Source organism: Maylandia zebra, linkage group LG3, assembly GCF_041146795.1.
Source record: "Maylandia zebra isolate NMK-2024a linkage group LG3, Mzebra_GT3a, whole genome shotgun sequence".
In the NCBI taxonomy this organism is placed as follows: Eukaryota; Metazoa; Chordata; class Actinopteri; order Cichliformes; family Cichlidae; genus Maylandia; species Maylandia zebra.
In genome coordinates, this window is record NC_135169.1 from 26,713,423 (window position 1) to 26,946,893 (window position 233,471).

General features: G+C 40.8%; 4 protein-coding genes across 8 annotated transcripts; 3 read left to right on the forward strand and 1 right to left on the reverse strand.

Annotated features, from left to right (window-relative positions):
* Nucleotides 1-6,701: 6,701 nt before the first annotated feature.
* Nucleotides 6,702-19,458, reverse strand: LOC143416698 (uncharacterized). The gene is made up of 3 exons (XM_076882176.1): nt 19,289-19,458; nt 14,089-18,985; nt 6,702-6,756 (listed from the first exon to the last, which is right to left on the reverse strand). Exons 2-3 carry the CDS (start codon nt 18,807-18,809, stop codon nt 6,702-6,704), a joined length of 4,776 nt encoding a protein of 1,591 aa, XP_076738291.1. The 5' UTR covers nt 18,810-18,985; nt 19,289-19,458.
* A 13,563-nt stretch (nt 19,459-33,021) lies between these two features.
* On the forward strand, nt 33,022-40,506 carry LOC101464879 (chymotrypsinogen A-like). The gene is made up of 7 exons (XM_076882177.1): nt 33,022-33,079; nt 35,860-35,880; nt 36,302-36,473; nt 36,996-37,276; nt 37,349-37,506; nt 38,218-38,685; nt 40,393-40,506. The coding sequence occupies exons 1-7, from the start codon at nt 33,022-33,024 to the stop codon at nt 40,504-40,506; spliced, it is 1,272 nt and encodes a 423-aa protein (XP_076738292.1).
* Nucleotides 40,507-65,089: 24,583 nt separating this feature from the next.
* Nucleotides 65,090-166,740, forward strand: shroom4 (shroom family member 4). 2 transcript variants are annotated; one of them, XM_004573759.5, is made up of 12 exons: nt 65,090-65,362; nt 102,634-102,785; nt 136,948-137,172; nt 144,737-147,626; nt 154,000-154,061; nt 156,296-157,087; nt 158,632-159,288; nt 160,795-160,924; nt 161,025-161,126; nt 162,780-162,950; nt 163,077-163,219; nt 163,745-166,740. In XM_004573759.5, exons 1-12 carry the CDS (start codon nt 65,240-65,242, stop codon nt 163,905-163,907), a joined length of 5,610 nt encoding a protein of 1,869 aa, XP_004573816.3. In that variant the 5' UTR covers nt 65,090-65,239; the 3' UTR covers nt 163,908-166,740. The 2 variants fall into 2 exon arrangements, with proteins under 2 accessions (XP_004573816.3, XP_076737744.1); XM_076881629.1 differs by lacking the exons at nt 65,090-65,362; nt 102,634-102,785 and adding an exon at nt 132,036-132,454.
* Nucleotides 166,741-182,275: 15,535 nt separating this feature from the next.
* Nucleotides 182,276-228,074, forward strand: clcn5b (chloride channel, voltage-sensitive 5b). 4 transcript variants are annotated; one of them, XM_004573756.5, is made up of 17 exons: nt 182,276-182,712; nt 183,294-183,443; nt 201,883-202,055; nt 202,954-203,053; nt 204,903-205,090; nt 205,513-205,635; nt 210,020-210,226; nt 210,839-210,919; nt 211,494-211,728; nt 211,814-211,989; nt 212,163-212,303; nt 212,855-213,041; nt 218,339-218,481; nt 218,664-218,813; nt 218,911-219,016; nt 219,132-219,348; nt 226,886-228,074. In XM_004573756.5, exons 2-17 carry the CDS (start codon nt 183,305-183,307, stop codon nt 226,974-226,976), a joined length of 2,457 nt encoding a protein of 818 aa, XP_004573813.2. In that variant the 5' UTR covers nt 182,276-182,712; nt 183,294-183,304; the 3' UTR covers nt 226,977-228,074. The 4 variants fall into 4 exon arrangements, with proteins under 4 accessions (XP_004573813.2, XP_004573812.2, XP_004573814.1 ...); XM_004573755.5 differs by lacking the exon at nt 182,276-182,712 and adding an exon at nt 182,957-183,198; XM_004573757.5 differs by lacking the exons at nt 182,276-182,712; nt 183,294-183,443 and adding an exon at nt 195,319-196,072.
* Nucleotides 228,075-233,471: the final 5,397 nt, after the last annotated feature.

Below are 233,471 nucleotides of genomic sequence, written 5' to 3' on the forward strand. Positions count from 1 at the left end.
AGAGGTGGTTGTTACTCATGTCCAACTCTCTCAGTCTGGAGGACTGGGAACTTAGAATTGAGGAAAGAGCTTCACAGCTTCTCTCTGTGAGGTTACAGCCACTCAGCCTAGAAACATACATTTTAGTAAACTCTCCAAAGTCTTCAAAGAAACGCTTTAAAGCAATCTCTTGCCAGGATCAAACTGGATGCTTACTGGGCTTTCTTACAGGCTTTGACCACTGGCAGCAGCTGCAGAAGAGCCTCTTCTGAAGCTAAGTATTTCCTCAAGTCAAAGTCATCCAGTTCTGTTTCTGATGACAGTATGATGAAGACCAGAGCTGACCACTGAGCAGGAGAAAGATCAACTTTAGACAGTTGTCCTGAACTCAGGTGATGCTGGACCTCCTTCACTATAGTGTCATTGTTCAGTTCAATCAAACAGTGGAGCAGATTGATGCTCTTCTCTGGAGAGAGTGCCATTCATCCTTTCTTTAATGTACTGTAATGGACTGTCTTCTTATTTATCTGTGAGCTGATTCCTGTTTGTGTCAGCAGGCCTTGTAGGAGATCGTGATTGGTCTGCAGTGAAAGACCAAGGAGGAAGCGAAGAAACAAGTCCAGATGTCCATTTGGACTTTTTAAGGCCTTGTCCACAGCCCTCTGGTAGAAATTGTATTAAAGATATGTCTGTGAAGGTTCTCCGTCATCCAGGTCATCGTAGTCTAAGGAGCTTCGAGAGAAAAGCGTCTGGATTTCTTTAAGTTGCTTGAAGACGTTTCACCTCTCATCCGAGAAGCTTCTTCAGTTCTAGGGTCCAATGGTGGAGAGTCCCAGATTTAAAGATTGTCTAAACAGTTGACTGCAAAGGACATTTCATGACCTCAATGTTAGCACAAGACAGCGGGGGATGAATGAAGCCAGTAGCTTATATCCAGCATTGGATAAAATAAGAAACTGAAAAAAACTCCAGTTCAGTTAACACTAGTGCCAGTTCTGATAATTGGATAATTGGATGAGAGGGTGGAATGCTAAGTGATTGGCTTAAACTTTCAGCACTGGAAGCAGCTTGTTAGTAAAATGACTCTTTAATACATTTGTCAGTAGCTTGCTTGCAGTTACACAATAGACCCAGTAATAGAATAATAGCTCAGATGTCAAATGAAACTTTTAGAAATTTTCTCACGCCTGCTATTCAGAAAATAAAAATAACAAGTTAGTTTAAAGTTGATAAGACTAGTGCTTCGGCAAGATAGATATTACTTAGACACATCCTCTTCTAAAAGTTACTGACCTGTCTACACAGTTTTTATGAATATCTTTTCACAGGTAGATCAAGGAGAACCACTCATGATAAAGGCAGAATCAGTCTGGGTCCAGTTTGAAATTACGAGTTATAGTACTTGTTGGGGACCTTCAATCTACACTTGTTTGTCCCAATACCAGAAATGGATCAGTGACACCATCACAGAGACACCACTAGGCTTTGTTACATTCTCCTCCTCAGGAACTGACAGTGACTCAAACTTTATCTGCCCAACATCACCACCTACAACCAGAGGTGGAGGCAGACATTTGATACACCCGGGGCTTAGCCCTAAAGGGTAGTATGCATGTGGGATTGGGAGGGGTAGAAATGACTGAAAGATTATTAGGCTCTGTTTTGAGTTTTGTTTAAAAAAGAATGACTTCATATAGGAAAAAAATATATATCACATCTGCAGGACACCTTAAAGTAGTTTTTTTAATTAAGCAGCAAGGCAGAACAAAGTCGGGGCTGTATCAAGACACGCGGACTAAACCCCAATTCAACCAGACCCAGAATTGATCCGGAATTAAAACAGGACTACAACAGTTCAAAATCAGGACTACTTAGGATTTAACCAAGACAGAACCAGAATCAGAACTAGATGATAGTAGCACTAAAAAAATCATCATAGACCTGCACTACACTTATTTTTTTAATTCTACCAAAGTCCACTATTTAGATTCATCCATCCATTCGCTTCCGCTTATCCTTTTCAGGGTCGCGGGGGGCGCTGGAGCCTATCCCAGCTGTCATAGGGCGAGAGGCAGGGTACACCCTGGACAGGTCGCCAGTCTGTCGCAGGGCTAACACACAGACAGACAACCATTCACACTCACATTCACATTCACTCGCACATTCACACCTAGTGGCAATTTGGATTATCCAATTAACCTATCCCCACAAGTTGCATGTCTTTGGACGGTGGGAGGAAGCCGGAGTACCCGGAGAGAACCCACGCAAACACGGGGAGAATGCAAACACATAGCAATGGTGAAAATCTGATCTACTTCACCTCTCTCTCTGTTCTTGTTGTGTTGCTCCATGTGTTTATGGGAAGTGGAATGTAACACTTCCCCTGCCAGTGGCGGACTCCCTCAAGTGTCGGTGCGTTGGTGGTTCTTTGTGTCTGGGGGTGGGCGTCCGGGTACACACCGGCTCACTCCTTGGCGGCCGCTTATCGGGGCCTGGAGCCTGGGGCTCGCTCGGGCCACTTCGGAGGTGGGGTGCCCCCGGCCTCTCGGCCTGGGGCTCGGTCACTCAGGCACAGCTGGCTGCCGGCGGAGCTCACGGGCGCGTCACTGCAACTCCCCCTGGCTTCTGCTCCGCGGCTGCTGAGTGAGCCCTCATCTGGGACTCTCCTCAGCTCTTACTGGGACAGTGGCGCGGCTGCCCCTCTGTTGGTCTTCCTTGGTCTCTTGTGTTCTGGGGGCCTCTGGATGTCTGGAGTTTTGATCTCCTCCATACCTGCTTCATACCCTGGAGGACGGGGCTGTGGCTCCCCACACTCCCTAGCAGATCGTTACATGGAGAAACCTTTGGAATACAAGCATGCTGATCCACACAGGTGTGCACACAGGTGTACACACGGGTATTCACAGACGCGGACTACAGCTTTCTTGGCTGCTGCCTCAAAGCACATTGTGCGCTGTCTATCTTGCGTGCTGCACAATATCATTTATTATTTAGTATCTACTGATATCTACTGCTAGCTAGTTTATTGTGATGGTGCCGTGTTTTTTTATTATGTTGCTCTTTGTTGTTTGCTTTCTCTTCTGTTTTTTTTTCTCCATACAGGTGACCCAGGTGTTTTTTTTTTTTTTCTTTGTTTGTTTTTTTTCTTTCTTCCCCCCCCCCCCCTTCTCACCGTCTCTTCTCCCCTTTGGTTTTCTTTCTCTCCCTCTCTTTCTTTCATTCTTTCTCCCTGTCCTATCCCCCAGTTATGTCTGTCCCGTTTGTAGCAACTGAAAATAAAATAAATTCATAATTATAATAAAGGTCAATCAAATGGACCAATATGGCAAGGCCATGATGATCCACTTGGTAAAATAAATCCGCTTGGCATCTTTCTTGGCCTTAAGACAACAATTCTGATGGCTAAAGATCCAAACGGGACACAAAAAAAAAAAAAAAAAAAAAAAAAAGAGTGAATTCAGTTTTTCTTTACAGAACTACTTTCAAGTAGAGAAGGACATTCTACATTTCAAATCATTAACAATTACTTACCAGAGACAAAAACAACAGTGCCCCTGTAGTGTGGCCACCCTCCTCGCTGTTTCTTCCCATGGCGCCATTCAATAACTGCCGAGTAAGTGGAAATGGGATTCCCATGCTGGTCCATCTTGGAGTCATCATACCCCCATATGTTAACAGTTTTTACTTCACTAAGCTTTCCATAGTCCTCCCCTTCACTCCACAGCACCACTGCAAACTTCCTCTCCTCGTGTTCTGTTGTAAATGAAGGGGGAGGAAAAAAAGTTGCTATTTCCTAGCTAGAATGCTACGGGCTATATGCTAATAAAGGCTTTTTCTTATCAAAAAATATTCTATTTGACATGGTTTCTATAGGCATACTTTTACCGTTTGAACCATTTTAATGCCGCCAAGTGCTATGTCGCATGCATAATTCTCTGAAAAGAGCATTTCCACGTTGGTCACTTGTTTCTATGTGACCCGTAAAACATCAAACCACTTTTAGCAAGCTATTAGCTTAAGCTAAGTCATTCAAATTCGAAAACATTTAGGCGACTTACCTCTGATATTAGTTTTATTCGTCTCCGTAGTCTCCATCTTTGCAAGACACACTTTATTAGACCGATTTCCCGCTTGTTGTTAAATTACGTAAGGAAGCCGTTACCTGATGAGGACCGTGTGAGGTCTCGCGGTGAAAGCTGGCCACCTGTACGCTGCAGCATGGCCCGCCCTACTTTGCCTTTGATTGGTGTATCCTCATATTTGACCGTACACTTAACCAATCATGGCACTCACAGCTGAAAACAAATTTTTGAGTTCATGCTCTACGTCAGTATTTTCTCTATTTGGCGGTAGAATATGTTTTTCACAGATTATAGACTATACTGACATTCCAACTGAGTTTTGTAACTTAAGAGACAGTGATGCCGAAAAGAAAACATTATAGATCTGACACAAGTGAAATAGACTGGATGCGGAAAAACATTCCTTCACGTACTTTGACCAGATGGAAAAAACGGTATGTGCACCTTTGCCAATAAGTTAATACAGTTGTCAGTTTCTGTCATTGTTATGAAAGCTACAAGAATTTATTTACTTTTTTAGAAAAATCGACAGAGCTTTGACTGACATCGGACAGCACAACACACAACAACAAGTAAGTGAATGTATATCGTTAATGTCTTATCAGCTACCATAGTAGCACTTGATACAAAGTGTTTGGGTTTTAATACTTTGGTTAAGTGGAACATTTCAGTTCTAATTTGACACCCATAACTTGGCTTATATTTTTGTCTTGTGTGTACTAAGTAGGTTAACAAACGAATAATTCCATACACTTACATAGATATTTATTTTCAATGATAAGTTATGCAACATAATTTATTGTGTTTGCCAAATGACTGATAAATTCTGTTTAGGTTAGTTATGATAAGAAAATGCAAAGTATTTGAGAATCTAGACTATATTCATAATGTTTCTGCATTGAAAGTAATCTGAAGTGCTACTTAAGTAATTGTGAGATGATAAATATAATAAAAAAAATGTAGTTTTTTACTTAGAAGACAACCTCTTTCATTGTGTTTATTTAAAGGTCAATAAAAACATTAAGAATAATAACAATCACAATAATAACAACATGGAAATTTCATCCCGACTGTTTTCAGCGGAGCTGTGAAAAATGTATCTTAAACAAGTTGTTCATTTGTATCATTTCAAGGACAATGGTGAAGATGACAGCCAGAGAGAAGGAACTTTCACAGTTCCAATGGTAAATAAAAATACATTATTATAGTCTCTCTCTCCCTCTCTTTCTCTCTCTCTTTCTCTCTCCTTTTAAAAGCAACATACAGAAAAAAGGCCACAATAAAGCATTACTTTCATTCTTATGTCTCTTCTACGCTACTCCATCACATTGTAAAAGTAAAAAGTACAGCTCACCATTAAGCTGTTTAAATATGTCAGTGACAGACTCACTACTTGTTCTGGAATATATCATTCGGATATTTAATTCATATATATATTCAATACTTGGGTTGTATTCCTCACAGGAAAGTGAAGATGCTGCCCAAAGAGATGAGCAGATACCAGAACCACAAACGGTGTCACTGGTAAGAAACAAATGCAAGATGTGTTCCCTTTCTATGGCTCTCTTTTCTTTAAAGAGTAGTTAATTTGAATACTTCTCAGGGAAACAATGAAGATGCCACCCAAAGACAGGAGGAAAGAATAGAAATGGTCACAATGGTGCAGGTAAGACTTGCGGTTAATTGCATTTTTAACTATGACAAACGTCGCTATGACTGCTGTTTATGTTGTAAATGCAGTTTTGCAAAAAAAAAAAACAAGGCTATATATGAAAACAAGTGAAACCTGCTCAAATATAACACAATTCTTTTTCAACCATTCAGGAGAACGTCCCTGAAGCAGGAGTTGATGTGAACTGCTCCAGTGGACTAACAGAAAATCAAAGCATCATGTCAATCCTCTCCTTTGCTTTGAGACACAACACTACAGGTGTATTAATGGAGGACTTGCTGAAACTGCTCAAGTTACATTCTGCTGGGACTACTGTAGTTCCATCAAGCAGGTATTTTCTGGAGAAACCCTTCGCTGATATTACAAACCAGTTTAAACGACATCATTACTGTAGAGTTTGTACTAAGTACATTGGGTCTTCACAATCTTTGGAGGAAACACTTAATTGTGTGTCATGTTCTTCATTCACAACAGTGAAAGCCAGTTTAGAGGAAGGTAACTTTTTTATTAGTATACTATTAAAAGATCAGCTAAAAGACATTCTTGAGAACCACAATGTGCATGATCTATGTTTCAGAGGTGATCCCAGTGGTAGCCATGTAATAAAGGACATCTGTGATGGCAGCTTGTATCAGACCTTAAAGTCTACCAGTAAAGATGATTTTCTGTCCCTCACTTTTAATTGTGATGGTGTACCAGTTTTTCAGTCTTCCAAATTTAGTATTTGGCCAATATTGTGTTGCATTAATGAGATACCACCGGAGAGTAGAGACAAACATGTACTTCTATGTGCTTTATGGTTTGGATCCAAAAAGCCAGACATGTCCTGCTTCTTTAAACCATTTGTCGAGGAGTGTGCAAATCTTTCTCAAGTTGGTTTTGAGTGGCAAGATCCTAACAATCAGGCACGGAGACACATGAAAGTACAGACATTGTGCTGTGTGTGTGATGCTGTAGCAAGACCATTGTTACAGAATTTCAAGCAATTTAATGGTGAATATGGCTGTGGAGTTTGCCTTCATCCTGGGATGCAAACAAGGGAATGGAAAAACAAGGGTTTACGCATGTCCTGATGAAAAGCCAAGTGACAGAAATCATAAAACCACAGTAGAAATAGGACAAATAGCTGAAAGACAAGGGAAGACTATTTTGGGGATAAAGGGCTCATCTCCTCTTGCAGATTTGCCATTGTTTGATCTTATCAATGGAATGGTCCCTGACTACATGCACTGTGTACTGCTTGGTGTGTGCAGATACATGGCATCTTTATGGATGGATTCTAAAAACACTTCTGAGCCATGGTACATTGGTGTACAAACAGCAAGCATAGACAAACACCTCTTGGCTATTAAACCTCCAGGTATCGTCGCTCGAGTTCCAAGATCTTTAATTGAACGCAAATTCTGGAAAGCTCATGAGTGGCAGCATTGGCTTTTGTACTGTAGCTTGCCAGTTCTGAAAGGCATACTTCCACAGAAGTATCACTGTCATTGGGCATTACTGGTAGAAGGGATAAGCATTCTCTTGGGGTCCGAATTAAATACTGAACTGATAAGCCACGCACACGACGCATTAGTGTACTTTGTTGGAGGTGTACAATCTCTGTATGGAAAACAGCACATGACATTCAATGTTCATTCATTGTTGCATTTGAGTAAAAGTGTTGTGCAATGGGGTCCTTTATGGGCTCACTCAGCCTTTATGTTTGAAAGTTTCAATGGGTACCTCTTGAAACAAATAAAAAGTAGTCAAGCTGTACCACAACAAATATGCAAACGAGTGGCAGTCTCCCGTGCCTTTCCTCGTTTAGCTAAGCAGTTCTTAACAAATGCAGCTGCAGAAGTTAAACAGTTCTGCAATGAAATGGGACAAGGAACCCAGCATGTCAAGAAGCATGAAAAGTTTACTCAGGTGACTGCCCTTGGTTCACCAAATGTAAAACAAATATCTCTGAGAGATCAAGCTGCTCTCCACCCAGTTAGAGAGGTTCCCACAAACTCTGTGGTGAGTTACTACAAGAGAATTTCTATGAATGGAGACATTGTTCACGGTTACACGTACAGCAAAACAAAACAAAGAAACAATTATGTGGTGCTTTTAAAAAATGGAAGTATTTTTGCTGTCTCACACTTTGTTGAAATGGATAGTCATTGTTTATATGCTATAGGAAAATATGGTAATTGCACAGTGCAAAAGTTAGCCAGAGGTTCTCTTATAAGAACTCAGCTGAGCTATATGTCAACTGTTCACTTTCCCACAGGCTTTTACAAAGCCATAAATGCTACTCAGATAGTTAGGCCACGTATGTACATACAGTGTCCAGACTCTACCTCAATTGTATGTCAGCTACTGAATACGTACTATTGTAAATAATTTAATCTTAAATCTTATTGTAAATGATTCAATCCAAATGTGAAGGTGGAGCTACTGATTATGGGGTTGATTATGGGAGAGATTCAAAGGCTTTCAATTGTGTCAAATGTCATTCTAATTAAGAGTGAAATGTGCAGCTAACAAGGTCTAAAGCCATAGCAGTTCATAAAGGTGGCGCATTCACGCTGTCATTTCTGAACATATTTCTTATTGAAATATAGGTTTCTGACTTGGGGGAAAAAAATAATTCTGTCAAAACATTTTGCAATGCATGTTCACAACATTTATGTATTTCAATGTAATTCCATTAAGCTAGTGGTGTGGTGTTTAAATGGTCCTTAAAGCACTGTCATAATGAATCTGGGTCATGTAAAAAGACAGAAATATATTATATATAAAATGTATTTTATCTACATCTTTGTGTAATCTGCTGATTCTGTGCAAAATTAAAAATATTTCTACAATATGAATATTGTCTAATATCTTTTCCATCTATATAGAATACATTTGAGATGTATTTTGAATATTTACTGTGTTGATTTAATCATTTGTCAAACTTATTGTAAAAGTTTGTTCTTTAAATGTCAATGCAATAACGGGAAAAAACATTATTTGAAAGTCAGGAATAGGATGCCTAGTTTTGCAAAAATGCTAAACAAAGAAATAAATAAACTTTACACAAATGAATGAAAAGCATTTTTATCAATCCCAGAGGGAAATTCTAATGTAGGGTTTTATTTAATCACATGTTCAAAGTAGAGATGGACCGATCCGATATTACGTATCGGTATCGGTCCGATACTGACCTAAATTACTGGATCGGATATCGGAGAAAAATAAAAAATGTAATCTGATCCATTAAATATCACGAAAGCACCTCACAAAACTTGCAACACACCGTAACTCACCTCAGGTTAGCACGTCGGAGCAGTATGCATCACGTGATAGAGCGGCTGTGGCATGCAGGACCTGTCGGTGGTCTGGATAGCATGTGGAGCTTCGCTAGCAACCCGGCATTTCATCTCCGACAAAGTTATCCCGAGAGAAGTAAAGCAAGTGTGTAAGTCCATCTCTGAATGTTTGTAAAGCATTCCTGTGTTAAGCTTAACAAACGACTGCCTCTTCTTGCTGCTACTTCAATCATGAAACTGCTTAACGATCAGCTGATCGGCTTTTCTGTCGCGAGTCCGTGTCTCTTGTTTGCTTTTGGCCCACTTTGCACCAGAAAGAGGAAACCAGCGGCTGAACAACAGCAGCACGTTTAAGCTTGATCAGCTATTGTTAGAATGTATTTAATATTACTTTCTACTCAAGGATCTTTTTCTACGTAGCTGACGGCTGGTAACTGTGCAGGGGCGGATCTAGCAAAGTTTAGCCAGGGGGGCTGATAGGGCATTAACAGGGAAAAGGGGGCACAAAGACATACTTTTCTTTCTTATTCTCATTTAAAATGTCTAGCTTTTAATAAATAATTATCTGACACCCAAAGTTTTAATTTGATGTAAAATGAATAGAAGTCAATTACTGTATATAGTAACTATTAAGTCTAATATACCCTAGTAAGCTATACTACTTTTTCCTTTGGGAAGGTACCATCTGTGCAGTCTGCAATTTTGTTGAAGAAAGATGTTGAATCTATTTAATATTTCTTGAAAAATAATTGATTTCTGTGCATTTTTTTTCACACTGCATCAAATTAAGGTTAATTACGTCGATTAAGCATCATGAGGTGGCGCGTGAGGGGTGGTTCCCTATTTTTTATTTATTTATTTTTGTTGTTGCTGGGAGTTGGAACCCTATTAGTTAGGTTGCTTAATATTTATGCTAAGTACTCTTTAAAATACCAGAATAGGGAGGATGGTGTAGGTCTAAGTTTATTAGATTGATCAGTATTGCTGTACTATGAAATATTTTTTTTTGCATACAGGTATAACAGAATAGCTTTAGTGTAGTTGTTGTTTTAAACTTGAGTATGAACTTATACAAAATGCAGCAAGATATTTAAAAAACAGTTTTGTTGATTAAAAAACACTATATCGGATTCATATCGGTATCGGCAGATATCCAAATTTATGATATCGGTATCGGTATCGGACATAAAAAAGTGGTATCGTGCCATCTCTAGTTCAAAGCAAACTTCTCGTAAATTTGTGGCTTTCCCCCACATCTTTTTGTCATTCAATGTTAATTGTTAGTTGTTTCCTGTTTGTGATAACACAAGTAAATCTTTTGTTCTCTATGAAAAACTTACAATAGTTTAGTTTCACTCATGATTGTCTAACTCATATAAGTATGATATTACATTTTCTTCTTAGGATAATATATGTCGGGTTAATGTCATATATTTTTTTAAGAAGTATCCAAAACATGCAAGTTTCATTTATATAATTTTTTAAGGGATCTTATATGTATTTTCACTCTTGTATATTTTTCATACAAGTTTCACACAAGACAGATAAAAACCTTACAAGATTTATATATATCTTTTCCATATGGGGAAGCTAGCAGAAGTTAGCTCACTAGTTTCGCTAGTTACCTAAGCATGATATAGCATGTTCTGACTGAGAGATTTCTGAAAAAATTCAAACGTACAGCTCTGTTATCACTTCCAACATAAATGAAGACAGGAAACTAAACAGCAGTGACGTTTGTAGGGTTACTGAAGTTGGGCTAGCTGGTATATAATGATGTGCTACCTGATCGCTAGCGACACAGCTATGTTAGCATAATATAAACAGTGAAGCTGGAGGACGAACACTAACACTTTTCCACTAATAAAAGTTAACGTGAAGGTTCCTCGTGGTTAGAGACAAATGCAATCACACAGCAGGATGCTGTAAACGGACCAAACTTCAGTCAGGAGAACAACTGAGATAATCCATCCACAATACGAGGTTAGTCATTAATATACTGCAACAACATGGGAATAGAGCAGAATTCATTCATTAATGAATCAATGGTACAGAAGTGGAGGAAGCAAGAAGAATGAGTTTAATAAAGTTTGATTTATCTGACTGCTTTGTTTCGCTTAATGTGCCTTATAATCCCGTGCACCTTATGGTCCGAAAAATACGTACTGCACACTGCAGTTTAATGTTGCAAAGCACCTCTTTTTAACTTCAGTGGATATTATACATGGTTATGCTCAGGATATGTCAGCCCATTTCTACTGGAAATGCCTTTTGGTTAAACTAAAGGAATTTGCATTTTTATAAAGCTTTAATGTACATAAAAACCAGCTTCTTCTTTAAGTGAAAATAAATGGAAGGTTGTCTTTTTGCGCTAGTAATGTTGTGGAGTTGTATTTTGTCTCGCATCAATTATATCGTCAGTTATATCGTTATCGCAAATTTTCAAATATATATCGTGATAAATATTTTTGGCCATATCTCCCTGCTCTACTTACTAGGGTATATTAGACTTAACACTTAATATATACAGTAATGGACTTCTATATATTTTACATAAGATTAAAACTTTGGGTGTAAGATTCAGATAATTATTTATTAAAAGCTAGACATTTTAAATGAGAATAAGAAAGAAAAGTATGTCTTTGTGTCCCCTTTTCCCTGTTAATGCCCTATCGGCCCCCCTGGCTAAACTTTGCTAGATCCGCCCCTGCACAGTTACCAGCCGTCAGCTACGTAGAAAAAGATCCTGGTGTAGAAATTAATATTAAATAAATTCTAACAACAGCTCATCAAGATTAAACGTGCTGCTGTTGTTCAGCCGCTGGTTTCCTCTTTTTGGTGCAAAGTGGGCGAAAAACAAACAAGAGAGACGGACTCACGACAGAAAAGCTGATCAGCTGATCATTAATCAGTTTCATGATTGAAGTAGCAGCAGGAGAGGGAGGGAGAGAGGCAGTCGATCCATATATTGGTTGTTAAGCTTAACGCAGGAATGCTTTACAAACATTCAGAGATGAACTTACACACTTGCTTTACTTCTCTCTGGGATAACTTCCTCAGAGATGAAATGCTGGTTTGGTAGCGAGGCTACAAATACACACAGCCGCTCTATCACGTGACCACACTGCTCCGACGTGCTACGGTTATGAGTCGAGTTACACCATGTCGCAAGTTTTGTGAGGTGCTTTTTTGATATTTAATGGATCGGATTAAATTTTTTTATTTCTCTCCGATATCCGATCCAGTAATTTACATCAGTATCGGACCGATACTGATACGTAATATCAGATCGGTCCATCTCTAATCATGACCCGCAGCTTTTATGGCTGTGGTTTCAGGAAACATCAGCTGATACTAGATATTCTGCCCTCCCTGTACGTTGATGCCCAGTTTGGCAGATAGATAAACAGTTCTTCAAAAGGAGAGGCAAAGGCTTCCAGTTCTCATTGCAGGGTTTATTTGTCTCCCTAATGAAGGCACTGTAAAACTACAAACATAAGAAAAGCATATTAAAACATACATCTGGAACATAATATATTTCTCACATTACAAAGTACAGACTGAAGACTTAGCAACTTGAACTATAGCTGGTATAACCAAGAAAAATAAATGAAAACATGTTAACTCCAAATCCCGCTAGCTTGATGCTAACACACAATGGAATTTCCTATTGACATGCTAACACAATTAGCATCGGCAATGCAGCTAACATGCCGGCTTCAAATATGAGAGTCAACAACCCATTTTACATCACATGCTTAACATGAACACAGAATATAATCGTACTTACAAGCATATATTTCTCATGCTCCAGTACAGCCAACTTCAGAGCTAATATTTTGTGTGCTGGTATCAACTTGGCCAGACTCCATGAACTTTTCCTATATTTACTAGAGAAACTTGAGTACACAAACCCGCTTCCTCCCCCTAGTGGGGTGGTGGAGCTACTGCACCCAGCAGTGGCAGCACACTCCCCGCCTGGTATAATGAATTATACCACTACCCATTCCCTGGATGTAGTAGTAAAACAACCTCCGACACTGGCCGCAAATACACTTTAGGAGTGCCATTCTTGACTACCTTCACTTCCACCTTACGTACTCTATGATCTTGGCTAGGAAAGGCTTTAATCACAAGTCCAACAGGCCACTCAGTCCTTTTTACTTGCGAATCCTTCATCAGTACAACATCTCCCACTTGAAGGTTTGGCTTCTCTGTTGTCCACTTTCTCTGTGTTTGAAGTGTGGTCAGATACTCCGTTTTCCACCTCTTCCAAAATGCATCAGCAAGTGCTTGGACCCTTTTCCAGTGTTTGTTGGACAGATCATTAACATCAAAATCCCCAGAGGGAGCAGTCAACGTATCTCGTTTCTGTGTCAACAACATTGATGGGGTGAGAACTGCCGGTGCTTCTGGGTCAGAAGACACTGAGACCAATGGTCTTGAATTTATAATGGCGGTAACCTCTGCCATCAGGGTGACAAGTGTCTCATGTGTGAGGTACGATGGATTCAGCCTCAGAAGAAGAGCATCTAAGATTCGCCGAGCGATACCAATCATCCTCTCCCACACCCCACCCATGTGGGAAGAGTGGGGAGGATTGAATATCCAAGTACACTTGTTGCTTTTAAGGTAATTCCTCACCTCAGAATCTGATGTGTCAAGTCTGAGTTCTTTACAGGCTCCAGTGAAATTTGTTCCCCGGTCTGATCTGATTGTTTTGATCGGCCCTCTTATGGCAATGAAACGTCTGAGCCCATTGATGAAGCTTGTAGTGGTCATAGTCTCTATAACCTCAATGTGCACAGCTCTGGTAGTCAAACAAGTGAACATTACTGCCCATCGTTTACTTTCCGCATGCCCTCCTCTTGTTCTTCGGGCAGTCACCATCCAAGGTCCAAAAACATCCAACCCTACATGAGTAAATGATGGATCTGGTGAAAGTCTTTCAGATGGTAAGTCTGACATCTTCTGGTCCTCCATTTTACCTCTCAGCCTTTTACAAGTTACACATTTGTGTATCACACTAGATACAAGCCTTTTCCCCCCAATCAGCCAAAGTCCTGCCAACCTAATAGCTCCCTCCGTGAAGTGGCGGCCTTGGTGCGCAGCCTGTTCGTGATATCTTCTGACCAATAATGTAGCAATGTGCGTCTTGGGAATGACCAGAGGATGTTTATCATCAAAAGACATAACGGCTGAGGACATACGGCCGCCAACTCTTAATAGCCCATCTTTGTCCAGAAATGGTGTCAGCTTTCGCAGTGGACTTTGTTTTGGGATTCGGTCCCCTTTGGCTAGACACTGCAACACCCTTGCAAAGGCATCTTGTTGTGCAGTTTTAATGATCACTTTTACTGCTTGTTCTTCTTCATCCCCAGTGTTGCCACCATGTGTATCTGCAACACTCCTTGCCTTTTTGATTAGTGTGGAGACTGCACGAGTCAAAGCTCTCCAAGTGGAAAATGTAAGAAACCTTTGAGCTCCAAGCGAGCTTTCTTTAACCATTGAGCTGAAGGTCGTTACTTCAGAGCGAACTTCTGGATCCACCTCCGGATGTATCAGCTCAAAGTCATCACTCTGGGGAAGGAGTCGTTTTGAAGGGCCCAATAGAAATGATGGTCCAGTGAACCAATTGGTGCCTTTGAGAGCTGCAGCAGTTGTTGGCCGAGTTCCATGGTCTGCTGGGTTTTCTTCAGTGGTGATGTAATGCCACTGATCTGGACGAGACGACTTTCTGATCTGTGCTATCCTGTTTGACACATAGACATAAAACCTGCGTGAGGTGTTATATATGTAGCCCAGTACTATCTTGCTGTCAGTATAGTACTTCACAGAATGAATGTCAATATCCATTTCATCTTGGATGAAGACTGCCATTTCAGTTGCCAAAACCGCAGCACAACGCTCAAGACGGGGCACGGTGTGCGCTGGGTGTGGGGCCAGCTTTGCCTTTGCCATAACAAATCCCACGTGGATATCTCCTGTTGCAGAAATTGTTTTCAAGTAAGCCACAGCAGCTATAGCCATGACTGATGCATCTGAAAACACGCACAACTCTCTGTGCTGAGTCTGTGTAGACAAAGACACTGGAACATATAGTCTTGGGATCTGGAGCTGATCTAAGTCTTTCATAGAGTCTTTCCAGAGTTTCCAGTGTTCTTGTTTTGAAGCTGGCAATGGTGTGTCCCAGTCATACTGTTCAATGGAGAGGTTTCTCACTAAATGTCTTCCTCCCACTGTGACTGGCACTACAAATCCCAAAGGGTCAAATAAACTGTTCACTGCAGACAAAATCCCTCTTTTTGTCAAGGGTTTCTCCTCCTTCGACACACAGAAGGTGAAGTTGTCTGTTTCCAGATTCCAAATTAGACCTAGACTCCTCTGAAGAGGTAGTGACTCCACTCCTAAGTCTAGATCTTTCAAATCCTTGGCCAAGTCTTCTGGTGGGAATGCTTGCATAACACTGCTGCTGTTCGATGCAATCTTGTGTAGCTTAATGTTTGATTTAGCTAGCATCGCTTGGGCAGTGCGCAGGACACCAGTGGCTTCTGCTTCATTAGGAAAAGATGCAAGTCCATCATCCACATAAAAATTGCGTGTGATGAACTCCCTTGCACTGGTAGTGGAGTCATCTGCTTGCTTAGCAGCTCGTCTGAGGCAGTAAATGGCAACTGCTGGTGATGGACTGTTGCCAAATACATGTACTGTCATTCGAAACTCTTTCACTGCTTTCTGGAGATCATTGTTTTCATACCATAAGAACCTCAGAAAGTTGCGATGTTCCTCGCACACCTTGAAGCAGTAGAACATCTGCTGCACATCCGCTGTAACTGCTATAGGTTCTCTGCGGAAGCGGATCAGAACCCCAAGGAGAGTGTTGTTCAAGTCGGGTCCACTCAGGAGCACATCATTGAGGGAAACCCCTTCATGTTTGGCACTTGAATCGAACACTACCCTTATCTGGTCAGGTTTTTGTGGGTGGTAAACCCCAAATATTGGTAGATACCACCTTTCCTCACCTTCTTTTAATGGAGGGGCCGGCTCTGCTTGCTTTTCAACAAACATTCTTTGCATGAAATCGATGAAGTGTTTCCTCATTTGTGGTTTTTTCTCCAGAGTTCTCCGAAGAGATGCAAGACGCTTTAAAGCTTGAGGTCTGTTATTGGGAAGGTGGTTTCGTGGTGACCGAAAGGGTAATGGGGAAACCCAAGTATTGTAACTGTCTTTATAGACTTGTTCATCTAATGTCTTCAAGAAACTCTCGTCATCGATTGACATTGCCGGGACGTCATCATGTTGTGTCCTTTGAAACACCTGACTGGCAAACTCACTTTCCTTACTTTTCAAGTGTTGTGCAGAGCTTTGAAGACTTAGGTTCGAGGTGTGACAACCAAGCTTTTCTTTGACTAGCATATTGTTTGGACATGCACTCAAGAGTGAAGCTCGTCCATTTGGTAGAATGTTGGTCTTGTATACACAGATGTTGGATGTCTTATGCACTTCTCCCAGACACACTTCCCCTACGATCACCCAACCAAGGTCGAGTCGTTGAGCATATGGTTCATTATGGAGACCATTATGTTGTTCTCTGACTTTGTGCACACGCAGAATGTCTCTGCCAAGGAGAAGGAGGATGTCAGCTTCTGGATCAATTTCTGGGATTTTTCCCTTGATTGCCTTCAGATGTGGGTAGAAATGAGTGACTTCTGGGGATGGGATTTCCGTCCTATCATCAGGTATCATATCACACTCAATAAGAGTAGGCAGGGGAAGCTGTGTGGTGCCATCAAGGGACTCCAAAATGAAGTCACGGGCTCGTCTCCCTGCTATCTCCACAACACCTGAGCATGTTTTCAGTGTATACGGCTCAAGCTGTCCTTCAATGTTGAAGATGTCAAAAAAGTATGTTTTAGCCAAGGAGCGATTGCTTTGTTCGTCTAGAACAGCATACATCTTGACAGCTTTCTCTGGTTGTCCAGCAGGATACACTCTGACCAAACATATCTTAGAGCATGACCTTGAACCAACTGAGTCTCCGCATACTTCTGTGCTTTTTGATGTCACGTCAGCCACACTTGCTTCTCCTTCTCTTTCTTCCCCGCCATACCCTTCACTAGCCACCAGGCTCTCTGCATTTTGAGGACGAGGATTGGGGTGTAGTGCGGTGATATGTCTTTCACTACCACAATCTGTGCACTGCACTGATTTAGGACAATCTTTGGCCATGTGCTGCACAGAAGAACAACACTTGAAACAAATGTTCTTGTCCTTTAAGTATGCCTTTCTTTCTTCCAGGGTCTTACTTTTGAAAAGACGGCATTTTCTGAGAGGGTGAGGCTTGCAGTGTAATGGACACTGTTTATCGGGGTCCAAGTTGTTCTTGCCTGTAGGAACGTTTGGGCTGGCTGCCAGATTACTTGCTATCTCCGTCCTCTTAGCAGAGACATGTGAACGATACTTCTGTTGTGTCATTGTCTCGATTCTAGGATTGTTGGCGTTGGCACCGGTTACACACGAAAAACTCGGGTCATTACGAATTTTAGCTTCTTCGTTCACAAGTTTCACAAAAAAGGAAAATGGAGGATAAGACACTGCATTCTCTCTCTTGAACCTCGAGGCAGCTGCAACCCACTTCTCCTGAAGGTTGTATGGGAGTTTTTCCAGAATCGGATTCACCCCGTGGGCTGTATCGAGGTGTGAAAGGCCTGGGAGATGACCGCTTGTCTTTGCAGCATGAAGTTCTAGCAGAAGATCCCCCAACTCTCTCAAACGCTGGTTGTCTCTGTTCGTCAGCTTCGGTAAATCCTGGATTTTCTTTAAAAGTGCATGTTCAATGACTTCTGGTGCGCCAAAACACTCTTCGAGTCTCTGCCACACCATCTGAAGACCTGCAGTGGGATTGTTTATGTACGCAGCCCTGACTCGCTTGGCTTGTGCTGCTGATTGTGGCCCGAGCCATTTGGATAGCAGGTCTAGCTCTTCTTGAGGTGTTACACCCAGATCTTGAATTGAACTTAGAAAGGAAGCCTTCCAAGCCCAGTAATTTTCTGGTCGATCATCAAACCTCAGCAGGCCTGAGCTGATCATCTCTTTCCGTATCAGGTATCTCGTTAGATCAGACGTGTCAGCATGACTACTCCTTACAGGTGTGGGTGTCCATACCTTAGACTGAGGATGGTGATATCGATCATAGTTTGCTGGCTCGCCTCCATAGCTCCAGTTGCAAGATTCTCTCTTTGGGCTCAAAGCACGGAAGACTGGCAAAGGTGTGAATTCTTGGTTGTTGCTCCTACTGGGCTGATGGATACTTGGTTCCTTGTGAGCTTTTGGTGTTGCATCGATGACCGTGGCTGGCTGTGGCACCAGAGAAGATAGGAGTTCTGGATGATTAACTTGTGGAGTCTGCAGATCGTCGCCGAGTTCTGACTGTTGCTGCACATACTCTTGGACTCGTTCTAATGGGCTGATTTGCTGCATGCCGTCCAGCTGGGGCTGTTGTGGGTGCTCACTCTCTTGCGCAGATGCTTCCCAAGCTTGAGCTTCAGCTAGGGCTGCTGCAGCTGCCTTCTGCGATTTGAGTACGTGTAGCTCTGCATCCAGATCTGCTTTCTTTTTAAGCTGCTCGGCCTGTTGTTTTAGGATGCTGGCTTCCTGCTTAGCAAAGGAGAGCTGAGCACGGGCAGCTTCTGCTTTTGCTCGTGCTCTGGCGGCAGCAGTAGATGATGATGTAAGCTGGCTGGAACGTAAAGAACTGGACACTTTTGACCTTGTTTCCAGCGTCTCATCCATCCTTTCTTTTAGAGAACTATCTGGCTGATGAGAATGATGCTTTTTTACTATTCTGCCCTCCCTGTACGTTGATGCCCAGTTTGGCAGATAGATAAACAGTTCTTCAAAAGGAGAGGCAAAGGCTTCCAGTTCTCATTGCAGGGTTTATTTGTCTCCCTAATGAAGGCACTGTAAAACTACAAACATAAGAAAAGCATATTAAAACATACATCTGGAACATAATATATTTCTCACATTACAAAGTACAGACTGAAGACTTAGCAACTTGAACTATAGCTGGTATAACCAAGAAAAATAAATGAAAACATGTTAACTCCAAATCCCGCTAGCTTGATGCTAACACACAATGGAATTTCCTATTGACATGCTAACACAATTAGCATCGGCAATGCAGCTAACATGCCGGCTTCAAATATGAGAGTCAACAACCCATTTTACATCACATGCTTAACATGAACACAGAATATAATCGTACTTACAAGCATATATTTCTCATGCTCCAGTACAGCCAACTTCAGAGCTAATATTTTGTGTGCTGGTATCAACTTGGCCAGACTCCATGAACTTTTCCTATATTTACTAGAGAAACTTGAGTACACAAACCCGCTTCCTCCCCCTAGTGGGGTGGTGGAGCTACTGCACCCAGCAGTGGCAGCACACTAGAAATTAATATTAAATAAATTCTAACACCAGCTGACCAAGCTTAATCATGCTGCTGTTGTTTAACGCGACCTCTGCTGGTTTCTTCTTTCTGGTGCAATGTGGGCGATAAACAAACAAGAGAGACCGGACTTGCGACAGATAAGCCGATCAGCTGATCATTGATCAGTTTCATGATTGAAGTAGCAACAGGAGAGGGAGGGAGAGAATGAGAGAAGAAGAGGCAGCTGTTTAGCAAAGACGCAGAATAACTCCAGCTTTGTGTCTTTTTCATTGTAGCTGAATTACGGGACAAACTGTTCCTTTTCACCTCAATACGAAACGCGTAATATTTTCTCTGAATACGAGGCGATTCCGTTTTTTACAGGATGGTTGGCAACTCTACTAACTAACCTTATGAACAAAATAAAGTTCAACATCAGTAACATAGCACCCACCCAGGTGTATAGAAACCCCGTCATGCTAGCTAGCACGCAGTACGAAAAAGTCAGCATAACAAAAATAAACTCCACCTAAACTTGGTTCATATCTGACCCAGATAGACTGCAGGTCATAACTTCTTACCTGAAGTTCAGTTCACCTGACACTCGGTCCGGCGGCCGCCTCAGGTCTCTCCTCCTGCCTCCACTTTCCATCATCCACCTGCTGGCCTCCACCACTTGCTAATCTTACTGAATCTGTGGAAGCTCCACGATAGCCAGAAGTAACGAATAATGACCCTATCTAAATCCCAGTAACGATTAACGCGTTCCTGATTTTGGCATAACAACTACACTGGTGTTTAGACTGTGGGAGGAAGCTGGAGAACCTGGAGCACCCACACAAACTCCACAGAAAGACCACTGCCAGTGAGTGGTTTTTAACTCGAGACCTTCTTGCTGTGAGGCAGTAGTGCCAACTCAAAATATGAAGTTAGTGTTTTATAGTGGAAACGTTGTTCTTCCTGTTAAACTTAATCATGTGTGTGTGTGTGTGTGTGTGTGTGTGACCTCTGCAAAAAATGTAAGACTGAATCCAAAAATCTTGATTGAATTGACAGTAAAAAGTAAAACATTAAAAATAAAATCTTCAAACTGTGAAGAAGATAACTCTCTTGGGTGTGACAAATGCTATTTTAAAACTGATATACGATGTTATTCTTGTTAACTTGCTCATTATATTATTGTGAAAGCTATAGGCCTACAGTGAATCTTAAAAACAACAGTCATTTAGACATTAGGTAATTTTATGTAATCTATTATGGCACAATGTTTCATTGCAATGCTTTGTTGTAGTGCAGCAGCAGGTCCAGAAGCTCTTTTTTCATTGTTGATACCAGTCAGAGGTAGCTAGAAGGACTTCTTGACATTTCTTGTTAACCTTCATTTTTCCTAGTAGAAAAATGTATCTGTGTTTTTTGTGTGAATGTTCCAAACAAACTGTGGTGAAACTGAAAACAAACAGTAGGAGGAATGTTGCAATTGTTGTTAGACCTGTTTTTTTAACCTGATACTGACCTGATATCTCCAGGAAAAGTAATGTTTCAGAGAAGCTCAATAGAAAGTGAAAATTATTTTTTTACAGAATAAATGTTTTACATTTCAAACTCTGGACACTTTTAAACAGTTCATTTTTCCTCTGGATTTTCTCATCTCTTCATTCAAAACACACTGTTTATACGATAGCATGTTCATCAAGTTCAAATTCAAATTGACATTTTATTCGTCACATACACAGTCATATAAGTACAGCATACAGTGAAATGCTTGTGTCCAGGGAGGGGGGGCTGCAGACTGAGAACAATTTTTTTTCAATGTAATGAGTTTCATAAATACAGCCTTTTTGCACACGCGCTTTTCTACTCAATAATGTTGCTGTCAATATACTTGATATTTATTTATTATCACCTCTGTCAATCCTTGATATTTATTATTGAGTGATTTGTACACATTGTGCTATTTCTTAAATCTGTAACATATTGTATTGTTAAATAGTCTAGTTTGTTTATGTTATTTTACTGTAACAGCAACAGACTGTAACCCACATAATTTCCTCAGGGATTAATAAAGTATGCTGATTCTGAATGATTCTGAAAGCCTTTCAAGCACAAAATGTATCAGGACTTTGAATGCTAAAGAGGGGCTGAGAAGGTGACTAGCCACTATATTTCCATCTAAAAACTTAAGTCCAAGGGATCAACCAGGGTGGGAACTACACATAACAGGCAACTTAGCAAGGAATCCATTTAACTGTATACAAAGCAAGGCAAGGCAAGTTTATTTGTATAGCACAATTCAACCACAAGGTTATTCAAAGTGCTTTACAGAGACATTAGAAACAAAAACAAATAAAATGCATGATTTAAAATTGATTAAAACAAGCAAACAAACAAACTAACTAATTAACAAACAAACAAAACAGTATATAAAATCAAAACAGATAAAATCAGAACAGTAGATAAAATCAGTAGTTAAAATGTAAGTTTTGAAATTTAAGCTTAAAAGTGTAGATTTGGTGTTTTATTCAAACGCAGCTGAGAACAGGTGAGTCTTCAACCTGGATTTAAATAAACTGAGTGTTTCAGCTGATCTGAGGCTTTCTGGGAGTTTGTTCCAGATATAAGGAGCATAAAAGCTGAATGCTGCTTCTCCGTGTCTGGTTCTGACTCTGGGAACTGATAAAAAACAGGATCCAGATGACCTGAGGGATCTGGAAGGTTCATACTGGGTCAGGAGGTCACTGATGTATTTTGGTCCTAAACCATTCAGAGCTTTATAGACCAGCATCAGAACTTTAAAGTCTATCCTCTGACGGACAGGCAGCCAGTGTAAAGACCTCAGAGCTGGACTGATGTGGTCCACTTTTTTGGTCTTAGTGAGGACTCGAGCAGCAGAGTTCTGAATGAGCTGTAGTTGTCTGACTGATTTTTTAGGTAGACCTGTAAAGATGCTGTTCAGAATCGTGTTTATTGGCCAAGTATATGTGCAGACACATACAGGGAATTTGGTTCCGGTAGATGGTGGCTCTCAAGCACAGCAATATAAATCACACACACACACACACACACACACACACACACACACAAGTGTCTATATATACACATTACACATACATACACAAAGCTATGTAAACCAACTATAAATAACGAATCTAAACTTATATACATAAAATACAGAAATGAATGAGGTGGAATGAATACTACAAAATGTACATAAGGTGCAGTTGCAGTCTGGCAGTGGGAGCAGTGTGACAGGTCAACTGTTAAGAAGGGAGATGGCGAGGGGAAAGAAACTGTTCCTGTGTCGGGTGGTCCTGGTCTGCAGGCTTCTGTACCGTCTGCCAGAGGGCAGCAGATCAAAAAGTCTGTGTGCAGGGTGTGAGGGGTCTGCAATGATTTTCCCTGTCCGTTTCCTGGTTCTTGAGAGGTACAGATCCTGGATGGAGGGCAGGGGGGTGCCGATGATCCTTTCTGCTGCCCGTACAGTCCGCTGCAGTCTGCTCCTGTCCTGTTTAGTGGCTGCACCATACCAGACTGTGATGGAGGAGCACAGGACAGACTCAATGACCGCAGTGTAGAACTGGATCAGCAGCTCCTGTGGAAGACTGTACTTCCCCAGTTGTCTCAGGAAGTACATCCTCTGCTGGGTCTTTTTGAGGATGGAGTTGATGTTGGTCTCCCACTTCAGGTCCTGGGAGATGGTTGTACCCAGGAACTTGAAGGTCTTCACAGTTGACACAAGGCTGTCTGATATGGTGAGGGGGAGCAGAGTTGAGGGATGTCTCCTGAAGTCCACTGTCATCTCTACAGTCTTAAGAGTGTTCAGCTCCAGATTGTGCTGACTGCACCAGAGTACCAGCCGCTCAACTTCCTGCCGGTATGCAGACTCATCACCATCTTGAATGAGGCCAATGACAGTGGTGTCATCTGCAAACTTTAGGAGTTTGACAGCCGAGTTATTGGAGGTGCAGTCGTTAGTGTAGAGGGAGAACAGTAGTGGTGAGAGGACACATCCTTACGAAGATGTTGGAGTTTAGGAGTGAACCATGGTTTATTGTTGTTGTATGTGCAAAAGGTCTTTGTTGGCACACACACGTCTTCACAGAAACTGATGTATGATGTCACAGTGTCCGTGAGCTCATCTAGGTTCTCAGATGCAGCTTCAAAAACAGTCCAATCAGTGGAGTCAAAACAGTCCTGCTTTGCTGCGTTAGTTCAAAACTTCACAGTTTTGACTACAGGCTTGGCACGTTTGAGTTTTTGCCTATAAACTGGAATAAGATGGACCATGCAGTGATCAGAATGTCCCAAAGCTGCCCGGGGCACAGAGCGATAGGAATCTTTTAGAGTGGTGTAGCAGTGATCCAGTATGATGTTGTCCCTGGTGGGGCAGTCTATATGCTGTCTGTATTTAGGGAGTTCGTAGTTTAGGTTTGCTCTGTTAAAATCCCCAAGAATAATTGTAAAGGAATCCGGGAATTTCCTCTCCAGGGTAGTAATCTGGTCAGCCAGCTCGCACAGTGCGTTGTTCGCGTTGGCCTGTGGAGGGATGTAAACTCCGACCAGCATGAAGGAAGAAAACTCCCGCGGTGAATAAAAAGGTTTACAGTTGATGAAAAAACTTTCCAAGTGTGGGCTGCAGTGTTTCTGTAACACTGTGACATCAGTACACCAACCTTCATTAATGTAGAAGCAGACTCCACCACCCTTTGTTTTCCCTGAGAGCTCTGTTTCACGGTCCGCCCGGTGAAGTTGGAAGCCCGGCAGATTTAAGACAGCGTCTGGGACTCGCTCACTGAGCCAGGTTTCAGTGAAGCAGAGGGCAGCAGAGCGTGCAAAGTCCTTGTTAGTCCGGTTTAAGAGCAGTAATTCATCGACTTTGTTTGGAAGAGAGCGGAGATTCGCGAGGTGAATGGAGGGGAGTGCCATGCGGAATCCTCGCCGACGTAGTTTCACCAGCGCACCGGCGCGACTCCCCCGTCTACGTCTTCTCCAGGAGCCACAGAGAGCTGCTGCGCCTCCAACTAAAATCTCCAAAAAACTTTCCGGGTTTGTGAAAAATGGATAAGAACTATAGTGAGATGACTGCCTGATGTTAAGCAGTTGATCTCTGGAGAAAGTGATGTGGTCTGAGTGACCAAAAGCGCAGAAAATAAACAAAAACAAGAAAAGTGCGAGAGAGCGCAGTACCGAGGCTGCCATCCGCGGCGCCATCTTGGAAATGTTACAATAATCAAGCCTACTAAAGATGAATGCATGGACTAGTTTTTCCAGGTCCTATTGAGACATCAGATCTTTTATCCTTGAAATATTCTTGAGGTGATAGTAAGCTGATTTTGTTATTGTCTTAATGTGTTTTTCTAAGTTTAGGTCTGCATCCATCACTACACCCAAATTTCTCGCCTGGTTTGTGGTTTTTAGGTGTATAGATTGAAGTTCTCTGGTGACCTGTAATCGTTTTTCTTTGGCGCCAAAGACTATTACTTCAGTTTTGTTTTTGTTTAGCTGGAGAAAATTGTGGCACAACCAGTCATTGATTTCCTCAATGCATTTACCAAGAGCCTGTACAGGGCCTCGGTCTCCTGGTGACATTGTGATATATATTTGTGTGTCATCTGCAGTGTTGCCACAGTTACTTTGAAAAAGTAATATATTACGGACTACTGATTACTCCTTCCAAAAGTAACTTAGTTACTTTACTGATTACTTTATTTTTTAAAGTAACTAAGTTAGATTACTAGTTACTTTATTAGTTACTTTCAGAAGCTGCCAATAACACTCCCCACTGCCTCAACATAAAAACATCAACCGATTTTGCCAATACTCACTTTATTGGAAGTGTATTTTAACAGTAATGTCAACAATATATCTCCTGACATTTGAAGTTGAACTTAAAACTTTTTTCCTGACAGAAATACTTGTTTGTATGAAAATAAAGACAGTCTTGTTACTTCACTTAACATAAATACTTTTTATAAAAAAACAAACAAACAAACAAAGAGTCTTTCTTGACTTCCCTTAAGATACTTTTTATACCATCCACATGTAAGCACTATTGTCCGCTTTTGTAACTTTGGACTAATCTTATGAAAAAAAAAAAAAAAAGAGACTGCAGGTCCAACTTAAATTGCCTTACTTCCTTGCAGGTAATTGTTTTAAGTTAATCAACTTGAAAACTTTAATAAGTTTATTAAGTGACTTTGATAAACTTAATTCAATTACTTGTAAATAGTTATTTAAATTGGATTCCCCATTCTCTGTTTTTTCAGTATATGTTGTCATCGCATGTTATGGGGGAAACAGTAGAGTGGAGCGAGTAAACCAGTGGTTGTACCTCATTAACAGAAGCTTCTCAAACCTTTTGTCAGAAAGTCGATTTCTTTTAGGCGTGAGCACCAAACCTCCCAGACTAAAAAGTCGCTCCACAGGAGCACTTGATGGGGTTGGAGTGTTATACTTTAAAAAAATTGTCTTTATGCTTGAAAATTTATGCAGAATCTGAAGGTCGTAGCCTGACATCAGGTAGTCCATGACTTCTTTTTCTGCAGAATAGGTCTCCTCCTCTGGCTCTGCCTCAAAAGTGAAAAAGTCCATCTCACCTTGGCTGCTAGATGTAGTAGCACTGGGCACACTGGCAGGGTTTTTTGCCAGAGGAGCAGTGGTGCAACACTCTGCTGTCAGAAGCTGTTTTTCTCGCTCCCTCCTTCCTGCATCTCTCAGCCATCGGAGTTTGAATTTTGGACAACTGGCAGCTGCAAGAAGGGCATCTTTGTCATCCAGCACACCGGCGAAACGAGTCTGAATAGCCTAAAAAACATAATTGATATTTTTATGCCTACAATTTATTATGTTATTGAATTATTTGCAAACCATGCCTAATATGAGATCAGTATTATGGATTTATTTTGTTTTAGGTTACTTGTAAACATTTTAATTGTTTTAATCTTATTTTTCAATGATAATTAATATTCTGTTCCATGTTTGTGAATTGTATGAAGCAAAAAATCTGACTAATTTCAAGATAGAGCGTACCTGTACAATGGCATCTGGAAGGCCTGCAGTCATCCTGGAGAGGTCATCTTTCACAGCCAGGGTCTTCTGCATCAGAACTTCAAGTGTTGGTAGTAAAGTTCCATATGGACAGTCGCCTTGTAAAATGTCCAGTGCTGCAGTCAGAGGTTTCATGGCCATGCAGTACTCATGCAGGAACTGGTATTCTTGATCTTTGAAGCACTTCAGTCCTAGCTTTGTGCACAGAGTATTCAGCTCACCCATGGGGATTTCTGCAATTCTCTTTACAGCATCAAAAAAGGAATTCCACCTTGTGGATGTTGGTATTAGGAGCTTTCTTTTGCTGATTTCTTCCACTGTTTCTGATGCAAGTGTAGATCTACTCGATTTGGTCCAAAGAGCTGTGCATTTTGCTGTGCTGCTCCTATACACAGCCCTGCTCTCTGCATTGGTTGTTAAATGTTTCTCCACATCACGTGTGCAAATTATGTTGATGGTGTGCGAAGCACACCTGCGGTGCGGGGGAAGAGACAGCTGACCATCACTTTCATTCTCAGCCGAGAGGATTTCTGACAGATCAGAAAAAGTGACATCATCGTCTTTGGGGCTGGACTCTTCCTCCTCCGTCTCATCATCGGACTCCGTGACAGGATGATAAACTTGAAACGCCTTAACAAAGTTGGATCCATTATCAGTAACTGTTGCAACTACTTTGTTGAGTAATCCATAAGAGGAGTGGATGTTTTCGATTTCTGTACCAATGACATCATACGTGTGTCTACCACGAATTCGCCTACATGCTAATGCAACCTTGTGACGCTCTAATGTGGTTCTACTGATCCAGTGGAGCGTTACTCCCATATAGCTTCTGTTGTTAGCAGTCCAAATATCCGCGGTAGTTGAAACAAAGTCAATCTCATTCAGTGTGGCCTTCAAATTTCTCTCCATTTCTGTAAACTCCTTCTCCAAGTAAGAAGTAAAAGTCGTTCGGTGAGGCAGCTCGGCATTAACAGAAGTAGGGATCTTTTTTATTATGCCACGAAACAAGGGCGAGTCAACAGTGTTTATAGGTAGCATTTCTTCTACAATATACTGCGCGACCAACTTCTTCAATTCTTCATCACTTCCTGGTTTTGCACCAAAGTCCAACTTTTGTTGTTTGGGGGGTGTAGGACCTTCTGCGGAAGTCACGGCTCTCTGCTTCGGACCACTTGGTGGGACTCTCTCTGTGAGTTTGACTGTGCTGTGCTGCGACTCCAAATGTTTCTTTAAGTTTGACGTAGTGTTTTTGAAGGTAGATAACACTTTTTCGCCAACACAGAGTGTACAACAAACCTTAATATTTAAATCTTTAGTTGACAGAAACTCAAAATAGTGACCATATTTCCAGCTAAAGAACGAACATCTCTCTCCCTCCATTGTTGTTTACACTTTTTTACGTTGCTGGCTGCTTGTGAGCGGGAAACGTGACCTGTCGCTTATGTGACGTTTCACGAAACGTATGCGTTTGTCATCCGCTGAGACAAAAAGAAGAAACCAAATCTTTTTGCTTAAAAAAATAGTAACGCACAGTGGTTTGGACAAGTAACTTTAATCTGACTACTGTTATGGAAATAGTAACGCGTTAGATTAGTCGTTACTGAAAAAGTGGTCATATTCGGAGTAACGCGTTACTAAGCAACGTGTTACCGGCATCACTGGTCATCTGCATAGCTGTGGTAGTTTATTTTGTTGTTCTTTATAATCTGTGCCAGTGGGAGCATGTAGATGTTAAACAGAAGGGGTCCCAAGATGGAACCTTGGGGAACTCCACATGTGATACTTGTCTGCTCAGATGTGAAGTTACCTATTGATACAAAGTATTTCCTGTTTTCTAAGTATGTTTTGAACCAGTTTAGTACAATTCCTGAAAGACCTGCCCAGTTCTCCAGTCGTTTGAGTAATATATTGTGGTCAACTGTATCAAATGCTGCACTGAGATCCAGTAAAACTAAGACTGACATTGTTCCACTGTCTGTATTCAGACATATGTCGTTAAACACTTTGGTTAGAGCAGTTTCAGTGCTGTGGTTCTGTCTAAAACCTGACTGAAAGGCATCGTAGCAATTATTCTGTTTTAAGAAGTAATTGAGCTGTTGAGAAACTGCTTTTTCAATTATCTTACTTAAAAATGGGAGATTTGAGAGATTTGTGTCCTCTATTGTGTGTGGCCTCTGTTACATGCTGAGTCAGCCCAAAGTTGCCCAGAGTGTTACTCAGGTCTTTAGTCCCTTTGTCCTGAGGGTTGTCCACATGGATGTTAAAATCCCCAACAATAATTACACAGTCGAAATCAACACAGATCACAGACAGCAGTTCACTGAGGTCATTGAAAAAGTCTGTGCAGTATTTGGGAGGCCTGTAAACATTAAGAAACACAACTTTGGATGGGGCCTTCAGCTGTAAAGCCACATATTCAAAAGACTGAAAACTTCCAGGAGATAGCTGCTTACATTGAAATGATTCATTAAATAAGACAGCAACCCCTCCTCCTCTCCTGCTCACCCTGGCCTCACTGATAAAACTGTAGTTAGGAGGGGTCGTCTCGATGAGAACAGCTCCACTGTTACTTTGGTTCAACCAAGTTTCAGTTAAAAACATAAAATCAAGGCTGTGCTCAGTGATTAAATCATTAATTAAAAATGTTTTCCCAGCTAAAGATCTAACGTTTAATAAAGCCAACTTAAGTGTTTTAGAGGCATTACTTGTCCCCTCGTGTTTGGGAGCAGTCTGTGGCACACAAGGTATGTTTACTACATTTAAAGATCTTTTAGAATGCAGCTCTCTGTGTTTTGACCAGGCCACATGTCTCCTTCTGTCACCTAAAAGTACAGAAATTTTAAAACCTTCTAGTAAACAGGGTCCCAGCTTCTCCTGGGAAAAGTCACCACTGCCATAATCCTCGCAGCCCGGACCCTTCACACATCACACATCAGACTGCGGAGACAGGGCATGAAGATGGTAAGGAGGAACTAAGGGGGGCGAGGCTGGGCAATGTGACTTCGATTGCTCTGTTGAGGCAAGGTTGTTTCATTTCCACACAGTCCATTTACCTCCACGTTTACTTCTAAGCGATGAATTTTTGTCTCCAATACTGCAATCTTCTGCAGGAGGCTGTGGTAGTCATCTGTGGAGAGGGAAGGCATCTTGTTGCTAGTTAGCCTAGCGGTTTGCACCTTTCCAGGCTATAGAGATTGACAGACCACGTGACTTTCGCGCATTGCATGCCGTGAACTCGTGGCAAAACAATCCAAGTACCGCATCAAATGCAAGCATTTGCAGCACCGCAAAACGTTCATTCTTCGGTTCCAATAAATTCTTGCTTTTTCTTTGCCCCCCAAAAAGGTATGTACAAAATGAAGGAGAACAATGCTGGTCCGTACAAAGACAGACTTGATGAAAAGTCAAAGAAAAGATACGAGAAAAAAAATCAAACCAGTGAAAGGGTCAGACCCTTACGAGCACACAGAGGGACAAAATACGTTAGCGTGCTGCCCAACTTTCACCACGCTCATATTTATAATTATACGCTTCTTGGAGTGAGTGCATACACTCATGAAGTTTGGTAACTTCAGGTCACTGCAACAAGCCCAGGTACAGTTTACCGACGGATGGGTACAGGACCTTGAAATGCACCGTGTAGAAAGTAATGACCATTGTACATATCATAAGTTTACCAGTCTCACAAATCGTCTTCATAAATACACATTCGTTAACCGTTTATTAATAGGACCTTTGAGCTCAATGGTAATTAATTAGTAGTGGAAATAATTTCTGGTACGCATTACAGAAATGTAGCAGTGACAATAATATTGTATGCTGTAATCGTACTGGGCAATTAGTGATACAAACCAACTGTTTTATCCTGTGAATAAAAGTATATGTTTTTGTCAATGTACCATAATAACAGAAGCGAAACGCAATATTGTGTCAGGACAATTCACTATTTATGCACAATAAACAAAGGAGCATAGCGCGACAATTTCTGTTCAGCGCCAGACTTGCTTGTAACCTATATCACCAATTATGTTAAGAAAAATGACGTATTAACTACAACAGCAGACTGACCTTTATGGAAATGCTTGGAGCAGACTAACCTGTGAGCTGGAGTGTTCTGGGACGTTATATTTGATCTTTGAATGGCTGCAATCCAGGCCACCCGTTGCCTCTTTGTTACTTCGGAAACATGGCTCGAACAATTTTTCTTCAACGACGTAATCCGATAACAACCGATCTCTTTACCCGTCGGCTTCCTGTGGCTGTCATGCGACCGTCTATTGCAGTTAATAATACAACAGCTTCTTGCCATTTTTTGTGTTTCTTTTTATCGCTGTATAACTGATTTCAATTGAAACCCTGCGTGCGCTAGTACCTCTTGCCACGAGTTCCCAGAATTCTTTGCGGTTTTACCCCTGAGTGACGTCACATTTTCAATCTCTATTGAGGCTGTTCGGTGCCCAGACGCTGTAATCAGGCTTCAGCTGTGTCTAGGCCACAGACACACGGAGCACTGTGGATAAGGTAACTATAAAAATGTTGCTGTTTCTGTTAAGAACACTTTAGTCCTAATCAGTGTTGGTCAAGTTACTTGAAAAAAGTAATCAGTAACTAATTACTGATTACTCCCCCAAAAAAGTAATCCCGTTACTTTACTGATTACTTATTTTCAAAAGTAATTAATTACTTAGTTACTTAGTTACTTTTTAAAAACACGATTTACAACCTGAATAGGTGATAAAGCGATAGATCTTTCAGCCCAATTCTACTTTTTCTGCATAATCCATCATACAAAATGTAATCAAATGGAAAAGTCTTTTTTTTACTTGTTTTATTAGTTTTAATCTTTTAACTTTATGCATCAAGCAAAAATTTAATTATATGCAACATTCTCTGACTTGAATAAATTAGTTTAACATTTAAACCTATTTTCTACACATTCCAGCACATAAAATAAAATATTTTTTGTGTTTACACTCACTCTTTCAAATAGATGCAAGTAAAACACAGCAGAAAATAAATAAAGTCAAAGACTCAGCGGTCCTGTTGCTCTATTTTCACCTGTAAAGCAGGACTGGGGGTAGGCGGAGGTTTACCCTGGTGCAGGTGTGCCGCGGTCAGTTGAAGAATCCGCGAGTTTCTCTGTGAATTTCCCATTACGTTGTTGCGCACTCGGTGCTTGCTTGGAAGTTTAGGGGTTTTTTTCGCTGTAAAAAGAAGTTTTCTTCCCACGCACGATGGACGCTAATGTTTTTGTCACTTTTTATGGAATCAAACTTAAAGTAAGGTCAGTACTTCCACGCTTTAAACGCTGCACGCTCATACTCTCTCCCACAATCGATATGTGATCCATTGTTGATCTGCACACAGCTGTTGTCACTAACGGCGCACTCGCTTACGTCACTGTCGTGAGACATTCTCGCAAAAAATCACGGCTTTAGTAATGCAGTAACGCAGCGTCCCTACGGGAAAGTAACGGTAATCTAATTACCATTTTTACAATAGTAATCCCTTACTTTACTCGTTACTTGAAAAAAGTAATCAGATTACAGTAATTTGTTACAAGTAACGCGTTACTGCCCATCTCTGGTCCTAATGATCCATAAGTGTCCAGAAGCTATCGCAGGTAAGCTCATACGGAAAAAAGGGAAAAATCAGCATAAAAATCAATAAAAAATCAATAAAAGAAGCAAAGCATTTAAAGAGCAAAGAGATGAAGCGTCCACACTCACAAAAGGGGGAGGAGTTATTCGTGTAGATTTTGTAGACTTTGTTACAAGCAGAAAGCACCCTCAGAAAGGTCGCGGAAAATGCTCAACTGCCATTACTTTAGCCTGTACCAGAGCGACACACCCTTGCCCAACCACTCGACCCAGGTAAGTCACAGTTGCCCTGTCAAACGATAAACGGTGCCCTAACTCTCTGCATATGAGAAACCCAAGAATCACTGTAGACCACCAAGTTTTTATATTCCTCAAGCCGAATGGTTTCCAAAGTGAAAGTAATGACACAAATGTTACTAGACCTGTTTGGTGTTTTTCTTTTTTGCTTCTTGGCAATGTTTCCCCCAAAACAAAATTGTTTCAGGGAAGTACAACAGAAAGTAAAGAATATTGTTTTAAAATGCAAACCCTTGCAAACACAGAGAAGTTGAGATGCGTGAATTTAAAGTGATTAACAGAAAGTGGCTGTGATAAGAATCAGGAGAGGTTGATTGCAGCACAATATTGTATGTATTACTCATATCTTTAGCAGTGATTCTGATTGATTGTTGCAATCATGTGAAAACCTAGGGTGTGCTATTATTCCCTGGAATTACAAAAAAGCACCCAAACATTTGCAGAGGATAAGGATAATTTAAAAAAAAATAGTTTATTCACCCCTTGCTCAAGCAAAACTTCATCACCAGCTCTCTGACTTTTTCTTGGAAAGCTAATGCGACAGTGAAAGGGTGGAGCACTGGGTGGAGCTGAGAATAATCTTCAGGTACTTAAATGTAATTATACTACAACAGAGGTGCAGTTAACAATGGCTCTCCATCAGTTTTTGTGCTGTATTGCTGTGATGACTATTCTCTCATGGAGAGGTGAGAAACAAAGTTTTATTTTTTAGTTTTCCAAGGTTGAAGAAGTATTTGATGAAGTGGAGGTATAATAAAATACTGGTAAAACTACTGGAAATTAATGGATTAATGGCTGGTATCGTGTATTGTTATATATATTATAATGTTGTTATATATTTTTGATATTTTATACATTCCTGATAGTAATGATACAGTTTTTGGACTGGACACTGTGAAAGGGTAGACTTAGCAATGATTTCATAAATGCATCATTTTATAATGTATTTTAGGTAAATTATTTGGTTCCTTCAAATCTCTAGAAATCCAAGTTTCTTCATTTTTACTCAGTTCAGTAAATCTCTTATTTGCTTTTTTTTTAAGTGGATAATTCTCAGAGTACAGACATTTCACATTAGGTAATTTTTCATTTACCCTTTTCCCTTTTAAACTATATTTACTATTTAATTAATAATTGTTTAATTAACCGTTAGCCGTCAGAACTGTCAGAAAATAAATACGACTGAATTAATATTTAATATATATATTTAATATTAAATTGTAGGAGTTTTAACAAAAATCAACTAAACTGATCAACTAATCAACGCCACCTGAAACAATCCTTAAGACCGGGTTGAAATGTAAATGTTAATTCTCATCACGTGGAGTCTTTCCACCTAAAACTAAATAAATAAATACTGCAGGTACATGTATCAGTTGTTGGATTTGGAGTGTCCCTCTCACAGCACAAAATTTTTGAACCAGAGTGTTAAAACAAATTGCAAAGGTACTGCTATGACTCTTAAATTATTTGGAAAGTGTAAATGCAGAGAATTATCATTAGTTTTAAGCACAGTGCCAGAACTTCCTGGTTAACCCCTACAGCAGCTTTTTACTGCTTGCTTTGCCTGTTTATCTACAGTAGATACAAGGGTATTACCAAAGCTTTCCCTCTCCTCCACTACAGTCGCATTTCAGTGAGGCCTAAAGATTTATATAGCAGAGGCTAATGTATTTCTTGTATATTTCAATATAGCAATATGCTGAAGCACGCACATTGTTGTTGCTGTCATGGTGCTCTCTGTCTGATTTGCATTTTTTGTATCACATCTAAAATAATCTCTTCTCTGACATGACCAACCAACAATCAATTTGCTTTTAAATTCTATTTTTATTTTTGAATTAGAAAAACCTTGCAGTGCAAATCAGTCAGTGCAGAGCCAGCAATAGGTGATGAATCCACCAAGTATCTGTCATGGTCCTGCCAGGAATGAGCATTGTTGGTCAAGTTACTTGAAAAACAAAATCAGTAACTAATAACTGATAATAACTAATTACTGATTTTAATCTTTATGCACATTGCATCAAGCAAAAATTAGATTACATGCAACGGTCTTGGACTTGAAGAAATTTGTCTATCATTTAAACCTACTTCCTGCGTATTCCAGCATATGAAATAAAATCTTTTTTTTTTGTTTACACTCACTCTTTCAAACAGATGCAAGTAAAACACAGCAGAAAATAAATAAAATCAAAGGCTCGGCAGCACTATGTCCTGTTGCTCTAAATCTATTTTCACGTGTTTAGCAGGAGTGGAGGTTTGCCCTGGTGCAGGTGTGCCGCAGCGGTCATGTCAGTGAGGAGATCTGGGGGTTTCTCTGTGAATTTCACATTCCTGTGGCAGTGTGCTAGGTACTTGCTCAGAGTTGAAGTTTAGGGGGGTTTGTCGCTGTTACGGCTGTCTCAGTGGATTTTTAATAAACTCAGCCGTCTGCTCGTTGCTATCTAAAGTAAAACAGGACACTGCCGTAGATTCTCATCTCTGTTTAATCAGTTTTCTGTTTGACGTTTATTCATTTATGTGAAAACCCCAGGAACCCACCTGAGGGATTAATAACGCTTGATTTAATCTAATCTAATCAAATAACTATAATCTCAGCCCAACCAATTTACTCAGGAACAAATAGAACACTGAAGAAAGCCAAACAGTAACATTTTTAAGTTATCTAAGTGACTTATATATCATGTTTAACCTGAGTAGCGGGGGTCTGAAAACGATGAGCCGGAGTCTGCTGCTCTCCCCGGCTCTTGTGACCCTTGAACCCCCGACTAGTTATCGATTTGGTGGGTAACAGACATCTCCGAAAACATCAGAGGACTTTTGCAAATATGCAATGTTTTGATAAACCGAGCAGATATTTGAAGTTTACACAGCTACATTCTTGCCTGAAAATATGTTAAAAGTTCATTTTGTGACACAGAAAGAATAATAAGAGTAATATTAAAACTAAGTAGCTTCCGCTATTGTTGGAAACTGGAATTGGCTGGGATATAGTGGGCCACGAAGGATACACCCGACCCATCCTTCAAATCTGGGGAAAAGGAGGACGCATTTGTCGGCCGCATTCAGAGTAGTCTACGAATTGGGACACCCTTCGTCACATTGCTGTGATGTAATCAGTCTACAAATGCAGCCTCAGGAGGATGCGGCCTAGGTTTTGGGACACAGCCATATTATCCATTGCACACGTCTGTTGCCACGAACATCTCACTCGCTTACGTCATTGTCATGAGACACTCTCGTAAACAAAATCACGGTTAGTAACGCAGTAATGCAGCGTGCTTATGGAAATGAGGCGGCCATCTGGCTGTATCTGTAACTTTTTTTCAGTTGCAAGAAATTAGTGAAACTAGTTTGACGTATTTCCCTTTTCACAGACGAAAATAATCACCAATCACCAGTTAAACAAAACAATCTGTTTTGTTTAATATATTTAAATATATATATTTATCTTCTTGTTTTTTAGGTTGTCATTCACAGCAGCCTGGTAAGTAGATGAAACAATTTTACAAGATTTTCAAGAAACTGGAGAAAATGCAAACTTTTATCACTACTTGTTTCAGGGATGAGGAAAATATGTTGACTCACATTTATTTTTAAAAATATCTCTCTAAAGCAATGAGTGAGTTCTGTACAGTAAACTTTTCATTTAAAGCAGTGGAGTGGCAAAACCCATAACCCATCTATATATACCACAGTTTAATTTCACATTAACAACTGTAAGATGTAGGGAGTAAGGACCTTTCAAAGCTCAAATGTAGTCAGCATATAGCTAGATAAGTTAGTATCTTTAGATCAGACCTATTCTGTCAGAGATGATTAACATTATCTGTCACCTCTGAGTGGTTTTAATGTTGTGGCTAATCAGTGCAGTCACTGTTTAAATGTCATCTCTCTTCTTCTGTCAGCCTGTGGCAGAGCTGTTAAAAACAGCAGAATCATAGAAGGTCAAGATGCAACACCAGGAAGTTGGCCTTGGCATGCCATTGTAGTAACTTATGGACCTTATGGATATGATCAGTGTGGAGGTTCACTAATCACCAACCAGTGGGTCCTGACATCTGCTCAGTGCTTACCATCGTGAGTCACGGTTGAACCTTTTGAAAGTTTACATTTTTGTTGTTGTACAATTTTGATGATAGCTATTAGTAAGTGTGAAGTGTAGTGCAAAACGCTTACTGTTTACAATTAGCTTGGCATTTCTTTACAGCCAGATTTTCTTTTCCTTTTAAACTTCTTTACTGAAAACAGTCTAAAGGTTTTTAAAGTGTTTTGCTACATAATACTAAGGCTGTGTACGCTGAGGGTGTAGCTATAGCAAGTAAGAGACCCTGGTGAGAGTTATTATAGCATGAGCATGTAGAGTGTGCTGTGATCAGATCAGTCAAACAATATGCAGAAGCAGTTTGTCTCTGTGAGATCAGATCTGAGGCAGGTGTAACAGCAAGATCCCAGTCTAACATGGTGAATGAAAACTGACATTTCTGATTATTTATATATTAAACATCTTTAGAAAACTGTTGTTGTGATTTAAAGAAAATTGCATTTAACTGAAGATTCCATTTATCATCTATAACAAATTTTTTTCCTGTCTGTGTCAAGTTCAAGTTACAACACTGTGGTTCATCTGGGACGCTTCAACCAGTCAGGTTCAAATCCAAATGAGCAGACTCAGAAAGTGGAAAACATAGTCTGCTATTCTCAACGTCCCAATTACGACTACTACTACTACTACTGGCCATACAATAATGACATTTGTCTTCTGAAGCTGTCGGCTCCTGTGATTTTCACAGACTACGTCCAGCCGATATGCTTATCATCAACAAACAGCACTTTCTACAATGGGACCAGCAGCTGGGTCACCGGTTTTGGTTATGATAATTGTGAGTTACAAAATACTTATTTATCTGACGATGGATTTGTTAAAAAACTTGTACCTTTTTCTCTCTGATTAGATTATCCATTTCCCAACATCCTGCAAGAAGTTAATGTACCCATATTGGGAAACAATGAGTGCAGCTGTTACTTGGGAGACTACAACTACTGGATTCCCACGATTACAGAGAACGTTACCTGCACTGGGCCCAAACTTGGATGGAAGGGTCCATGTAAAGTAATGGATTACTTCTAGTTACACTTTGGGGGAGGATGGGGGTTTGGTTCTGTGTCAGGGATCAACATTGTATAAACTAATAATGTCTAGTTCCATTATTTATAATAAGAAATATATATTTTTTAATATCGCAGATCAAAATTGCCAATGTAGTTAAGTGAAAGTTAACTTCAGTGCCAATTTAACTCCTGGCGTGAACTTTTTTTCAGTTTTCCACTTGAGCCACTGTCAGTTGGGAGTTCGCCTTGTAATCAGAAGGTTGCCGGTTCGAGCCCCGGCTCGGACAGTCTCGGTCGTTGTGTCCTTGGGCAAGACACTTCACCTACCGCCTACTGGTGTTGGCCAGAAGGGCCGATGGCGCGATATGGCAGCCTCGCTTCTGTCAGTCTGCCCCAGGGCAGCTGTGGCTACAACTGTAGCTGCCTCCACCAGTGTGTGAATGGGTGGATGACTGGGTGTGTAAAGCGCTTTGGGGTCCCTAGGGGGGACTAGTAAAAGTGCTATACAAATACAGGCCATTTACCATCAAATGGTGTGCTAAACTGAATGTGTGCCATGTTATTGGCTAATGCTAACAAACATGCTTTTGAACGGTCCATCCATACACCACATAACTGGGTCACAGACTAATGCTTCAGCAGGATAGATATTACTGAGACAGATCCTCTTCTGAAAGTTATTGACCTGTCTTCACAATTTTTCTTTTCACAGGGAGATGAAGGGGAACCACTCATGATGAAGGCAGGATCAGTTTGGGTCCAGATTGGAATTACTAGTTATAGTAACTGTGGGGGACCTTCAATTTACACCCGTGTGTCCCAATACCAGAAATGGATCAGTGACACCGTCACAGGGACACCACCAGGTTTTGTTACCTTCTCCTTCCCAGGAGCTGACAGCGACTCAAACTTCACCTGCCCGACATCACCACCTACAACCATCCCTGCACCTTTTAACACCACTGTCTCTACCCCTTTAAACACCACTGTCTCTACCCCTTTAAACACCACTGTCTCTACCCCTTTAAACACCACTGTCTCTACCCCTTTAAACACCACTGTCTCTACCCCTTTTAACACCGCTGTCTCTACCCCTTTTAACACCACTGTCTCTACCCCTTTAAACACCACTGTCTCTACCCCTTTTAACACCACTGTCTCTACCCCTTTAAACACCACTGTCTCTACCCCTTTAAACACCACTGTCTCTACCCCTTTAAACACCACTGTCTCTACCCCTTTAAACACCACTGTCTCTACCCCTTTTAACACCGCTGTCTCTACCCCTTTAAACACCACTGTCTCTACCCCTTTAAACACCACTGTCTCTACCCCTTTAAACACCGCTGTCTCTACCCCTTTAAACACCGCTGTCTCTACCCCTTTAAACACCACTGTCTCTACCCCTTTAAACACCACTGTCTCTACCCCTTTAAACACCACTGTCTCTACCCCTTTAAACACCACTGTCTCTACCCCTTTAAACACCGCTGTCTCTACCCCTTTAAACACCACTGTCTCTACCCCTTTAAACACCACTGTCTCTACCCCTTTTAACACCGCTGTCTCTACCCCTTTAAACACCACTGTCTCTACCCCTTTAAACACCACTGTCTCTACCCCTTTTAACACCGCTGTCTCTACCCCTTTAAACACCACTGTCTCTACCCCTTTTAACACCACTGTCTCTACCCCTTTAAACACCACTGTCTCTACCCCTTTAAACACCACTGTCTCTACCCCTTTAAACACCACTGTCTCTACCCCTTTAAACACCGCTGTCTCTACCCCTTTAAACACCACTGTCTCTACCCCTTTAAACACCACTGTCTCTACCCCTTTAAACACCACTGTCTCTACCCCTTTAAACACCGCTGTCTCTACCCCTTTAAACACCGCTGTCATTCCAACTACACGTAACAAGGTTGAAAATCTGACCCACTTCACTCACTTTACCTCTCTCTGTGTTCTTGTTGTGTTGCTCCATCTGTTTGGTGGAAGTGGAATGTAATTCAGCACATTTACTCATATCGTGTACATAAATACAAGCTTGAAATACTATTACTTTACCCGAGTACTCAAGTTTCATAAAATTTTACAACTCTGACTAACTTTAAAAGTGCATTTTTTCTAAAAGACATGAACAGTTAAAAAACAAAAGTATGATGCTTTCTTCTACATTAAATGATTAATAGATAGAAACTAAATGAAACAGAAAAAAGTTGTTTTTGTCTTTCCAGTTTCCTAAATATAGTGATTTGCTATCATTTCTTTCAACCAATTTGTTTACTTAATTTCTAATCATTTTTAAATTTTGACTACATTTTGGACAAACTGAGGACTAAGAAAGTGGTTGCTAAGTTTTTTGTTAACAAATCAAATGCTTTTAAATAATTCTGGAAAGTGAACTGATTTTTTTTTTTTAAGTTGTCAGACACATACAATCTGATGAAAATCTTCTCAAATCTTGTTGTGTTGAGGGATTTGTGGTATCCAAATATTTTTCGTTATTAAAACGTATCATTTTAAAGAAGCTTTGATTGTCATGTATTATTTTGTTTAAAATTTATACACTTGAAGACAACAGGAACAAACTCTCACAAACCATAAACTTATAAAGTTGCAGACAAATCAGTGCACACATTGTATGTTTGTGTATCATATCATAAGCATTTGTAATGACCCTTATTCGCAATCTGTAGTCATACATCAGTCTGCTTCCCTGGTGTTTGTGGCTAATCTAAGTTTTACATCACTTCCACTTTCCCACCCTGTCAAGCTGATTGTGACATCACTGGTCTAGTCCAATCATGTTTCTGCTGGCCTTCACAGGTCAATCAGCCTTCACTCTATGTACACACTGCGCATCTATCATTCTTCCTTGCAGACAACTTTGTACAACCCACCTCCTCCCCATCACCGCCTCTCCTTCATTACTCAGGTTTCATTCAAGCCTCCATCTCCACCACCAGCATCTAGACTCCAGGGGGCCCTACCCTAATCCCTATCACCACTGGGATTCTGTTCTGCTTTGAATGGCCCTCAGAGTCTAAGCACCAAATACCTCAAATTGAATTCTGAACATGAATGAATCATCATCCTTACTGAAATTTTTCTCCATACTCTGCTCTCCTGCTTAGGCCTGAAATCTGTTTTGCTGCTGTGCTCTGGATTTCACTTAGTCATGGTCCTCAAATCTTTCTGTGCGTTTCCACCATTTCTCACTCTCACCTCTTTGATTTACTTCTCTCCCTCAAAGGCTACATCTACACTAATCTGGATAAATTTGAAAACTATATATATAGTGTGGACGTTTAAAAACACTCCACGTCCACACTATTGTTTTCAATCGTTTTCAAAGAGTTGTTCATCCACACTGAAAGGACCTAAAACGCTTAGGTTCCAGTACTGCGCATGCATGTAAAAGACATTCGACCTGCGTCATTTCTGTCTGCTGTTTATTTACTTTCCAGCTCTTTGAAACGTCTGTAGATGATGTTCATCGACTTGTCGATATTTTTTCTCCCGCACCTCAGAGAAAAAGAGAGAAAAGATTCAAATTTTATATTTCTCAGTATCTGTATACAGTGGTCCCTCGTTTATCGCAGGTGTTATGTTCTAAAAATAACCCGCGATAGGTGAAATCCGCGAAGCAGCGAACTTTATTTTTTACAATTATAATAGATATTTTAAGGCTGTAAAACCCCCCATTACACATTTTAGACACTTTTCTCAGACAGGCATGAACATTTTCACACTCTTGTTTAAACACTCTCAAAGCTCAAACCTAGAAAAATAAGTCCAGTATTATAGAATTAAACCAAAGATCAAACCCTGTTTTCAGGTCCGGAACATGGGAATAGAGCAGCTGCGAGAGAATTCAACCTCACTGAATCATTAATAAATCAATGAATCAGAAGTCCAATGTTTTGTGTGATGATTATCTTCCTCTGCCTCTTTGGGTGCTACTGCAGGTGCCTTTGACGGTGCAAAACCTTTTGTTGACATTGTTTTTGTTGGGGAGAAAAGTACAGCACTTCAGAGTCACACTGCTAGCGATCAATGTAGCGATTCTGTACTGTACAGGAGAGACGGCACAGAGGAGATCGGCAAGCCGATCAGGACGCAGGACACAATGTGCTCTAAAAAATAAAAGTCATGCATAATTGCACTCAAAAAAATCCGCGAAACAGCGAGGCCGCGAAAGGTGAACCGCGTTATAGCGTGTGACCACTGTCATTTTGAAGGTAAGTCACAACATACCCTTTGTAAATACTAATATATTGTCATGGTTCTGGGCCATGTTGGCCCAGCATTCTTAGTTTTTGTGTGTTTTGTATTTTGTTCTTTATTTAGGCCTTGGTTCCTAGGTTGTTCTGTTAAGATCTTCCTTATTTGATTACCCCCTGTGTCCCCCTCTGTGTATCTGTGAGCCCTCGTCTCTCCTTGTTTTTTATTCCATGTTTTCCCCAGCCTGTTATATCTGTGCTCTCCCCGTGCTCTCTCTCCTCTTGTCTGAACCTCTGTGTACTTCCTGTTTTACTTTGACAGTCTCTAGTCAGTATGCGTCATGTTGTGTTTACTCCTGCCCTGTCTCGTTATGATTATCTGTGTCAGCTGTGATCCCCGTGTGCTCCCACTTCCCTCGTTAACCCTCTGTGTATTTATGTCCGCATCTCCCTCAGTTCTGTGTCGCATTCTCCCTCATGACTGTGTGCCCCTCCCTGTGTCTCTTTGCGAGTCAGTTCCTTTAGCATCTCTCAGTTTAGTTTCTTATTATTTTGTATCGCCCTTCTGTCAGCAATAAAGCTGTGTTTTGAGTTCAGTTCTGTTTCCCGTGAGTTTGCGTTTGGGTCCAATTCCTGCCTGCACACAGCCTAAACATGACATATATAGAGACCCTTACCAGCAATCATTCATTTATTTTTTTGTGGCTTTTTTTTCACGGTTTGTTGACATGCTGTGTAGGTGTATACTTTAGCTGATATTGACCTTTGACTATTGTTCACCTGGGCCCTATTTCAGGAAGCCGGTTTAGTGCAAAATCTGAGTAAGTATACCCTGAGTTAACGAAAACTCTGGGTTTTCGGTTTCACAAAGCGAGTTTAGATTAATTCTGAGTGAGTTACTATGACGACACACTCCGTGAAGCTAACCTGCCCCTAGCAGGTTTACTTCAACTAACCCTGACCTTCTCCGCCCCTTTGTCGGAAACCTGACTGTAGGAAGTGTCAGACATGGCGTGCCTCTTCCTTGAAGAGCCAGTAGATGTTGAAGCCCAAATTCTCCGCAGAGCTCTCCGCCGGGAGAGAGTGATTAGAGCGCGTTTGGACATTTTATCATTTCCTGATGATCTCCTGTGTGAACGTTACCGTTTTTCAGCACAATCTATAATTTATTTGAATAACATCCTCAGGCCTAATATTGCTCATAAGACACATCGCGGACATCCTCTCAGTTCTGTACATATTATTTGTATTGCACTTCGGTTTTTTGCAAACGGGAGCTTTCTGCATAATATTGGTGACGCTGAGCACGTTTCCAAGGCTACCGTCTGTCGGTCAGTCAGGAATGTTACAGTTGCACTGAAACGTCTCCTGTACTCGTTTGTGGTGTTCCCCGGTCATAGACCCACAAGATTCATCAAAGAGGGATTCCACAAAATTGCAGGTAACAGGATGAACGAAACTTAATTCATGATGTGGTGATACTTGAACTACTACTTAAATTTTACATTCATTCTCAGGGTTCCCAGGCGTGATTGGCTGTATAGATGGCACTCACATTCCAATCATTGCTCCTCCAGTAAATGAAGGAGACTATGTGAACAGGAAGTCTTTCCACAGCATTAATGTACAGGTACATAGTTCCCTGTAGCATTTCAAACTAACAAATCATTTCATTATAGTAATGGATGCTAATTTGTGTTCTCTGCACTGTGAAGATCATATGTGATGCTGCCAACATTATCACAAATGTGGAAGCCAAGTGGCCAGGCTCTGTGAGTGGTGGTGGTGGAGGACCCCCACCTGTTTTTCGGGCCTCCGCTTTTTTTCTAGTGGCCATAACGGGTCACATTTGAGCATACAGAGTAAGCAAATATGTACTTGTAATGTGCTCAGATAATTTCAATAAGTGCTTACAGAGGGGAAATTAATGTAGCCTCTAACTGCAATTGATTTACATAGGACAAACAGACCAAGCACTATGGCTCATAATACAATTACACCTTACCTGTTTGGACTATATTTTTATATTTCATTTTTACTTGCTGCCAGGATCGTTTGGGGCCTGTTGGGTTGCACCTGCGCTCACATCACATCACAAAATAAAATGTATAAAAAATAAAATAAAATATAATAAAATAACGTGTTAAATGGGTGGAAATCCCTAGATCAATGTTTAAATTAACACTCAAGCATTGACTCTGTCGGCTATGTTTTGCCATGCATGCTCCCTTTCTTTTTCAGCTGAGGCTGTGTTACTTTTTTTCTGCAAAATTTGCATGTTATCGGCATATAGGGCTTTGGAGTTGACGTCACGCCGCAATGCATTATGGGAGCGCTGCGCCATTTTCGGGGTCTACGAATCAAACCAAACACACTGTGTTGGAACGACGACTACAAGAAAGATGCTTAAAAGCAGCTCAAAAGAGAATGAACTGTATAGAGACCGATTTCATTCAGAGGCGAAGCAGCGGTACTTGCAGAAAATAGCGTGCATTGGAAATGTGGACCCGTATGAAATACGGCCGTGGAGTAGAAACCCTGAAGACCAACCGCTATTGATGTAGCCTGACATATTTTCGTACCTTGTCTGTGGAATCAGCGCGTACAAGTCGTCATTCAAACAAAGGTAAGTCAGCTCGAGTACTGCGAGTAAAATGCGTTTGATTTCCCTGCAAACATTCACATTAGTGCAGCATAAATTCATTCATGAGGGGAAATTACAGTGAGAACATGTGGAGGCTGTTAGGTGGATAACATAGTGAGTTCAGTGCATTGATGTGACATTGTCCTGAAGGATTGTTATTCTTTATGGTTAAAGAAATTGCAGTAATTTATTAATGTTTATTATAAATAATCCTAATTATACATCTTGCTTCCATGTTTGTATCCTGTGTCACTAAAAATACATTTTATTTTAGTTTTATACGTTGATTAATGACCTGCAGAATCTCCTTATCATATTAAGTGATTCATAATTGTCACTTCATGCTTTCTCCATCTCTAAAGTGATGACATCCTTGCATTACATGCTTTAGGTTCATTTTCTGCTGGCAGGTTTCTGACAGAGAACAGGCAGATTTAGAATATAACATGCAGCGTTCTATAGATGGACACATAAAGAAATGAAAAATTACATGTATGTGCTAACTTTCTAAACACTTTGTTACATTTATGATAAAGTAGATAAAACACATTTACGTCGGCCTTGGCTCATAGTTCTTGTCTTTAAATGAACGTTGTCTGTGTGTGTTTCAGGTCCTGCACTCTCAAAGACTGAATGAACCAGCATTGCAGCCATGGGTCACTGTGAGCATCACAGGGAAGGTTGAAGCCGCCCACTGCACCTGTATGGCCGGAGTCGCAGAGACCTGCAGTCGTGTCGCTGCTCTTCTGTTTAATGTAGAAGCAACAGTGTTGATCCGTGGCACAAGGACTGTTACAGATGAACCTGCATACTGGGTTTTGCTGGGTAATATGACCAAGATACAGCCAGAGGTTGGCCATAAGATAGACTTCTCCTCTTCAGCTGCCTAAAAAAAGGCTCTTGATCAAAACATAAACAGACCATCTGTAGTGACAGGTAAAAGGAGGGGTCCTCAAAACCGAAAAATCCCACCTGCTACTGTGGAGGAGTTGTCACTGCTATTGGAATCTTTGCTGGAACACAGTAAAGCTGTGGGTTGTGGGAATGACCCATAATGTTTTATCTAGGGGTCTACATTTATGCCTGTAGTACACTGCCGTGTAAATAATTTGCATTTACTGAATATATACTGAGTCCCACTGTTCAAAAGTTGAATAAAGAAACAAACTAATTTTTGCCTCTTTTTTTATTAAAACCACCTTATAGAACATCACACGAGTTCCAATGTAGAATCCATGTCATTTATAGTTTACAAATGACAAAATGTTTACACAAAATCATGAGCGTTTACATGACATCACCCACTACTAACATTATTTACTGTATCTTTTGAAAAAATACAGCAATTTTAACAGCACAAGACTTAAGAACATTTAACAGGAGAAGGTTTCATTTTTCCCTGGTTTTATTATCACACTGTTCACCAAAACGCAGCAAACCTTCACCATCTTATCCAGAAGGGTCACCTCTTCACCCTCACATGGAAGAAGTAATCTGATTGGCATGGTGGTGTGTTTGAAGCAGGTCCCTTGTGTAGCGCTGGAACTCAGTCACGATGTGTTTCATCTATTTCATAGGCTGGTTTGCTGCAATAATGCCAAATAATTAGCAACTCTATAGATAGAAGGTAGTTCTGCAAAATCACTCAGTAGGATGTTTGTTCTAATTTGCTATGACCTCAGAGCGCATAGAAAATAAAACTAATAGGCTATAAAGCGTGATATGAACATATTTACAACTTACCGGAATGAAAATGTCTGGAGCACCAACAGATATTTGGAGATGGAAGAGAACTGCACGTCAGCTCTTCTCACAGCTGCTATCCAGGCTGGACGCCTTCGTTTGGTAACATCAATACACGAGCTGCCTCATGTTGCTTCCAGGTTGGGAAAGAATGAAAAGATAAACCATTTTCAACCTTATTCTCTTGCCGGTCGTGTGATCGAACATTGCAGCCGACCACACAGCAAATACGAACCATGGCTGTTGTGTGTGCCTTCGCTCCCTTTTCACTTGCGCTAGACCCCCAAAATGGCGGATCGGGCCAAAATCCTTTCCACGCCCACCCCCCGTGACATCATGCTCCAAAGCCCTATACTGCCATCAGAATTTCGGCCTCAAGCGCTGTAAAATACATTGACCACGCCTTCTTTCCCTCCGTCTCCATGGTGACTCGCTTAATCTGTGCTCCACTAATCAGGGCTTTATGTATCCTTGTGCGCGCGCTTAATTTGGGGTTAAAGCAACTCCGCGTTGACTGAACTACTTGTTATCAGCCTTTCTGAAACCGAATATTCCGAGTTGGACAGTTCGGGGTTACTCAACCCTGAGTATCGTTTTTCACTCTGAGTTTTCTAAACCGGCTTCCTGAAATAGGGCCCAGGTGTGAAATGTATGGTTTTCAGGGGTTTTATTGGTTTTCAGCGTTATTTTGTTATCGTTTTTATCATTAACTCAGTTTTCCTGGGTCTTTTCACGTGTGTTATGAATAAATCTTTTTTCGGTACCGGTACAAGTTTTATTTTGGTGTATTTATCCGCAAAAAAGCGCAAAAAAGGTTGGGGACCGCTGCTCTTTGTAGAGCATTGTTAGTCCATTTAAAAAACTCAGTGCTTTTCTTCAACATTTTGCTGTGACGTTTCAAAGAGCCGGAAAGTAAATAAGTGGCAGACAGAAATGAGGCAGGTCGAATCTTCTTGTGTTTCACGCATGCGCAGTACTGGAACCTAAGCGTTTCAATGTGGACGCATAACTCTGTGAAAACGACTGAAAACGCTAGTGTGGATGTGGAGCGTTTTCAGACGAAAACAGCATTTTCAAATCTATCCGGGCGAGTGTGGACGTAGCCTGAGCCTCAGAAGCTCAACACGATGTCCAAATGTCTGTTTAGGGCTCCCCAGCCCTAGTTTTCATCTGGGTCTAGTCTAACTGTGGTGGTTATCTCTCTGGTGTCTTTTTGAGAAGATTTCTAATGTCATCGAGATTTTTAATTTTCCTTACCTCTATTCAGGATATTTGTTTGTGAAAACACTGGAGCTCTGGAAAGCCTGGATGCATGGAATCAACCCCCTTGTTGGATTTTATAAATAAAAGACTCTTGAACTGTGAAAAACCGAAAGACTTTGTATATAGCACAATTCAACATCATTGTAAATAAAATCACTTGCACAACAAAGTTCTGCGTTTGAATTCGACCACACGTATTACAACACAATGAAACTTTGGTGAAAACTTACGTATGACTGTACAGTGCAATTTTGAAACTGCAAGAACCACAGGACAGATGAAGTTTTAGAGATGAAACTTCACAAACCAATGTTTGATGTTAAGTTTGTTACATCCCTATTAAATTGACAAATAAATGAAAGCATGCAGTCTTGTTCGTCTTTTGCTGCTGTTTATCAGCTGAATTGTTTGTTTAAAAAAAAAAGCATTTATTTGTTTAAAACAGATATACCAGAAAAAGATTATTATAAAATGAGACTGAACAAAACATTTTGAGTGACAATGTCATAAAACTGTGATGTCCTGGGTCTTTAAGCATGTTTTTTTTAGGGTTGTTTTTGTTGTTGTTGTTGTTGTTTTATCATTATGAGATGTTTATTTTCAGGGTTATGCAGAGATGTTTGAAGGAGCTGGTGCTCAAAGTTAAAAAGGGGCACATAGAACCAGGTTGAATAGATTATATGGAATCACATCATACTATATCACTGTCATCAGGTGGGGACAATGCAAAGCAAATATAGCCTATGTTTTACCCTAATGGGGTACAATGATGCTGTTGAGGGGTTACTGCTGATAGTGCTGGAGGGCAGGGGTGTGTTGATCTGAGACTGTAGACAAAAAATACATTTGCATTTTAAAACAGAGCCATCCAATCCAGTTTATCGCAGTCATCTGGCCTTTAGAGCCTATCCTATCTACCACAGAAGGCAGAGAACACCTTCGTCAGGTCACCAGTCAGGGCTTGTACAGACAGTCAAACCATTTCCACCTATGTGCTACATTCACCAGCTATGGGCAGCTAACCTAACCCCCACTAACTGTATGTGTTTAGACTGTGGGAGGAAGCTGGAGAACCTGGAGCACCCACACAAACTCCACAGAAAGACCACAGCCAGTAAGTGTTTTTTAACTCGAGACCTTCTTGCTGTGAGGCAGCAGTGTGTGTGTGACCTCTGCAAAAAATGTAAGACTGAATCCAAAAATCTTGATTGAATTGACAGTAAAAAGTAAAACATTAAAAATAAAATCTTCAAACTGTGAAGAAGATAACTCTCTTGGGTGTGACAAATGCTATTTTAAAACTGATATACGATGTTATTCTTGTTAACTTGCTCATTATATTATTGTGAAAGCTATAGGCCTACAGTGAATCTTAACAACAACAGTCATTTAGACATTAGGTAATTTTATGTGATCTATTATGGCACAATGTTTCATTGCAATGCTTTGTTGTAGTGCAGCAGCAGGTCCAGAAGCTCTTTTTTCATTGTTGATACCAGTCAGAGGTAGCTAGAAGGACTTCTTGACATTTCTTGTTAACCTTCATTTTTCCTAGTAGAAAAATGTATCTGTGTTTTTTGTGTGAATGTTCCAAACAAACTGTGGTGAAACTGAAAACAAACAGTAGGAGGAATGTTGCAATTGTTGTTAGACCTGTTTTTTTAACCTGATACTGACCTGATATCTCCAGGAAAAGTAATGTTTCAGAGAAGCTCAATAGAAAGTGAAAATTATTTTTTTACAGAATAAATGTTTTACATTTCAAACTCTGGACACTTTTAAACAGTTCATTTTTCCTCTGGATTTTCTCATCTCTTCATTCAAAACACACTGTTTATACGATAGCATGTTCATCAAGTTCAAATTCAAATTGACATTTTATTCGTCACATACACAGTCATATAAGTACAGCATACAGTGAAATGCTTGTGTCCAGGGAGGGGGGGCTGCAGACTGAGAACAATTTTTTTTCAATGTAATGAGTTTCATAAATACACCCTTTTTGCACACGCGCTTTTCTACTCAATAATGTTGCTGTCAATATACTTGATATTTATTTATTATCACCTCTGTCAATCCTTGATATTTATTATTGAGTGATTTGTACACATTGTGCTATTTCTTAAATCTGTAACATATTGTATTGTTAAATAGTCTAGTTTGTTTATGTTATTTTACTGTAACAGCAACAGACTGTAACCCACATAATTTCCTCAGGGATTAATAAAGTATGCTGATTCTGAATGATTCTGAAAGCCTTTCAAGCACAAAATGTATCAGGACTTTGAATGCTAAAGAGGGGCTGAGAAGGTGACTAGCCACTATATTTCCATCTAAAAACTTAAGTCCAAGGGATCAACCAGGGTGGGAACTACACATAACAGGCAACTTAGCAAGGAATCCATTTAACTGTATACAGCGTGTACTTTGTTACCAGCAGAAAGCACCCTCAGAAAGGTCGTGGAAAATGCTCAACTGCCATCACTTTAGGCTGTAACAGAGCGACACACCCTTGCCCAACCACTCGACCCAGGTAAGTCACAGTTGCCCTGTCAAACGATAAACAGTGCCCTAACTCTCTGCAAATAGCCTGTGTCTCCCCTACATCGATATCATGCCCCACCCAGTCTGTACGAGAAGGCACATAACCAAACAAACCTGAATACTCGAGATAAGGTCTTCAAGTTCAGCCACCTGAGCATTAGTCAAATGGCCCAGACGACACCCCAAGTTCTTAAGAGTCTCTTTGTTAAGTTCTAGCAACATAATGACCTTAAAGAAATACATTTCGAGTACCTTCTAAACATTTTGAGAAAATCATGAACTCTGTGCCATTTTTGTTCAAATTAGTAGTTATATAATATTTAAAAGAAAACATTTTCAAATTATTCTTGTAACATATGTACTAGTCACCAAATCTATTGCATTTTAAACAAATCATTGGATCTTAAGATTTTTTGACGTATTTCTTAATTTTTTGTAGAATACTTGAGTTTAACACTCGTGCATACATTATATACATCACATCAGTAAGATGTGTTCTGTGTTTGTTCTACATGAAGTTCATGTCAGAAAAGCATGATTCACAAAGATAAGCTGAACCAAAAAGCCAGGCAACTTTCATTGCTGCTGGGCATACACCTTTGTACAGACTGGAAGTCTGAAGTCCTAACTTAAAGACCATCAGCATGCAACAATCTCTTCCTGTCCATCATGCAAGTTAAACATTGCACTTAGCTGCTCAGCAATTCATGTTATGTCCACTTGGATGAAAGGATCTCAAATGAATTACACAAGTGGTTTGAGTTGATCAAAGTCACAAAACCTGTTCTAAAACCCTTGCTTCACTGTTTATGACTTGAGACTCATAAACAGATGTTATTTATAATCTTCATGCAGGAGTCATCACATGAGTAGAACTAGTCACCTTTTGCATTTATTGCCTGCTGGTGAATTATGCAATGGTAATGTAGAAATTTTGGGAAGTCTGTGTCACTTTTGTCCTTCATAATGAAGCCTGTAGGTCAGCCTATATATGTAAATTTTAAAATTAAGATTCATTGTTATCAATTTCAAATCTACATTAATGCAAATATTATGGGTTAAAAAAAGAAAGAACAGCCATTTTTGAACTTCACAGCGCAGTTTGACTAACAATGTAAGAGGAAGGTTACTCGAAAATGCATAGTCTAATGGTTTAAGTAAGTCAGTAGTGATGCTGTTAAAGTGGGCAAATGGCAACATGGAACAAGTTTCCCAACACTGTTCATATTCAGAACCATCCGTACTAAGTAGTGTCAGAATTGTACTTAGTAGCAGACATGAAAGTGAAAGTAATGACACAAATGTTACTAGACCTGTTTGGTGTTTTTCTTTTTTGCTTCTTGGCAATGTTTCCCCCAAAACAAAATTGTTTCAGGCAAGTACAACAGAAAGTAAAGAATATTGTTTTAAAATGCAAACCCTTGCAAACACAGAGAAGTTGAGATGCGTGAATTTAAAGTGATTAACAGAATGTGGCTGTGATAAGAATCAGGTGAGGCTGATTGCAGCACAATATTGTATGTATTACTCATATCTTTAGCAGTGATTCTGATTGATTGTTGCAATCATGAGAAGGATGTGCTTTTATCCCCTGCAAATACAAAAAAGCACCCAAACATTTTCAGAGGATAAGGGTAATTTAAAAAATAATCTATTCACCCCTTGCTCAAGCAAAACTTCATCACCAGTTGCCTGACTTTTTTTTTGGAAAGCTAATGCGACAGTGAAAGGGTGGAGCACTGGGTGGAGCTGAGAATAATCTTCAGGTACTTAAATGTAATTATACCATGACAGAGGTGCAGTTAACAATGGCTCTCCATCAGTTTTTGTACTGTATTGCTGTGATGACTATTCTCTTATGGAGTGGTGAGAAACAAAGTTTTATTTTTCTTTAAACACTTTTGTTATTTTTCCAAGGTTGAAGAAGTATTTGATGAAGTGGAGGTATAATAAAATACTGGGAAAACTACTGGAAATTAATGGATTAATGGCTGGTATCGTGTATTGTTATATATATTATAATGTTGTTATATATTTTTGATATTTTACACATTCCTGATAGTAATAATACTGTTTTTTGGAATGTTCACTGTCATTATGCAAATACTGTTTATAAGATTGGGGAAACCTGCAGTCAGCTGAGACCGAAGAAGTCACTTGGATGAGTGACGAAACATTTCTCCCACTGAAAACACTACGTCCAGATGAACAAAATCAACTTTTGGAGATTACTTAGCTCACAGGTGTGAAACTCCAGGCCTGGAGTTAGATGTGTCCTTGATCCAACACAGCTGATTTAAATGTCTTGTTAGTTTATGGTTACACAAATAAAAGTTATTTGGTTAGAGTTGGACATTAAACTCTACTTGATTAAATTTACAAAAATATAATGTTTGTCATAGTGACACCTCCCTGATTTTTCTACAACAAAAAATACAACAAAATAAAGACAAATAAAACAAAATACATGTCCTACTGAAATGCATTACTTTGTGCTTAATAACAAATACAAAAAAACATGACAATTTCACTAACTTGCATGAGAACATACTGGGAAAACATACAAATGTTTGATCACATGTAATTTCTGTTTTGGCATCACTTCAGTGGCTTCCAGTGCAGTTAAAAATAGAAACTTGAATGCTGACAAATATGTGAAGGGTATCAAATAATTGAGTGCTCACAGTTGTTCTCACAACTAATGAATAAATAACCTAAAGGAGATTGCATTGAAATGTTGATTATACCTTTATGTGAAGCGATACTCAACTATTTAATTAGACATTAAAGCACAAGTAGAGGATAAAACACTTTCATTTCCATTTCGCTATATAAAACCTAGAAAGACATGGTCAGTAATTTTCTGCTAACAAACACATACACACCCCTGTAGGGACTCCGTTTGTAGCTTCACTTTGGCTCCACCTAAAGGCACATTAAAACATAGTTTAAAAGGGAAACCCCACCAGTGAATTAATGAAATTGTTGTTTCTTCTGTTCATGTAAAAGAGAAAGTAAACTTAAAATTCTCACAACAAATTATTACTGCAGGTTCAGACTTGAAGTCAACCATCATGCCAACATTACAAAACGCAGCAACTGCAGCAGTAAAATGCAGATAAAGTATCCTAAAGGAAAGTTTCTTCATCTTCCACTGAACAGCCTCTGCGCCAAGATGTGCTCACATTTAACAGGTACTAGTTGTTGTGTTATAGCCTATTGTGATTGGTCAGAATTGTGATAGTGATAATTTAATAAATGAGTAAATAATTTTTACTTATTTAGAAAGAAAAAACACTAGTCATGTGTTTATTTAAATATTATTTTGAATACATTGAAAATAAAACCTATGAAAATACTTCTTGTGGGAAGTAAAGGTGGGCTCTGGCCATAGTAGGAGTGGTGTTGCTTCATGTAATGAGTAGCTCTGAAACAGGTTTACATGCGCCTGGATTAATGCATAGCTTACCACAAATATATTGATGAGTCAGAGTCAGACATTAGATCAAGAGACAAATTCAAGGGCTGAAAATGAAACAAACACTGAAGTGCAAAAGTCTGCAGCTGTTCAGTTGGAGACTTGAGGCAGTGTGGAAATGAACAACTTAAGACCAGATGTAAACATGTTTACAGCCTGGTATCAAATGTGCCATTAGGTGGAGCCAAAGTGAAGCTACAAATGCAGTTCCTACAGGGGTGTGTGTGTTTGTGAACAGAAAATTACTGAGCATGTTACGTTTTTGTAGGTGTTATATTACAAAATGAAAATGAAAGTGTTTTATCTTCCAGTTGTGCTTCAGTGTCAAATTAAAAGTTGAATATGTTTCAAACATTTTAATGTGATCCCCTTTAGGTATATACAGTGGGGCAAAAAAGTATTTAGTCAGCCACCGATTGTGCAAGTTCCCCCACTTAAAATGATGACAGAGGTCAGTAATTTGCACCAGAGGTACACTTCAACTGTGAGAGACAGAATGTGAAAAAAAAAATCCATGAATCCACATGGTAGGATTTGTAAAGAATTTATTCGTAAATCAGGGTGGAAAATAAGTATTTGGTCAATAACAAAAATACAACTCAATACTTTGTAACATAACCTTTGTTGGCAATAACAGAGGTCAAACGTTTACTATAGGTCTTTACCAGGTTTGCACACACAGTAGCTGGTATTTTGGCCCATTCCTCCATGCAGATCTTCTCGAGAGCAGTGATGTTTTGGGGCTGTCGCCGAGCAACACGGACTTTCAACTCCCGCCACAGATTTTCTATGGGGTTGAGGTCTGGAGACTGGCTAGGCCACTCCAGGACTTTCAAATGCTTCTTACGGAGCCACTCCTTTGTTGCCCGGGTGGTGTGTTTTGGATCATTGTCATGTTGGAAGACCCAGCCTCGTTTCATCTTCAAAGTTCTCACTGATGGAAGGAGGTTTTGGCCCAAAATCTCACGATACATGGCCCCATTCATTCTGTCCTTAACACGGATCAGTCGTCCTGTCCCCTTGGCAGAAAAACAGCCCCATAGCATGATGTTTCCACCCCCATGCTTCACAGTAGGTATGGTGTTCTTGGGATGCAACTCAGTATTCTTCTTCCTCCAAACACGACGAGTTGAGTTTATACCAAAAAGTTCTACTTTGGTTTCATCTGACCACATGACATTCTCCCAATCCTCTGCTGTATCATCCATGTGCTCTCTGGCAAACTTCAGACGGGCCTGGACATGCACTGGCTTCAGCAGCGGAACACGTCTGGCACTGTGGGATTTGATTCCCTGCCGTTGTAGTGTGTTACTGATGGTGACCTTTGTTACTTTGGTCCCAGCTCTCTGCAGGTCATTCACCAGGTCCCCCCGTGTGGTTCTGGGATCTTTGCTCACCGTTCTCATGATCATTTTGACCCCACGGGATGAGATCTTGCGTGGAGCCCCAGATCGTGGGAGATTATCAGTGGTCTTGTATGTCTTCCATTTTCTGATGATTGCTCCCACAGTTGATTTTTTCACACCAAGCTGCTTGCCTATTGTGGATTCACTCTTCCCAGTCTGGTGCAGGTCTACAATACTTTTCCTGGTGTCCTTCGAAAGCTCTTTGGTCTTGGCCATGGCGGAGTTTGGAGTCTGACTGTTTGAGGCTGTGGACAGGTGTCTTTTATACAGATGATGAGTTCAAACAGGTGCCATTCATACAGGTAACGAGTGGGGGACAGAAAAGCGTCTTACAGAAGACGTTACAGGTCTGTGAGAGCCAGAGATTTTCCATGTTTGAGGTGACCAAATACTTATTTTCCACCCTGATTTACGAATAAATTCTTTACAAATCCTACCATGTGAATTCATGGATTTTTTTTTCACATTCTGTCTCTCACAGTTGAAGTGTACCTCTGGTGCAAATTACTGACCTCTGTCATCATTTTAAGTGGGGGAACTTGCACAATCGGTGGCTGACTGACTGTTTAACATTTACATACTCCCACTGGCACAGATTATAAACAACAACAAAATAAACTATCACAGCTATGCAGATGACACACAAATATATATCACAATGTCACCAGGAGACCGAGGCCCTGTACAGGCTCTTGGTAAATGCATTGAGGAAATCAATGACTGGTTGTGCCACAATTTTCTCCAGCTAAACAAAAACAAAACTGAGGTAATAGTCTTTGGCGCCAAAGAAAAACGATTACAGGTCACCAGAGAACTTCAATCTATACATCTAAAAACCACAAACCAGGCGAGAAATTTGGGTGTAGTGATGGACGCAGACCTAAACTTAGAAAAACACATTAAGACAATAACAAAGTCAGCTTACTATCACCTCAAGAATATTTCAAGGATAAAAGATCTGATGTCTCAACAGGACCTGGAAAAACTAGTCCATGCATTCATCTTTAGTAGGCTTGATTACTGTAACAGCATCTTTACAGGTCTACCTAAAAAATCAGTCAGACAACTACAGCTCATTCAGAACTCTGCTGCTCGAGTCCTCACTAAGACCAAAAAAGTGGACCACATCAGTCCAGCTCTGAGGTCTTTACACTGGCTGCCTGTCCGTCAGAGGATAGACTTTAAAGTTCTGATGCTGGTCTATAAAGCTCTGAATGGTTTAGGACCAAAATACATCAATGACCTCCTGACCCAGTATGAACCTTCCAGATCCCTCAGGTCATCTGGATCCGGTCTTTTATCAGTTCCCAGAGTCAGAACCAGACACGGAGAAGCTGCATTCAGCTTTTATGCTCCTTATATCTGGAACAAACTCCCAGAAAGCCTCAGATCAGCTGAAACACTCAGTTTATTTAAATCCAGGTTGAAGACGCACCTGTTCTCAGCTGCATTTGAATAAAGCACCAAATCCACACTTTAAGCTTAAATTTCAAAACTTACATTTAACTACTGATTTTATCTACTGTTCTGATTTTATCTGTTTTGATTTTATATACTGTTTTGTTTGTTTGTTTGTTTGTTTGTTAATTAGTTAGTTAGTTTATTTGCTTGTTTTAATCAATTTTAAATCATGCTTTTTATTTGTTTTTGTTTCTAATGTCTCTGTAAAGCACTTTGAATCACCTTGTTGTTGAATTGTGCTATACAAATAAACTTGCCTTGCCTTGCCTTGACTAAATTATTTTTTGCCCCACTGTAATTAGATGCATGTATCAAATTGTTTTGTGTCTGTTGTTTTAATTATTATTGAATCCAATTACACTTAACAAAAATATAAACGCAACACTTTCGTTTTTGCTCCCATTTTCCATTAACTCAAAGATCTGAAACATTTTCTACATACACAAAAGGCCCATTACTCTCAAATATTGTTCACAAATCTCTCTAAATCAGTGAGACAGCATGAATATTGGACAGGTGTGCCTTAGACTGCCCACAATAAAAGGCCACTCTGAAACATGCAGTTTGGTCACAATGCCACAGATGTTGCAACTTTTGAAGGAGCGTACAATTGGCATGCTGACTGCAGCTCTGACTGCAGAGCTGTTGCCCATTGCTGTTACCATAAGCCATCTCCAAAGGTATTTCATAGAATTTGTCAGTACATCCAACTGGCCTCACAACCACACACCAACGCAGGACCTCCACAACCAGCATGCTCACCTCCAGGATCATCTGAGACCAGACACCCGGACAGCTGCAGTAACAATCGATTTGCATAACCAAAGAATGTGTGCACAAACTGTCAGGAAACCGTCTCAGAGAAGCTCATCTGCATGCTTGTTGTCCTCATTGAGGTCTGGACCTGACTGCGGTTTGTCGTACCTGACTTGAGTGGGCAAATGCTCACATTCAATGGCATCTGGCACGTTGGAGAGGTGTTCTGTTCACGGATGAGTCCTGGTTTTCACTGTTCAGAGCAGATGGCTGACAGCGTGTGTGGTGTCATGTGGGTAAGTGGGTTGCTGATGTCAGTGTTGAGTATTGAGTGGCCCATTGGGGGGTTCTGGTATGGGCAGGCGTATGTTATGGAAAACAAACACAGGTGCATTTTAGTGCTGGCAATTTGAATGCACAGAGATACTGTGACGAGATCCTGAGGCCTGTTGTTGTGCCATTCACCCACAATCAGCTTTGAATGTAAGAATTTTCTAAATGAAATAATAAGGCTCGTTATTGTTAGACAAAAGCAGTCTGTGCACAAGTTTAAACATAACATTCTTTCTGGGTTCAGCTTGCGGAGGCAGCAGTCTGACCAGAGAAACCCAGACTTCCCTCACCCCACCACCTCCTCAAGCTCATTTGCAGGGAAACGGAGACATTCCCAAGCCACCCGAGAGATGTTAATCTTATCAGCAAGCCCTGGGGCTTCCTCCTGGCAGGGGATGCTAGGAATACCTCACATTGGAGCTTCCAGGAGTTCTAGTAGTCAGATGCCTGAACTACCTCAACTGGCTCCTTCAGTTGTGGAGGATCAGCAGCTGTACTCTGGGCCCCTCTCCTCACTGTATCTCAAAGGGAGAGACTCATAGCCTCGGCCAAAGACTCCTACCCTGGGCTAGCCTAGCCTACCTACCTTGAAGAGGTACACCAGAGAGATAGAAGGCAGGAGAATAAACCAGTTGTTCTCCACAGCACCAGCCAAGGTGTACTCTCAGTTGCAGGGGAACAATATGAGAACAGCACCACCAAGGCTGGAGACGGAGCAATACTGGAAGCGTTTATTGTTTATTTATAAGGAACCCCATTACCTTCCACAACAGTGGTTGCTAGTCTTCCTGGGGCCCAAACCATCAAATAAAATATCACACAATAAAGTGGATGCAAAATATCCACATAATTTGGCTCTTACATCCACAGTGAGGTTTTACAATTGTGAAAATATGAGCATATAAATATCAATAACACGGAGACAAAATACACAAATTTCCATTGCAAATGACATTGCGCTCTTACAATATTTACAATAATTAAAAGCTGTGTAAGTAGGCTTTTAAGGGTTTTTTGAAATTATGAATAGAAGCCAATTCTCTAATTGCACAAGGCAACTTATTCCACTTAAAAGATGCTCTAAATATAACAGAGTTTTTCAAAAGTTGCTTTTAACTCAAGGAATTACTAAATTGCGATTTGCTGAAGATCGTGTAGTATGATTATATATTTCATCGGGATACTGCAACTGAGCAGAAAAAGAAATGTGGTGTGTTTAACTGTATTGCTTTCTTTATAAATACAAGTAAGCCATAGTATAATTTAGCTTGTACAGGAAGCCAAGAAAGTTTATCATGCATTTTATCGATATTTGTATGGCATGAACACCTTAACACTAATCTGGCTGCCTTATTCTGGACTAACTGAAGTCTGTTCAGATCTGTCTTCTTAGCTGCTGACCAAATGATTGAACAGTACTCTAGATGAGATAATACTAGTGCATTAATGACATCTTTCATAATTGAAAAAGTAATATAAAAGGAGCATTTCCTAGCTATAGCTATGCCCTGTCCCATTTTCTTAATAACAGAGTCTATGTGCTGAGACCACGAAAGATGCTGATTTATGGTAACACCAAATAATTTAATCTGGGTGACCTGTTCTAATACCGATCCAGCTATGGAAAGATTTAGTTGTGGGTTGTTGACTAAGCGTCCTCTGCTTCCTATTAACATGGATTTGGATTTAGACACGTTTAAAATCATGTTGTTTTTACTTATCCAGTCAGACACGTTCAGCAAATCTTGTTGTAATACGGCTGAATAAAACATGGTGGAATCATCAGCATACATTACAAGATGAGATTTATCCAGGACGTACTGTCATGGTCCTGAGTCTGAGGACTCGGTGTTTTGTGTTTCTTTATATTATTCTTTGTTCTCGGTTATTCTGTTTTGTCTTTTGTTTAGGTTTGCTATGTGTTAGTGGTTTTGTTACTCCCTGTGTATTTAAGCCCTGTGTTTTCCTGTGCTCTCTGTCGTGTCCTCTGTTTAATTCCATGTCAGTCTGCATTATTCTATGTTACCCGGTACTCATTCTGCGTGTCTTTGCCATCTCTCTTTGTGCATTTTGCTCCTCCTCCCGTGAGTGTCTGGTTTAAGTTTTGTTCGTTAGTTTTCCCAGTTTAGGTTTGTTTACTCCCCGCTCTGCTCTTCCTGTTTTGTCACCTTCTCACCGCTGTAAATAAACACTCACTCGCACCCCAGCCAGTACCTGCATTTTGGATCCTTTTTTCAATACACCACACGACTGCCCCCAGCCGTGACACGTACGGCAAATCATTGAATCCGATTAATCTCAACAGCTACAAATGACAACATTGCTGAAGTCTAAATATTAATTCCGGGGTTCTGGGACCTTGGTTTAACAATTGATTTGTCAGATTTCAGGAAGGCAATATCACCTCTGGCCGCTCTCAGCCGTGGTAACAGTTCTTTTCTCTTTTTCCTGATGGACTGAAAATCCTCGTTGATGTAAAGACTGGTATCTTTCAGCTTTCTGGCAGATGAGAGAATTAATTGTCTATCTTTAAATCGTTGTAATCTGACCATAATCTGCCTGGATCGTTCATTTTCCTTGTATGGACCAACTCTGTGAGCGCGTTCAATTTGAATGCTATCACTGTCCAGGCCCAGTTTGTTCTTCAGCATGTGTCGGACTTTCTCCTCTGATCCTTCCCAAGTTTCTGCTTTTTTATCTATTAATCCATCCACCACAATGTTGTTCCTCCACGATTGATTTTCTAAATAATCCATCTTGGTTTTTGATTCTTTGCGTTCCTCATGTATGCTACAGACTGCCGATTCAAACTCTTTTAGCTTGCTTTTAATGCACTTCTCTTCAGTTTGCAGCTCAGTGAAAACCCCATCCATGAATTGCAGGCTGGATTTAATTCATGTACATGAATGCTAAATGCTGTCCAACCTTTTGTTAGTTTCATCCATGATTAATTGGACAAATATCTTAAAGTTATCTTGCTGTTGGCGAATCAGATCTTTATAAAACTCCTGTTGCTGTTCCAGTATAGCGTTCAGCGTGCTAACACTGACATAGCTGTCATCCTCTGCCGGTAGCGCCATAACGGCCTTCGGGAGCATATTTACCAGGTCGTTTCACCTCCCCACCAGTGAATATCGCTGTTTTCAATTCCAAAACTCAAAAAGGTCCAGTGACAGGTAAGAGTGGCTTGCTTGTTGTTCTTCTGAATACAGATTGAACAAGAGCAAAAGGCACGTGTCAGAGTATGAAAGATGCTGAGGGAGTGTGCAACAAGTGTCACTTAGTGTATATGGGAGAAAGACACAATCCATAACAGCAATGCTCAGTGGTTAGTGGATCTGAGAGCAGACCACTGCAACTTCCCTGAACAGGGTCCAGTAACCAATGAACCAATGTATGAAGAGTTGGACAGCACCAGGCCCCGATATGGTTCAAGCCTACAGGCTGAAGAAGCTGACTGCACTCCATGAGCATCTGGCAGCACAAATGAACCAGCTGCTAGTTGATGAGAGACACCCAAATTCATGGGCTGCATCCTCCTGAGGACCCGGCCTTCGCGGTCTACGTGGGCCGGGTCCTCAGAAGGTCGGGTAGGCCAGAAGTAAACGGCTGGGGAAATTGGACGGTCTAGCCTTCTGATTAGCGTCACCGCTGTCTCGGTGGAGTTTAATAAACTCAGCCGTCTGCTCCTTGCTATCTAAAATATAACAGGACACTGGCGTAAATTCTCGACTGTCTCATACTTCTGTTTAATCAGTTTTCTGTTTGACGTTTAGTCAGCTGTGTAAAAACCAAGGAGGAACCCACCCGGGGGATTAATAAAGTTTTATTTTATCTAATCTAATAACTTTAATCTCAGCCAAACAGATTTACTCACGAACAAACAACACACTGTAAAAAGCCCAACAATAACATTTTTAGGTTGTCTAAGTGACTTATATATTACGTTTAACCCGAGCAGCGAAAGTCCGCGGTGATCTGAAAATGATGTGCCGGGAGTTGTGCCGCTCTCGGCCGCATCAGTAACCCTCGAGCTCCCGGCTAGCTGTCGAGCTGGTGGGTAGCAGACGCCTCTGAAAACGTCGAAGCACTTTTGCAAATATGCGATATCTTGATAAACCGAGCAGATATTTGAAGTTTACACAGCTTTCTCGCCTGAAAATATGTTAAAAGTTTATTTTGTGACCCAGAAAGATTAGTATGAGTAATTTTAAAACTTAGTAGCGGCCGCCATTGTTGGAAACTGGAGTTTGGCTGGGCCGCGCTATGAATTCTGGGATATGGTGGGCCACGAAGGACACACCCGACCCATTCTTCACATTCGGGGAAAAGGACGCATTTATCGGCTGCATTCAGAGGAGTCTACGAATTTGGACAGCCTTCGGCGCGTCGCTGTGACATAATCGGTCTACAAATGCGGCCTCAGGAGGATGCAGCCCATGAATTTGGACATGACCCCAGAATGGTTAACTGAAGGCCGGACAGTCCTGATTGTCAAGGACCCCCAGAAGGGACCGGTCCCATCCAACTAACGGCCAATAACCTGCCTCAGCACCACGTGGAAGCTCAGATAGATGGATATATGTAGAGAGAGAGAGAGAGATATTACACACTTCTGAGCGAGGAAAATCTGAATAATAACATCCTGTTTCTGTTTGAGCCTCAAACGCTAAACCCACTAGAATCAAAATAAATGAAAGAAACACGCACTATAAACCATCTCCACTTGCGCCTTCTGTTTTTTAAAAACTTGACCTCACATGAAAGCAGCACTTACCACCAAACCAAATATTCCAGCTCAGAGTTTCTTAGAATAAAACAAGGCCGAGAGGAATCTGACCAAAACAAACTCCTCGTGGTCTGGATGAAAGGTGGGATGTCTGAGCATGTCCACATCTGTTGCCTCTGTTTTCTTTGATTCTCTATCACTTCTCCTTCGTTTGTTCTTTCTATTGAAACACAAAGATAGAGACTCATACACACACATGTAGTTAAATGCGTTGCAATTTGGTGGCATTCCACAGCTGTGATTATCTATAGTCCAATTATTTCTGTCTGCAGGGAGAGAGTGGGAAAACTTCAAGCTACGGGGAGCAGACTGGAGACAGGAGCATGGCTGCGAGATCAGACAAGAGCGCATTTGTCCAAAATAATTGTTTCTTTTTAAGTTAAAATACAGAAACTCTGCAGAATAATATAACTGTATAATACATTTTATGTGTTGGAGCTACCAGTTTTGATAGCATGTACACTGAAAACCCTGAAAAAATACTGTACAGTGTACTATTTCTAAAGAAAATACATTTTTTTCTTTTTTAAAAATATTTTTGACCACAGATTCAATTTTTGCAATTTACCATACACAGAAAATCTCATAAACTTCTGCAGGAAAAAAGATAATGTACCCTTTTTTGCTGTGTAGTTATTTTCACCATGTGTGATACCTTATGTAAGAAACTTTGGGGATTATTTGAGAGCACAATTATTGTTTGGGTATGGTGCCAATGAGGAATAAAAGTATCTAAATGCAGTTCATTCGTATAGTTTTACCCTTCACTTAACTTAACATTTCAGACATTTTTCATGCCTTTTAGTGGCTTCTTTGGCTGTTTTCATCGCTTTGTATGATATCTGTTAGACATTTTCAATACATCTGACTCAAACTAACACCCAAAGACGCATGGGAACATGTTTAATATATTTACAACAACTGTTTATGTATAATATGCTAATTTTAACCTTTAGATGTGTAGTTAGGTGTATTTTCCCCTAGGCTATATACCAATGTCCTTGTGTGACATTTTTTCATGACACACTTTAACAAGATGTTAAACAACATGCTGTGTGTTGTTCTTACACCACAGCTTTGACTGGTGGTGTTTTCTTGACTGATTGTGTCTTAATACAGCTGTTATATAAGAAGACTGGTAAGAATTTAGAAAAATGTGGGATGTGATTAAATGTTATTGTTGGCCTGCAAACCAGCATAATTAGGTGGTCGTGTAGGTCTGCAGAGCTTCAGGGTGGAGGGTGGAAAGTCTTTGTTGTGATAGGAATAGAAGTCCGTGAACAGAGTTAAGATCTTTTCATAACAAGCCTAACTTGGAAGTTACCTCTTCAACTATTGAGATTGAGCAGGAGTGTCTGTGTGTCTGTCAGCATAATGCAGAAACACAATGGATAACCTGTAAGTGTTTTTAAACTGCACTCAGAGATTCCTTTCATAACTTCAAAGGACTGATGACTGAAAATAGTTTCCTCCAGCTGCAGATAAGAGGGCTTTTCAATATCTGGACTGAGTGCTAATTCACACTTTTCCCATTCCTTTAGTAAGCTCAGCCTCAACGGGAACAAGATTTTAAATTATAATGTGCAACTTTTTCTACACTAAAACAGAGAAAAGGTTATTTTTTAAAAGTTATTAATTAAAACACATTATTAAAAAAACATATTTACTATAAAAAACTCATTAAATACAATGTATATTAATAAAATAAACAATACATATGATTAAATATTTACTTTATTAAATTAAATATATATTTATTTAAATAAATAGAACTTTATTAAAATATCTCAAATGTTTCCAGCATGTCCAGACCACATAAATTAATATATATATATATTTTAAATTATATTCACTTCATCATGGTATAAAATATGCTTTATTATGTCACCCACCTGCCCATGACTTTCCTCTCACATTGAGGAACTTTGCATGTCACTTGAATGAGTGACTAAACGTTTCTCCTGCTAAAAACGCTGCATTCAGACGAACAAAATCAACTTTATGGGATTCCTTGGCTAGTAAATCAAGACAAATTGAACTTAAAGACGTCTGTACTTTTTCTGTCTTTCTCAATATTTGCTAAACAAAAGTGTTTTACACAGTTAAAAAAACAAACAAAAAAACAGCTTGGTTGAAAGCCACATCCTCTATGACTGCCACAAACATTTATAGGCAGAAAACATATAAATGTGTAGTAATCTTATTAACATAGTCCATAATAAGCAAGTCTTAGGAGTGATTTCCTTTGATATGGCTACAATCTGCTCTTCAGAGGCCTGCAGTATTACGTTATACAACAAAATTATAGTGAAGCAGCTCTCTTGCATTAAATCATGCAATTATATGTGGAGATGGCGGCTTAAAGTGAGCTGATAGTTTTCGCAGCGGATCTCCTGTTTCAAATAAAAGCCCAGGACTGTCCTCTCGTTCTGCTGCTTACCGCCTGATGCTGTTAACAATACAGCGGGAGGCGCCCTCACAACTTCTGCCTCTTTGGCCCATCGTATTGGAAGATGCGTCCGAAAGCCGCTTTCTCATTGGCCGAGCTTTCCATCGGTCAAATCGAGGCGTTTGGCTAGTGGGAGAAGTCCCCGCCTACCTCGCGTTGTAAAAGTTTTCCCAAAGTTTGTTGCCGTGGGAATTTTGTGAATATTAGACCGGAAATAGGTTGTGTGGATATAAAAATAAAAGCTACGGTAATGTGAAATTTTCGCGTTAAAAGCTAAGTATATGAGGTGGTATTACCAAAAGATGATTATGATACGTTATAACACAAATCTACCTTTATAAAATTCGACTAGAAGTCACTTTGTGGTCAAGTTAAACATTTTAACCGGAAGAAGAAAGCGACATTTCACTGTAATTGTTGCTAACTTTGAGCCCCGCGTGAAAACTTTCTGCCCTCCCCCTTTTGCACTCCCTCCCTCCGTCCTTCTTCCTCAGCCAATCCATCCGTTCCTCGTTGATGTTACAGCGGTGATGGAGAAGCAGAGTTACCGCCACCGGCGCCGCTAACCTCAGTAACAACACAGACAGCAGGACGAAGAAAACGAGAGGGATAACGGATACACGGAGCGGAAGGAGAAGGATGGAAACCGTGGAGCAGCTCGTCTCCTTCCACCACATTCAGGTCCAGTTGAGCGGGGGCGCGCCTTGGGGGTTCACGTTGAAAGGAGGGCTAGAGCACGGGGAGCCGCTCATCATCACCAAAGTGAGTGACCATAACAACTGACAGCGTATATACGTGTGTTTGTGTGTGAAAACTCCCTGTTTGGACGGGCTGAAAGTATGTGTAAAGTCGCTTATGCTGCACTGTGTTAAATGCACGTTGCGTTCTGTAAAGTTTTCTGCACAGATTTAGACCCTTGGCTTGTTACTCGTATGCCACTGCACTCTCAATGGATGTAGGAATTGGATTTCATAAGGATGTGGCTGTTGCAACAGGCCTGACCCAACAGAGCAGCGGTTGTGGTGGTTATTGTCGCAGGTCTGTGTAGCTGCTCCCTGGGTTGCTGGTTTGAACTTTCCACTGAAGTGATTGTGCACAGCTTAGTTTAAAGTCCTGCTCTTTTTGTGAAGGAAAAAAACATGTGATTCTCCAAGGCTAAAGCAGATATCCGGTGCAGGTTGATGTTTCTCAGCTGTCACTGTCTTTGATTCCCCCCCCCCACCCCAACACACACACACACACACACACACACACACACACACACACACACACACACACACAATGTAATGCCACTGTGCTTTCAAACCTGGAGGTTAAAGGTTCCTGCCTGGGGGGATCCTGGATGAAAGGAGACTGTTCATCTTCTTGTTACATCATTTAATGTGAGGTAAAGACGCCCAAGTGTTGACAGACGTCATACTTTAGATGACTTGGTCTGGGCCATAAATAATCCAGCGTGAGGCTGTTTGTGGGATGTGGGAATCCTTGTAAATGAAATCCTGTGATTCTCTGTGCTCATTGCATGTTCCTCACATGGTTTCTAAGATGCTTTTACTTGAGTTTGCACTGGTGCGGTGTGATGTTGTGTCTGCACAGATTCAAGAAGGCATCTAAAAGTATTTGGTTGCGTTCCTGCATCCACAACTTGTGATATAGCCTCAGCCTAAATCACAATACTTTAAGGAAGTTTGTTACAATGATATTTATGAGGATATTTGTATGTTTTTGCAAACAAACAAAATAAAGGGCATTTTATCTTTTTTAATTTATTGCCTCGCCTGCAGCAGCAGTATGATATACAGTGACCCATCTAACCATCCATCCATCCAAAGTCAGATCGCAGTAGCAGCAGGGTATTCCAGACATCCTTCTACCCAACTAAACTTTCCAGTTGCTCCTGGCAGATCCTAAAACGTTCCCAGGCCTGACAAGCGATATATAATATCTCCAGTGGGTCTACCTCAGGATCTCCTCCCAGTTGGGTGTCGCCAGAAAAAAGAAAACCTCTAAAAAGGAGGCATCCTAACCAGCTGGCTCCTTTTTGACACGCCCTCTGGACATCTCTAAGGCTTAGCCCAGCCACCCTATGTGGAGGAAACTTTTCTGCGTTACTCTCTTGGTCAATACTCAGACTTCATGATCCTTGGTTGGGGTTGGAACGAAGACGGCCTTTTGGCTCAGCTCTCTTACTGCTGCGGCAGTCCGCTATGATGTCTGGTTTACTGCTGACACTGCGACAATCCACCGGTCCACCTTCCCATCCCAAGATGTAGAAAGCTACTCTGTAAGGTTTGTGCACTGAAAGCTAATCAGCTAAGGTTTAATCCATTTGCTTATTCTTAGGCACAGAACAACAGTTGCCTTTCCCCCCCCCAAAGCACGTGTCCCCTCTGAAGACTCTTAATGCACTACAGAATCTATTACTTTGTGCTGTCAAGTAAGATGAACGAAAATGTGTAATAAATGGTGGCGGGCTGCATCATCGCCGAGAAACGCCACCTATCTGAAAGAGATGTTCAGCAAGCTAAAGACAGCAGTTTTACCTTCAGGCTTTCAGAAGCTGATGTGACCTCATGCTGCGAGATCAAGTCGCTCGGTGGGGGCAAGGTTTCCTCCCAGCCTCTCGTCTCACAGTTTGATGCCACGGGTGGTGAGCCGGTAGAACCGAGGAGGGAGTCTTTGAATTACTACAAGCAATTATTGCTGTGTGTTCTGCTGGGGGTGGTCCGTGCATAAGTAGGACATGCAACCTCTGCTCCCAGTGCCTCTCGTGCTCTCTCTCTCGGTCTCTTTCCCACTCTGTTGAGAAGTCACAGCAGCAGCAGTGGCAGTGGTGTAAATGTTGGCTGGTGTGCGTCTAGATTGACCACAGTGGGGGAATGGAAAACCTGGCTCAGTCATCTGGAAACACAGTAACATAGCCCCTGGGAAAATGTGACTGAGACCGCTAAAGGAGATAAAAATCAAAGCTGGGCTCTGTGGCTGTTTTGTGTCCGGTGGCGAGCTGACACTCGCACACAGATGGATACACAATAAAATCAGCTCGGAAGGTGAGTGACGGACAGGGAAGTGTGGTGCTGAAATGTGTTTGGAGTGTTTAATGATTAAGTGTTAAGTCCTTGAAGGAAAGGGGAGAAGGACAGGCAGAGCGAAGGTAAAGCTGAGGTGTGTGAAAGGCGTGAGTGTGGAATGTGTTTTAGGGTCAGGGAGGGCCTGCACACAGAGCGTTACGGTGTCTGTGTGGACCACAGATTTAGAGGGATGAGCACTGTGTGAGCCTGTGACTTTCTTTATCTTATCTATTCGCTGTCTACAGATTTCTGTTTTACAAAATAATCTTAAGTCAAGGTCCCATTCCAGCTTTCTAAGACTGATAACAGCCTGTGTTGTGATTGTGCCTCAGTACGAAGCAGCAGGTTACAGGCTGATAAATGAAGCCAATGCCTAAAGACAAACTGCAATTCTTCCAGTGGCCACTTGAGGCTGTTTTGAACAGTGTATAAATCGCCATAGACTCCCATGTTAAAATGGAGCAGAGATAAGTAGATTTACAGCGTCACGTGGAAACTGGTTTGATCTTTATTGCTAGTTTCTTCCTTTGGAAGAACTCTGAAGGGGTGATTTGTTCCTTTTGTTAACGCCACTTAGATTTTGTTGAGGCTTAAACGTTATTGATCACCTTCGCTGAACTCAATGTCGCTGTGGCATTTTAATGAAATTACATTGTTGATACATTGATGACATGGTGCAACTCTGGCAATCTGTTGCACACTTTAGAGTCACACCAACCAGATCCTGAAGCAGGTGGAGAGCTGGGACTCGTGCTGCACAGAGCTAAATGCTGGCTCAGTGACGTGTGAAGCGGGCGTCTTATCTGTACAATCAGAGGCTCACTGGAGGAGAACAAGAGTTCAGTTGTAGTAGTCAGCTACAGTCCAGCATGGTGGAGTTGGAGTTCGTCTTTGGGTTGAGGAACTTGGTGGAGAGGCGGCTGATCACTGTTTTGATATATGTTGTCAAAAAGCGAAGCATGGGTGCACCTTCTTTCAGTTTGCTTGCTTTTATGCTGAATGCTGTTGCCCCTCACTATCCTCAGCTCCTGCTTGGGGAGGGTTCCCAAGGCGCTCCCAGATCAGATGAGATAGGTAATCCCTCGGGTGTGTGTCGGTTACAACAGTATACCTCTATTTAACAAGCAGTTAATGAAAAACGAGTGAGGCAACAATAGGTCATTAAAGCGTTGTTTGTTTCAGTCAGATCTTCTTACAGGCTTCTCACATTTAAAAAGTTTCCTTTTCTCAGGATTTATGCCTGAAAAGTTTTAATGTGGATACAAGTGTCATTCAGCAGCGTGTCTTTATGGAACAGCCTGGTGCCCTTTTCACAGTGTCTGTGTTTTGAAGAATGTGTGTGTGCTGCAGGAGGGGGAGGGTTGGCTTCTCCAGTCTGAGACAGCAGAGGGATGTAAGCCATTTGGTCAACATTTCACCAGGAGCATAACTAATTACTACTCTCTGTGGGTGTGTGTTTGTGTGTGTGTGAGTGTGTGTGTGTGTGTCGATTTCCCAGACTGGAATACTATGGTGTCCTTTCAGCCAGTGATCAGCTGTGTGATGACACGGTGAGTTTGAGGTTTTGTTTAAAGTTGGTCGGTCACTCGTTGGCTTTGCTGCTTGCTCAGCCGTTCAGCGACTTGGTCTTTGAGCCTCTTACCAGTGCTTTTCAGCCAGTCGGTCAATCGAGACGTAAACATGCTTTGGTGAAAATAGAGGTGAGGAAAAATGAGTCACGGTGCATCTGGGAAAGCCTAAAGGCGAGTCAAAAGCACTTTATTAGTTTGTTTCTACATCTTCATGTGTTTAATTGGGGCCAGGGCACTGATGGTGATGGTTTCTGGTTATGTTGGTAAGTAAATCAGATTTTTGAGAGCCTATAGCTCAATAAAGGCTTGCATGTTTTGATTTGGATGACATCCAAAGAAGACCTGTTTGTCTCTCTATCTGGAATCAAACTTGCAACCTTTTGCTTGTCAAGTGAATGTGTAAACACCTAGGCTATTGCTATAGCTCAATGAAGTAGAGGGAAATGGTGAAATTAAATAAAATCTCAATAAGTGATAAAATGCCATGTAAAAAGCTCAACATACTCCAGTAAGGAGTGAAAATAGGAACAAAGTAAATAGAGGTATTTTAGTTTGAAGCTGGAAAACGTCCTCCATGTGGTAGGTGAGCTGAATCGGTGTGCCAGAGAGGAAGGGAAAACAAAAACTTGAACGGTTAAAAGCCTTTTCACCACCTCATTATTTTAATCTTTCCACTCGACTTTTAAAATAAATACAAAGCCCATGAAGAAGTCTTAAATTAGCACCTGTTGGCTGCGGACATGATTTAACTTGGCGCGCTTCAATGGTGCACAGAAGAGAGAGTACAAGAAGGCCCGCCAAGTCTTCGACAAACACACTGGTTATCCATTAAAACGACGTATTTCTGACAATAAAAATCCAACATCAGACACTTTTTCAAACTTTCTAACATGTTGACAGAGCGTCGGTTTAATGCCAAGCTTCGTTTTTCAGGTATTTTTAAATATTGTTTTTCAAACAAACCACACGTCATAGTTTCCTGAGAAATGTAATAATAAAATTCAGTTAGCGGAGATTAAACTGAATAAAAATGCACAGAACGCAGTCAAAGAAGCATGAATTTTATTGTACGAGTGATAGAAACTCCTACTTACAGTCACACAGGTGTGTTTTAGGGTGACGTCTCATTAAAAGCCCTACTGGTTGTCAGACCCGTATGTTGTGTGACATTTGTTATGTCCTTTGTAGTTTTGGAAGACTAAGTGATGAGTTCCTTTCATTTTTGTGTTTGACAGAGCAGCTGCCGCGGCGCTGTCAGCTCGCTTTCATGTGTGGTTTTATGATCTACTGCGAGCTCTCTGCTGTTTCTGTCTCTGTGCCTCCTCAACAGGTTTTTTTAGGCTGCTCTGCGGTGGCTGACCGTGAGACGACGCTCCAATGGGATCGTTGCACATCTAAAAGAAATCCATCTTTGGCTTTAAAGATCTTGCTTTGGTCACAGTTTGAGGGGCGGTTTTAAGTTATAGTGGCTAATTGAGTCTTTTTGCATACAGCACGGTAATTGGTCATGCTCAGAATTAAATTTAATGGCTCATGTTTTCAACTCTGCTGAGGTTTTTAGATGGATACCAGTTGCCCACTTTACTGCTGTGCTTTAGATTGTTTTTCCCACCGAAGCTCTTGCACACCCGACATGTTTGCTATCTAAAAGATCTCAGACTGCATTGTGCAATTTAGCATTTTTACAGAATGCCTCCAAATGTTGACCTTATATCAGGTGCTCCATTGCAGACTGTGTAAGTCAGGAGGGGCCAAATACAGCCAGACCAGTGAAACTCTCCTTTCTGTCAGTGCAAAGAAGATTAACTACACATTTAATGCCTGAGAAATCTGAATGTTACAAAAGGAAGGGCAACAGTTCATCTGTTTTTCTGTGTGATAAAGAAATCTTGCTGGAGAAATAAATCTCTCAGCACGACTCTTTGAGCTTAAATTTTAAGAAACTTGTTTTCTTTGTACAGAAAAATGTTTGTACTGTCTTTCTGAAATTTGACTCTTTTCTTTGAAAAAAAACTTCTATAAAAACAGAAATTTCTATAGTAGATAGTGAAGAAACATGAACTTTACCATTATTTAATACTACTATTACTACTAACTACTAGCTGCTATTTAATTACTTTGGTGTTTACTTCATGAGGAGGATGTTTCAGTTAATTTATAAAGCAAAAAAAGAGCAAAAATTTCAAAAATTCATTGTTTACTGCCTATCATATACAAATATTTGCTATTTTTTTGAATTCATAGCGTAATCTGCTTAATGTTTTGACCGTTTTTCAGACAAATTTGTCTTAATGAGTCAAACCAGACTGGTTGCAGTTTAAAAAACAAACTCTGCTCATTCAGGTTGAATTTCTTGATAATAAATGGAAGCTTTCTTTTAGCCAACTCAGGGGGGGAAAGGCCTTCAGTTCCTCCAAAAAAACTGAGGGTGTCTTTTACTCAGATGTACAATAGTTGTACCTTTTAATAATAGAATTTGGTCATTATAAAGAACACCTGAAGACCGGATTCAGATCATAGACTAAAAGCTGCTTTCAGCTGCTCCCTTATTCACAAGGGGTCACCACAGTGGGTAGCTCTGCATATTTGATTTGGCAGTGAGTTTTATCCCGGATGCCCTTCCTCACGCAACCCCAAAGGGATTTGTGTCTCCTCCCGAGATCGAACCAAGCTGTGGTCAAAAGAGCAGACATGATGCTTTTCTGTCTCCTGCTGTCGATACGCTTGGTGTAACGCTAGTTTGGAAACTTTTACTGGAACATAATGTGTTGTCACCAAGGCCATTAACATTATTTCACTTCATCTGTCTCTGGTTAGTTCCACACGTGACGTATGCGTGAGGACAAGTAACAGGAGGTGCACTGAGACTGAGAGAAGGAGAATCTAGCCTGAATATAAACACAGTAACAGCGGAGATGCAGGGACAAATAAATACACCGTGTGCCAAATTATTATGCAAATTGTGTTGAAGTGTCATAAAGATTAAATAAGTTGTTTTTCAATTAAACCCATGGATGGAATTGTGTCTCGGGACTCTTTGTATCACTGAAAACAATCTCGGACACCTGTGATCATTAGTTGCCAGGTCAGCCCAATTAAAGGAAAAACTACTAAAGAAGGATGTTCCACATTATTAAGCAGACCAGCATTTTCAAGCAACATAGGAAGGGAAAAAGGATCTCTCTGCTGCTGAAAAGAGTGAAATAGTTGAATGCCTTGGACACGTAATGGAAACCTTCGATATTTCACGAAAATTTAAGCATGATCACCATAATGTTAAGAGATCTGTGGCTGAGCCAGAGCACACATGGGTTCGTGCGGATAAAGACACAATGAGGAAGGTTTCTGCCAGACAAATACATCAGATTAAGAGAGCAGCTGCTAAAAGGCCATTACAAAGCAGCAAACACATATTTGAAGCTGCTGGTGCCTCTGGAGTAGGGCTGCTCAATTAATCGAATTTTAATCACGATTACGATCTGGGCTTTCAACGATCATTAAAAATGACAGAGCCGATTATTAGCCCCTCCCTCATTTATCCGCGACACCTTAAAGGCCGGTCCGTGAAAATATTGTCGGGCATAAACCGGTCCGTGGCGCAAAAAAGGTTGGAGACCGCTGATTAAGAGGACCCGAGGGAAGCTCGGAAAGCTAAGCAGAAGTTATTTGGAGAGTGACTGCCGTTGGTTGAAAAGAGAGGTAAAAAAAAAAAAACTTCAGTGGTGTTGCGCACTATTTTATATTATTTTCTAAAGTCATTGTTAACCCTTTAAATCCGGTCAGAGCAGCACGCTCCGTTTTGTGTAACTATTTTTAAATCCCTGTAGAACCCGAACCGCGTAAGCTAGCGCAATAATTTGTTTTGCATATGAAACCGGAGGAGTTGTACTTACATCTGATGCCATCAGCTTGTCCTCGGTCACGGTTTCGTTCCACATAAAGCTTTGCAAAAATTGCATAAAAAGCGCTTGCAGGAACAAAAACATAATATTCCAGAAACACGCTTTGCCGATCCGATCAGCTGTTCGTAACACTTCCCACAGTGAAACAGACGTCAGCGCGAACTGTCGCATGTCCGCCATTTCCTGGCCGAAACCGGAAGTGACGTCATTTTCGCGGAAATTTAGTTTTTTACTTGTAGGCCTTAAAAGCCTATACTGGTCATGTTTGACTTTTCTGAATAGTTTCTGGGATGCTTAGAACTCAAATTGCACTGCTGGAAATAGTTTATTTTGATGCACCTGCTGTTTTCTTTGCAAATTTGCATCATAGGATTGTTTTTTTTGTTTTTCCTGCAGTATATAAAAATTGGTGTATCTCCAAAATAAAACTATGAAGACACTCAAACTAAATTTCCTGTGGTGGGAAACTATTTTTTGCAACTTTTTTGTATTTAAAGTTTTGAGGGATAAGCCTCTTAAATTTCTCCAAGTAGAAATATATGTAAAAAAACAAAACAAAAACGATATAAATTTTTTTGTAGTTTATTGCACTTTTTTGCAATTAATGTAGTTACTATGGACTTAATGCATACATATTATTAAAATATGGGCTATAACAGTTATTTAGCAACTTGAAATGCTCCCACAAATGGCACTACAACATGTAAAAAAAAAAATATAAGCTCTGGCGGACTTGGTTCTATAGTAGGTCTTAAAGGGTTAAATAAATATCGTCAAATAATCGCGATCTCAATTTCAGTGAAAATAATCGTGATTATCATTTTTGCCATAATCGAGCAGCCCTACTCTGGAGCCCTGCGAACATCAAGGTCGGTTGTTTGTGACACCGCCCTCTGGTAGCACTTAACAGCTACAACATGTAGATAATGGTCTACAAAACTGTGTGTAGACCAGGTGTCCCCAATCCCAGTCCACGAGGGCCGGTGTCCCTGCAGGTTTTAGGTGTCCTTGATCCAACACAGCTGATTTAAATGGATAAATTACCTTCGCAACATGTCTTGAACTTCTCCAGAGGCCTGGTAATGAACTAATCATGTGATTCAGGTGTGTTGACCCAGGGTGAGATCTAAAACCTGCAGGGACACCGGGCCTCGTGGACTGGGATTGGGGACACCTGGTGTAGACTCGGCAAAGCATAAACGCACAGCCAGGTTTGAGCCATTACAAGTGCTGATTGGAGTGACCCTCCAGCTCCCAGTGGACAAAGATAAAAAAGGACTTGAAGTTGTTGCTTACGCTACGAGAGACTTGTGACTGACATCACTGAAATTGAGGACCTTCAAAGCAACAACCTAACCAGGTTAATTTTGGGAAAACACTAAATAGGAAGGACCTGAGTGAACAGATTAGCAGTTACAAGTCAATAGCCTTGTCCAAATATATTTTACAAGATACAGTTGGTCCCAAATACCTTCGTTGACAAGCCCTCAAAGCACTTAAGCACCATCAGGGTCCATCTCACCCTGTCTTCCTCTGTCACACCAACCCTCTGCATGTCCTTCTTCACTACATCCATAAGTTTCTCCGTGGTCTTCCTCTTTTTCACCTGCCTGGCAGCTTCATCTTCAACACCCTTTGTCAAAAATATCCACTGACACTTCCTAATTTTGTCTCCAAACTGCTCGACCTGAGCTCTCTCTCTTACATGCTCATTACTGCAAAAAAAACGAAAAATTGTAGAAATAGTTTGAAGGAAACACTCTCGATTAAAATTTTAAGAACAAATCATGTGAATAAGCAGCTGGCGTAATACATGACCACAGTCTATCACTTGAGGGTGAAGCACGCCAAAACAAAGAGTAATAATTCAAATTGCATGTTCAGATTGGTCTGGTGTTCCTTCAGTTGTCAGCCTAGGAAAAGAGTTAAGAGCCTGTACTGTTCTGGGAGCTGTACTCTTGCTTGTTTACGGTCCATTTTCATTGTGGTCCAGGTGTTGCATAAAGCTGGGTCTCCATTCCCATCACCATCTCCAGTCTCCTCTCACTCAGCCGGCAAACTCTCGGCCAATCTCCCAGGCCGCGCAACCACCGAAACCAGCAGCGCTGCACTGACCGGCAGCAGGAGGTAGCTTTGGTGCTGTGTTTTCCAACGGCTGAACTCTGACCGAGCTGTTTTTAAGTTGGGCTCCCTCAGAGTAAAATTATGCAGAGCTTTGTGGAGTCTTCACAAACCCAGCGAAGACCATGATATGACTCCTGCAGTGGAGAAAATTTCATTGGGTGTTTCTTTATTTTTATCTGATTATCACCCTACTGTCTGGTCATGAACTCGTGCCTGTTTTTGCACTAATGCCTCACATTTTTGTGGATCTGGATGACTTTTGAAGTTAATCAGGAGTAATTAACAAAGTTTGGCATTAGCACGGTAGTGTACTTAATCTACTATTTTCACAACAGTTGAGATCATAAGGAAATCTGGGAAGCACTTAACTGATCCAGGATCTAGATTTAATGGCTTTATCACAGGATAAATAAGGATATAAACTGGTAAAACTCCTTTAAATGATCAGTTTTGTCTGCTTAAAATTGTTAATCTAGTGCAGTTGAAGCAGAGCAGGTAATGGCACATTGTTGCAGGGTTTTTGGCACTTTAAGACCGTCTCATCTTAATCCAAACTGTAAATCAGTACATGTTGGCACAAAGGGGTGAGCCTCCAAAAGAGTTTGATGTTTTTGATTTGTGGCTAAGAGGGATTTTTCTCCTTCTTCTACTGCTGGAAATCAAGCTGCTTTTCTTGTGGGGAGCATTCCAGCACAATGAGTTTCAAAACAGCAAGAATCTGAGATTCCCAGCTGATATTTTTCTTGTTTTGCTTTTTGTTTTGCTGACGACAGAAACAGAAAACTCAGGGATTTTTACAAAGGAATGTTTTGACATTTGGTCAAAGGTATGCAGCCAGCTGTCTTGAGGTTGTAAACAGCTGGTGTGTGTGTGTGTGTGTGTGTTTTCCCCCTGCATTCCAGTAAAGGTAGCCTCCAGTAGCAGTCTTCTCAGAGGGGGGTAGATAAAGATGCCATCAGATAGAGATGCTATTGTACCTACTCTGTGTGTGTGTGTGTTGTGTGTGTGTGTGTGTGTTTTTCCTGTCCACTGCCCTGCTTTGCTAACTGTCCTACCTAACCAAAAACATATGTTGTGCAGTAACAGCGCACAGCAGCACAGTAGAGTGCATTGATGAGAGGGCGGCAGAAAAAATGTGGGAGTATTCATGTTTCCAGCAACTTGTACTGAACTTTACTTTATGAGGGTTTTTTTTTTCTTTTTTTGTTCATTTATGAAGCAAAAGCAGAGCCAAAAAAATCCACGTTTTACTGCCTATCACATATGAATATTTTTTGTTGGTTTTCAGCTTTTCTTCTTAGTTTTTGGACCATTTTTCAGACAAAACAAAACGGAATTGAGTCAAAACCAGACCATTTTAAAATCAAACTCTTAACATTATGAAAAAATACGCTATAATTAGTGAAAATGAACAACATGTTTTAATTTGACACTGTAACAGTTTTTTCTTGTGATTAGTTGAGTTTCCTACATATAAATGCATGCTTTCAGTAACATAACATGACCACTGATGGTGCCATTCCACCAAAGGTACACATGACATGATAACTTAAAAATCAGATTGAGAGAAGGTGAGATAACTTTGGCTCTGTTTAAGCACCTGCACACACAACATGCTAAAGTAAAGCTAGCCAAGAACTCTGAGTGATTTTAAAGCTGAGTGCATTCAGACTCCAGCCCAGCAGCCAGAGCCTGGGCTTCAGCAGTTAACGAAGGCAGAGATCAGCACACAGGCTCTTGAAGAACTGTAGTTTAAGGTTATGTCTGTGTAGGTTCTCTATCATCCAGGTCCCAGTGGTCCTAGGAGCTTGGAAAGGAATCGACTTGACTTAAAGTTTCATAAAGACATTTTCACCTCTCATCCTCTCACGACAGACTGCCACATTTCAAGTGTGTATCTAATGATTAAGGTGCAATAGTAAGGACACAGCATGAGGTCACCTTTCTGTTTCCTCTCTTATTTTCTCATGCAGTTACTTCAGCACTGCATTGCTCGCTCTGATATTACGGGACGAATTCTTGATATTCACTCGAAAGCTCATGCAAGAAACTGGTATAAACACCCCGGTTTTCATGCCTTTTTTCTTTGTAGGTTATCGTGTTTCACAGATGACTTGTAGCCACACTGTGAGGCCTGACCACAGAAAATAATCCAGATGGAGTTAACACATGAAATGTTTGAGATAAACGGTTGGTTGAGGGAAACATGTAGCTTGTGAGTAGGTGAAGTTGTAGACAGCTGTGTGCATGTGTTTGGGTAGGGCTGGAATGCTTCTGTCTCTGATCTGTGGAGCCTTTGGTGGTTTCTTTTAGGCTACGTCTGGAGGCGCACACACACACGCGCGCACACACACACACACTTTGTAGCTATGTGAGGATCCGTGCTGACATAATGAAGCCCTTACCTTAAGCATCACAAATAAGTGCCCAACAATAACCTACACCTGAATCATAAAACAGATCCCAACGTAAGGGCCTGCTAATGAGACCAGTGCTCACAAAGATACACGAAGAAAACCCCTGTTTGTGTAGTGAAACTTGCCCTCGAGCAAAATTATATCATTGCAGTTTCGAGGCTGCTGCAATTCTTGTTATTTTTGTCAGGCATTCCCCCTTTTAGCCCCTCACTTGAGGGGCAGGACACACACCCACACACACCTCAGCCATCTTTTCTTAGCTCAGATTACACATGAAATGTTGATATGATGGAAAACAGTTTTTGACAACAATCAGTTGAATTTTAGTTGAATGCCTACAATCATGAGGAAGTCACAGTAACACTCACTCCTCTCCTGTCAGGGCCCTGAGAGCTCAGCGCTCCTCTGTTTGGGGAAAACACATGCAAATAGACGAAGCACAAGCAAATTAGGCTGTTCTCCAGTTGCAGCGCACCCTCAGGGTGATTGCAGCCTTTATCGCTTACCTACAGCAGTCTCATTTTAGTGACTTTGTTCTTGTTTAGGATGCTCAGAGAAATAAAAACAAAATTTTTAAAGTGTGCTCTGTTATCAGAGTTCAGTCATAAAATCATAATGCAGAGCCCGGAGTTAAGCTGACTGTGCTGAGATTCAGCATCAGAGCTGAGACTGAGACTGAGGTTGAAGCAAACAGAAACAAGTCACGTGCTCACAGTGCACGCAAATGTGTTTCCTTGGCATCTGGATCCCACAGAAGAAGACAGAGCAGTGCTGTTGGTGAAAGAGAGAGACATAGGTCATGTCCAGATTCATGGGCTGCATCCTCCTGAGGACGTATATGTAGACCAATTACGTCACAGCGACGCGCCGAAGGCTGTCCAAATTCGTAGACTCCTCCGAATGCAGCCGACAAATGCGTCCTCCTTTTCCCTGAATTTGAAGGATGGGTCGGGTGTGTCCTTCGTGGTCCACCATATCCCAGAATTCATAGCGCTGCCCAGCCAAACTTTTCACACAGCTGAATAAATGTCAAACAGAAAACTGATTGAACAGAAGTGTGAGACGGTCGAGAATTTACGCCAGTGTCCTGTTATATTTTAGATAGCAAGGAGCAGACGGCCGAGTTTATTAAACTCCAGCGAGACAGCGGTGACGCTAATCAGAAGGCTAGACTGTCCAATTTCACAGCCGTTTACTTCCGGCCTACCCGACCTTCTGAGGACCCGGCCCACGTAGGTGGAGAGCTGTCCACCTGCTGCTCGTTCGAGTCACTCTATAATGACTCTAAAGTGAGACAATCAAGGATCACCATAACAACGACCTGGCCAATGAGACAGCTGATAGGAAAAACATAAGATGGGAAGGGCTGGGACTAGCTTGTTAGAAGCTCCTGAACTTTGAAATTAAGTGTAAGGATGGTGACATTCTAATTGATTGATTTTAAAAAAAGAAAAAGTAGGTTTGGCATTTGTTTAAAGCAAACTGTGTGTAGAAACACTAATAATAATGTATAATTTAAATTACTGTCAGCACTGAACGAGTGGACAAATATCAGCTGACCACATAGGGGGTAAAGACTGTTTACCTGTTTTGGTTTTTTTTTTGTTTTTTTTGTCTTTGGTGTTCTGCTAAAAGATCCACTGTGTCACCCTCAAAGTGGTGATGTCACCATTTACTCCAATGCTGCAGTCTGCTTCCGGGCGATAGTGGTCACCACGCAGACAAAACCTCTGCGTCAGCATCAAGTCAAGAAGTCAAAGAAAGTCTCATCTGTTGTGATTTAAAGAGCACAGAGATTCTCTGAGCTTCTGCACTGACATATCCTTAAAAACCAATCATACACACTGAGGTCCAGGACCGGCTGAAACAGCACCAGCAAGCGGATGTGATTTCTGGTATGTACTGCTGTTTAGGAAGGCAACAGCAGTTGGTGTATTGGCTTCACTGTGTACTGGTTAGTACATTCGTTGAACAAGCAAAAGTTTGATTCAGTTTGGAGACATAAATCAGTCAGGAAGGGCGTCTAGCATCAAACGAAACTGCCAAATCAAACATGTGGTGCTATCCTCTGTGACGATCCCCTGCGAATAAGCGACCAGACGAAAGGGGTTTGTCACACAGACAACATTAGTTATTTTAACAGTTGGAGCTTCCCATGTCCCAAAATATAACATGTAATATTCTGCATGCAGTCATCAGGTTTTTGTTTTTGTTTTTTTAAAGCAAGTTTTGGCAAGCCAGTTTTTAGCTCCTCCAGTGTTGGCAACTCAAGGCCCACTTATTATTATTATTATTATTATTACTGGTTTTTTTTCAGTAACATGGGTTAACCCTGGAGAACCCATGGGGTGAAATTTGACCCCATGGGTTCCCTAGTAAACCAATGGGGCCGGATCTGACCCCTTGGGTTCTCCAGGGTTAAAATATGTTTATTTTGGGAAACATGACCTGAAATTAAAAGCTGGAGATATTAGTGACACCATTAGCTTATTCTAGCCATTCATTACTGCAAACTGAACCCTTGTAAATGTTGCTACTTTAAATGGACAAAACAGGATATTTATAGTGACGAGTTGCATTTGATTATCTTTTAACAAAATCTGATTAACTAACCTATTTACTAAACTAATCTGATTTTTAGTTTATTTTAGGCTTCAGTAAAAAAACTCCACTGTAAAAACATGTTTTATGATAGTTACGGTGATTTCGCTTCCTAACCCTGGTGGCATGTTAACAGATCCAGCAGTTAACTGGCTTTTAACAGTAAAAAAAGATTTAAAAAAAATTAAACTTAAACGACTCGTACTTCTGGCGCTGACACACAAAACTCTGATGGATTTGTTCATTAGTCGATTAGTTGCTTTCTGTTATAGTCATTGTGGACAAACCAAGACACTGAAAGTGATGAGAGATATTTTCTGATCTTCAATAGACCAAACACTTGATTGACAAATGAGTGAAACAATGGTCACATTAATGGACAGCTGCTTTCTGATCGCAGTCCCAGTTGTTTCTGGTTGCGGTCCCAGTTTACCTCATTTCACAGTTTATTGAAGTGGATTGCCTTGATTACCGCGTTCCTTTAATCCCACCTTGTTCTTGGCTTTCGGCTCCTTTCTATAACATTTTCCACCGACCGCAGCGCAGCTATTTTCCTCAACTCTTAGAAGCAGTTTCCGAGCTATTATGTCGGATTAAGAAGGGCTGTTACAGGAATAATTTGTGTGCGTTTCTCTGCGTCTGTGTTTATATGTTTACAGTTTATTGCAGCGTAGCCATGCCCCAAACCAAAGAATGTACCCCACACACAAATTCCACCACGCAATGCGGTCCATACTTGTAGCTAGCCCGGCGAGGCGACTCCAGTTTGAGGTCTAAAATGACACAAAACTCTCTTTGTGCGATTGCTCCTCCATCGCCGTCCCTCCTGTCTCTCATCGGTGGCGTCTGAAGGAAAAGTCCTTTCATCCCTTCGTCTTGCTCCTCCGTCCTTGTCAGGCAACGTGGGTTACTTAGAGGGATGTTAAGTGGGATTTCTCCCCTCATGTTCTATCTTCATTGGAAATGGGACGAGTGGAACTTCTGAGCAGGGAACCAAAGTCTGTGGGTGCAGGGAGGAGGGCGACAGTGGGTGTGTTGCATTCCTCTAGGTTAGGATTTATGAGGAGTTTTGCCCAGATTGTTTATTCATCTGCTGGGTTTCAGTTGGAGTCTGGTTTCTGAAAGCTGATTAAAGCTGCTGATAATCAATATTCGCTGTCACTGTCCCCAAACAGACAAATGAGAGGGATTGTGGTGTCTCAAGTCTATCTTTCACATTAAAAACAAAAATGCCTCAGACAACATTTGGACCATTGTGGGAGACAAACTAAATACTGAAACAACTCCTACTGACACTAAAGCTACAGCTGTGATAAATTTAATGACTAAAATAACCAAAACTAGAAAATAGTGCAGGTTCTGTTGTTGTTGTAGTGGGAAAAAGTGGTTTTTGAATGTTAATTAAATCAACCAGTCATATAAATACATTTTTTAGAGGAAAAGATGAAAGACTACACTAGACTGCATCTTAAATTATGTAGTGGTGTAAAAACAACCTTACATAACTGTGAAAAATCTCCATCTAATGTCTCCTTTTGTGTGACAGGTGGTGCAAACGCCCCAAATTTAAATTATTCCTCTTGGGAACTTGTCTTGAAAAGGGAGTTATTTGCTGATTAACTCATCATTGCAACTCTAGATAAAATTTAAACTTAGCTAACTGCCTCCATGAGCCTCAAAGAGCAGGTTTTAGATGTAGAATTATGAGTTCAGCCATTTCACTTGACAGTAAAGCTTGCACATGTACCGATTGTAAGGTTGGACGGGGATAAGAATGATAAGAAGTGATGTATATGGGAGTGAAATGTAGGAAAGATGGATAAACTGGGACCAGACAGATGCTTAGAAATGTAAGAAGGGAGGAAGATGGTGGATTAAGGAGGATAAAAGGGTGAATGAAGAGTAAAGACAGAGGCAGGATGTGTCATGCCTACAAATATGTCAAAAAAGACGTCAGCTAAGAAGAGTTGATTTAAGTGGAAAAAGGGGGAGACCGGGGTCGTCTGCAGTCCCTTTAGCTGTAGGGTGATGAATGGAATAACAGACGGATGGAGAGATAATACATCAAAAGATAGAGGTGGAGAAAACTGCAGAGGAAGGAGCTGAAGGTTTCAGGTTTCGGGATACACTTTGCTAACTATCTACTTCTATGAGTCATTGAACACATCTCTGGGAAACTCGCATAAGGTTTGGTTTGTGTCTCTGAGACAAGAGTTTTTTTGGACCTTTAATTACATATAATAACATAAAATATTTGACTTTAGCACTCAACTCATCTTTCAGCCACAGCAGCTGTACTTGATATTTTGGATAAGCTGAGGATTAACTGTTATTTATAATTGCAACATCCCCAGCTTGCAACATTTGAATGTAAAATGTGTACTCAAAAAGAAAGTTAGAAGCCACATTTGGTTAAGGCCTTGGTCACACGGGCCTAGAGACCTGTAGGCAACCATCTGGCAACCACCAGTTGCCAGGGAAACATGTATTCCCTAACCTGTTGCGAGTGGTTGCTGGAGGTTGTTCACAGTTACTGGCTGTCAGAGTGAAATCTATCGCTTAAATTCACAGAGTCCTAGAGATTGGTTAGTTGGCTCCTGGTAACCACCTGCAAAGTGTTTATTCCCACTGGTGGAGGTTGTTAGCGATTGCTAGCATGAAGTTATCACTAAAGGATATACAGAGCTGAACTGAAAACCTTCTTGTGATTGCTTTGGTCAGTTTACTGTGGTTGGCAGTAGTTTGCATTGAAGATGCTTACCTGTCAGTAAACACAAAGTACCTGTGAAGTGTGGCACCAGAACTGAAGAACTGATCTTCAAAGTGGGCCATGTGCCTGGTGGGCTGTGGAGGTACTGCAGGTGGGCAGCAGAAATATTCTTTAACTGCTGGTAACAGTAGGTGCTTAGTTTGTGATATTGCTCATTATTCTGACCTAATATTACTAACCTTGCATTAAAATTTGTATCCCATGGCAGGTGGGTCACACAACACTTGCATATTCAAGGATGGCATCACTTTTATTTTGATGAGAGTGAAGATTTCAAATTGGATGGTCCCCAGGGGATTATCTGGTTGCCAGAAGTATTTGCTCGTCTGCCTTTACACTCATATGAAACCACCCTTTGCATCTATAACAACTTCAACTCTTCTGGGAAGACATTCCACAAGGAAATAACCAATTCCGTTAAGTTCTCTAAGCTCTCTGTTGAGCAAATCTGAAGGCTACGTGAAGTTTGGAGGTCTGGATCGATTGACTCTGCAGAAAGATGGTGACCTCTGCACATTGTATGCCTCATCCACTAACCCTGCTCTGTGATTTTAAGTAGCCTACCACTTCATGACTGTCATTTCCAATGCTTCCACTTTGTCATAATACCACTAACAGCTGACTGTGGAATATTTAGCAGTGGAAAAATTTTCCGACTGTTCTTGATGCAGGTAGCATCCTATTACGGTACCACGCTGTAGTTCCCTCAGCTCAGAGAGCGATCCATTCTTTTCCAAATGTTTGTAGAAGCAGTCTGCATGGCTAGATGGATGTGATACACTTGCAGCCATGGTTATGACTGAAACACCTGAATTCCATGATTTGGATGGGTGAGTTAATACTCATGTCAAAAAATTGACATTGACGATGAGGACTCAAAAACTTACCTTTTTAGTTCTTAAATAAAATTGTAAAGGTGTTTTTTCTTACCCTGTAAGAACATCTCATGCTTTATCAGATATCCAACAAACATAAAAGTTATGATGTAAACTCATGCATGTTAGGTGCCACCTTAGACATTGCTGCTACCCCATGATAGAAACAGAGTGTCAGTGCTCCTAAGGAAAAACAGAAAAACTGAGGTGTTGTTGGCCTTCAAAACAAATAAACAGAGCTGTGGCTAGCTATCAAAAAAAGTTTCCAAATAGTTTTCCATTGGTGGTTTTAAAGCAGTAAGTGTTAATTGGAGATGCTTTAAATCTGTCTTCAGCTGTTAAATGAACTGCTCGAGACTGTTTTGTTGATTTTTGAGGTTTGTTTTAATCCCCTGATGACAGGTTTGCTGTGAGCAAGTCGTTGCCAGCTAATGATCGTTTTCATTTCCAGATGAAGGCAAACAAAAAGAACCATTATTCCTCCCTAATAAGCTGGGACTTAATACGTATAAGAACTCAATCTCTTCTACTTGCAAGATGCCAAAAAGCTTCTTCATCTGTGATCAAACAAAAGCTTTTGTGATTTTGATCTGATCGTCAGCGAAACATGTTGTGACTTCTATAAAAAAATACTTGACGGGCAGTCCAGAGAGAGAAGCAGCTTTGATGTGACAGGAGTAAAAGCGTATACAATACACCCTCTATCTGTGGTGCTCGTAAACACACAAAGCACATCCAGTGCAGAGATTGAGGAATCGCGGGTGGGTGTAGGTAGGTGGGGGGTAGAGGCAGGTTTCAGTGGAGAAGGGCAGGGTCGTTTAGTGCACATTAAGAAGGTAATCTTTCACTCATATTTAAGTGTGTATATGTCAGAGAGACACAAAGAGTCTCTTTATGACACTGATGGATCAAACCAGCCGGCCTCTGGTCCCACCAGGCTGCCGAGCCCTTTAACCTTTGCTGCTGTGAGCGCTGGTCACCGGAACTAATGGCTGCCATACTCCACCAGAAACACACAGCCAGGGGTGTGTGTGTGTGTGTGTGTGTGTGTGTGTGGACAGTTTAAATATCAAAACTCCATAAACACAGAGGAATAACCTTTCTGTGAGTGTGTAGAATAATATGACAGAGGTTAAATGTATCCATACAGATACAGTGTGTGTATTTAGGAAACATTTGAAACGGCCAATCACACTTTTCAGTAATTGAGTCGTATTTTATAAATGTCTCTGGGATGTGCAGCACCCTGCACTGTGTGTATCATTGCACACACACAACGTCACATTAGATTGCTGAACGAAGCAAATTTAATCTGGTTATATGGCGGTTTATTCTGACATAGCCTGCATAGATTAGTTCATTTTCTACATCAGGGGACTGGTTGTCAATGGTCTTACCTTAGAGGCAGAGGCGCTGAAAACAGGAAAAACCGTTTTTCCTGTGGAAGATGGCTGTGGATGTATGCATGGTTGTTTTAAGCCTTGCATTTAAAGCAGTCTGCAGTGTCACAGTGATTACTGAAAACCACGCTGACCTTCTTATTATCTTCTTTTTTTTTTGTTTGCTGGTGTTTAGCTTGAGTCTCAGTTTGCCGTTCAAAATTGTGTGCATGTCTTCCAAAAGAGTTGAATGACCAGAGGAGCCACACTCTGTGCTTTGTGTATGTGCTATCACCAGTGTGAGGGTGTCCTCATAAAACCTCTGAGCTGAACTGTTTTCATTTGTTTATCTGTGTCATCCCCATATCAACCTGAGCTCAAATCCATCCCCAAAATGGACTTTCCCCCGTTTTGGTGTGTACATATACACACACGTGCCTCCGTCTGTTTATACATCTTTGTGAGGACCAAAAATTGGAATGCTACCATACTTGTGGGGACAAATTGCCCATCCCAGGAGTTTGAAGGCATTTTTAAGACTGTGGTTTTTGGTGTCAGGGTTACAATTAGGTTATGGTTTGGGTCAAGAGTTAGGGTAAACGGAAAGTATTGGAAGTATGGAAACGTGTGTGTTTGTGTGTGTGAGAGAAACCTGAAGGTCGCACAGTCACAAAGTTTTTGCTGTTTCTTTGTGCGTGACGCTGTCACTTCAGCGTGTGAGTGCCTTTAAATGTGATAGTTTGATTGTCAGGATTGTGGTGGATTATGGGATTTGGAGGCTTGTTGTGCTATGATGATGTATAGATGTTGATGACGACTGAGGGTTAAAGTTCGACAGGTTGGGTCGGGGGTTAGCGTGACGCTGCTGGGCTTCCTGAGGATTGTTGGGCCGTGGAGCTTTGATGTGGTTCACAGCTCGGAGACTGTAATGAGGGGCTTGCTTTCCCAGATTAGGCGAGATTATGACGGCTTTACTGGAGTTTAAAGTGGTAAGAGCATCTTTGGTGTAAATGCTTGTGGGGGAATTTCCAGAAGTCACCTGCCAGTCAAACATTATGGGCGGCACATTTCTTCTTGTTGTCATCCTGTTTACCTAACAGCACTGGCACTTTCTTTTGTTTAGTGATCCTCTTGGTTTAGGTGATTTTTTTTTTTTTTTTTTTTTTTTTTTTAAAGGAAAAGAGTTCAAATATTTATGCAACAAACTACATCAAACTTTAAATCCTAAAGCAGCTCTTTAGTGCAGCCTTTTATGGGTGAAAACTGTTTATAGCCTCATAAAACTCATAAGAATACAGTTTCCCCCCATTATTTATGCGCTTTTCCTCTATTTGCCCTTATAAAAAGTGAAATAACGCGAATGTTAAAGCTTCTGCAGAGACGTGGGACTTGATGATGACATTTAAACATCCTGCACGCTTTCCACTTTTTGTATTTTATTTCTCATCATTTTTAAGCCATCGCGGCGCTTGAGCTGGTGACTGTGTTTTCGTCCAGTCACATCTTCTTGGCATTTCTTCAAACGTGAAGAGTTGCTCTCTTTTTTTTTTTCTTTTTTTTTTTTTTTTAATTTGAATTTAAAATATGTAGTCTCCTCGCGGGAGTACAGCTAATAAAAATATACGAGTGGGGAGACCCACCAGAAAGTGGCTGCGGCACATTATAAATAATTACTGAAAACGTTCTGGATTAAAAACAAACAGAAGAAGCCACCAAGTCGGATCACATGTACATATGTTTGGATGAAAGTGGAGGAATGTGCCAACTGGTTTCAATAAATGTCACAGACACACATCTCATGGCACGGCAGAAAGTCCACAGTGTTTTGTTTTCCACAACCTGTTACTAACGTGCTCCACAGTGAAAGCAATTTAGCTGCAACTGCGGTTATTTGGTGGGTTGTGTGGCGTATATGGAGCAGCGTACTGGACCACAGAGGTCTTTACAAATGAGTGAAAGAATGAGCTGTTCAAAAGAGCTCATTGAATTCGAGCGCACTGCCGTTGTTGCAGCAAGGCAGTTTGTGAAACTAGGTACTCCAAAATCAACTGTAAGAGGTATTATTCCAAAGTGGAAGCGTTTAGGAACCACAGCAACTCTGCGAAGTTACGCAGAAAAGTTACTACGAAGTGACAGGTCACGTTAAGTCTGCAGAGCGCCAAATTCCTCTGGAATTAACATCTGCACAACAACTGTGCGCTGGGAGCTTCATGGCTGAGCAGCTCCTGTCTGCAGTGTGTTGGTGTCCCAGTGCTATTGTCAACATTATGTATTGCAGGGGTGTCAAACATAAAGCCCAGGAGCTAGAATAGGCCCGTCAAAGCCTCCAATCTGGTCCACTGGACAGCTTTGGAAAATGTGAAGGAGTGCATAGCTTTTGAATTTTTTACAGCTTTTCCTACTGATAAAGAATCACAGGAAGTTCCCGTTTTTCCTCTATAGAAATGACTGTATTTTATATTGTCGGCCACTTCTGCTTCCTAAAAAAGGTGAGGATTCAAGCCTGCCTTTGTGGTTCAACACCGACTCTAGCTTTCATCAGGCCTGCAGATGCCTGGAGTAGGTCAGCATGAGCCTCTCTGTGATTTTTGGAGGACTTCATGCTCTGCTCCAGAGACTGAAGTGCGAAAAGGAAAACTACTGAAGCCATAATTGAAATTAGAGCCTCGTAGGATGACACAGAACTTTGGCACATGGAGGAAGCTTGAGGTTTAACGTTAATTTTCGTTTTTGGTGTTTTGAAGGTGATTCAGTTGTTGCGGGGGTTTCCATGGTAACTTGTGGTAAATGATAAATCAACAGGTTTGAAATCACAGTTTCTAAAACTCTCTTACACACTCACATGCACAAGCAATAATTTAATGGGATAACAAATATAATCCAATAGATTCTCCCGTTTCTTAATGATAGACTTGTGACACTGATAAGTCTGCTAACTTACTCAGTAAGCATTTTTGTTGGCTTCCTTTCCGGCTTCAGCTAAAGTTAAACCTTGGTTAATGCAGCTCAGTCTTCCTGAGCAAAGAGCTTAAAGTGTACACACTTCCACAGAGCTTTAATCCTCTAGTTTCACTCACTCACACGGCTGCACTTACCGTTTTCACTCTGCATTGTATGTTTAATCTCTTCATATTATTGTAATATTATATTTTTATTTTCCTTTTTAAACTTTGCTTCTAGAAGATGTATTCTTGTTGGGTAAACACTGGCTTAACCCTAGGTGATTTTCACTTCCTTTGTTGCACGGGGTCTACATAAATAAATTCAGGTGCATCAGTCGATTGGCCAGTTTCCAGCTGATCATCCGTGATTGGTGATTGGCCAGTGCCTTCCAGACAAGATTGCAAATACAGGGATGAGGATTGAGCAAAAAACACCCAACAGGGAGAAGATGAGCCACATCTTTGTTAATCAGTGGATTAACAAAGATGTGCGTGATTCGCTTCCTGTCTGGGCTTCGTCAGGTCCAGGCCAGTTAACCAGAGTTTGTCCAGGACTCGAAGAAGCATTTCCCCTCTAAGAGAAGCACAGAGAGAGAGACGACTTATGTTCACAAGTGAGAGGGCGTTTGCTCACATGCTGCAGTTCATCCATGTGACGGAGCTCGCAGGATGTTTCTGTGGTTTCGAGTCTTAATTCAGGATGGCAGTGATTAGTCAGTGTTCAGATTTTGACTGACTTAAAAATAACCCAAAAAGGCATTGGTTTTCCTTTCTTTTACCTCTTTCTTGTTGCCTTCCTCTCACTCTTCTCTTGTTTTTCCTTTCCTCTGCTACCTTCTCACTCTTGTTTTGAATTTGATCCAAATGTGTCAGTGACCCAGGGCTCCCTGCTCTCCTAAACAGGCCAAATCAGTAGAACCTCACCCATAAAAGGACGTGCCTGACTGGGGGGGCATTGTCTTGTTTGCGCCCTTGGGTTCTTCCATGGAAAAAAGGCCATTTAAGGACAACACCACGGATCAGTGGAGCTAGACTCCCGTATACATCATGCAAACGCACACATACGTGTGGCCGTTGGCGCTTTCGGTGTGAGCGTGGGAGCTATTTTTTTTTTCCGTCCCTGCAGCTCCCCTCCTCCCCACCCTGATAAAGGAGGCCTTGTGTGAGTGTGGGTGTGAGGAAGGGAGGAGAAGCTCACAAGGCTCAGAGTGGAGGGCAGAGGTTGATGAAGGGTGTGTGCAGCTGTATGAGAATGAGTGAGGGGAAAAAATGAACATAACATGAAATGCTGGGGACGCAAGAAGAGAACTCTTAAATATGCTTTTAGTAGTGCTTTAAACCTGCGGGACTCACTCTGGGGTCACAACTTGAAAAGGAGGGGTCCTAGAATAAGAGTTTTCATGTTTTCGAATGCATTTTCTTCTATTCCACTAATCCACGAGTTAAAATATTCAAATATAGATTTTCCTCACACTGCGTCGTTAAAAAACCCATCAGCTGGTGTTCTCCTGACTCTAATGGCAGTTGTAAATGGAGAACAAGCTTATTGATGCTGTTTGAGGGTAACTGAAGCTTCAGTGTTCCACTTCACGTTTATAGAGACAAAGAAACAAAGAGAGGGCCTAAAGGGAACAAAACCGTAGAAGTTCATGATGTTACTTGGCTGATAAGGAGAAAATGTTTGTGGGTTTCTTAAGCTGCTTTATTCACCACTGCCTAAAGGTTAGCTCATGGTTGTTTTCATCATCATTCAGTTTTTCAGCTGTTTATTGATTAATTAGTTCCTCATTTGTCTATAACTGGAAAAATCATCCCCCGTTGGATTTTTGTACCTAAGTGAGTACATTTAATTGCAGTAACACATTTAAAACCAAAGTCCTTTATACAAAAACAGAGGTACACCTTTAAAGATACTTTTTCTAACTTCCTTTTTTTTAAATAGTTCAAAAACCTTCCAAAATGAACTAGAACCTGAACGATATATCAGCTACATTGATATCGTAGCTGTTTACCGATATATCAGTATTGGCCTTTATAAAGACCTTTAGATTACGTTTTAGAAGAACCAGCATGGCAAACAGTGATCAGACTTACATGTTGGGTTAACTGGTGATTCTAAGTTGGCCACAGGTGCAGATGTGTGATAAAGAAAGCTTTAAGTGGTTAGTAAGACAAGAAAAGTGCTGTATGAAAATCAGTGAATTTTCCCAAAGTATGAATAAGTAATAGTAAAAGTATATAATATGATTGTACACCTAATTTTGAACTTGTTTAAAAAGGTGCAAATTGTCAGCTTGAATAGCTATTGCCTGTCAAAGGTAGAGTAGCAGTTCTTTGGAGCAGTGATTTCCAGTGTGGGGACTGAAAAGTCACATTTAAATGAAAAAACGTTTAATTTTCAATTCTGGCATTTAGTTGAACATTGCTAATAAATATTTAAGTTTTTAATCTTTAACTTGTTATATATGTTGTCAGTAGTGCAAAAGAACAAAAAGAAGCATTGTCAAGTGGTAGTAAAGCTTTGAATGGAAACATCATAACACCAAAATGAATCAAATGAAAAAAAAACCCCGCAATGAAATAAATTCCTGGATTTGTCCTGTGCGGTTGCTCAAATGACAACTTGTGCACCTCAAAGGCAGTGTTGGGAGTGTTGGGAGTTCTGGAGTCTGTAGCGTCTTGCTTATTTTCTTCACAGTTCTTGATCTCGTTGCGGAGGTCAAACACAGAGTGACTCAGACTTGTGGCTGTGAGCAGCCCCAAGTAGTGGAAAAGAAGGTGGATTCAAATGTTATCATAACAGGAAATGTGGGAGAAACTGGCCTCTACCTTCAGAACTGCAGAAAGAACTGGCAGCTCCCTCCGAGTCATGTTTCCACGTTTCAAACTGCTGTTTCCAAATTTACTCCTCAGTGCATCCGCAGGCATTCGGCTTGGGAGATGGAGGAGTAAACAATAGCAGAAGCTCAAAGCTGGTGCACAGCAGGAGGTCCTGAGAGGGGGTTTCTCGTCCCAAACACCCCCCACCCACTTCCAGGGTCTTTGTCCTTGGGATCCACTCAAACATGATTGGGGGGGGCATGGTTCATGGAGGGTCTTGTGTTTACCTGTCATGTTGATGGCTCTATTTAGGGCCTTGACACGGAGGAGATGCACCACTGAGCATCATTCAGTGTGTTTCCATGCTCACAAGAAACCAGCTAAATCATCGCCTTTCCTGCCATGAGGAAGCAAAGTTTCTGCTGTGATCAGTCATGAATGGAATAGAATAGAATAAAACAGAATGGAATAGACAACTAGTAACAACTAGGAGAGATTTGCTGAGTTTGGGCAGCATGTCAAAAAACAGGTTGGACAGTTTGACAGATGACTATGTTTGCAGACGACATTGTGCTCTGTAGTGAGCGTAGGGAGCAGGTAGATTATAGTCTGAAGAGCTGGAGGTATGCACTGGAGAGAGGAGGAATGAAAGTGAGCAGAGGCAAGAGAGAACAAATGTGTGTGAGTGAAAGGGAGACAGGTGTAACAGTGCAAAGAGTAGAGGTAGTGAAAGTGGATGCGTTAAAATACCTGGCAACCATCCGAAGCGTCAGACAGTGCACACGGTAATTTGTGACAGAAGGACAGCAGGAAGAGTGAAAGGGAAGTTTTACAAGATGGTAGTGAGTATGATGTGTGGTTTAGAGACAGGAGGCTGTGCTGGAAGTGGAAGAGTTTAAGTTGCTCAGAGTTTCATTGGGAGTCAGAGAGGAAAGGCTGAGATGGGTTGGACATGTGCAGAAGAGGAATAGTGGATATATTGGATAAAGGGTGTTGAAGATTGAGCTCCAGGCAAGAGGAAAAGAGGAAAACTACATGGAACGAGAGCATGCAGAGGGTTGGTGTGACAGATGCTGAGGATAGGGTGAGATCCAGGCAGATGGTCTGCTGTCATCATCATAGTTTTTACAGCTATTCTTTCATTTTTATAACTCCTTTATGAAATTGGCCTATTAAGCCTATTGGCTATATTAAGGCTAGATGCCAGATAAACAAGACAATTATCAATATATTGCATTACATAATTGGAAAAGCGACTTCATTGTTATCATTATTTGTCCTCCTTGCAAAAAAAGTTTTCAGTCACAAAATATTTTCCATCTTTAAGTTAAAATTCTAAAAGTGGCATATTATAATCACACAATGACCAACAGCACCACACTAAGACAAACGTTTACTGCAAAAGGATTTCATCAGGCTCGTTCAGCTTCATGTTTGCGCCCTCATCCTCTCCTTGTGTGTGTTCTTGCATGTGAATGTTACATGCACCTCAAAACCCAGCTTCTATGTCATTCAAACATATGACACATCCACACCGCTCTCAGTCCTCCCTAAAAGCAAAAAACCTAAAAAAAAAAACCTGTTTTATTCTCTCTGGACGTCTTCGTGTAAACAATCGAAGAGTGGTTTCCTTCTTTCGCTTCTGTAGCCAGCAATGAAAGAAATGACACAGCTTTTCCCAGACTCTGCTGCTGCGTGCCAGCGCTTGTTTTTTTTTTCCTTTTCAGAGCATCTTCGCTTTTACACACAAACTTTCTTAGAGCTGCTCATTTTCTCTGTCTCGTCCTTTCTGCAATTTGAGGTTTAAATGCACGAGTTCCTGCACCGCCTCGCCCATGGTAGGCGCACAGGCCTGCTTTCAGAGGACCCTGCGTTGACATCTATTTAACGGTAACCACCTGCAACATTAAACCAAGTCTTCCCCATAAAAAAACGTAATGATTAACACGATGAGGCCAAAATAAGCCCAGTTATGCCTCCACGACTCGGCTAATACATGTGTTTACACATGCACATGTGTCTCCTGCTGGTTGATATTGAAGTGCACATGTTTGCTGTGTTAATCATCTCTCACACACACACACACACACACACACACACACACACACACACACACACACACACACACACACACACGAACAATTTTGCAGTTAATGATCTTCAGTCTGAAGCTAATCGTTCCAGTTTTTGATAAAGGGACTGTTGTTCAGCGCAGTCAGGTGATAGCTGAGTGATGACAACCTGTGACTAGCATGTGGGGGGATTTCCGTCTTTTTCCAGGGCACAGCAGTGGGCACTGTGCCACTGTATAAACACACACATACACACACCTCGAGGCTGTGAAGTCACCACTTGAATCTAAATATAAAAGGGTGTGTCTGACCTGTGTGTGTGCGTGCGTGTGTGTGTTTCAGCTCACAGAGAGGCTATTCTTCTCTGACTCCTCAGTGCTTGGAGTGACCTCACCCTGTCTGGACATCCCACAGCAGTACACACACACACACACACACTGCAGACATGTGGGTCAGACTGGAGTGAAGCTGAGCTGTGAAACAGCTGAGAGGAGGCGTATAGATACATACAAAGTGAGGGGAAAACCCTTTATCGAGCAGGGTGTGACAGATGAGAGATGTTTTGGCCTTTGTGTGCAGAGTGTGTCTCTGGAGCTGTTTCACTTTGTTTTGGTTGTTTTTCTACTGTTTGGCACATGCATGATGGCACGCTGGATCATTTCAAACAATTATACATGAGTAAAAGTTATTCAGCTGCGGGTCTTCTTCTAGACCTTGTCAAAGTGGTGACAAACCGTCACCCTCGAATGAGAGGAAATTGGTTCTGATGTTCAGGAACAAAACAGAAACCACCAAGGTTTCTGTTTTTAAACAAACAAACAAACAAACAATAACACCTTCTGTCCAGTTTCTATGAGGGAGAAACTGTCCAAAGAAATCAAAACGGGGACCACACTATAAATGTGTATTTCTGCAAGAAATTAGGACATTTTAACATTGAAGTCTATGGTGCCTCAAGTGGCCACTTGAGGAACTGCATTTTACAGTTTCGTTTTCCTCCCTCCTCATAGCTCATCGTTTGCTACAGCTTCTGTGAAGGACTGAGAGTCAGTCTCAGACAAAATGAGAGCGCCGCTTCAAAGAAAGAAGTGCAGCATCAATGTCAAAGCCAAATTTGTCATTTAAGTTGACATTTGATTAGAGATTATCAAGCCAGCGCCTTGTATCTCCAGGAATGTTGCCTGAGTTTGCCTTCGTGAACTCTCGATTAACGCGGATCCTGAAGCCGACGTCTTCGTGCTGTAAATTTTTGCTACCGATCGTCGGTCAACCTTTGTGGAAAGTTGGCTCTCTGGCAGGATGACGTGAAGCACCTAGAACGAAAAGGATGTCAAGAAACGAGTTCTGGGTAATGACTTCAGCCTCCCACACATCTGCCTGCTCTGTGCGTCATAAACTCTCTTAATACCGCTCTCTAATTATGCCCCACAAACCCACGTGCTGGGGTTTAGTATGTAAAACCCACAGGTGTGCGTGGCAGATTACAGCACGCCGCCCTCAGGTCGTCTCCTCCCTCCCCTGTTCCTTTTCCTCCTGCTTCCTTTTGCTCATCCAGCCTCTTCTTCCTACCTTCCTCGTACCTCCTGTCCTCCCTTACTCCTTCTCTATCTACATAGCCTATTCTCTTTTTAAGTTTCTTCCTTATTAATTATCCTGCTGTTATCTGTGTATTTTTCCTTCTTTTTCTTTCATCTTTTTGTCTGAGTTCCCATCATCCCATTTCTGTATACTCCTACATCCTACATCCGGCTCTCATTTCCCTTCTTCCACATTTCTTTTTTCTCCAGTCCTCCTCCCTTATTCCTTCATTTATTCCTCATTTTTTCCTTAATCTTTCTCCTTTCCACCCAAACCTTTCTTCTTCCTTCTACCGTTACCTTTGATTACATCCTCCTTAATTCCTTATTCCACTTCCAACACACATCCTTCTTTTAGTCCTTTCTCTATTCTCTTGTAAGTCCCCTTCCTCTGTTTTTTTTCCTTGTTTTTGTTTCCTCTCTTCTTCATCTTGTTTGGTTCTGATCTTAATCATCTTTTCTTCCTGCCCTGTTTTTCACTCCTGCTCTTTAGCCTTCATAAGTTTCCCTCCTTTTGTTGTTCTGTCCTGCATCTTCTTTACTTTGTGTTTTTCTACCATTCCCCCTAAGCTATTCCTTCAGGTTTTTTCCATTCATTCCCATCTTTCTATTGCGCTTCCTCTCTTCTTCTTCTCTGTTTTCCATCTCCCTTTCCTTTGATACTTCTTTATAACCCTCTTTAAACATTAACCTCATTAGATCTCCTTCTTCTTTTGTTTTTCATGTAGTTGATTTTTTCCCTCTTCATCTCCTTTCTGTTTGCTCTTCATCCACCCCTTCCCTCCATCCACCTCCTTTCAGTTATTCTCTTTCTATCTATACATCTCACTTTATTCCTCCTTAGTTCCCCTTCTGTTTTATTTCATCTGTCTACACTATTTCACCCTCTTGTATATCTCCCCCCTCATCTTCATCTCTCTTCCTGTTTATATTTCTTCAGGCACTTACCTTTTGGCTTATTAAAAAAAATCCTTTTCCCTTCCCTTTTTCAGCGCATGCTGCCTTGCTTTCTCTAAAAATCTTGTCTTCTTCTTCATCATATTCCCATCCTACGTTTCCCCCTTCCCCATTACATTCCTCCGCTCCTCTTTCATCCATGGGAAAATGACAGATTACTCCTGAAGCTTAACGGCACACTGATAGTTTTAGCAGAGCCAAGCGTCGACCAGAGTGTGTTTTAATCTTCCACCAGCACTGTTTATTTCATTAGAGTCCAGCATTTATTACATTGCTGGATAATTAGGGGTCATATTATTGCTGTGTATTTGAGTTCCTAAACCATGCGTGTTGTGCTTTGGACTCTCTGTGTGTGTGTGTGTGTGTGTGTGTGTGTGTGTGTGTGTGTGTGTGTGTGTGTGTGTGTGTGTGTGTGTATAACAGTGATCCTCATTGTAAGCAACGTTAAACATCCCAGCACTGCAGCCATTTCTGCCCCTGGTTTGTTTTCATAATGAAAAACTCATTAGAAACAAGCGAACATAAGTACTGGGTCACATGGGTTCAACACAGCCTGGCGGCCTTTTTGCATACGTGTGTCTGTGTGCGTGCATGTGTGTGTTCTGTATTTTACAGTAATGTGTGTGTGGAAGTGGCTTCAGTAGACACAGTTCAGTGTGATGTACATTACATTTCACTGCTCCCTGTGAAAATGTTTGGTGTTCTCACCTCTGTGTAGGGGTCAAAGGTAAACTTCAGCTTCAAAATGATGTCCTGAAGCTGTTATTGTGGTTTTAGCCGCTTATTAATTAATTGTGCTCTTTATTTTTTTGTTTACAGTGGTGCTTTGCTGTGGCATAAACTCTATAAACTATTTATGTTTCATAATCAGCTTTTTATTAGCACGGTTCAAGCGTAACACACTTGAGTTTTTAACAGCCCAGGGCTCAGATGTTTTTAAAATGTTAGACTAGGTAAGAGTCAGTCTGTACCTGAAGTCTGGATTAGTTTTTCACTGTAAATAATCCAGATCAAAATCCTGTCTTCCTTTCATTTAATGATATTTATCCCTGTCTGTCAGGGATGCTCAACATGCTTTTAATGAGAACAGTTTAACATTCATCCTACAGCTTCCCTGTGCCTTACTTTCCTGTAACCCTAGTTTTATAGGGTTAGGCTAGTATAAATGATCTAACCCAGTTTCACTAACCATCCGTCTTTAGCTGTCAGTGGTGCCACAGGGTTTGTTTGCTTTTTGGGGACTGAAGAAAAGTTTCAGTGGTTATAGGTCGGGAGGTAGAGTACGTCATCTGTTGATCACAAGGTTGGTGGCTCCATCTTTGGCTTCTCTAGTCTGCGTGCCAAAGTATCCTAGTGCAAGATACTGAAGTCCAAGTTCTTGCATCCATCAGAGTGTAAATGTGCGTGAATAGAAAAAAATGCTTCCGTGAATGTGTTTGAATGGCTAATTGAGACATGTTGTGTAAAGTGCTTTGAGTGCTCACGCTGAGTAGAAACGTGATGTATAAGAACCAGTCAGTTTATCATTTGCCCTTCCTTTGGTCTTTCTGTGAGGAGTTTGCATGTTCTCCCCGTGTTTGCGTGGGTTTCCCCGGGTACTCCGGCTTCCTCCCACAGTCCAAAGACATGCACTTTGTGGGGAAAGGTTAATTGAAAAATCTAAATTGCCCATAGGTGTGAATGCGGGAGCGCAAATGGTTGTCTGTCCCTGTGTGTTGGCCCTGTGACAGACTGGCGACCTGTCCAGGGTGTACCCCGCCACTCGCCCTATGACAGCTGGGATAGGCTCCTGCACCCCCCGCCACCCTGAGAAGGATAAGTGGAATGGATGGATTTATTGAAACGTACATGGAAATACAGGTAACAAGGCACAAGCAGAGTTTGTAGATTTCTATCCAGTTTGAAAGTCATTATTAATAAGTCAATAATACCTTTGTTCTTCAACACAGCCCAGACTCTCTTAGGCAGCGTTCTTGTAACTTTAACCCTTTACAGCCGATCGGAGCGGGCACGCTCTGTTTTGCGTAACTATTTTTAAATCCCGGTAGCTCTGCAACCATGTAAGCTAGCGCAATAATTTTTTTTGCATATGAAACTGGAGGAGTTGTACTTACATCTTATGCCATCAGCTTGTCCTAGGTCACAGTTTCCTTCCACATATAGCTTTGCAAAAACTGCATAAAAATCACTTGCAGCAACAAAAACATGATATTCCAGAAACACGCTTCGCCGATCCATCAGCTGTTTGTAACACTTCCTACGTCCATCAGCGCGAACTATCACATGACCGCATGACCTGCCCGAAACCGGAAGTGACGTCATTTTGCGGAAATGTAGTTTTTTACGATCGGGGCCTTATGAGCTTGTGTTTTACTTGTTATGTGTTTTAAAAAGTTATGTTTGACTTTATGACTTTCTGTGTCGTTTCTGGGATGCTTAAGACTCATATTGCACTGCTGGAAATAGTTTATTTTGATGCATATGCTGTTATTTTGCAAATTTGCACTATAATATTTATTTTCGTTTTTCCTGCAGTATATAAAAATTGGTGTATTTCAAAAATAAAACTATGAAGACACTCAAAATAAATTTCCTTTGTTGGGAAACTAGTTTGTGTAACTTTTTTGTATTTACAGTTTTGAGGGATAAGCCTCTTAAATTTCTCTAACTAGAAATATATGTTAAAAAAACAAAAACGATTTTCAATTTTTTTGTAGTTTATTGCACTTTTTTGCAATTTATGTAATTACTATGCACCTAATGCAGACATATTATTAAAGTTTGGGCTATAATGGTTGTATTGATGTATAGCAACTTGAAATGCTCCCAAAAATGGCTCCACAGCATGTAAAAATATAATATAAGCTCTGGCGAACTTGGTTCTATGGTAGGTCTTAAAGGGTTAAGTAGTCTTCAACAATAGTTCTCCAGGTTTCTTAAAGGACAGTCAAACCTTTTCTTTGGATGTTAGCAACGTTTAGATCAGTGGTTCTCAAACTTTTCACAATGAGTACCACCTCATAAAATATGGCTCTTGAAGTACCACACTTATGACCCACCCAACTCCCCGTTGCTGGCCGCAAAGGATTACCGCTCACTCGCAGAAGAAGCGGATCGGATTCTCCTGGCTACCAGGAGTTTCGGCATCCAGGCGATAGTTCCCGACTTACTGATGGCATCTCCCGCACCCCCACCGATTCTCCTGGGGGCCTCTGACTCATCGATGGTGGCTAGGATCTCAGCACGGTGACAACTTAACAGCGCCGTGCTGCCTTTGCAGTTTCAAGGCCCAGGGAAACGAGCCCGCAAGCACTCCGTAGTGGCCACGACAGCTGGCGATAAGCAAAGGCTGCTCTTCATAGAGGACTCAAAGCTCTTGTGTAGTCTTTGCATACCTCCACAATGGTATATTATTTAATGTTTAAAAAATGGAGACTTCCTGCACACCACCAGAGAGAGTTCAAGTACCACTAGTGGTACACCTACCACAGTTTGAAAATTACTGCTTTAGATGATCCCAAACAGCTTCAGTAATGTTGAGGTCCTGGCTCTGGGGAGGATAATGTTTCACAGTGTTTTTCTTTCCAGTTATGTTTCTTTAATGCACTGGCAGTGTGTTTGGCAACTAATCAGATAGTTTCAGCATGGTATTACAGGATGGGTCACAATCTGTTGATGTTTTTGTGACAGGCTGCTAATAATAAAATGCCTAAAGATACAGTTTAAAATTGGTTTCCTGTGAAGTTAACTGTTATGTGCAGAATTAAACAGGTTCATCTCTTGAGTTAGGTGCCCTTTGTTATCCTTGAATGATTAATAGTTAAATAATAAGTCATAAAATTATTCCTGGTCAGGTACAAGGAAAGGACTGAAAGTGAGTGAAAAAAAGGCAGCCAATGCCAAAAGGCTTGAGCACTGTTGCTTGAGACCAAGTCCTTGGAAGCAAATACAAAACAGTAAGGAGTGTCTTAAGACATTTTCACAGTATAATTTGACAGCCAACCTGGAAAACCCTATATAACACTTACCTGAAAAAATGATGACTTAAGAGAGTAACACCTCAATCTGCCGACCTGACCCCACCCTCATCACCATTGATGTTACTGTTTTAGGTCCTTCCACAACAACTGTTAATAGATGCTCCAGCAGGGTTTTCCAGAGAGGTGTTTTTTGTCATCTGTTTGCTATAATTAGGGATGTTGATAGAAAACAGTTTTCTGGCATTGCTCCTCTCAGGTATGATAAATGGACACAGGCCAATGCATATTAGAAAGACCTGATGACTTACCCTAAGTCACTAAGTCATCATTCTTAAATTGGACTCTTAAAATAGTTTTAAAACAGCACAGAAACAGAGTGCTACCAAAACCCAAAGTTGTGATAAAAGTGTCCCTTTCAAATGTGACTAACTGCTTAAAGTTTTTCATGTTTGGATGAAAATATTTAACCTTTGAAGTCGATGACAGCATCAGACCCAGGAGAGCTCGGCAGAAAGAATGAGTTAATATGTGAAAGATCTCACTTTATGTTTGAGTTGGCTCGCAGGGCCGAGTCCCCCGCTGCGTGTCTGTAAAATCCTGAAACCGTGAAATCAGACCTGTGTTTCCATGACACGCATTCCTTTGATTTTTTTTTTTTTCTGAAGCAGTAAAAGCAAAAAAGTGAATGAATGAATGATTAATAAAAGAAGGGGCAGGTCTGCTCTCCGTTTCCACCCTGGAATATATTCCTTTACGTTTGCCCCAGAGACATCTTTAAAGAGCATTTATTCTGGGTTAATAGTGGAATTCACCTGGGGTTGATATCTGAAAGTGATGGATAATAAAACCAGCTTCTAGCTGCCTGGTGACCTCTGACAAAGCCAAAGGAGAAAAAGGATTTCAGTCACTATTTGAGGGTTGTGAAATTTGGGGGTGGGGGGCGGCCCGGGATGTATGTATCTAATGATTATTATTAGATACATACCAACAGCATTTTATCACTTATCTCTGAAACAAAGTTTTGTGTTCCCAGATTACCCAGTATCAGTGTCTTTAGTTTAAACACATTTAAATTAAGACAGTGGTTTGTGAACAGAAATCTGTTGCCACCCTCACTTGTGCTTATTGGTTTGTTTGTTGCTGTTTTTTTTGCAAAAAGGTACATTTTTGAAACTGTTTTAGCTCGAGAGGCAGTGAGAGAAAAAATGCATGACAGTGCCAACATACTTATAAAAGATGACAAAGTGTTTGAGTTGACCGATTAACACACAACCCAAAACTTGACGACCTCGCCTGTGCGTCACCTGTAACAATGGTTTTTGACACCTCAGCATACGTCAATAAAGATGTGGTTTAATGACCTTTAGAATAGTTTCCAAGGGTTTTCCAAGTGTAGCTGCATAGGCAGAGACCACCCTCACTAACTTCTGAGGCACACCCAGTCATTTTGTTGTATAAGCAGGACTAAAATATGACAAACCAGATTGGCCAACAAGTTATCCGGTTGAGAAAATGCAAGATGAGATAAGCGTTCGAACTTTCAAAATAAAGCTTGTCCACTTAAGCTTGTCCACTGATTCTGTTCTGGCGTGTTGGATTGTACATGATGGTTGGTCACTAAAAGACTTCCTCCCCCTCTAATGCAGCGGTTTCTGTGAGGCATGCAGGTGTGGATGCAACGGCGACTGCACGGACTCTGTCAAGTTTCGAATCTAAACTCTAAGGCGGTTCGTTTATAGAGAGAACATGGTCCAGCCTCGACTAAACTACCAGGTGTACGTCGCAGGTCTGAGCAGAGTAGCAGGTATGCGTTGCATCGGGGATGCCACAGAGTACTGCAGACCTGGAGAGTACACACACTGCAGCAGTAAACCATATAATCAACCAATGACTTCCTGCATTTTCTTTGTTCACAGCTAGCCAATAAGCAGACATTCTCATGTGGTTTGTAGTACGGATGTCATGAGACGCGATCAAGTACTTTGTGATGGAAAAGTTCTGACAACTTGATGGTTTGATACTTTTTGATGTTTGAAGAGAATTTACAGTAATGTTTCTGATGATCGAGGAAACAACTGTTTTATTGATGCTCCCAGGCTGCAGCATTTTTAAGTGTAGGTAAACAGCGCGCATTTTCCATCCTGCTTTTCCAATGAGCTACTGTCACTGATGACACACTACCTATGTGGAAGTGTTAGTACTACTGAAACGAGGTGCCAGCAGAAGCGTTATAGTGCATTTGCAGTGACATGCATATTTGTTCTTTGGATGCATGAGCATGTTGTTCCAGTACTTCTCTAAATGTGGGAATAAAACCGCGGCAAAATAAATGACAAAAAAAGATCCGTCCTGATTTTTCTGTCATTGTTGGCCTGACTGTCTTCCTGCCGGTGGTCCGCTCAGTAAGCAGGTCATTTGCCCCGTCCGTCTGTGTGTTCCTGTCTTTTATTTCTTTCATGCTTTTTCCTCTTCGTGTGTGTGTGTGTGTGTGTGTGTGTGTGTGTGTGTGTGTGTGTGTGTGTGTGTGTGTGTGAGATTTATGGCTGAACTGAAACCTCTCACCACACTGCACCGCACAATCGTCAATGTCTCACTTCTCTGCAGCCTAAAAAACACCCTGAAACATCCCAGCAATGCATTAACGGCACAGCCTTCACCACTGTGTGACCCGCAGTCACCTCTGTGCCAAACACACACACAGAGTCTATTACAGGGGAATGTGATGGGTTTCTGTGGGATGTTTGGTTCGGGCTGTTTTTGGAGATGCTGTTTAGGGTGAAGTTGCCAGGGGGACAAAGACAGTTTAACAAAAAATGTCTTCAAAATGGGCTTTAAAGGAGTCGTTCTGGCAGCGCTGATGTGTCTTTGAGTGACTTTTTTTATTATTAGAATGATTTCTTTTTTTCTTGAATGTCCTTCTGTTTGCCTTCCAAGTGTCCTCTTTCATCTCAACCAAATCGTGTCTTTGTCTGCAGATCGAGGACGGAGGGAAGGCTGCCCACTGCAAGAAGCTGAAAGTTGGTGATGAACTCATTAACATAAACGGATCCCCCCTCTACGGCAGCAGACAAGAAGCCCTGATTCTCATTAAGGGATCCTACAGGATACTGAAGCTCACAGTCAGGAGGTAAACGCTGTGAGAACTACACAGATCCACGAGAGGTTCATGCTAGGGTTAGCAGACAGAGCTGTGGGTGGAGATGTCATTTGACAAAATCAGAAGCTACGCATACCTCTCACACAGACTCGGATTCGGCGCTGCTGCAGAAGCAGCTATACCAGCATTCGTGAGAGTTCATTTATTTATTTAGTTCATTTATTTAAATAAAAGTTTGCAACGGTGAGAGGAACTGAACAAGAACAAGCTGAGATAATATTATAATGTGTAATTACCTCTAACAAAGAACCTCGGCGAACGGGCTCACGAATGAGGTTATTACTGCAACATCGTCCAACAAAGTCCCCCTGCAGTTTTGGTAAAGATAATGACTTTGCTGTGATTCTTGGCTGTATTTACATGTGAGATTGTGCTGAGAGAGAAAGTCAGAAGAAACAGAAAGGCTCTTACTTTGTTCTGAGAGCGAGGGCTTCATGTGTTTGCAGCTGCTGAGCAGTGGGAAACCAACGAGTGCAGGAGATCGGTTACAGAGCAGCACTGTCAATTTTTTTTACCCGGTGCTCCTTTTCTGGGGAAGAAAGCTCGAAAGGGGAAGGAAAAGGCACCAGTTGGCAACAAGGAGGTGACCTGAAGGGTCATTACTGAGTAAGGTTTGTCAAAATAAATCAAGACTCAGATACTAATTGATTTAACTAGTTTATGTCAACATCATTAAAGTACTGAACAGTTACCACAACTCTTAACCTGGTCAGTGCATATTTTTGAAGTCAGTACACTTCACCTTTAAGGTAAAGACCCTACAATATTAGAGAGAAACCCCCAACAGTCAGACTGTCCCCTATGAGCAGCACTTGGAGACGGTGGGAAGGAAAAACTCCCTTTTAAAAGGAAGAAAGCTGTGGCTGAAGCAGGCTCAGGGAGGAGTTGCCAAATGTTGTGACTGGTTAACTATTATCAGTTACCCGATAGCCACATTATAGTATCGTTAAGATAGTGTGCTTCGGCTGCGGTTAATTTACAAAGGGTCATTACAGCAGGTACCACATGTTTCATTTGGCTCGTTTTATACTGCGTGTCCTTCCTGATACAACCCTGAACCTCTAACCCCCTGGTTTGTGTCTTCTCGGAAAATGGTTTTGAGTATTGAGTATTTTCCTGGTTATCAGTATCATGTTTGAAATTCCTACCTCTCACCTGTCAGTGGAGCCAGAATCCAGGAAAAGGTCACCAACATGTAGCCACACATCTGAAAGCATATTGATTTGTTCTCCTGATATTTAGATTGTAGTATTGATATTTTAACCTTGTACAATGCACATTCACGTGCTTTGCAGACTGCTGTGTGCATGCTGTAACAGTGTACTATCACCAGGGGGCAGTGTCAAAGGAGTAATGCGGTTCACGCTTATGATATTGCCGGGCCTTTAGTTTGGTCTCTGCAGCAGGGGCTAATGTTCTTCGTCTTAGAAATGAGATGATGTGAAACTCGAGCTTAAAAACATTTAATACGTCCTCTTCAGCCACTGTCATTGCCCTTCGAGGCCCTTCTTTGTGTTCGTTTTTGTTTTTCGGCTTCTTTTTCTTCACGGTGAACAAAGTTGTCGCTTCCTTTCTCTTTTATTTTTCAGCCATTCAGCATTCGGCCTATTCACAGCATCATTCCCGTCAGCCTCTCTGCTTTTATTTTGAGGCATGTCAAGCTCCCAAGCTGAGATTGCAGATTTCAAAAAATAATAATAGTTTAAAAAAAACAACCATAATAGTTAAATAAACGGCACTCGTACATAAACTTCATCAACAAGTAATTTCGTGGCTTCACAGTGAACGTTGGCTCATTCGTCTTCTTTGACTTGTTGACCCCTAATATTGTGTTTAGTTTGATTCTCAGCATTGGGAAGGAAGGTGAGGGAGGAAGTCGCCGTCCTTTTCCCCGGTTCATCGGCACCTAAAAGGCGCGTTCTCACACTTAAGATGTTTTTCACGGGAAGTCACCTTTGACTTTCAGGGTGTCTGAAAGGAAACCGATGAGCAGTGAGGGCGGAGTATAGGTGACTCTGCTTGTGTGTGCGTTTGTTGACATCTACACCAGCAGTTGTATATCCTTAGTGCTTTATTTAAAAGTCATAATTGCCGTTATTCAAAAACTCACAGGACTGTGCACACATCCAGAAGATTTTAACTGACACTTGCTCTGACTTGGACTTTTGCATTCACTTCATGGTTGTAACTCTGACGTCAACTCTCTTTAAGCACCGTTTATGGTCCTTTCCAGAAAGAACAATCTTGCTCTATAGCAGATAAATCCCACCTGTGTTTTCTGTTTATCATTTAGGTACTTTGCAACTAGCGTGCTTGTCAGAGCTTCCTGCTAAAAACAGCTACGCATTGTTTCTCCTCAGAACTTTAATGTTTGATTCATGGGATGTTTGAGGTTGTGTGTAGTCTAAGGCGCAGGCTCCAGCGCAGCTCTGGACCCTACACTGTAGCTTGACATGCACCTTCACAGAAGTGTAACTGCAAGTTGAAGTGGTGCACACTCCTCAGCAGCTTGAAAGGTCTGTTTAGGAGTAATATGCAGTGTAAACACGCTGTATTGATTAACACAAGGATGCACCTTATTGAGACATAGTAAAAGGGTAGAAATTTGTGCACAAAAACACACAGACACACAAAGGGCAAAAAAACATCATTTGTGTTTTGGCTTTGGAGCTGGAGCTAATGACGGGAACAGTTTCAGCCCGTCAACTGAACTCCAGTTGGCATCTTAATGTGGATTAAAAAAGTGCTGGGGGAAAAGAGCAGCAGATCTGAGCTCTGGCATTTAAATTGTCAGGAGCTGGACTCAACCGATTGCTGCTTTGATTGAACTGTGAACTTCAGCAATTTATCAAGTTCTTTTACAGTGAGTTCAGATATGAAATCTAATTGAATTTGCGTGTCAGGTTTTTGTTATCACTGACGTTTTGACAGTTTTGAATATCAGTATAATAAATCGACGCAATGACAGGAATTTTAACTGTAATTACATTTGAATTGTAATTATTTCTAACAAAAATAGTTTTAATCTGTTCATTCTGAAAACACACCAGGGATCAGCGTGCTCGCAACTGTTTTTAGATGCTTGCTTTTGTGCTTGTGCTGCACAGCCATCTGTCTTTCTCAAGAACCAACAGTAGTCCGCAATCACGCCCGGATCAAAATCTCCCTGATATCAGTTCTCCATCACTTTTCTATCTTACATCAAATCTGTCCTGCCTGCTAACATCTTCAAGATTTGGTGGAAAAACACTTGAGGTAAGTGCGTCTTCAGTGTCATTCTGGCACTCCTGAGCTGATATGTTTTCATTGTGTTATCCACAAGCTCAGCATAATTCTCTGCTCTGCGATTGCCAACAAAATTCGGGATAACCTGTGTTAATGCTTCCCATTGCTGCTGATTCAGGACCAACCTTACCTATACTTTGCGTCACTTTCCTTGAGACCAGACTTATTTCTTGAATGCTGAAGGGCGTCGCTGTTTCTGTCCAGCCATCCTAAGTTGTCCAACAGTTGGCATGTCATAACTGGGGGAAAAAATAAAACAAACCAAAAAACAGGTAATGAAAATGAGTTCGCAAGTGATGTCAGCAAGTAAAATTTGTTAAAGTACAGTTGACTCCCAGCAGCAAAATACTGGTTGATCAGTGTAATAAAGTGTTTCAACAATGGGCGCTCTGTTACGGGGTCGTTCGGGGAGGCCGTACCTGTTTCTATAACAAGCAATTAGTTCAGAGCACACAGAATGAGTAACTGGAGTTGAGTTAATGGCTGGCCTGATACTCTAAAATATTTTGACAGATTAGTAATAGTCATACTACCATTTGTATTGGTAAATGTCATTAAGAATACGTTCATTTGAAACCTTTTTAACTTTAATACTTCTGACCCATGTGAGGACACGTCACAGTCTTATCAGCGATTTGATTTGGGGATATTTATTCTGGTACTTTTGTTGGCTTGATTGACTCTGAGCCTACTTTGAATAACCCTTGTTTCTCTCTACCGATGTGAGTAGTCTCTCTCATATTTCAGGCCTGCTTTTACAACAAAATGACCGGGTGTGAATTAGTGGTTAGTGAGAGTGGTCCCTGCCTATGCAGCTATCCTTGGAAAACCCTTGGAAACTGTTCAAATAGTCATCAAAGCACATCTTTATTGATATACTGAGGGTTCAGAACTCGTCTTTAAGAGTACAGGGGAGCTCATCTTTATAGGGGAAAGGGTTAAGGGCTATTTGTATAGACTTAAACCTATATGTTTCATCTTAAATTGCTGCTCAGACCAATTAAGCAGCTAATAATATCAACCAGAGCTCTGAGAATTGCATTAAAACAACAAAAATCGGACATTTTGCCAAATAAATGAAGAAACGAGCTGCATGTTTTTCCATAACATCTTAAAAAGTTTTAAATTTAAGCTGTAAATATCCAGAAAGTCTGAAGCTGCTAACTTGGCAGTACATCTACAGCATATCTATGTAACCGATCAGACTGTTAGTGTTGAGTGTTTAGCATATGTGTGGACACATGTCGGCTCTCACACAGCTTTGGGAAAGCCCCAGCAGTCAGACATGCAACACATACCAGACACCAGCACCCACTGTGGGTTTCACTGGGAGAGTTCTCATCGCCAGTTGCATTCCTAAAGACATTTCTGTCTGTCCACTGGTCAATCTGTCAGCCTGAGCCTGCTGAATATGATGTACAGTGTAGTACGCATGTGGGTGTAAATACTGTTGTGTGCATGCCTAACAGAATTAATCCGCCTGCTGCAGAAACAGGAGCAGAAAACCCCGAGGTGCTGGACGGCTGGTCTGGTTTCAAGGCCAGAACAAGGCGCGTTGCTGCCAAACAGCTGTCTGAAGCTGTCCAAGGAGACAAAGCAGTAGTTGTAACACCACTAATATCTTGGATTTACATCTTAAGTAAGTTAGGTAGTATGGAAAAATCAACGCCAGTGTGAGAGAAAAGTTGATAAAAACAACAAAGCGTATGGAAACAGGGAAAGCTTTTTCTTTTCTCTCCCTGCAAAAAAAGAAACTATTATATATAAACATGTGTTAGATTTCAGCCTTCATCCACTAAGTTGCAACAGTAAATGTACACTTGGAAAATTTGCACATGAAGATGTCATTAAACTGAACAAAACCTATGAAGTAATCCTTCTATCTAAAGCTCAGATCCTACTCTTATTTGTTATGAAATTTGCATGAACAGTATGTCTGCAAGCTCAGTGTGGATTGTGAGTGAGACTGGACAGATCGGTCTAGTCTGGTGACAGAAAGAGATCTGAGCCTGAAAGCAAGCATTTCATCTACGTTCCCACCCTTGATTTATCATTGAAAGACTGAGATTGCAGATAAAAGTTGTGGCAATGAGAACTTAGAGGCAGGATGTGGAGATTGGCCATTTGGTAGGGGCTCAGAGTCAAGCTTGTATTCCTCCACATCGAAAGGAGCCCGTTGGGGGTGATTCACGCATCTGACTAGGGTGCTTCATGGGTGAGGTGTTTCAGGTCATTATCTCTTGGCTGATTTGGGGAAACACCTTGGCCTCCCGTCAGAAGGGCTGGAGATTAATCTTGGCATCTGTTGGACTGTTGCATGTTGGACCTGGATAAACGCAGGAAGATGAAAGGATAATGTTTACAGTGTGGGTGACGGCATAATATGCAGCAATTGGCAGGTGGAGGAAATGATCTTCCTCTAAAAGCGGTCTGTGCTCAGAATGCACATGATTTTTGCTGTTACAATGGTCACCATGCCTGAGGAAGCAATTATAGTCAGAAAAGCTCACCGTTTTATATCTGAGAGATAGACTATACATTAGTGAAGAATGGCAAATTAAACCAAAGTGCATGGAGTCTTTAAGAAGGATTTCTCTGCAAATTATGTACAGCAGCTAAAAGAAAAAAAAGTTCCACCTAAACTTATGTCCACCTCTGTTTTTGTATGAGTTAGAATTATAAATCGTCGTTAACAATGGCCATCCTCCACTGCAGTTGTATCATGCAGTCTGCACCCTCTATTAGAGCTGGTCTCCTAATTGGTGGGAACACTTTTATGTCCCAGAACAGCTGAAACTGTGGCCAAGAAATAGGGAGCCTTTGGTTAGAAAATGGATGAATTAACTAACTGAATGAACTTTAATTAAAGTTAACGTTAAAGATTTCCCCCCTCACCCTCTTCTCTGACTGTTTAGAGCTCAGGTGGTTAAAAATGTGGGCGCATCTCATCTTAAAACTCATAAAACAGCATAGCCTTGTAAAGATGACATTCAGTATTATAACCTCCTTCAATCTGTGCAAGCTCCTCTGTATGAATCAGCATTTCTGTGCCATTAGCCTGCGTGTTTCTCTGTCTGTGCCCATAAAGAGGTATTATTTGTTTTTTTGGCTGGAGTGCTCTTATTTTGGTCGCCCACACATAAATTAAACCCCCTGTGATTGACACGTTACTGACACTAATGACCAATCACAGCCTCTGTATTAGGTGGGACTGTGTTGCACTTTGACCCTGACGCTGTGCCAGTCACGTCACCCGCCTGCCAGTCTGGTTTTAGTCATTACTGTACAGGAACAAGGAACCCTCTGAAAGTACTGCACACACACACACACATACTGGCTGGCCAGGGATGATGAAATGCTCACATTTGCACACTTGGCTCTGCTTGTATACTTTTAACAGTGGAAAAGGGCCCTTAGTCAAAAGCCAAAACTCATTACCACCTCTTTTAGTAACACATAGGGGCTGTTGGTGCAGAGATGTAAATGGATGGACGTTCGTGTTCCTTACTACATCTTTAGTGGGAATGTGTAAAAAGCATGACATGCTGTGGTTTGGTGGGACAGATATTTTTGGCTTGGACTCGGTGATGCCAAAAAGTGGCTAGCTGAACAGAAAGTCCCTCTTTTGCCATTAGTTTCAGATCAGACTAATTTAGTAGCATTACAGTGTTTGTATGAATACTTGAAACTGCAAAATGTGGAAGATTAGTTCACAGTTCATAAGTTTACAGTTTCAGTTAACTCAACACCCATTTTTTTGTGTGCTTTCATTATAAAAAGAAAAAGAAAAAGAGCAGAACAGCAGTGTTTTCCTGCACATAGATGTTGCTTCGGCTGGTCACCAAGGTATATAAAGGCCTACCATTTATTTATTTATTTTTTTGTGTGGCACATTTGGCATTTTAGCATCTTTTTATCCATTGGTGCCTCTGGTGGTGCAGTGGTTTGCACAATTATTGGTTTATTCTAGCTGGAGACACAAATCCACTTTGGGGTTGCGTCAGGAAAGTCATTCGGTATAAAAGCATTAGGGCTGAACGATTATGGAAAATAATCTAATTGCGATTTTTTGCCCCAATATTGCGATTGCGATGCGATATGCAATTATTTTTTAAGGTATTTGTCTTCTGTATTATTAAACAAAGACAAGCAATACATCATATAGTATGGCCAATACTATATTACATTAATTTTAAACTGTTCTTTCCTGGAAGACAGACCTCTGTTATGATGACATGAGGTGATGCATGAATTGATGACTGACATTTTTATTTAACTTCTTCAATCACAACAGTATATTTGAACATACACAATAGTTTATTTTTAGCTTACAAACATCTGAGCATAAAGTGCTGACAAGGAACCCTGGTGTAAACATTAAAATGAAAGTCAGTACAATGTGCAGATTGCAGAAATATACATAAAAAAAATCAGTGGCTTTACCACACTCAGTTTTTCGACATCTGTGAACTACTAGACAGTCATTCAATTAAAAAATAATATTAAATAAATAAAACTAATAAATAAAAAATACACACATCTTACTGATCTTTGCAGTCAGTAACATTACACATAAAGTGCAAACATAATAGCAATTGTATAAACACACACACAAACATGCCTTTAAAGTTTAAAGGCGTGAAATTGGACGGTCTAGTTCTGATTAGCGTCACCGCTGTCTCGGTGGAGTTTAATAAACTCGGCCGTCTGCTTCTTGCTATCTAAAATATAACCAGACACTGGTGTAAATTCTCGACTGTCTCATACTTCTGTTTAATAAGTTTTCTGTTTGACGTTTAGTCAGCTGTGTGAAAACCAAGGAGGAACCCACCCGGGGGATTAATAAAGTTTTATTTTATCTAATCTAATAACTTTAATCTCAGCCAAACCGATTTACTCACGAACAAACAAAACACTGAAAAAAGCCCAACAATAACATTTTTAGGTTGTCTAAGTGACTTATATATTACGTTTAACCCGAGCAGCGAAACTCCGCGGTGATCTGAAAATGATGTGCCGGGAGTTGTGCCGTTCTCGGCCGCATCAGTAACCCTCGAGCTCCCGGCTAGCTGTCGAGCTGGTGGGTAGCAGACGCCTCTGAAAACGTCGAAGCACTTTTGCAAATATGGGATATCTTGATAAACCGAGCAGATATTTGATGTTTACACAACTACTTTCTCGCCTGAAAATATGTTAAAAGTTTATTTTGTGACCCTGAAAGATTAGTATGAGTAATTTTAAAACTTAGTAGCGGCCGCCATTGCTGGAAACTGGAGTTTGGCTGGGCCGCGCTATGAATTCTGGGATATGGTAGTAATTTGGACAGCCTTCGGCGCGTCGCTGTGACGTAATCGGTCTACAAATGCGGCCTCAGGAGGATGCAGCCCATGAATTTGGACATGTCCAGAGTATAATCGCAGCCTTTGCGGTTAGAAAATTGCACTTGATCATGTCGCGATATTATCGCAAATGCGATATATCGTTCAGCCCTAAAAAGCATGCCAAATGAAACATGCCGAGCTGCTAGCTGTGGTGACCCCTTGTAGCAAGGGAGCAACCGCAAGTAGCTTATAACATGTTTTTATCCACCCGAGTTACAGGTAGTGCAAAAGCATGGACGTAGCCACTGCAACGTTACATAATGACTTTTGGACACATTTTGAATCCTCCATGTTAGTGTTTTGGTCACAACATGTTAGTTTTTAGAAGCTAGAATTTACTATATTTGGATAAGAAGCTATTGTGCTAATCCTGTGGTTAGCTAGCTTGCTTATGTCCCAGTTACACAGACCTCGAGACTTGCTGGCAACTACTTGGTAACTACTGGTCATTTTGGAAAAAATAAGTACTGCTAATGGTTGTAAGTAGCTGCTGTAGCCCCATTCACATGGGCCTAGAGATCAGTCAGTTGCAAAGAGGTATACGAACTGTATGTGTCGTTTGCATTGAAAACGACACGTTGTAAAAATGAGCAGTACTTATAAGAAGCTGTACAGGCTGAGAATGACAGCTGAATAGTTTCTGAAGTTTGTGTCTTTTCCTCCATACAAAAAAAGATGAGGGCCTCATCAAGCACAGGAAATGTTTCAGGTTGATAAAGCCACAGCCCTATCAGCGCTTTACAAGCTCATAGTCTGACAAGGCCTGAACAGCGCCCTCTTCTGGAAGCTTGTGCCCGTTTTGTCTTTTTGCTTGGCAACCTAAAGGGAATCTTTCAACCAATCATCTTGTTTTGTAAAAATTTGGCAAGACTACGTTTAATTTACATTTCATTTCTTTTTTTCCCCACCAAACTAAAGTACTGCTATGTTTTTACATCTGTATGCACATGTGTATGTGTTTAATAAAGGTGCGAAATTATCCTGCACACTCGTTCTGTTATTCTAAGCTCCATTAAAGCTCAAATGGTCTAAACGGCCTTACATGGGGAGTAATATTGTGGATTATTATGTGCTCAACACGTTTGCCTGTGGAAACATCAGGAAGTCACTCACCGGGGGTCCCCTGTACAGTAGTGGCCTCTGAATAAATGGTCTTTTCAGCCGATGGGGCCTGTGGGGAAAATGTACACACTGTGGATTTAATTATGAGATGTAAATTCAGTGGAAGGAAATGTGGAGTTGGCGAGGAGAGATGATGATTTTGATAATAGTACTTTTGTGCAACTTTTTTTTGCACTACTTCTTTTTTTCTTTTTTGCTAAACTCTGCTTGGAAAGCTTTGAAATAGAGGCTTGTGTATGATTTACAAAAGGGCGTATTGTGTCTGACAGCTTTCCATTGCATTTACAGTAAGGACTTCACTCTCGTGCCTGTCGGCTGCTACAGAGATGTTGCATTTAGTCTGTTTTCTATCTGTTTCTCGCCATTCTTAGCACCATTGTTTATTCTTTAAATAAAACACATTCAGATCAAACTTACTACATTGTCCTGTTGCTGAAAGAGGAGCAGGCCAAAGGAAGGCCCACAGGCTAAATCTGGCAAACCGCAGGATTTTACTGGCCTGCCCAGCAGTTCAGTGGAGGGTAAGAAAAGGGGAGTGTGTTTGGGTCCATTTTAGCTTTTATTTTCAGGAGTGATGCTTTATGGCTCCTTTAACAAGCCAGCTGAGGGTGAAAGAGACCCACACTATTGTTAACTGCTGCTGTATTTTCTCTTAATTAAGACAACCGCTGTCTTAAAAATGCTTCTTTTAACAGAAAAGCAAAAAAACATAAATTTGAACATCATTTTATGAAGGACAGGGCAGTAAAGAGCATTTTTGTCCTTAATTACCCCAAAACAGCCGCAGAATTGGCCACACTTCATAATAAAAATCACACTAGCATACATGAAGACATGCTTATGTAGATATGATCATTTGCTACATATTATATAGGGGAGTTCTTCATGTGAATTCGATATGACTGACATATACTTCTTTTGATATGTCAAAGGAGGGAAATGCCAGTGTAAATAACAACGCTAGCTATCCATATGGAAACAGTTTGCTTTATAATCTATTTTACATAAATGTGAAAATAATTTTCAAAGTGAGCTCCATGTTGTAATGAGCGATTTGGATCATAAACTCACTAGAAACATTTTTACAGAGATTATAAATCAAGAATGAAGCCAGTAATTTTCCCAGACTTCCGTACAACCTGAAGTCTCTGTGCAGCTAGGGGAGTCGCCCCCTGCTGGCCATTCAAAAGAATCCATGTTTAAAGCACATCTGCATTGGCTCCACTATGTCTGTCTTTTATGAACAGTCTGTAAATACCACCTGTTCCACCTTCCACTGTGGAAATTACCTGCGCCTCTGTACACCTGTCTTACTGGACTTTGATGGCTTTCAGTAGACATTTTGAAGCTCTTTTCTAACTCATAAATATGTTTTGCATAAAAGGTTAGCTTCATACATCTATAGGAACATCATTTCCTCTGCTGCGTTGCTGTATCTCTTAAAAAATGAAATGAACATCTCATTCACACATTTTCCTACATAAATGAAACATAAGAGCCTTTTTTAAGCGTCTGTGTTCTCTGATAAGAATAGTTTTCAGTTTCTACGCTTGCCAGCCCTCTGCCCTCCTTTTCAAAGTGTTGTCGCCTCGGAGTATTTTTGTCTCTTTACATATTTTGGGGTGTTTTTAAGCGAGTGATGATTTTTCCAATATATTTCTGGAAGTGAAGTTTGGGGATGTTTTGTTGGCCCGACCTGGAAATGTCTCTTCTATAGTACTTCCTGTTTTCAGAGACCTTTTGTTAATTTCAGCTACAGTGTGTGTGTGTGTGTGTGTGTGTGTGTGTGTGTGTGTGTGTGAGTGTGTTTTGGCTTCCCTCAGTGGTGGGCAGCCACGGAGCATGCAGGAGGACATTCTTCAACTTTTGGATCATTATTTCCTGTTCTTCCCAGAGTTTCCCGTCCCTGCTTCCTGTCCAGCTAATGTGTTAGCAAGATTTGTGTGTCTACTTGTGTGAAAAGCAGCGTCTTTAATGGGAAGCGGACAAAGATCAAACAGTTTATTTACAGCGACTGATGGAATAGGAAGCTCCTCTGTACATGCAGGTGTACATGCGCCTATGTTTATATTACATTTGCCAGCCATGATAACAATTACATGAACCCGGAAGAAGCATTTAAAATGTTAGTTTTATTCGACCATTTTGATGTGTGCAACTGTAAATGGAAGCACCAAATCTTTAGAACTTCAATACCAAAAAACCCGTTTAGGGGGCGCCAGTGAACTACACATAGCATGAATCTTAACTGGTGCGAAACAGAAGCGATCAGTATTTATAGAGTCAAACTGCTTGACTTTCTTTGTTGCATCTCACTTAAGCTATTTTGAGTGATTCCTGTACAAAGAATATGTATCTGTGTGAATTTAAGAGGAAAAATCATTTAATAAATGTGCAGCAGTAACAAAGTATTTTGGTAAAAAAATGTGAGTTTACAGATAAAATGTACTGTGTCTTCAAAGTCTGGATAAACCAGTGTCACAACGTAAAAATGTCTGCCTGGTCTAAAAAGTGAGCCTGCATTCTTTTTCATGCCCAGCAGGGGGCGACTTCTCTGGTTGCAAAAAGATGGGGAACGTTCATTAATAGAGTCTAAAAGCACAATTATCCAAAGTATACTCGGTGACTAATGAATGGTACATGACTAGTTGTTACCCAGTGAACACGCTGTGTCTTCAGTTACACGTAAACCTCTCATTCCACGTCAGGGTTAACAACCAAGCTGGTGAAGGCAAAATTTGGTGTTTTTTGCTTTTAAAACACTTTAATTTAGATTCTACTGCTCAGCGGGTGGCTCAGCTCATCCCATATAGCCTCCCCCACTTACTCTGCAGACAGCTTTGCAACCACCTCCCCCTCAGACCCGCCTTTCATACAGTTGATGGCTTATCTGTGCTGTGCTCCGGTCTTACTGCTGCTTTCCACGTACAGGTTTCCCTTTATCAAGCGAAATATGGGAGGTCTCAGTATCGAGACATAGAGCTCTTTTTCTCTATGATTTTGTAATAATATGCACTGTAGAGCAAAAAGAGCCAAAGAAGTAAAGCCTCGGTTTGGGTTCAGGTCTGTAATTTGGCAGCTTCGGTTGGGTCTGGGTGCTCTGGTTTCCTCCCACAGTCCAAACATGAATGTTAGTTTAATTTAATTAGAAAGCCATTGGTGTGGATGCAGGCATGAGTCTGTCTGTCTCTGTGTTAACCTACCTTTTGCTCAGTCTCTCCGCACAGATCAAGGTTATCTCGCTCTGTCATACCCAATTTCATTTTTATATACGTCTCTATAAATACTCTGTCATACTCTGTCAGCAATCTGGTAAATGTCTAAAACTCATAGAGATGAGACGACAGAACAACAGGAAATACCCACCGACTCAGCGAGGCAAAGGCTGGAGTTACGTGGCAGAAGGAGAATACGTAAGGAAATTAAAATGATAATTACAAGAGAGCCTGACATCACGTTTGATGATTTTGACAGCGTAAACACGACTTTATGACAAAGCCCTTTCATCTCGACTCACCCTTTCATCTGCGCTTCACATTAGTCAAACATTTGTTTTTAACCGAAGGCCGCAGTGGGGAGGAGGGAGAGGAGATGAAAGAATGGAAACAGGGAAAGTGGCTGGGGGAGAAAAGAATCCGGGGTTTGTGGGACTTCTCCGGTATTTAGGTGAAAGAAAATGCTGACATGTTTTGACATGATTCCTGACTCAGATAGGAACGTGAGAAAAGATGACATGTAGCAAAGCTGCAAGATTTAGGCCATTAATTTAACACGAAATTAACTAGTAGTTAAATCAGGTCATATGAGCTTAGTTTGTGTGCATTGTCCCTGACAAATAAATGGATGGATGGATTAACGGGGTGGCTGTCAGGAGGGAGAGCAGCGCATCTACTGATCGGAAGGTTGGTGGTTTGATCCCTGGCTCCAGTCTGCATGCCAAATTGAGCAAGACCACAGATGCATTGGGCATTAAACCAGATGCTTCCATCTAGGTGTGAATGTTAGCTAGAAGGTAAGTAAATAACTTACTCTTCTAGAAGAAAGTGCTTGTTTGAATGGGTGTGAATAGCAGGTTGTAGAGAGTAGAAAAGCACTAAGTCCATATGTATATCAGTCTATTTACCATTTACAAATAGACAGGTAGATCTGTCAATAGACACATAGTTGATGCATGGATCAATGGAAAGATGAAGGGATCAATTGATTGATATGGATATAAATAGGTAGATGAATGGATGAATAGATGTTAGCTGGATCGGTTAGACTGATGGTGGATGGACTGATAAGTAGGTAGGTGATGATATATGATAAGTGGGTTGATATAAATTAATAGATAGAAATATGGATCAATAGATCTAGATGGATTGATTGATTGATGGGCTGTAGGGCTGCCACGATTAGTCGACTAGCCACGATTACGTCCACTATCAAAATCGTCGACGACTGATTTAATAGTCGACGCGTCGTTTGAAGCTTTGTAAGATCACAAAAGACGCAGGAATGAGTAGCAGGATTTAAGAGTGTAATAACGGACTGAAGCAGAAGATGGCAGCACTGCATGTACAAGGATGCCAGCTGCCGTTAAACCCCGAAGAAGACGTAGCTCTGTCCCAGAATTCATAGCACAACCCAGCTCAGTTTACATAAATGGCGGCAGCTAGTTAGTTTTAATATTACTCTTATTATTCTTTCTGGGTCACAAAATAAACGTTTAACATATTTTCAGGCGAGAATGTAGCTGTGTAAACCTCAAATATCTGCTCAGTTTATCAAGACACCACATATTTTGAAAAGCACTCCGACGTTTTCGGAGACGTCTGTTACCCACCAGCCGGGGGCAAGGCTCACTAGAGCTCCCGGCCAATCGTTTTCAAACCCACCGCCGTCTTTCGCTACTCAGGTTAAACATATATATAAGTCACTTAGATAACTTAAAAATGATATTGTTTGGCATTTTTTAGTATTTTATTTGTTCCTGAGTAAATCGGTTTTGCTGAGTTTAAAGTTATAGTTTTTACACAGCTGAATAAACGTCAAGCAGACAGCTTATATAATATTATATAATATACAGAATATACTCCGCTGTCCCGTTATATTTTAGATAGCAAGGAGTTTATTAAACTTCATCTAAACAATCTGCAGATTTCATTAAAATTTAATAAACTATCATCTTGTCTTTATTTTTAGTTAGCACAGACCTTAAACACTTAAAGCTGTAAGCTAATGATAGTTATATAAGAGCAGATGCTGCTGGTGCAAAAAGCTGTACGTTTTACCTCCAATGGATGATCATCTGATTAGTCGACTAATCGCAAAAATAACCGGTGACTAGTCGACTATCAAAATAATCGTTTGTGGCAGCCCTAATGGGCTGGTAGATAGGTTGAGGTCCGTAGATTATGAATGGTTGTAAATGTATGTGAATAGGTTGATGACAGCTAGATAGGTCGATGGATAGATTACTAAATATCTCTAACTGTGCATAGAAGTGGTAGAGTGTGCCGAGCCTTTAATTATATTGTTTTATTTTATTATTTGACTAAGCCTCTCCACAGCCGCACTGCACATCAGTTCATTCACATCTATGAGAAGATAATGGCTTCAATAAGTGCTTGTTAATTTGAACCAACTGAAACCAGGTTGCCATCTGCTGGCTCCACTGTGGTTGTATTATACGTAGTGTCTCTTATTTTCTTTAATAATCATTTTTTACGTCAACGGTTCACAAACAGAGGTCAAGTTTGTTTCTTACTGAATCCTTTGTCATATCAGTGGTGTACTTTTATGTACATCAGAAATGCTCACATGGGAAATGAGTGAATTATCAAATTTAGGTTTAGAAACTAACTCGTGCAGAAAATGAGACACAAAATTGTTGCAGATTAAACTATATCCCGATTTGGAATAAAAACTCCAGGAAATGCATCATTTTTAAACATTAAAAGTTTGCAAGATGATGAGGAGCAGAGGATATGTGAGGCACAAAGTGCTTGGTGATACTCCAACCTCAGAAAATTAATGGAAAATGTAATAGAGAAAAATTAATAAAGTAGATGTGGTGAAACTTTCTACCTAACTGGTAAAAATAAATAAAAACTAGAAACTTTACAAAAATAGAGAAATGAAACAACGTTTTTGTGTTTAACTAACAACAATAAAATAAAAGTACAGAAGAATTTTAGTCTTTGCTGGTTTCAGTTTTGTTATCACAGCGTGCCTCCACTGTGAATCAACCTTTCCCAATATGCCTGTACTCTCAACTTCTTATGTTTCAGCCTTCAGCTAATACCTTTATAGTATAAGGTTTAAAAAGATTAAATCTAACATTGAAACTAGTACAAACTAAGCTAAAACTAAACATTTTTAAACAATAAAAACTAAACTGAAACTAGCAAACCTACTCTGGAAAGTACCTGAAATAATTGAAACTAATGTGAATTGAAAACTTAACAAAAATAAAACAAATATTTTTAAAAATGCAAAACTGTATTCACTGAGGTCTCAGTCAGGTACGTCCAGAGACCCTTGACAATCTCTAGTCAAAAAAATGCTGTTTCCAACGACACTGGCAGGTATGGTTGAAACATTACGGTTCTTTGTTGTGCAATACAATGCAATTGGCCCATATCCTGCTCTGTCTCTGCTGTGGGTTTATTTTTCCAGATGAAACCTTCAGGATCATTTAACTCCTTAAAACGTCAATATTAATACCAGAATCGATGTGCTTCATCAGAGTACGGTTAAATAATTAAATTTCAGCTCACAAAAGTGCCTCTAATTGTGAGTATTAAGCTCTATTAGTCTTGAATGTTTTGGGGGATTGTAATTGAAGTGTGTTGACGGGTAAAAGAGGACATGATTACCTGGACATTCCCAGTTAAATTAGCTGTAATGTCAGTGATATCCTGCCTCACCTGTATATTTAGTCTAGCTCAATCAGTTGTAGTGTTGTCTGAATGTTTTACAGATTAAAACAAAATCTTAAGTTAAACATTTCGCTTCCTGCCTCGCACTGCTGTAATCTCTCTGATTTTGTCCACAGGCCGGCTGTTTTAGCAGTGCTACTCTATTTCGCAGTTTTGTTTGTTCGTGTTCATTTGAAACATTCTTCCTGGAAGAGAGTTTCTCCTCTGACAGCCCGGCTCATCTCGCTCTACATGGCGAGCGGTTTTGTTTCTTTTGTTGTTTTTCTTGTTAGTGAACGCTTGTTTGACTCTGTCACAAAGGGATTTGTGGGCCCAGACACACACACACACACACACACACACACTCAAACATACTCTATTCTGAGGGGGAATTTTCCACAGACAGATAGCTGGTTAAAAAGTACACTCACACACACACATCCCGTTGTTTTGCTTTTTTTTTTTTTTTTTTGTACCACATGGCCCCTGGAGACCGGTGTAAGACTGAGATCTGCGGTGCCAAGAACCATGAAACACAATAGCCTGCCCCCATCACTCTTTCCCAAACTGAACAATAGACATTCCTGGCATTCCTCAAAAACCTCTTCCTCACACGCAGATAAACACACACATACATACACTCTGGGTCTGATTAGAGCCCCAACTGCAAATGATTTTGGATCTGACACTGTTTAGCATGAAATATCGACACTGTGAACAGAAGAGAGCGTGTGTTTATGTGCTTTAGTCTGAGGGTTACTGCTCTCCTGCAAAATGTTAAATTAACAGGATGGACACCAACTTTTAGGTTGGAGTCCACTTTACACAAGCAGAGTGGCATGCAGAGCTGGGACTGAAACTGAAAGGTCTTTGTGACAGTGATGGTCAGATTAAAACAATTATAAAAGTAGCACCCTGCAGAAAACTGCAGGTAATTGTGACAATCTGCCAGCAGGCCTAGCAGCTGGTGGTTATATCACTATCAGAGTAGCTTTGTGTAATCCACTGTTAAAAATAATCCCTATTTAACCAAAATGTGGTTGTTGTGAAGCCCGTCACTTAATCATTTGTTTGAAGCACGTCGTTATACCTTCTCCCGCTTTGCTTCGACAGCATTCAGAGTTCAGTATGGACTTTGAATGCTCTGAATATTCTGTTTAAAGCCTGATTCAGAGAAGCATGTTAATATTTTCTCTTTAACCTGTTTAGACGCCAGTGTGCTATGAGGCTCATTTGGTGGCATGGGTTCAGTACGCCCCAAGCTACTGCTCTCTCTCCTATTTTTCCTGCCCAGGTAAGAACTATATCTTGACTGATTTGAGAACCAGTTTAAAATAATTTCCAACCAGTCCGAGACCCATGTTTTGGATTATATTCTAATGAGGTATTTCTCTAATATCTCTAATGAGATATTGGAAATGGTGATTAGCTGCCCTAACACTGTGTTGTATCAGCATTAACATGTGGTTGAGTCTCTCCTAAATGCGTGTGGTCTGCAACAGTTTATCTGTCTCCTCCGGCCTGCTTTTTATTAACTGGCCCATTAAACTGTGATACATGACACTGGTTTGACTCCCCCCAACAGACAGACAGACACACACACACACACACGCAGATGTATACACACATACACAGATGGACAATGTCGTCTCAAATTAAAACAAATTCCTAGGGGCCAATGTGGACACACATGAACCAAGACCTTAAGTGTGATCAGCTCAGCTCCAAACTTTAATTTTGGTGATTTCCCATAGCTCCTAAAGTTTATGTTTAGTCCATCAACAGCCAGGGAGGTAGTGGTAAAAGATGGAGAGACACTGTGATTGGAAACAGGTTAGAAATGGAAGTAAGAAAGCTCAGGTTGTACAGGAGCCATACTAGTGAACATGATGCTTTCAGGCTTTAGCTGAGGCAGCTGAGACTCGAGTAGGTTGAGTGGTGCTCATTGACATGCAGTGACAGATGAGCCATAATGTAGTATGTAGTGAATTTACTGTTTTCATTTTTATTTTGTAAAATCCCTGTTTTACTTCAGTAAAAATAAAATGTAAATAAAGTAATAATAATAATAATAAAGTAGTAAATAAAATGAATCCAGTTAAAAACGCCACTTGATTCAATTTAAAGATGACTTATTTCTACTCATTTTCTGCTCCATATTTTTTTATTCTTGCACGCTATCAGAGAAGCTTTGCATCAGTCCAAAATAATCTGTATTCATCTTATACTGGGTCATGATGTAACTCCACCAGTTCATCCTCTGAAACAAGTTGTTCCTCTCCTTTAAAGACACTTTCAACCTGACTAAGAGTGTCAGAAGACTCACAAAATAATTCTACAACTATTCCTAATCTCTCTGCCTAAACACTGACGTCAGAAATAAGCCCCTTATTTCAGATTTTAGATCTGCACATACCGGGGCTAGTGTCTGTGGCATCCTGCATTTAAGTAATTATGTGCAAACTTGTTGGCTTTGAAAGTGACGGTGGAGCTGCTGTAATGTGTGGCGGTAGAGAAGAGCAGCCACACTCCTCACTGAAAAGATAAGCCTGACTGTCATTCACAAGTTAGTCTGCTGCAGAACACATTACAGAGCCAAAGCTTTTTCACATACTCATTAACTCTCAAATTTAACAATCTGATGCTGATTTCGGTTAATTTACATTTCCTCCTTTCCACTATGGATATTTGCACAAATGGGGCATTGTGTTACAGTTTGCAGGATAGCACCAAAGGTCTGTCATCAAAGCAAACTGTTTTCTTAAGAATCTGCTGTAGAGGAATATTTTTTTAAATGCACACCCTCCTTTACCCTGCTTGACTCTAATGGGGAGCATAATTTACAAAGTTAACTTCCTGTTGTTCACGAAGACTTAAAACTAGAGACTGAAACCAAAAGCTTTTAAGGTCTTAAATGATGGGAGTTAAAGGCTGTTTCCCCATTCATCTCTATACAGCTGGACTTTTGGAACCAGAGCCATCACCTGGTCGCCATTAAAAGCAGTGCAGGTTTAATTCACTTCCATAATAGCTTTACTTTTAGATCTGGAAGCTACGTGCTCTTAAACGCACATTATGCTTTGACAAATTGAAAAGTACTTCTCCATTGGTTAATTACATGGCAATACAAGTTAATGTTTAAAAAGCAAATCTATATATTCAAATAGTTATTAATTGAATCCCCTGAGCATTCATTCACTTGAGGAAATGGTTTAAAAACTGCCCATAAGTTAAAGATAAGCTAATGTACAGAGCAATGATTTTGATAGGGTGCAAGTGTTTAGGTGATAAATTGTCATGAAAAGATCAGAGGTGATAAAACTAGTCTTATCCTTTCATTCACAGTAAAAAACCTGAATTCAAACAGGAAATGTTCTCATTTTCTGTGGCATCAGTTAGTGTGTCTGAGGGGAAAAAACAAGTGGAAATGCATTTTGTAACTTGGAACAGGATGTGTTTGACGCAGAAGAACTTTATACACGTAATCGGTTGTATGAAGACACCTCACATGGTTGTTTTCTGATGATTTCTTTCCTTCGCTGTTCTTTGCTTGAAATATAAATACAAGTCAGCTAAGAGTGAGTTCTGTCTCTTAAGGTTTAGGCTAGCACTATATAAGCTACTTTCAGCACTTTCATTTGAATTAACTGCTGCGTCTTTCAGTATTTACTGATAGTTTCAGATCTTATTACCTGAACTTTCAGCATTTCACCCACTTTTCAGATTATACTTCATCTGACATTTCGACTCTCTTTGGCACTTAAACAGTGTGAGTACCAGACAGTTATTCAGTGTTTCAACTTCAGCTCCCTTATATGTCTTATCTTAAGCTGTTACTGCCATTCGAACACATTTCATAACATAAGAATCTGTCATTTAAAGTTTTACTGTGCATCAGCAGGAAGGACCTTTTACTTCTTAGTTACAAACCACCAGTGTTGGTCAAGTTACTTGAAAAAAGTAATCAGTAACTAATTACTGATTACTTCCCCCAAAAAGTAATTCCGTTACTTTACTGATTACTTATTTTCAAAAGTAATTAATTACTTAGTTACTTAGTTACTTTTTAAAAACACGATTTACAACCTGAATAGGTGATAAAGCGATAGAGCTTTCAGCCCAATTCTACTTTTTCTACATAATCCATCATACAAAATGTAATCAAATGGAAAAGTCTCTTTTTAAAACTTGTTTTATCAGTTTTAATCTTTTAACTTTATGCATCAAGCAAAACTTTAATTATATGCAACATTCTCTGACTGGAAGAAATTTGTTTAACATTTAAACCTATTTTCTGCACATTCCAGCACATTATTTATTTATTTATTTATTTATTTTGTTACACTCACTCTTTGACATAGATGCAAGTAAAACACAGCAGAAAATAAATAAAGTCAAAGACTCAGCAGTCCTTTTGCTCTATTTTCACCTGTAAAGCAGGAGCAGGGTAGGCGCAGGTTCACCCTGGTGCAGGTGAGCCGAAGCGGTCAGTGGAAGAATCCGCGAGTTTCTCTATGAGTTTCCCATTACGTCATAGCGCACTCGGTGCTTGCTTGGAAGTTTAGGGGTTTTTTCGCTGTAAAAAGAAGTTTTCTTCCCACGCACAAGGGACACTAATGTTTTTGTCACTTTTTATGGAATCAAACTTAAAGTAAGGTCAGTACTTCCACGCTTTAAACGCTGCACGCTCATACTCTCTCCCACACTCGATATATGATCCATTGTTGATCTGCACACAGCTGTTGTCATGAACGTCACACTTGCTTACGTCACTGTCATGAGACATTCTCACAAAAAATCACGGTTTTAGTAACGCAGTAACGCAGCGTTCCTATGGGAAAGTAACGGTAATCTAATTACCGTTTTTGCAATAGTAATCCCTTACTTTACTCGTTACTTGAAAAAAGTAATCGGATTACAGTAATTTGTTACAAGTAACGCGTTACTGCCCATCTCTGCAAACCACAGTGATGTTCTTTAAGAAAAATGTTGCTTAAACTTTTCCAGATTGTTGAATGTAGTAAATGGTAGCATAACGCTGATTTCAGAGACATTTCAGCAATATACACAGGAACTGAAATTAACGGTGTTTAACTTAAGGATTGCACCACTTAAATGTACATCAATCAGATAAAACCCAAAGCCATTTGTTATTGGGATGGACTTAAAATGACAGTAAAACTGATAAGTCTGCATGTAGCTAAGGCATTGAGCCTGCGTCATTATTTACCAGAAGCAGATTTATTTTCATATATTTCTGAACATTAAAAAAAAAATCAAAATTTGAGTTGGCACAGTGGACTAAAGAAGTCAGAAATTAGTCAAGGACAACATTCAACTCTTAAAGCTCATTTTCTGTTCAGTAATTCATGTAAATAACTGTAATTTGGCATCTTAATCAGAAAATAATGGTCTTTACTATGTTTATGCTTTTTTGGGAAACTGGTAATTTGAACATTCGTGGATAACATAATGGTACAGTCCCAAACAAAAGTTTAAGACCACTTGAAAAATGGCAATGGGTGGATCTTAACAAGGTTCCAAGTAGATCTTCAACATGCAACAAGAAGAAATGGGAGTGAGATAAAAAAAAAAATTGAGCATGCAATTTATTGAAAACAACACTTAAACTGAATAAGGCTGATTTACTGCTGATGTCACACTGTCATGACATTCTGATGGCAAAGGCAAAAAAATGTCCCTTTTTGAACATGGTTGGGTTGTTGAACTGCATAAGCAGAGTCTCGCAGCACACCATCGCTTCTGAGGTGGGACACAGTAAGACAGTCACTTGGAATTTCTTAAATGATCCTGAGGGTTATGGAACGAAAAAGTCAAATGGAAGACCCAAACATTTCACCATCACTGAGCCGGAGGATCCAATTGGCTGTCCGTCAAGACACTGGATGATCCTCGACCCAAATTAAGGCCGTTACTGGTGCCAACTGCAACCCCATAACCATCAGACAGCATCTGAGACTGAAGGGCTTCAAAGGCCTTATCTCCTTGAATGCCAAAGAACTGACTGTTTGGACCAAGGAAGAAAGTTTTATTCTCTGATGAGAATTTTTTTTTACCTTGAAGGTCCTGATGGTTTCTTGCATGAAAAGCAGATCCCACCTGAGAAGTTTTCTACGTGTCACAGTGGAGGGGGCACCATAATGGTCTGGGGTGCTTTTTCCTTCAGTGGAACAGTGGAGTTTCAGGAGGGCTATGTCCAGATGTTGCAGAGAGCATCTCTAATGACTTAGGCCCTCATCTGTGTTGTAACGACTGGGTTTTTCAACAGGACAGCGCTACAGTACACAATGCCTGCAGGACAAGGGACTTCTTCCAGGAGAATAACCATCCTGCATGTTCCCTTGATCTAAATCCAATTGAGAACCTTTGGGGATGGATGGCAAGGTAAGTTCACAAAAGTGCACAACAGTTCCAGACAGTGCATGCCCTTCGTACGGCAGTCTTCACCACTTGGAGAAATGTTCTCTCTCACACCTCATGGAATCACTTGCATCAAGCATGTGATCAACAATAATGGTGGAGCTACTCAATACTGAGTTCATATTTGGAACTTTGATTAATTTTTGGGCCGGTTTACAGGATTTTTTGGAGGTGTGCTCTTAAACTTTTGATCATAGCCTGTTTAAGCCTGTTTAAGCGTTGTCAGTTTAAGTGTTGTTTTCAATAAGTAGCATGCTTAAAAAATGTTCTGTCTCACTCCCATTTCTTCTTGTTGCATGTTGAAGATCTACTTGTTAAGATCCAACCATGCAAAATATGATTTTTTGCTATTTTTCTAGTGGTCTTAAACTTTTGACTGTATTTTAGCTACTGGTGAATTAGCCATTAAAGAAACATAAAATGGTTTTGATAATTAGCAGTACTGTTAATTGAGGCCCACTATAGCATAAACCTTCACATTGGATGGTGACCTAATAAATGCTTCCATTCCAGTCACTGTTATGACCTTTATACCTTCATGTTTTCTAGGTTTCAGACCATCATGTACATGGCGATGGGTTGAAATTTGGTGCTTTTTAACTCCTTCAAAGTTTCACAAGTATATGAGAGCGCTACAATCTGAATCTTTTAGGGCAGAAAAAAAATACATTTAAGCTCAGTTTGAAATTCTGCTTAAAACTGTAGTCAAATCAATTTTATACCCCTCTCAGTGTCACAATCTAAAGGGGGTCACAGTTTTGTTTTTCTATGACCAGTTTTGAGTACATATATCATGGGATACATCGGGATTTCAATAAGAAACTGCAGTGGTTTCATTTCTTTAACAGAGAGTAACAGAAACCAACATCGGTACCTTGGATGTTTTTTCTGTTTTCTGATAGTTTCACTGGAGAAAACTTTGTGAAGTGCATGTTGGATAAACTTTACAAGTTCATACCACAACGTGAGATGGGTTACCAGTAGGGCTGCTCAATTAATCGAATTTTAATCACGATTACGATCTGGGCTTTCAACGATCATTAAAAATGACTGAGCCGATTATTAGCCCCTCCCTTGTGCTTTACTCTCGCGCTGCTCCATGTGGCAAATCGAGCGCACCTCTCTGCATTTCGAACACGCATCACAACAATTAAGAGGACCCGAGGGAAGCTCGGAAAGCTAAGCACAAGTTATTTGGAGAGGAGAGTGACTGCCGTTGGTTGAAAAGACAGATAAAAAAAAAAACTTCAGTGGTGTGGAAACATTATGGGTTCGTGGATCAAGTAGACACAGTGTGTAAACTTTGCTACGGTGTCATAGCTGCACCACAGAGCAACACTGCAAAGTTCACTAAACTTAGATGTTTACATTTTTCATTTATTTTTTATATTGCAAACATTTGCACTGTTATCAGTATTTGCACACTATTTTATATTACTTTTTAAAGTCATTATTCAATACATTGTTATTGTTAACCCTTTAAATCCCTGTAGAACCGGAACCGCGTAAGCTAGCGCAATAATTTGTTTTGCATATGAAACCGGAGGAGTTGTACTTACATCTTATGCCATCAGCTTGTCCTAGGTCACGGTTTCCTTCCACATAAAGCTTTGCAAATATTGCATAAAAAGCGCTTGCAGGAACAAAAACATAATATTCCAGAAACACGCTTTGCCGATCCGATCAGCTGTTCGTAACACTTCCCACAGTGAAAAAGACGTCAACTATCGCATGTCCGCCATTTCCTGTCCGAAACAGGAAGTGATGTCATTTTCGCAGAAAATGTAGTTTTTTACTTGTAGGCCTTAAAAGCCTATACTGGTGTTCTTATAAGTCATGTTTGACTCTATACTTTTCTGAATAGTTTCTGTGATGCTTAGAACTCGAATTGCACTGCTGGAAATAGTTTATTTTGATGCACATGCTGTTTTCTTTGCAAATTTGCATCATAGGATTGTTTTTTGTTTTTCCTGCAGTATATAAAAATTGCTGTATCTCCAAAATAAAACTATGAAGACACTCAAAATAAATTTCCTGTGGTGGGAAACTATTTTTTGCAACTTTTTTGTATTTAAAGTTTTGAGGGATAAACCTCTTAAATTTCCCCAAGTAGAAATATATGTAAAAAAAACAAAAACGATTTTCAATTTTTTTGTAGTTTATTGCACTTTCTTGCAATTAATGTAGTTACTATGCACTTAATGCATACATATTATTAAAATATGGGCTATAACAGTTGTGTTGATGTATAGCAACTTGAAATGCTCCCAAAAATGGCACTACAGCATGTAAAAAAAATAATATAAGCTCTGGCGGACTTGGTTCTATAGTAGGTCTTAAAGGGTTAAATAAATATTGTCAAATAATCGAGATCTCAATTTCACTGAAAATAATCGTGATTATCATTTTTGCCATAATCGAGCAGCCCTAGTTACCAGTCAAAACGAAGTTGCATCATATGAAAGGTCTCCTTCTTACCTACATTCTGACACTAGACTCATCTTGATTCCTTCTGTGTTAAAATAATTTTCTAATGTAGTTCTAACAACAGGAGGCACTGATTACTTAAAAAAATTGAATTAACCAGTAAAATTAGATATTGGTATTCTGTTGTATTGAACATATTATCTTATTTGCTGTAAAAAAAATCCTTGCTGGGGGTTTTATTTTTAATCTAACTGTGCTTTTATCTTGTGAGTCAAAAAGTTAATTTCAGACTCAGCACGCACACAATCGAAGGGATCAGCCAGTAACAAACAGCACATTGTGCTGCAGAGGCTAAAGTGGACTTCACCCTTCCTGCCATCAGCCTCTGGTATGGGCCTAGTCTCACTGTACTGATTACCTGGTATGCGAAAGCTGTGTGTGTATGTGTGTGTTTAACCCTTTGGAATTAGCCTGCATGTTTGCATGCGTGTGTCTACACAGTAAATGCATGCCTACGAGCGGGTACCAGTCAGAAATCCATAATCAATGGTGATGAGGGGCTGCAAGGCAAACAAACAAGGGTCTGATTGCATGCAGACACACACAAGAGAGACCCATTAAGCAAACAAATAGATTCTTATCATGCGAACACAAAGGGGATAGAGGGGAGGAGGTGAGCTTGTTTAAGGCTTTCTAGCATAGTTGACCCTTGACCCTGACGGAGCAGACAGGGAATGTAAGGAATCTCCCCACATGCATGTACACAGTGTGCTTTCCGTGGGGTCTGCAGGAGATATACGTCTCCAGGAAGTCCTTTGAAGCCCACAGAGGGCCTCATGTTATTAAGTATCAGCGGTTGTGTGCTTGGTTAAACTTTAACACCGTTCATGCTGGACACTCACCTCTTGCTGTTTGCTCTGCAAGCTTCATGTCTGGTCAGTATTGAGGGGATAGTGACATTGATACACTTTTAGCTAAGGTGAATTTACCCTCTGAAGAAAAAAAACAAAAGACTCTTTTATAAAAGGTGCAAATAGTCACAGTGACCACTGGTTCCTGTTTTTGAAGCCTGGATCTGAGTGCCATCTTAGACTTTGGATATCAAACATAAAAAGTGAGCGATACTGCATGCTCAAAAGGTATAGATTTGTCAATCACAAAATAGACCCAGTGTTTCTCAGTGTTTGGCACTCACCAAATAGGTTTTGTGCTCACACCAAAAGGAAATTTTAACCATTTGCTTCTGTGAGGTTTAATGTACGCAGGCATAAAGCACATTATTGTTGTTTATCAAATGGCTGGAAATAACAGGAAAACGGTGACTAAGTAAGGTAACGAAGACTCGTTATGCTAAGCAAATGTAGACCAATCAACTTAAGTACTTACCTTAAGTGAAAGTATTCACCTTCCAAAGACTTACTCTGAACCAGTAAAAAGCCTGATTTTACTCTAAATTGGACCATAATTTTCAAAATCAACATCATACCACGTTAAACAAGTCTTGAAGCTGTGACTGGGGACCGCAAAGTCACAAGGAAACTGTTTACTGAGGTCATAAATCATGTGAGAAGCACAATCATTTCCCCATAGACATCTATATAGTCAGACTTGATTGTGCAGCCACACTGGTTGCCCCCTATGGGTCATCAAGAAGAATGCAGATTTGAGGCTGAGTTTACCCTCTGAAAGATCATCTTTATATAAACTTCGTGGGTGTTTGGCTTGGTTCACCTGTTACTGGAATCAATGGATGATCATAATTTCTTTAAGCGTGCCTTGGTGGTCTGTTGCTGCGCAGAGCAAACAATCCAACAGTTTTACGTTTTGACTGCAGGTTAGTTAAGTTTTCCTCACAGTATCTGTAAGAAAAAGTTATGAAACCCTCATAAATATAGCTTTCTACATCTCTCTTATCCAACACTGTTTTCATTCAAACAACTGGGCGAAATTTTCTCCCCAAATCTAAATTGGTTTAAAATGAAAAAATGTCCACTCTGACCCACAAGCTGCATTGAACCTGAAACTTGAGTAATCAGTTGATAGATTAATCTGAAAAAACTTGTTGGAGGATAAATCAGTTTAGTTTTTTTTTTTTTTTTTTTAAAGAAAGGAAAATCCAGACATTTTCTGGCCTCAGCTTCTTAAAGGCAACCACTGTAATTTTAACATCTGCTTAACATCTGGTTTTTGGACTGTTTATGCAATTCAAAGAACCTATCAGAAGTTTTTCTGGCTTCTTTTGTGAATTCGGGATTTTCCAACATTTTATAATCTAATTGAAAAAGGAATTTTGGTATCATCATCATCATTAGCTTTAGTTTAAAAGTATTTCAGCTGTTATGTTATGTGGATTTTCAGTTGTGTATTTTAAGTATAAATGGTCTTTCATGCTTTCCTCTAGAAGTGCATGGTTGAGAGTTGACATGAAATGAACGATAAGGCAGTACATTAACGACATGCATGGTAAGTTCCCAGCTAGAGTCTAAACTGGGAATGCCGTGATGGGATTTTTATGTGGTTGTTGCTTTTTTTCCTTCTAACAACACTTGATTATAATTTAAGCTACTAGAAGCCTACTGGGAACAGTTAGGTTTGTTTCTTGTTCTGTTTTTTTAGTATATCCAAAACCCACTCTCCAAAAAGAATCATCATAAGTAAATTTTATTTATATAACATTAAAAATTAAAAACCAATGTGCTTTAAATGAAAAAAAACAAACAGTGTATGAAGATATGATTGCAATGCATTTGTTGTTGTTGTAACCCATTTATACATACTGTAGCAAATTGTAAATACTCGTATTAAAATGTAACTTAAAAATTACATTTTAAATTTATTAGGTACAACTTATTACAGCTTATCTAAGTGTGTGTCTGAGACAGCTGTACTCGGCTCTCTGCTTGTAGTTCTCCCAGAAGTTCTTTTAGCAATCACAGTTTAAGGTGAAACTAACATTGAATGAGTTTGTTCTTTTACAAAGGGGCAAAATTGCACCACTGCAATGGAAAAGGGTGCAAACCACAAGACAAAACTAAACCTTCGAGATCATAATGCCCCCCCCCTGTTTCGTGAATCACTGGGAGCCAACATTGAGACAGAGGCTAGAATTTGACCAGTTTTTTTTCCTCCTGCCCGCTGCTCTGTCCTTTGAGCAACACTAGCGCACAAAGTTTGAATTGCAAAGGATAATATTTCTTATCAGTAGCACAGTGTTTTCTCTACTGTCCATCCATCACCACCACTCATTGTGTTTGTCTATAATTATTCTGCAGACCTCTCCATCCTCTACTACGTTCCCTTTCCTTCACCACATTTTGTTTTTCTCATCTCTCTGCCAAAGTGTAACCCCCCCCCCCCCCCCCCCCCCCATGTCTCTCCAGCACTCTGCTGTCTTTACTCTTTCGATGTCTTTTTCATGCTCTGCAAACACACGTGTGCACGAACACACACACACACACACACACACACACACAAGGAGGAAGTACCTCTGAACACCCCCGTCAGACAATAACAGTGTGGAACTCTGGGTATTATTCTAGCAGCCGTGCGCTACTTTATCTGCCCTCCACAATACTTCCTCCCTCACTGACTCACACATCCTGCCTGAGAGGGGGCGAGAGAGGCAGGGAAAGAATGACATGGGAGAGAGAGAGGCAAGGAGAGGGAGAGGGAGGGAAGTAAGGAGAGAAATGCAGAATACAGGAGGGAGTAATAGTCATGTTTTGTCTTCCAGCAAGAGGAGCAAGGGAGGAAGTAAAGAGGAAAAGGAGGGAGAGGGGAGATGAGGCTTGTCGGTTGGTTTTTCCCTCCTGGTCAGAACCTGCCACCTACTTTACCTCCTCAGATGGACAACAAGCTCTCTGGCTTGAACTCCACTTTCAAGTCACACATCGACTCTTATCAGACCTCAGCTGGCTTGAGGACGAATTTCTTTCCAAATTGTGACCATAAAAGCAAGAGAGTGTTGTGTATGGGACTTAAAGCAGCAGAGTGTCTTTGAACTTGAACTGTGGCTGTCAGGGAAGCTGTGAAGAGACCCGATCAGTTTGACAGTGGACGCTTCAGCTTGGGGAGTCTGGTAAGTTTGACAGCCTTTGTGCAACATTATTTTCAAACTTACGAGGAATAATCTGGACATTTGCATCCTCTGGCTCATTTTAAAATCACAGCTTCTTGTCGCTGTGAATCTTTAAAGAAACTGAATCCGTCCTGTCTCCAAAGCAAAGTGTCTTCAGTCAGTTTCAGTCCTTACTTGTTTGTCCAGCCGCCTTTCTGGCATTCGGTCTGTACTGTATTGAGACAGTGTGTGTGACTGAGATTATGCGCTGTGACCTTTGTGGTATCAGTCAGCTGTTGCCGTTGCTGACCATTAAGTGGGACATTCCAGCAGATCCTCTAATAGAGGCTCATTCAGAGTTGAGAATTTATAATTTCTCGGCCTTTGACTGCTGTCGCCAGCTTGTGTCTTCTTCTCGTCTCCTTGCCACTTCTCTCATTCCATCCAGCTCTTCTATTTAAGATCCTAAAAAACCTGCATAACTCCCAGAGAATACATGTTGAAGTAGAAGCTCGCTACGTAGAGCCAACGTGATTGAATTTCCCAATTGGTTGCGGTCAAAACGGAACAATTATCATCTCTTATCTCATTAACTTTGACTCCACGTCAAGGACAAGCTGCTGTTCAGGGTGTGCCAGGGAATTATTTGAAAAATGTGCTTCATGTGATTCCTCTTTGCTTGTTGTTGCCAGTTGGGGGACAGGTAGCCAATTGGGTTACAGTGTCAGGAACAGGAAAGTGGGAGTTCTGTGGATTTATTATTAAGCCTGTTTCGTTGATCCAGATCTTTCAGTCACCGTGGTTAAAAGGACAGTAAGAGCCGGGTCCTTTGTGTGTTTCCTGTTTTTCATAAATAAAAGAGTCCCTGTGGATGTTACTATAATAATGTTACTATAATGTAGTACAGATCTTCAACAGTTTTGAGTAAAATAGGTTAAAGTTCTTGCCTCTTTTTTTTTTTTTTTTTTTTTTTTTTTTTTTTTTTTTTTTTGCCAAAAAGTCCAAATAACAAAAAATTAAACAGTTTTAAGCAGGGAAACCGGTTCTTTCACTGGGACTTTTTGTTCACTTCCTGGGTAGCTGTTTTTCTTATGGTGAGTTTCTTGCTGTAGCATGTATATACAGTATATATATACCCTTAGATTTTCCCTGCTGTTTTTTTTTTGTGCATTCCCTTACATCCATTCCAATAGTTCAGAAACTAACCCTCCAGGAAATAGAGCAAGATTACCCATAATTCTGTGAAGCTGCAAGAAAGCATCTGAGAATGAACAGGGGAACTCAATGGATATGCAACTGGCCAATCATGGTCATTGTTGGCTGCATTGATGCGACATGTAGATTTCTATGGAGGTCCATGTCAGATTAGGATGTAGGGCTTCCTAAGAGTTTTCAGTTATAAGAGACCTACGGTGTACATTTAACACTAATGTTTTAGTCCTTTGTGAGTTGTTTCATTTTTTCGTAACTGACATAAACACAGCTTTTAATTTAAACCCTATGTTTTAATAATTGGTTTAGGAAACTTGAACTAAACACAGTCTTCTTCATTTTAAATAATCTTTGACCAAAAATTTTCGTAACAGCTTTGACCCTTTTCTACCACTGTAACATTATCAGAAGAAGTACTTGTTATTGCCCTGTGATCGGGATTAGAGGGTAAAGGAGGCTGTGCTTTAACCTCCTAAGACCTGAACTCTTCCACGGCATGCATTTTTAATTTCTCTGTGATATTTGAACATATTGGAACCTGATGAATGTAAAAACAAAGAATTTGCAGATTTTTTTTTTTAACCTGATTTTTGTTTCTAAGAAAAATAAGAGCCACATATGAGGATATTCATTTAAAATTTCGATAGAACAGTAGCGGTATAATGTGCTCGTAAGTGGATATCAGGCCGTTGTAGTCAAAATTGAGTATTTTGGTCTAAATAACCCAAAATGTGATGTTCACATGTGTGGACGCCAGGAGGTTAATGGCGGCTTTTCCAAAGCTGTAGAATAGCCTCACGGTCAGTTTCTATGCTGCATGGAGACTTACAGAAATTATTCAAACATATGTTTTCTGTGGTTTTTTTGTTTGTTTATTATTTTATTAGCTGAGATTTATTTTTTTAATAATACTTTATTAGTCATTCATCCAAGTTTTCGTACTGTGAAACTTTCTGTTTTGGTTTTGTTTTAAGCTGTACAGCACTTTAGTCAAGTTTGTAAGAACACTTATGTATTCCTATGTTGGAGGTGCAGCTCTTCATGCTGTAAATCCCCTAATTTGATCACTGCTGCCCTCTTGGCTGCTGCTCTCAGCCTTTTGAAAACGCACTGATTGGCTTTGTGGTTTTGGAGAGCTTTTCCCTTGTCCCCTGCATTGCTGCACAACAGCAGATCAGCGCTCTGTTTTCTTTTAAGCTACGAGTCGGCACATTTTTCCTTTCTTTTTTACCCTTTGTCGTGCACACCATCTCCATCTGACTTTGGCATTACTACATTTGATTTTTCACAGTAATCAATCTCTGGAAAGCTAAACTTGGAGAAACTGAGGAGGTGGCAGTGAGAAATGGGGGGGGGGGGGGGGGGGGGGGGTCTGTCAATGTTTGTATTTTGTTCAATAATGGTATTTTGTCTGGTCAAGTTTAGATAGTTCCCACACATAGTGCAGCATACACGTAGGAGCGTAGACGCATATACGCAGGCTCTGCATAAACTTTCTCAGGGGATAATTTAAGGACATTGTCAGCAGAGTTGAACAATCAGCGGGTTCAGATAGAAATCCCTCTTAAGGAGCCAGAATCAGGAAACTGGAGTGTTTATTTTGGAAATGGGTCTCCTGCCCCTGCTTTATCATAAACAATAATATGCAAAAATGGTCCTTTCCTTTCCCTCTTGGTGCCAGGATCTGCATTCTTCTCCCAAAACTGTACTTCCCTATGTTTTTCCAAAATAGTCTAATTTTACATTTTTTGTACTTTGTGCTTGATGACCTTAATAGTCCTCTCATTGGAGTGTTGTTTGGAATTAAACTTTGGCCCTTTTTTGTCATAATTATCCACCATGTCATCCAGTTGGTATTTCGGGTGTTTTCAAACTCACTTTTAAACCTTTTGGGACAAGTCAAGCTCTCGGGTCAAAGGATTAAATGCCAGTCAAGGTTGAAGTGTATTTGAAATTGGAGCGAGCCAGTTTTGTGAAATTTTAGGTTAATTGAGTTGTTATTTGACTGATGATGGCATTTTTCAATGAGTAGGTAAAAGAAAATGTCAAGTCAAACAAGCAGAGTCAAAGTCAGTGGCAAAAAGTCAAAATGAAGTAAAATACAATAAAGAAAATCATTTCAAATTGAATTTTATGAGATTTTCTTTGATTTAAATATCCAAAAGCGTCCTTTTGGTTCCAAAAACTCTTCCTTTTTACTAAAGCTTATTAATTGTTATACTCTACATCTAAGATTTTTGCACCAGATACTTGAACCTTTTGTCTTTTTTAAAGTAAGTTTCTCACTGGGTGAAGTCTCTCAGCAAATTCCCAGCTTTTCTGACTTCAGTTTGATTCAAGCTCACACCTCTTAGTTCCTGTTCTCTATAGAGGAACTAGGAGTATGTTATTTCCATCCAGCAACAGTATTTCCAAGTCAGTGTTATTCTTAAAGATATGATTACCACCATAAAGGTCCATTCAAACTTGAGGAATGTAACATTTATAACTGCCTAGTCTTCTCACTCTTTTCTTCTGCTCAATCAGCCCATCTTGCAGTCTGTCTGCAGGGGGGCTGAGCTGAATCTGGCGAGCATATGTGATCGGAAGTCTGAACAAGGGACTTAGTGAATATCTTGGGATACACTGGAATGCCTGGCTTTAGATCAGACCGGAGGGCTTACTGTACACGTTAGATGAGTTTTTAATGGACATAGCGCTGAAGTCCAAACAGCTTGCGAGGAAGCAGTTTCCACAGGATTTAGGTTGGCACGGCGCTGCCGCTGTAGGCATACATTTTATGTGAGCTCTTACGATCCAAGACACTTAGGCTTGTGGTTGCAAACAAGCATGTCATCTTATACATTTTGCCTATATTAATCATATTCAGACATCCTGCTTAGAAGTGGTGGGTAAAAAGATCCCATAGACATGAAGTAGGTAGGAAAAAGGAAAACCGGCCCTATTAAAAACAAGGAAATCACATTAGTTGCCAGGGGAAAAGCATGTTTCACATTTATACAGACACACTGGAAGCATCCGGGCGGGAAATACAACACCACAGCCGCTTCTTTATGTTTGACCAAAATCTCAGGAGTCCCCTAAATTCAACTGGCCTGCAAGTGGTGCTAAAGGATGTTTCTGGATGTGTTTTAGTAGAAGAACGCAGTGTTCCTGTAATACAGGGACACTGCAGTAGGTACCATTGAACTGCTGGTAAATTGGCTATCGGGGCCGTTACTTTCCTCTCTGATCAGCTGATTGATTGATTAAACACTTGATTTTCACCTGTGTTTTTTTTGTTTTTGTTTTTGTCTCCACAGACGTAGTGTCCCTTTCATCAGGCCTCACTCCTGGCACCTGGCAAAGCTGTCGGAGCTGCCCTTCCCTCCCCCTCCCCCTCCCCCTCCCCCCCCGTCCCCTCCTCCAGCACCACCCTGCCTCCCCACTGCCGACTCCCCACCTCTCCCCCCTCCTCCACCCCCTCCACCTGCCATGCAGCTCCACCCCGGCCCTTACACACTACCCTGGCACACGACTGACAGCAGGTGAGCTAACGTGTGAACAAAGTTTTTATGTGTCTCGTAAGTAGGTGGTGCTGTTTATTTGCATTTTCCTGAGAGGTGGGTCCCTAATTTTTTCTGACAATTTTTCTAACCTTTAGGTTTCATTCAATAAAAGCCACCATAGAAAGGTGGGTTTTACTCAATGAAATCTTCCGAGCTCATGTAAAGTTCTGTTTGTGCTCTACAGGGGATTTTCTATGTTTGAATGCAGTTACATGATTATATCACTACAGGGAATTGCTTTCATAATTAAATTAATTATCGTAATGAATATATTAAATGTTGAAGCTTGCAGTTATGTAAAGCAGTAAAAGCCTTACTATTTTCAGTGATGTCTCACATATGTAGAATGTGAAAGTAGCAGGAGCTTTGTTTGTTTGCTTGAAAGATGATTTGAGCAATAAATCACTTGGTTTAATCAATATTTACATACTTTCGAAGTGTACTATATCGCTTAAGGTCGAGGTAGACATTCATCATACTGACTGATATTGTTGATAGTGACATTTGGCACTGGACTACATAAGTCTTTATAGCATGAAGCCTGTGAGCGTGATGTTTATGGGCCTCAGGGTTTCCAGTGGTGCACAAACCCAGTGGTCTGCTGGGTCCGAGCTGAGCCCCGTGAGGGAGTCAAGATGTTTTTTCAGATATAAGATACAACACAAGAGCGATTGTGTTCTAGCTCCATATTTTTAACATTGGATTCGGGTTTGGAATAGATCCTATAGTGAGCCTTAGTGCAGAGCCTCAGTTCATCATCTAGCTGAAATAAGCTGTTTTAGCACCTTTGTCTTGAAACTAACTTTCTTCTGATTGGCTCAAAGAAAGGGTTGAAAGCAAGTGGGAGGGGCTTTTGTATTTTAGATTAGATTAGATAGATTAGATAAAACTGTATTAATCCCTTGGGTGGATTCCTCCGGGAAATTCAGTTTCCTGAGCAGACAGACGTTGCATGTTACAGAGTTGGAATACCAAATAAAGGGTATTGCTCCATATTTTTTGACATCATATGGAGCCAAGAATAGAAAAACAAACTGTGCAGTGGCACAACATGCAACGCACACAAAAAATGGCAGGTGTAAAATGGGCCTAAGCGACTGAAGAGGTCGGAGATATTCACCTTGTTTCCCTAATGACTATTAATGATAATAGACCTTTTACCGATAAGGTTTATGCAAGATGTTTTGACGTAGTCTTGACGCAGTGTGTTTCAGATGATCTCCATGTAAAGCTGTTGTTTATATGGTGCGCTCAGTGATATCTCTGATTTTAAGGTTCTTTTGGGATTCGTTTTTCTCCTGGCTTTAATTTGTCGCTTCCTCACTGAGGGGAAGAGTAATTACAAGCTGGGGAATATAAGATGAGCATCTTCATCTGAATTACAGCAAATCAGGTTTTGCTGCTCCACCAAAAACATCATACTTTATATTAGTCATACAGTATGATCCCATTATTTGCAAGTCCCCACCTGGGATTTAAAAGAAAAAAAATTGGTCCCTGTGACTCTGACTGTGCCCCTAAAGCCAACAATTGCCAGGAAGCAGGTGACATCACTGTTTTAATGTCAACATGGCCCACACAGGAAGCAGGTCTATTTTTGGCTTCTATTTAAACATTCCAAAGCAATAACCAATCAGATCTCTCTGGTGACCAGCTCTTTGTTCGTCTGCTCGTGGGGGACAAGATGTTTTCTGCTGCGGTGGCAAATCCATTCAGAGCCCTCGGGGTTTTTAAAAGTGAAAGGGATGCAACAACAAATTCAGATGGATTTTGTTTTGTTATTTGGCCTTCTGCAGTTAATAGTTGCAGTTTAAATCAAGAAGTTTTAAGAAAGATGTAGAATAACACTAAAATGGGGTGGAGTGGAAATTGGTTTAAGTAATTCACCTTTCCAGTTGAGATGTTGATGAAAAGCAGAGTTTTTAAAAAGTGGTGGTGTACACTTGAGTTTTGGACACCAAACATTTGAATGCTTCATGAAAGAGTCACACTTTTTCCAGTGTGGTCTTTTTCACAGCGACTAATCCAAATCACACAGCAACGCATTAATGGCTAACCTTGTTTTGCTGATGGGTTTATCTCAGACGCCCTCTCGGCGGAAGTTTGGTGTGTTTTCAGTATCATATCTTCCTGCCATGTGGTGTAATTAATCTGTACCAATTACAGATCTTCAGACAGCAATTGCTCATTGAGCCATGAGATAGTAGATAATTATGTCATTAAGCCCAGCTTTGCTAAACCTCTAAATTGTGGAAGTATTCAGGTTTCTTTTTTTTACTACTAAGTCATAAAAGTCCTGTATGACTCCATTCAAAATTACTTCTAAATTAAATCCCACTTTTCATGGATTTGATGTTGAACTTATCTGGCTAAATTAAAACATGAGAAACATGGTGCTGAATGACCTTAAACTCACTGAATTCAATATCTACAGCATCATTTTAAAACAGCCAGCCCCAAAAACATCCACAGATTCCCTTTTTCTTTTAAAAGAATCACAGTTTGCTGTCATTTTAGGTTAGCATAAAACATGTCTTAATATGGACTCCAGGATGACAATTTTGCAATCATTAAAACTGAATATTTGAAGTCAGAATAAATGCCATCGTCTATAAAAGAATATAGATAATAATGATTTTTTTAAAATAGTGATTCTTTTAAGGAATGTCAGTACATTAAAAGACTTTTGAATGTTTCAAACTGGTTTAACTCTAAAATAAAACAAAAGACTAGGAAATTATTTACTATACCTGGCCACCCATTGGCCACCCATTGGCCACCCATTGGCCACCCGATGTTAAAACATGCAGCACAGACAGCTTTTTATCCATCATTTGGGATCTTGCAATGTTCAAACTCATGACAGAAAAGATTTGTTTGTGCACATAATTGGAATAATAAGTTAAACAGCAGTCCAGACTCATTAGTCATTCCCCTCCAAATTCATTAACATGAAGCTGCCTTTTGTTGAGTTTCTGGCCCTCTGACAGTGTTTTGCCCATGTGCCCATATAAAATATCAGGTGGGAGACCATTCTACATAAACTATATTCTTTGTAGTTTTGCAGACACGTGACAAGTCAATGTGATGTTTTCTGACATATAGATATCATGGTGCTCATGCTGACAATGTGGGATTAAGTGACTAAGGTCCCACTTACACAGGCCTAGAGACTAATCCATGACCATCAGGCAACCAAGAGAGAAAAACTAGTGTTCCCTGATCGGCTGTGAGTGGTTTCCAGAGGTTGATTGCAGTCGATGGGATTGCTCAAGTCCCAGCCACACAGATTTTCAGACCAGTCAGTGACCCCCTGGCAACCACCTGTCACTAGGGAAAAACATGTGTCACCCAACTGGTTGGCAGACCTTCTTGTGACTATTTGATTGCTAACATATTGCTGTGATCATAGTTTGAATTTTCACCCAGCGAGAGCCAGAAACCCCCAGGAACCACTGCCATCCAGTTGGGGACTACACATTTTTTCCCCATCAACTGCTGGGTGCAGCACATCCAATATGGTGGCCAGCTGTCAAGCAGCATGTGTAAATGACTAATTACTTAGTGAAAGTGCTACTTTTTATTGAAAATTTCCCAAATCAATGAGTATTACTTCCGCTCTGAGTCTAGCTATGAGATTTTTTTTTCTGCTACTGTAATACATCAGTGACAAATAATTGAATCGGATAGTCAGGTTGAATAAAACTCTTTGTATTAGAGTATGATCTCACCAAGCTACTCACAGTAAAAATAGCCTTTATGTCTTTGTCAGTTGTTCTCCTTTTGATAGCAATCAGTGATCTAACGTACCACTGTTTTAATAGTCCCACATTATGTGTGCGTGTGTGTGTTAGTGTGCGTGGGGGGTTCTTATTCCCACAGTTCTCCCGCCTGATCTCATCAGTCGGATGAGGAGGCAGCTCCCGGCATAACTCTGGACAATGTCGTGTGACTCCCAGAAAATGTGGACAAAGAGAGGAAGACGTTCAATAAACTGTGTTTGTGTGAAGGAGAGTACATTTTGTACAGTCCGTGTGTGTGTGTGTGTGTGTGTGTGTGTGTGTGTGTGTGTGTGTGTGTGTGTGTGTGTGTGTGTGTGTGTGTTTTATTTTTGCTCTAACCATGTGTAAGCAATAAGTAAAGTAGGGATAAAATATCTCCAGCTTTCACAGGAGTGTGTATGCCTTTTGTAACTCTCACATCGTGCGTTTGTGTATTTGTGCTGGTGCGTCTTCGTCAAACCTCACACTCACATGTTCCACATTGCGTCTGATTGGGCAGGAGTGACTGTCATTTCCTCTCCAGCTCCCGTCTCATTTCCTCTCTTCCTCTCTCTGTCACCCAGGTCAAACTTATACAGAAGCCTCTCCTCTCCCATCCATTGCTCACTTCCCTCAAAGACTGTTTTCTCATGCAGATAATGAAGCGTACTTTCCACCCTGCCAGTCAGAGTATTGTATCTCACTGTTTTACACCCGTGATCTTATTGAGCGATTTATGTACTTATATTGCACCACTCCCAGGGCTCCCATTTATGTCATTCTAGTACTGAACGCTTGAGACTGACGAACATGCCTGAACATGTCTGGATGGACACTAGAGAAACTGCAATGTTGGCATTTCCATGTTTGCTTTATTTTGCAGAGCTGTTGTTTGCTGCTTCAGCTTAATGGTGGTTTCATAGCATTTTCACATAACACATGAAAGATCTTTGGTTTGAACCTGGGAGCTGGCACAGATCCCTGCATCAGAAATGGCTTCTGGTGTAAAAGTCTATCAAACCAAATATTCAGTTCAATTGAATTTTATTTATATGGCACAGTAGCACAGTTCCCTCAAGGCATTGTTTGGATCCGCATATCCAGATATGCAGCTCTAAACAACTTCTGTTATACAGCATATTAATGAGTTAAAGGTCACTAATTTTATTATTGACTTTAAAGTCTTGACTTTATTACCCCATGATCATTATATAAAGGACATAAATTCCTCTTCATGTTCCAAAAGCCAGTGAAGTTTTAAGAGTTGGCTCATATAATTCTTACATTATCCAGCCATACTGGAAAACGGTAGCTGTCAAACACAGAAACATTGCTTGTCTAATGTGAGAGACACCATGTACATAGAGCCTACTGGTAAGAGCATGGAAAGGAAAATGACCTATATGCGTACTACAAATCATCAAAACATTGGAATACATGAGCATAAAACTTGTATTTAGCGTAAAAGAGTAAGTTGAGGTTGAATAGTTTACAACTGACGTTTCTGAAGCAAAGAATTGTAAACCATAAATACCACAAGCAGCAGCCTGGAGATAGTCTGCTGGTTGTCTTGCCCATGTTGGTTTGAGATCAAAGTCCTTCAGAAATTTCTGTCTCCTGTAACCCCTCCTCTGTCTCCTTGACAACTTTCCCCATTGTTTGAATAAGACACCAAAGAAATAACAAAAGGGTGAGTGACCACTCTCTCCTCTTTACAGGAAAAAGAAATACCACAATAAAAATGCCTGCAGGTTTTTATTGGAGCCTTTATGGCACTGGATTTGAACCAAGCGCATGAACACTGGGTGCCCTCAAAGCCCGCTTGATAAGACAATATGTACGAAGTGTATTTTTCTATCTTTGCTGCCTAACCTCTCCTTTTGCTCCCTGTTATTCTGTCTCGTGTGGTTTTCTCCACGAAGTTGAGATGGTTGGGAATTCTTTTGTTCTTTTTTCCTCTGTGTCATTTGGGGGAAACGGGGTCATTTTTTGGCCTAATAAACAGTCGAAACTACAAGGGGGGCCAAAGAGCTCGAGAGGATGATGTGTAACATGGGTCACAGGTCAAATTCAAACCCAACATTGCGGTTGAGTGGCGGGTAGTTGAGTCCATTGAGCAACATTTGATATACAGTACATATGACATTTATTGCATGTCTGTCTGCCCTAGAAGGGATACCTCATCTGTTTCTCATCTGCCTTTTTTTCTCTCTTGATTCAGCTGGGGGAGTATTTTTTTTCTTATCTAAATCAAATGTGCTAGGATAGATTATGTTGTACAGACGCTTCTCTTTTTTGGCTATATATATAGTTATTAGAAAGTAAAATGTTTTTTAAAAGCTATATATATATGTGTGTGTGTGGGGGGGGGGGGGGGTAAATATTGTGCATTTGATGTAAAGAAGTTGGGACAGGGTAGGACAAAAATTGGAAGAAAGGAATGAAGGAGGAAGATGAAAAAGGATAAGAGGAATCAAGGAATGACTTAGACATTTTGACTGTAGGCAGCGTGAGTTGATGAGGAGGAAATCCCTCTCTGCCTAAAGAGGCTTCCTCCGAGGGGCTTTAAAACGCATGGGGCTGCCGTGGATCTTCAGCTCACCACTGATAGAAAACAGATCCACCAGCTGTTCAGTGGAAATGTTGTATGGATGGGATGTGAAGGGCGGGGTAATCGAAACTTGCAGTATGAAAATTAAAGATGACTTAGTATATGTAGCTTTTAAAGGCATTAACTGTCTTGTCAGTCAAGAAGTAACATCATAGTGTTCTGGAAACCACATGAAGTTGCTTAGAGAACATTAAAATTTACTTTGATTTTGATACTGTATTGACTTTCCTCCGCCTTTCCCTGCAGTTGTTACAGTCCAGCTCCCCAGCAAAAACCTTTAAACTACTTTAAATGAAGCTGGTAGGGTCAACCCATCCAGGGTTAGAGTAAATGAGGTCATTTTTGTGTGTTGGAAAACCCAAAGGGTAAAGTTTTTAATCTAGTAAAAATTCCTAAAACAGGAGTGAATGTTAATCCCAACCTAATCTTTAGATGAGTCGCCAATTACGTGTTGGATGTGAATTGTTCGATAATTAATAATGGCAAGTAGCTTAACCCTAAATCCATAATGCTGTTTAACTATGCTAATCAAAGAATAGTTGAACAGTTCCCCAAAACTCAATAATACCAATAAAACTACCTCTGAAGTCTTTAGTGGTAATGACCCCAAGCCCTAGATTTAACCCCACCCCTAACCCTATAACCCCACCCACACGTACATCGATATTTTGGCGCACGTGTTTTGTGTACATTTCTGCAGGCACTGCGGAAGAGGTGGCATGTATCTAATCAGCAGCAATGGCAACATCTGGGCCCATTGCATACACCACTGATCATATTGACTACACACGCAGGGTTAATTTTGCTTTTAAAACTAAAACAAAGCTGCATTTTAATTGGCCATTGAGTGCGTTTCTCTTTTTGTCTTTATCAGACTGTGTGCAGTGTTACTGCTTTATGGTTAGGGTTATATTTTTACTTGTTATTTTGCCATAATCTTGACAGCACCTTAAACTGGTGAATAGAGATATTTTTCAAAATGAACACAGAAAAGTCCTTGTTTTTAAAAAAAAAATACCTTCTGGAAGAAATCTGGATAGTTTTTGATGTGTTGTCCAAAGATCAAGTTGGCGTTTGTTTGCTTATTTAGTCTGCAAAATAACCCAAAGCACCACCCTTGTCTGTTTTTGAAATATTTCGTTTGACCTTCTGCATCTCCATCTCTCTGCAGTGATTTGTCCATGCAGTGGAGTCAGCTGTCCAGACCTTACTCCTCCACTGACCGAAGCAGCTCCCTGGGCTCCATGGAGAGCTTGGACACACCTGCACCCACCACGCAGCCATACTCCGACTCCCATAATTCACCAGTCGATCCCACCCTCTTCAACAATAAGAGAGACTCTGCCTACAGCTCCTTCTCCGCCAGCTCAAACACATCTGACTACGCGACAGTCCCTCTGAGACCCGGTGAAGCCAACTCAATGGATAACCTCTTGTCTTGTCAAGGCTACCCTGTTAGAGACACCTCAACCCTTTGCGAGTCACCTAGTGAGGGCAAAGATGAGGCACCGCTGATCACACAAAAGTCCAGATCACTGACTAGGCCGAGACCAAGGCCCATCGAGGTAAAAGAGAGACCCTCGTCCTGCTGCTATGAGCAGGAACGGAGGGGTGGAGGCTTTGAGATTCTAAGAAATGGAGAAACAGGAATGGAAAGAAAAAGGAACCCTCCTCAGCCTCCAACCAGAAAAGATAGTTTTAGGGCAACCCGGAGTCATCCCAATTCCACCAACCCACGTTGTGCTTCTGCTCCTATTGAAAGTTCTGGTGTTTCTTCTTATTATGAAGAAAACAAGCTCTCACTTAATCTTGAATCAGGAATGCATAATGGCTTCCCTGCACCAGGAGGAGGTCAAAGTGGGAATTTCGAGAAGGATACTTTAGATACACACTGTATCCAGACGGAAAATATTAGATTTATAAAATGTGACACTAGTGCTCATAAAGACTACAACTCAGAGAGCACCTCAGAAAACCTCTCTGAACCACTGACAACTTCCTTAAATCCCAACCTCCACTCTGATTCTGACACCTTGCCTGCAGAAGCCTCCACCGAGGTTCAAGAGCAGTCCTGCATCTCCCACACTCAGACCAAGCACTGCTCTACTGTGCTACACAGGCACAGCGCTCCCGAGAAGCTCCTTGCTACACAACTTCAATTGCTGCAGTTTAACAGTGACAGCCCTTCTGTGGAACCATGCAGTCTATCAAACCCTTCTGAGCCCTCTTTGTCTCCCTGCAGCAGCCAGTGGTCCCCTTCATCACTTCAGCCAATGAGTGAACACCAAGAAGCTTCTCAAAACCACCTTCATGCCACGTCAAACAAATGGGGAGGTAGCCGATGCTCAACCCCAGGATCTGTGTTCTTCGAAGGAGATGGAGATGACAAAGATTCAAGAGAGAGGCTGAATGTGAATGGCGGTTCTCTCACACCGGATCAGCATCACGTGCCATGGGGTCGCTCTGTGAGTGTGCCAGGGGAGAGCACAGGATCATCAGCACAGGAAAGACTGAGCTCTGAGCAGATGCTTGAGCGGGACTTTGAGCCTCTTAGTGCTGCTGCAAGTATGGATACCTTACTGGATGAGCAAAGAGCAGTGGACAGAGGAAAAGGTGAAGAAAAAAAACAAGAAGTTGTAGAAGGTGAGGCAAGTGCAAAAAAGTCCAACCCTTCCAGGAACCATCGAAGGAACCGCCGGCGAAGCGAGAGATTTGCCACCAACCTGCGCAATGAGATTCAGAGGAAAAAGGCCCAGCTTCAGCGCAGTCGAGGTCCAGGAGGGTTACTGTGTAGTAGAGAAACTGTCCAGGAGGAGGATCCAGATGTCAATGAGGAGGGAGATGCAGAACAGCCAGCCCAGGAAGACGGTGCCAAGGCTACATTTGCCACTCCTTCTCTTCCCCAAGATTCCCAGACCTCAGAACCAGTCATACCATCAAACACCTCAAGTGAATCAGACCGTGATGTCTTAAAGACTCAGTCTCCATCCCTAACCTACCCTCAGAACAATAGTTTATCCAGATCTGTCCAAATTCTGGACCCAGGCGCCCCGAGTTTTGGTGTTGGCATCCGAGTTGTGGAGGAACCAGCTCCCGCTGGCAAGGCCCGCCGTTGGCGTTGGACACCTGAGCACAAACTCCAACCAGAACCTGATCAAGACAGACAGTGCAGAGTTTCCAATGAGAGCGTTTTAGGAGTAACAGGGTCTCGTCATGGAGTTTGTGCTTTCACCTCATCATCTACATCAACATACGGCCGCTCGTCTTCAGGTTCTCGAACCGAGGATTCTGATATCCTTCCGTTTGCAGATAGAATGAAGTTTTTTGAGCAAACGAGCAAGGGCGTGTCTGTTTCAAATGCCCTGGGGTCTATCCGGAGCACCAGAGGGGGAGAGCCTCCAAACCAAAGGAGATATTCCTATCAGGGGGGACCACAGGAAAGCTCCCTGCTTTCAAACACTGTGGAGGCCAGGAGGCAGTCTGTGAGTAACAGCAGGGAGAGGCGGAAAGAAAAGGAGAGGGAACAAGCGAGGGAAAGGGAGGAGAGGTTGAGGGAGCGAGAGGAGAGGCTAAGAGAAAGGGAGAAGCAGCAGGAAAAGGAAAGACAAGAGAGGGAACTGGAAATGGAGAGGGCAAGGATGAGGGAGATGGAGCGGGAGAGAGAGCGAGAGGAGCGGGTCCGACAGTGGGAAAGGGAAAGGGAGCTCGAGCTGGAAAGGGAAAAAGAAATGGAGAGAGCGAGAGAACGAGAGCGACTCCAAAATCAAAGAGAGAAAGAGCTTGAGAGAGAAAGAGAGAAGGAAAGGGAAGAAGACTGTCAGCTCACCTCTCATCAGGAGTTTTATCGTAGCTGTGGCTTCACAGTAAAAACTCAAGACTTCCAACAACACAAGGAGAACTTCCACAACTTCCAGCCCAAACCTCAGATATTCTCCCACAGCCAAACCCAGAGTCACGTCCCACGATCAGCTTTTTATCCAGTCAGCACCCCTTCCCAGCGACCAGAGAACCGACAAGCTCTGCCCCCGGGATTCTCAGCACAGAGTTACACATCTGCAGAGGTAAGAGGGATGCTCCAAGGGTCTACTCCATTTTTTTTACCTTGCCCCAACTAAGTGAGCAGGAAACATGGTAATACCCCAGATACGACTATACAATAGCATCAGCAAAGTAGAATTCGTTTACTGTCCCCTTTTAAAAACGAAACAACCCTCATTGACTTGTTCACTTCATATTTTGCCTCTGCCTCACCTGCAGTAACCCTACTACTAATGGTTGCTTTATGTTGTAAGGTGAAGACTCCAAAATATTAGAAAGAAACCCCAATTAAATTACCTCCATGAGCAAGCACTTGGCTACAGCGGCAAGGAAAAACTCCCTTTTAACAGGAAGAAACCCCAGCAAAGTTTCTACCTCCATATTTTAATTCTTGGCCTCTGTTAAAGGATCTCTGTGGGATTACAGTTTAAAATATAATAATGTAATATAATAATAGTAATAATAAGGTATAAAACATCTAATTTTCCTATAGGAAAATCACAGGTGAAACATTTAAGAGCAGTTGGAAATAAAATAAAAAAAATAAAAAATAACAACAACAATAATAACAATAATATTCATGAATAGCCAGGAAGTTGTTGTTTTTTTTTATTTCTTTGCACAATAATAATATGTAATACTTTTTTGATTGCTCTACTAACTCTTTTGTGTTGGTTTTATATGTGTAAAAGTACTGGCAGCAGCCAGTGAAACTCCTTCAAAGATTTTTTAAAAAACTTGACCTCTGACCTCAAGGTCAAGGTCACTGAAATTTAAACTCTTCTGAGATTTTTTATAATTACACCTATGTTATTATTTTCCGGATTCTAGGGTAATTTCCTTATGGGATTACCACATTCACATGATTTTCAGAAAACTTGACCTCTGACCTTGACCTTGAGATTCCTGCCCGTCACATGACATGTGCACCTAACCGTGGCAAAAGGTTAGTCTACAGCGCTGATTTTGTTTGTAGGGCTTTTTAAGGCCTTAAAAAAGCACCTTAGTTAACGTTTGAACTAAGCAAAACTGTTATTTTATGCTTGAGTAAGTTAAACCTCGCTTTAAAATAATGTTTAAAAATACTTATCTCAGTCAGTCAGACTTTATGATTTTTCGTTGGGTTGAATGCCAATTTATTTTTCTTTTTTGTGTAAAACACCTTTTTATGCATTCACAAGTGGCGCTCAAGCTAAACCATTGTTCGCCATAATTACCAATGAACTCATTTCTGTGTTAATGTTGCGTTATCATATTGAGGCGATGATCCTGAGAGGCAGCCTGCCTAAGTTGAATTACAGCCAGTGTTCCAGCAGCATTGAAACTTAGTACCTCTTTAGAGAGTGAAAAGTAAACTTTTCTGCTGGACCAAGCTGAGATGACCACCGGAGACCGAAAACTATCTCGCTCCTTTCAACCAGCACCACAAAGGGATCGAGTGGCCTCGCTTGGATGTTGGAGCTAAGCGGCCGCTCGGTCCAAGTGCTCCGCGGTTGAACAGTGGGTTTGAAGCCGAGCCTCTTATCCTGCATGCGGTCACAGTCTGAAATTCTCATTCAGCGGATTGTTGCAGCAGAACCTAGAGAGCGAGAGAACGAGCAGCGGCGGGACACTTGTGTCAGCGATAATAGCGGCATAGGGTTACATCTTTACCACAAATTGATCCGACTTAGGGGGGCACAGACCCTCGTCTGAACTTTTGCTTCTTCTGTGAACTCCTGCACATTCGTGCCCTCATCATTCGACACCAAGCAATCCACACTGACATTTGTTTTGGACTAAATGTACTTTGAGTTCAGCATATGTTTGGTTCAGGACACTTCTGTGAGGGTACGCCACACCAAGGCCTCCGGGGAGCCGTGAACCTCGGCCTCCTCCGTGTCGGCATTCTTCTCAAGTCAAAGGTTGCCGGTTAGATGCCACAGCGATAACCCCGTGTGTTTAACTCTGCCGCTGACAAGGTCCATTGTTTTTTAGTGGTAACAGATGTGCTGGATGGGTGATAAGGGGAAACCCTAATATCCAGGTGTCGGTGTGACGGTCAGCCTTAAAATTCACTCATTTCACACAGTTCCCTTTTGTATTGAGAAGTGAGGTTTATGCTGTCATTAAGGTGTGTGTGTGTGTGTCTGTGTGGTCATGTTTGTGTGTTTTGGATACAGGACGGAAACCAAAATCTTTGCAGCCGCTTTTATTATTTGTGGTCTGTCACTGAGTGAAAGGAGGCCGGCTGCGCCTTTAAATTCAATTGATGTTTTGCAAAATCAGATTCCTTTTTTTTCCTTCTAATTTTACCTCCCACATCATTACAAAAACACACAATGTACTCTTTGAAGCAATATATCCTTCCCCAAAGGCCATCAGTTGTTATTTATACTCAAAATGAAACAAATTCATGTTAATCACAGAGCTGGCAGCGGATTACGATCAGTTGGAAGACTTGACTTGGTTACGAAATAATTTTTAGATGAAGATGTCAATCCAGCCGTGTTTCCAGTAGAGATGGACCGATCCGATATTACGTATCGGTATCGGTCCGATACTGACCTAAATTACTGGATCGGATATCGGAGAAAAATAAAAAATGTAATCCGATCCATTAAATATCACGAAAGCACCTCACAAAACTTGCAACACGCCGTAACTCACCTCAGAACGTTAGCACGTTGGAGCAGTATGCATCACGTGATAGAGCAGCTGTGGCATGCGGGACCTGTCGGTGGTCTGGATAGCATTTGGAGCTTCGCTAGCAACCCGGCATTTCATCTCCGACAAAGTTATCCCCGAGAGAAGTAAAGCAAGTGTGTAAGTCCATCTCTGAATGTTTGTAAAGCATTCCTGCGTTAAGCTTAACAAGCGACTGCCTCTCGCTCTCCGGCTGCTACTTCAATCATGAAACTGCTTAACGATCAGCTGATCGGCTTTTCTGTTGCGAGTCCGTCTCTCTTGTTTGTTTTTGGCCCACTTTGCACCAGAAAGAGGAAACCAGCGGCTGAACAACAGCAGCACGTTTAAGCTTGATCAGCTGTTGTTAGAATGTATTTAATATTACTTTCTACTCCAGGATCTTTTTCTACGTAGCTGACGCTGGTAACTGTGCAGGGGCGGATCTAGCAAAGTTTAGCCAGGGGGGCCGATAGGGCATTAACAGGGAAAAGGGGGCACAAAGACATACTTTTCTTTCTTATTCTCATTTAAAATTTCTAGCTTTTAATAAGTAATTATCTGACACCCAAAGTTTTAATTTGATGTAAAAGGAATAGAAGTCAATTACTGTATATAGTGACTATAAAGTCTAATATATATATACCCTAGTAAGCTATACTACTTTTTCCTTTGGGAAGGTACCATCTGTGCAGTCTGCAATTTTGTTGAAGAAAGATGTTGAATCTATTTAATATTTCTTGAAAAATAATTGATTTCTGTGCATTTTTTTTCACACTGCATCAAATTAAGGTTGATTACGTCGATTAAGCATCATGAGGTGGAGCGTGAGGGGTGGTTCCCTATTTTTTATTTATTTATTTTTGTTGTTGCTGGGAGTTGGAACCCTATTAGTTAGGTTGCTTAATATTTACACTAAGTACTCTTTAAAATACCAGAATAGGGAGGATGGTGTAGGTTTAAGTTTATTAGATTGATCAGTATTGCTGATTTTTTGCATACAGGTATAACAGAATAGCTTTAGTGTAGTTGTTGTTTTAAACTTGAGTATGAACTTATACAAAATGCAGCAAGATATTTAAAAAACAGTTTTGTTGATTAAAAAACACTATATCGGATTCATATCGGTATCGGCAGATATCCAAATTTATGATATCGGTATCGGACATAAAAAAGTGGTATCGTGCCATCTCTAGTTTCCAGCTTAATATTCTTCTATCAGTCTGTTTTTAGCTTTGGCATGATTTTATACACGAGGTGATGAGGAAATTGGACTAAGACCAGCCATAGCATCCACTGAGGGATGTCTGCGAGGTGGGAACAGGGCGAGGCTGAGGCAGCAGTAGAGTCGTGAGCTTCGAGAGATCTGCACGGTAGCCACGTAAAGAATGATAACGAACCGAACAGCATCACCAGGAAGCAGACTGGGTGGGAGTCGATGACAGATGGACAAAAACGTTTTTACATCCACCACAGTGGCAGAGCTACAGAATAACGAATGTAAACAACCTGGTTAAATGACAGCAGCCGTCAGTTGTTCTGTGTCCAGAGGGAGGGCATGGGGTCTACTCCACAACATTTATTTCACAGCTTAAGCATTATTCTGCAGTTTCAGACTTCCTGTATAAAAATGTTTCTCTTGTATAACAGTTATGGCCAAAACGTGTCATAAATAGTGCTAAGTCCCTTTTAATAATAAGTCAAAGAGCCATCCAAGTGCTTGTGAAATAGAGCTTGTTATTAGTTGTTATCTTTTGGTTTTATGCTCTGCTGACATCAAGTGACGGCCAAATATGTAAAATTCACTTCCAGCTGTGCCAACAGAAAAACCATCTGAATGTTCTGATTTGCATCACAGACAGTCAGAAAATATTCCTCCACAGCTGTGTGTGTGTGTGTGTGTGTGTGTGTGTGTGTGTGTGTGTGTGTGTGTGTGTGTGTGTGTGTGTATGTGTGTGTGTGTGTGTGTGTGTGTGATGAGAGTGCAATGAGTTCGCTCACTGTTTCCCTTGTGTAGTCACAACAATTTTGGAAGCTTCTGGAAAATTGTGTAAAAGTCTTAAGCCACCCCTTCATATGTCTTCATATTATTCCATCTGACACTTGAGTTCACAGCCTGAACTGTCTTAGGCAGCTAACTTCTTTACGTAGTCTTCAGGAATAGTTCTTCAGGCTTCTTGAAGGACACTCAAAGCTCTTCTTTGGATGTTGGCTGCCTTGAGATGATCCTACACTGCTTCAAGTATATTGAGCTTTGGTCTCTGGGGAGGCCAATCCCTGACTGATAGTGTGTCACTTCTGGGTTTTTCTGTCCAGGTATGCTTTTACTACACTGACAGTGTGTTTGGGGTCATTATCATGGTAAAAAATAATGAAGTTGTTGCCAGTCCGACACTTTACAGATGATATTGCATAGTGAATCAAAATCTGATGGGACTTTCTGTCTTCATTATTCCATCAATTTTGACAAGATCTCCAACACCACCAGCTGAAATGCAGCTCCCAACCATGACAGAGCCTCTACCATGTTTTACAGATGGCCGTAGACCCATCTCCTGACTTCCTCCATACATATTGTCAGTGATTTGAACCAAAAATGTAAAAAAATGGATTCATCACTCCATCAGACCTGTTTCCACTGATTTTCAGTTTTCAGTTTCTCCCTGTTTTGTTTAAGAAGGTCCACTGAGACATTTCCGATGAGGCTTCAGTGAACAGTAGATGGATCAACTGAAGAAGGCCTGGAGAGTGATTGCTCAAGACCAATTTAAAAATAAGTCCAGCTCCTTGGAAGCAAAATATGTTTATTTTACTGACATGCAATAGTGGCTCTGACTGTAAAATAGACAACAGTGCAGGAGATGAAAGGAGCGATCCATCCTATCTAAATAAAATCTTAAGTGAACAAACAAATCTACAAAAGCTGCATGTACTACAAACAGAAACATCCTGCAATAAAGCGAAGATGAGGTTAGCAATCTCTTTAACTGCATCCCAGGAAACTGTTACGTGCAGGGAGAAAAGGACCCAAATGCAAAGCAAAAGCAAAAAAGAGCAGAACTCAAACACAGAACGACAACGAGGCACGCAATCCAAGCAGAGAGCAGGAACAGTCCATCAAAAATGCTGTCCACAAAGAAGACAGCCAGGGGGAGTGATCAAAGGATGATTCACAGCAAACTGACTTCAGGGTAAACCCTGTGTTTTCAGTGTTATGAAGGTCCCGCTGCCTTCCCTTCCATTACAAAACGCAGCCTTACTAAACAGTCCTCACTCGAGCACATGTGATATGATGAAGAAAGAAAAGTTATAAATAGGAAGACAACAAACAACTCAGAGTGGAAAATGTACAGATGAAGAGATTTACAATTAAATCACACAAAAATACACAACAAATGTTAATATAATTATTAAAGGTCAGACAAATGCGTTTTTAGAAGACAACTTAAATAAGGTAGAGATGGAGAATATATTAAAAACAAAAGTGCATTTGAAGCTATATAACAATAAAAAGTTGACTCATTGTAGTTCATCAAGTTTGGTTTTAGACTTAGAAATACTTCACACTCAGCACAAGTTACCTCCACCTCTCTAAACCCCGTCACCACTGCAGGGTGGAGTAACACACCAATTTCCCTTCAGCTGGGACGTGTGCTGAACATCACTCAGCTGCAAATTGAAGCCTTCCTTCATTCCTTTGGTGTTATTAACCGCCATTAAATCTCTCCACAGACTTATCCTGCCAGGCAGCAGGAAACAAGCAAGCTCAACAGGAAGTACAGCCTGACCGAGAGGTGAGCCGCTTCCTTCTTCTCCCGCACCTTTTTTTTTTCCCTTCTTCTTTCTGACCTGGTTATCTTCACGTATTTGCTCACGGCCTTTCTTTTCACTCGCTCCATCCCCTGTGTGGTTCTCCGGAGGCGTTTAGGTGCGGTCGGGCCATTGTGCACTGGCGGGCGGAAATCCCACTCAGTCATGCCCGGCTGTGATTTGCCTGTAATGAGCTCTAAGTGTGTGGAGTAATCACGCGTGCTCCAAATGTGACCTTAATGATATGTGGTTGGATGTATGTTAGCGGGAGGGGCATTTAGGACGCATAGTGCTCGTTAAAGGGCCTCTGCTCGGATTTGACCTGAGACCGAAACAGCTCAGTGAGCATGGTATGCACAAAGGAAACATTTACTGTAATTGAACCGCTTTCACTGTCTCTGTGTTTTTGTTCCTGATGTGCTTTTTTTCAGGAATACTCCCTCTGGAAATGTCCATCTTGTCTTTTGTTACTCGAACTTTGATTGTTTTTATTTAGCAGTTTATTTTAACAGGAAGACTCAATTTTGGGGGGCAAACAAACTGTTTCCAAAAGCATTTTCAAAACTTTAACAGTATACACACTTTACAAATAGAGCACAATGTCATCAGAAGAATTAGTGAAAAACGTGGCATTTGGAACCAATTCAAAACAAAATTTTCAACCCAACCTGCTCTAAACCACCTTTTCTGTTCAGTTTGAAGGTTTGAAGCACGTTTTCTCTCCACAGCAACTCCTGTATTTCAGTTTTAAATAGAGGATCAAAGATGCATGTGTTTTGTGACGTGCAACTGTAAGAACCTCCTGCCAGCATGCATAAAAGCAAGCACAAGGCTCACGATTTCAGTCTGTATAAGTGCAGTCGATAACTGGCAAGCACTTCATTTTATTTTTGCTTCTTTGATAAAGGAAAACATCATTACTTAGGGTGTAGTCAACAAGATTGACCATTTTCATGATCTTGGTGTCAAATCATACATATACGTTCACTAGACACTTTATTAAGTACACCTTGCTATTACAGTGTTGGACAGCTTTCGCCTTTGCAGCTACTTTAATTGATCATAGTGTAGATTGAACTAGGTGCTGGAAACATTCCTCAGATATTTGGATCCATGTTGGTATGACAGCATCACACAGTTGCTGCAGATTTGTCAGCTCCACATCCATGAGGAGAATCTCCCGTTCCACCAGATCCCAAAGGTGCTGTGTTAGACTGAGATCTGGTGACTGTGGAGGCCACTTGAGTGCAGTGAACTCATTGTCATGGTCAAGAAACCAGCTGAGATGATGTGAGCTTTGAGACATGATTTGGTGTCCTGCTAGAAGCAGCCATCAGAAGATGGTACACTGTGGTCATTAAGGGATGGACACGGTCCGCAACAATACTCTGTGGGGTTTAAATGATGCTCAGTTGGTACTAAGGGGACCAGCGTGTATCCACACACTGTTACACCGACACCTGAACCAATGATACAAAGAAAAACCTCAGCATGCCATCTAAATGTTGTGTGAATTGTAGCCCCAGTCTCCTGGTCTTAGCTGACAGCAGAGGCACTCTGTGTGGTCTACTGCTGCTGTAGCCCATGTTCTGCGTACCTTGGATGCAACGAGTGGTTACTTGAGTTGCTGTTACCTTCCTATCGGCTTGAAGCAATCTGGCCATTCTTCTTCACCCACCCACTGGACATCTTCTCTTTTTAGACCATTCTCTGTACACCACAGAGATGGTTGTGTGGGAAAATCCCACACAAATCAGCTGTTCCCGAAATACTCAGACCAGCCCGTCTAGCAGCAACAATCATCCCAAACTCAAAGTCACTTAAATCTCCTTTCTTCATCATTCTGATGCTCAGTTCATGCAGTCTTTGGACATTGTCATAATAAATGTTTTTTGCAGTCATTTGGCGTTTGAACTGAACTGTTTTTGTTCAAATTTAGACAAAAAGAAACCGAAGAAGTTTTTAAATTGTAAATTTCAGGCTTTGTCAAAGTTAGAAATATAGAAATCACAGGCAAAGGCCAAAAATTCACGTGGCGTGAATGTGAGAAACAGCTAGGCTAGTGTTGACTAAGCCTTTCATCCTCAGCTGAGCTCTGTTACAAGGAATTTGTGTCACGATGTTTCTGAGCTCTTCCTTTATCTATAAGCTTGGCTCACTCTCTATTTATTTATAAAATAACCTTTCTCGTGTCACTCTACTTTCTCCACAACAAAAGGGACTACCCAAGCTGGAGGCGGGAGTCCAGACCTCCAGAGAACATCGGTCAGTACCAGCAGCACCTCCAGCAGCCTCGATGGGGCCTCAGACACACAGACAGCAGCACCGATGACCACAACGGCTACGCTTTTGCACCTCCACCAGCTCCTCTTTATCTCAGAGGTCGAGCCATGTCCGAAAACGACCTCCGCTTCGACAGCAGCCAGCGCTGGTCCCCTTCAATTTCCATGGCAACCAGCCAGACCCTGAGTGAGGTGGAGGAAGGCAACATGAGACGTGGAGATGCATCAAGTGTTTCCAGGCAAAACAGGAAGAAGACACCCCCTCCTCCAAGACCACCACCCCCAAAGTGGGAGCAGTTCCACCGCCGGCGAGCGTCTCACCACACCCTGTTCTCCTCCTCATCTGCTTCTGCTGCTCCTCACTCCATCCCTGCCTCCTTCAACTCTCCAGGGGCTCACTATTCAGCCCACTCGTCCACCTACGTCCCTCCACCTGACACTTCCAGGCAGAGGTCCTTCAGTCTTCCTCCAGAGAGGCAGGAAGTGGTGGAGGGCGGGTGTCCAAGATGCAGCTGCAGTCAAACCCAGGAACGCACAATCGCCCCGTCCAATCAGAATCAGCCTCAGTTTCAGGAACGCCTCATTACCGTTGCTCCACCTAGCCCCATGTTCTCCAGGAGGGGATTCAGGCCGGTGGCTCCGCCCCATAGAGAAAGGGAGGCTGAATCACCTCTGCCGCCTCCACCGCCTCATCCTCCTTCAGTAGCAAAGGAGAACAGTGTGAGCAGGTGAGACTGGAGAAAATGCTGATGTTTATAAATAACTTTGTTTTTTTATTAAATGTTGAATTATTTGTTTTAGAAAAGTCAGAAAAACGAGAAGAAAAAACTTTTGCATAACAAAACAAGAAGATGATCGATTCCTGTTCTCAGGCATAGAAAACCAGTAAAGATCAATATTTGATGGGCTAATATCAGTCACTGTTAATATTTTAATCAGTGTTGGGCAAGTTACTTTGAAAAAGGAATTAATTATAGTTACCAGTTACTTCTTCAAAAAATTAACTGAGTTACAAGATTCGAAAAGTAACTATTGCGTTACTTTAAAGACATCTTTAACCCTCTGGGGTCCGGGGTATAATTGGTCATTTTTGACTACTTTTGATTTTCTCTCTACATTTTACCTTTAAAAACTATTTACTTTGCCTTGTTTGGTTTCATTCTTTTCAGCACAACCTCACGTGTGTGAAAGTACAGTTATGTTTTCATGTTGACATACTGCATTGACACCATTGATCTAAAATCAGACAAAAAAACATAAAATCCAAGTAGAAATTTACATTTTTTACTGTAACAAACACTTTTTTAAATAACCATTTCAAACTATTTACAGAACAATCAGCTGTTCTGCATTCAATAAGATGCCACAAACTTTTTGTGCCACTCCAAATATTTCTGTCCACTATAAAGGAGAACATCACAGCCTGATACCTGCAGGTCTGACAGCAGCAGGTGTATCACTCCTGTTTCTACCTGGAGACAGCAGCCGCCTCATTGTTCTGACACACAATGCAAAACTATCCACAACACTACACACTAACTACACAAGACAACACATGAACTACACACTCCAAACACGCTAAACATCACAAATCTCTCACATCTCAAAACTTGCTCTCCCACTCTTTTTCTGCTCTCTCTCTCTCTCTCTCTCTCTCTCTCTCTCTCTCCATCACTCCTAAAACTTCCCCCTCTTCCTAAACAACCAAATGTCACTTTGCCATATCATTTTTTAATTGGTCGACATGGTGCATTTGTCCAACAAGACGAAGGGGCTGTTTTTGTTGTTGTTTTTTTTGCTCATAAGCAGAGAGTGCTTGCTGCGCTGTCCTTGGACAGTAAACGTGACGAAACTATTGAGGAAAAAACTCTGCGTATTTATTGTTTATCATGACTCTGGTTTTATGTGGCCTCTCAACACAATTTAAAAACTGGTATATGTCACCTTGTTGCTTTTGTCATCTTAAAGTGGTCATGTGATTGGCTTACCACGACTACTTTATTCTTCCTCAGTGAAACAGCAGCACTCATGCGCTTGTTTGTCCCCTGAGCTACAGGTGTTGTGCCAAAAAGTGATTGTCGAGCAGAAAGTGATAGCTGAACGCGGGAGCGCGCAGCTGCTTAAAGCTGTAGCGCCCAGTTTACTTACGTAGACAGCTACTTCCGTGCAACTGTAACGCCGTTATTCCCATCACTGATTTTAATAGACTCCTAATTCCTGTGCTTGGTTTACTGATGTGTCAGATTATTTTAATTCTCTTGTTTCTCTGTAGTTCATCTGCGACGGACGTCAGCTGCAGCCCAGACCACAACAAAATTACAGTCAAACCTTACAAACAGCAGCCCAGCGTGAGACCTGGAGCCGAGTGGGAGAGAGCTTCAGCCCCCAGGGTTCACAGCGACACGGCGACCCCTCCTATTTTAGAAAACGGAGGTGTCATCGAGGCTTCCGGTAGATATGCCAGTCGAACCGACTGCGAGCAACTTCGTGTGGACAGAGGCTTCCAGATGGAAGATCAGCAGAAGATCCTTGAAACGGGAACCGAATCAGAGACGACCCTCAGCCCGAGCCCGGAGCACAGCCTGGAGGCTGACCTGGACGTCCCCCTAGAGACCGACATCGATGACTTCCAGGAGGAGGAGCTTCCGGGAGAGGACATTCCCATCACAAGCGAGCTCCCGTGCTTCGCCCTCCCTGTCACGGTCCTGGAGACGGACATCGACACGCTCCCGGATTCTGAGGCATCTCCGTCAGGCAGGACAAGGGTGGAGAGCAGCTCCCTGGAGGAGGAGCTGGAGGGTGGGGAGAGCAGCAGCAGAGAGGGGCTGAGCCTGGAGGAGCTCTTCCCCCAGAGCAGTGAGGGCGAGTCGGGCACAGAGAGCTGGAGAGAAGCACAACCCGTAGAGCACAGCACAGACAGCCTGGATAGGTATGAGAGAAGAGAGTGTGTGTGTGCGTGCGTGCGTGCGTGTGTGTGTGTGTGCGTGCGTGTGCGCGTGCGTGCGTGCGTGCGTGCGTGTGCGTGCGTGTGCGCGTGCGTGCGTGCGTGTGTGCGTGTGTGTGTGTGTGTGCGTGTGTGTGTGTTACACAGACCATTTGATTTGTACAAGACTTAACTGTTCTCATCACTAAGCTCATTCTGTTTCCCACAACCTTTCCAAAAGACTTGGTTCTTCTCTGTTAGGTTTACAGATGGTTCGTAGTCGCAGGCACAGGTGCATGGTGGGTAATTAGCACCACATAGAGTGCAGACGGGTTCATTTTTTTAAATCTTAAAACTGAAAAATCAACAAAGAAACATTTGTTTTTCATTTTTGTCTTCACTTTTTTTAATGAAGTCTTTATTGTCACTGTACAGCAATTTTGAATGCAATCTCACCAACAGTCCTAAAAAACATATAAAACTATATAAGATTTAAAAACAGATTTAAAAAGGGGGAAAGCATAAAAACATTTTTTTTAGTCTGTTTGCCCTTTTAATTGCTCTGCCCCACCTGATGGTCACAGATTAAACAGGAGGTGACCGGGCTGGGAGAGATCTGTGATGATATGATTATGATATTAGGCTGTCTGAACTGTGTAGGTCCTCACAGTTTCCAATCATTTTAACCCTTGATAACACTGATAACCCTCTGGACCTTTTTCTGTGCCACCACACAACAAGGAAACCCCACGTGGAAGCAGTATGTTAAAATGCTATCTATAGAGTTGAAGTAGGAAACCAACAGTCTCAGAGGGATGTTCTTCCTCCTGAGGACACTCGGGAAGTAAAGTCTCTGCTGTGCTTTCTGGGATCAGATCCTCCTTGATGTAAACTCCCAGAAACCGGACGTTTGTGACTCGCCTCCACATACTTCCCACTGATAATTAAAGACAGCACCTTTTGTTACGAATGTGTTTAGGAGCAGGTTGTTATCTCTGTGAACGGACACAGTACCCTTCTTATCTTTAATTTCAACATCGTACGATCCTTTCCAAAGGCCTGGATTGGACCCTGACAAGTTCTTTGACTTAACACTGAAAACTTTTATTTTAGCTTACCTGTAGTCCAGACAAAGCCGTATAGATGGAAGCGGGTCAAGTTACCAAAAAACGTAGTTAAAGTAATTGTGAAATTCTAAGTCATGGATTTATTTTTAATATTTCAACCCATTATGTTGAAAAAGAACTCCCCTAAGCATTACACAGTGTTGAAAAAACAAAACAAACTTCACTGTCCTCTCATTTGGCTTCATGTTTCACAGTTTTGGAGCCGAGTTGTGCCGAGATGCCGCTCGTTAATGTCTTGCCTCATTAAACCCACGTAATTAATTGCACTTCTTTTACATGCACCTGTAATCTCCGTGTTTTTACAGCTTTGTCTGTTTTGCACCTCTTTTTGTCTTTTATCACTGTGGGAATAACATAAACTCCCCTGCCGGTGCCTTCTCCACAGGCGGTCAGGAGCTAGCTCCAGCTGTTCGTCCTATTACAGCACATCAACGGCCAAGGCTCAGATCCTGTCGCAGATGAAGGACTTCACAGATAACAGAGAGCGCGACAAGGATGACGAGCTGACCTACAAGGTAATTCATGCGACTGCTGTTTGAAGAACGGGTGTGGTGGAGATAAAGGGAGAGGACCGCTCCTGGTTATTGGGCTTTAAGTTCTTCCTCTGTTGTGTAGAAACAGCTGATGGAGAGCCTCCGGAAGAAGCTGGGAGTGCTGAGGGAGGCTCAGAGAGGACTGCAGGAGGACATCAGAGCCAATGCACAGCTGGGAGAGGAGGTAAGGACGAACTCATTCACCTGGTCATTATGTCAGCACAGAACAACACACTTATTAACATGTTGTATTTTTCTTGTTCAATCAGATTAAAAGAAAAGTACCTTTTTCTTTTTAAAGCAAAGCTGTTTATTGCTTTGTTTTAGATGGTTTTGTGTGGTTAAACACACAAGAGTGGTTAAACGCTCTTGTGTGGTTAAACACACAAGAGTGGTTAAACGCTCTTGTGTGGTTAAACACAAGAGATCTAATGTGCTAAGAAGAAGTGTGATGTGTAGCGCTGCAGTAACTGCACAGAGACGAAGCTGATGAAAGAGCTGTTGAAGCTTGGTTAAGAAGGGAGGTGCTCATCAGTGAGCGGCAGTTTGCCTTCACTGGCTTCAAGAGTACTACAGATGTGATGTTTGCTTTCTTGTGTTGATGGAGAAGTATATGATAGCGAGAGGAGCTGTGGTCCTGCATGAGGAAGTCAGGAGGGGCAGAGAAGTATGTGAGGGTGGTGCATGTATGAGGACAGCGAGGAGGTGTGCGATAGGAGTGACAGATGGGTTCAAGGTGGGGGTGGGATGATATGCACGATCTGATATCCTCATGTTGGTGTCGTTCCTGATAAAAAAACAAAACAAAAAAAAAACTAATTCTGGTCCAGGTTCACCATTGCAAGTGACCAATCACATTGTAGTGATAGGGGTTAAGGTTAACCAAACTATATCCTTAACCACAACTGCATCCTAACCCCCGCCCTGAGCCTGACCCGGACAGCCTCTCCTCCTAAGTGTACGTCATCAGCATTTTTGTTTTCTGTGACATCATAACAGTGTGATTGGTCAGATGCAGTGTTGATCCTGGACACATATTATGATGATCCAGGAACAACACCAACACAACGATCACACAGACTGGGATTATAATAGTGATCGGCTCTGAGCCCCTTTTTCTATTGACTGATGAGGACAAGCAGGAGTCTCTGTGGACTGTGATGTTTGCAGACGACGCTGTGATCAGTAGTGAGAGTCGTGAACAGGTGGGAGAGATCCTGGAGTGGAGGAGGTATGCTTTGGAGAGGAGGGGAATAAAAGTCAGTGGAAGCAAGACAGAATCCATGTGTGTGAATGAGACGGAGGCAGGTGGATAGGTAAGCATGCAGGGAGTGGAGGTAGAGTTTAAATACTAAGAAAAGAGGAAGGCCACAGAGAATGTTTATGGATAGTGAAGGAGGACGTGCAGGTGGTTGGTGTGACAGAGGAGGATGGTAAGGATAGGGTTTGATGGAGGCAAATGAGCCACTGTGACAAACCCTAAAGGAGAAGACATTTAAGGAAGTGTTTAAGAAACACGAATGAACAGTGCAAATATGAGTGTAAGAGTGTGGGGACCTTTAAAGCTAATAGTGTTCAGCCTGCTAGGTTTTTTTCTTCACTTAAATTAGCACATTGTGTTGGATTTTCTAACCAATAGGAGGCTACAAAAACCAGACAGGTTTATTTGAAAAGTTCGTGGCAGTTATTTTTTTTATAGCATCTTATGGATGCAGAATGAAGAAGCGTGTTGATGCTGGGTAAGGTTTCACATCCACTGCATCAGCTCTGTGTTTCATCAGCTCTGTCCATCACGTCACTGACTTACAGTAAATCTGCTCTTCCTGTTTGCTCTCAGGTGGAGAGCATGGTGGTCTCCGTGTGCAAGCCCAACGAGGTGGACAAGTTCCGCATGTTCATCGGCGATCTGGACAAGGTGGTGAGCTTGCTGCTGTCGCTGTCCGGGAGGCTGCTAAGGGTGGAGACCACGCTGGACACACTGGACCCTGATACGGAGCACCACGAGAGGGTGAGGGTGATGAGGGTGGAGAGAAACGAGGACAAGAGCAGATGTAGACAGAGTGGACTTGTAGTGCATCGGGCTTTGTTTTTAAAATACCTCTATTCTCCCTCTCCCTCGCTCTCTGCACTGCAGCTCCCCCTGCTGGAGAAAAAGCGTCAGCTCATGAGGCAGCTGTCCGAGGCTCAGGACCTGAAGGACCACGTAGACCGCAGAGAGCAGGCTGTGAGCCGCGTGCTGGCCCGCTGCCTCTCTCCAGAGCAGCACAGAGACTACAGGTGGGATATATGCCCAGTGTGGCAACATAAACAAACCCACCGGTGGAGAGTTCTGGTGAGAGCTCACTTTTCTTTGTAAGAGTGTAGTCAGGAGCTCTGGAATGGGTTCATCTAGAGACTGGAAAGTGTCACAGATCCTGCAGCATCTGGTGAGTTCTCTCTGGACCTTTGAAAATCCAGTGGAGATGGTCTAAAGTATCACGCCAGACCGTATCCAGGTCGCCAAGGGAAGCCAGGAAGCCAGATATCTCTAAAAAGTCTGGGTCATGTGCATAATGTGTGTTATGACCTGGGTTTTCAGTGGGGTTGTCTCTGAGCATGCACCTGAGCTCGTGCAAACCATGGGAATCTGACTGCTTCACTAAATATAAGCTGAGCTCAATACATTTTCTTGTGTTGAAGGGCAGCATGTGACAGACACTAAAGCATGTTAACTCCATAAATCAAAGTATCAAAGCTCAACATTCTACCCCAAACATCTTAATAATATTCACTGTGGGTTTTTTGTGTTTTTCCCTTCGGCAGCCACTTTGTGAAGATGAAGGCCGCCTTGCTGGTGGAGCAGCGGCAGCTGGAGGACAAGATCCGACTGGGAGAAGAGCAGCTGAGGGGGCTGAGGGAGAGCCTGGGACTGGGGCTGGGGCTGGGAATGGGCATGGGCATGTCGATGGGATATGGACAATATTAGGAACAACAAAGCTTGAAAGCGGAGAAGAAGGAAGGGTTTTTTTGTAGACTTTACTTGGATATGAAGAAAAGGAGATTTGGTGATTACGATTTCATCTGTCTGAGAAAAGGATGCCATCCTGATCAATTTTCATCGTGAACCTCCGCTCTTATTTTGAAGGAAAACTGCATCACTTGTTTTGAGACCAAGTATGAAACCATTGCTAGGAGCTGATTAACTTGGAAATAACTGGGCTGGCTCCATCTGCAGATAGCGAAATCGTCTCCTTGTCTAAAACTGACTGCCTCACAGATTTCTGAAGTCTTCATGTAGCTTCACATTTAGCACCTCGAACTACTTTTTTAAGGATTAGCAGACCTGTACGCAGAGAATTCAGGTCCAACACAAACAGCTGAATCAGCACCCTGCAAGGCTCTAAGTAGGTGAGAAGTAATGGAGGTCTCTCAACAACAGAGACCAGGAGAGAGGCACGAGTCCAAGGTGTCAAAATGAAAAAAGACGGGGGAAAAAAAGACTGTTATTATCATTAACTACAGACTGCAGTGGATGGATAAATCTAAAGATATACCAAAACATATCAACAATTAATCTCCAGGATATGCGATCTGAGAGCACAGAGCATGCTCAGTGTTGGAAATGGGGGGCGATCTGTGAGTGAAACAGCTGGTGAAGATTCATAGTGAGCGGCTTCTCGTGGACCGAACGAACACGTGAGAAAATGTTGTACCCTCTGCTTCACGTTATGAACCACGTACTGTAACATTTATTGTCCTCTAACCAGTATCGCGCCACGCTGCCAAAGACATTTTTGCTTGTTGAATGTGTCACTAAGACGCTGCTCACTTTGTTGTTGTTGTTTTTAATGTATTTAAATCTCCTGGTTCAGAGAATTAAAGGATTTTTTTGGTGCTTAACTTAACCACACTAAAGCCAATATTGTGAAATGCCATTTGCAGGATTATTAACAGCTAAACATGTCATTTCTACAGCCTTCAGCAACACATATACTGTTTTATCTAAGCATCATATTGTCATATCACTTTATATTCTTTTTACTGTAATGTCTGTGGCTGTAAACATGTGTTACTGTGTGGAGTTTGACACTTCACTGACTTGTTCTGCCACGGAGTGACCGTTATGTACAGAAGATGCGTGTTTATAATGTATATAGCGGTTTTGATATTTGAAATGACTGGAATAGGTTGTAAAAGATGAGAAAGAAGACCGGAAGGAGTTGAAGTTTACTGTATATTTTGGCAGTGGATGAATCCAGTGTTTGGTTTGTGTTAAACTAAACTTTGTGTATCCTTTTTCATTTTTTCTGTCCAATAAGCTTGTTCAAGCAACTGTAAAGTTTTAAAAATGTTTTTAAGTCCACCATTTTTGCCCTAAAATTTGTATTCGAGTCCCAAATGTTGTATAAATTTTGGCTATTTTTGATAAGAAGATTCAAACCCTGTCAAACCCTTTCAGTATATATAAGGTTACATCTAGCAGCCAGTTAGCTTAGTTTAGCATTGATGACAAGCCCGACTCTTTCTGCCAGCAAAATTAAATAATTAACACATTGTATTTTGTTTATTGATCCATAAACAAAGGATTGAAAGTGTGAAAACTGCAGTGTTTTAAAGCTCTACCTCTTGATGCTAATGGAGCTAGCATCTTGGTATTTAGGATTTAGCGGCTAATTGTTTTAAGTTGTTTATTTTAGCCTTGTTTTAAAGTTCAGCTCAAATTAAACAAAACCAATCTAATCACTGAGTCATAAAGTAAATGTTAAACACCAATTATTATAAAAACATAAGGTAAGTATCACAATTGATACTGGAACAAAAGTGTAAAGACCTAGCTACTTAACGTAATTGTTTTAGCTTGTTTTGGTTTTGTTATAACTTTTAGGTTAACCACAAAAAACACAAAATAAACCATAAATAACCAACCTAGATACAATGTGTTAAATATTGAGCTTTAAAGTGCAGTTTGTACACATTAAACAAACAAAATGCAGTGTTCCCTTGTTTCAAGTCTTTCTGCTAAGATAAGCTAAGCTAACACGCTCTTGGAAGTAGATTGATATATGTAGTATCAGTTTTCTCATCTACATTTTATCTAGAGAGCAGATACAGCCCGTTTTAAAACTGAATTTTGTGGTTTTTGTTGACAAAATGGAGAGAATTCAGCTTTCCTGAAAGAGAGAAGAACTTCTAGTTAATTGTTTATTGTTACAACCCTCCATTAAACTTTAAAACAACTTCTGTCTTGTAATTTGGGATTTGTTGCCAAAATCCAATTCCAAGCTTTTTCCGCTGGCCTAAACCTCAGAAAGGAGTCCAGACCTGCCTGTCTGAATAAATACAAATTCAAAACTAGAAGAGCAAACCCCATTCCAAAGATTTCTAAGGAAAGTGATGCTGAAGGGAAATGAAACGGCTCTGAAACGCTTTGGTCCAATCTGTTTGATCATTTAATTATTGATCAACTGAAACAAAGAACAAACCTACATTTTATTCCATTATCATTTCATTTTCTTAAGATGTCCAGTTAAACTTAAAACTGTGTTACTCCCATGTTTTGTACATATTCAATGTATCCCTGCTCTATAAATTGACTGGAAATGTACTGATTTGAAAGGAGAGGGACAGAAAGTTGCTTATTGGACCTGAGAAAGAGAATAATTCTTCTGTTCATGTTTCCATCTGTCATTTTGATTTAATACAAACCATTTTTTGTCTCTTTTTGTAACATGCATTACTGAAAAGGCCTGTTTTATAACTGCAAAAACACTCATCTGAGGAAAAAGTACCATAAATAATAATAATGATATTTTAAACCAGCTTTGGGTCTCCTGCTGTGATTTATGCCCTCATGGGTAAAAGCTCTCTTTATATCAACTTGTCCGATGCTGAAATGCCATTCTTCAAATGTGGTTGGACGAAATACGGCTCGGGGTAAATGGAGGTTGACTGATGACGAGGGGGAGTCATTCAGCAGCTCTGCGGGATCTGGGGAGTTCTCCTGAAGGGAAATGATCTCTGTGTCATTAATACTGATGCTCTGTCTAAATTGCTGAATGGAGCAGAGGCCAGGAAATACAATATTAACGTACAGTGTCGTGAGTTGTATGTTTAAGGAGCAAAACCGCCCCAGTTTAATGTTTTGGTAACTCCCAAAATTATTTTTTATATTGGTTTAATGGTTAATCCACCAGATACACAAGCTATTTAACTAAAATGATGTTCTTAATGTTAAAATATAATTATTGTTATTAATGAATTCTGAAAATTACCATTTATAAAAAAGACCAAACTAAAGTACATTATTATTATTATTATTATTATTATTATTATTATTATTGTTGTTGTTGTTGTTATTATTTTGTCCAATTGCAGTTAATTACTTGCATTCCTGAACAGAAAAAAATTGTATTTGTATTCAGCGCTTTCATAAAAGCCAAATTTTTATGCATTTGCTACTACTAAGGTCATGTGGTTTAAGGTCTTTTGTCCTATTCACTGGAAAGTGAGTGAAAATAAAAATGGGTGTCATTTTACAGATTCTGCACTCAGGTCCGTATCAGTGAAATGCATCTAGATTCTGCTCTTTTTCTGATTCTGCCCATTTCTTCACTTTCCCGATGAACTTGCATTTAAATCCAGCCCTCTGTACTACTGCAGTCTCTCTGTGCCTGAGTCCTTTTCACAAAACATGAAATCACTGTTTTGTACATTTTAACACAATTGAATCCCCACATTTTGTGAAAGTCTGTAACAAAACCATCAAATCTGATCAAGGTTATTTAAATGCTGCAAAAGAAGAATGGATTGGAATAAAAAAAAAAATACATATCCTAACCTTAATTACTGCGGGAGAATAATGGATGATGCTCATAGTGAATAAAAAGTAAACTGACTGCATTTTTTGGACAGAGATTCACTTTTAATGTGTATTTTATAATATAATACAGATACATAAAAAAATACACTCCAAAATAGAAGAGTCCATGAAATGTACAAATGTGCAAAAATATTAATAAAAAATTATAAAAAATTGAGGCAACTTTGCCTATAGTACAATGTATAGAATGTATGAAAAGATCTTTACTGCAGATACTAATTTTACTAATTTAATAATACTAATTTTGTGTTGTAAGATTATAAGTTTAAAACATTTTTAGAATATAAACTGCTTCTCTTTACAGCTCCTCACTCCACCAGGGCACTTTCTGATAGTGTGCAAATGTGGTGCACGTACTGCGGCTATCATACAGACAACTAGGAGGTCCAAAGGTTGGCCTACCTATTATTGGCTGAGGTTTTAGTAGAGTTGTGGCTGAAACACATAAAAATATATTATTAATTTTAATCTCCCCAATCAATTTTGAAAAGTAACTAAGTAACTAATTACTTTTGAAAATAAGTAATCAGTAAATTAATTGGATTACTTTTTTGAAGATGCAATCAGTTACTAATTACTTTTTTCAAGCAACTTGACCAACACTGGTGATGATGTGCCCATCAAAATGAAGTCCTACCTCAGCCTGCTAGTCGCTTCAGTTGCTAGCTGTGATGTGACATATAAAGGGTTGACCGAGAATCTGAGTCTTGCTTATAGACTAACGACTTGTCAATCACGAGGTGAAATGTATCTTTTTTATCCTCCTCTCTGACTCTTCAGGGGATCATATCCTAAAAGAAAACTTGATGTTTTATTAAATATTAAATTAAATATAAACTGTAAACTTGCCAGATCACTGAGAAAATCATCAGCAGGGTCATCTTCCCAGATTTTACAATCTGAGTCACCTCATGATGGCCATCAGAAATATGACTTCAAATGTTAATGTGTGCAAGTCTTTTCTGCTGGTTCTCTGTTTGCAAGTGAGAAAAACTAAATAAAACAAAACAATACGTACATAGTTCACACAAGTATTATGAATAAAGGACACCAAAAGAAAATTATTTTGATTTGAAAGGATTTTAATTAATTTGCGTAAGTTTTTGAGCAAATAATGGATACAAGTAACAACAGCTTAACATTTCACTCCTCAGAATTATGTAAGAAGTGTTTGATTTCTTAATGAAAATCATCAGGTCATTAATAGGGATGGGTATCGAAACCCGGTTCTTGTTGAGAACCGGTTCCCACTGTTTCAGTTCCTTGGAATTGTTTGCCATTTTTGCAAACATTCCCTTATCGATTCCAGTCGCCCCGAATGACATCACCACGTTGCGGAGCGTCATTTACCTGGCAGGAAACATGGCGGCTCAAACGCTCAAAAGTTTGATTATACTTTACGAGAACGGATGACAACAAGGCAACTTGCAATACTTGCAAAGTAGATGTTTCATTTAAGGGAGGAAACACTACGAATATGCAAAAGCATTTGCTCACTAAACACGCGATGACCTTAAATGAATGTCGTGTTTTTAATTCCGCTCCGGATTCGTGAATCTCAACCCAGCAGCAGCGGTAACGTTTGCACGTCCTCTCCCGTTAATGCGGCAGGTAAATAATCAACTAACAGTGCATATTATGTTAGCGCGATCTGCCTTATTACAAAACCTGCCATTACTGTGCATTTAGGTGACCATGATGAGAGAGACAGAGTCTGGATCAGATGCTGGCAGTTCTCGCTGCAGTCTACCGGTAGCGTCTCCTTTCAGGCCAGGATAGACTAATGTCACCGAGCAGTGACTAAGTTTGTGGTCAAAGGCTTGCACCCATTTGCCACAGCAGATGCCCCGATTTAAAGTGAACGTGTTTAATTGTAGGCAGGGACATTACTGGATATTCGTGTGTAATTGCTACAGAATAATTTATGTTATACTTTGTTATTGCTACAGAAGAACATTTATTTTATTATTTTACATTTACAATGTTTTTTCCTGGGGACCCTGTGACACCCCATTGAAGAGCCGTAGGCTGGATCTCTTAAGATCTCACTGTTCTTTCAAATCTTCTCTATCAATACCCATCCCTACCAAGTACAGAGAAATGCAGGGCTTCAAACTAAAAGTTTCCATTTTGTCGGTGACTAGAAAAGTGTGGTTCGCTTTTACATCACAAAATGTTAGAAATATGAGCCATTCATAACAGCCTGAAAGGTTGGGAGTTTAAAATGCAAACCAATGGAAGCAGAAGTAGAAGTCTATAATGTCACAGAGCACACGGTGTCTCTTACTGTGTAGCATTGTACACAAGAACTTTAAAAATCTATAGTGTGTGAGGCTTTGTAAGTTAAGGGTGGCTCGCCCTTGTCGCCTGTGTGTAACAAACCATCTGTTAGGGGTCACGGATTTGACACCTTAGCGTTATGAAAGTGGGGAAACATACTCCTGGCTGAGCATGAGATTAATGCTTACAACTTAGAATCTCAGTTCTAAATGAAATTCAAAATGTTTTTTGTAAGTATGGCTAATGTATAATATGACTTCTAAGACACACACACACACACACACACACACACACACACACACACACACACACACACACACACACACACAACACAGAGAAGAAGAAGAGGACGGTGTCGTTTACCACGCATCATAAAAACCCAATCATTAATCTTCCAACTGTCTCTTTCTGTTCTGACTTTAGAGTCTTTGTTTGTTTATTGAGCCGTACTTTGGGAGTCATCTGTTGTGATACTGGTGAAAAAAGGGTAAAAATCTAAAGAGCGTGTGAGACTGTTAGCTTTGTTGTCTGGCAGTAAACTTTTCTACAATGTGTTAGTAAAGAGTGACTTGTACTTCTGGCCCGTTAAGCAATGGTTTAAGAAATTTCACTGCAAACTATAAAAGGAATCTGGGTTTAAATAGAACACAGCAGTGTTGGATTAAGTGTAGGAAACACTAGTGTAAGGTGTCTATGGAACAAATCTCCTTCAACGTTCACATTGACCAAAGTTGATGATTACAGGCATTTGTCTCAGTCACCTGATTGTGTTTAGGGAAAAAAAGCTGCTAAATACACTGAGATTGCTCCACATTGTTAGTTAGTTAGCTCTGGATGTCTGAGGGTTCTGTCAAATTTGGGGTGAACAAAAAACATGTTCTCTCGTTAGCAGATGTCTGCGCTGTCACTTGTCATGAAAATGTCCAGAGTTAGGGTTCAAGCTTCCTCTTCAATCACCATTGATCATTAATTGTGACCACAATAGATTTGTCACATGATCCCCATAAACAACCTGCTTTTATAGAAATCATTGTGACACAAATATTTAGTTTCTTGTTTCACAATGTGCATGAACTGAAAATCTTTAGTTTCGTGTTTATAAAGTATCGAAAAGAATACATTTATTCCAATGTATGAACTACACTTCTTGTAAAAAAAAAAAAAGAAGCTGATTGGAAATGCATTCAAAAAAAGCTCCTGCCATGATCTTCCTTCTGTGAGCGCGCGCACACACACACACACACACACACACACACACACACACACACACACACACACACACACACACACACACACCATTAATACAAAGGATTGCTGCAGCTTTTGGATTTTCACTCTTTGTTGGAATTAATATGTACAGTTGCATAAAAGTCATTCCAGTTTTTTGCCTTTAAATCTACGATACCTTTCTTGTTCAAATGGTTTACTGACATAGTAAAGAAGTAGCCGGGGAACAAAGTAAGTATGAGCAAGAATAGTTTACGGGCACTTTATCAAATAAAGAGGATTTCACCGTCTGCAGTTTGTGGGAAAAAAAGGTGCCACATTAAAACAAATCAGTAGATCCACAAATTATGGATACAGACTGGTTTCAGCTATAGTGGTAGAGGTACACTTCATGCACTTAAAAACATACAGTTCAAAGGCATGCATTAGAGTGCATTGGTGCACACTTGGGCATCTTTTATTTAACATGGTTATGCCATTGTGATTTTTTTTGCTATGCTCAAAACTCTATCATATATTTGAGATATATTTGACCTATATGCTTGATATCCAGCTAAAAACTTGAAAATATATATTTTTAAATCAGTAACTTTGCAAATTTAGAGAAAATGTTTTTGGAAAACAAATGAATCACGTTTTAAACACGGTTTGAATAATTAACGCTGGCAGACAGACATTTATGAAGCGCAGACATGCTTACCGTGTGAAAGAACCGCGGATGTCTTGGAGCAGAGAAACACGCTGTATTGTTGCTTTTCTCTTTTGCATAAGCAACGCCCGACTGTCAAAAACGCTCTGTGCGGGTAGCAACTTTGCTACCCAAAGTCGCACGTCCAGACATCAACCGGTCTTCCCACCGGCCGGCTGGACCCTCAGCTGGGATCTGCGGCACAACCTCGCACTGGCCACTGGGGCACGGCAAAACTTGTAAGTCCTAGTTTTGGTCTTCACTGCTCCCAGAGAATTAACAATTAAAGAGAGGGATCCAACACGAAACTCAAATCAAACGATGCAGTCGGAATTGTCCACAACCACGCTCAGTTTCACAAATAAAAAACTTGCACCAACCGTACTGTTCATAGACACAGGAGGGAAAACTGAAAACATCCCAGAAACTGAAATTGTAATCAATTAATCACGCGAAAGCCGCCTCTACGTCATTTTGCAAAGTTCCAGAGCCTTTATACACAGCATATGCCAAGCAGACTCATAAATCATATGTAGCCTTAGAATTAAACATCTACAGTTTAAAGAAACACACAGGTCAGTGCCTCGCTATTGTCTCTAAACATTAAGATCCATAAAAAATCAGCTTTATCAGCAGAGCATATAAGACCAGCATTCACAACAGACCTCTGCCAGATCTTCTGCTAACTCACGACCCACCTGGCAGTCGCACTTCCTGAGCTAAACTACTCACATCTCCGCCTGGACGCTGGTTCTGTCATCTGGTTGCTTCCTTTCCATCATCGGACTACACCTGCCTGCCTCCCTGCCAAGTCCCTCACTCAAAGTATATTCTGGATCCTCTCTGGACACTCCTCACCCGGAACCCCTTGGACACCCCCTCCTTGCATGACACTGTAACCTGCAATGCGTAAGCCCTAACCTCCATAGTCTAATCCTGCAGCTGTGATTCACTAGACTGCCACTGACTACTTGTCTCCTCTCATTATAGTGACTGCGTACCTCCATCCAAGCCGCTGCCCCTTTTTCCATTCCCAGGATCCATCCATGAAATCTTGCACCTAGTCATAGCACTCAGAGTTTCATGTTCACAGTTTGGCCTCATAGTTCTCAGTTCATAGCTTCCACAGTTCATAGCATTCATAGTTTCCTGCTTTGTACGTTAACTAGGCACTGTAAATAAAGCACTGTGTTCACGCCCGTTTTGCCTCCCCCGGTGTCTGCATGAGTCCACACCCACAGCCTGGCCCTCTCAGCCGTAACAGGAGCACGCTCTCATTTCACAAGTTGGCCTACATTTTCCAGAAAGACAGAAAGTCAGCGCAGTTAAAACCTGTAAAAATACTGAATCAAGAAAAAGGTTTCACACCATGTTTCATCAAGTTAAAAACAAATCCAGCAAAGCTGCTTTTAACACAAACATTTATCTTTCAGATCAGTGTCTAAAAAGCATCATTAAAAAATATGATCCTGCATTTACAAAAGTATCTCCTGTTTGTATAAATTCACACTGAAAACCAAAATACACAGCGGTTGACAAACAAAATTAAATAATGTATTGCACGTCTATGTTTTAAATATGGTATCGAAAGTCAATGCGTATATTGTCTAAACAATTTGAAATTTAGACGGTCAAATACACAAACTAACGAACGTGGTCGCAGGTGTCAGGCTTAACCCCAAGGAAAGAGTTTGTTGGCTCTTATCAGCCTTTATGCCTGTTCCCACCCATCCTCAAAGACTCCATCTCCCCCATTTCTCGAGATACACGGCGTCATAGGCACAAACCTTGGGGTATGTTTTGGGAAGCCGCAAGTTCAGCTTAACTAACCCATGAAAATCTGCTTGTAAAACACGCAATTTGCATTTCAGGGCGCCTGTCTAGAAACAAAGTCTTTCTATAAGGCTTATCCATGTTGTTAGGATAAAACAAAAAGATGAATTCACACTGAATTATCACTTAAAACAATCCGCAGGGCCAGCTCTGTTCTAGGATGCCCTCTGGACCCTGTGGAGGTGGTGAGTGACAGGAGAATGGTGACTAAGCTGTCATCCCTGTTGGACAACATCTCCCACCCCATGGAGGAGACTGACAGCACTGAGCAGCTCCTTCAGTGGCAGGCTGCGGAGCCCACGGTGTGGGACGGAGAGACTCCGCAGGTCTTTCCTCCCCACTGCTGTCAGACTCCACAACAAAGACTTTTGCAGCTGATCAAACACACACATGTGCAATAAGACTAAGTGCAATACTGTTTTCTGACAAAGTTGTATTTTTACTCAGTTGTATATAGCATTTTTATTCTATGTTTTATCATGTTGTATATTTTATTCCATTCTGTGCAGTTGTGTACAGTATATTATTCTCATTGTATTCCAGTGTTCTCTAATTTTTGCTGTATAACTTTGCACTGTCCACTTTCTGCTGTGACAAAACAAATTTCCCACGTGTGGGACTAATAAAGGTTATCTTATCTTATCTTATACTGTATAACCAAATAACCCATCATAACCAAATAAGGACATGCTTACTGTGTATATTTTCCAATTACTGTGCAGCCGAGAGAAGGAAATAAGTCAAAAACACAGAACCTGAATAGTAAAAATGTCTTTGGCTGCTTACCGGGCTGCTCTGAACGACAACCTGAAAAGAAAAACCGAGACAAACACGTGCATTTGTGAGAAAGCGAATAGATGAAATTATTTATTCAAACAATCTCACAAAATGATCTCACTACACTGCAACTTGTAAAATAATTCTGAGCTCACAATTTTTCTCACTGACTAATTAATACTGTTATACTTTAGTTTAATGTTTGTTATCACAGTACATGCACAATTTATCATATCAATACTGATAACAGACAAATAAGAAAACAGAGAAGATGGTTAAAGTAAACTCATTGGTGCCGTTTCTTTGTAATACAGGTTTGAGGGATGATCAGATGTGACATATGCAGTTACTCTTGCTGAACTGCGAAAAAAAATAACTGTCATGACAAAGAAAACTAACAAAGATAGAACATGAAATATCTGCACTTTATAAAATAGAGAAACTGACTGAATAGAGCACAAAATGTTCATATCAAATAAGTGTGAAAAGGAAACAGTCCAGTGGCTGATTTTGTTTGATTACATTTTAATAATAGACATGACTCTGAATGCCTTTAATGCTAAATGGACTCTTTCCTTGTATCCAGGTGAAACATTTCATTTAGAATAGTCACATTTGTACCTCTAATTAATCTCACACTTCGTCCACCCCTGATGTAACCTGAGCAATGAGAAAATATCTGAAAAAAATAAAACATTTTTCTTACGTTTGCATAAGGAAATGATCACCACAGTGAAAGCGCACGCAAACTGTTGGAGAGCCATCGTTATCTAAATAATATGATCAGCTCCGCCCACTTCTACAAGTTATCAGGGCCTCATCAAACAATCCAGTCAGACTTGTTGCTCTTTGTGGTTTTTGTTGAGAACAGAGATACATGTATTTACTAAAATCTTGTGTAATGTTTAAACCAAATTCTCCACCCAACTCCTTAACAGACTGTAACTGACCTCATCAGTTTTTCTTTTCTCCTCTAAGGACGTTATGTGTTTAGTAGCATTCTGTCTGTGTTCGTTATGCACACTTTAAGAGAAAGAAGACACCTTTTAACACTGCTTTGTTCTATAATTTGGGTTCATTTTGTTTTTCAAAGGACTCAAAGCAGACACACATGAACAGTTTTAATGAAAACTGGCACAACAAACAAAAGTATTAATATCGCAAACTTCACTTAGTCACAAAGTCCAAACTACTCTGCTCTTTATGGTTTGGAGATAAGCTCTTGCAGACTTACCTCACAGTCACAAGTATTTTTATTCCTTTTTTATGCCTAAAGATGAATAAAAATACTTCAAATTGAGGTTGTCATAATGCATGCATGACAGGGTTAATCATTGATCCTTTAATCATTTTCAAATTTTGTGTGACGGTAAATACCAATAACATCTCGAGCTGATTTAAATCGGATTAAGGTCAAAGTGAACGTCACACTGAATGTGAAAAGCATTAAAAACTTTATTGCTCTAGTTGAAACTTCCAAATGCTTAGCCAAAACTAGGTACGCAGCCAAACTAGGTAGTCACTGCCTAGCTCTTGACCTTGATCTTCACTGTTACCACCCAAGGTCAAAGTTGACGTTGGAAAAAACATTTCAAGAAACCGTATTGATCGTGCCCGGAGAGAGCTGTACAACACAAGCCATGACTACAGCCCTTTGCCATTTGGGGGTAGTTGCACGTCCCAAGTGCTCTCGTTACCAATGCTTTCCAGGTCTCGTGAACTTTCTTTCTTATTGAATGCATACAATGGTTACTAATTGTTACTAATACTTTTGTATGATCACTCACGTGGGGTTTTGTAAAAATGAGTAAAGTGCAAAACTGAAAACTGCTGCCAACACATTTCTGGCATAGACTGCTCTGGGAGCTTTCAAACTGCTTCCATTTGAATGTTTTAAGATTATAACACTTTATAGTCATCACACAATATTAAGAATTAGGAAGGTATTATTAAATCCACAAGCCATATTCTATAAAGCCTTACTCCTCCCTAGTGTGCGATTTATAAACCCCACTATAGATGTTTATTCTTGGCTTAATTTATGAAGTCAAACAAAGTGATTAACAAAGTATTTTCATGCACACACACACTTTAATGGGAAAACAGTTTTTAGCTGAGCTTTTATACATCAGGTTCAAGAGGTTTGCAGGGCAGGTGATGAAAGAGGGACTCAAGGAAGCAGAGATGGGGAGAGAGAGAGCAGGCGACAGAGGAGGTGCAGAAATTTAAAAAGGAGAGACAGAAGAAGGCGACAGAGGAGGTGTAGTACTTGGTCAAGAGAAAGGAGGAGGTGACAGTGGGTCAGATGACCAAAGAAAGGGAGAGCACGGAGAAAGGCTGCACAGGAGGCATGGATGACCAGGTAACAGACATAAAAAACGGCAAAATAATTGTGCACGCAAGCACACACTGTCAGAACACTGGACTGATCTATATTTGGTTCGTGTGGTTTCCTCACAGAGGGTCATACGGTGAGGGCAACACTCAGGCAAATGGACATGTGAGAATGCAAGGATATATTAATAGATTTCTTTTTAATTTAACAATGTCAATAATGTTGTTAATGTGTGCAATACAATCATTTAAGATATAGTTATTTGAGAGAGTGACAAGTTTTCTTGTCATGTTTACCACGGGGACTTGAGCCCCATGTCAGGAACCAGTCAAATACAGATGACAGAGACAGAGAAGGATTTGATGTTTCAGACATCATCGTCTGCACAAAGCCTGCACATCCTGATCCTAAGTTTATAGTAGTGCAGAAGCGAGCTAAAAGTGTGTTGTCTTTTAAACAAAAGTGGTTCACAACTTTTCCTTGGTTGCATTACAGTGCCACTTTAGGGGTGCTGTGTTTTCACTGTGCTCTCTTCAGGTTCTCAGGACATGCAGAAAGTCAGGTACATTTCCATGCCATGAACATCTTTGCTCAAAAAGGGAACACTGTAGCTTCAAAACTTTCTTCAGCTGCTGCCAGACAACAGGAGTAACCAAGGTATGGATTATCAAAGATTGCAGCCTCCATCAAATACTTAGCTCAGCAAGGTTTAGCTCTACCAGGTCATGTAGGTATAGTTTATTGGTGTCAATACAGTAATGCAAATGATTGAATATATAAATAAATAAGCAGAGTCACCATGTGGTATTTTTGCCATCTGGCAATAATTTCCTTAGGGATAAATAAAGTTGAGCACAAAGTTATGCCTATGCTCAATTTTGAGATTTTGTCATAAGAAGTGGTGGCCATAACAACTCATCTCAAAAAAATTGGAGACATGGTCTTTGTACTACTGTGTCAGTTATAACAAGCATTTCTGAGTTTGGGATTTTTCTTTTTTTTCTTTATTTGAATATTTTGTTCTGGTTTCTGTTTAATTTTTTATATTTGTTTGCTTTAGAGTGTAATTCCTCCCTCAGTCTTCCTTCCTCTTGTATCAAGTCTTGTTGTATTACGTTTATTCATGTGTCTATGGGTTTTTCCCATTTACCTTTTGCACTTCCTAGTTCCCTTTGTGAGGTATTCATTTATTTTTGTAGAGGCTAAGGCTAGGCTTGAAGCCACTGAGGTGTTCGTTGGTGGGAGTGATGCAATGTCACTGGTATGAATTAACTTATTAGACTTGATACAGTCCAATAACTCCAGCCTTACTCATCTTGTCCTTTAGATTCTTTATTTCCATGATTTAACATAGCAGCGCAGCAAACTGTTTGCCTCCTTACGATCAATAACACACCTGCAGCTAATTGTGTGTGTCCACCTTAAATAACTTACCATAAACATAACATACAGAGAAACTCAAAAGGTGACCTCTAGTGGCATACATAAGGCATCCCTGAGATCACCTCACATAAGTTCAGTTGGCCTAGACTCTAGTGCAACGTGTGCTGTAAAGTGGTGAAAAATGCTACATTACAAAGGCTCCAGTAGTTTCTTCAGCAGACCACAAGGTGGGGCTCTCTGTCCATTTTAAAAACATTACATAGAAGAGGATGGCTTTGTCTCATTTAAATATTTGTGTGAAGACCATAACTTGCCAAAGTCTCACTACTTCAGATACCTTCAGGCTCGGAGTTTTGCCTCTAAATTTCTCCCAGGGTACCCGTCTCTGCCCTCTAAGGACCTACTGTATCTAGTTCTTAACGTGAGTCAGCCCACTAAAAGAGCAATATCGAAGATTTATGCATTGATTCTTGAAAGCTGCCCTCATACATGGGACAAACCTAAGGCGGCGTGGGAAGGGGAGGTTGGAGAACTCATGTCAGACGACATCTGGAAGAAAGCCATACAGCGTATACATACGTCTTCTCTCTGTATTAGACATGGCCTGATTCAATTTAAGGTCGTCCACAGGCTCCACTATTCTAATGACAGACTGTCTAAACTGTACCCTGATGTTGCACCGAATTGTCCTAGATGTGATTACTCTCCTGTTTCTTTGGGGCACATGTTTTGGTCATGTCCCTCCCTGTATGGTTTCTGGACATCAATTTTTCAATCACTGTCAGCTATATCGGGTGAAACACTGCGGCCTGACTCTTTGATAGCTATCTTCGGTGTACCTCGGGAAGAGCTGAGACTCTCTCCCCTCCACAAAAACGCAATAGCCTTTGCCTCGTTGCATGCCCGCCGTCTGATACTGCTGAGCTGGAAGGCGTCGAACCCTCCTTCCTACGTCCATTGGATTAGAGAGGTGATGTTGGGATTAGCTCTGGAAAAAATTAGGTATACCGTGCGCGGCTTGGAGAGTAAATATGACAAAACCTGGTCACGGTTCATAACGCATGTCAAGAGTCTGTCTTTTGCCTGATTTATTGTTCTTTACTTGTTGGTAATTTCTGCTCTTGCTCTCTTCTCGGACTGCTGTCCACAGTCTCCTCAATGCCCGTACTTTGACTGTTGGGATTTCTTTATTCCCTTTGTCTTCTTTGTTTCTTCTCTCATGTGCCGGGGTCCGGCTGTTGGTGCTATAATGACTGTCACAGATTGGTTTGAGTGTTTCTCCCCTTTTTTTTTTTTTTTTTTTTTTTTTTTTTTTTGTGTTGTGTGTATTGTGCTTCCTGGTTGTGGGGATGCCACCTGGATGGGGGTGGGGGGTAGGGTTCGCAACTTTTGTAAGAAATTCTGGACTGTTTTGTTGGAAAACTATAAATAAAGTTGTAAAAAAAAAAAAAAAAAAAAAACATTACATAGAAATGGTGAGTTTTATATTCTGGGTTCAAATATAGTCAAACAAACTGGGGGAAAAATAATTAATGCACTTTATCAGCACACATCTAAGGTCCTGACTGATAGTGAGGATGATGGCATTTATGAGGAGGTCAAACTGATCACTTTCCTGTGTGGAGAGAAAAGAAATAAACCTTTTTGGGGAAACAAGAGCAAAAGTTGTCTGTCTCATGGCTTCAGCTGGACCAGGATTCCAGAGGTTTTGAACCTGAGTTTTATTTATTTAACTACTTAACTATTAACTGCTATTAACTTGGTACCAGGTGAGTTAAAGAGACACTTGGAACCCAAACAGCTCGTCTGAATAGAAACTTTCTGTACAAATCCCAAAAGTTGATTCTGTTCACGTGGACGTAGCGTTTTCAGTACGAGAAACGTTTCATTACTCATCCAAGTGACTTCTTCGGTCTCAGCTGACTGCAGGTTTCCACAACCTTACAAACAGTACTTTTGCACAATGACTGAAACCAGCACTGACGAACAATGAGCTGTGAGGTTAGTTTTCTGATTAATATGCAAATTCTCATGACCATTGATCAACAACCACTGATCAAAGCCAATTGATCAAATACTATTGATCATTGATCAATGACCATTAATCATTGGCTATAAGTACCATTCACAGAGAGTTGGGGAATGGCTGCAATCACAGCATTGTATGATGGCGAAAGATGGACCCTTAGGCCCCCTCTTCGATTCAGAGATGGTCTTTCCCTTTTCACGTAAATGGCCTCCTTGACTCCGCGCTGTCCAGGATGTGTACATCCTCATCCTTGAAAGAGTGTCCACTGGCCTGTAGGTGTAAACAGACTGCAGAGTCCTGGCCTGACGAGTTAGCTCTTCTGTGTTGTGCCATCAGCTTCGCTAGAGGTTGTTTGGTTTCCCCGATGTATAAATCATGACAATCCTTGTGGTACTTAACAGCGTACACTATGTTACTCTGTTTGTGGACCCGATCCTTTGCGTAGACTAGCTTTTGGCGCAGCATGTTTTGGAGTTTGAAAGCTACAGAGAAGCAGTGTTTAGAAAAAATGCGTCTCAACTGTTCTGATACTCCTGGCACATACAGGATCACTAAGGGATACTCCTTATATGTCAGTATTGGAACAGCTGAGACATATTTTGTCTAACACAGAATCCACTTTTTGGGATTTCCTTACCTGGATGATTGAGCATGCATCAAGAGATTTATTGTACAAAGCTCATGGTCTGAACCATAGACAACAATAGTGCATGTTTTACTGCGTGAACGTGTCTGATAGGTTGATAATAAATTATATGCTTGCTGAGGCCATATTGCAAATAGGGGTCATACCCAAAAGTGCCTCTATCGTTTTTCATTTCATTTCATTTCTGTTCTTTTTTTTCTGCAGTAAGACTGAAGAATTTGTTTTATATATGTAATGAGACCTGCTATGGTTCGGAGATGGTGGCACTAACAAAAAACTAGGAGGTCGAGCTGGAAGTGGCAGAGCTGATAAGTTGCTGATATTTTTATGATGCGTGTGCTTTGGGGACAAAAGTTTGGAAACCGTCTTTTTTTCTCTTCCCTTTGTGTTTGCCCCCCAACCATTTGCGACAGATGGCTGCCTCTTCCTGAGCTGTTTCTACCAGTGATTTCTTCCCAACTGCCTTTCACTCAGGCCCATTCAGATAAAAAGCTAATTTGGATGAAATGGTAGCTTTTGTGTATCAGTTACTGTTACACCTCCTCACTACAGTAGATTGTGTATTGACTCAGTGATCTAATGAGTTGATAAAACAATGTGGCTCTTTTAACACTTGACACTCTTTCCTTCCTTGCACGTTTTAAAAAACAACTTTTCTACAACATTTCTCCATGTACATTTGTAAGTTTCTTCCCGATATTATATAACATAAAAAAGAAACACAAAAAACTCTGTAATTGTATCTATTAGAAGTTTTCCCCCAAGACAATTTACCAGAATCTGAATATTTTATTAATCCCAGAGGAAATTAATTGGTCACAGTTGCTCAAAGGCAGTAAGAACAGTACGGATAAGCTACAGTAATTCATTAAATACACTGGAAAATAGTCCTAGTAGTAAATATAACTTATTATAGAAATATCCAGATATAATACAGCACAAACTGTTTATGTTTCAACATGTGATGCTCAGTGTGGGGGATAATTTTGCTGACTGTCGGATGATTTTTAATATAAAACTCACGCTTTGCATATAAGTTATTATTATTGTTATTTTGATGACCGAGTTGTCGAACTTATTGGCAAACCAAATTTGGGTAAACGACAGTTCTTCACTCGACTGCTCTTCCTGGCACCGACGGTGCCAGCCTTAAAGCGGCTGCGCTCTTAAACCGGAAACTACCTCCTTTGGGTTTCAAAATAAAAACCATGGGCTTCGACGTCGCGTAAAAATAAAAGCTTTAACGCCATATAAAAACAATAAAAAATGTAAAATGTATGCATTTAATATTCGAGTATAATTTTAAAACGTGTCGGACTGTAAAAGCGCCAATTAATTTATACGACGTTTTTTTTTATTAAAAGACTTAAAGGTGGACGTAGCTAATTTTCGCTTACTTGACGACGGCTTACCGTTTGCGCTTTAAGTGCCAAAACCACAAATGCAAACAGTTGTTATCGCTACGTTTCACCAGCGTGAGTGTCCAAGCAGGGGACACTTTGCCGAGACCTTCTTAAATGTACATATTGCGTCACAAAACCTCAGTGTTGGGGTGTCGGTGGATGACGCAGGGTTTTCTCAGTTAAGTTTACACAGGATAGTGTTGACATAAGCAGCTCCCGCAGAAGAAGACGACGGTGGGGCAAATAATCCGAGTCACAAGACTTCTTCTCCTTCTTCAGTGAGCCGCACGACTGCTTTCTTCCGTCCCAGGTAAAGTACGGATTCATTCGGCTTTTTCTTTCATTATTGATGAAGCAAGGCGCAAAGCACATTTCGGTTAAAAGCAGCAGCGCTGATGAAAGTTAGCCGTACGGTTACACCGTGTCGGCTTGTTTGACAGCTCGGTCCTCGTCACGAGGAAAGAGGCTAATCCGCTGTTCCTGGGACCGCGCTGTGTTTTTCGCTGCTCTTGTGGCTTTTAGCCCCGAAGCCGCAGGCATGTAGCAGAAAGAGAAGTGCAAAAAAAGCGGAAATGGTTGCGAAAACTTCACCGTAAACACAGATGTGCTGTCATTAACTCTGCAGCCGCTGTTTGGTATGAAGCGGGTGAGGAGGACAGAGAGCAGCTGTTGTCGGTGCCCGTGTCTCAACAGTAAAACAGTTAGCAGGGGGGGTCTTTGACCTCTTACCTGTGCGCTACTATGTCTAACTTTTGGACGAGTTTACGTGGTAAACATGCAGCCGACAGAGAGAGAGGTAACTAAAGCGGAAAAGCGGATACCTACCGTGGGGCTAGTAGAAGTTAACCCTCCCTCTCTTCTTTGTTTCCCCCTACTTTCCCCCATGAAAAGGCTCTGAAGGGATGGAAAACCCCGGGTACTGCTCCGGGAGCTTTGACGGCCTTCATCATCCCAGCGATGACGATGATGACGAGATGGTGGACATCGCAGGAGCCACGCTGGACTTCTCGACCACGGACGACGTCCCTCCGCTCAGCTCAGGTGGGGCTCCTGCTGCTGGTCTTTCCAACGCCTGGTTTCAGTGCTAAGCTTTTTAAAGTTCATAAACCATTTCAACTAAACTCTTATCAGGGAGTTGTGAGGCAGCTTCAAAGCACAAGTCATGTAACTTGCTTCAGCTAACTCTGGCATTAAAAGTCCCCCTCAAAGTAAATAAATACAAAAAAAGAGTTTAAATTCAAGAATCACTTTCAGCCTGTTTCCTGCACGACTTCTTTCTTCTGACAAATGGGGGGCGGGTGTGCATGGTGATTTTAGATTGATATTTTATTAAATACATTCAAGTACTCTGGAATTATTATGGGACAAGAGGGCTCATTTTGCCTGATTGGAGGCAACGTTTTCTGCAAGCAGTTGCAGTCTGACTTGGACTGACTGCAGTCACTCAGAGAGATTGTTGGAGGTTTGCGAAGAATTGCTGTATAACCTCTAAATGCCACAGAGTCTTTGTCAATGAGCACAACTCGGGGAGACTACACTCACCTCGCTTTGTTCTGGTTATATTCCTAAAGAACAGGAGAGGTTGCTGAGGGCATTTCTGTCTGTGTAGACGGCAACAGATATGTGATTTTGGAGGATTTGTCACAGTTGATTGTTGCACTATCAGAAACAGACTGCATGTAATTGCCAGCTTGAACTCATTCAATCACAGACTGATAGCAGACTGATTCCGTCTCACTTTAATGACAGGGTTAGTCAACCATCTCATTTTGCAGCAAAAACATAACTGAAGTGACACAAAGGCAGGAAGTGTGTGGCAAAATGTTAAAAACTGCAGTAATATCGCATCGTGAGTGAAAGATTGTGTATTGTGGGGTATCTCGGTGATTTCCACCTTTACTATCAACGTAACATGTATATAATAATTATGAAGTGTGGGGCATGCAGTTAAACACAGCAGTGTAAACCGGTTGCTGCTGTTTCACAGCTAAGGTGACTCTGGGATTGAGTCACCTTAGCTGTAAGCTTGTCTGAAAACGCTACGTGCTATACATGCTCCCAGTGACTTGTTTTACTAATTAATATTAGACTACACGGCTAGTTTAAAAGTAAAACAACAATCAAAGTGTGATGGACAAGGTTAAAAACTGATGTATTTTTGTCCCCTGCTGGAGATAAAAGGAATAGACCTGAAGCTAGCAAATGTCTATCACAGATCACACATAGTTTACACCTTTTTGACAGTCTTTTCTTATACAGCTAATAACAGGAAGGAGAATGTTTGCCAAGAAAGAGGTCTTAGTCAGAATTAGAAGAAGGTCACGAGTTTTGTAATCAAATTATTTCACTGAGTTGTATTAATCATAACCGTCATGGTCAGAACTAACAGGAAAATATGCAGACTTCTGTCACATAATGTAAGACTGACTTTTACTGTATGTAGACAGTTTGTGCATAGGTGTGTAATTACTTGTAGTTTCAGGCCCATTTCAAATTCTGAAACCGTCATTTGCTTGTATATTATAAACAGTCATTTGCTTTTTGATTGCACAATGATATCATTACATTTCCTGTGTCTACACAGGACTCTACGTACTCTAGTACGTGAGGAATTGGGCTGTCACTCAGTAGCAGCCTGGCTGTTTGAATGTAGTAGGATTAAATGACACTTCCTTTTGCAACTTGATAGTTTAGAGAGCCTGGCAACTGATTTTATTTTCTACCCCCGAAAAAAGTTGCACTGCAGATGCTAATGTGGCTAAACTGCTGTCTGGAAGTGTTTGCGTACTCTGTGATTAGTGTCTGTTAGTGCTCTCAAACACTGATAAGGTATCAGTAGTTTGTGTGTGTGTGTCTGCGCATGGCACATGCTTTGTGAGTCACCTGAATAAACAGTTACCTGGAAACGTACAGATTTATTGTGTTATATATATATATATATATATATATATATGTGTGTGTGTGTGTGTGTGTATGGCTCACCCTCTGGCTGTAAATAAGCCAATTAACTGAGATAAGAGCTTTACAGTGTTTGAGAATACAGTGGAAGGTTTGATAATTTGGTTACTTTAAGAAAATATGCAAAAATCATGTCTGGGTTTTTATTTTTAAGAATTGCTGCCAATTTAAGAGGATGAGTTGGAGGGTGAAGCAGGTCAGAATAAAAGAGCTGTGCTTCCACTCAGTTCAATTCAATTGTATAGCATGGCTGTGCGATATGACCAAGATCTTATATCCTGATATAAGACGTCTATCGTCGAAATGCGATATAAATCATAAACATTTAACATTTTCTGTAAATTCTGTGACTCTCGGGCAGCTCGCCTCGTGTGAAGTGTTTCCAGCTGCACATCGTGTACCTGGAGTCGAGTGTTTTAACCGATGCATGAAGCTATACATTTTTAGACATAAGTTGTAACGGCCGGCATTTTCTTTGTGAGTATTTATTACACAGTGGGGAAAAGCCTGTTCTAACGTTCGAGTCTAAGGTTTATTTTTTAGCACCTAATGACTCTTTGTTTCTTCTCATCTGTAAGCACTGCATACTCTTTCACTTGATTCAGTTTATTTTGAAAAGTCTCAACAGGATCTTGAGATTTATTGTGAAAGGTTTATGTGGAGCCACACGATGGTTTTACCGTCGTTGTTGCTAATGACAACACACAAAAACAATCGCCTGTCCGTCAGTAGTGTGGTTATATTAAACATAAGAGAAAGAGAGAACTTTAAGAAATTAATATAGCCACTACAGTGACCATCAAAACAATGAAAAAATATTGCCGTAAACAGTTTATTTTGCAACAACACGAAACAAACGATAGCGTAAAATGAAACGTTTTTGTATCGTCATCCGATATATATCGTTACATCGAACAGCCCTACATGGAATCACAACAGCAAGTAAGGTAAAGACCACAGAATAATACAGAGAAAGCCCTAACCACATAAACACCCCTCTATGAGCAAGCCCTTCCAACAGTGGGGAGGAAAAGCTCCCTTTTAAGAGGAAGAAAACTCCAGCACAACCAGGCTCGGAGAGGGGCAGCCATCAGCCATGACTGGTTGCAGGTGAAGGGAGGAGGATTTAATTTGGAGACGGGACCTCTTTGACCTCACTATTTATTCTTTTTATTTCAGTAAATTTTATTTTATTTTATGTTTGAACAAAAAAGTAAATGAACACGAACGCTGACCTATGATACTGAAGCCTCCGACATGGTGGCCTGTTAATAGCTAAAACTTTATGCCGTTCTCAGTTGTACAATAGTTTTTAAAAACACACCTCAAATATTCACACAAATCAAAGTCTAACTGAAATAATGGTCACATGAAGTTAAACAATAACAGTCCCATTACTCTTTGTCCTAAGAAAAAAATCACATACAAAATATTAAATCAAACAACTAAACATAAGCAAAAGTAGACATGCATGGAAGGACATTTTTAAAGAGAGTATAAGACCTCAGTGCAAAATGCACAAATTAAATGGACTAAAGAGGATGTTTGCAAATTCCTTTAATCAGAAACAAGACTGCCTGGTTACTAATGATGTCATGCTTTCAGCATGCAGTGGACACATTTTTCTTTTTTAATTCTTGCTTTGTCACCATCAGACCTTATCACCCCACTCCCTGCATGCTTATTTGGCCAATTAGAGCTGAGATCCAACAGAGGAATTGAGTGAATGGAGTCATTTATTACACAGCTTTGTTAGTTTTTTTTTTTTTATTGCTTTTTGTTTTTTTTGTTTGTTTGTTTTTTTGCCACTTGCAATGTTATAACATAGTTGCTGTTATTAATTGACAATCCTGTGAAACTCCTGCTAGTGTATTACGGTTAATTTGTCCTATTGAGAAGTTTGGATCTTCCTCAAGGGATTTGTGTTCTTCCAGAACTTACTGACCTGTAAGGAGCCTTCCTTTCTTCATCTAAAGAGAAGAGCATTGTATCTTACCCACAGACACTCTCTTAGTAGTTTTCATGCTGCCACCCTGAGAGCCTGAGCGTGTTTATCCTTAGCACTTCCTTTTCCTCATCACTGACTCTACCTGCAGGTTAAGCAGCAAACATTTTTCCAGCTCGCTTCCGTACAGCAGAGTCGGATATAGCTCAGATCGTTCTGTTGTCAACTTGACATACCCTAAAATAAAATTTCAGACAAATTGGCCAAGTGTACCTGTTGCCAGGGCAAATAAAGGCGAAGGCAGTGTCAGCAGTGTGCGTTATTAATCTTCCTGGTTACTACTGATGTCACAGTGACATCACCAGTTTAAGCAGAACAATAAAACGGTGCCGACAATAGGTCTGCAGATGAGATAAAGATTTGCTCTCAGTGGATATACTGCCTGCTGCTCCTGCTGTTGAGCTGTGTGTTTCACTGTGTCAGCTCTTTGAAGCCAGAGAAATATTTTTCTTTTTTGTTTTTAGCTTTTTTTTTTTTTTTTATTACACAATGGTTTATGAAAGAAGATCATTGCTCAAAAAAGAGAGAGTAGAATAAAGGAGAACCAGAAGTTGAGTTTCATGCAGGTTTCAGACTAATTATATAATTATGTGCCTGGCTCCAGGGAACTCAGGAAACATCAGCTAAAACTCTTGGGTTAATATCATCCAAGTGGAAAACTCGCGTAAAGAAAGCTAATTTAAACTGAGTTACTGTGGTAAGTGTGAACCTAATAAAATAACAATGTATGCTTTGACCAGCGTTATTATCGGTCAAGGAAAATTGTGTATAAGCCATGTGTCTCGTACACAGTGGCATCCACCATGAGTTAGGTAACAACTGGGTTACCCTTAAGAGTGAGTGATCCAACTCTGAACTTAAACTGTCCCACTCTCAGACCCTGATAAATGACAACTCGTCTTTCTTTATGTTTCCTGCCATTTTAATGTTTCAGCTCAAACTTCCTTCTTTTTGTTACTTTCCGTGGTGAAGCTTGGCAGTAGAAAGTGTTTGTGTCATTCCTAACCGGTCGTTAGCGAGCACTTGAACCTGTTACCAAGCAGGCTCGTTTATATCCTTGTGTAACCTGTTTCCCATGGACTCATTAGCCTGCGGTGTTTGAAGAGGAAAGTTTGGGTTGGGGAGGCACTGCTAGTCCAAATACTGACATCAAAGTGTTCTGAACCTTCTGTCAAACACTTCTGTGCAGTGAAGGTTGTCCTTTATGTCCTGTATAGGTAGGGAACTCCAGGCCTTAAGGGCCGGTTTCCTGCAGGTTTTAGATGTGTCCTTGATCCAAAACAGCGGATTTAAATCACAACCTCCTCAACATGCCTTGAAGTTCTGTAGAGGCCTGTAATCATTTGACTCAGGGTGATATCTAAAACACGCAGGACACGGCCCTTGAGGCCTGGAGTTCTCCACCCCTGCGGTATATGGCTCTTCTTAGTCCTCGTGGCAGTGTAGACTGTGTTCATCAAAAGAAACAACACTTTCCCCTTGAAATCCTTTAATCCCCCAATGGAAGTGAACATGTTGCTGCTTCTCCCAGCTCTTTGCTTTCCTCCATGTCTCCTGAGTGCAGTAACAAGTGAATTTGTCAAATTACATGATTTGCTTAGACCGTGCAGGCACACATAGAAAAAAAAAATGTAAATGTATAAGAGAAAAAAAATTCTGTGAGAATATAAATTAATACATTTTAGAGATGTCTGGCACAACTTCACCTACTTCCAAGTTGAGTGGAGAAAGATAAAATAAACTGGTGAGATGGAAACTCCAGAAACACCAGGGAACAACTTCATTAAGACGCCGACATGTTTCAGCTTGTGGCCTTCACCGAGGTCATTGCACCAAACAGTTTGTGTTTCTTCTATGGTCACATTTCTCTGAAGGAGAAAACTTTTTTTACTTAATGAACATCCTTTAAGAGCTTTTTTGTATATATTACAAAAAATCTGTCTTGAACATCCACCTGGCAGACCTACTGTGTCTGGAATTGGAAATGCAACTGAGAGAATATCAGGTTTTGTAGAGTTTCATATTAACAACTTGAACTAGGTCCTATTTTCTGCTTCAAAGAACTCCCACCTATTAACCCTCATAATTATGTGTACCTTAGATATTGAATCTTTGTATACAAACACTGATCATGAACCAGGCCTAGAGTCACTGGAACATTTTCTTCACACTAGGTCTACAAAATCACCGTCTAATATGATGAATTTTTACTTTGAAAGGGATCCGTTACCAATTTACTGGAGTTTGTAGAATTTTTTTAAACGGACACTGTGTAGGTTTGTTATACTCTTGATCATAGTACTAAAAAAATAACTTTCTTGACTTAAGAGTAACCAAAAAAATGACAAATATCTGTCCACCTCTCTTTATTCCAAACCTACTGATCGGAATACATTATTTCATGCTGGAATACAATTAAAAAATAAAAATAATTTAAAGACTCTACAAATGGCAAGATTATTGATGTAAAAGTCCTTATTACCTGCAAAAATAACATTTTGGTCCACATGATAGAGCCTCCATGCAACAAAATATATCAAGGAGAAACCTCCCGTCCTCTGAAAGAACAAATGAACAAACACGGATGTTCTATTAAGAGGAATGATTTAACCAGCCCTGGTACAAGCCATTGTAATAAAAAAAACATTGTAGCTCGCCTTTATTCTTTGTAGGCATTGGAAGCTATTGAGGCATTCCGGATATTCCATTTAAAGAGTGTATTAACGGGTATGAATAAGGATCTATCTGTTAATGAGTTTCTGTGGTTCACTAGATTTTTGTTTTTATATGTCTAGAAAAAAATGGTAATGTAAAGAAATTCATTTTTACATTTCCTGTGATTGTTGTCTAATTTGAACTAGTTTGTGGTTTTTTGCACATCTGGGAATGAACCACTTTAAGATGTATAAGGTGACATCCCTTTTAAATCTGTAATGGTTCAGTCAAGAGCTTAGTTGAACTTTGGTTCAAGCATTCAAGCATCATCAGCTTGAATGCTTGGTCAGCCTATTTGCGTGTTAATGGGTGATTAGTTGGTTTCATTTTTTTCTCTGGAGTATACTTTTTTTTTTTTTTTAAGTTAAACACAAACTGTTTGGTGTTTTGTAATGACCACGATCAAGGACACAAGCTCAACAGCGTTGGTCTGTTGATAAAGTTGTTCCCTGGTGTTTTAAGTGTTGCTGGACCTTTCATCTCACATAATTTCAGAATATTGAAATTTTGTCTTTCATTTAAATATACTTACAGTTGAAATCTAGGAATTTAATTTGTTTTCTTTTTTACCAAAGTTTTTCATGTCCTTATAATGGCTTTGATATTAGTCCTCCATCATTTATTTACCATTTCCTTTCCTTTTTCTTCATTTATTTATTTATTTATTCTAAAATTGTGTGAATTGATATCGATTATCCACAATAACCTTCTCCACTGTAATTATAATCCCACGTGTTTCTGAAAATATCTTGGGTGTGCCAGCTGCCCACTGTTGACACCGCCTTGACCCTTATCTTTGCTGTATTAGAATAGAATTCAACTTTATTGTCATTGCACATGCACAGGTACAGGGCAACAAAATGCAGTTTACATCCATCCAGAAGTGCTTTTAGCCATGATATAGATATATTACAATATATATTAGCAATAATATAGATATGTGAGTATATTACAGAAATGGGTCTATTACGGTATGTAATATGTACACGGTATGAAGTATGTTATGAATATGCTATAACTATAAGTATGTACAGGCTATGAACAGGATATAAATATGAAAAAAACCCAACTATACAGAGTATGAAATAAAGAACTATACAGAAATGGGAGCTATGCAAGTTGTAAACAGTTATAGAATTAAAATGATCGTATGATTATTTACACAGAACTATACAGTAGTGCAGTTAAGAGGCTATATAAAGTGCTAGTGGTTGTGAGTGGTGGTTCAGTCCATGTTATTATTGTGTGTTTGAGGGTACAGTTGTCCTGTGTGTGTGTGTGTGTGTGTGTGTGTGTGTGTGTGTGTGTGTGTGTGTGTGTGTGTGTGTGTTCAGTCCATGTGTTAACGTGGGTCAGATGTCAGGAGGCAGAGTTCAGGAGTCTGACAGCTGTGGGGAAGAAGCTGTTCCGGTACCTGGTGGTCTTAGTCCGGAGGCTCCTCTAGCGCCTCCCAGAGGGCAGGAGGGTGAAGAGTCCATGTGATGGGTGACTGGGGTCTCTGATGATTTTCCCAGCCCTTTTCAGACACCGCTTCCTGTAGTATTAGCAAAACTGGAACAAAAGGAGAGACGATTGAAGAACTACAGCCTTGAAATGATGCATCTAGTTGCTTCAGCTCCTTTTATTATGTAGACATGTAGTTAATAAATGTGCATCTGAACTCTAACAGTTTGAAAGGATTTCCAAAGATATGATGGAAAAGTGAAAAGCACTATTTTTGCTCAGAGAGACAGCTAAAGTTTTTAAAAGTGTTTCAAATGACTCTTTGTGGTCCTGTGGAAAAAAAAAAGTACTACTGGTGTAGTTAGTTTGTACCTTTAGCAGCAATATGTCAAAGTAATCCATTTCTGTGTGTTAGCCCTTTCTTCTTTACAGTGTTTCTTCAGTTCATTGGGGTTTGTGTTCCTTTGCTTTATCACTTGTGCTGCTGTTGTTATCCAAAGTGCTTTCATTGCAGCTCAAATTGACTGCCAGTCCTGCTGCATCAGGCACTGAACTGTCTTATCACACCATAACTATGAAAACAGGTTATAATGATTGACAGGGACTTGGTTGCCTGTCACATGTTACAGTGATAACTATGAAGTACTAAAATGGACCAAATGAATAAATGGTTTATTAAATAAATTAATATACCATTATACAATACAACAAGTACTTTAAAATACTTTTTGCATGAATTAGCACACTAGTTTGCCTGCCAAATTAAGTTTTTCTGTTTTTATTATTAGTGTTCTTTTTAAAATGTTTATTTATGTATGTAGGTATTAATCTATTTATGTTGATAAATTTTTTAAAATTCACGTTAGTTTCACCAAAGTAATTTCTGTTTTTTCTTTTGGATTTACTTTATAAGTGAACTAAGCGTGGAGTGGGATTACCTTTTGTAAGTAAATGTGTAAATAAGACTTATGCAAATGAAAGCGCTTATTTTCATAATGAAGCAGAAACGCATTCAAGAAAGTTACAAAACCTGATGAGGTTTTCTATAGTGGGTCAAGTAAAGGTCATTTGGGGATACTTAAATGTTAAAACAGCTGCCACTTTGTTACAGCTTTACCTCTATAATAGTAAAAAGTCCTCTTCAAACCACGAACAGAGCCAGAGATTTGCTGAGCTTACTCATTCTTCCTTTTACTTCCTTTTACTGCAGTAACCGCTTGCACATTCATATACGTTCAGGTCCACCCCCATACAGTTTGAAGCATATAATAAAGAACATTGCCTTTAATAAAATCTGAATTAAAATGTCTTCTGTTTTTAAAAAAAAAACAACAACCTAGAATCGTGTCAATTAGTAACTGCCTAGATTTACCACTTCAAAGTTTTCAGTTACGTTTTGCTGACTTGTTGATGTTAGTTCCTCCTTTTCTGTAATGTCTGGATCTGGGCCACTTTTCTGCAAAGCTGCCTGTCAGTAATTTTCCAGCAGGACTATTGCATCACATCCTCATATTTAAAGGTTCTTTCAAAATATGATCTTCTACATATAAGGAAAAAAATCAAATCAGCCACAGACACATATTCCTAATTGATTTATTTTTCCCCAGACCTGGTAAATATGACTTTTAGATCTCTAGCTTCGTAAAGTAATGACAGCCCACTATGTTAGTGTGTTGCAGAGTTTGTTTGTCAGTCATCAAAACGTCACAGGGGTCACATGAGACGCCATTTCCCATAGAGACAAGACCTGAAGAGTTCAAGGTTCAGAGCCTTACCGGAGCCCTTTTTCTTTCTGTGTGTGTGTGTGTGTGTGTGTGTGTGTGTGTGTGTGTGTGTGTGTGTGTGCGTGCGTGCGTGCGTGCGCGCGCTGTGATGATCAGTCTGGTTGGTTCCCTCAGGACGCACACTCGAACACACAGCGAGTGCTGAACTCAGCATGACGTCCCTTGCTGGAAACCAGCAGTGTTGCTCTGGTGGAGTCTTCGTGTTGTTAACCCAGTTTCTGGGAAGCATTGGATGTTTTCTTTGGCTTTTGGTATGGATGTGTAGCCGGGATGCTAGTGTGTTTCTTTGCTCTTCGATGGAACATGTTTGGCTCAGTGCTTTGAAGGTTGTCTTTGTAACGTGTGCATTTGTTTGTTTTTTTTTGTTTTTTTTAGAGTGGCTGAGTGGTCAGCATACCTTTTTAGAGATATCCATTTCCATTTGGTTGTGAACCATATATCCATTTTCACCAGGGATGCACCAGTTAGAAACCTGGGTGTTCGTTTTGCTGAAGCTTTTTCTTTGGAGGGACATTGGAGCGTTTTTCACTTGAGGAACATTTCAAAACATAGATCCATCGGGTCAACAAGTGAACTCGAGATGATAATACATGCTTTTGTCTCTACAAGACTTGACTACTGTAACAGCCTGTTTACCTATCTAAACAAAAAAAGGTCTAGCTCGACTTTGTCTGTACATACATACATCTGGACATTCAACAGTGGCAACAGGTGTGATGAAGTCCAAATTTAAGTTTTGGCTCAAATATTGTTTTCAGCTAATAGCTTTTTTTTGCCTGTCAAGCTACTTTTTCATAGAGTCAGCTAAAGATGTTATTTAAAATATATAATTTTTGCCTAGTCTGTTATAGGGTTGGGCGATTGGAGGAATATATCGACTATCAACGATATCATCGATAGTTTTTAAAAGGGCAATTTATTTATTTATTTGCCCATGAGTAAGTTTGCTAATAATGATAGAGCTAATAGAAGCTGTCAACAGGGGGAAAAAAAATGCTTTTTTAATAGCACCCTCTTTCATCTGCGAGTAAATGCACCCTCGTCAGAGTGCGCCCAAATGCTTGTTGATGGAGCTGCAGAAGCTGGTGATAGCCTAGCACAGCGGTCCCCAACCTTTTATGCGCCACGGACCGGTTTATGCACGACAATATTTTCACGGACCGGCCTTTAAGGTGTCACGGACGCTGAAAACGGATAAAAACCCTGAAAACCATACATTTCACACCTGACCCTCAACTCTCGCGGCCCGGTACCAAACGACTCACGTACCGGTCCGAGTCCCGGGGGTTGGGGACCGCTGGCCTAGCATACTCAGCCAGATGGTGGACGCGTATATGCCCATGTAAGTTAGTCGTGTTTGAGTACTTTTCTCGCACTATACATCTGCACAAGCGGCACACCGCTTTGATTACATCCTTAGGTTTACCTCTTTCATCTGGTTTAAAGCCAAAGAAATCCCAACTTGGCAACTTTACATGTTTTTAGTGCTGTCAGCGTTAACGCGACATCATCACGACAATGCGATTACCAATTAACGCATCTGGAGCGTAGACTGAGTCAAAATCCCTGAAACATCTCTGTCAATGCATTTCGGGCAGTTTATCCAAAGTTCCAGATGGGTTGAGCGCTTTAAAAATTTTAATCGTGATGACCGCGTTTAAGCCCCGTTAACGCTGACAGGGGTTTTTTGGGGGGGGATTTGTTCGGCCGTGTTTGAACTTCTTCTGTGTGGTAAACGTGCAAATCAGTCCGTGCATGATTACATTGTTCCGCCCATCAAAAAGTCTGTCTCGACTGTCGGACTGATGATGGCCAGCTGGAAAATTTTTACATATCGCCCAACCCTAGTGTGTTATGTGTAGACACAACAATGGTCTGGACTGGACTGCAAATGAGTAAAAAAAGCAAACAAATGTCCAAAGAAAAAATCGGAAAGACCTTTAGAAAGCCCTTATTTTCAGTGTGGTTGAACCATATCTACTGTAAATACTGTGTATCTCATAGAAATGTGATGGCTGTGTGTAGCAGTGAGATAACTGAATTCTCCTGAGTTCACAGCATTGTTGGCATCACTCGCTTTTAGTTCAGCGTCTCTTAATAGGGTTAAAGTGCAGTTAAAGTCCACGGTTAAGGCTATAAAAGTGTTAACTGGTAGTAATTCATTCGTTCGTTTAGTCGACTTTTATCCCCCCCTTTTTAAAAGCACCCCGTCTGAGGTAGAAAAGAGCTTTTTAAATTTCAAATTTCTTTCACGGCTTTTGTTTTGCCTGTAGGTCAGCGGTGCTTATCAGAGCACGAGCTGTTCGGCAATTGATATTCAAGAGGACTGCGTTCACAGAATGAATGGAGAGTAAATGTAACTCACAGCCTGACCCTGTTTCACAGCACTGTGTACCACACAACCTTTCTTCCTGTCAGCTATCAGGGTCCCGCAGCATTCAGGAGGTGAAAGATCTTGTAAACACACGTGATCTCATTTTTACGCAGTAATCTGCCTTCGTCAAGCAGCTACAGCTCACAAACCTTTAAAAACAGCTCAGCAAGTCATTAAAGACTTCCCAGGCAGATTAGCCAGTCATTCACTTCCTTCAACAGCCTTCGGGGCGCTCTGTTGGAGTCCAAAGGAGGGACTGTGGGCAGTTTTCAGTCTGAGTCGTAGCACCGATTGTGGATTTTAAGCTTTGGGAGTTTGAGGGGGGGCTGAGGAGAGATGCACTGGGAGTTCTGGACTAAGAAGCTGGATGAGGAGGATTTGATTGAGAATGGTGAGTTTGTGTCACTGAGAGTGTTTTCCTTTCAGCTCAGATTTTCTTTTTCTTTTCACTGCCAGTGTACTCTGCTCTCACGCTGTCATAAACAAGAAGTGTGCTTTAACAGAGCCGAGAGTTAAATAGTTTCAGCACAATCACTGCAACTACTCGGCAGTCATGTTCAGTGTTTTATCTACTGTCTTCTTTTATACACCAACTGTTTAAATTTGCACTAAATCTTAAAACCTCGACTTTGCTTTGCTTTGTTTTTCTGCTGACATCTTGAACTTTATGGCACCAGAGTTTAATTATTAAGACCATTTACGACCCATCATGCAGTGAGTCATGTGGTTGGCGTGCTGGTGTGTATGTCACTGTAATTGATACAAGACGCAGTCCAAACAATGGTCATGTCTCGGTGTGTGACTGTTTAAGGTCTTTTACACTCAGTCTGAATAAGTGTGTATTTGTATTATTGGGTGTCTCCGTCAGTTTTTGGTAATCAGGATCAAGATAGGATTGGATAAATTAGGACGTTTCTGTTTTACAGCATCCAAAACGTACAAAAGTACAACATGTACAATAATGGCTTAAACGAAGCAGAGTAAATGTGTAGTGCAATAAAATAACACAAACTACAAAATGACAAAAATGTCAATAAAATAAAAACTACACAGCACAAAGGCACTCGATTAAATACAAAAAATAAGGTAACTAAAATGTTAATAAAATGCAATAAAACACTTTATCATTACAGAAATTGATATGAAAATCTATAAAAATGTAAATAAAATGTTAAATAATAAAAATGCATTTTAGATGGATGAAAATTTGAATATAAAACAGCATGACTGTCAAATCTAAATAAAATGGATATGGATCTCAAGGAAAAATAAATAAAAATATAAATAAAATATTAAGTAAAGATAAAAAAATATATAAAATTGTTGAAATCTAAATAAAATACAGTAAATGCAGTAAATAATTAAATATGATAGCTATTGTATGTTGAATAACTTATCTAAAAAGCTAAATGTAATACAACACAGGCGTATTGCAAAGCAAATAGAAATAAGGTGTAAATGCAGTAAGAGTGTGTTTAATGGGGCTTCTGCTGCTTTTTCTTCTTCAGGACTTTGAGCAGGAAGAAGTGTTTGTTTTACAATCTGAATAAAACTGTTGGTGCTGTCAGTGCACATGGAGAAAGGAACAAAACCAAAATGTCTTCACACAGAAACAAATTGTTAACATTTCAGCCTGGGAGAGATCTGAGGATTAGGGCGAGGCCCTGGTTTGCACCACAGTTTGTGTCCAAGGCTGAACACAAGCAGAACAAAGCATAACACACTTCATGATTTTGAAAGTGTGAACTGTCAACAAAGTTGTTTTCTTTATTCTGAGATTTTTTTTTTCACCCAATCACAGTGCCAGGAAAGGAAAACAATTTAACACAGATGTTGCATTTCCACATCGTGTGAAGGACTCCGAGATGGACTTGGAAGCAGGGCGTTGAGCACAATATGACCAAGAACATTATTTATGTTTTGTTTTCACATTAGCAGACCATCACTATCAGGGTCATGGAGGCCTGCGGCCTGTTCCTGCACACAGTGTGCAGTATGGCTAATAAATGGCACGAGGGCGGGTACGATAAACCTTGAACTTGTTGTTGTTGTTGTTGTTGTTTTTTTAAAGATGAGTGATTATTACCACAGGTATGTCACAGGCTTCATTACCCTCAGCTGCCCTCTAACGTTGCAGAAAGGGATGTTTTGCATAACTTGAGACAGTGATGTCTATATCAGCGTTGTCAAACATAAGCCTCGGGGACCAGAATCGGCTTGTAAAGACTCTAATCCGGCCCACCGGACAGCTTTGGATAATGTAACAGAGGGCCTTCATTTTGGACTTTTAAGTGGATTTTCATAGCTTTTAGTGTTTCCTACTGATAAAGACCTCCATTGCCAGTCATACTACAGTAGTGCTGTAAATGTGCCAGTGAACAAGGCATTTTGACACCTGCAAGAAGGATTCTTGTCAGGAGTTTATATAAGTTTACAAACGGGGTCTCAAACCAGGCTTCTGGTGATTGGGCAAAACAATCCAGGTTAATACTTAACGACGTAGCTGTGGCTACAACTTTGCCTCTGCATGACAAACTGTGCCTTCTTTTTCCCCTTTATTAATTCACTCACCCATACTGGTGTTCCTCTAAACCATGCTGATACAAATATCAACAGATCAGTTCTGTTAATTCACCCTGTAAAACCAGTCTAACCTGTCAGCTCGGGTGTGTAGAATGTCCCTTTTGTGTTGTCGCATAATAACATTCTGCTGCTGTAGTGTTACAAAACGCAGAAATGTGAAGTAATCCTAAATCAGACCAGCCGTGGCTTCCTGATCACACATCAGAATCACAAGCTGGAATTTCACCACACTGCACTTCATGATCACCTGAGGAGAGCCATCTTCCTAACACTAATGTAAGTTCATGCGTACTGTGGGTTTTCCCCCCCTTAGTTCTCAGGGGTAGTTCTCTCCTCTGCTTTCCCAGTCATTACAATTATATTGCGCTCCGCATTAATACTCAAGTGAAAACACTTTTAATTTCAGCTCAGGCCATTGTTTTGGGCTCATAATAACACAGTTCCTCACTGCGTAAATCTGAAGGTCTCCCTGCGTTGTTTCCTGTTTCCGTTTGGATCTGTTTTTGATTGGTTGCTGCTGTCTGGATATGATTGCCTGTAGCGCCGACGCTGCCACGTACTCAGGCTCTTTTGTTCTGGAGCTGCTTGAGAGAATAAAGCAGAACTCTATCTCAGAGCCTTGTGTGTCTTTCCCTCAGACTTTCATCAATACAGCATTGTATAGGATTGGTGTTATCAAAATCATAGAAGCAGGCTACAATGCACTTTGCCCACAAAAGAGCAACAGGAAATGTTTTTTTCTTTTTACCCTTTTTCTTTGCTTTGTAATAAGACTCAGCAGTGGGGTTACCAGTCTTAGCATTTAGGCCTATGTGTGTCTGTGTGTTATTTTATACAGCAGTCAGATTTTGCTTGAGAGAAGGAGGAACTCATTTTGCTGCTGTTGACACATTCATCTTTGAAAAACAAGTGTTATTTCTGTAAGAAAGACATTTCTGTCACTCTTAAGCTTAAATGCTGTGAAGACTTTAATATATGTGAAATACTTAAGATTTTTTGTGGTACTTTCAAATTTGTGTTTTTTAAATGTAATATTTTTACTGTCTCCCAGGGTTTTAGCTGTCTTTGATCCAACACAGCTGATTTAAATTGCTACATTGCTACATTTAGGCCTGAATTATGCTTTAGCAGGAAATCTTACATTGTAACTTATGACGTAACCAGAAAGTCCTTTTAACCTTATGCCGTAACTTGACATGCTCCTTACAAGAAATGTAACTATACTACGACTTGAATGATCCAGAAGGTTGCAATGTAGGATTAAATCAGGTTTCAGGGTCACACAGGCATAGAGACCAGCTGACAACCTCCCAGCAGCCGCATGTCACTGAGGAAAATGTGTGATCCCTGGTTGGTTGACAAGTTGTAGCTGGAGGTTGCTTGATGTCGATAAGTGAATCAGTTGCAAAGAGGTTTGCAGTGCTGCACTGAAAAAGCTCCTTGAAGTTGCTTTGATCACAAAGCAGGTTGCCAGCGGTCGCCTGTAATTTGCCTAGAAGATGCTGACTTGTCTGCAAACACTCACTAACTGCTCACCAAGCTTTAGTGAAACAGTGGAAAGTGTGAAAAACAAGCTTATTTCTGACAGTGTAAGACAAACAAGGATTGTTTTGAACAGTTATTCATGCAAAGCTGCTCTGTTGGACTACGTGAATAAACATGTAGAGTAGAGCAGGGCGATATGGCCAAAAATATTTATCACGATATATATTTGAAAATTTGCGATAACGATATAACTGACGATATAATTGATGCGAGACAAAATACAACTCCACAACATTACTAGCGCAAAAAGACAACCTTCCATTTATTTTCACTTAAACAAGAAGCTGGTTTTTATGTACATTAAAGCTTTATAAAAATGTAACAGTGCAAATGCAAATTGCTTGCTGAAAGTTTAACCAAAAGGCATTTCCAGTAGAAATGGGCTGACATGTCCTGAGCATAACCATGTATAATATCCACTGAAGTTAAAAAGAGGTGCTTTGCAACATTAAACTGCAGTGTGCAGTACGCATTTTTCGGACCATAAGGTGCACGGGATTATAAGGCACATTAAGCGAAACAAAGCAGTCAGATAAATCAAACTTTATTAAACTCATTCTTCTTGCTTCCTCCACTTCTGTGCCATTGATTCATTAATGTTGAATTCTCTGGCAGCTGCTCTATTCCCATGTTGTTGCAGTATATTAATGACTAACCTCGTATTGTGGATGGATTATCTCAGTTGTTCTCCTGACTGAAGTTTGGTCCGTTTACAGCATCCTGCCATGCGATTGCATTTGTCTCTAACCATGAAGAACCTTCACGTTAACTTTTATAAGTGGAAAAGTGTTAGTGTTCGTCCTCCAGCTTCACTGTTTATGTTATGCTAACATAGCTGTGTCGCTAGCGATCACGTAGCACATCATTATATACCAGCTAGCCCAACTTCAGTAACCCTACAAACGTCACTGCTGTTTAGTTTCCTGTCTTCATTTATGTTGCAAGTGATAGCAGAGCTGTACGTTTGATTTTTTTCAGAACTCTCTCAGTCAGAACATGCAATATCATGCTTAGGTAACTAGCGAAACTAGCGAGCTAACTTCCGCTAGCTTCCTGCTAACTTCTAACTCCGTTAAATGTAATAACTTTTGTTTTCATGGATGCCTGGAAGTTAAACTTTATAGTTACACCTCGTAAAGCAGCAATGCTGATCGTTTTATTAAAGATGAAAGAATTTAGACAGTTTTTAACTCTCAGTGATGCTGCAGTGTTGTTTGACCTGAAGAATACGGAGTTTAGGACCCAGATTACTCCCAGATTTAAGAGCATCTTAGTCCGACAAATACGACAATAACAACGGCCGCTTGCATGTTCTGCAAAAAAATGTGCTTTGTCGTGTATCTGACGGACAAACACCAAACCAGTTCCACATCACTGAAGTTGCACCATTTTTACAAACCAATTCTGGATCATCTGTTTCACTCAACAATCGGCCATGTGCGTATGAAAACAAAGGCACTGCGCATGCGCGTTTTACTCCCATTCTATCGCGATATTTCATTTTCCTATCGTTGCCTAACATTATACCGGTATTACCGTGAACGGTATAATATGGCCCAGCCCTAATGTAGAGTCAGAATGAATGCAGAAGGTCCCCGGGAAAAGAATTGAGCGATAGTTTGTGTCTGTGTATTTCAAGTTACACCAACTCGGCACAATGGTGATGGTACATGTTTCTGAACAGCTTTTCTCTGCTTGTATATCAGAAACCTGAATTTCTACTCTTAGATTTACTGCAATTTGTGCTCCTAATGAGATAAACCTGTGGTCTTTCCTCTTCCTCCATCCTCAGGGCAGACCTATACTGATGTGCATTTAAATTGAGTTTCTCTGCTCAGTAAATGAAGCTAACACTGGTTATTCTAGACGAGTAAAGCTTTCTAATAAATCTTCAAATGTCTTGAATCTTGCAGTCCTGCTGATGTTGTGACAGCTAAAGCGGAAAGGTTATATTCTGTAAACATCAGTCTGTGGTCCCATCATTGCCTCATTGCAGGAAGTGCTGAAGCGACAGGTGTTTGAATGTGACTTCATTGCTCTGTCTCAAATGTACCTTCTGTTCCTTGCTTTCAGGAGTTTACGAGGAGAGTAACGGCACCAGCAGAACAGCCGGTATGAACGGTAACGGCCCCAGCAGGCTTGTTGACCCCCTGGAGGATCCGCTGCCTGGAGTGGGCACCTATGAAGACTTCAACACCATCGACTGGGTCAGAGAGAAGAGCAAAGACCGGGACAGGCACAGGGAGGTAAGGAGGAAGGATGTTTTTGGGGGGAGTTAGATGAATTTCGCTATCATACCTATAACAAGATGAGGAATTTACTCTCTGGGTGCCAAAGCAAGCGTCAGTTCAAGGTCAATTTTCTTTTGGTAGATCTGGGTCCGTCAAATGGTGTCCAAATCAAAAATACAAATGATTACTGCTTCGTTTCCTCGTGTTTGGTGCGTCACTGTTCGTTGCCTCAGTGAGTCATCTTCAGATCACTTATAAGTGGTCCACAAAGCTCCCGAACAACTACTTACTCAGTCCTCTAAGTGATGCTATTGGGGATCTATTTTGTCATCTTTGCACTCTCCCCATGAAGTTGTTTGACAGATATGTTCATATGCCTGCTTACATTAGCAAACTCCTGCATCCATGGGTTTGGTGTTGGTTCATCGAGGTGCTCTGATCAAAGCTCTTATTGGTTCCTGGTCCTAGACTGAAAACTAAAGAAGGCTTTGTGTTTGAGTTTGCGGCTTCTAAACTTACATTAAATGCACTACAATGTCATTTGATACCTGTGGACTGGATTTATTTATTTTTTAAATTTGTTTATGATTGTGAATCACTTTGATCTCGATCTGTTGCTTGTTTTATTTAGCATTATGTGGGTTGTTTATGTATTGCCACACTTTTTAGAGTAGAAACAGGGACGATGGAGGTTATGTGCAGATGTAGCTTGGACTTCATGCCTTATTACATGAGCCGTCAATACAGCAGCACATGAGATAAATGTACTTAAATATAACTCGTCACTTTTTGTCTTGACCAGCTGTATATTTTCAGAGGTCTCAGCGTCATTCAAATGACTTTAATGTCATGTTTTTAGGATACGGAAGAAATTTTTCACTTTCTCATTTCTTTCATTTCTCCGTTCATCCAGATCACCAATAAGAGCAGACAGTCCACTGTGGCCCTGCTGCACAGCATCAGTGATGCCTTCTCAGGGTGGCTGCTCATGCTGCTGGTGGGACTCATGTCAGGTACTCCACACACTCATCCCCACACATACATTTATTAATGCTTTATTACCACAGTTGTCTTCAATAACAGGTAGACACAATCATAAGGAAGGAAAAGCAAACTAACTCCAGATGCTGTGAATTGAAAAACACACTGCAGCATAAAGTATGCAAATTCTTTATACGCTGCCGTTTTGAATTGGGTGTCTCGCACATAAATTGTCCCTCTTAAGTGCAGCAGCTCAAATTCTGAGTGGTTATTGAAATGTTATCATATCTTTGCTGAATTTGGGACCTCAGGTCCTGAGCAGTAGGGAGACAAAGTTAAAGAGGCAAGGCTGAGATGCTTTGGGCTTGTCCAGATGAAGGATAGTGGATATACTGGACAAAGGATATTAAAGATGGGGATCAGTAATTAGAAGTGAAGGAGGACATGCAGATGGTTTGTGTTACACAGAAGGATGGCGGGGATTGGGTGAGATGGAGGTAGATTATCTGCTGTGGCAACAGACTTTAGGGCACTGCTCTTAAAAACACAGTTATTTAACTGATCTTCCCAGGCTTTCAGGCTTCTGAAGCACTTTGATGGAAAGCGTTTGTACTTGCTCAGACTTTTTCTCTTGTTTCATTGCTGGCTGCATCAGCTGAACATTATATCCCATGGGTTGACAGAAAACGGGTTTAGAGCCGCGACGTAGCACGAGCACAGCACTGAACATATGCGGGGCGGCACCTATCTAAAGGAAATGAATGTTAGCAATGTTGGTTAAAAATCTTTTTGTTGACCCTTTGGGTTGTAAACTTGTTCAGATTACACTGATCCACTTCTCTGACATTTGGTCGCACTCAGATATGCATAATAAAAATAATAAACGTTATCTATATAGCACCTATAAAAACAGAACTCTGAGTTATGCAGAGTACTCGGAGGCTAAATTCAAACAACCATAAAAGTCGAGATTGTTAAAACAATAAAGGGAAAATGTAAGGCGCAAACCAGGCAATCACAATAAATTGTGTGATTCCATGGAAAAGCACAGCGTTCTTCAGGCCCTGTGCAATAACGTGAGCGTATCTAATAAAACAAAACTGTGCAAAGTTTGACTAATGTCTATGACATGGGGACCTGGATATTTTATGTTTTCTCATGATTCACTGGAGGAAACTTCAATAACCTGCATTTTGTGTAAATTGTACCATCATGTGGGTGAGACGTATCAGTCAAAATAAAATTCTCCTCACTTACATTTTAATACCAGGCTTATCTTCTAGCCCAGATTTGTTCTGTCTCAAAAACTCGTTTTAAAACTCATCATTGTAGCTTATCTCAGTGAAAATGGAGAGCACTGTTACTTCTGTTCCCTTGCTACTGCTAAGACCTCAAGCAAGGAACAGAAATAATAACGTAGACAAGTTAAGGCGGTAACCGGACAATAAAAGGCTGTAAAAGACAGCATTACTTGTATTGAGAGGACAGAATACAAGTCTATATAAAGTGAGTTTAAGATGAACTTTAAAGGAGGTCAAGGATTTGGCCTCATCTCCTCAGGCCGTTTGTTCCGAAGAAGAGGAGCACGATCTGTTTTAGACTTGAAACAAATGGAGAGTCTGCTGAAGCCAGTGTTTCCACAGTGTGTCTTTCTCGTGTCCTCCCCTAACCCTCCAACTGGCCACAGCAGATGGCTGCTCCTCCCTGAGCCTGGTTCTGCCAGAGGTTTGTTCCTGTCAAAAGGGAGTTTTTCCTTCCCACTGTCACCGAGTGCTTACTCATAGGGGGAGCTGTCTGATTGTTGGGGGTTCTCTCTATTATTTTAGGGTCTTTATCTTACAGATTTTTCTTTCTTGTTGTCTTTCTTCTCAACTTTTTCAGGTGCTCTAGCCGGCGGAATCGACATCTCAGCCCACTGGATGACGGACGTGAAGGGAGGGTTGTGTCTCCGAGGCTTCTGGTTCAACCACGAGCACTGCTGCTGGTTGTCTAACGAGACCACGTTCCAGGAGAGGGACCGGTGTCCACAGTGGCAGAGCTGGGCTGAGCTCATAACAGGAAAGTCAGAGGTAGGAGAAGATTTTAAAACTTTCTGCTGATTTTGATGCGTGCAATTTCTAGTTGGTAGCAGTTGTTATTCTCAGAATTGTTTTTGAGGGATTTTCTTGGCTCCAAATGTGTGAATGAAGTGTAATCCCAAGCCTTGAGTTTGAGATTTGTTGACTGTTCCTCAGGCTTCAGTGCTGCTATGGCTCCATCTACTGGTTGAAAACTGTCATGGTGCAAAATCTAAACCACTGTGACTTCAGGATTTCCACAAAACGAATCCCTGCTTAGTTATTTATGTTGTGTTTATTTATTCATTTTTCAGAAATCATTTGTCACTTCGTGTGTGTGTGTGTGTGTGTGTGTGTGTGTGTGTGTGTGTGTGTGTGTGTGTGTGTGTGTGTGTGTGTGTGTGTGTGTGTGTGTGCTATTTGTGCCTCTGCAGGGTCCCTTTGCCTACATCATGAACTACCTGATGTACATATTTTGGGCTCTGATGTTCTCCTTCTTGGCTGTCATACTGGTCAGAGCCTTTGCTCCGTACGCATGCGGATCAGGAATACCAGAGGTAAGGCTGCACTCTAAACAATAATGGTAAACCATCACAGTTTTTAACTGACTCGTTATATTAATGGTTTAAATCACTTTTTCCCCACTTTATGTTGTTGCTTTTATTTCATCTCTTATTTAGTTCATAGGCCACTTACAGCCTGTTTTGACATCAGGAATAGTTGGACCACTAAGACTGTTAGATAATTAACTATAGAGGCAAAAAACACCTTCAGGAGATTCTCTTCTCTTTCACTATAAAGAAAATTCTAAAAATTTAAAAATGTAACCTAAAAATGTCATATTTAATAAATCTTTAACATATAAATGTAAAGAAAAGCAAGCCATATAACAGCTCTGTTTTTCCACACTGCTGTAATAAACCAGTGAAATCCGTCACCCACAGCTCCTTAATCTGACACAGATTTGTAAAATTACAGAAAGGTAGAGGGAGCTTGTTACCCAAACTTTGAACTGACTGTTTCAATGACATTTAAAAAGAAGAAAATGTTTTGGACCCAGTGTTTTTTCTTTTTCTTTTTTTCTTAAACAAAGAACAAACACAGTTTCTTTGGTTCATTGACGGCAGCAATCCCTTAAGTATTGTCCCCAGCCCTCTTGTGGGCCTTTTAGGTACTGCAGTCAATTCAATATCATTAAAATAATTTGGGATTGGTTCCAAAATCAGATTTTCCTATTGAAATGTTCTTTTAAAATCCCAGAAGATTTTTTTTAAATTTAGATTTTGTAATAAATGTAAAAATGAAGACCGTTCAAACCGTTGGCTCAGAATTGTGAGGATTTGATATCCATGATCAGGGGTCGGCAACCTTTCTGATGACGAGTGCCATTTAAAATTTCCTCAGAGGTCAGTGTGCCATATGATTGCATTAGCAATAAATTTAATAACGCTCTATATTAACAGTTACACACTATATAGAACCACTTCATACAATTATATTTGTTCGCAGATGTTGGCAGCTATCAGCGAATAGTTATCAGCTATTTTGAAACAAAAAAAAAAGACTTTTTATCCATAACAGCAAATGGACTGTACAACAGAAAATACAAATGCTATTTATGGTCTCCTCACAACAATGATAAGAAAAATAAACTGGGCCAGTATGGCATGTTTGATAATACAGAGACACACATGTTAATCTGATCTCTGGTCTCCCACTCAGAGACACAGGTCTCCGAGTGTCCAGCATTCAGACACATATGTGGAGTCAAATACTGTCAATAAGGCCTCTGCAATGTTCTGAAGACAGTTAAACTTGTCAGGTAGTGATGTCCAGCAGGTGAAAATGCAGCTCCATGAACACGCACAGCTGTGGATTCCAGCTGCTTCCATGTTGCGTTAACTGGCATTAACTCAGCCAGTTAATGTGAGACAAACCCAGCTGCTCATTAAAGATTTCTGGTTTGATCAGAAAATAAAACATTGGTCCAAACACCTGAAAGTCCCAAACATGCATTGTGTCTCGAGTCTACGGATGCATCCGTGTATCTCCGTGCTGATGCTGTGCTGAGCGAACAGCTCCTGAAGCTTTTGAAGTGTCAGAATGTGGAAAGCTAACAACGACCCTCTCACCAGTAGGCGAAGTTATTTTTAGCCAATTACAAGTTGAATCTGGTAGTTGGGGTTGTTAGCTAAGATACCGTCATTAAGAAGCGGCACAACTAATGTGTCTATGCGAGCTGATTTGCGATGTGCACCGCTGGCCTGGCCATTTATTTTTTGATGCACCCTCTCAGATTAATTCACTGCGTGTCGTGCCCAGGGCTGGACTGGGACAAAAAAACAGCCTCTGGCATTTTGACTACAGACCGGCCCACCAGGTATTAAAGCCATAAAGCCTTTGAATGAAAGCAAACACTGTTGTGACAGTGATGTACAGTCTTGTTGGTATATGTATGATTTCTATACATTTTACATCAGATAAAAACTTTGGTTGTAAGCTTCAGATAATTATTTAATAACAGCCAGACATTTCAAAATGAGAATAAGAAAGAAAAGTATTTCTTTGTGCCCCTTTTCCCTGTTAATGCCCTACCTGCCCCCTGGCAACACTTTGCTAGACCCGCCCCTGCACAGTTACCAGCTGTCAGCTACGTAAAAAAGGATCCTGGTGTTATTTGTCTCTCAGAAACAGTTCATAACTTCAACTCATTCATGTTAACTAAAAGGTAAACCTGTTTCTCCATCACCTGTTCAGCTCTGATGATTCAGTAAGGACATCTCCTGGTTTCATCTTCATGTTTCCCTCTCACCAGATATACAAACCGACATCATGACCAGCAGCTTTACAGCTGTGGCTCCAGCAAACATCAGCTGATACTGGAAATTAATATTAAATAAATTCTAACAACAGCTGATCAAGCTTAAACGTGCTGCTGTTGTTTAGCGCGACATCCGCTGGTTTCCTCTTTCTGGCGCAAAGTGGGCGATAAACAAACGAGAGAAAAGCTGATCAGCTGATCATTGATCAGTTTCATGATTGAAGTAGCAACAGGAGAGAGAGGGTGAGAGAATGAGAGAAGAAGAGGCAGCTGTGCAGCGTAAACACACAGAATAAATCCAGCTGTGTGTCTTTTTCATTGTAGCTGAAGTACGGGACAAACTGTTCCTTTTCAGCTCAACACGAAACGCGTAATAATTTCTCTGAATGCAGGACGATTCTGTCTTTTTACGGGACGGTTGGAAACTCTACTAACTAAAGTTCAACATCAGTAACATCATAACACCCACCCAGCTGTATAGAAACTCCATCATGCTAGCTAGTACGCAGTATGAGTTATTGTAACTGACTGTAAAAAGTCAGCACAACGAAAATAAACTCCACCTAAATTTTGTTTGTATCATCTGACCCAGACAGACTGCAGGTCATAACTTCTTACCTGAAGTTCAGTTCACCTGACACTCGGACTGGCAGCTGCCTCAGGTCTCTCCTCCTCCTGCCTCCCCTTTCTCTCATCCACCTGCTGGCCTCCACCACTTGCTAATGTTACTGAATCTGAGGAAGCTCCACCACAGCCACCACCAAACAACTAAGTTATTTTTACACACCGGCCAGCATCTGACCAATCCACCACCTTTCATTGTTTATACCGTTACAAAAAAAAAAAAAAAAAAATCATCAGGCCACCGAGCAAATGCCCGATGGCCAGTCCAGCTATGGTCGTGCCATCAGTTAACCCTTCGCGTGCCCAGGGTTGCCGACCCCTAATCTACCATGATGGCTAAAAGTTTTGGCAGCGGCACTGGTTTTGGGTTTCATAACTTTACAGTTTCATGTTTCAGAATTTAGTTTTTCACGTTTCTGTTCTAGTGAAGAACAAGTACGAGTATTTCATAAGCTTCAAAGTGGTTTATAGTCAAATAAGTCAAACTTATGCAGGGAGTTGGTGTTTCCAGTGTTGACCCATCTTGATGACAGTCCACTGCAGCCTTAGAAGCCTCACTGGGCTCCTGCTTGCCCACCTGCTTTTTAAAAAGAGGCCATGCTGAAGACTTGAGGCACTGATTAAGCAGACATCACTCAGGATTTGGCCCAGAAGAGAAGCGAACTACAGAAGAAGGGTCAAAACTGTTAACACTGACTCTTTGCATAAATTTGATTTATTTGCCACTAAAAGTCTTTGAAACCTATGAAATGTTTTTCAGTGGTTAAAGTGGGAGCTGTCATGTTGGGGTGGTGCAGCATGAGAACAAGAATTACTTAGACGCTTCATTCATAAACACATCAACAACAACAACAACAACAACAAAGAAGAGTTGCTCGTTAATGCTGCTCCTGTTCAGTTGTAGGAAACTTGGTATATTCACGTACTTAGAGTGTTTTTCTTTTTAATTTTAATAAACACCAGGTCAACTAGTTCTGCTTCTCCTGTTCCCTGTTCTTCCCGTCCATCTGCCTTTGTTTACTCTCCTGTTCGCTCCGTTTCTTTCATTCTTCATTTCTGAGGAGGTGAAAAGCCAAAGATTTGCTTACACTCTGGAAAGCCAAACATTTTCTCACTGGATTCGTCCATTCTAGAAAAAAACGAAAACAAAAATACACCAGCTTCCTCCAAATCCAAATATTATCCTGCTCACTACTCCTCTCAGTTGAAGAACTGTTTAATTTTGTGGAACTTGAATCGTTTTCTCCCAACACTCTCGTTTCTCAAAGGTCAGCAGGGCCACGCACGAGAGATTAACCACTTATTTGAAAGAAAAATATCAAAACGCAAACCTCATTTCTCTCCTTGGGCCCTCCTTCTGTGTTTACACTCGCTTTCTTGTGGTTATACACTCAGACAGGCGTATCTAAACTGAACCCTCCCTAACATAAACATATCCTCATCTTCTCCTTGCACATGCAAACAAACCCACCCACTCTCACCTCCGTCTTCCTCAGATTAAAACCATCCTCAGTGGCTTCATCATCCGGGGCTACCTGGGGAAGTGGACCCTGATCATCAAGACCATCACCCTGGTCTTAGCCGTCTCCTCCGGGCTCAGTTTAGGGAAGGAAGGCCCTCTGGTCCACGTCGCCTGCTGCTGTGCTAATATACTCTGTCACCTGTTCACCAAGTACCGCAAGAATGAGGCCAAGAGGCGAGAGGTAAGCAGGGGTGACGCCGGTGTTGTTGGAGGAGTTATTGCGGGTTTTTGGGGAAACTTGACAGGAAAGACGGTCATCAAGAAAAAAAACCGTACAAGCAAAATATTGCAATAGCTAAAGACCAATAGTACAAGGCTGTTGACCTTTTACATTTATGCAGATAAATTGATCTGTTACATGAAAGTCCAACTTGGAAATGATATTTTAAACCACACTGGTTAATCATGCAAGTCTTAAATTGGAAGCAGACCTCAAAACAGGAGCTTTTTATATAACCTGGCAACTCACACCTGATAATTTTGGATGGGTAAATGGAATTAAGGAGATCTCTCAATGAGAGAAAAATAATGTGACTGTCCAGAATATCTACTCTTTTTGCAGAAATATATTTTTCACATATTCTCTAGTTTAGATTAAATTGATGGAAAAGACAAAGTTTCTGATTGAAGCTTTAAATTTTTCACATAAATGGGAACAGCAGTGCTTTTCCTGTACTGCCGTTATCCCTTTAATCTGCACGTGATCAAGTTTGACGGGCTTGATCACTTGATTGTTTTGTTGGGCAAGACAGTTGGTACAGTCTCTCCCTTTTTTTCTCGTCTCTACATGTAGGTGTTATCAGCGGCAGCAGCAGTGGGCGTGTCAGTGGCTTTTGGAGCTCCTATTGGAGGAGTCCTGTTCAGTCTGGAGGAGGTGGGTAGAGCTTATGATGCGTTTTCCACTGTTTTCTATCATTTGTCTGCAGATTCTCTGTATCTGTATTTCTGTGTCAGAACAACACCTGCAGTGCCGGCTGTTTTATTACTCCACAAATACCTGATTTGAATTGGGTTTTTAATTGCTTTCCACTTCCTGTCACATTTCATTTAGTTTAAAATTGTTATTTTTGATTCAGTTGTGTCTAATTTGGTTTCCAGAGCTTGCTTTGTTTTTATTGTTTAAAGATGTTTAAAGATGAGTGAGATATTTGAGTCTCGCATAAACAGAAGCAGTAAAAGTTTTCTTGGGATGGTTGTTTTGACAATCTGAGCAAAATTGGAAAAAGACAACATTTTAAAAACGAGGAGAATAATGTCTTATTTTGTTTTAGTTCGTTTTGTAAATACAATTTTTGGTTGAGCCTAGTTTTTATATCTTTGTGTTTTCCATTCAGTCCAGTTGTAGTTATTTTGTTTAGGTTTGGGGTGAGGTGTAGTGAGGTGTAGTGAGCTCCGGCTTTGCCTCTCTCTCATCAATAAATGTCTCTGTCCGCCTCTCTCTCCTCCAGGTGAGCTACTACTTCCCCCTGAAGACTCTGTGGCGTTCGTTCTTCGCCGCTCTGGTGGCGGCCTTCACCCTGCGCTCCATCAACCCGTTTGGGAACAGCCGCCTGGTGCTCTTCTATGTGGAGTTTCACACGCCGTGGCACCTGGTGGAGCTGGCCCCTTTCATCCTGCTGGGGATCTTTGGAGGCCTTTGGGGGGCGCTGTTCATCAAGGCTAACATTGCCTGGTGCAGGCTTCGTGAGTAGCGGTGACATATCTGTGACGTATTTTTCTTTCCTTTGTGTCTCCAACCCATAAATTAACTTCTCCACACACCTCACAGGTAAAACCACTTGTCTGGGTCACTACCCCGTCATCGAGGTGCTGGTGGTCGCCGCGCTGACCGCCTTGCTCGCCTACCCCAACAGTTACACCAGGATGAGCGGATCCGAGCTCATCTCGGAGCTCTTCAACGACTGCTCCCTGCTCGACTCGTCTCAGCTGTGCGGCTACAAACAGGTCAGCCGATAAATCGCTGCATCAGGATACTGCAGTTTTTCACGTGATTATTTAACCTTGCTGAGCTATCTAATATATCTTTATATATATTTCTTGTTCTTCTCTCTCGCTGCTTCCTTTCCCCCTCTTTCTGTCTCCATGCGTATCTTTCTTTTCCTCACTCGTGCTCGCAGCCAGCCAACACGTCAGACACAGGTGTAGATAACAGCCTCGCTGACCGGCCAGCGGGACCAGGCCTTTACACGGCGCTGTGGCAGCTGGCCCTGGCCTTGGTCTTCAAGATGATGATCACTGTTATTACATTTGGCATGAAGGTTTGTGAAGAGACACTCAGCGGTCCGCTTTGAACTCCTCATCAATGAGACATTTATTGTTATTCTCCCCATGGTGTAACATTGCATGTAAAAAGCCTACAAAGGCAGCTGCCTTTAATATATCTGGAGCTACATTTGATCAAGTTTCCAGCGTTCATTCACTCGTGTTACCCATTTGGGAATTTCGATGGATGAAGTAAGTGATTCTGTAAATGGTTTTCTGCGATTCATATGCGATGTGAATCCCCGTCATGTGGCTCGCTGAGGAAAGAAATGAATATTGTTTTCTAGAAAACGCAAAAGTCCCTTTGGTAACGAAGCTAAAATGAATTGGCTGAAAATGCCTGTGGAAATGTTTTAATTAGAGACAATCTTGTCTGAGATGGTGATGTGCATCATGAGGTTCTCTGATGGGGAAAAGTTGGGAACATAACCAGCATCTGGGAGGAAAGGCCCTCTTTTTGACTTATTGGATTAAAAGCTAACACAAACTGAACTGTTAGATGCACAGAGGTCTGGATGGATATTTTTAACTGGTTCTGTCCGTGCAGGTTCCCTCTGGTCTCTTCATTCCCAGCATGGCAGTTGGAGCCATAGCTGGCAGGCTGCTCGGCGTTGGCATGGAACAGCTGGCCTACTACAACCACGACTCGGTTATCTTTAAAGGGTGGTGCTCTCAGGGGGCAGACTGCATCACGCCGGGGCTTTACGCCATGGTTGGAGCTGCCGCTTGTTTAGGTGAGACATGGATGTCTGTTTCCTGAGTGTTTGCTTGATTTAAACCACTGTGTGGTTGGGTGGAGGGTGAGAAGGGTGTCGTCGGGAGGATTGAGAAGTGACAGAAGATACTGGACAGAAAAGCGTAAAGCAAGAGTGGCGGTGAAGTCTCAGAGGCTGTTTGGGTTTAGATTTAGGCTGTTTCGTAGTAATATGCTAAACATGCTCTTCTACCAACATCCTGAGTCTGACATGGAAATGTTTTAGGATATATAGAAAGCAGCTGGATGTGAGAAGGCTGAAGGACTCCTTGGTCCACACCAGAGGAAGCCATTCCATGAATCTTTGTGTATGACTTTATCTATCCAGTTTATTATGGTCTGTAAATGATTCGAGGTGCCTGACATTGCAAACAGTCACTTAAAGGAGCTTTACATTTTAATTTAAATCCACCCTTCAGTCTATCCATCCATTGTCCTTCCACTTGTCTCCTGAAGTCGGGTCACAGCGGCAGCAAGCTAAAATTTCCAGTTCCTCCTGAGGGATCCCAAGTTGTTCCCAGACCAGACAAGATATGGGTTTACCCCCCGATCTCGTCTCAGTTACGCATGCGCTGAAAACATCCAAAGGAGACATCCTTACCAGAGCCTCAATCCGCTTCATCCAGCTCCTTTCAACAAGTAGTAGTAGTGGTTCTCCTCTGAGATCCCTCTGGATGTCTGAACTCCTCACCCTGCCTCTAAAGTTGGCCCCAGCCACAGCAAGGAAGAAACTAATTTCAGCCACTTGTATTCACAAGTTTTCTCTTTTGCTCATTATCTGTAATTCATGACCATAGGTGATGGTTGGGGCATAGATGAAAGCTTCACGAAAGACTCGGCTCACTCTTCATCGCGACAAACAAGTTCATTGCACCAGTCCGCCCGTCCAACTGACACTCCTCCGTCACATTACTCGTGAATAAGATCCCAAGATACTTGAAGTCCTTTGCATAAAACAATCAGACAATCCACTATAAGCAGGCACCAGGTAATGGCAGGAAAGAAGGAAGGCCATTTTTTCTAAACAGGAAGAAATCTCAGGCTCTGTGACTGGAATCCATCTGCTGTGATGGGGAAAAACAGACAAAACACAACTCTGTGGAAGAGAGAATATAACAGTTAATAATTAAGAATGTATGAATGGATAGACGGAGCAGACGGGTGTCTGTCGATCAAAAACCAAAGGGAATGTGTGCAGTGTTTTCTTATATTAGTCCCCAGTGGAAGCATGAAAAACACGTCTTGATTTTTGCTCGATAATCCAGGTAAGGAAGCTTCAAAAAGTTCATTCTGAAGTTCCTCCAAACTGTGCTGTTTATAACGCTGGCCAAACTTCACTTGGATGAGTAATTAAACATTTCTCCTGCTGAAAAAGCTCCATCCAGAAGAACAGAGTCAAGTTTGTGGCTTGTGTAGCGCAAAAAATATCGGCCCCTTGTGGGACTCCGTGGCCAACATTTGTGTGCGGGGAAGGCTCCTTGCTTACAACAAACTGGAATCTATCAGATACTTATGAATCACGCCAGCTCAGCACATGGCCTTTAATAGTAATAATGCTTTTTAGTCACTGTTATAAACATTTGGTCATCAGTGGTAGCTCAACCCTGCACTGGTGAAACGAGACCCTACAGGTCAACAAAATATCAGTGTTTCAACACTGATGACTGATTATCTTTTTTTTCTGAAGCAAATCCAAAAATTTCTTCAATTCAAAATCTGCCACTTCCCTTATTTATTCTTTTAGAAAAAGATTTTCGAATAAAACTGGTTCAAAAATGCTGCATTGGCACATTTAACCTTGTTTTATTGAGATAAAAGTACCTATTTAAATACAGAAAAAGCTTTACAGAGCGATTGTTTACTACACATCATCTGGTGTTTAATACACCACAGATTTATAGCTGTTTATTAAATCAGTTTTCTCTTCAGTTCATAGATGTCACATGTCGTACACACTTCAGGTTTCTGATATTAGCCATTACTTTTCATGTGCAGTAAATTGTTTTAACGCTTGATGATGATGATGATACAGTTATCATTGTTTTCCCTTTCCCTTCTCTTTTGTCTAACTAAACATAGCACAGAAAAATGATGCTGATGGGTTATCGTTCTCTTCACAGAGAGGTGTCTAGTCTAAAAACAGATGTTTAATTCTTCGCACAAGAAGAAAGTTTGAGGGTAGCGAGCCGCGTGTTTTATAGATCTGGGACAGAGTTTAAAGAGAGGTTTCTTGTTTCTGAAATATGTCTCTGTAATATATGCACACACTACACTTTATGATAGTGCTCATAAATAAAATATCTGGCAGTGAAAGAGATCTCATCTGATTTAAGAAAGCCAGAGATTTCATTCCCTTTACTACACTGTGGTTTGTCTCTTTGCATTTTCCTCAAAGTCTCTTTCACAACACAGGGCAACAGCATTTACACACAGGAGTCTCCACTCTTGACCGCCTCAGACTCTCATGTGCTGCTGTTATTCTTGTTCACAAGTCACCATTATGGGATTGTGCCATCGTAGCTGCTCTGTGGAGCTGTTTGAGCTGCAAACATTCAAACCCAGCATACGCCAGTACTTGGATCTCTATACGTTTACTTATTTTGCTGGCAAAATACATGCTGGCACTAAATACATTCCTGATGATCTGGTACAGCAATGCAAATAGAGATTGCTCGTAGAGCCAAAACTAAAACAAGGGTAGCTACTTTCAGTTATTACACAGTAATAACACACTGCCAAATACTCTGAACCAGCTGAGTGTCTAGATAGAAAATGCTCCTCCTTGAGTTTTCTTCCTGTTAACTTTTTCCCTCAAACAATATTTGATGACTTTCCCTGTACCCTCAATGACGATGTTTGACACCTCAGTGCGTATAAATAAAGACGTGGTTTGGCGACTTTTACAGATTTTTCCCGGGGGGGGGGTTGCATAATCACAAACCACCTTTACTAATATCTGATGCAAATCCAGTCATTTATTCTTTAGTCAGGCCTGAAATATGGCAGAAACCTTTAACCTCCTAGGACCTGGAGTCCACATATGTGGATGTCGCAATTTGGGCTGTCTAGACCAAAATACTAAATTTCGCTCTACAAGGGCCTGATATCCACTTAGAAGGACATTATACCGCCACTGTTCTATTGAAATTTAAAATGAATGTCCTCTCATGTGGATCTTACTTTTCTCAGAAACAAAAAGCAGGTAAAAAAATAAAAATCTGGTAATTCTTTGTTTTTACATTCATCAGGTCCCAATCAGCCCAAATAGCAAAGAGAAATTAAAAATGCATGCCATGAAAGAGTTCGGGTCTTAGGAGGGTTCAGAGGAGAGCTTCTAGGGTCTTTCCTAGTAGGCTTTCAAAACATAAAGAGTGAAAAGGGAGTTCTTCCTTCTCACCATTCCCAAGTACTGCTCTGAAAATTTGGATTCTCTATTGTTCTGTGTTTTGGTTCTATGGTTACTACTTGTGTGTTATATAGTTTCTACATATACAGCATGAGTGGCTGGAAAGAAACAGAATTTCTACACGTGTGAGACTCATTCTGTTGTTGAAACAGCTGGATGTTATGTACATTTCACATGAGGAGAATCAGGTCAGGACGCGTGCTGCAGTAATCCTTTCTCACGTTTAGCACAAACAGCAGGAGGTAGTCCCACTTCAGACGCGTTCACGCCACTGGAAGGTGAGGCAGCCATCTGGATTAGCTAACAGTGCGCGCGCCACCCTGACTGCAGCTCGATTAATCAGAATCAGAATCAGAATACTTTATTGATCCCTGGGGGAAATTATTTTTTGTTACAGTGCTCCATTTTAAACCAACATTAAGACAAGACAGACAATACGCTAACTAAGAATAGTACAATATATACATATATATACATACATACATACATAAGTCACTTATAAATAAATAGTTGGAAAAGAAACATGTGTAGCTGTAGCAGCAAACAGTGTGTTAAGTGGATGCGTTGTACAGGGAGATGGCCACAGGCAGGAATGATTTCCTGTGTCGTTCAGTGGTGCTTTTCGGTAATCTCAGTCTCTCACTGAACGAGCTCCTGTGACTGACCAGCATGTCGTGGAGTGGGTGGGAGGTGTTATCCAACATTGTCTTTATCTTGGACAGCATCCGCCTCTCCGACACCACCTTGAGGGAGTCCAGCTCCATCCCCACAACATTGCTGGCCTTACGGATCAGTTTATTAAGTCTGTTGGCATCTGCGACCCTCAGCCTGCTCCCCCAGCATGCAACAGCATAGAGGATCGCACTGGCCACCACAGACTCATAGAAAATCCTCAGCATTTTCTGGCAGATGTTGAAGGACCTCAGTCGCCTCAAAAAATAGAGACGACTCTGGCCCTTCCTGTAAAGTGCTGTGGTGTTTTTAGCCCAGTCCAGTTTATTGTCAATGTGTACTCCAAGGTATTTATAGTCCTCCACAATGTCAACACTGACCCCCTGGATTGAAACAGGGGTCAAGTGTTTCCTGGTCTTCCTGAAGTCCACGATCAGTTCCTTGGTCTTTGCCACGTTGAGCTGCAGATGATTCTGCTCACACCACGTGACAAAGGAGTCGACCACAGCCCGGTACTCTGTCTCATCATCCCTGCTGATGCATCCAACCACCGCAGAGTCATCAGAAAACTTCTGAAGATGGCAGGTCTCTGTGCAGTGGCTGAAGTCTGTGGTGATTACTAATCTTACTTGTTTTTTGGAAAAACCTCTTGAAGTGATGAAATTAATCTTGTTAGATTTTTGTGGTACATAATCACAAAAAAATCATCAGTTAATAATTTAAATGTGTAGAAAAAAACAGGAAGAAAAGTTTTTAATCCTCTGAAAGGGGAAAAAAAGGATATACAACACTCTTAATAAAGTCTTTGACATGCAGCTGTTTTGTGGCAGTTGTTTTGAAGAAAAGCACAGAGTTGAAAACGTAGCCTTGGCTTTCTGGCCACATCTGAGGTCGAAGATGATGATAATTGGATTCAGACTTTACCAGCTGATGTTAGTGGCAACAGTGTCATACAGAGAGGAGATGAATGGTCTGAGCTCTCGGGTAGAGAAATAGATGTGCCACTAAATGCCTCTGTAAACTCGATGAACAGCAGCGCGGTCTCTGTTATATGCTCACCTTATGTGCCCTCTGTTCTCTAATTGCTCTTTTTCTTTTTGCCTGCAGATGAAGATAAAATGAGTCAGACGGGAATTAAATCGCCTATTAATCTTGCTCGCCTGTGGTCTAACCTTTTCCATTCTCATATCTGCCTCCAGGTGGAGTGACTCGAATGACAGTATCTCTGGTAGTCATCATGTTTGAGCTGACTGGCGGTCTGGAGTACATTGTTCCCCTCATGGCTGCAACCATGACCAGCAAATGGGTGGCAGATGCTTTCGGAAGAGAGGGAATTTACGAGGTGACGTGTCTGCAAACGTTAATGAAAAGTGTCTGTCCCCTCCAACCCTTTGCTGTACAATAAGAGCGAGTTTGCGCTCTTTTTGTCTTTATTAGGATTCATGTGTTTTATTGTTTAGGTTTTTTTCCCCCCTCCTTTTAAAAATGGAGACGTAAAACCTGCATGTTCTTGATGTTTCGCAGGCTCACATCAGGCTGAATGGATACCCGTTCCTGGAGCCAAAAGAAGAGTTTGAACACAGCAGCCTGGCGGTGGACGTGATGAGGCCGAGGAGGATGGACCCCGCGCTGGCTGTGCTCACGCAGGAGGGCATGACTGTGGGGGAGGTGGAGGTACGACTGCACATATTACACCTATGTTTCTTGGGAAGAGATTTGGAATCCTAATAGAGGTAATAGAAATAACATTCGTTTCTTGGTTTATGCGCAGTCATTGGTGGAGAGCACGCACTTTAGTGGCTTCCCTGTGGTTGTCTCTTCGGAGTCCCAAAGGCTTGTGGGATTTGTACTCAGGAGAGATCTGCTCATATCAATAGGTATGAATTATGCTCGTGTGTAAACAAAGATCTAGTCACAGGGTTGTTTTTTTTGTTTTTTGTTTTTGTATGCAAAGCAATTTGGTTTCCACAAATCCCACTTTGCTCCTTTCAGACAATGCCCGCAAACGTCAGGATGGCATCGTCAGTGCCTCCCAAGTGGTCTTCACTGAGCACACACCGTTGCTTCCTCCCGACGCACCGCCTCCCCTCCGGCTGAGGTGCATCATGGACCTGAGCCCCTTTACAGTTACTGATCACACCCCTATGGACATCACTGTGGATATTTTCAGAAAACTGGGGCTACGCCAGTGTCTGGTCACACATAATGGGTAAGAAGAAACACACACACACATGCATATACTTGATTTTGTAATTAATGTTTTTATATCAAGTATTTAGTGTCCAAAGGGCAAACCTGCGCTGGATTTAGTCTCCAAAATGACTTATTGTATGAGCAGAGCCCTCTAGTTTCAAGCAATATTAACAAAGATACACAAAATGACCACACTCCCACTCCCGTAGACATTAAACTGAGATATGTTGAGGAAATTGCGCTTGTGGAGGAATGAAAGGAGTGACAGATGAATGTGTAGGAGAGCTCGGGGTCATTCCTCTGTCAGGTCATGCATCAAGGTGAGCGCAGGAGTCAGGGAGGGGGAGACAGAAGGTTAATGGAGTGTGTGGCAGTGAGGAACAACAGTGGAAATTCTCAAGGTGTTTTTCTGCCTTAAACTCTGAACTGTCACTGACTCCATACCATGAACTTCAGTGATATAATGGCTTTTGGGGCTTTGGTATGCACGTCTCCGTAATGGAAAACATGTCATGGATAGAGCTACAAAGCCTACGTGGTATTTGATATTTGCAAAAGCAACACACAGGGAAGCGGAGGAATTATGATGATGGCACGCTATCAATTTGGACGCATTGAAGATTTTTTTTTGTAGCTCGTGACACTTTTTAAAATCTGCGTCTTCAAAGTAGTCCCGCAGTGATCAAGGCTTTTGTAGTATGATTGGGAAACTTAGCAGATGATGTGTATATATATTTTTTAACTTTCTAACATGTTTCCTCTTTCACCAATAAACCTAACATGTACAGAGTATGCAGTAAGAACCAACACAGGGGAAACCGTAACCACCGTTCTGCCATTTAAAAAAAAAAAAAAAAAAATGTTTATACGAAAAATAACAAAAATTAAAACCATCGACAAAATGTGAAGAAATAAGTGACTTCATGTCCAAGACAACTGAGTATCGTACCAAAGAGATATCAGCTGCACTAGGGCTAGGCTGTACTTTCACGTAGTACCAAATTGTACTACAACAAGGTGCATCAGTTCAAGATAACCTTTATTTAACTACGTAAGTCGTTACGAACATGTTCTTAAAAGTAAATCCCAGAGAACAACATGCATCCAAAAAATTCCTACAAAATCTGTTTGTGCACATGCTGCATCGTGGTGGTGAAAGCCAGTGACTTGGTCACCAGAGTGAAAATGGGACGGTGACGTCTTCGTGACTAAGAAAAAACGGAGCCGCAGCTGGAATAACTCTGATAAATTGACCAAGTTTTGCATGTTAACAGAGGGATTTATAAATGCAGAGAGATTGGTTGCAACACTTGGTCTACACTGATGAGCGCAATTTGTCTGCAAGTTGACTCAACTGGTTGCCAGCTGGTTGTATGCTGGTCATGTAAGAGAAGGTTGCTGAGTTGTCTGTCATTTCGGAGTAAATCACCGTCCTCCAACAACTTCGTCTATGTTTAGGATGAATTGCTGTTTCAGGTCTGTGAGGTTTTGGCTGGATTTATGCAAGTACTTAGTATGATTTTCTGGGTATCTAGACAGCAACAGATTTGGGATTTTCACCGATTTGTCACAGTTAAGAGCCGCATTATCACAAACAGATTATAGCTTGAATCCATTTAAGTGCAAATTGATAAGAAACTCGCAGCAGACTGACTCGGTCTTATTGGGATTGCATCGTCTTATTGTCACTTTGAAGATGGCAACTTACTGTGAGCGGCCCCGGACTTGGTTCCTGCCTTTGAAGCGACCATTTCATCGCAAGTTCATTGCACATGGTTGCAATATATTCAACCACTGTTTTCCCTAGTGTGACTGCAGAATTAGAGATGCGATGAAGGATTTTATTAACTGCCCTCTGAACTCTCCCAGACTTTGCAATTACTCACAGGCAGTTGCAATTCCAACACGACCGCATCAGCAGCTTGGATTAGCTCCGTGCATTTCAGATCTGCATTCGCTTTAATATTTGATGAGCGCTATAATCTAACCACAAACAAAACAACCAGCGCCTGTAATCCTGAGTGATGTCTTTTTCTTCTCTTTTAGTTAGTTTTGTTCAGATGCATCATTAAAATGTTTTAAAGAGCTTAAATCAAACTTGGCCTCAGCTGTAGAAAACCTGGCATCAGTTCGGCCGCTACGAAGTCGACGCAGAAATTGGACTAAAGCTGCTGTTTGGTCATTCATTTGAAATGTGAGCTCTCAGGGATATTTAGCAAAAACTTTACTCTGTTCTAAAATCATCACTATCAACCACACCTCCTCCAGCCCCACTGAGGCCAACTTAGCTGAACAACACACTGTTCTTTTGTCTGTCGGGCCTTACATCTGTCTTCATAATGGAAAACTATAGTGTTGGTCTGCAGAATTACATTCAGCAACAGAAGAACAATAAACTTAATCAGAGTTGGGTTCATTTTTCTTCTTTCGGTCCGTCTCTCGTGCGCGCACGGTTGTTTAGATCGAGGTCTGACATGTTCAAACATGAGATTTTAGGAGTGGGACTGTGTATATTATGAATTTACAGTACATGCGGTGTATATAACAAAGGCGGTTAAACAAACACACGTAATCATGCAGCTTGTGGTTTCTCACTTTGTCCTCTTGGCACACTGTATCAAGTTTTCTACAGTAACGCTCCTTTTGTGGAAGACCGAGTGTTTAGCCTTGGCCTGAGCTGCCATCAAGGCACAGAGCCACCTAATGTTGCAAAGAGCGAATCAAAAAGCGGCGTAGAAAAAGAATGAAGATATGAAATGTGAGAGGGAAGGAAAATAAATGTAAGAATATGAAAGAAATGTGGGTTTGCCAGGGGAAGAATTATGCCAAGTTTATCAGTTTGGATCACTGAAGCAGAGAAGGCTGGCTCAGCCCAACTAATTCAGGCAACGTATTCACTGTATTTGCTCAAATTAAATTCTGAGGGTGAGGATCTCATGCAGCTCAGAGGTTAAGATGCAGCGAGCTACAATGTTCCTGTTATTTCTCTCTCTTTTTTTTTAAATATAAAGGCTTAAAATGATCCAAAGTGTTACCTATAAATCAGTAAAAACATGGAGACAAGCGTAAATTCTTTCCCTTAAAATCATCAGCAAAGTGACCTTTGAGCTACTTTAAAAAAAATGTTTTTTTCGCTACCTGGGGGACAATAAAATTTGATGTTACAACTTAGCACGAGCTGAAATACAGTCGAGTTGGCAAATGAGGTTAAAGAGGACTTCTCAGAATTTGTCATTGCAACCCCCGTGAGTTAGCTGATGTGCAAGAGGCTGTTTGAAGCAAGTCTTTTTAGACCTCGTGATCTAGTATTTATTGTAAATAAGCGCTCAAGGTACTTTTTACTTTAGTGTGGATCAAGTCACATCTGTAATGACTTTAAAAAACAAGAACTGGGTGCTCAAATTTGAATGTATTTTGTATTTTCTCTAATCCACACGGGGTCAAAAGTATATATAGTTGATGCCCTTTAGCAAGTTGCACCTCCACCAGGTGCTTTTGTTATCTGTCAACAAGCTTCCACAATAATTCTGACTGGATATGTGACCAATCTTCTTGGTAGAGTTGGTATAATGTTCATTTAAATTGGTTTCCTGCCACGGTCTCAGCTATTAAATGCACTTTCAATATCGATGTGGACAGGGATTAGGAAAGGCCATTCCAGAAGTATAATGTTCACCTGTTTTGATATGTGTTTGGGATCATTTACTGTTAGAACAACCATGTCCAACATCTAGCTTTGCTTTGAGGTGAAGTTGAAGAATTTGGCAGTATTCCTCCCCCATTATTATTCCAGCCACTTCGTGCTATTGCTGCTGCCATTAAACAGCCCAGAACATGATGCTACCACCACCATGCTTGACAGGTGGTGCACTGTTTTTAGGTTTGAAAGCCTCACCTTTACTCCTCCAAACATACCTCTCGTCTTTGTGGCAAAATACCTCAATCTTTGTCTCTAATTTCATGTCAAATTTCCAGTACATGGCAGGCTGGAGCTTTGGTGGTTCCTGGGTTGTTTCAAAATATTTAACCTATTTTCTGTCATCTGAGGGTAAGGTAACAGTTTGACGGGGTCTGGGACAAGACCCAACGTTTTTTAAAGTCATTAAAGGTGTATGCTGTACATTCAGTCCACCCTGGAAAAATAAAAGTTCAAAGAAATAATTCAAAGCCCCAAATTACCACGGCATTCATGCCCATGATGAATAGGTTTAAATTTGGTGACATCTTACTTACCTTGTACCCTAGATTGTCAAACAGCTGAAAATGTCTCAAAAGATGGGTCATTTCTAAGATGGATAATGTCACTGTAACTTCACCCACTGGTTTGTGGCACCTGAAGCTGAACTGTTTTGGGGGGGTCAACAGCACCGACAGCATCTAAACCTTTGTATAGTGGGTCTGTGTTACTCTGCAAGTTCACCAGCATGCAGTAGATGGCAGTGCATTTGTAAATACATATTTTCTTGGAATTGGAGTTGTGTTTACATTTAAATGAAGTTACACACTAGGTTATGGTGTGTGCTTTCAAGGGATTTTAAGCAGCATGGGAGGAAAAATAAACCTCAGGTTTCACAACACAGCCCGAGACACAATTTCTTTTGCACTATTTTTGGATGCTTATTCACCTCTTACTCACATAGCATCCATTTGATTCTTCGCATGTACTTTCTGTATAACTAACCACACAAAAACTTTGTTTTGGGTTTGATCCGAACACATCGTTATACTTGTAGTGTCACTCTTTGTCAGTGTGTATAACCAATTTATCCTTCCTGTGTAAAACCCCCTTCTTTACTGTTTCTTCCTGCTGCCACTTGAGTCTGACGTGTGGAGCAATAATTCAAACCAAGTTTGAGAGCAGAAGAGATGAAAATCAGCAACTGTCAACAAAAACCCCTCAGACATGTAGCTGCTGCTCTTCAGCACAACAGCTTATTATAAAAGATCGGTTTAAGATTGACTCGCCGCCTGTGGGTAACTTTGTCAAGCATAGTGACTCCTGAAGGACACATTGGCCTCAGATGGGCCCAAAGTAGAATTTCTTTCTTTTCTGGGTTGGGCTAAACAGGGACTTAGAGGAACATGAGGGAACTAGAGGTACATAAAAGGGGTGAGAAGGAGAAAGGACTGAAACTGGTTAAAGAAAGCTGTAGTCTGCTCTGCTTGGTTGGGCAGGATGAGGTTTTAAATGAAATGAATCACTCATTGTCTGGGAACAAAAAAGGTTTGCACACAGAAAACAGACCTTGAGGCTGTATGAAGTGCAAACTCTGGTGTCTGCGGTCCTACGAGATGTTAATTTTATCGCTCTCACCTGCAACAAAGGGATTTCCCCAGGCTGTGTTTAGTTCAAGGTTGCCTAGTTAGGTGGAAGTCATTTTTGGTTGACTCGGTATTTGTTGTGTTGAAATTTAAAAAAACAAAAAACAAAACCTCGATCTGCTTTTGTTTTTCATGTGTCAGCTTAAGTTTATTTTGCAAAACAAGCCAAAACAACAACATCCTCACTGCCACAATGTTTTCGTTAGACTTGGTTTTGCCTTGTTTACATTTTTTTTTTTTTTTTTTTTTTTGTGCTCAGATTTCTTTGATCTTGTTCTCATTTGTCAAATTCACATCTTCATGCGAGCATTTATGAATGAAAGACAGTCCTGTCACATGTGTTTCTCTGAACAGATGATTAAAGAAGCAGCGCTGGGATGTTTGTGTGGGTGGAAGAAAGATGTAAAAGCTGCTTGTGTTGGGCTTTTTTGTTTTGGTCAGAGGATGAAGTTGTTTACATTAAAGTGGACCTGTTAAGCTTTTCAATATTATCTGTTTGTTAAATATTTATATTTCATCTAAAAAATATAATATGATATAATTCACATACAGCTGCAGTTGTGAATGTTAATGATGAGGTCAGTGTATTTAGAAATAATCCCTGGGAGCTAGAAGATCAGGTTTCAAGCCCCTTTAAACACAACGTCTCCATCAAATGTTTTTCTATTTTTACCTCTGCATGATGTTGGTATAGTGATCTCACAGAAGCCCCACCCACCTGCTCTGGAATACTTCTGTTTGCTAGGGACAGCCAATCAGACGAAAGGTGGCTTAAAGGGCGAAGAGCTAAAACAGCCTCTTTCAGTAAGGGTAAGCTGAGGTTGTGCACCAAAGCTTAGGCTTTATTTGAACTGAGAATCTTACAATGCTGCTGTAGTAGGGACTCAGGATAAAAATCTGAATGTAATGATGAATATTGTTATGCTTTAGTCCAAAAAACAGTAATTCAGGGTTCTTGTAGACGTCTGAATTTTGAGACTGCACGGACTACAACTAAACTAAACAACTACTTGGCTGTCAGATCTCCAGCTCTGCATGTCTTTTCCATAACACAGTAAAATGTAGGCTTAAAGCATCAAGGATATTACAGATAAACAAAAAAATATAATATATTGTAAACAGTGATTTCGGTGCTTATTGGGGTGTGGGTCATAGGGGCGCCAGTTAAAGCAGAGATTTCCAGATTTTCCTGGAGGGGTGCATAAGCTATCCCTTAGTCAGTTGAGGGATCTTCTCCAGCATGTCCAGGCCCTGCTGAGGTGTAGGACGCATCCCAGTCAGATGCCCAAACCACCTCATCTGCATCCCTCTACCAGCTGTACTCGAATTCCTGCCAAATGACTGAGCTTCTCACTGCAGACACCTTCCCAAGGACGATGATTTCTGCCGCTTGTATCCACAACCTCATTAAGAATACTGGGGAGGTTGTCAGATGTTGTCTTTATGGGGGAAAGAGTTTAAGCTTCAGGGCTCCATACAGACCACTAACATGTGTCAAAATAGCGACTCTTTAATCTGATTTTCATGCTGGGGGAGGCGACGAAGCCACATCTAAGGAGTCGGGCGAGCTGTGAGTGGAGATTCTCATAGTGTGGCCCCAAGAAATCTAGTTTTCATCGAGCCATTTGCAGCCAGTTCAGCCCATTTCTCTGACTCCTCAGGGCGTTGCTGCCTCACGTCATCACAGATCACAGCGTGCATACAAAAACAGCAATTTCCTGCAACGGTTTTAATTGAGCGAGCGTCGTGAGCTGATGGTGGTTCGCTCCTTTCAGATGCAGATGGTGACTGGCATGTGAGGACATCTCAACGTTTAATTTGTAAGAAGAGGAATGGCTTATGCCATCTGTTGAAAATCATCTGTCGCTAATATGCAGCAGATTAAATGTCCTCGGAGCGTTGCGCAATTAATCGCCGGATGTCGTGGACGGCTTCCATTTCTCTGACCCCCCCCCCCCAACCCACCACCAGCACCACTGGAAATTAGATTTGTGTTAGCAGAGTCGTGTTGTTGATCAGTCACTTGTTTGCTCTGTGTTTTCATGTTGCTGTGCTCTGCCAGTTGCCCTGGCTCCGTTTAATAAAACTGAATCAACTGTGCCGAGATAGAGGGCCAGGCCTAAGCGAAGGTTTCTGCTTTCTGTCACTCTCTCTGGTTTTCCATGACGAGGTGATCAAAGAATGACTTGAAGTCATCCACTTTTGTTCTGCTTTTCTGTCTCTGTTTTCAGGAGGCTGCTGGGAATCATCACCAAAAAGGACATACTTAAACACATGGCGCAGATGGCCAACAGGGACCCGGACTCCATCCTCTTCAACTGATCTTCTCCGTCCTTCCTCTTCATCCTCGCCCACCAAATCGCCCCTCTGTAGAGTGGGGTGAAGGGGGGGGTGGTACACCAGCTTGTAGACTTACATGAAATGCACCTTTACCTCTTTGGCGAGAGAGAGCCAAGGAAGCTTGAGCTTCATTTGCACAGCTGACCAGAGAACAATGGAATTTATTTTCTGTGTAACTTGAAGGCAACTTTGGCTCTTCGAATGACGACACACACCACTGAAAAAATTTCAAGAAAACAACAAGCTGTCAGAAACGGTGACTCGTCCTTTTACTGACAGTGCTGGACCCGATATCATGAGGGAAGTAGGACAGAAGTAAGTCGATGGAATATTTCACATCTGCACCTTCCAACATTTTCTGTTCTCATTTCCTTCCTCATTTTCAAACCAGTGAGGAAACCTTCAGAGAACCCCAAAGGCCACTTCTCTCTCCTCTGTTTGCCATCTCGATTCTCACACCTGGGAGGAAGGGGGGGGAGGCAGGAACAGCTAATCCTCTGTTATAGGTGCTGACAAGAGGAGACAGGGTGGAGGAGGAGAAAATGAAGACATTGGGGAAGATGAAGAGCTGTTTTGGGAGCTCCGTGCCTGCCTCCGGGCCATCACAGCGAGCCCAGACAGAGCACTTTGAGCTGGGCTGATGGATGTGCAGACACCTCCCTCCCTCTGTGAGGTTTCCTGTAGCCGTGAGGGTGAAGGATCCAGGAGTGTGAGAACAGGATTGACCACACACACACACACACACACACACACACACACACACACACACACACACACACACACACACACACAAGCAAGCGTACACTCCACAAAGACTTTCACGTCTTTTTCTTTTCTTTTTCGTCGTATGTTTGAGTTTTGTGATACAGCTCCAGCCTGGGAACTATGCAGCGCTGTCCTGCCATGCAGACAGTTTTGTTATGTTAACAGCGTATATAGTCATCGGAAACCATGTCATTCCTTATAGAAGGTGAGGAGCATTTCCAGGCTGTTGTGGAAGGGTTAAAAGAAAATCATGATGTGAATTAATTTATGTAAATGTAAAATTGTTCACTCTACTAAATTATTCCCCTGATTAAAGTTGTGTTTTGTCTTCTTTGTTTTAGCTCCTCATCACTTCGACTGATGTCTTGTTTGCATTTCGTACTCACCTGATCTTTATTTCATTTATTTATATATTTTTTAAGCTCCGATTCGAGCAAATCTCTCACTGAAACGTGTTTTTGTTTTCGTCGGTGATCAGAACACGAATTTTAGTTCTCTGAATTTACTTTTTTTTTCCTCAGTTTTTCCTAAAAAGCCAAACTGAAACTGATCCAGTGGAAAATGTCAGCTGCAACTAATCAAAGAATCTTGATCAAAAATGAGAAACAGCTGCTGCTCTGGTCCTCTGAAATATAAGATTTTTTTTTTCTTCTGTCAGGCAATAGTGAGGTGAATCTTTGTTCTATTCAAAGACGTCATGTAGGCACAATTCTTCCGATGACTAACCACGCAAACAATTTTCAAATGAACGGAAAATGATAATTGTTCAAATTTTAGTTTAATCAGGTTTGAAGCTGAATTTAGGCATTAACGGTGATGTCAAAGTATATTACTCCGTAAATGAATCTGTATGCCATTAAACCCACCTCAACATTTTAAAATAATTGTGTTAATTTATAAAATGTTCTCACAGGACTAAATGCATCCCGTGGCCCTCTCTTCTTTATTTTAGGGTTTTGTTTTGGGTTTGTTTATCAGCATTTTAACCAGGTCTGGACTTGGACATGACCATTGCAGCACCTTGATCCTTTCCTTTTTCAGCCATTCTGTTGTAGATTTGCTGCTGTGACTGGGATCATCGTCCTGTCGGATGACCTGATTTCAACCAAGCTTCAGCTGTCAGACAGGCGGTCTCACATTTGACAGGTTCTGCGAAATGAGGCCAAATCACCAGCCCTCCACCAGCGTGCCTGGCGGCTGATGTGCTGTGTTTCGTTTTTGCCAAACCTGTTGCCGTTCATTACGGTTAAACGTCTCCACTCCACAAACGTCTCATCTGGCCAAATCACATTGTTCCAGAAGTGTTGTGGTTTATTCAGATTTATTATTTCTCCTGCCAACCTTTCCAAACAAGTCATATTTGTTCAGGCATTTTCTAATTTGACAATCATGAACTAACTGAGGCCTGTGGAGTCTGGCTCTTTGTTCTTTTACATTTTCTCAGAGCATTTCACAGTGAAGGATCTCAGGAGTGAGTTTGCTGAATGTTCACTCCTAAGAAGATCGCTGCTTTGTGTTAACACATGGCTGAATGCCCCTTATTGCTGATCAGTTAATCGAGTATATTTGATTAGCAGGCTGGCTGCTACGTACCAGTCATAGTACGGATTTCCCCCAACCCAGTTTATTTCTCCAAACTTATTCTTTTTTATTTTGCTTAGCACAAAATTATAGAAAGGAAACAACGGCTAACAGAAACCATTTTATGAGCTAACTGGTGTTTATTTCAAGTGTCTCATGGCATATTACATTAATTACAGGTTCATTCATTTCTTTCTTTGTTTTGAATTTTTGGCAGCTTTGGTCCTCCATACGAGTCTGAATGGAGAGGGGGAAGCAGCTCATATTATCTCAGACGTTATATCACCATCCAGAGAATAATATTATTCTGGGCTATTTTTAACTCTTTAGAAATTCAGCAGGTCAGTTTGAACTTCATGTGCTACCCTGTAAATGTTGGCGGCCCGGGACTCGTAAAGTTTCACCTCCTCTCTGAGCGCTTTGTTTAGATGGTGAATTGATTTTCTTTTTTCTCACAGGCTGCTCTCTGCAGCCAGTAAAAACATAAAGTAATGGTGAAAGTTTAGAGAAACCATCATGTGTCCTGGGAACAAGCACCTGCTAGAAATCCTGTACGTTATGTTGACTTAATGGGACTTTAAAATGGAACGAACCCTGTGAGCTAGCGATGTTTATTGAGCCTTCAGAAATACAAAGACAGAGATGCATAAAAATGTAATGTTAAAAAAAAAAAAAAAACACACTGGGTGAACATCTTAGAATTCATTTGGGATTTTTTCCAGTCCACACAGGATCGTACAAATGTACATGCATATAGATACATGTTCTAAAGTGTGTGTTTAACTATGACAATGCCTATTAAAATTCAGTTGTATTTATATAGAGCCAAATCTTAGCAATGGTCACTTCAATGAACTTAACATACAACTGACAGTTCTTTGTCAGCATGAAAGGGGTTTGTTTGACAGCAGTCACTGACCAACATTCAGAACAGTGGAAAAGTCCAAGGAACTCGGGACGATCTAAGCTGGAGAAAGGTAGATTTACATAAAATAGGAAGATCACCGGAGACACCCTCAAGGCTGGAACGCCAGCATCGCTGTCCACAGAGAATCGGCACCTTCCAGCTTGACTGAAATTTGCAGCTGCCCACATGGAGAAGCCAAATGCTTTCTGGAGAAACGTTTTCTCAGTCGAGACAAAGATGCAGTCTTTTGATGCTGTGTGGATCATAGAAAATCCAAAAAAACTTCAAGCTTTTGTACCCAATTCTTGTTTGTTAAAGGCAATGAAAAAGAACAGTTCAAATCAATCTTTAAATGCCCAAAATTACCATGATTTTCATGCCCGTGATGAATGTACAGCTGTAACCTACAGAATGCTTCTCCTGCTCTCACCTGCATCCACCAGAAGGATCTGGGAGGATGATTTACTCATCACTGTCCAGTTTTATGAGCAGCATAACTGCAGGGAGTGGTGAGCTCTGAGATCCCTTTATCACTCCGTGTATATCAGAGTCTGCAGCTCATCGAATCGCTCTCAGCACATTTATATAAGTGTTTAAAACTAGTTAAATGAATGCTTTTGTTATATACAGGGATGAGATGAGTGTCTCATTACCACTGTATTTTGGTTGGCCCACTGCTGCAGCAGCTTTATTGATTGTGATTGACCATTTCCTTTTAAACATCATTACCCTAAACAAGATCATCGCCATGATGATGATGATGATGGTGATTTAAACTCTAAAATCAGCCTGATTGAAACATAAAAGCACCAGCGTTCATCTACGTCACGTCCCACCTGACTCTGGCGTGTATTTGCCAGTATTTGGACGGATCTGTATCGATGCATCTGTTTCCAATTGAGCTGTAAGAGAAACTTGCTGCTTGCTTGCTTTTTGATTTCTTTTTATGAGCTGGTGCCAGAGAGACGGCAGGTTCGAAGCTCCTACCATTTCAGTTAATTTAACATGCTGGTCACTGATAATGAGCTTCGATTTGCCTGCAAAATAGTGCAGAATAGACACATACAGGGGATCACACCAGAGAAACGGGCATTTAATGACCAGAAAATGAACTGTAGACTTTAATTCTAAGCACGGAGACCTCGTTACTGATTATTTCATGGCTTAGATGCAAAAAGTGACTCATTTTGGACAATACACGAGTCCCTTAGAGTAATTATGCATTACCTTTCTAAAGGATTTTGGCTAATACATGGTTGTAGCTTGGTTTACCTCTGCATATATAAGCTGGTGTGGATGATTGATGTTGGAGGCATATATAGTGTTGGATGGTAACTGAGTAGGAAAGCCGCATTAATTTAAATCAATATTTATTCATTTGAGCCACATTTCACATCACGTGGAAGCACTTTCAACTTCTCCTGTCTTATAAATGATGTGAAGTGGGTAGGGAGAGGTCTATGGTGTCGGCACAAGACCCAAAATATGATAACTTCAGGAGACTGGCTGGTTATTGATCGGCGGACAGAAAAGCTTGTGCAACAGGCTAGACAATGGTTTAAGATAAATTGATCGTTTTTACTGTACTATTAACAAAGTGCCTGACTTTTTTTTTAAGAATACTCCATCCTGGCTGTGCTTTCTTTGGCCACAAATAGAAACTGACTGACATACATCTCACTCAGTCATAACTGTGGAGGACCAAAACTGCCAACGATTTGATGAGGTCCCAGTAGGCAAAAGAGCGAATTACTGCGGCCGTGTGCAATGAACATGCGATCATGTTTTCTTTGACATCACAAGCGCTGAAGCTTGAGACCAGGTCTGCAACACCTTCATTCGTATTGTCTTCAAAGTGACTTTGGTGCTAAAATGACAATAAGATGGATTCAGTCTGCCATCAATTTAGAACTAAATCAAGTTTTGATACTATGGTGATAAACAGCAATAAATCACTGAAAATACCACATCTGTTGAAACTCTATTGACATGCACATTTTAAACATCTAAGCATTTTTACTTTAAATGGAAATGTGCATTAACTATTTACAATCAGTCCAGACACAACCTCATAGATTTGAAAGAGAAATGTAGAAATTTCTCCTGAAAATACTCACATAGGTCCTGGAGAACAGTGATTTAAAATTGCATGGGTGCGGTGCCACTTTGGTTTCACTGCTGGCAATTGATTGAAAAATGCAAATATAACTAATGCAATCAGTAATTATAAATCAAGCAGTAATTGATTAAAAAATATGATGGAAGATAAAATATAGTACTGTGCAAAAGTTTTAGGGAGGTGAGAAAAAAATGCTGTAAACAAAGAAAAACAAAGAATGCTTTCAGAAATATAAAAGATTGTTTATTGGCCCCAAATGTATTCTGCAGCAGGATAATGACCCCAAACATACAGACAAAGTCATTAAGAACTATTGTCAGTGTAAAGAAGAACAAGAAGTACTGGAAGTGACGGTATGGCCCCCACAGAGCCCTGATCTCAGCATCATGGAGTGTGTCTGGGATTACATGAAGAGACAGAAGATCTGTGGTTAGTTCTCCAAGATGTTTGGGACAACCTACCAGCCAAGTTCCTTCAAAAACTGTGTGCAAGTGTACCTGGAAGGATTGATGCTGCTTTAAAGGCAAAGGCTGGTCACACCAAATACTGAATTGATTCAGATTTCACTTTTGTTCTTTCACTGCATTTTGTTGAATGACGAGAATAAATGATTATCACTTCCATTTTTCAAAGGATTCTTTGTTTACAGCATCTTTTTTTCCTCACCTGCCAAAAACTTTTGCACAGTACTGTAAATACTTTTTTAAAAACCAAGTTCTGTGTTTATTTGGTGATTTCAGTCCTTCATAATATGTACTGAGGCATTTAACCTTTATTTTTATGACAGGTCAGTAGAGTGCGCAGGAAAAGAGGGCGAGGATATGACCCCTGCAGGAGCTACAGCAACGCCACCTTCTTTTTAATGGTCAGCAGGGGGCGATGTCTGTAATTTTAAAAACACTTGTTTCTTACAGAAGCCTACGGGAAAACTGGCTTCTGGCTTGATTGCTAAGTACATAAAGTAATAATTAAAGTGTTCTTAGTCACTTGTCTTATTTGATATCAAAAAACTAAGTAAATTTTGTTCATTTTGGTCATTGATAGAGTGTGAAAGTAAGACTGGTGTTTCATCAGAAAGGGCATAATACTTGGCCAAATCTGAAAC

Bases quoted from the DNA above. Each gene is read 5' to 3' on its own strand.
- LOC143416698 (XM_076882176.1), bottom strand. From the start codon at position 18,809: ATGGATGAGACGCTGGAAACAAGGTCAAAAGTGTCCAGTTCTTTACGT. The intron at 6,757-14,088 runs GTTGGCAGGACT...TTTGCATCCCAG, and splicing joins TTCACGGAGGGAGCTATTAG to GATGAAGGCAAACTCCACAG.
- LOC101464879 (XM_076882177.1), top strand. From the start codon at position 33,022: ATGGCTCTCCATCAGTTTTTGTGCTGTATTGCTGTGATGACTATTCTC. The intron at 33,080-35,859 runs GTGAGAAACAAA...CTTGTTTTTTAG, and splicing joins GACTATTCTCTCATGGAGAG to GTTGTCATTCACAGCAGCCT. The intron at 36,474-36,995 runs GTGAGTCACGGT...GTCTGTGTCAAG, and splicing joins TCTGCTCAGTGCTTACCATC to TTCAAGTTACAACACTGTGG.
- shroom4 (XM_004573759.5), top strand. From the start codon at position 65,240: ATGGAAACCGTGGAGCAGCTCGTCTCCTTCCACCACATTCAGGTCCAG. The intron at 154,062-156,295 runs GTGAGCCGCTTC...CCACAACAAAAG, and splicing joins AAGTACAGCCTGACCGAGAG to GGACTACCCAAGCTGGAGGC. The intron at 162,951-163,076 runs GTGAGGGTGATG...TCTGCACTGCAG, and splicing joins ATACGGAGCACCACGAGAGG to CTCCCCCTGCTGGAGAAAAA.
- clcn5b (XM_004573755.5), top strand. From the start codon at position 183,144: ATGTCTAACTTTTGGACGAGTTTACGTGGTAAACATGCAGCCGACAGA. The intron at 203,054-204,902 runs GTACTCCACACA...CAACTTTTTCAG, and splicing joins GCTGGTGGGACTCATGTCAG to GTGCTCTAGCCGGCGGAATC. The intron at 219,017-219,131 runs GTATGAATTATG...TGCTCCTTTCAG, and splicing joins AGATCTGCTCATATCAATAG to ACAATGCCCGCAAACGTCAG.